The 216,331-nt window shown below is 34.6% G+C and overlaps 1 protein-coding gene and 1 long non-coding RNA gene across 5 annotated transcripts; one reads left to right on the forward strand and one right to left on the reverse strand.

Annotated features, from left to right (window-relative positions):
* Window positions 1-62,226: 62,226 nt before the first annotated feature.
* On the reverse strand, window positions 62,227-192,621 carry LOC138943001 (uncharacterized). The gene is made up of 3 exons (XR_011448406.1): window positions 192,596-192,621; window positions 138,929-138,966; window positions 62,227-62,428 (listed from the first exon to the last, which is right to left on the reverse strand). It is a non-coding gene; the product is annotated as an uncharacterized lncRNA (long non-coding RNA).
* On the forward strand, window positions 138,943-208,966 carry Hr4 (Hormone receptor 4). 4 transcript variants are annotated; one of them, XM_070313514.1, is made up of 12 exons: window positions 138,943-139,542; window positions 173,442-173,546; window positions 185,177-186,184; window positions 187,572-188,154; window positions 195,673-195,883; window positions 196,307-196,657; window positions 203,375-203,509; window positions 203,869-204,132; window positions 204,617-204,808; window positions 204,918-204,942; window positions 205,298-205,425; window positions 207,077-208,966. In XM_070313514.1, the coding sequence occupies exons 2-12, from the start codon at window positions 173,447-173,449 to the stop codon at window positions 207,155-207,157; spliced, it is 3,078 nt and encodes a 1,025-aa protein (XP_070169615.1). In that variant the 5' UTR covers window positions 138,943-139,542; window positions 173,442-173,446; the 3' UTR covers window positions 207,158-208,966. The 4 variants fall into 4 exon arrangements, with proteins under 4 accessions (XP_070169615.1, XP_070169614.1, XP_070169612.1 ...); XM_070313513.1 differs by lacking the exon at window positions 138,943-139,542 and adding an exon at window positions 157,475-157,614; XM_070313511.1 differs by lacking the exons at window positions 138,943-139,542; window positions 173,442-173,546 and adding an exon at window positions 178,976-179,572.
* The last annotated feature ends 7,365 nt before the right edge of the window (window positions 208,967-216,331 follow it).

The raw sequence follows: 216,331 nt of genomic DNA on the forward strand, positions 1-216,331 counted from the left end.
AAGCAGTGGTATCAACGCAGAGTACTAAACCAAGCCCGGAAGAGAAAAATGTTTCAGACAAAAGTTGTTTGGTTTCAAGGGGGCCATAAGATGGTGACAATGATTTGACCTTGGAAAATCATTTGAAGGTCATGCGAAGGTCAACTTTAAAATCTTAAATGGAAACCCACATTTTTTATTTAGTATTCTTGTAACTGACATCGAGAGCTTTCCAAAACACTATAATAAAGTATTTTTTTATTAAGTACTTGTTGAGTTATTTTATATTTTAATCTGACATATTTTGATATAAAAAATTAAATATCTCGTAAAATATTTAGTTTTTGATAATCTTACCGTAATACTTCTATGTACAGAATAATGAGACAAATCAATTAGTATAAAAAAAAAAATTGTTTTTAAGAAAATTATTTACAATGTATTTTTTAAAACAATTATTTGTTTTTTTTTGGCACTAATTAAGCAGTGGTATCAACGCAGAGTACTGTAAGATTATCGAAAACTGAATATTTTACGAAATATTTTATTTTTTATATCAAAATATGTCAGATTAAAATATAAAATAACTCAAAAAGTACTTAATGAAAAAATACTTTATTATAGTGTTTTGAAAAGCTCTCGATGTCAGCTACAAGAATACTAAATAAAAAAATGGGGGTTTCTATTTAAGATTTTAAAGTTGACCTTCACATGACCTTCAAATGATTTTCCAAGGTCAAACCAATGGTACCATCTTATGGCTTCCTCGAAACCAAACAACTTTTGTCTGAAACATTTTTCTCTTCCGGGCTTGGTTTTTGAGATATTTGCTTGAGGAGATTAAAATGGGACACCCTGTATATATAGTTAAATTAGAAATTTATAAAAAAGAATCCACATTTAAAGAAATAATTGAAAAATAAATCCAAAGTAAAATTTGAAAAATAGATTTTAAAAAAATGTTTGAAAGAAGAGAAATGGAAATATATAGTCAGATTAAAGAACAGCATCAAATCAGTGCATTGAATTTTGGTTTGAAGAACATGATCCGTAGTATCATGAGCTATATATAGATATATATCTTTTACGTATATCGACGGATTCTTTTCTGACAAGCTGCGAGAAGATTCATAATATGCACGCAATTGAGCAATGAACTATAGTTAAGCGGTAAGAAGGGTATATAGGCAATGGCTGTGTGATAATCGGGACGTTGATGCATAGAGAGGGTGAGAAAGGGAGCGAAGAAAGGGGATGAGAGGGAGCGAAGGAGGACAGGTTAATTTTGTACCGATGATCGTGTCCCGATGTATGCGATTCTCCGCAAATTGCCGGCGTGTATATAGGTTAATCCGTGCTTTGAAGCGAATCGATCCGCGCGCGCGGGGGTTGGGGGTGGGGGAGGGGGAGGGGGATCGGTCAGGTTAACGAATGGGGTAGGTTAGCGTCGAGCAGGATCCTGCTGCACACATTACGTGATTACTCTACCGCCCTCTCGCTCTCGCGAGCAGGTTTTAATCACGTTTGGATTTTTTCTTCGGCAACAGTCTTGTAATACTAATAATTTGGAGAATCTTTTATCTTTAATTTTTTTTCGTATGGCAATTTTTAATTATTGCATCTATATATCCGGAAACAAGATCGATTATATCTGTATCTCGATAGGAAATCTTCGATAAATTTCTTGCGAAAAGTAATATAATAAAATAGACGGCATAAGAAATTTCCAATTAGAAAGAAATCAACAATTTCATAATTAAATATAGAAACCAATGAATTGACAGATGGACAGGTTTTCGCAATTGCAAAACAACTTTGTCTGCAATAGAGTTCTAATAAGCTGAAATTCCAATTACTTCAAAACATTCACCGCTGTATCCCCAATGTGCGACGATACCCATTTATTGGATGATTGCGTAAGTTCGTGCCCGATTTTCATAGATGGCATTAAGTTGCTGCATGGCAGAGTTCTATTGTTTTCGTGTGGTAATTGTTGCTTACACCGAATAGATGACGTTGTCTTATGTCAATTTAGCGTCAGACATTGTTCAGATAAGTCCATTTGTGCATAAGAGAAATCATTAAAAATGGAGAACGAAAGGTGCATTTGCGACATGTAATGCTATATGAATTTCGGAAAGGCGTGAGTGTTGGGATTGCAGAAAAAAATATTCAAAGCGTTTATTTGGACCGCGCTCCTGCTCTCCGAACAGTCAAAAAGTGGTTTGGCAGATTTCGAAATGGTGATTTCAACATGGAGGATCAACCCCCCCGCTCTGGACGGCCTTCTGGCATTGATGACGACATTGTGCATGCCTTAGTGGAAAGAAACCCAAGGATTACAACTGAGGATATTGCTGAGAGGTTGAACATCGATAATTCAACCGCTTTTCGTCATTTAAAAAAGCTTGGATACATTTCCAAGCTTGATACGTGGGTGCCGCGTCTCCTGACTGAAAGGAATAAGCTGCAGGAAAACTGCAGGAGTCGCAATGGGAAATTCTGCAGCACCCGCCATATTCTCCAGATATTACGCCTTCAGATTTTTATCTGTTCCGGTCTTTGCAGAATAGTTTAAATCATCTCTCTTTTTTTCGCAAAACCTGCATTCTTACAATTATTTTCAAAAGCTGGCATTCTTTTGATTCAACATAAAAAAATGCGAAGCGTTGTTAATTGGTTCTTTTAGCATGAAACTAAATTTGTATCAAAGAGGATGAAAATATTAAATCTTAGAAGCATCATTTGTACATCAAGCGCGTTCACTATTATCGATTTATAAATGTATAATAAAAAAGATTGAACCTACAAATGTGCTATCGAAACGATCTTCGTAAAATTGCATAAAAGGTAACACATCGCCAATTTTATCGCTACTTAAACATGTTATAGGAAAGGTTCTTTTGAGTAATTCCCCGCAAAAGATAAGTGGAGGATGGTATTGGTTTAGCAGATATAACAAATTAAAATTTTATAGTTTCAATGCTTTTTCTCTCAGGCATTACAAAATATATTATATATTAGGAAAAGTAAAGTTTGTGCGTATGTCGGATTTGTTGTAGAGCAGACAAAAAGGAAAAAGTGTTTGTTTACATAAGATAGATATACGGTTACGGATATTTTGTCAATAATATGTTTTATCTATTTCTCGCAGTTTGTTAACAGCTTTCAACATATAACTACGAATTTGTGAGTCTTGAAAAATATTATTTAAGTAGTGATAATAATCGTGTATTATCTTTTATACAGTTTTATCACGATTTTAAGCGAGGAGTATCATGTCATTACAGATTGCATCTTGGAAATATGTTATCGAATTCTGAGTGTCATTACAACACTAACAATAAGTATCTTTGCAAAAATTCAAACTTGGATTCATGTGACTATTCACATTTTTATAAAACCGCTGATATGGTAAGTCTGATAGATTTCCTTCGATATACTTTATGAAAATATCTTGTAGTAATTCATGTCTTTCGTGTGTGCGCAAAACAGAATTATTGTATCATAAGAATTATTTATTCAGATACGATCTCTCTCGTCTGATACTTAAGAATAGCATATGAGAGACACAACGCGCATGAACTTATCAATGATTCAATCGACAAATGACATTTACTCTTTGCTACCAGCAATTATACTGTCAATTTTTCTGGTGTTTTTATTTGGACTAATTATTTGTCTCAACGCGTATAAAAATATAATTCGTACATCAGTTGTAGGGTTGCACGAGATACCAAGACTAGTTTTGTCTTGATCTAGTCTTGAATTTCAAGACAAGATTTTTAATTAATTATCAAGACAATACCAAAATAAATTATCAAGATTCTTGATCTTATCGAGAAGTCTTGATTTTTAAAAAAAGTTATCTAATTGTTCCCGATCTCCGAACGGAGATTTTAATTAATATGGAAATAGGCAAGAAAGACAAAAAGTTTTATTTATTGTTAGTAAATAAAAACATTTATAAATTTAAAAACTTTAAAAAATTTAAATTTAAAGACCCTGCGTATCATTATCATTACACACTTTAATGTGACATAAAAATAGCGCAAATTAATTACTTTATATTACTTAATTTATAAAGTTTAATTTCAATACTTACGTTTAAAAATATATCTATCGCTTTTTGTTTCTCTGACAATATTTTATTTTTCATTGCTTTTAATACAAATAAATCTTCATATGCTTTTTTATGATCTTTCTCCAAATGTTTTTTTAATCCAGTAGCGTTACCATTTTTCATTTTTATTTCTTTAGTCGCATTTTCTTTTCGACGTAATAAACATACGCCGATTTTTTCATTGTTTCTTGTTTCGTACTTAAAATAAGTTTTCTATGCGCATTGTTTAACTGCACTTACTTTCGAACTTTCATTATCACTTTGGGAAATGTTTGCATGTCCAGCGGAAGAACTTGGTTTTCGTTTTTAGACTGCGTCCGCACAATCGAGACGCGAGCATACGCGGTAAAGAACAAACGAAAATCGTGCTCGGCGCTTCGGATAACAGAAGAAATCAGATGTACTTACAATTTTCTGTTTTTTATCAAGCTGACAAATAATTTAGTGTTAAATAAAAACTGTTAATAAAAATGAAGGCGAGACAAGACAAGACAAGATCTATGATAGAAAAATCCTCTCAAGACCGAGACAAGATTAAAATTTTCAAGACCAATACAATATTTTTGCGAATATTGTCTTGTCTCGGGTCTCGCGCAACCCTAATCAGTTATGTTTAAATAGCAAGACATTTGTTATGAGTGATTTTGTTATCGCTTCTTTTTAAATTGATGCGCCGATCGAGAACTTTTTACATTTCTTGTACATAGAAACGTAAAATATATTTCTATGAATGTCTTAAATCCGTTCTGACATTAAATGCTTCGGTAGAAGTGAAATAAACTGATTTTACACGCTGATACTGTCCTTTCCTAATCGTAAAAAACGTAAGACAGCGTTTCGAAATCTTGAGCAGCAACATCATCGGCGAAAACAGATGAATCTCTTCCTCGGATTGTCGGCTCTCTGATTGACGTGTTAATTAAAGGCCCGGCCGATTAAACCGCCATGATTACACAAGTGTACGCGCGCGCGCGGAAGAAAGCAATTCTCCCGCGATTAATGTATTGCTAACGACGCAAACGTTCGATTAAAGTACGCGAGAGTACCATACCTGTCCGCTATTTAACCCAGAATTCGAATATAAGACACGCGGGGGAGCGATAAAATATGGGCCCGCTGTTCGCTTAGATGGGTCGAAGACAAGGAAAAGTACGATGATGAGAGGGATCGAAGGCGCGATCCCACTTTCGTAGCAGAAGAAAGCAATCTCGTTCCTTCGACCTCACGCGAGAACTCAACGAGGGAAAAGTGTGTATCGAGAGTGAGAGGCGTCTAATCCTTTCCTCATTTTACTATCCATTTTCCTGCCCCTCTTTCGCGATCGACGTGATTTTCTCGCGGAGATCTCGTGGATCTCCATAATTTTCACAACCGAGAAGTCGACAGCTTCTTCTTCTTCTTTTCCCTCCCTCAAGGAAGAGAGCATGTATATTGCATAGCCGAGACGCATCCGAGAAGCAGCGAGGAGAGGAATAACGAAGCAAGCGAGGGACAAGAAGATAAAGCGAGAGACGGGTGCACACGGAAGAAAAGAGAGAAAGAAAGAGAGAGAGAGAGAGAGAGAGAGAGAGAGGCGGCAACGTAAAACGACACCGCGCGATGTATACGACAGCGGAGCGCTGCTACTCCGGCACGATGTGTCAGTGTGTGTCGCGCTGGAGGCCGACCGAGGTCGATGGCCTCGCGTTCGAGCGGCACCGACGCCGCTCGGCCGCGCTCGGCACTAGGTCAGTGATGGAGTCACTGGCCGCCCCGAGCGTCGAGGCAATGACACCGAGCACGCCGTTGCTGCCACCGAACGCCCGGCGTTTCCCCTCTACCGTTCCACCGCGATCGCCCCTACCGCGAGCGTACCGATCCCACCACGGCAGCGCCGTTACCATCCCTCCGGTCGACCCCTACCCTGTTCCGATCTCCCCTCGAGCCTCCCTAACCTCGTCGTCGTCGTCGTCGTCCCCAATTTTTCTCGCACTCGTCAAAGAGAAAGAAAGAGATGGCGAACCCCGACATTGCGCGCCGCTGACGGTTGTTCCGCGCGCCGAGCTCGGAGCGTGTACGCGATCGCTGGCTAAAGCCTTTACTACCTCCTCGCGAGATGCGAGACCGGGGTCTGTTTCCCGAATTTTTTTTTTTTCCCCCCCCAGAGTGCAGCTGATTGCAGAGTGCTGCAATCGCGATATTTAGGCTATAATTATGTAAAACGTTCTGCAATTTCTCAGAAATTACAATGTTATGTTTGGTAATAATATGTCTCCTATGTCGTATCGCTAGTTTTCTGTTGCGAAAAATCGATGTGTATCGATCACTAGCCATCGATTATCAATTCTTATAATTATTTGCGTCTCGGACTCTTTAATAATATATATGCAATGGTTATTTATAGTTGATTATCACTTCTACGCGTTAAGATATATATATATATATATATATATATATATATATATATATTAGGTGTACAACTTTGCTTCCGCCGTTTTTTTTTCCGAAATTCGAGGCTTTATTGTAAAAAACTGGTTATACATTTATGATTCAAAGTATTGTCCGCTCCCAATGATCGTGCCAATTCTTTTTGACTTTGACTCGAGTCTTCATTAAGTAATGCCTCCAATTCTGCATCTTCGAAAACCTTCTCTCTTCCACCGCTATGCCGGTCTTCGACGTGAAAATCACCGTTCTTGAAGCGTTGAAACCACTCGCGACACGTTCTTTCACCAATAGCGGCTTCGCCATAAGTATTTGAGAGCATTCGATGAGCCTCAGTCGCAGATTTCTTCATATTGAAGCAGAAAATTAAAACCTCCCGCAAATGACGAGAATTTGGCTCGTAAACTGACATTTTCAATCGAGAATAACTTTACGATGCAGACACAAATCGACTAATGTTTCTATGGGGTTATGTTGACAGATGCCCAAGTTTATTGCATGACGTCTATGATCTATTTATTTCGACCACTACTTACCGCTAGAGCCATCTATAGGAAAACGGCGGAAGCAAAGTTGTACACCTAATATATATATATATATATTTTTTTTAAGTCTTATTTTATACTTGACGGATCTCATATTTTATCTTGTCATTCATGCTTCCTCGCAAATGCTGTTAATATCACCAAATATCATCTCCCTTTTTATCGAGAGAGAAGAAAAGAGATATATTCATTCTAAAATCTAAATTGCAGTGTGTTTCTACATGTATATTTAAGTATCGTATATTTATTATACTTGGAATATATTTTTGTAAAACCGAGACTGTACGATGTAATAGTTGCTTTTCAATTATTACGCTTATACAAATACGGCAGATAAGTTTTATAAGTTTGACAACATGTTACGTTGATAATATTATCAAGAGCTTTTAGCACTTATCCTATGAACGTTTTTTTTTTTATAAATTATTGTTTTCTTCCTCGCGTTAAACGAAATTTTCGTATCGAACACATACATCGATGTGCGTAATATTTTTGTGATAAGCATCGCGTATCAAAAATTAAATAACGACGTCGTACGTTATAACGCTAATACGTATCAGGTATATAAATATGAAACCGGAATTTTTGTATAGAAAATACACGTTTATTGTATGAGAATGATAAAAAATATTTTATTCCAAGTATTGCCCATTGCTAGCTATACATTTTTCCCATCTCTCTGACAATTTGTGGAAGCCACGCCAAAAAAACTGTTGCTCCTTTGAGGCAAACCAGTCATCGAGCCATTTTCGTACATTTTCGTAAGAAGTGAAGCGCTGCTCGGCAAGTGCGTGTCCCATCGATGCAAATAAGTAGTAATCGGATGGAGCCAAGTCTGGTGAGTAAGCCGCATGCGAAAGTATTTCCCAACTAAACGCCTCAATCGTTTCCTTGATCGGTTTTGCTGTGTGTGATGGTGCATTATCGTGAAGCAAAATCACTTTGCGTTGCCTTTTTTGATATTCTGGTCGTTTTTCACGCAAAGCTTGATTCAAATCGAGTTGTTGTTACGTTTGAGCGTCATCCTCATCCAACAATGTTTGCAATTCGCTGTCTTCAAACTTTTTCGGTGGTCTTCCACGTTCTTCGTTTCTCACGTCAAAATCGCCACTTTTGAATTTTTTAAACCACTCAATGCACTGTGATTTACCAAGAGCACGCTCACCGTAAGCTTCGACAAGCATTCGATGCGATTCTGCAGCAGTTTTCTTCAAATGGTAACAGAAAATCAATGCTGTTCGCAAATCGTAGTTTCCAGGCACAAAATTCGACATGTTCAACGCTATTAAAAACTATGCTGTTGTATGAAACTTGTATTGTTGTGAGTTGAAAATCTTTATCAGATGTCAAAACAAGAAAATGGCGCCAATGACGCGGCGGTTTGACGGTAACTACATTGACAGCTAGGGCCATGTATGGGCAAATTCCGGTTTCATATTTATATACCTGATACAAATCCATAAAAAATTTCCCACGAAACCAGCAATCCTCCCTTTGCAGAAAAAAGAAGTGCATTTCAATCTTCTTAATCTTTCTCAATGTATATTCGTCGACTGTTCCCAATTTTCCTGAGCTCTCACGATTCTCCAATCGTGCCACTCCCGGAGGCTACGATAATTCGTCGATCCGGAAAACCGAGGCTCCTCGGCTCCCTTATTCGACATCGTTCTTCATCTCTCTCTCTCTTATTTATCTTCCGCTGGCTGTGCACGATTGTCTTTTAATTCGTTCGCTATTATAAGATTCCCTCGTCGTTATTTTCAATCGCTATTTATCTGCGGACGAACGCGCGGAATGAAGTCGTTTGCGCTGGATGCCAGGAGGGGAAATGACTCGCGACGAGTCCGAAATACCATTCCGTAACGTATGCGAGAATGCCGCAACGCTGGTGCGGATGGTGTCACTTTGAGACGTTCGTCGCGAGTGTAACAATCGAATACACCCTTGTCGGATCTTATCCGTTTCGTATAGGTGGCAGAGAGAGAGAGAGAGAGAGAGAGGCACGATAAGGTCTCGCATACTCGTGCCAATTAACAGACACTTTGTGAACGTAACTGTTACGAGCGGAAAACGGCGATCTCACGTCTCACTGTTATTCGCATTGGATCGTATATAGATACGATTTATACGAAAGAAAAAAAAGATAATTATTATTTTCAATTTCTTTCATAATTTATGTCCAAGCGCTTGAAATAAAATAAAAATTGCGCTTTTATCTGCTACGGTTATCGATAGAGCTTTAATGACTGTATCGTGGGCGTACGTGTGGGCGTGAAATATAAATAGCGAAATATGTCCGGCACTTGTCCGGCTTTCGCGCAGCGATTACGCGTGTAACATCCAACTGCGAAAAGTACAATATATTCTATAGAGTTAGAATCCTGTTCTACAAATTATCGTTGACAATTTTTTCCGCTCATATGCCATCAAAAAGAAAAGATCTGTCGCTAATACAATAAGTCCCATTATATATATATATAGGTAAAATTTAGATGAAAATTATATAAGTTCGAAATAATAAAAATCTCACCAAGTAAACATGAAACAGCGATAATAAGTGTACTAATATCAAATCCAGTGAGGTTTTTTTAGAGATGTTCGCACGTTAAAAAATAGCAGCTTATTTACTCTTAATTTTATATGGAAAATATAATATTTAAAATCCACGATAAAAATAAAGCAACGTCGCATTTTTTTTTCTTTTTTTATTATATAAACGAAGAAATTTATAGAAGAGTAATGAGTTTATATTAATAATGAGAATAGAACTAAAACTAGCGAATAGAAATTATTACTTTAATTTTTAAATATCAATTATTATATTAATTATTATAATTATTTTATGATTAGTGGACAGTATCATCGTGTAAAATCAGTTTATTTCACTTCTACCGAAGCTTTTAATATCAGAACGGATTTAAGACATTCATAGAAATATATTTTACGTTTCTATGTACAAGAAATGTAAAAAGTTCTCGATCGGCGCATCAATTTAAAAAGAAGCGATAACAAAATCACTCATAACAAATGTCTTGCTATTTAAACATAACTGATTAGGGTTGCGCGAGACCCGAGACAAGACAATATTCGCAAAAATATTGTATTGGTCTTGAAAATTTTAATCTTGTCTCGGTCTTGAGAGGATTTTTCTATCAAAGATCTTGTCTTGTCTTGTCACGCCTTCATTTTTATTAACAGTTTTTATTTAACACTAAATTATTTGTCAGCTTGATAAAAAACAGAAAATTGTAAGTACATCTGATTTCTTCTGTTATCCGAAGCGCCGAGCACGATTTTCGTTTGTTCTTTACCGCGTATGCTCGCGTCTCGATTGCGCGGACGCAGTCTAAAAACGAAAATCAAGTTCTTCCGCTGAACATGCAAACATTTCCGAAAGTGATAATGAAAGTTCGGAAGTAGGTGCAGTTAAACAATGCGCATAGAAAATTTATTTTAAGTACGAAACAAGAAACAATGAAAAAATCGGCGTATGTTTATTACGTCGAAAAGAAAACGTGACTAAAGAAATAAAAATGAAAAATAGTAACGCTACTGGATTAAAAGAACATTTGGAGAAAGATCGTAAAAAAGCATATGAAGATTTATTTGGATTAAAAGCAATGAAAAATAAAATATTGTCAGAGTAACAAAAAACGATAGATATATTTTTAAACGTAAGTATTGAAATTAAACTTTATAAATTAAGTAATATAAAGTAATTAATTTGCGCTATTTTTATGTCACATTAAAGTGTATAATGATAATGATGCGCAGGCTTTTTAAATTTAAATTTTTTAAAGTTTTTAAATTTATAAATGTTTTTATTTACTAACAATAAATAAAACTTTTTGTCTTTCTCGGCTATTTCCATATTAATTAAAATCTTCGTTCGGAGATCGGCAACAATTAGATAACTCTTTTTAAAAACCGAGACTTCTCGATAAGATCAAGAATCTTGATAATTTGTTTTGGTATTGTCTTGATAATTAATTTAAAATCTTGTCTTGGTATCTCGTGCAACCCTAGATAGATCTAATAAATTGACAAGTATAATTTATTAATAATTTCATAATTAACAAAATTTATGCAAATTTTCTACTCTACATATATGCTGGAATAAAAAAAAAATTTCTAAAAGTTATAATTAATTAGTTTATCAAAATATCTTAATATTTTTTTACGTATCTTTAATGACTTATAAATTTTAAATCATAAACTTTGTGTAACAGTAATCTATTTCCTTCAATCGTTTAATAGTGGTACCCATAGAGAATTCAATTTCCTGTCGCGATAACTCTCCTTCCTACAGCATACGTCACTTTGCATCATAAATCGCTCTATATCACCTTTATTTCTAAACTCAAGAAGCTAACTGCGCGCAGCATTTGAAGTGCGCCAGTGAGTCTTAAGCGGCGCATTACAAGAGTGAGATCGTGTAAAAGCCCTCGAAGATGGATATGAACGACGGTTTTATCATGCATTCCTGCGGGCAATCCGGGGCGAGAGCAAAGACACGAGGGAGAGAAAAGCCGAGGCACGACGAATAAACGCCACGGGGCGGAACACTGGACGAAAGTGTTTTTACACGCGGGAGGTCCTAAAAGCCATAAAAAGAATAAAGGGCTGGTTTCGGCGGTGAAGAGAAGCAGGCGTGTGAAGTCTCGTCACAGTGCATCGACATCGACATAATTATTTTTCTCTCCGTTAATATTTAAGGCTATTCACATTGAAACTCCGTTAAAGCGAAGCCCGCTTCCCCAATTAAATGGGACATAAGATCGTGCTGTCAAATTATATTCTTCAAGCTCTCTTAATTTGCTTATTTTAGAAAACTCGTTGATTACTTGAAAATTCGCCTTTCAGTATTATTTACAGGAAATGAGGAGATTATAATTGCTAAACTATGCCGATTTCTATGTCGTTCTCGCGAATTTGCACCAGGCAGACACGCCAGACATTCGTGCGCTAACTTATTTCGAAGCTCATTGTCGCAGCAAACTCGAGAATCAAGTTCGTGTCCGCGTTTAATCAAGTGATATATATAATTTGGCTTCCCAAAGATATTTTAGAATATATATATACAATATAATGGCAAAGTTGTAACAGCGTTATCAAAATTAAACAAAGTGTAGTGGAACAATAGACAAATGCAATAACATTAGAAATAAAGTATTAGAAAATTCAGCTAATTTTTAAAAAAATTAAATTAGTCGCTTTTATTATATAATATTTTATGAATATCTTGACTCTCTCTCTCTCTCTCTCTCTCTCTCTCTCTCTCTCTCTCTCTGTCTGTCTCCAATGCTTCCCATAAAAAAAGTTGTTAAAAAAGTAATTTTTAAATAAATTAAAACTAAGTGTAAATATAAAACGTTTTATTATTTTAAAAACATGTGTCGGTACACATATTTACTATCATTTTATTGCGTCAAATATATTTAGATATAATATAGTGACTATATAATAATTTTACTCTTCATTTATCGTGCAGTTTTATTTACGAAGGAAGGGAGAAGATGGTGATTAACCAAAAGATCTGTTCGAAGAAGCATTATTCAATTTATCAGTTTTAATGGTATTTCGATGCTTGTATGGGATCCCCCTTGCTTTTATGGAATCGCGTAAAGGAGGAAAAAAAAGAAAAAAAAGAAAGAGAAAGTAAAAACTATCTAATATAATAAAGAGAATTATTTTTAGCATGAAATTATGCATAATAATTTATGATATAAATATAAATAATAGTAATAATTACCTAAATAATATTGTTACATTAAAAAATTTACATAACGTTGTTATTGATTAATCAAAATTATATAATTGTGATGGAATAATTTAAGGCAACTGGCAAACTTAAGCGCCCTTCCGCTCTCTTGCGCGCGTCTCGTGCTTTCCTTCGTGAGTCACGAGACGGAAAGGGAAATCCCGGAAGCGCGCGGCATGGCGGTCTAGACGCACGCACCATACGCCGGCTCGGAATAGCCGCTAGAGGGCTAGCGGTATCGTGAGTACAAGTTAGCGGGTCTCTCAGCTTATCTAGGTTACGCGACTCGTCCGACCGATCCGATGCGCCGACTGTCGCGGCACCGAACCGGACCGGATCGGACCCACGTCGGGCTGGACGGACTTCATGATTCCGGGATGATCATGGTGGTGGTAACCACTAGGCGGTTATGGCGCCTGGCGGACTTTCACCTCTTTCGAGCGAGTCGAGAGTGCAAATCGCTCTCACTAGCGTTTCGACGCGCGGTCGAATTGCACAGGCTCGTCTCGCGATGCGAATGACGCGAAATGAAAATGGAAATGACGAGGAATTTTCTTGTCAGATGATGTGAGGCTCGAAGGAAATGATATTAGTTTTGGTACATTTTTTTTTTTTTAAGTACGTTAACTAAATATTTTTAAATATCATTAATTCCGTATCAAAAGCATCATTATAATAATTTGTTAAAATTATTATAATATTATTATTTATATTATAATAATAATTATAATAAAGTTATTGTAATTGTTATATATATAAATTATCGTCCAATAAATTGCATCGGTGTAGGAAAATATTAATAATAGTACATATTTTCAAAAATATTTTTAAAAAAAAAGAGAGAGAGAGAGAGTATAATTCTAATAATTTATATTTTAGTAATTTAAAAAAATTTCTTTTTTTATTTTATATTATAAATTAATTTATTTTTTAGATTATATGCAATTTTCAAATATCTTTTTCTTTAAGAGAATTTATATATCAAACAGATACATCACCTACGCGCAAATTCAAGTAGCCCGCTTTTCCTCTAATAAGATTTTACATTTGTCTACTGTTTTATAATGTGAATCTCTGAATTCTGAAATCGTCGTATCGCGGAAAAAATAACAGAGAAAATTGTAACTGTACTCTGAGTAAATGTCCTCGTATTAGGAATACGCATACGATAGCCTTTAATAAAAGTGAAAACATTCCCCGAACAGAGTCACGCGCGTGTTCGCGCCACCAATAAAAGTTAACATCGTCGAGTCACTCTTACTTTCTAAATGCCAATTTCGACCTATCATTCCAGCAGCGGCATCCTCGCAAGATCCGAAAGCGCATCGTAAATCACTCGTGCAGATCGGTGAAGTGCAGATTTTTCTCTTCCGCGTTGCCCCTTTATCGCCGTTCACTTAAATGGGTTCCTCGCATTTGCTTATTTGGACGATTTTATTCTCATTGATGATTATTCATACCGGCCGATACTTTGATCATATTTCCTGGGTAATATATTTCGCGTTACTCGAAAGCGACTTACGTAGCCAGGATGAGCTGGATGACTTTTTGTATACCTACCCGTTACCTAACATTTCCGTCATACATAACTATTACGTACGGGAATGTATGTAATTCAATGGATAATCTTTGATTTTCTCGTCGATGAAACTATTAGGTATGATGACTGCACGTTAATTTGTCATTAATTACATGGAAGCATTGAAAATATTATAATACATGATTATTATATGTAAATAATAAATATACAGGGTGTCCCATTTTAAAGGACCCACTCAAATATCTCAGAAACACTGCGTTAAATCGAAAAATGTTTCAAACAAAAGTTGTGTGGCTTCAAGGGGGCCATAAGATGGTGACAATGATTTGACCTTGGAAAATCATTTGAAGGTCATGTGAAGGTCAACTTTAAAATCTTAAACGGAAACCCTCATTTTTTATTTAGTATTCTTGTAGCTGACATCGAGAGCTTTCCAAAATACTATAATAAAGTATTTTTTCATGAAGTACTTTTTGAGTTATTTTATATTTTAATCTGACATATTTTGATATAAAAAATTAAATATTTCGTAAAATATTCAGTTTTCGATCATTTTACCGTAATACTTCTATGTACAGAATAATAAGACAAATTAATTAGTGCCAAAAAAAACAAATAATTGTTCAAAAAAATACATTGTACATAATTTTCTTAAAAACAATTTTTTTTTTATACTAATTGATTTGTCTCATTATTCTGTACATAGAAGTATTACGGTAAGATTATTGAAAACTAAATATTTTACGAGATATTTAATTTTTTATATCAAAATATGTCAGATTAAAATATAAAATAACTCAAAAAGTACTTAATAAAAAAATATTGTACTTTATTATAGCGTTTTGGAAAGCTCTCGATGTCAGCTACAAGAATACTAAATAAAAAATGGGGGTTTCCATTTAAGATTTTCAAGTTGACCTTCACATGACCTTCGAATGATTTTCCAAGGTCAAATCATTGTCACTATCTTATGGTTCCCTTGAAGCCACACAACTTTTGTTTGAAACATTTTTCGATTTAACGCAATGTTTCTGAGATATTTGAGTGTGTCCTTTAAAATGGGACACCCTGTATATATATACATTTTTATAAATTCTTTAATAAAATTCTTATTTTTATTGCCATGTTCTTAAATTGACACATGGACGTTTTATTTATTTAAATTATGTAGATTTTTCGATCCTTTAGTAGGATATATATTGAGAAATCATTCCTGTATAGTCTACAATAAAGATCATCGTTATCAAAGGTTTCTCATTAAAGGGAGCTTGCATAAAGCAGGGATAGATATTTAATATAAAAGAATCGCGCGATAAACATAGCGAATTGAAAAGTAACAGCGAAAGCTCGTGAAGACGACGAAAGCGAACAAGATCGGAAGGCAGCTTTTATCTCGAGAAACAATACTAGAGTGACATAAAGAAATCGCCGGCGATGAAGAAGAAAGTTACGGTAAAACATTGTATTCGTTGATGTATATCCGAAACGCGCGCTTTAATGGCGGATTTTATTCTGAATTTTCTCACAGAAACAATTTGCTCTTCACCTCGCGAGTACCGCAAATACTCGACAAAAGGATCGCGCGATCTTCCCGCGATGATCGGGAATCATTCGCACGTACACGGTATGCGTCGCGTTTTACGGTCGATTCGAAGAGAAAGTTCTCCTCGAGAAGATGTACGTGAGTTACGTAAATTGCATATTTTTAAGGACTCTTAATTGATATTCGTGAAACGATCTGCGAGAAAGGATGGCCTTTCAGAGATGATGCTGTTCAAAAAGAATATCTCCCTCCCCTCCCTTTCTGTACTCAAAATGAATCTGTATATGTGAATATGTCAATTCGGTCTTCTCGACATTGTAATATAAGCATTTGTACTATTATTGATTAATGAACTTTTTTTCTCGATCAACGAGTATGTCAATAATCGTAATGTATAAATTATATCTTCTTTTTCCGAAAGAAACATCATGTTTTTCGGAGCAAGGTCGATTCTGCCAAAAAATTTGTTTCGAAAAATTTGCTGAGAAATCTAGCGAGTTAAAAGTATACGCAAAAATAATATTAGGAGCCACAACTTTCTACAAATTACCGGCTTGTGATAATTATATAAACTGTTTTCCCTACACATATTTTTCGTCAATCCTGCTAGTAAAATGCGGTGCAATCTTTAACGATCTTTCACGGAAGGACGTGGTCTTATCAGCCGTAACATTAATCACACGATTGGTATATAAACACACGTCGAGATCGTAGTCTGGATTTATTGGTGATTTCAATGAGCAGCGGTGCCGCATTTGAGAGTATCGGTTCTACAATATAATTGACTGACTTGGCCGGATCCGCGGTAATTCCGCGCGTTATGAAAACGGCACACACTTATCAGAATGCTCGTGCCGGGTTTTACGAGGTATTAAAATTAACTGGGTTACAGGTGCGATAGTGCGCGACCAATAAGTCCTAGCGTTTCTACTTCTTCGCTTTCTTTATTCACGCACGTGGAACACATGATAAATCGATTTGCATGTTCGCATGGTGCAATGATATTTGGGATCCAGATTGTCAATAAATGCAATTTTCAAATTTATACATGTACAATATATATTCAATATCTCTAAAATAAATTCAACCAAACATCGTGGAAAAAATTTAACATTTCTCAAATAGATATAATTAAATTATACAAGATCTAGTTTTATATATATTTCATGTTTGAGATAAAATTTAATATTGTAGGCATTTCGATAATTAAGCTAAAATATCTCGCTTGAAATTAAAATCTTAAAAACTTAGAAGCGCGAACTTTAAAAATATAATTTGATTGTTGAACCGCGGGATCTTAATTCGGCCATATCTGTTATTCGTGATCATTTTGTACGCCTGATTTTGTACGGCTGTGAGGATTTTATTTAATAAAATAATCGGTCAAAAAAAAATGCAATTTTCAAATTTATACATGTATATATTCAATATCTCTAAAATAAATTCAACCAAATACCGTGGAAAAAATTTAACATTTCTCAAATAGATATAATTAAATTATACAAGATCTAGTTTTATATATATTTCATGTTTGAGATAAAATTTAATATTGTCGACATTTCGATAATTAAGCTAAAATATCTCGCTTGAAATTAAAATCTTAAAAACTTAGAAGCGCGAACTTCAAAAATATAATTTGATTGTTGAACCGCGGGATCTTAATTCGGCCATATCTGTTATTCGTGATCATTTTGTACGCCTGATTTTGTACGGCTGTGAGGATTTTATTTAATAAAATAATCGGTCAAAAAAAATGCAATTTTCAAATTTATACATGTATATATTCAATATCTCTAAAATAAATTCAACCAAACACCGTGGAAAAAATTTAACATTTCTCAGATAGATATAATTAAATTATACAAGATCTAGTTTTATATATATTTCATGTTTGAGATAAAATTTAATATTGTAGGCATTTCGATAATTAAGCTAAAATATCTCGCTTGAAATTAAAATCTTAAAAACTTAGAAGCGCGAACTTCAAAAATATAATTTGATTGTTGAACCGCGGGATCTTAATTCGGCCATATCTGTTATTCGTGATCATTTTGTACGCCTGATTTTGTACGGCTGTGAGGATTTTATTTAATAAAATAATCGGTCAAAAAAAATGCAAGTTTCAAATTTATACATGTATATATTCAATATCTCTAAAATAAATTCAACCAAATACCGTGGAAAAAATTTAACATTTCTCAAATAGATATAATTAAATTATACAAGATCTAGTTTTATATATATTTCATGTTTGAGATAAAATTTAATATTGTCGACATTTCGATAATTAAGCTAAAATATCTCGCTTGAAATTAAAATCTTAAAAACTTAGAAGCGCGAACTTCAAAAATATAATTTGATTGTTGAACCGCGGGATCTTAATTCGGCCATATCTGTTATTCGTGATCATTTTGTACGCCTGATTTTGTACGGCTGTGAGGATTTTATTTAATAAAATAATCGGTCAAAAAAAATGCAATTTTCAAATTTATACATGTATATATTCAATATCTCTAAAATAAATTCAACCAAACACCGTGGAAAAAATTTAACATTTCTCAAATAGATATAATTAAATTATACAAGATCTAGTTTTATATATATTTCATGTTTGAGATAAAATTTAATATTGTAGGCATTTCGATAATTAAGCTAAAATATCTCGCTTGAAATTAAAATCTTAAAAACTTAGAAGCGCGAACTTCAAAAATATAATTTGATTGTTGAATCGCGAGATCTTAATTCGGTCATATCTGTTATTCGTGATAATTTTGTACGCCTGATTTTGTACGGCTGTGAGGATTTTATTTAATAAAATAATCGGTCAAAAAAAAAATTTATCAAAATCGGCTAATTTTGATCTTACATATATAGACAAAGCGACGTAAACGAAGCGCTTACAGATCCGTGCAACGTCCGATATAACGCTCGTTCTTTTCCCATGATCGGCGTGTTGCGCTCGCGGCAAGACGCCAGCCGATCGTGGAATATATTATCGCTCGTAAAACGAAAAAAAAAAATCCTCCCTCGACTCGGGATGACTTCCATTTCACTTTTCGCGCTACGGCAAGACGGAGCACTTTGTTCGCTGATTTACAGACACCGCGGCGCGTTGCGCAACCTCGTCGTTTTCCGTTCTCGTGGCCAATCGGTCGACAGTAAGTTGAACGGGATCCAATTCCTAGTCAATCTTATGATCCCGGGTCTAGATGCACGCCACCGCTATCATCCGTCTCGGTTAGGTTGGGCTAGATCACGTATTAACGCCGCCGCTGCAACAGACTTTCTCCCCGAGGACGATGCACCCGGTGTCTCCCCTCCACCCATCTCGCGTCTCTCTCTCTCTCTCTCTCTTTCTCGTACACTCTCGTCCTGCATCCGCTGCAACCCGGCACCGCGAATCTATCGTCGATTGCGAATGGGAAAGCGGGGCGCGGGGAGAGCAGCCGGTTGGTCGGTCGATTGCAGAAAATACCGGAGGTCGCGATAGGGATAGACTGCACGGAATTTATGTCCAGGTTCACATGCGTCTTCAATGTCGATTATGATCTATCGGGATACGGTAATCTCGAGATTGAAATATTATAAATGTTAAACGCATTCGGAAGAAGAAATTCAAGTAAATACTTAAAGAAGAAAATTCTAGTGATATAAAAAAAGGGAAAGGAATCCTCAAGATACACTCTCTCAGAAAGGATTTCTGATAACGAGACGAAAATTATTCTTGACATATTTAATCGCATCGCAATCTTATGCGGTATAAAAATAAAAGAATGTTAAAATTAAATCAATAATTCCTTTTCTTCTCTCTCGAATTAAATAAGATTGTCTTACTATCTTGAAAGAGAGAAGAATTGAAGATTATCAAGAAGATTCTCCAAGACTCTTAATTAAACGATACACTTACTCTCTTAAATCATTGAATAATCATCGATAGTCTTAATTATAAGTATAATAAATCGTAAAATGGAGAAAAAATCTTATTGAAAGAATTAATATAGCGTATTGATATAGCGATGGTTTCAGTCAAATATTTTAAAATGCATCTAATATATATTATAATAATATAATGTATGAAATAAAAATTTTTATAGCAATATATTTGGTTAAAAAAATATAAGAGTCTTGTTCAATTTTTCTTTCTGATCTCTTAAGAATAAAAAAGTAAATGTATATAATTTTGAATTTTTAAATATCACTATACTTATACAGGGTGTCCCATTTTAATCTCCTCAGGCAAATATCTCAAAAACGAAGCCCGGAAGAGAAAAATGTTTCAGACAAAAGTTGTTTGGTTTCGAGGGGGCCATAAGATGGTACCATTGGTTTGCCCTTGGAAAATCATTTGAAGGTCATGTGAAGGTCAACTTGAAAATCTTGAATGGAAACCCCCATTTTTTATTTAGTATTCTTGTAGCTGACATCGAGAGCTTTCCAAAACACTATAATAAAGTACAATATTTTTTTATTAAGTACTCTTTGAGTTATTTTATTTTTTATATCAAAATATGTCAGATTATAAAATATAAAATAACTCAAAAACCACTTAATAAAGAAATACTTTATTATAGTGTTTTGGAAAGCTCTCGATGTCACCTACAAGAATACTAAATAAAAAATGAGGGTTTCCATTTAAGATTTCAAAGTTGACCTTCACATGACCTTCGAATGATTTTCCAAGGTCAAATCATTGTCACCATCTTACGGCCCCCTTGAAGCCACATAACTTTTGTCTGAAACATTTTTCTCTTCCGGGCTTCGTTTTTGAGATACTTGCCTGAGGAGATTAAAATGGGACACCCTGTATATGCTTTATAAATATGTATGATTATTACCGATTTTTTAAAAACTTACTGTGCCATAATCAGTGAGATATAAAACGAAAAAAACAAAGTACCTATATAATATTTTTACGGAAGATCAATGAAATACTCATTCGTCTTTAATGAAATCTTGTATCGCTGCTTTAATAAATGAAATTTCTCCTGATTCGGTTTAAGAGAATTAAAAAAAAAAAAAAAAATTTGAGAAATTTAAAGATTCAATGCCTAGATAGGGAAAGAGAATTTTATAAGATTAAAATAAAAATTAGGATTTCATTAAAAAATAGAAATGATCGCCAGTTATTCGATCTAATATAGTCGCGCGAATTGTTTTGCGCTTTACGCTCGTTTAAATGGTCAATGTCTTCCGAGGAATGAATCGCAGATGCCGGAGCTTTACCGGCGTGGGATGTGCGGAATATTTTTTTTTTTTCCACTATCTTCCTCGCTCCTCGGTTATTCTTCCTCTTTTTTTTTCGCATTCTCTCCTCAGCCCCGCGAAACTAATTTAGCCTCGACGATTGCCCGCGAAAGAAGCAGTTGCGACAAATCTTTAAGCTCGCGTATCGAATCGTCGCCGCGCTCGCGCCCACGTTCGCGTAAACCGCCGAATTTAATGCGTCGGCAATGTATCGAATTTTAATCAAGCTCGCATGGACGCTTTCGAATTTTCGCATCTGGTCATGCCGTTAACTTCGTTAAATGCATCTGGCTGTGATGCATCTGAAACGTGCCGCGCGCACGACGGTTCGGTGCCTTTTATCATTCCGCAAATATGTGTATATGCAGGGTTGGAAAGTTACTTTATAAAAGTAACTCGTTACCGTTACCGTTATTTTTTCTAAAAAGTAACTCGTTACCGTTACTCGTTACTAATTTTAAAAAGTAACTCGTTACCGTTACAGTTATTAAAAACTAACGAGTCGTTACAATTTCCGTTACTTTTTTACAATACAAACTAATAAATTATTTGGCATAAGAAAAACTTTTAAAAAATTGTAAGCAAGATTTCATTCAAGGTTTATTACAAAATAAATGATTAAATTTTATCGAAATTCTTTATTAATTTTTAATAAAATTTGTTGCTCCATAGTATCATCATTTAAATGCCCTCTTTGTGGTGTTAATACAGAGCCACCGATGCTAAACATTCTTTCTACAGATGCACTGCTTGGTAGAGCTGTATTATATTTAATAAAAAGTTTTTTAAGTTTTGGATAGTCGTTTAACATTTCTATATTACAATTATTTGATTTTAAAAACCGTTGCAATTCTTCTTGTTCAGATTCATTTTGCACCGTTTTTTGCTCAAAAATGAAAAAATCATCGTGATCGTCAGATTTTCCAGCTTTTGAAGAATTTTCAGTTGATCGGATTCCCAATAAATCCTCCAAGTAATTTTCAGCACGTTTTCTTCTTTCTCCGGTTAACCAGTTTAACTTAAATTTTGGATGTAAACATGCTGCTATTATTAATTCTTTAGTTTCAAATATCGTAAGAAATCTAAAATCAAATATAGTAAATTAAGCGACATTGTTTGTTTTATTGAAATTAATACTTTTGAATCAATAGTTTAAAATAAAATAATATTTTTCAATTAAATCCTTATTTAAAATTAAATAACATATGTATTAATCAAATTAATAAGTTACCTTTTATTTAAACCTTGCTGAATAGCTTCAACTAATCAATGGCAATCTATAAGGTCAGATTTATTGAGATTTTCTAATTTTCGTTGCAAGGTACTTAGAACTGGTAGTAAATGAGAGCTCTGCTTTTCCGAAAAGATAAAGCTCTCATTGGATATCGCGCGTCGCGTCATCGCACTGGTCTGCAAGAGCCATAAGTTGATCAATCACATTCAAGCATTTTTACAACATAATAAGAATGCTAATTGGTCGATTTGCTTACGGCTTTACGGTTAAGATAAAAATTTTATCACGCACAATAGCAAGAATAATATCTTAAATAAATCAAAAAATTTGAAAAAAGTAACGATAAAAGTAACTGTTAAATTCGTTACTCGTTACCGAAAAATGTAACGAAGTTACTTTTTCCGTTACAAATAAAATTTGTAACGCCATTACCGTTACAGTTACCGAAAAAAAGTAACTGTAACGGTAACGGCGTTACAAGTAACGCGTTACTTCCCAACCCTTCATGCTAAAATATATATTTAATAATCCTTCATCGATAAAATCATATCTCACAATACGGGAAAAAAAAAAGGATAGACTAATAATTCTAATTACATTAGATTTCGTTAGCATTGTTCAGCGTACATTTATGAGATTACGATTGTCATGTAAATTAATTTTAAATATAAAAATTTCTCTTATATTGAAAATGAAAAGAGGAATGTTTAACATAGTATTGAAGTGTAATTACAAACTTGCAATTTTTATTTTCAAACTAAAATAGATATATACTATAAAATTCTGATTGTAATAATCATGAATATATTTCTTTAATAATCTCCAAATGCAATTAAATTTACATAATTAACTCTAACATTGTCGTCGCTGCATTTTAATGATTTAACACATTATCTGCGTACATAAAATATCAATTATAATCGCAGTAATTTCAGGGAATTACGTAACGTCTCAGGTCATCGACATCAAGGGATTTTCTGTTGGAAAGAGTTATCTCGGGTGTACTGATAAGTGTTCTTTAATTACGCCATTCAAACATTTCATTGTAGCAATCGTTCGAGTTTACATTCTTATTTACTTTATTATTGTGAATTTTAAAATAAATTTTACTAAATAATCGGATAATGAGATAAAGTTCCTACAATTATGTCCATAAGAGATTTGGCCCAATGTAAAATGTTGGACAGAATATAATTATTAGAAATTCAAATTGATAAATCAATTTTAATTTTTTGCCAATCAATCATAATGGATGTTAAATAAATGCTGTATGTTAAATAGTTAATTTATTATTACTTATATTTCTTTAGCATTCTCAGGTCCTTTTTCAAATCCTTGTCTTGATTAAAAATATAATATCGCGACTACTCTTAAGGGGAAGAGGAAAAATGTTTGCTCGCCTAGTTTATATAATCAACAAATGATCGACACGTTACATTCGAAGCTCGTATAAAAGGAAAGTTCGATAGCTCGCGAATCACGCGTGCGATGTTTTCCATAACCATGGCTATGTAATCATCGTCAACGGACTGGGCATGCATCAACGGGAAGGATCGTTATGTAGTCCTCGAAGGAAGTGTATCGTACACGCGAAGGATTTCCTGCGAGGTGAACGAGGAGGAAACGCGCGCGTTCTCTCTGCTTATATAACCCGTCGCGTATATTCATAATCTTGATCTTTATCTAACTATACACAATAATCGTGTTGACTTGACAGAGCCGCGAGGGTAATAAACTTTATCTCTAATGAATCAGAGAATTCAAATAATGAAATATATAATTGGGAATAATATTTTGAATTAATTAAAAACAATGGCATATTAATTACTGGAAAATTATTGATAATCGAGTTTCTTTTTTAGAAACCTCTTTCGTATAAGTACATGAAAAATTATCTGAGATTAATTACTTGAAATTAATTTTATTCAAGTAATCTAACGCGCACATTTTATATTATGCGCGTTTATTATCCAGCATTTCTATTATATTAATTAAATAGCAAGAGGATGCATATGCAGGGTGTCCCATTTTAAAGGACCCACTCAAATATCTCAGAAACACTGCGTTAAATCGAAAAATGTTTCAAACAAAAGTTGTGTGGCTTCAAGGGGGCCGTAAGATGGTGACAATGATTTGACCTTGGAAAATCATTCGAAGGTCATGCGAAGGTCAACTTTAAAATCTTAAATGGAAACCCCCATTTTCTATTTAGCATTCTTGTAGGTGACATCGAGAGCTTTCCAAAACACTATAATAAAATATTTTTTCTCATTAAGTACATTTTGAGTTATTTTATTTTTTATATCAAAATATGTCAGATTATAAAATATAAAATAACTCAAAAAGCACTTAATAAAAAAATACTTTATTATAGTGTTTTGGAAAGCTCTCGATGTCACCTACAAGAATATTAAATAAAAAATGAGGGTTTCCATTGAAGATTTTAAAGTTGACCTTCGCATGACCTTCGAATGATTTTCCAAGGTCAAATCATTGTCACCATCTCACGGCCCCCTTGAAGCCACACAACTTTTGTTTGAAACATTTTTCGATTTAACGTAGTGTTTCTGAGATATTTGAGTGGATCCTTTAAAATGGGACACCCTGTATATCTAGGAAGATGCTGCGAATATATTTCACTTGGCAAATGTCGCGTTGCATCTCGACCAAGTAACGATCTAACGATTCTCGAATCGACCAATCTTTTTCCCTCGTGCCATCGATGATGGTATCCCCTCCTCCTCCGCCATTCGTTGGATTGGAGGGAGACCCCCGTTACACATATCACTCGTATCGGATAAAAATATACCGTGGGAGCGATGACTCGGGCGTAAAAATACATCGAAATGCAACCACGACCGGCGCGTGTATATTTACGCGTGTCTCGAACTGCGAACGAACGCTTCGACGAGCGCGCGATGTTCCGGCGCATGTGGGTGACTGACTAGATAGAGAAAAAGGGACAACGAGAGAAGAAACGAATTTGAGAATAAGAAAGAAGGAGCAAGAGAGAGAGAGAGAGAGAGAGAGAGAGAGAGAGAGAGATGGCCGTAAGCGAACACGTCGAATGAATGGAACGTAAGAGGATTTAAGGGTAGAAGACGCACCGCGAGAAGAACCGTAAGGACGACCCGATCGAGAGCGGAAATTTCCATCGGGACATTCGCGTGAGTTCCCCCCCTGAAATGAATTTCCGATGTGCTGAAAAATAATATGAGAACTTTCGGAAGGATGTTGAAGAGTCTCTTCGAGTGCGGTCTCCTTGGATTTTACATAGGAGAGCCATCGGCTCTTGTTTCTCGGTTCTTTAGACTTTTGAAATTGTATGATCGTTAAAATATGTATAAAAATTTTCTCCCCATATTTATACATACATTTTTTTATTTTAATCACATAGACAATGTTTCATATTCGTTGCAGAATTTAATCTTGTGTGCGCTAAAAAAAAAAAAACTTAGATTGTTTGGAATATTATTATTATTATTATATAAAAAAAAAAAAAAAAAAAAAAAAAAAAAAAAAATGCAGTAATATCAATGTAATAGAAGAATAGATAATATTCCAAAATCTTAAACATTTTTCTTGATCAATTCTGTAAGCATCTAACTAAAATTTCTATACCTAGTACAGTAAACAAATACAATTTTTTGCACACAAAAAGAGAAATATAATTGTTTTGTCGTTAATTTATTTTTAATGTACACAAATCGGTTTTATATGTTCATAATAATAAGCTTCTTTTCATGTACGAAAGATGCTCTCACTAATTTCAGGATACACTTTTTATATCGTTAAACAGGTCTTGACGGCTATTGCGAAAGTTTGTCAGTTTCTATGTAGAATGATCTCTCTCTCTCTCTCTCTGTCTTCCTCTTCTCTCCAAAAGAGATGCATTTCGAATGCACGATGGAGGATTTTTGCGAGGAATCGCATGCGCGTAAGAGGAAGAGGGAACTCGCGATGGTAAATACAGTAACCGACCGTGTTCGTTCGGCGTTAAAGCTTCCAGGGTCATTGACTGGTGGTTACACACCAGCGTCACGTAGCAACCATGGCGTCCACGGATGTGGTCGTCTTTGCGCGTGGGAGTTATTAAAAGCCGAACGAATCCGGCGAGAAAAAACAGTGGCGGTTAAAAAAGGAAGCAAAGGCGCGTTGCCGAAGTACGTTCTGTCACGGGTGTCACGGACATTTCTTTCTCGATGGCGAACGCGCCTTCTCTCGTCCAAAGAAGACCCGGAGGGGAATCCCAGAGTTTCCTCCGAAAAGACGCGCAAGCCGATACGACGACGCTTTCGTCTGAAACAGGATAATTGAGACGTCGTCTTCGCGAAAACTTTCGAGACATCTTGCCGTGTGATATTTCGACGTTTCGGAAACATTTCACATCAGCCGAGATATTTTACGATCCGTTTTTGTTATCGACACTAAATATTAATAAAAGATATATATATATATATATATACAGGGTTGAGAAGTAACGCGTTACTTGTAACGCCGTTACCGTTACAGTTACTTTTTTTCGGTAACTGTAACGGTAATGGCGTTACAAATTTTATTTGTAACGGAAAAAGTAACTTCGTTACATTTTTCGGTAACGAGTAACGAATTTAACAGTTACTTTTATCGTTACTTCTTTCAAATTTTTTGATTTATTTAAGATATTATTCTTGCTATTGTGCGTGATAAAATTTTTATCTTAACCGTAAAGCCGTAAGCAAATCGACCAATTAGCATTCTTATTATGTTGTAAAAATGCTTGAATGTGATTGATCAACTTATGGCTCTTGCAGACCAGTGCGATGACGCGACGCGCGATATCCAATGAGAGCTTTATCTTTTCGGAAAAGCAGAGCTCTCATTTACTACCAGTTCTAAGTACCTTGCAACGAAAATTAGAAAATCTCAATAAATCTGACCTTATAGATTGCCATTCATTAGTTGAAGCTATTCAGCAAGGTTTAAATAAAAGGTAACTTATTAATTTGATTAATACATATGTTATTTAATTTTAAATAAGGATTTAATTGAAAAATATTATTTTATTTTAAACTATTGATTCAAAAGTATTAATTTCAATAAAACAAACAATGTCGCTTAATTTACTATATTTGATTTTAGATTTCTTACGATATTTGAAACAAAAGAATTAATAATAGCAGCATGTTTACATCCAAAATTTAAGTTAAACTAGTTAATCGGAGAAAAAAGAAAACGTGCTGAAAATTACTTGGAGGATTTATTGGGAATCCGATCAACTGAAAATTCTTCAAAAGCTGGAAAATCTGACGATCACGATGATTTTTTCATTTTTGAGCAAAAAACGGTGCAAAATGAATCTGAACAAGAAGAATTGCAACGGTTTTTAAAATCAAATAATTGTAATATAGAAATGTTAAACGACTATCCAAAACTTAAAAAACTTTTTATTAAATATAATACAGCTCTACCAAGCAGTGCATCTGTAGAAAGAATGTTTAGCATCGGTGGCTCTGTATTAACACCACAAAGAGGGCATTTAAATGATGATACTATGGAGCAACAAATTTTATTAAAAATTAATAAAGAATTTCGATAAAATTTAATCATTTATTTTGTAATAAATCTTGAATGAAATCTTGCTTACAATTTTTTAAAAGTTTTTCTTATGCAAAATAATTTATTAGTTTGTATTGTAAAAAAGTAACGGAAATTGTAACGACTCGTTACTTTTTAGTAACTGTAACGGTAACGAGTTACTTTTTAGAAAAAATAACGGTAACGGTAACGAGTTACTTTTATAAAGTAACTTTCCCAACATTCCCAATTATTTTATATATATATATATATATATATATATATATATATATACATATATATATATATAATAATTTATAATTATAAAAATATATTTATAATGCCCGTAAAAAATGTATAATTTTATGTAAGAAAATATTACACGTGTTATACATATCGTTGACTATTCACGGGCGACTTTAATTATATTTGACAACTCGATGTAGTACATCAAACCGATAATGCGACGAATGATTTGTGGCGCACTAACCTAAACCTTGCAAAAGGAGAGGAATTTAATCTCGACCACGCTTTCCTTCCTGTCGGATAACAAGTACGAGAATTGACAATGGACCTTGCTGTTGCGCGCGGTCAACTGGTTGATAAAGACAAAAGAAAACAATTCTGCCAATAGCCGCGATAACGAGACGCTTTCAGCCCTTGCCCGATATCAAAGTATCTTATCAAAGTAAAACTTATAAATAAATTATCAAAATAAATTATCAATACAATTATAATAAAAAGCGATAAAAAACAATCAAAAAAGACTGTCAAAAAGAAGAAGATAGAGGAAAATAAAAAGGAAAAAGAATGCATTTTTATCGCAACCTCAATGATTATCTAAAAGAGAAAAGAGTATACAAGTTTTATTAAAAAAAAAAAAAAAAAGTACAGTGTATGAAAAAGATTCGTTTGAATTGGTTTAAAAATATCATACTCAAAAGATATAGTATATATAGACGATACTTTTGATACAAAACTGTCAAAGTGTATGAAATGAAAATAAAAAGCGGTTTAAAACAGTTAAAACTGTAGTAAAATAAAAGAGAAATTAATAGAGGTAAAAGGGATAAAGTTAATGAGCAAGTACTTTACAAAGCCAGTGGTCCCAAGCGCAATTAGTACAATATAATATAGCGCAATGTGTAGTTTATTTTTAAAAGCCCAGTTATATACGTATGTCAATGGGAGGAGACAGAAATGGTTGCAATCGAATAAAGACAAGGAGATAGAAAAACGAACGAGACAACTATACGTATGGAAAACGATTTAACGAAAAGATATTATGTAATACTAAATCTCTTTCAACATAATTACTGATACATTTAATTATTGTCACTTTCTATCATTATCATCTTACAACGGACATATATTTTAATATCATTATTATTTTATTTTTTTATTATACATATTATTATGTATTTTAAATATCATTATACAGGGTTTCCCATTTTAAAGGACCCACACAAATATCTCAGAAACACTGCGTTAAATCGAAAAATGTTTCAAACAAAAGTTGTGTGGCTTCAAGGGGGCCATAAGATGGTAACAATTATTTGACCTTGGAAAATCATTTGAAGGTCATGGGAAGGTCAACTTTAAAATCTTAAACGGAAACCCCCATTTTTTATTTAGTATTCTTGTAGGTGACATCGAGAGCTTTCCAAAACACTATAATAAAGTATTTTTTTATTAAGTGATTTTTGAGTTATTTTATATTTTATAATCTGACATACTTTGATATAAAAAATAAAATATTTCGTAAAATATTCAGTTTTCAATAATCTTACCGTAATACTTTTATGTACAGAATAACGAGACAAATCAATTAGTATATAAAAAAAAAAAATTATTTTTAAGAAAATTATTTACAACGTATTTTTTAAACAATTATTTGTTTTTTTTGGCACTAATTAACTTGTCTTATTAGTCTGTACATAGAAGTATTACGGTAAAATTGTCGAAAACTGAATATTTTACGAAATATTTAATTTTTTATATCAAAATATGTCAGATTAAAATATAAAATAACTCAAAAAGTACTTCATGAAAAAATACTTTATTATAGTGTTTTGGAAAGCTCTCGATGTCAGCTACAAGAATACTAAATAGAAAATGGGGGTTTCCATTTAAAATTTTAAAGTTGACCTTCACATGACCTTCAAATGATTTTTCAAGGTCAAATCATTGTCACCATCTTATGGCGCCCTTGAAGCCACACAACTTTTGTTTGAAACATTTTTCGATTTAACGCAGTGTTTCTGAGATATTTGAGTGGATCCTTTAAAATGGGACACCCTGTATGCTTCGACACATACCACGCTGCGTTGTCGCGCTTTCCCGCCATAATCATGGAAACGCAATACTGTTTCTCGTATGCTAATATTCACGAACGTAAATGCGAATAACGGGCACGGTTCCCAGGGCAAGGCGCGTTTCGAAGGTAAACGTAAGCGGTGAAAGGAAAGGGATACACCCAACGCGGGACACGTGCGTGTCACAGAATGCATCGCGACCGTGCGTAAATACAACAACGCACGTTGCGTACAGAGACGCGTTGTACGCGCTCCGTAAGTTGACCTCGGGCAACTTTCATCGCTGCGCCGGAACGCGCGCCGGGATACGCCGTTACACCCCGTTCGCTCTGTGCTCGTGCATTCTCGTTGAACGTAATTTATGCACGTTGCGTGCGATCATGGCCTCGTCGAGATCCGCGCGCGCTCGCATGGTCAGGTACACGGCGGGGGGAGGTTGGCTCCGGGGTCGGATCGTATAATCACGCTGGGAATTAAAGAAAAAAAAAAAAATAATGAAAGAGCAAATCTGAATTATAATACGTTGATACATATTATATTTTATATATATAACATATTAAAAAAAAAAAAATATATATATATATATATATATATATAGTGTCCCATTTTAAAGGACCCACTCAAATATCTCAGAAACATTGCGTTAAATCGAAAAATGTTTCAAACAAAAGTTATGTGGCTTCAAGGGGGCCATAAGATGGGGACAATGATTTGACCTTGGAAATTCATTTGAAGGTCATGCAAAGGTCAACTTTAAAATCTTAAATGGAAACCCCCATTTTTTATTTAGTATTCTTGTAGCTGACATCGAGAGCTTTCCAAAACACTACAATAAAGTATTTTTTCATTAAGTACTTTTTGAGTTATTTTATATTTTAATCTGACATATTTTGATATAAAAAATTCAATATCTCGTAAAATATTTAGTTTTTGATAATCTTACCGTAATACTTCTATGTACACAATAATGAGACAAATCAATCAGTATAAAAAAAAAAAAAAAAATGGTTTTTAAGAAAATTATTTTCAATGTATTTTTTTAAACAATTATTTGTTTTTTTTGGCACTAATTAATTTGTCTTATTATTCTGTACATAGAAGTATTACGGTAAAATTATTGAAAACTGAATATTTTACGAAATATTTTATTTTTTATATCAAAATATGTCAGATTAAAATATAAAATAACTCAAAAAGTACTTAATGAAAAAATACTTTATTGTAGTGTTTTGGAAAGCTCTCGATGTCAGCTACAAGAATACTAAATAAAAAATGGGGGTTTCCATTTAAGATTTTAAAATTGACCTTCACATGACTTTCAAATGATTTTCCAAAGTCAAATCATTGTCACCATCTTATGGCCCCCTTGAAGCCACACAACTTTTGTTTGAAACATTTTTCGATTTAACGCAGTATTTCTGAGATATTTGAGTGGGTCCTTTAAAATGGGACATTCTGTATATATATTTTTTAAATATTATATATACATATACACAATTTATAGATATATTTATTTATAGATATATTTTATGAAAAAGTTAAAATTGGTTTTTTTAACTGCATCAACCACCTTTGGAAGCGCAAATTTGAAAAAGATGATCTGAAAAATTATGACGTATATTTATTTTTGTATATTTATGATCATTCCGATTAAAATGCGTCAAGATAACTTGGCCGGCCCCTCATTAAATCGTGCACGAACACCCACGTTTAAATGCACCTTGCCCTTTCACAAGCGCGAGCGCGAATACGTCAACGCGGATTTTTCGCGATTTACAGAATCTTATACGAAAGCAACGCATGCGTCTTTAGCGAGAAATTTGATGGACGTTTAATATGTGCATTTATGACACGTTTCGTACAGTTCTTTCGTATTCGACAATTTGTGATGTTCTTCTCCTCATACAGCACATTTCATTTGTCAAGCTTGTCGACACATTAATCCAGCATCAACATGAGAATAAAGGGATTCATATTGTGCATCGAATATATTTGATAAAAAGATAAAGCATAAGAAGCCATAGAATTATCGAAAATCTACATTCACGTAGGTTCAGGAATTTTACAAAATTAAAACTGATTCTGGAACATCCCTTATATTTTTCTGCAGAAAGTTTTTTTTTAAAAATTTGTTAATGTGAAAAAATATGTTTGTAAAATATTGCATGTATTAATTTAAAAGACTAGTATAAATTATAGTTAATACATATGCTGGATTAAATTTTATTAACTTTATCTCAATTTATTTGGTACTAAATATTTCTTACTTTCATTATTATAAAATATAGCGAAATTATATAAGCAAGACGAGACGTAAGTTCGTGTATTTTCGAGTCGAGTCGAGATAGCAAGAGAATGCATCGTACAATATATGGCATCTTCGTTGGTATTAATTAAATAGTCGCAGGTATAATGGAAGCGAAACGACTCTAATATATTTATCAGTTATTACGATTTAAGATATACTCGGTGCAGGCGTATATTATATAATAACTAAATATTTCTTAGATAGCGAAGACGACGGTTAGATACGCGAAGAGGGAAGTCGATACCTAGCATAATAATCCTAGTTGAGATTTTTGAACTTTTAACGGAAGCAAGATGTATCCTCGAATGAAATTACAAAGATAAGACAAATTATTTTCGCGGGTTTTACCCGCTATTAATTATCTTAAATCAATAAATTTAATTTGCGAGACCAAATACACACGGCGTACACACATAAAAGTTTGCGAAACTTCCTTCGAAATATCGATTGTCGAGACTCTTTGACGAAAGTTTCTTAAGTAAAAGGTTATAGCTTTGTGAGTAAAGAAATCGTATCGACATTGCAACTTATATCTCGGACGCGAAATCTCCTACAAAATTTAATATTAATTTAATACAATATAAATATAATTTATATTATATATTTATATATAATAGATATATAATATATAGATAATATAAATTTAATATTATTAGGTGTACAACTTTGCTTCCACCGTTTTCCTATAGATGGCATTAGCGGTAAGTAGTGGTCGAAATACAATAAATAGATCATAGATGTCATGCAATAAACTTGGGCATCTGTCAACATAACCCCATAGAAACATTAGTCGATTTGTGTCTGCATCGTAAAGTTATTCTCGATTGAAAATGTCAGTTTACGAGCCAAATTCTCGTCATTTGCGGGAGGTTTTAATTTTCTGCTTCAATATGAAGAAATCTGCGGCTGAGGCTCATCGAATGTTCTCAAATACTTATGGCGAAGCCGCTATTAGTGAAAGAACGTGTCGCGAGTGGTTTCAACGCTTCAAGAACGGTGATTTTCACGTCGAAGACCGGCATAGCGGTGGAAGAGAGAAGGTTTTCGAAGATGCAGAATTGGAGGCATTATTTAATGAAGACTCGAGTCAAAGTCAAAAAGAATTGGCACGATCATTGGGAGTGGACAATACTTTGAATCATAAATGTATAACCGGTTTTTTACAATAAAGCCTCGAATCTCGGAAAAAAAACGGCGGAAGCAAAGTTGTACACTTAATAAATATCTATAAAAAATTTGTATATAATCCGCATTCTCATCTTTTAATTAAAAGAATTGTTTTCAATTCAATTCTTTTATAGAAAATAATTAGAGTTTATAAGTTATATAATAAAAAGGAGACATTTTAATGTAATTTTAAATGCAGAAAAGTTGTATGTCATTAGAAGTTTTCTTCATTAATGCTTTCCCGAACTTGTCGGAACTGCCAAACACGTGATCGATTGATATAGAGTAAAACTAGCGGACGAAGAAATTAACTCGCCAAGAACCGACTACAATTTAATGCAATTATCAAATGCAGGTAAAATGTCAATAACAAAGTTAAACGCCGTCTTGCAAAAAGATTTGCGCGAGAGTACAATTATATTTGCACGGAATGGACAATACTACAAATCGCATAACCAACAATGTCCTGTATACAGTTTTGATATAATTTTAATATTATTAGAAAGATATTTTTAGTTTAAACTATACAATATATAATATAATTGACGCCATTGGCTCGATGTATAGCTCATTGCAATACGTCGCTGCAATAAATAAAAAGATTTTGGTATCTCTATTAGAAATTATAAATGCCCGTGAGTATAAAATATTCAAGGTAAAAATATGTTTATAACAATTAATAAAAAAATTATATAAAGAAATTTTTATATATAGTTTATAATTTCTCATTTAACAGTCAACATTTAGATATATTAAAACATATGCGAACAGATATGCAAATGATTAGAAACTAAGGATATGAGATTGTTAGATTTCAATTTGAAAAAACTCTCCTAGTTTTACACTTTATCGTAACCCGATTGGCATTTCTATCAAAAGAACTGTCGCCGCGAATCTGGATTTATATCGAGAAATTCAGTATGCGCGAAATAAATCTCTCTCGTTTCTCGCGACTCTTCCTTTTCTTCATTTCTCGCGAAATGTCTCTCTCTCTCTCTCTCTCTTATTTTCGAATATATCCGATCTTAGACGTCGATATTTTTCTTCTCGCTTCGTCAAAAGCCGCGACGAGGATCATGGCTCTCGTGACGCGGAAGTCGAGCTTGCCGAAAAGAAGCGCGGAGCTCGCGCCGGTTCGTTCATCTGTCTCTTCCCACTTCTTCAGCGTTATCCTCTTTGTCGCTCGATCTCTGACAACTCTTTATCTTCTTTTCATTTTCTCCTCTCAGTTTCATATGAGAAATTCTTTTTATTTTTCTTAAAGATAATCAATTTTTATATTAAATATAAAAATTAAAGATATAAGAATCTAAAGTAGAGTACAAAAGAAAAAATTACGATAATAGAGACTGGCAGGAAATATCTTCTCATTGGCACGTGTCATGTCTAATTGCTCGAATTTAAGAAACAGTAATTCATTTATCCTCTTAGTATTTTTCACATATTTTTCTAATTTTTTTAGAAAGTATGTATTATTTGTTTGTTTTGTTTTTTTCGCCATTTTCTGCGACAAATCCTCATTTACATTTAGATTATAATCTTTTAACAATTTCGGATTCAAATCTGAATTTCGGGATACACACGCTATAGACGCGCGAAAATAATTTTCATGCTTTCGCGACGATTGGCGCGAGATATCAATTTTACTTTAACTCGATAGAGCGTTCTCTTTTAGCTAAATGTGCGATAAAAGATTTCCATCTTATTTCACTCTTCCTCGTGTGTGGGCAGTCACGTGCGTATATATATCGTGAATAGACCTCGCGTATAATCGCGCACGTACGTACAGACGGAGGAGGCGGGCCCGCAAGCTCGTCAACGACGAGCCAGGACGACGTCGTGTGACAGTAGGTCACTAGTGAAAGTGCCTAGGCGGTGAGATGATTGCAGTTGCACCGCGCCACTGCACAGCCGGGTAGTTTGGCGGGGTTGGCTATACGCTTCCTGGTGCGACTACCGAGACGCGGCACGGCACGGCACGGCGGCACCGTTTCCTCGCCGAATCTAATGACAGCCTCTAAATGCCCGCAATATTAGCCCGGCCGTCGGCCCCGGGGATTCTCTTCCTTAGATACCGCTGAGCGGTCACGACGAACGTATTCATTACGACCGTTCCTCTCTCTCTCTGTAATAGGCCGCCTGGCGAATAATTGCACGAGCAGGAAGTTGTTTTCGCGCTGTGCTGGGCCTTCTTCATTGGCTAATATTCCTTCGGACCTTGTTTCTTCTTTTTCGAGAATGAAAGAGAGAGAGAGAGAGAGAGAGAGAGAGAGAGAGAAAGATATATACGATCTGTAATTTGGAATTATAATCTTTATATATCCAGACAGCACAAAACATCCTCAGGATCATCCTGAATATGTCCAGGACCGTTCAGGACATTTGTAGGATGTTTTAATATATATTATTATAAATATATTTATAAAAATTTAATATGCATACATAATTATTTTTAGTTGTGTCGGCTATTTAATATAATTTAGAAATCTTAAGTATTATAATAAGTATTAATGTCCTATAAATGTCCACTGGATAACTGTAGGATGTCTGTAGGATATATCTGCCCTGTCTATTATATTGGATGTCTTTTGGATTTCCAGAGGACATATACATGTGCAATTAATTGTTAACGTTAATTTCGTTTAATATTAATAATTGAATTTGATGCGCACATTTTCATATATCCAAAATTATTATTTATTTAATATTTCATGAGAAATGTTACTGTTCGCAACATTCCAAAAACTTTACAAACAATAGTATTCAACCGCTAGTTCGTTTGTTTACCGCTATGCGACGCGCGAACTTGTATTTGAGATTTGGTCATGAGAATTATATAAAGCTTGCAAAGAGCAACTGACAGGAAATTACAAATGTAATTATTTTCTATCAGTTCAATTTCTGATGAAATCCCAACATAGGGAATTCAGATATTGGATTGTTTAGAAAATATTACACAACTCAAACCCGGGAGCCAAACCTAAAATATTCATGTACAGCACGAAAGCCTCAAATATTAAAGAACGGTGAACTATTTTTAATATTAGATTTTTAATATTGGCAGTAAATAACAAAACATAATTTTAATTTATATTGAAATTTTAAAATTTGCTCCTTGAAACATACGAAAAATATCCCTAACATATCCTATAAAAATCCTTAGGATGTTCCACAGGATCTCCCTGGATTCTCCAGAGGTTAATATATGGCTATCATTTATTCTTTCTCAGGACATCCAGAGGAAATCTGAGGATTACAATGGGATATCCTGAAGATATCCTACATGTATGTCCTGGATGCCCTTTGGACGTCTTAAGGACATCCTTGTGCTGTCTGGGTACCTTAACAACGACTTCGCCGAAGTTCCTTATGAAAGCGTTCTGGAGTAATGTTGGTTAAGTTCGATAATTTTTGTAATACAATACACCGTGATCATATTTTTAATGGAATAATATGTTTGTTTAATGGTAATTAGCATACAAATGCTTTTACAAATTATACGCGAAAAAGTGACATATAATTTTGCAAAATATTTGTGTTACACGTAGCTCATTTCTTTCTTTTTCAATAAATATTGTATATAAATTAAATAGAAGAATTTTTAAAAAATTAAAAATGGATAATTATTCAGAATCACGGCTCCACCTGTAAATGGGCTGCAAATTTTTTTACGGACTTTTTATGGTTAGAAGGAAATATAAAAAATCATTTTTAGTTGGGGGAGATCCGAAAAAAAGTTACAGACCAAAGTTATAATTTATTTATCAAACAAAAATGATGTGAGAGAAGACAGCACTTGTCAATACGATGATTCGAATTGAATCTCGCTTCGCGTGGAAAGTTATAAACCCATGTAGAATTTCACTACGCACAAAAAAAATAAAAAAATTATTATCTACATTATTCTCTAAGTATAAAAAGTTATCAAAACAATTTGTAAAAATAATTATAAAAATATATATGACGTAGAAACATATTTTTCACAGAAACACGTTACACTTGCGTATCTGAAATTTAATTTACCGTGATCGACATTATAGTGACAATCGACTTTTACGAACTTCTTTATTCCCTATAATCTCGGTTATATATTTCCTATCTAGATTAAAAGCTGTCAAACGCGATGAATGAGAAAATTTAAAACTACAACTGTTTACTTCTCATCGTTTCGATCGATTAATTTTACAACATGAATATTGAATATATCCCAATATATTATACCTTTCAAATTGTAAGATCTAATTTCTTACATTTATGAATTATATCATTATAATTGTAAAAAATAGAACCCGCTTTAGAAAATTCGACGCTTCTTAGAATATTTTTTTATTCAAAATCTTTGGAAGAATTTAGACAACTTACATATGAAGTATCTATAAATCGTAATATTTCCCTATTTATCGATGCGATTGAGTGATGCGGCAAATTAATATACAGGACAAAAAGCGAAACCAACGATGATAAAATATCGGCGCGCATCGAGACGCGTTGCGTTACGGCGAAAATCCGCTTGTAACGAGGAAGAACGTTGCGAGAGCGAGCGCTGAGATTTCACCGGCGCGCGGCGCGCGTTTCCTCGTTCCTAGAGCTCGGCTTCATAATTCATCCTCGTCTAAGGCTTCCTAATCCTCGCTCCCACAGGGAACTAGTTCGAAAATAGTTTCGCATTACGCGCCGTCCGACAGCGGGCACCGAAGACGGAGTCTCGGTACGGAGGAAATCGTCTCTTACTTATCCGAGGGGTCCCGCAAATTTCTACGAAGCTGTTGAGAATAGAGAGAGTCGTTAAATTTTCCACGAGGGTCCGGCGCATGAAAGTCGAAACATCCTCGCATTTTTTCTAATGTCAAAGGCATCGTTCCTTCCAGCCAATGACACTGTGAGAGCTTTCAAGTTTAAGCAATTAAAAAATATACCATAAAGTGAAAATAAATATGCGAGCAGACGAAGAGAACAAAAATTTAATCGTGTATTACGCTCTCTCATTTCTCTATTTATTTGTACATTTGGTTTTTATACCTTTCTCTTGCTACAAAAAAATTGACACACGAAAAATCTTCCACTGGACGATTTTCCTAGTCTCGCAGATCGTAAACTCAAGCGAGTGCCCGACTGTATTGCGATACACGGCAATATCGATAATGGATTTCCAAAGCGTAGTTATCTGACAAGAATCGAAAGAGCTATATATTGGGTGATTGCATAAGTTTTGGTGCCCGATTTAAATACAAACTTCAATAGATTATATTTTAGAGATAACACTTTTATTAATCAATTATATAGTCTCCATTCTTTTCTACAATGCTTTTCCAACGATCTATAAGCTTGTCGATTCCATTTTTGAAGAAAGAACTTGGTTTTTCTTGAAAAAAGTTTGTAAGGTGGTTTTCGACAGCTTCCTCGGAATTGAGATTCTTGCCATTTAAACTATTCTGCAAAGACCGGAACAGATAAAAATCTGAAGGCGCAATATCTGGAGAATATGGCGGGTGCTGCAGAATTTCCCATTGCGACTCCTGCAGTTTTTCTGCAGCTTATTCCTTTCAGTCAGGAGATGCGGCAGCCACGTATCAAGCTTGGAAATGTATCCAAGCTTTTTTAAATGACGAAAAGCGGTTGAATTATCGATGTTCAGCCTTTCAGCAATATCCTCAGTTGTAATCCTTGGGTTTCTTTCCACTAAGGCATGCACAATGTCATCATCAATGCCAGAAGGCCGTCCAGAGCGGGGGGTTGATCCTCCATGTTGAAATCACCATTTCGAAATCTGCCAAACCACTTTTTGACTGTTCGGAGAGCAGGAGCGCGGTCCAAATAAACGCTTTGAATATTTTTTTCTGCAATCCCAACACTCACGCCTTTCCGAAATTCATATAGCATTACATGCCGCAAATGCACCTTTCGTTCTCCATTTTTAATGATTTCTCTTATGCACAAATGGACTTATCTGAACAATGTCTGACGCAAAATTGACATAAGACAACGTCATCTATTCGGTGTAAGCAACAATTACCACACGAAAACAATAGAACTCCGCCATGCAGTAACTTAATGCCATCTATGAAAATCGGGCACGAACTTATGCAATCATCCAATATATATCGAGTAAACGTGATACGGGAATGACAATTGTAATAGTAATGAAGATAAAATTTGTTTATGTTATTGTTTACGTTAACGATTATCAAGTTTTTTTGTTTTATCAAAGCGGAATTTATCTTACAGCGTGCTTGTGTTTTCTCGAGAGGGAAAATTACAATAATAAGTTTTTCAAAAAACAAGAACTTTGTAACAAGAAAACGAAGCTGGAATTGACATAAAAAAAATTTGGCACATATGTTTCATATCGCACGGTATATTAAAAATTTTTCGTAAGAAAACGAGATATATTAATATGTAAATAAAAATAAAAGCGACTTATTTTCTCAAACGATCGAGTGTCGCTTTCGATATGACAGTATCTACTATATGGCAATGTAGTAGTGGATGCGTGTAAATGTGCATTACAAAAAAAAATGGAATGCAAGCGAGATCGCTTTTCAAAGAATACGAAAAATAAGTGAAAGGGAGAAGGAGGGATATTTCATTTCACCATGTCAGTGGGTTAATGGCGACGATAAATGAGAACGGAGGCAATAGGTCTGTCCTTAGAGAGGGATGTCGTCGATCGTGCAACCGGTTAAATATGTCTTTCCGTTTTCAATCGCGTACTACTATATACGATATGTCTGGTATTTCCCGTTTCCTTTTAATCCGCCGATGCTTTAACATCGCGCCCGCGATATTTTTCTCCCTTTTACCACCGCGCCTCGTCAGTTTCTTTTTTTTTTTATGTTCGTACGTTTGTAAACACGAGCAAATGAAAGCAACGGTGTGCATCGTAACGCAGACGCAAAAAAAAAGATAAAATATATCTAAATATAGATTTATTCTTCTACTTACGTTAAATATCTACTTACATAAATATATGTTAGAAACAGACTACATCTCGCGCCATAAAAACGCATCGCTTTTACACCTACCTTTTTTTGGCAGCTTTTACGTACCATTATAGAGAACTATTGTAATGTGTCTAATTGATATTTTAAAAATGGATTTTATAAAACAAATTCGATGTTTTTTTAATAAAAAAAATTAGATTTTTTAATAATTCATATATATAAAGTCTGAATTTATCTCTTTATATATATATATATATATAAAAAACTATTAATGAACATTTGGATAAAAAAAAAAAAAAAACACTCGGATGTAAAACTCGAGCAAAGAAAATTAAAAGTATAAAATCGGAATATTTAATAATGTTTAATCATTCTTTTCCCCCTTTTTTTCGTTGAGAGTGATCAATGCCATCCCCAAAACAAACAAAAAATAGATAAACGCGGCTGACGTCAGGAGCGTAGAAAATGCCGCGATACGCTTTTACAAGGGCGCGCAGACAGATATACGTGCATCTATAGAGCATAAAATGATATGACACGTGCGGAGTGTACACCTTTAGAGTGTCGGTAATCGTACATTTCCCCCGCCCCGCTCCGCCGCGCCCGACCGAATGCCGCTCGTAATGTCTGATCAATGTTGCATGAGCAACCAGTCTGCTACGTGTTCGCTGTATCCTTTGGTCCGAGGATCAAGGCATTCGACCGCGTATACAAGCATCTCCTTCTCGAAATTTTATCAATAATATCGGAAAAGCGCGCCTATTTTGAGAAAATCGCTCTGCGATTTTTGTATACGCGAACGTACATATTGAGTTAAGTGTATATATACAGGATGTCCCATTTTAAAAGACCCACTCAAATATCTCAGAAACATTACGTTAAATCGAAAAATGTTTCAAACAAAAGTTGTGTGGCTTCAAGGAGGCCATAAGATGGGGACAATGATTTGACCTTGGAAAATCATTTGAAGGTCATGGGAAGGTCAACTTTAAAATCTTAAACGGAAACCCCCATTTTTTATTTAGTATTCTTGTAGGTGACATCGAGAGCTTTCCAAAACACTATAATAAAGTATTTTTTTATTAAGTGCTTTTTGAGTTATTTTATATTTTATAATCTGACATATTTTGATATAAAAAATAAAATATTTCGTAAAATATTCAGTTTTCAATAATCTTACCGTAATTTTTTAATACTAATTGATTTGTCTCATTATTCTGTACATAGAAGTATTACGGTAAGATTATCAAAAACTAAATATTTTACGAGATATTGAATTTTTTATATCAAAATATGTCAGATTAAAATATAAAATAACTCAAAAAGTACTTAATGAAAAATTACTTTATTATAGTGTTTTGGAAAGCTCTCGATGTCAGCTACAAGAATACTAAATAAAAAATGGGGGTTTCCATTTAAGATTTTAAAGTTGACCTTCACATGACCTTCAAATGATTTTCCAAGATCAAATCATTGTCACCAACTTATGGCCCCCTTGAAGCCACACAACTTTTGTTTGAAACATTTTTCGATTTAACGCAGTGTTTCTGAGATATTTGAGTGGGTTCTTTAAAATGGGACACCCTATATATATAGGCTTACTCAATCTAGATCCATATTTCTATTGTCACATAAAACCGTGTAATATATATATATATTGTTATAAAAAAATTATTAGTTTTTCATTATTTTACAAAACATTGTAAAAATATATATACCATCTGACGAAATTTGTTTTTCTTTTTAAAGAAGAATAGTCGAAGATTCTCTTCGTAAATGAGATTCGCCATTTATATAACGGCATGTCTCGTACAATTATAAGAAATAATCGTATCATTATATCGCGCGATATCATGCGTCATCCCCATTCGAGCCGTTGTAAAATTTTCAAGTAACGAGAATTATATATATACAGATCTATTGCGGATAAAATGTGCGTAAGATACGTTTTTTTATTAGGTCGTAACGTTTCTACGTTTACAGATAGGGGCTCAATTGTACGTAACGGAACGTTTAGGTACAGATATAGGGGCTCAATTGTACATAATTTATAGTTGTCGGACTTTTAAATATGTATCTCGCCTGTGCACGAGCGACCAATAAGAGTTGACGATAAACGCGAGGATCGGGATTTAGAATTTCGAAAACGAAGCAGGATCCGTTCATCCGAATACGCAACGGTGCAACATAAGATAACAAGCTCGCCGATCTCGAGGAACGTGTCGGTGATTTTCGAGTGAATCGCACTCGGTACGATTGGCAACCTATCAAGAGTTTACATAATGAGGAATAAAAATAAATGCATAGTAAACGCGAAATAGTGTGTACGCGTGCATAGTGTGTATGTGCGTGTGAATACTGGACGCGGAAGCACATGTGCACATCGGAATTAGCGCATCGATCTCAAAGAGCCCTTATTATAGACGGGCGCGTTCTCGAAATAAGTCTCGCAGTCCAATAGAGAGAGAGAGAGAGAGAGAGAGAGAGAGAGAGAGAGAGAGAGAGAGAGAGAGAGAGAGAGGAAGATAGATAGCTAGATAGACGAGAGAAGTAGAAAGACAGGAAGAGGAAGACTTCTCTCGCGATCGGTCGAGGTTCGAGTTTTGACGTTAAGGAAATCGCTCGGGGAATAAGAAGCCCGCCTGTGCAGCGCGCGGTGCATCGTAAAGCGAAGCCGAAGGATAGTTGAGAAAGAGTGACAATCACAGAGAGAGAGAGAGAGAGAGAGAGAGAGAGAGAGAGAGAGAGAGAGAGAGAAGAAGAAGAAAGAAGAGCGGCGAAAAGAGGGGGAACGGGGGAGGGAGAGCGCGCAATGGGGCGCTTCTCGGTCGCCCTATCCCTTTCCTCATCTCCCTTGCTGGATGTTTGTTCATTTTTTTCTCCACTCCGCGCTTGTGTGCCCTCCGTCGCTCCCTGCCCTCCGTTCCTCTACCCTACCGGCCCACTCCTCTATTCCGAACGTGGACCACGTTCCCCTCATCCTGCTCTACCGTCGACCCTCCCGCCCTTCCGCTCCTTCCTTGGGCCGGAGTAAGGACGGGCATTGACCTCCACGCGGTGTACGGAGCGCTGCACCGAAATACATCGTTGTTGCTCGCACATGCGTCTCCCTCCTTCTATCCTGAATCTCTCTCTCTCTCTCTCTCTCTCTCTCTCTATCTTTCTTTCTCGGTCCTCGGCTCTCCTTCCGCCCGGTGGTGCGCCCTCGTCTCGTTCTCCTCATCTCCGGGGCGCATGGAAAAACCGCACGAAGGGCGTGAACGCACCGAAAAGGAGTCTCCCGTAATATAGCGCAGCCGTTCCTCCGACCGGAGAAGATTGGAGTGCTCGTATTCCGTTGATAACTCTCCTTTTCTTCCTTTAAGATCACACTCGTTGGAATGATATGCACATGTCGTACGGTCATTCTTCTCGCTATGCGATTAATCAACGCTTGAGAAATGTATTTGTGTGTTTGGTCCGTCCAGCAAAAGATTAGATCTATGTTTAGTTAATGGCGCTTTTTACACATTTTCCTAATCTTTTTCTCTCAAAGTCGAAATACATATTTCTTGATTTTAAGTTCAAATACACAAAGGATGCAAGAAACTACGACTAATCCGACAGTAACGACGAGAAGATGTGCGCATATAGCAGTAGTAATCGATTCTCTCGAACCAGGAAGCGAAAATTATGGCTCGAATCATTTACGAATACATCACGAGTCCGTACCGTGAACGATGATTTATGATAATTGCAAGAAATTTACCGCCGATGTTTCGCGATACAAAGCCGGAATCAGTCACGGCTACTGAACTCATCCAGGTGCATGCCGAGGGCTTCGTTCGCGAGGTGATCTTTAAGTGATATGACGCAAAACCTGTTTCACACGGAATAATTCGTAATTATCCTAACCTAACATTTTTGTAGCAAACATAAGCGAATCACATCTTTGTATCTCCTCGTCAAATCATAAATCAACATTTATCAATGTAGAGACAGCAGCTTTATTTCTTACGTAATCCGTATATTCATACAAAAATAAGAATTAAATAAATAATAAACAATAACATTGTTTATATACGAGTGCTGTAATTCCCAAGAAATAACGATATCCATGTACACGTGTAGCATTTAAAATTTCAATGTAATGTCAATTCATAACTTGTTATACTTGCTACGGCATTGTATTGACGTATTCTAAATATTGTTTAAATGTATGAGTGAAATCATTGTTATATCAAATTTAAAACAATATTCGTTATAAAAAGTTACACGTAAATGGCTTTCATTTTATCAATAGCGTCGACGACTTGTGTATAGAATAATTGTCATTCTCGCAGAAATTCTCCTCTTATGCCGACTCTGCACAAGAGCATCGTTAACTCGTCGCGAATTCACACTCGAATCGGCGACCTACGCCAACAGAGTCTTGCGCGCGAGGTGCAGCGACTACGATGACGACGACGACGACGACGACAAATTCGCCAGTGCCAGAGCAAGGAGAGAGAAAGGGAGAGAGAGAGAAAGAGAGAGAGAGAGAAGAACCGCTCGTTAAGCGGCACGTATCAGTCGCACGTATCGCGAGATAAAAAATTTAACCGTCCGGTCCGTTGTCCAGGGAGGCCCGTTGTCGAAATTGCGCTGCGAGACCGACCGGCGGAGTGCCGGCCGTAGAGCGGGGCACCATAAAGGGGGGGACGAGAGATGGGTAGGGGATGGGAGGAGGGTTGGGGCGGTGAACGCGCGACACAATCGCTGCATTATGGGCGCCGCGGCTGCCAAAAGGCTGGCCGGGTTCAACGACCTTCCGCGATGCACTCCGAAACTCCTTTCCTTCCGCCCCTTCGCTCTTCCCTCTCTACCACTCTGATGGCTGCCGATCGATAAAGCCTGACCGTGAAAACGCGACGAATGTGCACGCGGCGACGTCCAGTCGATTTTCAGGGACCCCCTCCCTGGCCCTATTCTATTTCTCTCTCTCTCTCTCTCTCTCTCTCTCCCCCTCCCTCTCTCTTTGGTTTCTGCGCCACTTGAACCAACAATGGTGATCCTCGTCCTGCGCATGGGTCCACCGCACCGGGTCCCTTTCTATGTTCTATCACGGGATTGTGCCCCCTCTCGCGCTGCATCGCGCGCGCGCGCACGTGCGCTCTGGGCACTCTCCGGAAGCGAGAGAACGACGGACTCGTGCATACCCGCTACACCTCGTAAATCTTCGGGCCCCGAAGACGTAATACGTCGCGCGATGACGCGACGTCGTTCGCGGAACACGCCGAAATCTCGTCTCATCGCGGACGGACAGGCGGATCGTCGTTCGGATGAGAGAATTTACCGAGGTATGTAGACATGAGATCGCGACAATGATTCCAGGAGGAAAAAATGCATGGACCAAAGCGACGATCAGGTAGATCGACAAGAGAGAGAGAGAGAGAGAGAGAGAGAGAGAGAGAGAGAGAGAGAGACAGGTCGAGGACCTGAACGATTATGAAATGGGCGAATAGTATTATACGTTGTGATGGCGTCTGGATGGACCGATAGACACACACAGCATCTGATACACACGCCGCATCATCGACATAGGTATAACAGTCAATAGCAGATGCATAAGTGAATAAGCGATTCAGGAATATTGAAAAAATAATTCTTTTCGGTTTCTTTTCTAAATGAAAATATTGTCTCTTTCAAATAAATAAATAAGACTAAAATTTGTTTAATATTCCGTTTACTTTAATAATAGAAGAAAAACGTTCTCGGAGATAATTAGTGAATATATTTAATAAATAATCACTTTAATTTTTAATATACTATACTATAATGTACTATAATCAGAAAACAATTCAGTAATAAAATGTGATAATAAATCTGAAGAAAATAAATCTGATATATGACAGATTGTAATACTCGTTACTTTTGACAAAGTTGTCAAAACAAGGTAATTTCTCTTTACCTCTTTCTCTAGAATCTCATACAAAATTTTTATCTTATAATTTCATACAAATTGTACGTAAAAAAATAATTTATTAGTTTTTTTTCCGAAATTCGAGGTTTTATTGTAAAAAACTGGTTAGGCGTTTTGAAATTGCTTGTTGAGTCACTCCCAATGATCGTGCCAATTCTTTTTGACTTTGACTCGAGTCTTCATTAAGTAATGCCTCCAATTCTGCATCTTCGAAAACCTTCTCTCTTCCACCGCTATGCCGGTCTTCGACGTGAAAATCACCGTTCTTGAAGCGTTGAAACCACTCGCGACACGTTCTTTCACCAATAGCGGCTTCGCCATAAGTATTTGAGAGCATTCGATGAGCCTCAGCCGCAGATTTCTTCATATTGAAGCAGAAAATTAAAACCTCCCGCAAATGACGAGAATTTGGCTCGTAAACTGACATTTTCAATCGAGAATAACTTTACGATGCAGACACAAATCGACTAATGTTTCTATGGGGTTATGTTGACAGATGCCCAAGTTTATTGCATGACATCTATGATCTATTTATTGTATTTCGACCACTACTTACCGCTAAAGCCATCTATAGGAAAACGGCGAAAGCAAAGTTGTACGCCTAATAGCATTTAATGGATATACTTGCACGGAGAAACTAATTTCAAAATTAAAGTAATAAATTACTTAATATAGATCGGCAGATTTACATTAACGCGAATTACACTGTGCTTTAAAGGGTAATTGAATTGTGCGGTTTGAGCGAAATGTGTCAGTCGGATCGTATACATGACGGTTCGCGTAAAACGTTTAATTATTTTCAGAGTAATATGAGGGAGGATCTTATGTAAAGCAAATGTTTCCAGAGACGCTGCGTTTCGAGTCCAATGCCTCCGACAGCGCACTTTATTGATCTCGATAACGCGTGGCTCAAAGTACACGCACGTGGGTTTCGTCGGCCGATATAGTGATAGAGGGAACCGCGTAGAATGAGTGAAAATATTTCGCTTCCATTAGAAAAGTACAAGGCAGTTTTATGCGCGACAGGTGGCACGTGGAATTATGTATGAATGGCAACGCAAGATCGACTTCTTTTTGGCAATCACGCAGGTGAATCGTGCCGAAAGGCACGCTCGTCGGTTTATAAAATATTAAAAGTCTACCATTGAACGTATACATCGGATAAGAAATGCGATATTCTTCTAGATTGATTAAACATTTTTTTTTTTCTTCCCCGTATTAAAAAGAGAAGTGAGTTTTGAGTTAATTTAACACGTTATTTTTTCATTATTTTATATTATCGAATATATTGAATATATTGGAAAAGAAACATGTGTTTTTATAACTTTGCGGTTACATTATGTAATTTATGACATAAGATCAAGAGATGGGTAATCAATATAATGCGATAATAACTATGTATGACACGATGATACTTTCGAATGATGAAATTAATATTCATTATTTTTCATCGATTTTATAAAGACTTATCCCATAATTATAGATACTTTAACAAATTCCATGACAATTTTTACAATCTTGCTATTAAACCAACTTTTCCTTTTTTTCTTTCCTCGTTATTAAATTCATGCGCTTTTACCTTAAATCAATGGGAAATACGGGATATTTTCATCCCTCTAGCGACAAAACCAGATTAACGCTCTCTCCCCACCCTTTATTCTCGCGCTCCTTCTTCCTCGTTAGATCCGTACAATACGAATAACGCCAAACAATCGCTCACGTTGTACAGATTGCTCTTGATGCACGGTACTTGCCGCTTTAAGCCTCTGCGGGAACGACGCGCGACGGGGGAGAAGAGAAAAAGAGTAGCCTTCCACAGGGGAGGGGGCGATGGGGAGGGGTAGAGAAACCTCGCACTGCGCCTCCATTTTTCTCGACACCCGCTGATAAACGAAAATAAAAGCCGCTGCCGTAGAATATCTATTTAGTTCCTTTCCGTTAAAACGATTCTCAATTTCGCTCTCGTTTGTCCGCGATCCTCCCGAGATATATGCGTGACGTATAATACCCTATTGTTGCACCTGACACTCAATCTCGGTCGATCCAGCATGCAGCATGCAGAACCATCCTGAATACCGATCGGCGGATCGAAGAGGCACGACAAGGACATCATCATCATCATCATCATCATCATCATCATCGTCGTCCTTGTCGTCGTCACGTGCATCTTATGGCATGCAGACACGTGGTAACGTATTATACGACATCCCGACGTGCCACATCTCGTTTAGAATTCGTTAGGAATATTGTTCTAGCCAGTCTGTCGGTATTTCTATATGCTGGCCTATGCGATATAGTCTAGGATAGGTTTACCAGCGCGTGCAGGAGACACGAGAAAAGGGAGGTGTTGGAGGAAGGAAAGAGAGCGAGAGAGAGAGAGAGAGAGAGAGAAAGATTCAGCTCCATCTGTCGGAGATGCATAGTTGTATTGGCGCTCTGTGCGCGCGTGTTGTGTGTATTCACAGCGTAGACAGGTCGTTGACCTCACAACGCGCAGCGCTCTGTGTGCTACACGTATTCCAAACTACACAAAACACACGACGATGACGCTTTACAGGCTGTTTCGAATTTAATCTGACGAGTCCGCGCGGGGGGGGGGGGATGTGTGCAATCAACGACCGATGAAGAAACTGTGGCAGCGAGCTGACTGCTTTCGCAAGAGAGGACAGAGAAAAAAAAGGGGATTCAAGACGATGTACTGACGACCGACGACAACGGGGGCGAGAATGGATGAGATAGATAGAGAGAGAGAGGGGAGAGAGAGAGATAGAGAGGGGGAGAGAAGCGAGACGATCGATCGGGGTACAAAGCGAACGTAAGATAGCGGGATTGGCCCTCGAGAAGAAGGAACAGTTCTCCTTGGCTGCTTCCGGTACGACCTCGTGGTACTGATCGTGACATTTCTTTTTCTCTACATATGAGAGTTATGTAATATCTGTTCTTGCCCTAGCCCTCCCCCCCCCCCCCCCAATACATGACAATAAATGACAAGTTATTCTTTTTTTTTATTGTTCTTCGGATTAAGTCGCGTCCTCTCCTTTAAAATGTAATTTAATATAATATACAAAACTTACCATTTCAAAATGCTTTCCGAGCGGGCTTTAGAATTTCAATTTCACGCCAAGTTATTTAATGTTGGATATTAAAAAGTCATTGCTAAGACATATCGAAGACATCAAAATTATCAATCTCACAAATTTCGTGTATGAAAGTGTAATCTAGAATGGAGCAAGCGACGTGGCTAATTAATCATGATTGCGAAATACCGCCGCGTGATGCAGTTTAAATTGAAATTCCATCCATGCCATTAGAACATTGAATACAGTCGCGATGAACGAAAATTATGATTTCTAATGCGACTCCGGAGAACGCAGAAGTACGTACGAGGTAATTGCTGTACTATAATCGCGAACACATGGCTGTCTCTCTGTACCCATGATGATGATGATGATGACGACAACGGATCGTCAACGATGAAATACATAGAGCAGAATACTGCCGCTTAAATACTTTCTATAATTAAATCGAAAACTGTATACTCGCATGCATGGTATATAAACGGCATTGTTTCTAACCTTACATTTGATTAAACATTTCAGTCACAGCGAAAGTTTTCATTAATTTTTTGTTTTCTTCCATTGCACTGTGAGATAAAGAGAGAAACATCTTTTATAAATTTATGTTAAAAAAGATTAATTTCAAATTCATCAAACAAAGTCTATCATTAATATATCTTCAATAATAAAGAGAGAAAGATATACATATGGCCTGAATATTATATAGACTGTTTCATGTATGTAAAATTCAGGGTTGGGAAGTAACGCGTTACTTGTAACGCCGTTACCGTTACAGTTACTTTTTTTCGGTAACTGTAACGGTAATGGCGTTACAAATTTTATTTGTAACGGAAAAAGTAACTTCGTTACATTTTTCGGTAACGAGTAACGAATTTAACAGTTACTTTTATCGTTACTTTTTTCAAATTTTTTGATTTATTTAAGATATTATTCTTGCTATTGTGCGTGATAAAATTTTTATCTTAACCGTAAAGCCGTAAGCAAATCGACCAATTAGCATTCTTATTATGTTGTAAAAATGCTTGAATGTGATTGATCAACTTATGGCTCTTGCAGACCAGTGCGATGACGCGACGCGCGATATCCAATGAGAGCTTTATCTTTTCGGAAAAGCAGAGCTCTCATTTACTACCAGTTCTAAGTACCTTGCAACGAAAATTAGAAAATCTCAATAAATCTGACCTTATAGATTGCCATTCATTAGTTGAAGCTATTCAGCAAGGTTTAAATAAAAGGTAACTTATTAATTTGATTAATACATATGTTATTTAATTTTAAATAAGGATTTAATTGAAAAATATTATTTTATTTTAAACTATTGATTCAAAAGTATTAATTTCAATAAAACAAACAATGTCGCTTAATTTACTATATTTGATTTTAGATTTCTTACGATATTTGAAACTAAAGAATTAATAATAGCAGCATGTTTACATCCAAAATTTAAGTTAAACTGGTTAACCGGAGAAAAAAGAAAACGTGCTGAAAATTACTTGGAGGATTTATTGGGAATCCGATCAACTGAAAATTCTTCAAAAGCTGGAAAATCGCGATGATTTTTTCATTTTTGAGCAAAAAACGGTGCAAAATGAATCTGAACAAGAAGAATTGCAACGGTTTTTAAAATCAAATAATTGTAATATAGAAATGTTAAACGACTATCGAAAATTTAAAAAACTTTTTATTAAATATAATACAGCTCTACCAAGCAGTGCATCTGTAGAAAGAATGTTTAGCATCGGTGGCTCTGTATTAACACCACAAAGAGGGCATTTAAATGATGATACTATGGAGCAACAAATTTTATTAAAAATTAATAAAGAATTTCGATAAAATTTAATCATTTATTTTGTAATAAACCTTGAATGAAATCTTGCTTATAATTTTTTAAAAGTTTTTCTTATGCAAAATAATTTATTAGTTTGTATTGTAAAAAAGTAACGGAAATTGTAACGACTCGTTACTTTTTAGTAACTGTAACGGTAACGAGTTACTTTTTAGAAAAAATAACGGTAACGGTAACGAGTTACTTTTATAAAGTAACTTTCCCAATCCTGGTAAAATTAATAAACTAATAAAACGCTATTGCGCCCTTATTTGACGAAATGTGAGCTACGCGCTGGTAAAATGATTTACGAAGCTTGACATAAATATTTTCAGATTCTCGCTATAAAAGCGAAATAAATTTCTAAACATCATTGTAAACGGCGAGACGAAGGGGAATAAATCTCTTTTACGACAACATATATCTGGATGCGCGTGAAAATATAGAGCCGCGTCGCTGCCTGCTCCGCTTCGTTAACCCGTCGAAATAGGAAATTTCGACGAAGCCGTGGTTTTATCGCGTCCTGGTTAATAATAGACCGTTGTCGCCGATACAGAGTCATAAGTTTCACGCGAGAAGAAACGACGACGGGGGATACCAGGGCAGCTGTTCCATCGCCGATCGGTGCGATGCGATAGCATATTGTATGTATAATATAACGCGCACCGGCAAACACGTGGAAACAGATGTACGCGTAATCGTGCGTGTGCGTTTAGAAATTTATCGTACCCTCGATGAGCATGGGACGCGAATGTAATAATTTCGTGTTTATATAAACAATAATTTATGTAACATGAAGGGGTCCGAGAGCGTGAAACTATTATTTCGTTGACCGCTTGCTGGCGGAAAAAAGATTAGCTGCTAAGTAATAGTAGCTAAAAACTGCGCGGTGGTAACTAGATTTCAATCGTGATATATAGACAACGAACATCTTAGCTGTGACACCTATTTTTTATTAGACGCAACAGCAAACCGTTTTGCTGCAGTTTAGAAATTTATTTTGCAAACCATGATTATTTTTTTTTCCATGCGTTTCTTTCAACTATCCCACCTCGCCTTAGCAGCGAATCTGATAAAGCTACTTGAATTAACATCCCGAAATTTAATTTTATGCCATTGATATATCCTGATGTAATGAGAGATAATATAATATGTTTCGACATTATTCTTGATAAAGAAAAATAATACTTTTACAAACGAACTTTGCGATAGTAATATTATTAAAATATACAATATTTGATTATCAAAAATATGAGTGAAAGATTCTATTTAAATTTTCTTTTCCATTGTAAAATCTATAATATACTTTACAATCGTATGTAAAGTAATCTATAGAGATTTATTTTAGAAAAAAATCTTGTCGACGTCGCGCGCGAAAGCCTTATCGATCGTAGAATTTTTAAAATTCGCCAACAAAATACGCGCGCGAGATAGGAAATACGTGTCAAAGGCCGTCCCTGACCGCTCGACGCTGGCGCATAGTGGCGTGTGGATAGCCGTTGGCGTGCATAGCGCAGAAATTGACGGGTAAGAAAGCCAGGCTAAATCATATCCTGTCATAATTGCTCGCAGTTTAACCTAATTCCTGCTTGCCGGCCCACGCGGCCACCTACCGGGCACTTTTGTTTCTCATGTCAGATTCAGATTCAAGAATATCGCGAGCCGAATAATCGTCTATCAGTGAATTGTACACGTGTCCAGTGAACCGCGCACACCATTGAAACTTTATTCATATATCACAGATTATAATTAATTAAATGCGAGAAAATTATCATCGTATTTTATAAAAAATACGATAAGAGAACTTTTGTCTAATCGCGATGATTATTCTGCATCTAATTCTAGAAATCTCGATTCAGGCAATAAATGTATTTCCAATTTCGTATTTTTCATAAGCGACTTCTGTAAGCGAGCGACGCTTCGGGAGAGCGAGGCTTTCTTAGTCCATCAAATCCCCTTATTCCGGTTGCGTTCTCGCGAGCTCTCGTCTAGCGCAGACAATCGGACGGCAGGACAAAGGCGCTGATTAAAAAAAAGGAGGGTTTAGTCCTAAGATGTATAGTTGTAGGATAGGTAGGTAGGTAGGTAGGTAGGTAGGTAGGTAGGTTGTTAGGTTGCCAAGCGACAAACCCTGCGTTGACCTACCCCATCGTTCGTCACAAATAACAACGTGTACATCAACCAGTGCGTCGTGTATATTGTCATGGATACTGCGTATCCCTGCAGTTGGCAAATGATAATCTGCTGTTATTAATTTTTTCATATTGGCACAAATATTTGGATACAGATATCTTTTTCTTATTTTACAGGCGGATAAATAGCACGCGAATTTATAAAATTTTCTTAATGCTGACGCGTGCTACGCATTTATTTTATAAATATTAATTTTTAATGCATTGCGTATGCGTGCAATATATTTTTCTATTATACGATTAATATAAGTGATATAAATTAATATAATTTTCTACCGCACGAAAAATTTTGTTCGATATTTTTAAAAATATCAAAAATAATGACACGCGTGCGTGCAGGCGCACAAAAAAATATTGTTTAATAGAACGATAAACATTAATTTTCTTTAATCTTTTCAAATATAATATACGAATATTAATCCGTCACTTTAATCGAAAAGCTTTTAAGGATTCTCGATAGAACTTCTATTTCGCGAGAAACGATTCCATACTTACACCGCGTATTGTGAGCGCTTGTCGAATCTATCTCTAGTCTATCGATAGTACCATCGCTTTTATATATGCTTTGTCGCAAAGCTTCTCGTCGACATTCGCGGCTTCGCAGCCATTAACGTACAATGTCGCCCGAGCAAGGCATGCGCTCGCCGTAAGGATCGCGAAATTCCGTTGCATTTGATACGATTACGTGCTCGGGGGGGGGGGGGAATGCAGTAAGAGAGCAGGGGATGCCCGCCTGCGGCGAACTATTGGGTTGAGTAAAAAGTCATTGTGTATTTTTTGTATGTTTTTCAAAGTCATTTATTTACATAAAGAACAAAGATCAATCAATGATATACAATATTTTCCGTTTTGTTCGATGAACTTTTGCCATGTTTCGGTGAGCTTCATAATTCCCCGTTCGTAGAAGGACTTGTCTTTATTAGCGAAAAACTGAACAAGGTGCTGATTTACCGCCTCAAATGATTTAACGTTATTCCACGCAAGGAGTTTTGAAGAGAGCGAAACAAGTGGAAGTCTGATGGCGCAAGGTCAGGCGAGTATGCTGGGTGGGGCAACACATTCCATCCAAGCTCCAATAATTTTTGACGGGTCGCCAAAGATGTGTGTACGGTCTCGCGTTGTCGTGATGGAACACAATTCCTTTACGATTGACGAGCTCCGGACGTTTCTGGATGACAGATTCGTTCAAACTGTCCAATTGCCGACAGTACACATCCGAATTGATTGTTCGGTTCCTTGGTAGAAGCTCAAAAAACACCACACCCTTCCAATCCCACCACACTGAGAGCATAACCTTCCTCTGATGAAGTTCTGCTTTTGAAGTCGTTTGAGGCGAATCATTACGTCGGGACCAAGACCGTTTGCGTTCCACATTGTTGTAAACAATCCACTTCTCATCACCAGTTATCATTCGTTTCAAAAAAGGATCGTTTTCTTCACGTTTCATGAGCATATCGCAGATGTTTATACGCGCCGTCAAATGAGCTTTTTTGAGTTCATGAGGAATCCAAATATCGAGCTTGCTTACGTATCCCAGCTTCTTTAGGTGGACGTGAACACTTTTTTGACTGATCTTCAATGTTTCTGCAATCTCTCGTGTCGTGTAACATGGGTTTGACTTGATCAAAGCGTTTATTTTGTCGTCATCAACCTCGGTGAGCCTCCTGACCGAGGAGCATCTTTGAGATCAAAATCACCAGCGCGGAATTTCTTGAACCAGTTTTGGCACTGACGTTCTTGTAGAGAATCGTCACCGTAAACTTTACGCAATTTTTCACAAGCTTGACGCGCGTTCTTCCCTTTACGGAAGTAAAACAGTAAAATATGGCGAAAATGCACAGTTTGGTCTTTCATCTTCAACTTGATGTAAAATCTCCAAAACTCAACCAAATCGCTCAATTTTTTTTTTTAGAATGAAACTTAAACCGTCAGCTGTTAAACGATATATGACAAACATATGTGTGAATGACTCTAGTACTGCCAAAACTGAACTAATGCCATCTGTTGCAAAAATACGCAATGACTTTTTACTCAACCCAATAGATCTCGTATGAGTCGAACGGTCAATTCGTTTGTCGAAAATCGTTCCTCCCCACCTCTCCCAGTTTCAAAGTCTTGCCGATGTATCCATCCGTCTCCACCCCCGCCATGCATTCGCCGATGCAATGCCACTCTCCCTCCCACCCCCTGTCTCCTCTCCCCGTCCCCGTTTCCTCAACCAGACACGTGGATATAGCTACGGTCGTATATCGTATAATGCAGCAGACTACCGGTCCGTCGATCGTAAACCGGGTGCAACGGCACCCTGAGTACCGCGACTCCCGCCGCGTCGCCTAGCGCAGCTCTCGACTCGGCAGCCGACGTCAATGATGGTTATCGGCACTAGATTATCCTGCCTATCCTGGCCCAGAAATTCTTAGACTCTATGAAAATAATTGAAAGTGCGTGTCCAAGTGATTTAAACGTAGATGAAATTATATCGACCTCGGCATTCCAAGGAGGGAGCCGGAGAGATTATTTTCCAGAAGGGAGAAGGCAGAATTTTTCGTTAAATTGTGCTTGATTTTCAAGTACGAGGAGAAAATTGAAGTAAAAGAAATAAGAATGATCTTCACATTGTGCTCTAGTCGATACTTTGATAATCAAATATTTTATTATATGAGTTATACATTTCCTGTATCTTTACATGCAACGTGTTTTTTTTTTTTTTTTTATTAATTTACAAATTCTAATAAATGTCATTCTTAATTCTTATGACGATTATAGTGTGCATAATTTTTCTTCTGTCTTGAAATAAGGATACGTGTATATTTAGATGTGAAGTTGCGTGAGAATATTATACAGGGTGTCCCATTTTAAAGGACCCACTCAAATATCTCAGAAACACTGCGTTAAATCGAAAAATGTTTCAAACAAAAGTTGTGTGGCTTCAAGGGGGCCATAAGATGGTGACAATGATTTGACCTTGGAAAATCATTGGAAGGTCATGTGAAGGTCAACTTTAAAATCTTAAACGGAAACCCCCATTTTTTATTTAGTATTCTTGTAGCTGACATCGAGAGCCTTTCCAAAACACTATAATAAAGTATTTTTTTATTAAGTACTTTTTGAGTTATTTTATACTTTAATCTGACATATTTTGATATAAAAAATTAAATATCTCGTAAAATATTTAGTTTTTGATAATCTTACCGTAATACTTCTATGTACAGAATAACGAGACAAATCAATTAATATAAAAAAAAAATTGTTTTTAAGAAAATTATTTACAATGTATTTTTTTAAACAATTATTTGTTTTTTTTTGGCACTAATTAATATTACTAATTAATTATAATTACTAGTCATGTGTTATTGATTGTTTTGTAATTTGAATATTTTCTATATAGAATAAAATTTAATAAATTGTTAAGATTGTAATCTAAATTATATTAGTTATGCAATTTTTTTACTCTGCCAGAATTATTTTTCATTTTGTAAGCAGTGGGTGAAGAAAAATTTTCTTTCTCTCTTACATTCCGTTTGACATAATTATCTGAGTTTATTGCCTAATTTTTATCAAACTTTACGCACACAAAAAGCTGTCAACAACGTGCTGTGTCATGCGACGATAGAGCAGAGTGTGACATAATCAGATACAGAGCACGATCAAACATATCTTAGTTTACATAGTAAGAGTAGTCGACTTTTCAATGTTGTATAGTGAGGAAAACGTGAGTTTCAATATTAACGTGGAAGCCGAGATTCAAGAATACAACATTATATTAATGAGAAAATAAAATAAAAAGTTCTATCAGATTAATAGTAATCAAATTAAAAGTATGTAATTTTATTCCAAAGAGATATTATATTGAAAATTACGGATAATGTACTTAAAGTATACGAAATTTGACAATTTGTGCGCGCGATTATGAAAAATACCTTAATTATAACATACATTCACACATTGGTTTCATAAAAGTATAATCGACAGATAAGAGAGGAAAAAAAAAAAATTGATATGTTTCGAAGAATATGCGGATTAGGTGGAATAGAAGGTATATTGGTCTGACTGTGCCCTCTATTCTCCCCTACGATGAATCCCGGCAATGATTAACACCTCGTAGCAAGAGGATATCCCGTGCGCGTTCGGGATCCTAATTAATTACCGTCTATCTCCTTCTCGTACGTACGATACAGCGGGTATGCGCCCCCGTATTGCACAACGAACGTTGACTGTGTACGTACATGTACGCTCAGTTTTGAGGGTCACGTTCACAGGCGCGTCGCGCAGCATCCCCCGTGACGCCGTCGCCGTCGATTTCGTGGTTGCGCGAGGTCCGGGCAGCGAGGGACGCGAGAGGGAAAGGGGTGAGAGCGAGGTAAGGGATTGAAGAGGAAAACGAGAGGGGAAGAGGGTGCGAGAAGGGGAGGAACGGGAGAGGGAGAGAGAGAGAGAGAGGAATGGAGGGGCAAAGGTTCGTCGAGTGGCCTGGGGCAGGGTGTCGGCGACGGAGGGGATGCAAGGGAGCGCGGATGCACAGCTGAGCCGTCGTCGGTCGATGCAACTGCACGCGTACCCCTCCAAACGGTCGACGCTTGCATTCGCATCCCCTCCTCCTCTTTCGCGCGTCCTCTCTGTCTCTCTCTCTCTCTCTCTCTCCCTTCTTCCTCGCTCCGCAACCCCGCCCGTCTTGTTACCCCTCCGTTCTCGTTACCCCCGGTCAATGACCTCCGCGTGAGGTAACGCATCGCAACGTCGACTACTATCTCCCTCTCGATCTGTCCCATTCCCTCAATCTCCCACCTTGTGTCTTTCTCTCGCTCGCTCTTTCTCGCGCACTTCGCACCCGCGCCGCTCCCTCTCCCAGCGATACAGTTTGTTTACATCGGCGCGGGACTTTTAATCGCAATCGATTCGTCATAGTCCTCGACTCGCGCGAGCGCCCGCGAACAGGACGTTCGGTTAATTAACGTGGCCGCGAATTTCCCGAAAGACTCGTAGTAAGAGGAGAAGAAAAGGGAGGGCGCGCTCTGAGAAATTGAACGGCGGGACCGACGTTGGCGGAGGAGAAGAAGAAGAAGAAGAAGCTGTCGCCAGGGTCGCGGCGTAGTGTTGTCGAAGTTCTAGTTCGTGACCTGAGAGCAGGTTAGGTGCGCCCGCGTATATCCGCTCTCCTTCCCCCCCCCCCCCCCACCCTCATCTCGTTCTCTCCGACCGTCCAAGTTTCGACGGCCGCTTAAATTCTCTGTCAGTGCGGCTAACGAGATTAGGCGAATTAATACGGGATGATTAATTGGTCCGCGCATGATAACGGACCTACATCACCGCTGAATAATCGCGGAGGAAACTCGCGTGCATTTTAAGGCAGTGGTTTAGCGAACTGACCACGTTGATGGACTCTGCATTACGGTGAGTCTGTACCGCATCATTAATGATGTCTTAATCTCGACAGTAAAGGTAAGTAAAGGTGAGAAAGAAGAAAAAAGGAGGGGAGGTGAAAAAAAGGAGAAGTTGTTTAAAATAACGAACGATGTTATACATGGTGTCCCATTTTAAAGGACCCACTCAAATATCTCAGAAACACTGCGTTAAATCGAAAAATGTTTCAAACAAAAGTTGTGTGGCTTCAAGGGGGTCATAAGATGGTGACAATGATTTGACCTTGGAAAATCATTTGAAGGTCATGTGAAGGTCAACTTTAAAATCTTAAACGGAAACCCCCATTTTTTATTTAGTATTCTTGCAGCTGACATCGAGAGCCTTTCCAAAACACTATAATAAAGTATTTTTTTATTAAGTACTTTTTGAGTTATTTTATATTTTAATATGACATATTTTGATATAAAAAATAAAATATTTCGTAAAATATTCAGTTTTCGATCATTTTACCGTAATACTTCTATGTACAGAATAATAAGACAAATTAATTAGTGCCAAAAAAAACAAATAATTGTTTAAAAAAATACATTGTAAATAATTTTCTTAAAAACAATTTTTTTTTAATACTAATTGATTTGTCTCATTATTCTGTACATAAAAGTAAGATTTTCAAAAACTAAATATTTTACGAGATATTTAATTTTTTATATCAAAATATGTCAGATTAAAATATAAAATAACTCAAAAACTACTTAATAAAAAAATACTTTATTATAGTGTTTTGAAAAGGCTCTCGATGTCAGCTACAAGAATACTAAATAAAAAATGGGGGTTTCCATTTAAGATTTTAAAGTTGACCTACACATGACCTTCAAATGATTTTCCAAGGTCAAATCATTGTCACCATCTTATGGCCCCCTTGAAGCCACACAACTTTTGTTTGAAACATTTTTCGATTTAACGCAGTGTTTCTGAGATATTTGAGTGGGTCCTTTAAAATGGGACACCCTGTATATAAATATATGTATATGACAAAGCAAAAAACGGAATAAATATTATTTATACAAATATTTTACAGTATTTGAAATATATTATATGTTGGAACAGTCTTTTTTTTTTCAATGCGCGCGAGACGCACGTAACGAAAATCCACATTGTTTTTCATTAAAAATTAATAGATTGCTTTCTCTTTCTCTCTGTTTATCGCGATATATGGCTGATTATATGGTTCCTGGCCCCATCGTTAATGTTATCATCTATTTGGCTCAATAAATACATTGTTGAAAAATTGATCACGTTCAATGATTATTTATATTATAATTTGAATTTGTTTACATTACACGCATATTTCGCATTTTTTCGTGACAGCTCTTAGTTCAATTCTCAATTTGCCTCATCGAATTAAATGATCAAATGATCGCGATTCCGATTTGACACAAAGTGTATTTTAATTGTAGTATTTATCTCGGAAATTCATCTTGAAAATTAGATCGCGGCTGCTACAGTTGTGGTTGAAAGATCGATTTATCGCAAGGCGAGACGAAAAATGAAGCCTCGCGCCTCAAGGCCGACACATAGAAAGGTATCCTAAAAACGCTATTCATCAAAATAGCGGCGGCAAGTTCTCAACCTCGCCTTTGTGCCTTCCCCTTCTCCCACCGCGGTCTCTTCCTTTTTCCCCTCAGGATTCAAATAGTGGCTGAAATCGCCGGCTGTGGGAGAGGAGAAACGCGATTGATGTCGGTGGAAGTATTCTCTTGGGATACGTCAATTTAGGCACCCTTCTTGGTTCCTTGCCCTACTCTCTCTCCCTCGCGTTGACCCCTCCTCTCGGCTTCGCACTTCTTCCTCCAGGACTCTCACGGTCGAAACAATACAATGGTATTTTGTTTCATTTCGCGTACCATTTCTCTTCGCGCGAGAAAGAAGAGAATTGCGTGAAGGAGGAAAGATACAGATGAGCACAATTGTCTCAAAGCTTCAAGTATATTGAGGTGACGTATTTAATGCGTTATAAAAATTTCCAGGATTGCTAAATAATTTTCCTTGCTTGAATATAATTTTTTTTAAGGAATTAAAAAGACCTACACGTAAATAGCTGTTCTATTTTTGAAGTTTAAAAATATGATTATTTTCATTTTTTAAAGAAGGAGAGAGACTGCTTAACAATGTTTATTGGGCACGTAACTTCGAGTTTTAACGCGTTAAAAAGCGTTCGTACGGTCCCCTTATAATCCGCGATATCTTATAGTAGTACAAACAGTGAAGTGACGACGAATCGAGTCCGACAGCTTCGACGTCGACCGATAAGGCAACGAATAGAGCCGTTGGGTTATGTATCTCCTATCGCCTAAGGCGATAACGCGTGTTCGGAACGGACGAAGGCCAACGATTACGCTTCGTATTGGATTACGCTACGATTTAATATGGAGAGAGGGAGCAGATAAATGGCCGCGAGCGATCGCGTATCGCAGACCATAGTAACCGACCAAGCGGAAGAGATTGGAAATCTTAAGGGATGTTGATACTTGCCATGACTTGTCTAATCTCCCGACAATGCAATGTTGAAAACTTTTAATCGTTTTCAATAATATCTTTATGGATATCCTAAAAGAAATATATATGTATACGAGAAGCTTAGCTCTCTCTCAGAAATTTATTCGATATATATTGTTATATCTAATTATATATCGAGAGAAAAAAATACGAGAAAAAAACGACTATGTAGTATTGGAATAACTCTACTATCAAACGTCAGAGCACATTAAATAATCTCCATTATATATGAATCTAAATAGAAAATATGCAATTAAAATTAATGAAACTTGTTCTGGCCGATCTAAATACGAAGATCATCCGCTTTAAACTTGCCCCTCCCCCCCCCCTTAAAATTATGAAAATTTATTTTATATTATCCCAAAATTTATTATACCCCTTAATTAAAAACCATTGTACCCCTTAATTTGAGAGACTTTACTATAGAATGAAAAATATATAAGGATGCGGCGCGGGAACTTCCTTATTTAAAAAAATCATAAAACTAAAAGTATTAGAGATATCATTTTAATTCTTTTTTTTTTTTACATAAAGGTACATTTAAAGTTTTTTTTTTTAATTACTTCTTGAAAATGACATCCTGAAGGTGGCCTCCGTTCTAGTCAATACATTGGGAGAGTCGAAATCGGAAGTTTCGGTCCACTTCGTCCAGCATGTCTGCGTCGATGTTGGCAATAGCAGCACGAATATTGTTCTTCAGCTCATCCAGGGTTTTTGGACGATTGGACTTCCCCGAACGTCTTATCTCTTTGAGGGGTGATCTTGAGTGGCCAGCACGCTCGCCGGATTTAGCACCCTGTGATTATTTTTTATGGGGATATCTTAAATCCTTGGTGTATACCAATCGTTACAATTACCGCTAAATTATTCTTTCTATGATTAAAAAAACATATTAACGGGATGTTAGAGCACGTCGCATGATCAAAATCCCTTACTAAAATCAATGATTACTATCTGATAAAAAGTTTCGAAAAAATGCGAAAAAAATACAATATAATTATATAATTACTCTCCTTTCTTTCTTAATAATAAATTCTCATCTGAGATTATTGAAAGATTAGAGCACATTTAACGTTATTGGAAAAAAGGATATCGATATTATATTATTTATAATTGAAATTCGAGATTTGAAAATCGTTTCAGCTTTTTTCTCTACATATTCACTCGCAAATATGTACGATGTTACAAATGAATAATTATGACATCGAGAAATGAGACGGTTGAAATGGATATTAATCGATCTTTTAATTCCACTCGTTGGACCGACAGATCGACGAAAGAAAAAAAATGGGAGATGGCAAAGAGAAAAATTTCTGTCTAAACCGACGATCGTTGTCGGCTTTCGCCATGGAAAAAACAAGAGAGGAACCAATCTTCCTTCTTTACCTCCTCGTCCCTTCCTAAGTCTACCTCTCACATATGGTATATTCTATCCAAATCTCCTCCGCACCATGACCATCCGCAAGGTGTCCTCTTTTCTCACTCGTCGCTTTTCCGCGATCTCTTTCACCCTCCCTCTTTCACCTAACCTAACCTAACCTAACCTAACCTAACCTAACCTAACCTAACCTCCCACCTTATTTCTTCTCCGTTCCGCGAGATTTGTCGATTGACGAGTTCTGACGAGGAGAGGAGCGACTGGAACAAGGACAAACAGAAGAATACATATTCGGTGAGGGAGAAGGATTGCAGTAGGCAAGAGGCGACGGAAGGCCCGAGGAGGAAAGTCAGAGAGAGATAGATAAATGAGAACGCAAAGTCTACGATACGGCTGAAGGGGTTGAGAGACGAAGAACGCGTGAGAGAAGCGACGGCGGCGAAGGAGATGGTGGAAGAGGGCCGGCCTCGCGGTGTGCATTGAACCCAGGCCGGTATCGAGCCAAACGACCCAACCAACCACCCACCCACCCAACCCGACAGCCGCCCTTGTCTCGCTCCGCTCCGCGTATCCTCGTATGTAGGTAGGTGCACGGTGCACATCGAGAGTCGCGCATCGAGGCTGCTCCACACTCCGTGCACCGCGGAGCCTGTGATGTGTTGCTACCACCGCCGTTACACGAGAGCCCGGACCTGCCACAAGCAAAGTCGCAGTGCGCAGCCGGGGAGTGTTTACTATCGACGCGCATGCGCGTCGCGCGACCCGCAACCCCCTGAACCAGCGATTCATGTTCGCTCTCGCGAGGGTATAGTGGGGAGGGTAACATTGGAGGTGGTGATCGTGGCAGAGACCGTGGGGAAAGGGACGATGGGTACCAAAGGGGGGAGGGAGAGCGAGGACGAGAGGGAGAAAGAGAGAGAGAGAGAGAGAAGGAAGCGGAAAATGCTAGTGGCCGTTATATCGGATATGAGATAGAGAGGAGAAGGGCGAAGGTGCAACCACCGTGTCGGAGGCGTAGGGGAAGTGGGGGAAGGGGGGGGGAGAAGGGCGAGGGAAACAGTGCGCTAACCCACGTGGTGGGACCAGGCGGGCGAGTGCAATCGGAGAGACGTGCATTCCAGGTGGGGAATTCCCCTCGCCGACGTTTTTATAGCGCGTAACCTAAACCCTGCGTCGCCCGTCGACCGACGACGACTGCACACGGCCGCTCGTCCGCCCGCGGCGCGAGAGAAAGTGCAGCGGATGCGGCGACGATGTAGAGCCGGAGCGAGGGTCGAGCGGATTAATGATCGTTCGACGCGCTACGTACATCGGCGCGGCGCCACCATCGAATACACGAGTCACCAAAGGATCTCGTGAGATTTCTCCGTTCTCTCTGCATTTCGCGACATTTCGTTGTGCTTCGCGAGGTATATACCTACGTACGATCGAGATTTAAAGCGATTCCGAGTATTCCCGGATAAATCAACAATAAGAACGCGCGTTTAAAAGTAATAAAAAATGAGAAGGAATAATTTCATTCACTCTCTCCCTCTCCCCCCCCCCCTCTCTCTCTCTCTCTAATAATATGAATAATAATAATAAAATTATTCTTATTTAAAAAATTTTAACGTAGATTGTTCTATGTTTGATAAGAGAAATTCAAGGAATTATATTAATGAATTTTCAAAGTATTTAAAAAAGAGATAAAAAATTAATATATTTGAATTTTATGCTACATATTGTCTCTATAATTTATGAAACATATCTTATTTTTTATATACGGAAGGAGCAATATATTCGCGAATAAAATTGCTAGCAGATAATGATACTAGATAAGAGAAAATCACTGGAAAAATATTGTCGTACAAAAGAGACATAAAAAAAAAAAAAAAAAATAGAAATAGAAATAGAAATATTATAATTAATAGAAATATTTCCTTGTTATATCGCGATTGATTACGCAATCGAATATTTCGCGCGATCGCCGTCATTCGAGATAGCGAATCAAACAATGACAAATGAAAGCCATGATACGATGTTCGTAAGCGAGTTACGTAAGCGAGAATTTGCGTTGTCGCATCGCGACAAGCGAATATCGTTAAACGCGATGTATAAAAATTCCGATGACCAAGATAATACCGACGATTCTAACGATCGACACTTTTTTCAAAATCTAACGCAGTGTATAACGCTCGCGTTACGTACACAAGTGAATCGAGCAGTTCGATATACACATGTCAAACGAGTTTTCCTAGATTATAGATCTTAAAGGCCTACGTTCAAGGTAAAACTGGCTTGACTGCACCTTATCGTTTCTGCACATCGCTGCGTAATGCATGGTTCGCTTGTGCGACGGAGTGTGAAATCATTGACGAAAGCGCGAGATCGATATTACTTGGACCTCTGTATATATATAATACATAATTAAATAAATTATTAGACGATTAGACATTACGCTTCGGCATATGATATATAAAACCAGATTTCGCTGCAATAATTAAAAATATTTGTATATTATTTTTCTCGAAAATGTGATTTAATCTGTATATATTATATATATATATATATATATATATGTATTCCTGTATAATTTGGCAAATTAATTTTGAATTTAAGATAATAGCTGCTTACGCCATCTTGATTAACTGATTCATGAAATTGTAAGTTTTAAAAATTATTGGGCAAAACTGCAACCGCATATAAGAAGTTTGAAATGGAAATATCAGTAGTAAAATCTAGCAATGGTCAGACAGCGAGTTTGCGATGCAAATTTAATCTTATCGGAATGATTACAATTTAACATCACTGTGTTTTATTTCAAATTAAAGATATTTGCTTTGAAAATGTTGATTATTTCAGCGTAATGTAGCATATAATATTCCTGCGGAATATTCTATAATGTAAACAACGTAATGTAATGTAAATAAAGAAATGATGAGAACATGATCGCGATGAAAGATATTTGTAAATAATGAACGGCTATGAACATCGATTCGTGCGGTATAATTAATTAGGATTTAATTATCAAACAAATTATTCGGAGAAATCGTAGCTTCAGAATGACACTTTCAAAATTTCACCACAAAGCGGAATGCGATTCAAGTTAAAGAAATATCCTACGTCCCGAGATCATCGAATGTCTTTTTAATTGCAGATTTTTTTTAACCACAATTTAAAATCAAATCTTCTTTATAAGAGTGTCGAAGAGTATTTTGATTAGAAGCGAGGAGCTTATGACGTGTTAAACTTCACGAAAGAGAAAATATATTTTTCAATTAATTTCAAGCAAACTTTAATTTTAAAAGAATTTTAATTTATAAAGCTAGTTATATCAAAAAGATATGCTCAGTCTTAATTTTAAGAAATACGATATAAAATGCGCGATGACCTCCCTCGATATATACTTTCATTTAGAAAAAAAAAAAAATTCATCTCTAAATCGAATAAAAAGAAGTTGTTCGATTTGACGCGACAGTCTACATAACACGCTATTGTCCAATCGTGAGCGAGCGAAAAATCGCCAAAGAGCAATAGAGTTCGAGCCGCTAAAAACAAGGCGCGGTTACGTAACTCGCCGCGCGCGCAGTCCGACGACCTTCCTCTATGGAAAGGATGGATCTGAAATAGCAACGACCCGAATATGGGTCAGCATGCATTGTGGCGCGACTCTCCTCACGCGGAGCGCCGCGCCGCCGCGCCGCATCGGTGTAGAGGAGGAGACGGCTTTTACGCTCACGAAAATAGACACTTTATCGGACCGACTTCTCTCTAGCCAACTCCACTTGCAGGATTATAAACGTACCATTTGAATTGCTCCTCGTTACTGCAATGCCACTCCCTTTACACGCCCGATGATATATCGCACGAGTCTTTAGAAATGTAATCTCTCGTCGAATTGAGCAACTATAATCGACCCTCGAACGATGCTAATTCGGCATCATTATCTTATCGCGAAAAATCTGTTTCGATGTATCAATAAATTTCATATTTTTTAATGCGTATAGCGCATTTTATTGAAACATTTATCAATTGTGACATGAAAAATATCGAATATATCTACGATATTCTAACGGTGCAACAATGCGGCTATTTTAAATTAATACTTTATTTTTTTTTTTTTTTACATTATACATATATCTTAATTGAAACACATATCGGAATAAATATAACATTTCATTCTGCATTATTTCACGTTCATTGTTTCATTGTTTTCGTCATTACAAATGTGTATCTCAAAAGTAATTTTTCCAAAAATATATCGTTGCTTTTAATCTTTTGATTGAGAAATTTTAACCCCCATTTGTTATCTTTATAATTTATTTGCTTTGAAAAAATTAGAGAAAGAAGGCGTATTTCCTTATTTCAAATAAGTGAATTTAAGGGCTGGTATTCACGATACAAAACTTGATGAATGCCACCCTCGAGATCGAGAAGTATCGTAGATCTTATTCATCGGTATCTCGCATCTCTTTTTCGACCTTTAAGATCGTTTGTATAACGAAAGAAGTTTATTTATGGGCACAGTCCGCGAATAGAAAGGTTCTTAAAAGAACTCTAGTACTCGATGACGGGAGAGAGAGAGAGAGAGAGAGAGAGAGAGAGAGAGAGAGAGAGAGAGAGAGAGAGAGAGAGAGAGAGAGAGAGGGAGGGAGAAAGGGATAAAAGAAGAGGGCATAGAAATGAAAAGGTAAGAGAGAGAAGCAAGGAAAAAAGATGAAACGTGCAATATAGAATGACTAAAGTAGGTCATAAAATATTTTTATGCTTATTGCATTTATTCGAGTTTCATTCATTTGCATTAATAGATGCATTTTTATGCATTATTTAAAACATCACTTTATTGAGGGTAAAATATTTTTAGATAGAGGAGAGAGATCGCGCGCGGGTAAACAAATGTGCCTCTTCAGCATATCGGTAATATTAATCGTAATTGATCGTATTCGATCGTAATTAGAATATAATTCGCCTTGAAAAAAAATTATATTAATTTTTTTATATCAAAATTTAAATAAAAATTTATATTAAATATAAGAACAGATGTACAGATTGCAAGTAACACCTTATAAATTTTATTTCTGTAATCTGATATATGAACATATAAATAGGCACAATGTTAATTCGCAAAAACCATCTCGATTAATTATCTACTAAACGAAATTTCGTTCAAATAACGCTGACACTCCATTAGATGTTTCATCGAACGGACAACTTTTTCAAGCATTGGTCACGTATTAGGTGTACAACTTTGCTCCCGCCGTTTTTTCCCCGAAATTCGAGACTTTATTGTAAAAAACTGGTTATACATTTATGATTCAAAGTATTGTCCACTCCCGATGATCGTGCCAATTCTTTTTGACTTTGACTCGAGTCTTCATTAAGTAATGCCTCCAATTCTGCATCTTCGAAAACCTTCTCTCTTCCACCGCTATGCCGGTCTTCGACGTGAAAATCACCGTTCTTGAAGCGTTGAAACCACTCGCGACACGTTCTTTCACCAATAGCGGCTTCGCCATAAGTATTTGAGAGCATTCGATGAGCCTCAGCCGCACATTTCTTCATATTGAGGCAGAAAATTAAAACCTCCCGCAAATGACGAGAATTTGGCTCGTAAACTGACATTTTCAATCGAGAATAACTTTACGATGCAGACACAAATCGACTAATGTTTCTATGGGGTTATGTTGACAGATGCCCAAGTTTATCGCATGACATCTATGATCTATTTGTTTCGACCACTACTTACCGCTAAAGCCATCTATAGGAAAACGGCGGAAGCAAAGTTGTACACCTAATATTATTCACAAAGCCAGGATTTAGACGGCGCTAAAAGCGCAGTGCGGCGTAGCAGCTCGCTCGATGTTTAGCAAGTTTACCGCCGGTATTACAAATAAGCGCGGTAAGTTCCGTCTACGTGAAGGAAAAGACGGAAACAAGCAAACGAGAAACGCGACAGAATTATCCAAACGCGTAGTCCCTTCCCCTCCTTCCCTTTCCTCATCTTCTTACTTCCCGTTGATGACGCATCATCTATGACCCCCCCCCGCCCCCCCCCCCCCATTTAATTGTCTCGGCGATGTCTCATTCAAAAAAAGACATTCGAGAGAACGGCTCATAAATTATTGATGCACGACCTTTTCATCTGTCGCGCATTGTTCAAAGGGACCCTCGCACTTCCATGTCCGATTCGTCTCAATTTTACGACTTACATACTTTCTTTTCTCGAGAAAATTTCCATCCGAGATGAAAGTCCATGAACGGTCGGCGATTGCTCGGGTCGGATATCGCGTAGCGCTGTTAAGCTGCCACAGGTACAAAGTATTCGCGAAGTAGTAGTACTTCGCGGAATAAAGAGGCGAAAGTAAAAGGGGAGATGGCTTGACGAGAGATAACCGATGAGAGGAAGAACGAAAAAAAAAAAAAAAAATACGATGAGATGGTAGAGTGGTGTGTGATGTGCGATGGTGGTTGCTTGAGGTAGGTCGATCTATTTTTATGCGTGCGCGGCTTATTGCGTTTACCTCGATTAACGCATTAACCGTTACGTCCATCATCCGTGACCGGAACGATGTCGTTAACATTGCATCGCGTATATATACAGTGTCCTAGAACCCTCAATCTGATATTTACGGGATGGATTCTTTGGCGAATCGCTGAATCGCAATTCGATCTGTTTAATCGGAGGCACAAATAAGAGCGAAAATATTAAAATATTCTAATCAGCGCGGAAAAAAATTTATGCAATACCATAAAATCTGTAATTAGAGATGCAACGTTGGAGCAATTATGAATTTACATAATCAAAGAAAATCGCTAATCGTCGAGTTTCACGATTTAAGAAAATTCCCATTATTATTTCCCATTTAAAATAGTCTAGTGATTCTATCGAAACATCGATCGCACATACGTGCACATTATCATAGATGGTTCACTAACGATCAGCTACGAGTGATGGAGAGAAAATAACGTCGCGGCACGAATAGATAGAGAGTAAAGAAAACAGAAATAGATAGAGAAGGTAGACAGAGAAGGTAAAGAGTGCTGCATGAATGTCGATGCGAGGGACGCCAAGATGGAGGAGTATCGGAATATTGCGAAAGAGAAAAGGAGAAAAAAGATGGAGAATGGCGAGAGGAAGAAGGAGAGAAAGGGATATTGGGGTAGGTCGGAAAGCACGAAGAGAGCGCACCGCGCCTGACGTACGTACGTAAGCGAAGGGGTGAGGGAGGGAAAGAAGGGTAAAGAGGAGGAGGAGGAAGAAGAGGAGGAAATTGGACGGGGGAACGAGTGAGGGAACTCGCGGTGGAAAGAGGGAAAGAAAAAAACCGGGGAAAAGATGAGAAGAAGAAGGAAGAAGATTACGCGCGCGAAGAAGAGAGAGAGAGAGAGAGAGAGAGAGAGAGAGAGAGAGAGAGAGAGAGAGAGAGAGAGAGAGAGAGAGATACGCAAAGGGTGCGGGGCGGTGAGAAATGAAGAAGATGAAGAGGAGAGGCCGACCTCCGTGGAGGGTTGCGGCTTTCGCTTTGCCATACGATGAGGCCGGCGTTCCTCAACCTTTGCCCTAGAATGCCCCTAGTAATACGACACCTAGATACGCGATGCTTTCGAACCCGTTAATCGCACTGTTCGCGCTGTTTCGACACGGCCATACATCACGATGCGCCGAGAACTCTCGGCACCGTTGCAACGCGCACGATTTAAGACCTTTCGCGGATATTTATGTTATGCAAAGTCGTTTTGATGATGTTTCCGGGGTCGCGTCCCATTTCGACGAGAGATTCACGCTCGCTTTTAAGATACGTGGCTTACATACATACATAATGTCAATTTTCACGTATCATTTAGCCTGGATGTGAATTTTTATCGATAACTTGTGAATTATATCCGATGTATTTTGTTAAATCTGTGCTCACGTATACGAGTAGATTTAATCAGAAAAAATCAATTTTCGCGTATGTATCTCGCGTTTACGATATATACAGGGTGTCCCATTTTAAAGAACCCACTCAAATATCTCAGAAACACTGCGTTAAATCGAAAAATGTTTCAAACAAAAGTTGTGTGGCTTCAAGGAGGCCATAAGATGGTGACAATGATTTGACCTTAGAAAATCATTCGAAGGTCATGTGAAGGTCAACTTTAAAATCTTAAATGGAAACCCTCATTTTTTATTTAGTATTCTTGTAAGTGACATCGAGAGCTTTTCAAAACACTATAATAAAGTATTTTTTTATTAAGTACTTTTTGAGTTATTTTATATTTTAATCTGACATATTTTGATATAAAAAATTAAATATCTCGTAAAATATTTAGTTTTCGATAATCTTACCGTAATACTTTTATGTACAGAATAACGAGACAAATCAATTAGTATTAAAAAAAAATTGTTTTTAAGAAAATTATTTACAATGTATTTTTTTTAACAATTATTTGTTTTTCTTTGGCACTAATTAATTTGTCTTATTATTCTGTACATAGAAGTATTACGGTAAAATTATCGGAAAACTGAATATTTTACGAAATATTTAATTTTTTATATCAAAATATGTCAGATTAAAATATAAAATAACTCAAAAAGTACTTCATGAAAAAATACTTTATTGTAGTGTTTTGGAAAGCTCTCGATGTCAGCTACAAGAATACTAAATAAAAAATGAGGGTTTCTATTTAAGATTTTAAAGTTGACCTTCACATGACCTTCAAATGATTTTCCAAGGTCAAATCATTGTCACCATCTTATGGCCCCCTTGAAGCCACACAACTTTTGTTTGAAACATTTTTCGATTTAACGCAGCGTTTCTGAGATATTTGAGTGGGTCCTTTAAAATGGGACACCCTGTATATATGTAATACGAGGGTAAAACTCTTCTTTTTTTTCTTCAAGTATATTTCTTTAGAATTTTTCGCTAATTTTTATATTAGACTCGAATTCTTTTTTGACATTCTTTGGTGACAAGTCACTATATTTTGTTATATTTTTTTATTCTATAAAGCTGCTAAATTAGAAATTAATAATCTTATATAATTCTTGCTTACAATTAAAAAATTTCGAGTAATTAATTTTATTCAATATAAAATATCGATTAATCAAATATCACGCGATTAATTCAAAGCTAAAATGTAATAGTGTTGTCTGTCCAACGAAATGTGTGCAAAGTATCGCGAGATTAAATTTCGAATACACAATATTCATGATTTTACTCTCGAGAGTTTATTTCTCGCGCTTTTATTCGGCCCGCGTGTAAATCGTATTTTGTAAATTATTTTTTTCTCCCGAGTTTTATTTATTTAGTAGCGTTTATACGCCGCAAATTTTTAATCGAGACGTTATATTTAACACGATGTTACAATTTGCGTTAAACAATCCGCGAATTTCAAGTATTTCGCGCACGAGGATATTTATGGCCGCGTCAAACATAAACTTTCAGTACGTTTCCGGTGTTTGTTCGACCGACTGTTTTAATGATGTATGAATCAATTTGCGGCGAGATAACTTATTAATTAAAGATTACGTTGTGCGCTTATACAAAGATGACCTGGCGGCAAGAAACTATTTTTAAGAAAGAGAGAAATATTTTAAATCATTTAAGTTTTTTTATTTCCTTAATATATACATATATATATTCTCCTCTTCGTAATCTTTTTTTTTTTCAAAAACTTTTGCTTTAAAATCTTTGTCAAATAAATTCTTATCGATATGAAAATGTTAAATAAATAATAAAAAACTTATCTTGCAAAAAGATTGATATGATAAATGAACGTGTTTTTATTTTATTGTAAACTTGATATACTTTTTGGTAATTGATTCCACTTATTCTTCATGAATTCTACAATTGATGATCATGTTCTATTATTTGCAATTGTTTGCACGATAATGTATAAAATATTAAAGATGATCGTCACTCACACGAATAAACGTTATAAATTACAGTTGCGCGTGTGCGTTTTAAAACTGATTTTACACGATTTTTGAAAGAAATGTGTACATTTTTCACCGTAATATTCGGAATTTCATGAATATTTTAGATCGCGTAAAACTTTGTTTTGAAGATATAACAACGTAACGATCATCGATCGTTAAAATTTGCCTGATGCATGGAAGCTTTAAATGCTTGCTACTCAATCCTATTAGGAATTTTAAGACTTTGTTACTGATGTGATAAGGTCGCAAAGTCGATTTAGCTACATTTGCCAATTATAAGCCATTTACGTTGTAAATACCGAGATCGTGAATCCACGCGTTTAATTATAATTTTCGCAAAGTTTCTTTCCACGATGAGATCCTCAACGATTTCTTAGCACACCAGAATATTGCTTTAATTACGTACAACGAAGGAAAGTTTTAGAAAAGCAACGTACGTACTGGTGCTTAATTTTAATACAATTTTCATACGCTACAATACTTTTTTTTTTTTTAACATGCAGGATTTTAATGAATAAACAACTATGAGAAAAAAAATCGGGGACAACATCGGCATCTTATTAAAGAATATAAACGATCGTCCAAATTCTCAATCGTAACCCACTTTCGTAACACATCCTTCGAAGATTTTGGGGAATTTCGGTCGTATCGACATATCCATTTTATCTCACTCCGTGAATTTATTTAGCACGAACGTCGTATGGAAAATTCATGCCTTTTCAAAACTCGCGTTCAAAGTTACTCTCGATCGTTAGAAATAAACTCATTGATACATATTTTCGCGCGCATGACTTATGGATACCATTCGTTATAAAAAGTAAACAAAGAAATGATAAAGATATAAAATATAGATCTCACATCTTGACATATTTGGATCGATCCGTAAAACACGTAGTTCGTAAAAACAATTTCCGATTTTCGCCTTGGTAAAAAATAAACTGCCAAAATATTTCTACAGAATCTCCATCTCGGATCTGATTATCTTTCGTCGATTATAGGCGCCATATCGTTCCTATTATTACTATTGCCGATACCTATTCGTACGTCAAATGCTAATGTCACCGCGAATTAGTCCACGGTGCCCCTCCCATTGTGCCTTCATTGGCCCCCCCTAGCGGGTGGCAGTGCGCACCCCTTCCTCTCATCCCTCCCCCACTTGTCAACGATCCGCTCTTCCGTTTGTGGAGCATAATTAATATCGCAAACTGTGCACCGGATTGTCCTTCGACAATCCTCGGCTGGTTGCATAACGAAATGCGCCGAAGCGCATGTTTCTTGGCGAATCTCCGCGAATACGTGTCACATGGGCGATCGGTTTCACGTGCGCGCGTGCGTGTTGGATTTAAACTTAACCTAACCTAAACTTTGATCATTGATTCGGCGAGCCTTGGACACATCCTTCAAGCTGAAATCCAGTCCAATTACACGCTATTCGTTTTGTCATATTTTCATGAACAATATTTAATCAATATTTCTAGGATAATCTACCAAATTGTAACTGACAAGTGGATTTTCGTAAGAATTCATGACAATAAAAGTTGCGAAAAGAGTTAAATATAAATTATGATTACAATATCAGTGATATACTTTATTACCTTATATTCATATATTATATAGGTATTATTGTTATTATTAGTGACTTAACGGACAGTAAATCATATGAGGGAGTGTTAAGTCGAACGCGCGTCGCGTATGGATTATGCAAGGTGACGGTGCTGTTTCTTCAGAAACTACACGTGTTTACGACGCAAGAAATCGCGGCGTACTTAATAATAGGAATAAAAAATATAACTACACAGGCATCGTTGCAGTTTGAAGTGTTCTTGAAGTGAAAAGATAGAAATTTAGTAATACTAAGCAAACCTGCAGAAATGGCCGTAAAAGGTACTTTATACACACATCGAATTGTTAAATTGTTACAGAATATTAATTCACCGATGCGCAATGGCAGAATTGTTGTACACAAGGTTGATCTACAAAATGCAAATATATTCTAATTATGTATATACGTATAAAGCAAGGTGCTCAAAATAATTAATATTACAAAAAAATAATTATTGCGTGTAAAATGGATTTCGTCATCTCTTGTAAATAAATATTTAATATGAAAACAATTACATAATTTAAAAAAAAAAAAAAATCTTTTATATTATAAGCTTTTATGAAATGTGATAAATGAATATTTAATTTTTATATAAGAGTAATATAAATATATTCTAAATTTCTTAAACAAAATATTGAAATATATATATAATCATCAATTATTATATAAATATATTGTTAAAAATATTTAAAAAATTTTGAAATAAAAGATCTGTATAATATTTTATATGCATTATATTGCGTAATGTAAAATAAATCACTATTGCAGAAATAAACAATTAATTTTGCAATAAACAAATAAGTAAATTATAAATTCTGCTCATTGTATGAGGTCTCCTCCCTCTTTTCTTGCTCGTCCTTTGCTGCTCCTTCATGGTATTCACAAGATATTTGCAAAAAGACTGTTAATTGCGATCACGTGCGCATTAACCGCCAGAATACGACAATCGCGTGGCTTTTTCGATAGCAATCGCATGCAACACCTTATTATACTGACAGGAGAATAACAGAAAAACTACGTTATCCATTCGATAACTCCAGAATTGTGTGACAAAATTCGCGTTCCACTTATCGCGATACTATCATTGTTGTTAGGCTAGGTCAAGTATTTTATTAACTAACCTACCTTTTATTAACTTACCTAACCTAACCTAACAAGTAGCATATTCTTGCATTTTGATGCAATTCTATTATCTTGCGCTACATCGTAAATAAATAAATAAATATAAAAGATTAAGATTGAAGATATAAATATCTGCAGAATGTGATAGCGAAAAAATATATGATCGTTTTATTCTTGACTACTCGCACGATCTCGATCGAAATACGATTGCGATAAGTAGATAGAAAAAAAATCAAACGCGAGTATCACGTAGAAATTCTAATACTATACGCATTTATAATACGTGATTAATATAGAAGCAGGATTCGCTAAATTCTACCAATCAGATTTCTTTATGCCATTCACGAATCGCGTATAGTCTGGCGCTAATATTACAATTAACGATTACTGACCTGTGATTATCATCTCTTAATCAGCAATTAATTTGATTCGCGTAGTATTAAGTAGTACGGTATCAAGATATTGCATAATTTATTTTCAAATGTTCGATTATTGACGAAAGTTTGGAATATAAAATGGAACGATTCTGAATCATACGGCGTTATGACGCATTTAATTAATAAATCGAATTCGACATCGATGGTTTGTCAAAACATGTATTTTACGTGGTTTGTCTATCAAGAAGATTTGCGCGAGTAGTCAACAAAACACGTGACACATTTTCAGATATTATATATTCGAATATTTAATTTTAACTCTTATATTTATTTGCTTATATGATGTAACACTAGATAAAGAAAAGTCATCTTAAAATACAAGGGTGTATCATCTGTTAGCGATAATGATAGCATCGCAGCGAGTATATAATTTTTTCACGTTACTCTCCCGTCACAACATAATAAAGTACGCATCGCAATCAACATGGAAAAATGTCGTGTAAAGGATCGTGCGATTGTCGTATTCTTAGTATGTGCGCGATCGTAATTAATCGTATTTTAGTATCTTGTGAATACCCTGAAGAAGCGGGAAGAGACGAATAAGAGAAGAGAAGGAGACCCGGGGAGATACGTCGAGCAATGACGGAGCAACCATGGGATAAGCAGAATTTATATATATATATATATTATTTATAATTTAATACTTGCAAATTTAATTGCTCTTTTATCTCTACGATAGGTGATTTATTTTACGTTATGTGTATAATACAATTCATATAAAACATATTAGAGATTTTTATTAAAATTTTTAAAATATAATAAAATATTTATATGTATATATATTTTTTCAACTTTCTTGAGATTTTATAATTATTTAGATTTTTAAAATGAAAAATCAGATTTGTTTATTTCATAATTCATAAAAGATTAGTATCTTTAATTTTGTAAGTTTTTGAATTAAATATCTTTAAAGATGAAATTTAAAAAGTTCTATTGCGCGCAATAATAATTTTTTCAACTGTTAATCACTTTGGGCACTGTTTTTTTTTTATACATAATTTGGATATATTTGTGTCTTACAGATCAACGCTGTGTACCACTACAACTCCGTCGCTGCGTATCGTACTGGTGAGTTTTAATTTTTATACACATATCACATATATGGATACTTAATATTTTTTCTCTAAACTCCAACGAGTCAACTACTGTTGTTATTTGTTCGGAATATGTCAGGTGACGGTCTCAGTGTGTAAAAGGTAATATTTTAATTTTTCAAATTACTCTCTATCGCGACTTTCCGTCTACGATTACGATAAGTGTTTTATGAAAAATAAATTTTGGGTATTATTATATTTTACTTTTTATCATATAATTAATTTCTGTGTTTTCGCTCAACAAATCGTAACTGTGAAATTGCGAAATTTCAATCGATTCTATTTTAGACAACTGTACGCATCGAGCAGTTGAAGCGTGATAAACATTTTCCAGCGAGATGTTTCTAAAACTTGCAAAACGTGCACTTTTGGCAAAACATGCAAGAACGCAGACGCTTTTAAAACTTTTGCGCACCCGTCTTATCTCGAATTCATTGTTAAAAATGCTCGAAAAAATGTGTTAATAGTAATACAAACAAAAACCTCTCGAAAATATTTATAATATTCTACGTTAGAACAATAGATTTCAATTTCTCCTCTATTTACGGACGAACAATTCATTGCATTAAATTAATAATCTTATAAAAGATCTTTTAAATATTTATTACTATAAAAAATAATAAACTGTAATAAATAGCAAATAAGCACAATAAAGTATATAACTCTTGTACTTGTATATATAAAATAATTGCGTACAAATATACGCGCATAAAAATTTATTAGTAGTCGAGCAAAAATAGTATGTCAGACCAGTGATGCCAGAATTGAGACGCGAGCAACATGACTCCGTAGTGGAGGGGATACTCACACAAGCGTAAACCGTGTGCATGTAATGCGCAGAGCGCTCTGCGCATTACATGCACACGGTTTACGCTTGTGTGTGTATCCCCTCCACTACGGAGTCATGTTGCTCGCGTCTCAATTCTGGCATCACTGTGTCAGACTTGCGGGATAAAAAAATGCGCAAAATATATATATGATAAAAAATTATGATAAATAAATTGATAAAACTCATCAATGATTATGTCCTTCTTCTATTACACGACAATAAATTTACCGACATAACACCTGCGCGTTTTTCATAAAAATGCTAACGGTGATCATAATTTTTAATAAAGGAGCCTGACACAAAATTTCAAATAATTTATTCTGAGGGAAGATCATAAAACATCTTATCACTAATAAATATAAATATAGTAGCTAAACTAAAATTAATTTACTGTATAATATGACATGACATAACAAGCAAATAAGCTAGTTTTTGTTTTTTTAAATTATATTACAAGTGTAAACAACACATTATAAAACTGTAGAAAATGCACCTGAAAAAAGCTTTTTAACTTAAATTTAAATAAATCAGATACTTTAAAATACTTTTACATCATCTCTGTTTTGACATTTGTGTTTTGTCGGAAAAACAACACAAGCGACAACTTGCTTCGTACAATCGATTCTCTCGATAACAATCATAAAATTATTAGTTCGAAATAATAACAATATATTTTTTTATTTAATATTATATCGATATAAAACGATATTCATAACATAGAGAATTTTTATCGAGACTCTCTTTTACACCCCTTGCATAATACGAATCGTCTCGTGCTCGTTATTGTCGGCTGATCGAAATCCCGTGCAATAATCTTCAACGCAGAGATTAACTCGTAATTTTGTCCGCGTTATCGCAATCACGATAATCGTTCCCCGGATTTGAGAACCTAAGAATTTCTCTCCTCTCCTCGCAAAACGAATACAATCTCAAAAATCCATCTTTCGGCGACGACAAAAGAAACACGAGTTGCGCGCGGATGCTGCGAAGACGTATATTTCCCGCACAGCCGGTACCTTCTCTCGGATCCAAGGTCTGACCTCCCTCGGGCCGCTTCGAGAATCGCGCGGAAGGTTTTGACCTATGAGGGCATTAGGAAGTACCAGATGGCCAAGGGGGAAAGAGGAAGAGGGGGAGGGGGGTTGGGGGTGGAGAGAGCAGGAAAATGCGCGTGAAGTAATGTGCGTTGCGCGAGTGTGCGAGAGTGAGAGGGTCGCATGCGGTAAAGGCGAGCGAGTAAGGGAGGGAAAAGGATGGGGAAAGAGAGAGAGAGAGAGAGAGAGAGAGAGAGAGAGAGAGAGAGAGAGAGAGGCGCTATGTGACGACTGACCCAGTTACGCGGCGGAGGTAATGACCGATACTATACTACCTAGCCCTCCTCCTTCACCTCCTCCTCCTCCTCCTCCTCCTCCTTCTCCTCCTTCTCCTCCTTCTCCTTCTCACCCCTACTCCCTTCCACCTCCAGGCGGCAGTTCCGATCCCTCCTTGCGCGTCGTGGTGCTCGACTATATACTACGCGCGTGCATTACGTGTATACATATATGCATATATGCGCGTGCATGCGCGCATACATGATGAGAGGAGGAGAAAGACGGACATTGCAGGAGTGCCACGCACACGCGTACGCTCTCTCGAATAGCGATAGAGATACGATAAAGACTCACCAGAGATGAGATAAGTTGTCCGGATTCTACGGTAGTTGAGTTCTCCCTAAGTATGAAACGAAAGGGTCGTTGGCGAATGCTAACTTCGTAATCGGGGCTGCGAATGTCCGGGTTAAAGCCAGTTTAAAATCTAAAAATGACAATATCTTGGGTTGAGTAAAAAGTCATTGCGTATTTTTTGTATGTTTTTCAAAGTCATTTATTTATATAAAGAACAAAGATCAATCAATGATATATTTTCCGTTTTGTTTGATGACCTTTTGCCATCTTTCGGTGAGCTTCATAATTCCCCGTTCGTAGAAGGACCTGTCTTTATTAGCGAAAAACTGAACAAGGTGCTGATTTACCGCCTCAAATGATTTAACGTTATTCCACGCAAGGAGTTTTTAAGAGAGCGAAACAAGTGGAAATCTGATGGCGCAAGGTCAGGCGAGTATGCTGGGTGGGGCGACACATTCCATCCAAGCTCCAATAATTTTTGACGGGTCGCCAAAGATGTGTGTGGTCTCGCGTTGTTGTGATGGAACACAACTCCTTTACGATTAACGAGCTCCGGACGTTTCTGGATGACAGATTCGTTCAAACTGTCCAATTGCCGACAGTACACATCCGAATTGAATGTTCGGTTCCTTGGTAGGAGCTCAAAAAACACCACACCCTTCCAATCCCACCACACTGAGAGCATAACCTTCCTCTGATGAAGTTCTGCTTTTGAAGTCGTTTGAGGCGAATCATCACGTCGGGACCAAGACCGTTTGCGTTCCACATTGTTGTAAACAATCCACTTCTCATCACCAGTTATCATTCGTTTCAAAAAAGGATCGTTTTCTTCACGTTTCATGAGCATATCGCAGATGTTTATACGCGCCGTCAAATGAGCTTTTTTGAGTTCATGAGGAATCCAAATATCGAGCTTGCTTACGTATCCCAGCTTCTTTAGGTGGACGTGAACACTTTTTTGACTGATCTTCAATGTTTCTGCAATCTCTCGTGTCGTGTAACGTGGGTTTGACTTGATCAATGCCTTTATTTTGTCGTCATCAACCTCGGTGGGCCTCCTGACCGAGGAGCATCTTTGAGATCAAAATCACCAGCGCGGAATTTCTTGAACCAGTTTTGGCACTGACGTTCTTGTAGAGCATCGTCACCGTAAACTTTACGCAATTTTTCACAAGCTTGACGCACGTTCTTCCCTTTACGGAAGTAAAACAGTAAAATATGGCGAAAATGCACAGTTTGGTCTTCCATGTTCAACTTGTTGTAAAATCTCCAAAACTCAATCAAATCGCTCAATTTTTTTTTAGAATAAAGCTTAAACCGTCAGCTATTAAACGATATATGACAAACATATGTGTGAATGACTCTAGTACTGCCAAAACTGAACTAATGCCATCTGTTGCAAAAATACGCAATGACTTTTTACTCAACCCAATATTAATTATTATGGAAATAAGGCATTAAATAATATTATAAATTCAAATATTTTCCTTTCATGTTTATCTTGCGGAGATATTTTAGAACTTTATATCTCTTCGGTTTATTATTATTATTATTTTTTTTTTTTTATTGGTTTTAATATTACACGTACGATCGTAAAACCGGAGAGCCAATATTAGAACAATAAACGGTAAATAAAGTCCTGGATGATCAAGAGAATTCTGTTTTTGTTTTTGTTTTTCATATAATTATTTTTATTTTTAATATAACATTATACTATAATATTTCCCAGAGTTAATGTTTCGTTCACAGTATATCGTTAAAGGATATAATATCAGAAGAACGCTTATTTTATCATCCTTGAGCTTTATATAAGGATATAAATCATAAAAAATTGCTTATAAAAAAAGAAAACATTCTAATTATTCTGAGATCGAGATTATATACTCTGTGTTTCTATTATTAAACGCATAAAAAGCCTAGATATATCGTCTATCGGACACGTAACGAGCGCAAAGCTCGGAGCTTTGAGCGAGTTCGCACGAAGGGATCCTTGGCCAACGAGTGCCAAAGGGTCCTCCTCTCTCGTGCACAATGTGCACGCTCTACTTGCGATTCGATTGACGGAGAGAGCGAGCTTCTTCGTGCGAGCCCGTGGTGGAAGGCAGCGATGCGAGGACCGCCGATTGATAGAGAGTGGAGTTCTTTTTTTCACCATCATTTTACGGCGTCAGAGATTTTTTTCCTTGATCCGCGTTTATAATCGGCATTGCGTAACGTGAGATCGTATTAACTATCAATTGCGTGGTATCGTGATTGTTAATGCAGTCATAAACGTATCGACAATGAGTATTTGCCACATTGTTCAAGGAACGACTATTAAATATACATGAGGGACTGCCACATTGCATTGCATATAGTTATTAACGGCCGAGTTTTATTCGCATTTGATGAGCCTGCAGTTTCTCTAAAATTGTTATCTAAATGAGAATTTCACATAATTAAGCTTGTGTGCGTGTAGTTTACAAGGATTTATTATTATATGCAAAGAAATATTTATATAAAATTCTCTGTTCTAATAACTTAATATATTTTTAATACAATATATTATTGTAAGATATTAGAATAAATATTTAAATATATATAATTATTAAATATATATTATGATGATGTAAATACATATATCGTATAATACGCAATCGTAAGAGAATCTAAAAATCGATGTTTAAAACCTTTAGTTATCGACTGCAAGATGTTTCGCTTTCCTCTTATCGAGTAAGGTCGGAGGATATTACGCGATGATTCACAATTGCGCACAAGGCAAGGAGTCATTGCTCGTGCGCAAGGTGGACTCGTAAGAAGTAGAAGAAAAAAATGACAACCTTGTTGCCGCTGATTTACAACGTGTGACGGACGAGGAACTTGTGCTACGCGCGCACAAAGTCCTCGCGCAAGTTACTCGAGGAATAAAGTCTCGCCGTTGGTACGTAGGCATCCCGTTTGCGAAATATCCTGTACGACACGCAAACGCGACGCATTTTCAATCTAGAACCTGTATATGAATACAACGATGTTTATCACGTACATGAGATATTGTGTATAAAAAACTCATGAAATGAAAAACTAATTTTAACTGCCCTGAAGACAATTATATACTTTGAATTTTTATAATTAAAGAATATATAAATATATTAGGTGTACAACTTTGCTTCCGCCGTTTTCCTATAGATGGCATTAGCGGTAAGTAGTGGTCGAAATACAATAAATAGATCATAGATGTCATGCAATAAACTTGGGTATCTGTCAACATAACCCCATAGAAACATTAGTCGATTTGTGTCTGCATCATAAAGTTATTCTCGATTGAAAATGTCAGTTTACGAGCCAAATTCTCGTCATTTGCGGGAGGTTTTAATTTTCTGCTTTAATATGAAGAAATCTGCGGCTGAGGCTCATCGAATGTTCTCAAATACTTATGGTGAAGCCGCTATTAGTGAAAGAACGTGTCGTGAGTGGTTTCAACGCTTCAAGAACGGTGATTTTCACGTCGAAGACCGGCATAGCGGTGGAAGAGAGAAGGTTTTCGAAGATGCAGAATTGGAGGCATTACTTAATGAAGACTCGAGTCAAAGTCAAAAAGAATTGGCACTGTATAACCAGTTTTTTACAATAAAGCCTCGAATTTCGGAAAAAAAATGGCGGAAGCAAAGTTGTACACCTAATATATTGTTCATATATATTATATAATTGTTTTATATATTGAATAATATTTTTATTATTATTAAATAATATATAATTATACTCAAAAGTCTACATTGAAAGTTAAATTTGTATTAATTTAGAGATAATAATAATCTTTATTTAACTTCAGCTCTTAACGCCAAGAAGTGGACTTGGTTTACACAATACCTACAACTCACATACCTTTCTCATTCTCTCATACATACCCTTATAACTACCTTATATTCCTATTTTTTCTTATAACCTTCTCCTTCTTCCAAATTTTCCTTAATAACCTTCCTTTCGCATCATCTAACACATCGTTCCAAAATTTTTCCTCTACTTCATTCTCATTCTTACCTATTTCTATAAACCAACTTTTAGTTACATCACAATCTTTAAAATAATGACTTATACAATCTTTGCCTATACCGCAAAATACACAGGCATACGCTTCCTCCCCTAACCAATATTTATTTCTATCCTCCATGTTTCCGCACCTTAACCTTAATAAAGCCCTTACGCTGTCGCCTAAATTTCCTATATCCACATTTCCTTCCCTTAAATACATTGGCCCTTCCAACCTTATTTCCAAATCCTTGTATTTCTTATTATATCTAGCTTCCCTAATTTTATTATCCTCTAATTGTCTCTGCACTTCCCCGTCCCTATTTCTCAACTTCTCTCTAATATCAATTCCTTCCTCTCTTAAAATTTCTAATGCTTCGATACCCCATCCATTTCTATTATAATATTTTTCTCTCTCCCTACTATACATATCCCCCCCCCCCCTCTATTTACTTCTTTTTCCATCCAATACTTTTTTACCCATCTACTTTCTTCCATACCTCTTATCTTTTCCTCATATCTCCAAGACCTTATACCCCACTCTATCCTTAATTTGTTTAAACCTAATTCTCTCGACATTAAATACCTTGGCGTACGGAATTCTAACCTGAATAACCATCTTACGTAATCTAACATCACTCTTTCTAATTCCTTCTTTTTTCTTCCCAGCCCCATATTTCCACTCCGTAAGACATTACACTCTGCAGCAGATACCTAAATAACCCCCACCTTCTTGTAAAATCATCTCTACAAATCCTTTCCCCCAAACCCCATGTTTTATTGGCTGCCAACCCCTTCCTTTGTTATATAAATCCTTTATGTGTTCTTTATAATTTCCATTATTATATTAATTTAGAAATAAAAAAAAGACATTCTAAAAAAAAATTTCCGACAATTTATAAACGGGTTATCGAATAATAAAATTTCGAGGGATGACGATCAAGATGTTGCGCGACTTTTCCGCGCGTTGTTGCATTTATGATTATATATATATATAATATATTTTTCGTTCTAACTTTACTCGGAATAATGATAAACTGTCGTGCTAGAGCCGACCTGTTTACGCGACTGCAACTGCACGGTCGAAGTTTAACGAAGATCTGGGTCAGACGACGTTTGGAATCCTTGAATCGTATACGCTCGCGCGCGCACGCTCCCGCGATAGAAGAAAAAAGAAACAACGTTCTATAGCGAATAGGAGTTTCGTTTCAGGAGTCGTTGCCGGGGATAGCCTCGATGTATATGCATGCCATAACTCTGGCACTGAGGTCGGCGCCGTTTCTCGGCGACTTAAAGAAGGCAGACAAGGATTCCGCGCGTACTTGCCATTCGCTGTAGGTCACAGTCAAGTTGCGCTTTTCTTTACGTTAAAACCTTACGTAATTTTGCGGAATAAGTCGCGCTCCAAGTCGGAAATTCCGGTCGATGCACATTCGCGAATAAACAGGATAGGACAAAACAAACGTCATAAATAGACGCCATAAAGCAACGTTATTTGAATAATAATGAAGTTTTAGAATGCGCAATAGCTAGAAGGTGCTTACATATTTTCTGAATGTTTGGAATAGAATATATTCCACAATTGAAGTATATATTTAAGTAATATATATTTCTATTTTGATTAAGAAAGATCTCTTTCCTCTCTTTATATGTGTCAACTATTTTATGTATCATATATTTTGTAATAATCTAGAATAAAATAAAATGAAAATATTAATAATAAAAAATTAATAAAAATATTTGACGACCGCTATTAGTTTTATAAATCAGTTCTACATAAAAACATGGAGAGAGATTTAAATTTCTTTAAGTATATATATATATATATAGTGCTTTTTAGACATACTATAGATTCGAAGCAACATATTTCTAATTTCGCATAATGTGAAATGATTATCTTCTTTTCGCATAAAAAATTGTTAAGTAATTTGTTCAGCAAATAATTCCTCATAGAAGTAAACTTAAATTGCATGTATCGCCGTAGACTGTTATCAGCGTAGAAAAAGTACTTTAGATTTTTTTTTCTTCTTTTCCCGTAAACAGCAAGAATAATATTCGACAGAATGATGAAGTATTAGCAACTTCATTTTCATTTTCCTTTCGTGACAAGTAACGATTTAAAAATTTTTCCTATAACTGAAAAAATCATGCATGTAAAGACATCATTACATAACAATCCACTGTAAGGTTTCTAACACGAAGCCCGAGAGATTTTATCACCCGCCTGCTCTACATTGCAAGAAATATAATTCGGTACGGCGGATTACCCATTACGACATTCAGGCCGAATATTCTATGACAATTTCAAGCGAAGCAGTAACGCAATTATATTTGTGTTCGCTTTATCTCTAACCGAGAAATAATTGTCCACGTATATCTTATATATATTTTTGCACGTCGATTTAGACACATGTAGATGCAATGTGAGCATTGAGAGAAATAGTATGCGATACAATTGTTTTCATAAAACGGATTTTATATAAAATCCAACAATCATTTCGTTCTCGACAAATTACGAAAGTGTTTTGTCTTATCCGATTGTAAAAATCCTGACTTTCGATCGCAATCCTTGACTGAAGGTGCAAAGGGCAATCGAGCCATCGTGCGAGCATGATACTCAATAATAATCTCGTGGGAGACGTTTTGTGTGGCTTGTGCAACTAGCAGCAGCAGCATAATATGCAGCTGCGTTCTGCACTAGATCTTGAACACTTTCAATGACAAGGCGTAGACGACGAGGCGGTGACGGCGGCGGTCGAGCAAGGGAGAGGGACACAAATTATCCGACCGAGTCCGACATAGTCCTCCTACAGTAGTACGCGATAAGACGAAGTAGGCCAAGCAAAAATTCGCCGATACCTCGCAAAAGTGGGCGGAAAAATAGACGTATGAGCGCGATAGCGAAGTTTAATGCCAGCGGCGCTTTCTATGTCCGAATAGCTTACGCAACAAACTACGCATTGCGAGGAAAACGATTAATTCTTAATTATTTGTACGAATAAAACGATTGTGAGTCCTTACGGGTGTTATTACATATGTAAAATTTTATCACAGTAGCGACAATAGAAAAACAGAAAATATACAGGGTGTCCCAAATTTAAATGGCAAAACTTCAAGAGCGTATAGAGGACCGAAAAATTAAGACAGGAAGTCCTTTGCTCGTTTTTGCTCCATTTTAAAGAAAATCGCAAAAATTCAATCTCTCGATTGGCACCGAATAAACTTTCTCTGCTTCAAGATTCCTTACATATGTAAAGACTTGATATTATCCTTTACGATGCCAATCGATTCAAGAGAGAAATTAAGAGATCGAATCATAGATGCAGTGCACCAAATGTCACTAGAACAATGTCTATCTGCAATTAATGAGGTCAGTACTAGATGTAATGCTTGCATTGCTGCAAGAGGGCAACATTTCGAACAATATCTGCATTAAATAGATGATAACATAAATAAAGTGTAAATAAATAAGTAAAAAAACGAAAACTTGTTTTGTTTCTTTTTTTTTGTGATTTTCTCCAAAATGGAGCAAAAACGAGCAAACCTCTAAAGGACTTTCCGTCTTAGCTTATCGATACCCTACACGCTCCTGAAGTTTTGCCATTTAAATTGGGGACACCCTGTATATATCCAACTTTGTATATATATATATATATATATTTAAAAAAAAATTCATTGCATAAAAATTCATATTATTTTTTGCATTAATTTTTTTATTACGATGTTATTTTGTATAAATCACAATTTTTCAGTATTACACTATATAATTTGAATTTTTATATTATCATTTATTTAAATAATAAATTAAAATATTCAAATATCTGAATAAAATTAACGATAAATTTTAATATGAAAATTCTAGTCTTTATACAAACTTTTATTAATTTAAATTCATTTTTAATGTAAAAGTTCTAATCTACACAAACTTTTATTAATTTAAGTTCAACACACGCGCGCGCGCGCGCGTGTGTGTGTGTGTGTGTGTGTGTGTACGTAAATATTTAATATCGAAAATATCAATGAAACTATCCAATATGCATGTGCTTGCATGCATATTTATGTCAAAGTTTCCACAGCAATGTTATCTCTTCTACTTCGTGTATAGATAATATTTTACTTATTGCCGTTCTATGCGAATAGAAAATGGTACAATGACGTCAGATCATTTGAATCACACAGGCGACATTTTACAATAATTAAATAATTATTTATTCCCGAAAAAAATAGTCTCTAATATTGCGATATTGCAAGAAATAATAATAAATATTAAGCCGTGATTAAAATCAATATAATTGATGACTTTCCGAAATCGCATATGCGAAAGAATATATCTTCCATTAACAATCGCATTCGACATTAGCACTTTTATATCTATGATGATATGCATTTCGAAAAATTCATTGAAATCACCGAATTAAATCTTTATAGGAACCATAATTTGTACGAGTCCCATCGCGTCAAATCCTTCCGGCTGTCGATTACCGTCGGATGTTGCTGCATCGCTTGATCGGGCGCGACGATGCGGCAGCATCGAATCTATCACCGCGTTCGTCGTCGTGTTAACGCGCACAGTCGACGACGGGTTTCCGACAGTGATGCCAGAATTGAGACGCGAGCAACATGACTCCGTAGTGGAGGGGATACACACACAAGCGTAAACCGTGTGCATGTAATGCGCAGAGCGCTCTGCGCATTACATGCACACGGTTTACGCTTGTGTGTGTATCCCCTCCACTACGGAGTCATGTTGCTCGCGTCTCAATTCTGGCATCACTGGTTTCCGACCGGAGCGGCGGCTAGGCTTGCGTTCGGGTCGATGTATTCTCGGTTGTTTATTTAGGCCACGGGAGGTGAATCGTTCGCTCTCTTAACGCTGGCAAGCGGAACGCACGGCCGTGCGCACGTCTGTTGCAAAAAAACGCGTGTACGTACGCGACGGCGCGTATGAGAAAGAGTTGTCACGTACCGTCGAGCATCGTGTTCCGATATCGTAGAAAGATCAAAGAAAATCTATCTGTTTATAATAAATAATTTTATAAATAATTTTCTTACGTATGCGTATATTCATGTGTATATTATATATTTATTATATATATTTTTTATGTACTATCAGATATATTGTGTATCGTATTATACAGACTGTTCCTTTGGGAATCATTTTCCGTTGCGATCGGTTTTTCCTTGATGAAAGTACCGGAGAACAATTTATAACTTGTAAATAATTTTAATATTAAAAGGTTCTTCTGCGAATTAAATTTGAAGACATTCCGCAAATCACCGCAACAACGTAATAAATAGCAAATTGTAATAAAAGTGATGCAATATATTGAGTAATGAAAGCTCATTTAATTCTTTAATTTCATATTGATGTCTGATGTTCACGAATATATAATTAAAAAATATAAAATATAGATTGAGATATAGAATATAAAAAATCGAAAATTTACGATGATTAATGTTTCCCTGCATTAAAATCCAATATTTCTTGTCTCGAAAAATTGGTTTCGAACAATTCATAAAACGAAAAGTAATCTATTAAATCTATAATATTGAGTATAGAATATCGTTGCTGCATATCAAACTTAAGTAAATGTAGTTTTTCGCTCGTACTATTTCGATTTGTAATTCATAACGTAGATTATTTTATAACACAAGCTGCAGGTAGATTTTCAAAATCGGTTCACTTGCTTTCACAATCAGCAATAATTTCCAAATATAAATTACGCAAGACTTGCACGCGCAAAACGTAAATCGATTTATTCTCTTTTTATATCAGTATCATATCAATCGATTCCGGAATGTCGCCGTCTTCGCGTTACACTAAATACTACAAGGTAAAACGAGATCAAGACATCATGACAAGTACACGTTTATTCCACTCCCGCGATATAAAATATAAGAAATGCATAACTGATTGCAACATCTCGATGATGCAAGTTAGACAAAGTATGACAGCACCGGTGAATGGGTTCGATTATATGCATTATATGCATATGTATATAAAATAAAATATTTCGTAAAATATTCAGTTTTCGATAATTTTACCGTAATACTTCTATGTATAGAATAATAAGACAAATTAATTAGTGCCAAAAAAAAACAAATAATTGTTTAAAAAAATACATTGTAAATAATTTTCTTAAAAACAATTTTTTTTTATACTAATTGATTTGTCTCATTATTCTGTACATAGAAGTATTACGGTAAGATTATCAAAAACTAAATATTTTACGAGATATTTAATGTTTTATATCAAAATATGTCAGATTAAAATATAAAATAACTCAAAAAGTACTTAATGAAGAAATACTTTATTACAGTGTTTTGGAAAGCTCTCGATGTCAGCTACAAGAATACTAAATAAAAAATGAGAGTTTCTATTTAAGATTTTAAAGTTGACCTTCACATGACCTTCAAATGATTTTCCAAGGTCAAATCATTGTCACCATCTTACAGCCCCCTTGAAGCCACACAACTTTTGTTTGAAACATTTTTTTAACATTTAACGCAGTGTTTCTGAGATATTTGAGTGGGTCCTTTAAAATGGAACACCCTGTATATATATATATATATATATATTGTATATCATGTAACAGCAAACATAATATATAAAAAAAAACATTACTATTATTATTATTATTTATATGTATATCATATACAACTATTAATACAAAAATATAAAGAGAGGAGAGAGAGAGAGAGAGAGAGAGAGAGAGAGAGAGAGAGAGAGAGAGAGAGAGAGAGAGATAGATTACTGATACCTTCTAATATTTTCCTGATAAAAACAATTATTTAAAAATAGTTGCAGGCTGCTATTTTCGTATTTATAAAAGTTATATTGAAATATTTTTGTCAATATGCACAATCATAATAAACGTGTATAAACATAACTATCACATTTAACAAAGCTACATTGAGAACAAACAATTCTCATAAAGACCAATCCAACTATTACATTTTTAAGTAAAACGGAAATTTGCAAACCAAAAACAAACTATTTCTTTATTCTTCTCTATTACATCTACATTTTTTTTTTCATATTTACGAAGAACTTCCACATTGTTTCGTTGAAATGGATAATCTCCCACCATATTGGTAACGCGATCGCGATGAATCAAGAAGCATACGCTATCGATATCTAGCTCCTGACCTTGTTAGAAATGAATTTATACAGATATACAATATACGTGTACGGTATTCGCTTGCCACGATACGGGTACAATGAAATATACTGTATATAACTATCATGACGTGTGCAATTTTTTATATATGTATATAAAAGAAAAGATTTTATATTCTTAAAATATAGTGAAACATTATAAATTTTAATAAGAATTCATGCTTATTTGTAATTCTGAAATAACAAAAATAAGTATTATATATTTTAATAACAAGTAAAATATATATAATTTGCGAATTTTTAAACATGTACTCGCGTGCTTCACTAAAAGAAAACTATAAAATTGTTTTACGATTAATTATTATTTTTATTTTTATATAGCAATAATAAGTTTATTATATTTTATTATATAATATATTAAAATTATATATATTAAAATTGTATATATATATATATATATAACTTTTCAATTTAAAAATTGTCTACAATGTGCCCTTATAGTAAATCTAAATCCTAAGGAACTTTTGACGGAACTCTAATTATATGTTCATTAATAATATCTTCAGGATATAGAAACGCTATCATTTTGTAATTCCTATAAATAATAACTGTTGATCTGAAAAATATTAACACGCTAAGAGAAAAACTCTCTTGTATATTAGGTGTACAACTTTGCTTCCGCCGTTTTTTTTCCGAAATTCGAGGCTTTATTGTAAAAAACTGGTTATACATTTTGAAATTGCTTGTTGAGTCACTCCCAATGATCGTGCCAATTATTTTTGACTTTGACTCGAGTCTTCATTAAGTAATGCCTCCAATTCTGCATCTTCGAAAACCTTCTCTCTTCCACCGCTATGCCGGTCTTCGACGTGAAAATCACCGTTCTCGAAGCGTTGAAACCACTCGCGACACGTTCTTTCACCAATAGCGGCTTCGCCATAAGTATTTGAGAGCATTCGATGAGCCTCAGCCGCAGATTTCTTCATATTGAAGCAAAAAATTAAAACCTCCCGCAAATGACGAGAATTTGGCTCGTAAACTGACATTTTCAATCGAGAATAACTTTATGATGCAGACACAAATCGACTAATGTTTCTATGGGGTTATGTTGACAGATGCCCTAGTTTATTGTATGACGTCTATGATCTATTTATTTCGACCACTACTTACCGCTAAAGCCATCTATAGGAAAACGGCGGAAGCGAAATTGTACACCTAATATATTGCTAAAATCTAACGTAAATATTTATTTCAATGATACAACAAAATGTAGCTTTTTTACTCCCGGAATGCTTTTAATTTATGTAGCAAAAAAACCAATATAAAAAAAAATAATGTTAAAATATAATAATAGATTAAAATGAGAAAGAAATATGGAGTTATTTTAATAAAATATATTTTCCGTAAAGATTTCATACAAGTAGTAGTTTATAGTTTAAATCGTTTTTGTTCTAAACATATCGTTGCGGCGCGAAATTTTATTTATAATTAATAAGAATTTTATTTTTAAAATTAATAAAAAAAAGAAAAAGAATCCAATTTCTAATTAAATTTGAAAATATTTAAAAAACTTACTATGATATATGCTCTAGATTAAACACTGAATGATAACTGCTGCTTCATGCAATTTTCCGCAAGTGGAACATAAAAATGTAATGTAAACAAACGTAACCACATCGGTGATTGAAATTGACTGAATAGTTTAATAATGCGATAGGTCCTACAGGTCGAGTTAAGTAAAAGTAAAGTTAAGTTAAGTAAAAGTATTTGCTGTGCGATACATTGCGTAAAATTAACGATATGCAATGATTGTGTAGTAAATTGTAAAAAAGTGTTTATTTCATTTGCGAATCTCAAATTCCTATCATAAATATCACACACACTTTAGTTACGGTAAATTTGCGATTTTATCAGATTATTTATCTTTTTTTTTTTAAATTAAAAGATATTTTATTTAAAAAACATTTCTTCTATCGCAATTAATGACAAGTTTCATTAAATTAGTTATGCTAAACAAAACGCAACCTTTTGCGAATGTTAAAAAATGTAAAAAAAATAATAATTCAATAATTGACAATACCTGAAAATAAGCTGTGTCAGATATGAAGAGCCATTTAAATAATCCGATCGAAATGTTGAACTCAAACAAGTGATTTTATCGAACAGCAAAACCTACGATTTTATTCCGATCGCAATTAATCATCCTTTCAAACGGCTTATCTAAGCGTTCAGCAAATATATTTCCTTTTAGTACAAAATTCATATAAATTATTTTATTATATCAAAATTTAAATTCAATCGTTAAATATTTCCATCGAGTCTTTAAGATGAAGAGCGCGATTTAATTTTTTTAATCGCCGACATGAAACTCTTCAAACGCGCTAATGTCAGTTTTGGAATTCCAAGTTAAATTCCAAGTCGCACAGTTGTTCCTAGTTAAGAGTCATCGGTCAAGGGTCATCGCAATTATTAATTAGCGAGCCTCGCGGCCAGAGGGCGTGCGACAGATGCAAATGAGAGTGGGCGGCATGCCGAGAAAAGGCCGTTGCGGCGGCGCGTCGAGAGATTGCGTCGCGATCGCGCTCGTCTGTATATTATTATTATTACCGGCGTGTTCGAATTGGCATTAACATTCACCGATACGTTCGCTCGTACACTCTCGCTCTCGCGCATAGCCGTCGACGTACACAGCGCGATCCGCGCCATTTTCGTAACGTGACTTTGTATCATGAACTTTTCGATGACGTTTGCGCAATCAGTCTGTTAATACGACATGTACGAGAATGTAAATGTGTCGGCGGATGCGTGAGCGTTCTCGTCTACAGTGAGATAAGAAGAGTCATTAGCAGCTGTTAATGGGTATTGAGAATCTATATGATGATACTCGATATACATGCGTAAAATATTTAAATCACAGTTTTATAAGATAATATAAATTGGATAGATGAATTTATTTTTCTACTTAAATTACGAATATTCTATAAGGTGCTGTCAAAAATTTTCTGGACTTATTCTATAAAAAAAAAATAACTCGAAACATCCACCACCGAGACTCTCGTAATAATACGTCAGGCTTTTGATGACGATGCTCTAGGCCGTACACAATGTTTTTAGTGATATGCACGCTTCAAAGAGAGCCGAACATTGGCCGAAGACGACAAGCACACAGAGCGGCCACGTGTCAGCACAACTCCCGAAAATATTGAAAAAATTGCAAACATTGCTCGTGAGGACCGTCGCCATTTAGTCCCTTGTGACTTCTTTTTGTTCCCAAAAATGAAACTGAAACTCAAAGAGCGACGTTTCGAAACGGTACAGGAGATCGAGATCGAGTCGCAGAGGGCGCTTCACACGCTACAACAAAAAAAATGTTCAGGGAAAATTTGAAGCGTGGCAAAAGCGCTGGGGTGGCTGTATAAAGTCACAAGGAGACTACTTCGAAAGGGATGGAGGCATATTATAAATAAGATAAGCCTAATATCTTTTATAGAGTATGTCTGGAAAATTTTCGATAATACCACGTATGTATGAATTACGAGTACATTTATTAATGAAGCTTTTTTACAGATATTAAAATATATAGGTCTAAATATAAAGTATATTAAATTATTAATTGACGAAGACAATAGCCGTAAATTGCTCATATTATTTGTCAATAAAAGTTAGTAAGAAAAAGAGAATATATTATAGATTTCGCTATAAATTTTTTTAATATCTCTATTTTATATAATTTTTCTCATTTAATTTAAATCTATTAAACGATCAATTCAATTGAAAGATGATTTTGATATAGTGTCTTTTCTCTCGAGAAACCCAACCGCTGTCTTTGTTCGGTGATTCAAATTCCGATCGTACCAGCTACTTTATTGTTGCATTGCAAAACTATCGATTCGGATGGTAGCTGGCACGAGATTGATTATGCAATTGACGAAACTATCAGCTTATCTATCAATCATAGATGCGCGCCGAGAAACTTTGGTCGATCACCTGAACGAAAGGTTCGGCAGGTAGAAAAAAAATTGATCGTAATGCATTAAATCCGGGTTAACGTGATGAAGACGCAGAAACGATGACAGAATCTATTCAAATTGAGCGAGACGGAATTTTCAAAAAAAATCTGGCATATCTTTTCGCATAACAAAGAATGTTACGATCATCTTATCAAATCAGTCATATGACAAGTTTGCGGATTGAAACTAATTTTCTCTTATTGTCTCGCGATACGTCAAAATCATCGTACGTTTATCACGAGGTATTCGTGACGGAATAATTTCGAGAATTTATCGATGATTGAAAAAAAGAAAAAGAAAAAAAAGAAACATTCTTCTCGGTAGGCTACGGTTGAACGGTGGTTACGTGATAGGTTCGCGGATTCCTGTTGCGCGACGGGCGGCAGTGGTAGCAGTCGGCAGTGGCCAGCCTATTAGAGTTATGCAACTAGTGAAACTATCCTGGTGGCGGCAGCGGCGGCGGCGCGTTGCCATCGGCGCGATGGGGGCCAGGTCGCCGCGCGCTCGCGCTCGCTCTCGAGGCCCCCGCGTAAGTTTATTGCCAAAGTTTTCGGACACAACGACCGCAGGTAACCCTGGACAAATATGGGGAATGGGCTAATGCGCATTCGCGTTGCCGAGCCCGCCGAGAACGCGCGTGTGTGTTTGTGTTGGACAAGGTATGAGATATATAAAATATATGTACGTATATGAACCTATACACAAGCGCACGGGATGTAATCTCATCGGCGGATTGCTGGCCCCCCCCTCCCCCCTCTTTTTCCGACCTCCTGCTGTCTTATAGATTTGTATTCTCATTCTCTTGGTGGTTGCTGTTTGTTTTTGTTGCGAAGACATATAGTATGTTCCAGATCATCGGCTTGATTAATCGTCGCAAGTTATTGAAGAAAGAAAAGCAGCCATATTGCGGTTATTACTATTCTACATGCTTTAATTAAACATCAAGATACTGTATAAGATACGATTTGATTAAAAAGTTTATTCGTCTCTTTTTTTTCGTAAATATAACTATTATATTTAAAAAAAAAGGGTGGAGAAAGAGAGATTAATCCGATAAATTTATCATTATCTAAATTATATTTTACGTGCAAAATTCCGTTGCTCGACAATAATCGCAAGATCTCTCAGATCGCGTGGCCTCGGATACCTAGATACAGAAATAGGCGGCTACTTTCACCGACACCCATTACAAGTCGTGGTACCTGTTTCGCCGCGTCTTTTCCACCCTCGCCCTTCCCTTTACGAAACTATCGCGTATTCTGAGCTGGCATCGTGAAAGTAGGTAGGAAAGTGTTATCGAGAAGAGGAAAAGAAGAAGGAGGAAGAATAGACCGCGACTGGAGCGTTAAATAATCGCTCTAATTGGGTTATCCACGAGGAAATGACCTACGGAGAGAGAGAGAGAGAGAGAGAGAGACTATCTCGTCGGGACTTTCTGTCTTGTCTTCGTGCCTCTTCATCACGGACGCCCCACCTTTTATCTAGTGAATCTGTCCGTTCATCTACCCCTCCCTTACATCACCGCTTATCCCTCACGCATCCTCCCGGCCACGTAACTCTGCCAGATCGGTCGATCTATCGTAATGACGTAGAGAAGAGTTTATTTGTACCGGACAGTGAAGCTCAACCATCATCGCCGGAGCTGTATTTTACTTTTTCTTTCAATTTGAACATATTTTAAAAATTAATTCTAATTGTTCTTGAGATTTTTTTCAATGATCTTTATAAATTCGTGAAACTTCTCTTTCCTTGAAAAATATTACGTTTTGCTGAAGAAAAATTTCGTTCGTTTAATGTGGACAAAAATTGCGATGGAGCTCAGATTCTCGTTTTTTTTTCCAAAATAGTAAAAAAAAAAATATAATAATTATGCAAAATCGTGCTGGATAATAAGATGGTACAATTACTTTCTGACATTTGCGTCTGCTGGTAGAATTCTGTAAACGGAGCAGACAGACTTCGCAGGCGAAATGTTAAATTTTTGCTATATGCGATTTTATTTGATATTTTGAGCGGATGATAACCGACCGCGCTGACAGATCGTTAACGGTGACACCAATTCATCGATAAGATTGAATCTGGATATTGTAATGACATTTTATAGAGATGCTGTAAAATATTTTGGGTACTTGGATATTTCGATGATTTAATTATTGCATGCGAACAATGTGATGTGAAATACTTTTTATTTTATTTTCTCGAGATTTATCACTTTTTAAAATATCCCTTTTAATACGTGTATCTTGATCTTTTGATATCTTGATTTTTTAAAAATATGATTGTATTTTTTCCCTCTATATTTTTTAAATAAAGTTTTTTATAATTAGTAAAGGTAAATAAATCAATGTTTCAATGTTTTACAAATAACGGCAAATCCACCGGCTTCTTTCAACCGATCGTTCAACCACTTTCGTTATGTAATCTGTATTCAGTCGAACGTACATTACGTAAAACAATATTGGGGGAGCCGCGTGCAATTTTACCGATTACCGTCAATTTTATTAATTACGATAAAATAATCGGAATAAAAAAAAAAAAAAGAAAAAAATACAGAATCACGGAATTCCGCGGTTTTCGGTTCATTACTCTAGTGAACTATAAAGTACTATTACTCTCATTTTTCTCATCCTTCGGTCAGTCGCGTTATTACCACTCACCGCGTTAAATAACCGCGTTTAATTGCATTTTATGCAACGGGAAGTGAAATGACCTGGCCATTTTAACTCTCCCGTGGGCGCTGTTTCGCGAATTCTATGAACGAGCGCGTCATGAATGAACGAATCGGAAGGAACGCTCGCGGAGTGACAAAAAGAGTAATTTCCGATAAGGACCACTCTCGTTTTCATCCAGTTGTGCTGGTGATAGGCGCTATAAACTTGCACTCCTACGGCTACGCCTACTCTATCTCGCTTGAATCATCGATCATGGAGAATGAATGATACTACCAAAATAAGCCAAAGACAAAGCTTCGTCATCGATTCGTCGCCATCGGTGAATTTATTTCATTTATTTATTGTATAGTTTAAACCACATTTATGTTTAATCGAGGATTAACATCACTGTCCCCCAAAGTGCTGAGAAACAAAAACTCGTGTATTGATATTTCAAGAATATTATAAAGTTCAAATTTTTTTAGATCTTTAAAGAGAATTGACAAAGATTAAATTGATGTAGATCTTTCCTGAAACTTTTATTTTTTGAGCATTTTTATGTTTTCAAAGAACATATAGTTTCTCCACCGTTTATTATTAAAACTCGTATTTTTATTTGTTATTTTTATTATCCGTATTATATATTTGCAGTTGTTATTCTGTTCGTATTATATTGACTTATTTATATAATAATCCGCAGTTAGAGTCTCACATAATGACGATGCGCAAGTTAAAAAAAAAAATATATTTTTACAAAAAAGATGGCTAATAAATAATATATATTGGATATTATAAAATAAAAAAGCAGTTATATAAAAAATTCTTCATTAAAAATACCTTTTTATAATATCAAACTTGTGATTAATACATAATCATTTAATAATCGTATTTCGATCAGACCCATATAAAAGAATTCACCCTTACTATTAAAAATAGAATTATATAACTCACTCTTTTTTCGCTTTAATTATATATTTAATGATGAACTAGATAAGCAGCAACGATTATTTATCAATGGATTTAGAGAAGCATAGATTGTATATTAAAAATTTAAAAATGTTTAACACATACTACACAAAAAAGAATGATATAATCCCTAAAAAAAACTTACCTCTTTAAAAAAGGTAAAAAAAAGGCGCCAAGTGCACGCGCCATGTGAAAAAGTGTTACACAAAAAATTGTTTTATTTTTAAATTATTATAAAAAACTGCTCTACACAAAATAATATCATTTTAACTCTATACAAAATAGTATCATTTTAATTGTACAAAATTTGAACCAAAAAAATTTTGTTTTACAAAATAGTCGTTTAAACTTCCTAGAAAAATAATGATATAAAAAAATTGCGCCAAATAAATAAAAATGTATGCTATAAAATTTTTTTTCGTTTATTATTATTTACATAAAAACATTTTAATTAAAAGAGAAACTGTTATACAGACTAGTTGTTTTAATTTTCTACAAAAATGATGATATCTCAAAAAATATTATTACAACTGAATAAAAAAATTTATGTTATAAAAGTAATTAATTTTATTATTTCTAATATTAAGAAAAATTATATGAATAAAAATTTGTTATAAAGTTAATTTATTTTACTATTTTCAATATTAAGAAAAATTATATTTAATAAATTGCAATATAATTAAAGTAGTATAGGATGTATAGCTAATTTTAAAAAATTAATAAAAAAATTAAAAATTTATACACAAAATTAAAAATTAAAAACTTGTGCAAAAATTAGAAATTAATACAAAATAAAAAAATAAAAAGAATTTTAGTTAAAAATCTTGGCGCTGCTAAGTTTCAAAATTAATAACTGCAATGTACAATATCTTAAAGTAACAAATAATTAATTTAATTACATTAATAACTGCAATATAAATGTACGAAGTACGTTAATATCATAATATCATTAGCGTATTATTTAGCAGCGCCAAGATTTTTAATTAAAATTTTTTTTATTTTTCTATTTTGTATTAATTTTTAATTTTTGCATAAGTTTTTAATTTTTAATTTTGTGTATATAATAATCCGCAGTTAGAGTCTCACGTAATGTTTTATATCAGGAAGAACTATTACGTTATTACGTGTGAGCTCAAAGATAAATATCTACATAGAAATAATACGATACAAAGTATGTCGAGAACAAGATTAATGACGACATTAACGATAGACCAATATTCGCGAAATGATAGAGATTTTCATTTTTCATTATACGACCCGATCGCGTAACAGCGCTTGATTGACTTGCATGTTCAGGAAGTGAGTCTGCTACTAAGTGAAAGTCGTTAGTCCGGAATATTAAACCAAGTAAAGATAGCTGTTATGTGCAACGGATGTACGTAGACAAACCATCGCATAAATAAATTTTCCATTAAATAAAATTTTCATAATTCTGAGTATCATATGCATCGTAATTCGTTTAAAAAAGTTTTGATTCTCTTATAAATTAATAATCTCTCTCTCTCTCTCTCTCTCTCTCTCTCTCTCTCTCTCTCTCTCTCTCTCTCTCTCTCTCTCTCTCTCTCCTTTTTCGCAAATTGCTTGTAATTCAGCAATAGCATAAAGGACCGTTGCATAATCATCGCCATTGGTCTTTGGCGAATAAATTACAATAACTCGTTATTAATATGTTAATGAAGAATATGAATCGATGTCAAAGTGCGCAAATTGGATAAATTATCAACGTTCTTGAGAAAAGCTGCCGCTCGTTCTAAACCAGATACACAATTGAAATTGCGCATATCAATAATCCGCTATTCGTAACAACGCGTATAATTATCCACTACGAAATAATATACATTGTTAATTAATATATGCTAATTAATTTTCTCGTACTGGATAATGTTTGCGAATAAGAGCTTAAATGCTGCTTTTATTTTATATCGATTATACAAGGTGTCCCATTTTAAAGGACCCACTCAAATATCTCAGAAACACTGCGTTGAATCGAAAAATGTTTCAAACAAAAGTTGTGCGGCTTCAAGGGGGCCGTAAGATGGCGACAATGATTTGACCTTGGAAAATCATTTGAAGGTCATGTGAAGGTCAACTTTAAAATCTTAAATGGAAACCCCCATTTTTTATTTAGCATTCTTGTAGCTGACATCGAGAGCTTTCCAAAACACTATAATAAAGTATTTTTTCATCAAGTACTTTTTGAGTTATTTTATATTTTATAATCTGACATATTTTGATATAAAAAATAAAATATTTCGTAAAATATTTAGTTTTCGATAATTTTACCGTGATACTTTTATGTACAGAATAATAAGACAAATTAATTAGTGCCAAAAAAAAAACAAATAATTGTTTAAAAAAATACATTGTAAATAATTTTCTTAAAAACAATTTTTTTTTATACTATATATATATATATTGTATATACATAAGAAATTAAAAAATTAATTACGCACACACACACACACACACACACACACACACACACACACACACACACACACACACACACACACTGTATTTATGGATAACTATTCCTTCATTGAAAATTATCGATTTGCAAATATCGGTCACATTTCAAATACTTGGTTAATAGACATGAGAGACACGAATCTTCCTTGGCGTTCTAGGAAAGTATCGATTTTCCGATTACGAAACCGGCGCGACGATGAGAACCTTCGCGGAAGAGAGAGCTATTGGTCGTCTGGCCTGCATGATACTTTCGTGCGAACGTAGACCCGCAGATATGCCGACAGTGATCGATTGCGTAAGCGCTAACAATAAGAAGAGCTAGGTAATTAATGCGTATCGTATTATTTCGCCCATTTAAGAACAATGGATAAGCTAGCTTTCAAAGCTAGCACATCCATTTTAAATCGCGGATTGTAAGTGATTCGATCACTAAAATTAACACCTAAATAGTATTTAATTTTAGTATATGTTTTATTTTAATTTGTCGCGGTAAAGTTGCTAGCTTAACGAGGATCATTCAAGAGTATTTGGGAATTTCCATCGTCGAGTTTGAATAACGAATTCGGACCTAAATCAGCTTCTGATCTCTCTATTTTCGATCTTTGCACGGATCAGTTACTCGCTTAATCCTTTTTTTATGTGAATCCCAAATCAATATCGTCCAATCAACAGCTCTAGTGCATAAAATAAAAGAAATCAATGGCGATAATGATGTCATATTTCGAAGCAATCGATATATTGTACTTTTTTAATTGAAAATTAAATAATTACGAGATAGACAGTATAGGATATTTTCGATTTCTAAAAATGTAGACGTGATATACAAATAATCGTCTGGTATTGATTTCTGTCTGTCATAAAAAGCTGAAATTTATTAATAAAAAGCTCAATGTTAAAAATATATATAAAAAGAGATGTTCATAATTTAATCATTCCAATTATTTATTATAGCATTATTCTAATATATTTTATTTAAAATAATTCAATTCGAAGAAGTTACAAAAATACTTATAATACGTTTTATATCAATTACCTGTTTTTCAAAAATTTTATGAAGCCTATCTTTAATTTTACTAGATTAGGAAACTAATCGAAATTTATTAGGTAAGGAAATTATCTTTAATTTTTTCAATACAAACAATACGGGTAGTTTTATATTGTATAATATCTGGATTAAAAAAAAAATGCGGAATCTAGAATTCCTCGTGGGCAGGACGAATGCTTAATATCGTCGCCGCAATTACATCTTTTTGCCACCAGTCACGCTCTGCTTAAGACGAAGACATCCCTATAAACGAGCGATCGGTTCGTTGGTACGACGACTGATCGTGAGAGAAAGTAAAGAGAGCGCTGGAGGAGAAAGAGAACTAGAAAGAGAATGCAGATAGAAGTGTAGCGGGGACAGAATGGTATAAGTTCTGTGTCCTCTGTAGATGGTGTAGGTAGTAGAGTTCAACTGGTGTGGGAGGGTTGGGATAGGAAGACGGGAGGTGAAAGAAGTAAGGCTTGAAGGGGGGGGGGGAGAGAGAGAGGGAGGCGGGGGCTGAAGCTCGTACAGGGGTTTATAGATAGCAGCGCATGGCCTAGAAACTGTGCCGCTCGGTGTTTTTGACCCTTCGCCTAGCTACCGCTTCTGGGCCATTGCAACACGACGTGTTCATGCCGCCGCGTTAAGTCGCATTCACACCATGCGAAAACGCGAACAGTCGATATTCTCACCTCGCACTTTCAACGTTCAATATTTCAAGTTGCATTTTTTTAATACGAAAAATATTACATTCTCTCACAAAATATAAAGCGATAATCATCAAAAAAGATTTTTTTTTTTTTTTTTTTTTTTTAAAGAAAAATTGTCACGAGAAATATTTCTCCGAAACATTATATTAATAGAGTTTGGATAAACACGCCACCCTGTATATCGTTAACAAACGTCTGGCCGCTTTTCATTGTGTCGTGCGTGAAATAATATAATGCATGAGATTTCGTGCGGTTTATCACGCCATCGCTGTACGTCAGAAACGCATCACCGTTGTCTGAGATTGTTACGATTACGCGACACACACAGGGGCAAACGGTGCCTAACGCTAACATGAATGTGTCAACCTGGAAAACTCGCCGCTGCTGTGTAACGTCCGACCTCCTTATCGACCATGGGTTCGACCTCGGCAGCGCGGTTATCGCTTCCGGGTCGTTGCTTCGTGACGGGTCATTTTAAGTATCGTTTATAAAGGATATTTGTCGCAACTATGTATCGCGATTCTACCAAGTCGTTTAATTGACTGACTATGAGACACTTTTAATTGAAGATCAACGCTGACACTTTTTAATCAAACAAAATTGAGAAAGATTGCAATTGAAGTTCTTTATTTATTTTACTTTTTTAAATATAATTTTATATTTTTATATGTATAAAAAACAAATTTTTTATGTTTAAATATAATTATTTTTTATATGATAAATATATATATATATATATTAAATAAAGAATAATTATAAAAAATATATTTTATATATTATCTATTAGGTGTACAACTTTGCTTCCGCCGTTTTCCTATAGATGGCTTTAGCGGTAAGTAGTGGTCGAAATAAATAGATCATAGACGTCATGCGATAAACTTGGGCATCTGTCAACATAACCCCATAGTCGATTTGTGTCTGCATCATAAAGTTATTCTCGATTGAAAATGTCAGTTTACGAGCCAAATTCTCGTCATTTGCGGGAGGTTTTAATTTTCTGCTTCAATATGAATCTGCAGCTGAGGCTCATCGAATGTTCTCAAATACTTATGGCGAAGCCGCTATTAGTGAAAGAACGTGTCGTGAGTGGTTTCAATGCTTCAAGAACGGTAATTTTCACATCGAAGACCGGCATAGCGGTGGAAGAGAGAAGACTTTCGAAGATGCAGAATTGGAGGCATTACTTAATGAAGACTCGAGTCAAAGTCAAAAAGAATTGGCACGATCATTGGGAACGGACAATACTTTGAATCATAAATGTATAACCAGTTTTTTACAATAAAGCCTCGAATTTCGGGGAAAAAAAAACGGCGGAAGCAAAGTTGTACACCTAATACTAGAAAATAATACACAAATAGAGCAATTGCGTGAGTGAAGATTCTGATAAAGTAACATTTCTTATCTCGGTTCGTAACACTATAGAGATAATTATAAACGAAGCTTTCCTCCTCAATATGAACTTCGCGATCAAAAGCGAAACGTACAGTTTCCAGATCTTTATCCTCGGTTCGTTTCGTATGCGGTAAAGCGGCATCATTCTCATTCGGCTAAGTCATAATCTAAACCTTCTCTGGAGCGGTACTTCCTCGATAAGCAATCTCTCACTTCGTTACACCGCCTGTAAGAATCTACGGTAAGAGCAAACGCCCGGCATCGAGATAGCGAAAGCCATTTATAGTTGGGGCGTAGATCTCGAGACTATACTTCCTCGTCGCGCCAGCTGATTTTCCGCATGAACGCTGATCGGGTCGAATGCCCGGGCTCTGTGCGCCGTCTAAAGGTGGGTATACACTTAGCGAACGAACACCGAACGAACAGCGAATGCAAACGTTCATTATTATCATTCAGTAGATATATACGCCAAAGCGAATGCGAACAGAACGTTCGATTCGCATTCGGCTCGATTCCCTTATGAAGCGGTACATCAAAGACAATTCGTGCGAGAAAAATGTTCAAAACGTTTCGCATTCGCTGTTCGTTCGTTAAGTGTATACCGACCTTAAAACGCAAGAGAAGATCGCCAGACGAACGAAAGCAAAATGGCTCATCCGGAAACGCTTACACGTTTATGCGCCTGTACGATTGACGTAAGAAACTTTCGCTCACCTCCGTTGCACTACCTTGCACTTGCATTTGTGCCTGTGCAATGCGCGAGACTCTCCCCGACGCGCGAAAGCGACAAATGACTTGTGTAAAGTTTGTCAAATTCAATCGCTTTGATCGGCAGATATTTGATGCGAAAAATCACGATCTTAAATCATATGCTCAAAACTCTAACGTCCAATTATACAGAGCATGAAATTGTATAAATAATTGGAAAATTGTTCAGAATAAATACCGTATAGATTGTTCAATACTAATTAATATGAACAATTTTTATACAAACAATTATAAATATAGTAGCAATATTTAATAGAGAGATTATTGATAAAAGTAATTTTCTTATAAATCTCTTTATCACGCATGCGTAATACATAAAATATTAGATATTTTACAAAATATATAATTTTAATATTACATCTATTTAAATATCTAAAAGATTTATTACATTATATTACATCTATATATATATATATATATATATATATATATATATATATATATATATATATATATATATACAGTGCTTCAGAACAACCTTCCATCCTTAAAATGACATATTCCTGATACGATTCTAAGACGATTTTTCCTTTACCAAAATTTGAATTGAAGCGTAATTTTTGAGTTATAAGCAAAAATAGTTAGCAAATCACGCGTCGAGTACAGAAGGCAGCCAGGAGCGGCGCAACGCGCCGCAGCTGACCGTCCGACGTGTGATTACCACGCATGAGTCGCTAACTATTTTATTTTATAACAAAATTATGCTTTAAATAAAATTTTGGTAAAGAAGAAAATGTCTTAGAATTACGCCAGGAATATGTATTGCGCCGCTCCTGCCTGCCTTCTGTACTCGACGCATGATTTGCTAACTATTTTTGCTTATAACTCAAAAATTACGCTTCAATTCAAATTTTGGTAAAGGAAAAATCGTCTTAGAATCATATCAGGAATACGTCATTTTAAGGATGGAAGGTTGTTCTGAAACAACCTGTATATATATATAATATGTGATGTATTATTAATATAGCAATAATTAATAATGATTTAAAAGTTGTAATTTATAATACAGTATATTTTAATAAAAAAGATTAATTATATCAATAATATTGCTGCTAAAATACCAATGACACATAAATACTATTGTTGTTATCTTCTCGGAAAAGCATCCCACCATCCTTGCTTTATTTTTTTTCTACAATCGTATTATCGCGCACAATATACGTTCCACATACGTGCAATGCAAATTATTCCTTCAATGACGACCCCGTATGCGTGTCACGCGTTTAGACACGCACGCGTGACTGTCCAACGGGAATAGCGGATTCTCTGAAGAGCGAAAGTGACGGTGAACGAAGGGTAACCGTTAAGCTTGATACGGCAATTCGCATCACAAATTTCTCATTAGGCACAACGTTATCCTGTAAAATTTATTTGACGTTTATAAGTGAATTTATAATCAATCTCTACATGCGTTTCTATTACAGGGACTTTCGAATATATAGTAATAAGTTTTAAAAAATCATACATTTTTCTGCTATAGATCCTTTGGAATCATAAAAGAAAATCATAAAATTATCAGCAAAAAGCCATTTTGCTCATTCAAAGAAGCGAAAAAAATTTACATTGATCTTTTATCGGAATTCTTGAAAGAAACGTATCGTCGAGTCAACGTAAAATAAAATTATTTACGATTCGTTTATCTGTTCGATCGAGTCCGTCTCTAAAAACCCGTTTATGAGATTGTTGAATGAAAATGACGAGGTGAGAACGAGCGAGGAACAGCGAAAGTGACGGCGTGAACCGCAAAGCACAACCGCTTACAGCACATGGCGACGCATCCTATGCTCTGCAGAGAGACTGACGTATTTACTTCTTACACAATGTGCCAAAACCATTGGACGTGTTTTGTCTTCCATAGATTCTTTGGCCAATTTGGGATAAAATTTTCTTCCATGAAAATATCAAATTGTTTATAATTTTCTAGTAATTTAGCGTTTAATACAAAAAGTTCCTGGGGAATTAAATTTTGATAGAAAAAATAGATGGTTTTAAATAGAGAATTTTAATTTGACATTTAATTATAAAAATATATAAGGTTAAAAATTGTGGGTTGGGGAAGTACGATTTGTGTTGAAACATGCTGTGATAGATCAAGTTTCAAGTGTTATATTTTTTAAATAAAAATATTATTTTTTTTAGCAATTTTTGCAAATGATTAAAAGATCAAATATACAAGAGTATATTTCTGCTTTTCAATAGAAAGTATTTCGCGAATTAAAACTTCAAAGGAATGTAAATAGATAAAGTTTGCTTCATCTAAACTTAAATAAACTTCATATTTTTTTCATACGCGGGATTTTAGTATGTGTGTGAAATTAGTCATTAAAAAAAAAATAATTTTCTTTTTAATATAATTTTTTTTCCATGAAAAATCAAATAAATTGAAATCGCTTGGAAGTTTTTGCTCCGCGAAGAAATTCGCCAAGAATAGCGTTTCATGACCATTGCAGTGAATCGTAACACCTTAATTGATGCCCAACAGGATCGGTTCCTTTGCCGGAGAGCGAATGAAGCCATTAGCGCTACCTCCTCGCTCTTTTTTTTTTCGACGCGCTCGCCTTCTTCTCCATCCGCGTCATGTGTCTTCTAGGTTTTGCACAAACAACACATACACGTCGTATGGTTGCGCGAACGCGAAATATGTCGGTCGCAGCTTTCTCTTTGCCCAGCGGTTCTCAAACTCGCTTCCTGCTTTTATATTCGCTGCGAACGAACGGCGGCCTTCCCCAAGAGAAACGGCTAATTCGCCGAATTATTGCCACGAATAATCAATTAAAATGATAATTTCTGCAAAGTTGATGTAAGATATTTTTGTTAATGACTTTTTATTGAATGGCTTCCCGTTGATTTCGAAATCGTAAATATTTATAGCAAAATCAGTGGCTCTATTAATAACGATCTCTAAAAAATATGGCAACTCTCAGGTATTACTATCTATCGCTTTGAAGAAGCAACGTGTGTAGCTTCCGGTCCGGCCGTTGCTGCAGCATCAGAAATGATCGCACATAAAACATCGTTTATGTTACGCGTCGGCCTATCTATCAAAGAGATCCGCCTGTTATAAAATCTAATTTTTTCACGTGTCATTAGCCGTTCAAATCCAAGAGAGATTTAATAATCGAGTAAAACTTTGCCTCGTTTGACTCTTCTGTGTGTATTGCAATAATGTCTATTCTCACTAGTTTTTTGACCATATTTTGTTAAGTTCATTTTAGGCAGAATTATAAATATATATGTATACGAATATGAACTAATCTGTACGTTCGCTTTCTATACATATGTTACATAAAAAAATATTTCACACGCACATACGTATTATATACACACGGAATATATATGTATACGTGAAATTTTCTATTACATATAGGTTCCCATACAGCACCGCAAGATTGCAACAACATTGCAGCAACATTTTTCTGCAAGATTGCAACATTGCAGAAACATTACGAAATGTTGCTGCAACGTCGTTATGATATTGCAGCAACAGTAAAAAGTCCGCCTACAGAAATATTGCAATGTAATATTGCAGCAACATAGCAATATAATATATATGCAATAATGCTTTATGTATATTTATCGACATAATATCTTTAACATATGAAAAAAATAATAAGAAATTAGGCATATAAGAATCAGGATTTAGTGTGTATATAGATTTTCTGTATTATAATAATAACGAAATTATAAATTGCAAATTTTTCGGCACACATTCGACTTCTTTCAGTGACAAAGAATATCTAAGAGAAATAAGAAAAAACTCAATTTGCAATTTTGTAAATTCACAATCTCTTTGTATCCGAAATATTCAGATATGCAAAAAGATTGTGGTGGATTTACGCATACAAGTTTTTTCACATCTCTCTATTGTCTTCATATAATCTCAAAATTTATTTATTAAAATCTGAAGTATCTTTTTTGCATGTTAAAAAATTATTATCAAATTTTTGATTTTATATAAGAATGGAAACTATTAAAAGAATTCTTAGTCCAATGTCTGAGTCCCCCTGTGTTGGGGTTATATCATACAGTTTAAACTAATAAAAATAGTTATTACATCTTTAATCTTTTTAGTCGCTCTTTGTAAACTTTATACAATCATCGTGACTAAAAATTAAATGCGGAATAGATAGCGCAATATGCGCCGCGTAGCGGTAAACGAATGAACTAGCGATTATCGAATACTTTCTTTGGAATATTTTTGGAATGTTGCTGTAACATTACTAAAGTTATATTGTAAAATAATGTCTTTGTAATATTTCTGCAACATTAAACTACAATATGCAATATTGCAATATTGCAGCAATGTTGTTGCAAGCTTTAGTGCTGTATGGGTTGAGTTTAATCTCATCTCCGCAACTAGACAAACAGATCGCATTTTCGATCATTCCGGTGTAATAATTATTCATTGCAAAAGAGGAGGGGGATTTCCAATCCTAGGAAAACGCGGAATGCAATGCGGCGATCGCTTCAGCGTTGCTGCGTTTACGTAACGATAGAGAAACATCATCGTTAGTCGCGGTATAACGTCGAGAGTGCGTTAACCCCGCGAGGCCGAACGCGGCTTTCTCCGCTGCGGCGCCTCCCTCTCTCTCTTTCTCGTCCCTCCGACAAAACTCCTTTCCTCTCTCATCGTTATACTCGATTAAATTCACCTTCTCTCTGCTGTGTCCCGTCGCCGCCATACAGTGCCTGCACTCTCTCTCTCTCTCTCTCTCTCTCTCTTTCTTGCCGTTTCTTCGCCGCTTTTTCCGCCACCTTCTATTTCGCAAGTTTTTATGGATTATAGAAGCTGATAAAAGAGAGCATTACCTAGATGCTAAATTGTCATCTCTTGTGTTCCGCACTAAAAGCACTTATATGAAATGATAATTCGTGCAAATATATGCAAAGTATAAAATTAATTATTAATTTATTATTTATTAATTGTTAACTTTAAATTTATATTCGATATCTTTCTTAAAAATCTTAAAATGCAAAGCAGATGCTTTATATTTTCGATTTTATTACATTTAACGAGTCACAGATATCTATAAAATAAAATTGTTTATGTTTAAAGAGATTATCAAAAGTTAAAAAAAGAAGGCAATCTTCACGGGAAATCGACTCTTGACTATAATTGACATTAAGTAAATTTAAAATATAGTAATAAAAAAGATCGTATATATTTTTTAGCACAATTTCCGCCTTTCTTTAAACCTTCATTGATTTTTCAATAATATTCCGGTATAAAATATTTCTAGTTTTCCTTTGAAAGATTTTTCCGGAATATTTTTCGGAAATTTGAAAATTTTCCCATACGCGTATCTATTTCGCGCAATGAACTCGCGCGTGTCCGCGCGCGTGCACGGTTCGTAATAAGTCGGGTATGTGGCGTTCGCGCGCGCGTGTATGCGTGCGTATCCGACGGATGAGGTAGAGAAGGAGCAGAGGCAAAGGGGGTGTCGACGCAGGGTCGTCGAAAGGGTGGGGGAAGGACGCCCTTGCCCTTGGCATTGCCGCTCGATACGAATAGTCAGGGTTGCCCAAAACGGTGTCGAGCCAATTTAAACGTACACGCGTAAGCCTCTCACGCTTGCGGACGCCCTCTGCCGGAAATGAGGGAAGGCATCAATTTCCGTGTTCACAGTCAAATCGCGACGTATGATTTTCTGCAAATGTGATAATCATATTTCCGCGGTTTTTTTTTTTTTTTTTTTTAAGCCGTATGTTCTTAAAATCTCGTATATTTTAAAATCGCTAAAGATTCTTTTCTTTTCATTAAAAATTGATTTTGAATTGATTTTCCCTTAGCAAAAATGTCACAAGAGACGTACGTGATTACAATTTTGGAGTAATTAATGTTGGGAAATAAAGAACGACGTGAAAATGAAATCTTTCGACGGAAAATAGATAACAAAATCATATTTTTCATTTAATTTAAATTTAAATTTAAATTAATTTTAATTTAATTAATTTTAATTATTTTTAATTTAAATTAGAATTTTAGAGAGTTTATTACATAGATATATTATATAAAATTCGACAAATATCAAATTGCCTCAGTTTTTTAAAAATTATCTCATCGTGTCAAAGATAAAATCTGTCTTTTTTTAAAGGCTATTTTAAAGATATATTTTTTATATATAATATTATTAACAAAAATATAAACAATTCACGCAAATATTTCTTATTATATATTAGTAATTTTTGCTTAAAAATACAAATGGTGCATTTGTTATTAATAAATAGAAGCAAATTAGAGAAGCAAGAGAAAAATATTATATATATACACAAAAATATATTTATGCGAATTTTCAGAGAAAAAGAGACAGAAGAAGAAAGATCAGATCTGAAATAAATTAGAATAATCTTCAAATCAGAATGCAATTAAATTCGGATTCATCTCAACAAAGATGCTAATTTTTGTCTTGGTGAATGATAAATTTTGTGCATTTAGATTATATCTTTAAATTATAATAACGAGAATTCTTCTAGAAAAAAAATATATCTTCTGCACATGATATACATTTTATATAATTTATATATTACAAGTTCTTTCATTTTTTCGCAATTTTCATTTATTTTTGTTTGATATATTCAAAATTCGATGCATGCGTGAACAGGAGTTACAAAAATATCATTATATTGAAAAAAAAAAACGACGCGAGAGAGAAAAAGATTTCTCTCATCTTTTTCTTTCTAGAATTTTTTCTAATTTTTCGACACTCAATTTTATTTCTAATCAGAATAGACTTGTATGGCGTTTTTTTTTAATGCTTTTTTTTATTCGTATTGATAAATAATAAGAGAAGGCAAAGTTAAAGAAGGGACTGACTGAGTGGTTTGAATAGGCTTCGATTTATTTTGCCGAAATCCCGTGCGTCGTATACGCATGCCCTCGCCCTTGCCCTTGGTCGATACTCATCTCCTCGACGAAGAACCTTTTTCCGGTGCGGCCACCACCCTCGTCGACTACCGACTCCGAGTGCTTGTTGGTGCCGCTTTTCCTTCGCGACCACCACGTGGCACGCAGCCACGTGGTGCGTTTCGCGTGGCGCGCAGGTGCGGACCCGGCTTGACGGAAAGCTAGCAAGTACGCCAGATGGCGAGAATACACCCTCTCAACTGGGGTCGACGACCTCCGCATGGAAAGTAGGCTAGGCGTGGCCTAATTGCGGAACCCCTCTTAATATTCAATAAGACCGCAGCAAATATTTTTATGATTTCACGCGAGGTGGTAATTAAAGGCGTTATCATCGGGAAGCAAGTAACAGTTGAAAAAGAAAAAAAAAGAAAATTTTGTATTTTGAATGAAAATTAAAAATTTAACGCACATGATGTATCCGTAAATGATCTAATAATAGTAATAATAATATTTATATGTATAACGAGCACATAAATATAGCGTGACTCTAAATATATAAGATGCTTATTTATATTAAATTCGACTTATGTGACGTGAAAAGAAATATTTCAACCGGTGATAATATCGATTGCCTGTGCAGACTGTTTCGTGTTCATAAAATTAAAATTATAGAAAATTATATGGTTATTTCGACACGATTAATCATATTAATATTCAAATATATAAATAATTATTACATGTATTAAGTTCACAAATAGCATCTTTAAAGTTTGGCTCTTCGATCGACTATTATTAGAAAGATTGACGGGCAGTTCCCCCAATACATTCTCGATAAAATAGGCTCTAATCAGGAACACAAAATCGTAAACCGCAATCAATCTTTCGTATCGCTTTCGTTTTATCTTCATCAGTAGGACCATAGCGACAAGAACTTATCCTCTACGGAGGCCAATGACCTTGATTGTTTCGCGGAAAGAAGGGACGAGATCCTTTCATTTGAGGAGACTTATGAATCAGGGAGTTGTTTAGGGTCGCCTTTTCGACATCCGGTATCGTTCACATCAAATTAATCATCGATTCAATTAACCACCGAATTACTTGATAGCATAAAGATTTATACTAATATGTTTCTTAATTTTTTTTAATCCTAAAGAAGGAAAAAAATTTAATACATATAATTTTTGGAAGAGCGCGCAAGGATTTGGTTTTTCAACCAAATAATAATAATAATAGTAATAAATTCTAACGGCTGATTTTTTGCTTCGTTAAACATTCGTAATAATGTTGTTTAGATGGCCCATCGTATTTTCTCTGTCCATTGTTTCCACGTTTCTCTGTATATTTACAATTGGAAGAAAATGCTAATACGAAACGTTTTAACCTCTGGCTCTCTTTGGGGCGACTTTCCCTTTAAGTAGCGAACGACGAATGGAGAACGATTCAATTTCACCGATACGACGTTAAATCGAATGCACTTAAGGCGAAACTCACGCCGGCCGATAAGGGGAAACAGTGTGACCCGAGAAATAACGACAATGTAAACGCAACCCGGTCGACTATCAGTTTCGTAAATATATTCAATATCACAAAAGACAAAATGTCCTCAAATTTTGCGAAACATTTGCTGATAATATTTCCTATGTTCTGTAAAGTAAATCTGAAACATCAGAAAATAAGAATTCACATTTTTTTTGCGCGCCAAGCTAATTTTGACAAGTGAATAATTCGAATTATTTATATTAAATATTTAGTATTGGTACACATAGTGTTTTGGAAAGCTCTCGATGTCAGCTACAAGAATACTAAATAAAAAATGGGGGTTTCCATTTAAGATTTTAAAGTTGACCTTCACATGACCTTCAAATGATTTTCCAAGGTCAAATCATTGTCACCATCTTATGGCCCCCTCGGAGCCACACAACTTTTGTTTGAAACATTTTTCGATTTAACGCAATGTTTTTGAGATATTTGAGTGGGTCCTTTAAAATGGGACACCCTGTATATGTCGGACTGATTTCGGAATTTAAAAAAAAAAAAGATAATAAACGCCTGAACATATGCCGTCAGGACAAGGCTACCGATTCGGATAATGTTTAACATTAAAATTACCACGAATTACGGTATTTTATGACGACATGTATACGCACCGAACGACAACATACGTGCATGCGCATGCGTATACCTGTCGCAATATCTTGATGGCTCCTTGATGACCTTAACCTTTCGTGGAGGGCGAGGTCGTATGAAGAAGCAACGAGTGAAAAAGTTGCTTTCTATAATTTCTAAGACACAATCCTCCTTTCCTTACTCACTTTGGCATTTCTCTTTTCTGTTTACGTTTCAAGTAAGCTTATACTCTACGTCTATGTGATCTATGAGATTTGCGTTTCGGTCCGCGGGGGTTGAGATTTATGATTTCTGGGCTATCAATGCTGACAAAGCGATCTCTCTCGTAAGTATAACAAGATCAAGTTTCTTCGCGAATACAATACCAATCGTTCCGAATTCTCGGTTTGAAAAAATAACTATAAATTCTATTGATGAATAATCGACTTATTCATCGATAATTGTATTAAAAAAGGCGGAAATCACATTTCCGTTAGAATTCATTTTCTTTGTACTAAAAAATCTAGTGGGGATGTGATAATTTTTTTCAATTATCTACCATTTAAAGTTAATCTTTTAATATACGTATAATAAATCTGCAGTAAAATCCTTGTTAAAGTTCATATATCATTGGCTGTGGAAAAAGCAAGCATTTCTCATGTATTTATATTTTTTAAATTTAATCTCGAAATTTTTCTCAATTTTCATTATTCATGATTTTAATTTTTAATATTTCCGTACAAAGATAGATATCTATTAGTGACGTAATAGTAGAAGAGGAACACATTACATACATACGCTTCGAGTACGCTCTATTTAAACAATTCTTTGCTACAACAAAATATATAAAAAATTGTTCCGAAAATCTCGAATTCCTCCAATAGCATTACTTTCCCTCAAAATCACTAATTTTTAATCATATCTGTTTCTCAATTTTCACGCACAATTCGCGGGCTTTATACATATATTATTATATTTATATAATCACAAGGATCAATGAATTTCGAAAAAGAGCAAAAAGAAAAAAGAAAAAAAAATTCTTAGATCTCCAGAAAAAGAGAGAAAGCGAAGTTTCCGCAAGATGATCGAATGAAAGAAGATAGCGAGAATTAGAATCGAGTGTATACGAAGGGTGAACGACCGAAGGCAGGGGCACTAGGCTGCTACCCTCTGCGACGAGAGAGAGGGATGTAGGACGGTCGAGAAAGAGAGGGCGTTAGAAAGAGGAGAGGGAAACAAGAAGGGGCGAGAGAAGAACGGGAGAGAGAGAGAGAGAGAGAGAACAACGACAGAGGGAGGCTTCGATAGAGGGAACACATTGAGTAACCCCTAGTTCCCCTTTCTCCCCATTCCCCTCTCCCTCCTTCCATCGTGTTCGCCGAAGAAGATCAATACAAGCCACGTGGTGTGGCAGTAACGCCACGGAGAATAGCCTAACCCTCGTGCATGCAACAAACCTAAACCATCAACCGTGAGACGGGGATTCTCTTCATCGGGGATAAATTCATCGATAATTTACTACCGGTGCGGTGCGAGAACCTTTTTTTCGCGGAAATTTCTTGAATTTATCATTCAACAAGGTTCCTTTGCGATTTTTATACGCGAAGAATTAAGAATTTGCTTAATTCTTGTCTTAATTCTAATTTAGAATTTTTCGTATCGTTAAACAATTATTACATAAACATTTGTAGATCATAGATATAATTTCTGCGAGCTTAGATTTTGATGTCACGCGCACGCCAATCACTATATCTTATCCATTAAAATTAATGGAAGATTTATTTTTTATCATATTAATAGCTCATTAAGATTAAGCTTACTGAAAATACAAATACAAATTTTGATTTTTAGAATTCTTAACAATTACGCGAAGTGTTTGTTCATAACACACGCCGGAATTTTAAAAGGATTTATAAAAATCGTATGTGTACTTAGATTCATGCCTTTATTACTTAAACAGAGAGAGAAAGAGAATTCCAGTTTGCGAATGATTTCGACATATAACACTTTGGTGATAAAATAATTGTAACGGTATTATTAAAATCCGTCTGGAGAGACCGTCTGCGATAAAAATTTCTCGATTTAAATAATCTTTAAATTTGTGCATTCTAGATGCACGTCTATTAACCATTATAAGATTAAAATAAATAGCTCAAAATTAATCCGTATCATTTAAATTAATAAGCGGCGTAAAGAAATTGGATTTTTGTCGACGCAGGATATTTAAGACTCGTTTGCCGAAGCGAGAGACCTGCTCGTATCACGAAGAACTCCGTTGGATGTGGATCCTATTTTTGGTCATCTATCGATCGTGTTACTCCGTACCTTGCTCGAGAGATTTACCCCGAGAGTTTAAACCCACTAGGCGGCTAGGGTATGGTCTTTATCTTTTTAGGACACCAAGTCATCGGCATATATAATCGGAAAAAGCAGATCTGCATCGATGATCTTTTAACCTCCGAAAGAGATGATGCAATTCTAATCGCGTCAATTCAATTTCGACATTATCGAATGAGGCGTGTCCGCGCAAGCGAAAATATGTCGTGTAATCGTCGCGATGAAATCGAAACGCGCGAATTGTGAGAAAAAATTACATAACTATACATTCTCAAATATAATAATATAGAAAGCTTGTATATGTATATTATTAAATTTTTAATATAATTTTTATCTAATTTTTCATATATTATATGGAGAAGAAGAATCAAATTGCTGAAAAATTGATATTACCTAACGACAATATCGAATTATACAATTAAGGATTATTTACGGAAGGCAAAATTTTTTTCATAAGATAGTAGCAATTTATGAGGTGTGTGCGCGCGCGCACGTGCCTAGAATGTCAAATTTTCAAATCTATAATGTAGTTTACATTATGGATGGAATTCACACGCGTCTTCGTTCGCTCGCTCTTTAACATCAGTGACTTCGACGTGCGTTCAATGTTACGAAAAAAAAAAAAAGGAACGTGTTTTTGGCACATTGTCTCTCGCGCTCTCGTGAAGCCGCAACCCTCGCGAGTTATGCGCTCGATGTTTCCCATACGACAAACACGTATACACATACAGAGACATAATGCTGAGAAGAGCACGGGACGGAGCAAAGGAAGAGAGGGTGTAAAGCCTACCCTTGTAGATCGCTTTGAAGGAGGGTTGCTATTACGGGTAGTTTCATACATCGTACACCCCTGACTTCGAGTCTAGGTCGGTCATTCACCTCATTGCCATCACCCGACATTACCCAGCAACCCCTACCGACGTCCCACCATCTTCCACCACTCTTCACTCCGCCGCCTCTCGCTCCACTACCTCCACCATCCCTACTTCATTCAATGACGTCACTGAGTCGCCCCTCCAGCGAGGGGCGAGTTCTCCCTCTTCTATTGTATGAGAGAAGTGGAATGGGACAAGTGGAGGGAGGGGGAGAACCAAAGACAATGGCGTAGAACACGAGGGGCGCAGCAATTTTAAAGTTCGCCAACATGAGATAAGTGGTTTAAATCGTAGATGATAAGCAAGATAAGAATGTGAATGAGCGAATTATGCGTAGGCTGAATAACTCGCAAGATCGATCAATGTTATTTTGCGGAAACTGAATTGTTGGAAACTGAACGGAGTGAAATAATTTCAGGGTACAATAATGATCATCAATGCGCAAAGTAAAAAATATTGAAATTTTTTTTCAGATAGTTCTATGTATTAGGTGTACAACTTTGCTTCCGCCGTTTTTTTCCCGAAATTCGAGGCTTTATTGTAAAAAACTGGTTATACATTTTGAAATTGCTTGTTGAGTCACTCCCAATGATCGTGCCAATTCTTTTTCACTTTGACTCGAGTCTTCATTAAGTAATGCCTCCAATTCTGCATCTTCGAAAATCTTCTCTCTTCCACCGCTATGCCGGTCTTCGACGTGAAAATCACCGTTCTTGAAGCGTTGAAACCATTCACGACACGTTCTTTCACTAATAGCGGCTTCGCCATAAGTATTTGAGACCATTCGATGAGCCTCAGCCGCAGATTTCTTCATATTGAAGCAGAAAATTAAAACCTCCCGCAAATGACGAGAATTTGGCTCGTAAACTGACATTTTCAATCGAGAATAACTTTATGATGCAGACACAAATCGACTAATGTTTCTATGGGGTTATGTTGACAGATGCCCAAGTTTATCGCATGACATCTATGATCTATTTATTTTGACCACTACTTACCGCTAAAGCCATCTATAGGAAAATGGCGAAAGCAAAGTTGTACACCTAATAGATCGTAAAAAAAGATCTAAATATTTGTTATATAATATATATATATATTTTATAATTCTTGAAATTATGTATATAATAAATAAAAAAGTAATTTTTTAAATATTATCTACAAATAAAATAAAACTCAATTTTTGTGTTTTTAAAAACCTACAACTTGAAATTGAAGACTGCTTTGATGGAAGGTTGAAATTCAAGTAGAGCTCAAAAATACAATACTATGTAATGTTATAAAGGCGGATTAGATTTAATATAACCATTGATATAGCACACTTTGAGAAATGCTCGGTTTAAAAGAGAGAGGAAAAGAGAGTGTTAATAGAATAATTACATCTCAAATAATATTGGATATATTAATATAAGATTATTATTTGTATTGATAGATAATATTATTTATTAGCTATTACTGAATAAATATTATCACTTGTATAACTGCTGCAGATTTACATAAAGTTCATAAAAATACCAAAGAAACGATTCTAATCGTTTCATTATGGCTGCGTCTTCTATGATAACTATACATCTAATCTATCGAGCTAAGATGACGTTGCGCCGATGCTCGCCTCATCATTAGCGCATTGATGATGGTTGACTCATAAACGGTGGGCAGCATGACTATTATCTGCAAGATGTCCATGATACGCGATATATCGGCCGACAACGAAGACACAAAGAGAAAGTTACTGGCCTCGCGGCCGGAGGCAAAAAGTTCTCAATGACGGCTATGTTGCTTCTTACATCTTTCATCTAAACACGAGATTTTGCTCGATGCTTGTCGTTCTACGATAAGCTTAAAAAGAAAATGTCCACTCGTTCTATCCTGAATTTTATATCCGATCGATCTGATATTTTATTCATTTTATTGATAAGAGAAATATACAGGGTGTCCCATTTTAAAAGACCCACTCAAATATCTCAGAAACACTGCGTTAAATCGAAAAATGTTTCAAACAAAAGTTGTGTGGCTTCAAGGGAGCCATAATACCGTAACAATGATTTGACCTTGGAAAATCATTTGAAGGTCATGTGAAGGTCAACTTTAAAATCTTAAACGGAAACCCCCATTTTTTATTTAGTATTCTTGTAGCTGACATCGAGAGCTTTCCAAAACACTATAATAAAGTATTTTTTTATTAAGTACTTTTTGAGTTATTTTATATTTTAATCTGACATATTTTGATATAAAAAATTAAATATCTCGTAAAATATTTAGTTTTCGATGATCTTATCGTAATACTTTTATGTACAGAATAAAAAAAAACAAATAATTGTTTAAAAAAATACATCGTAAATAATTTTTTTAAAAACTATTAATTTTTTATACTAGTTGATTTGTATCATTATTCTGTACATAAAAGTATTACGGTATGATTATTAAAAACTAACTATTTTATGAGATATTTAATTTTTTATATCAAAAGATGTCAGATTAAAATATAAAATAACTCAAAAAGTACTTAATAAAAAAATACTTTATTATAGTGTTTTGGAAAGCTCTCGAGGCAAGCTACAAGAATATTAAATAAAAAATGGGGGTTTCCATTTAAGATTTTAAAGTTGACCTTCACATGACCTTCAAATGATTTTCCAAGGTCAAATCATTGTCACCATCTTATGGCCCCCTTGAAGCCACATAACTTTTGTTTGAAACATTTTTCGAATTAACGCAGTGTTTCTGAGATATTTGAGTGGGTCCTTTAAAATGGGACACCCTGTAGAACTTTTTAAAATTCTACAGATATAGATGTATAGACATTTCATCAGAATATTATACTATATTGGCCAATTTGGAATTGTTACATTCCATTATTGAAATTTTTCTCCATCTTTATTTACTCGATTTTCGAGTAATTGATGATTAAAGATAATCGACTTCTGGCGAATTAAATCTTTGCTTAATTTAATTCTCAAATTAATGTAACGAAATTTTAATTTAGAACTTATTTACATAAAAATATAAAACTTTAAAAACGAAAGATGCGATACTTTTCTCTGATTTTTGCTAAAAAAAAAAGAAAAAAAAAGAAAAAAAAATCAGCCGCAAGAAAACGATTCTTTATCGTAAGCTATATTCAATTAAAAATACATTCCCTAGTTCTCTCAAACGCGTAATCTTTGTACATACACATAGAACATCCATATCTATCTGGCAGAGACATGCAGGTCAATTGAGAGCCACTGCTGGAGCAAGGCTGCATCGCGTAAAAGGTGAATGCATCGGCGCTTCCTACATTTACGCAATCGATCCTATGAGCGTACTTTGCACGTAGGAATCAACACGCTCACTCGACTCGTATCTATGCGCGAACGCGCGCGCCTGTGTTAGTTGCCGCGTGTGTTGTATATACCGCGGATATCGTGCGAACGAACGAACGAATGTAGAAATAATCGTTTCTCATGGACGGCACCGGCCCACTCTCATTCAAAGAATCGGAGACAATAAGCTTGAATGAAGGGATCTCGGCCGAGCTAACGTAAGATGCGTAAACCGTTAGGGGGAAAAAAAAAAAAAAAAAAAAAAATGTAATCGCGTATTGAAAAACGTAAATTGAATCGCGATACGCGGTCAAGATTTCCACTCTTCTTCGCCTCTGTGTTTAACTCTGAATGGCACGAAATGTAATACATCTAAATTATTATAATCTTGGCGTTATTAAATGCGCTCCCTCCCCCCACCCCTTTTTATAATAATAATTTTTTACCGGCATTGTAATTTTCATTTAATGTAACTTGACACGCGCGCATTTCGCATAGCATTTCGCGTAGCATTATTGAGTCGGTAAAAAAAAAAAAAAGGGAAGTTTTCTATAATTGCGTCATCGAGAGCCTTCTAAATACATAGTTTTATTTCTTCTTTTACACTTGACTGATCCTAGAATTTTTGATGATATTAAGTCTGCTTTATTCAAGCCAATATGACCTATTTTCATTTTTAAAAAAACGATAGATATATTAACTCTTAATATTTTTATTCCATGACTTTATCTATTTTTAGAATTAAAACTCTAAGATTTTTGAGATAATATGCAACTTGTTATCGTAAATCACTATAAACATTATAAATGTATTGATTTACAATTAGGATAGGAAAGAAAAGACCTGAAAAAGTTGATTAAATAAGAATAAAATTTGATTCTAGAAAAATAAAATCTCGGTATGAACGAATGCAGAGTATGGGATTGTGTGTATAATAATATATTTTTTGTTACTTGTATCCTGTTGAAAAAAAAAAAAAAATATCACTTGACCGATGTAGGTGGAAGAGGAAAGAGTAATTACCATGAATAAATATCCATTTTTAATTTTTATTTGTCATACAAATTATTAAACATAATTTAAAGCTACTACAGTCATTTAGTGAAACTATTAATTCTACCAATCATAAGCAACAAATAACAAAGAATTGTAGCCATTTCTCTCCTTCTCGCACTTGTTAGGCAAGCGCGTAAAAGTGACATCAATATTTTCGTTGATACATTATTTATATATTGGATGATTGCATAAGTTCGTGCCCGATTTTCATAGATGGCATTAAGTTACTGCATGGCGGAGTTCTATTGTTTTCGTGTGGTAATTGTTGCTTACACCGAATAGATGACGTTGTCTTATGTCAATTTAGCGTCAGACATTGTTCAGATAAGTCCATTTGTGCATAAGAGAAATCATTAAAAATGGAGAACGAAAGGTGCATTTGCGGCATGTAACGCTATATGAATTTCGGAAAGGCGTGAGTGTTGGGATTGCACAAAAAAATATTCAAAGCGTTTATTTGGATCGCGCTCCTGCTCTCCGAACAGTCAAAAAGTGGTTTGGCAGATTTCGAAATGATGATTTCAACATGGAGGATCAACCCCCCGCTCTGGACGGCCTTCTGGCATTGATGATGACATTGTGCATGCCTTAGTGGAAAGAAACCCAAGGATTACAACTGAGGATATTGCTGAGAGGCTGAACATCGATAATTCAACCGCTTTTCGTCATTTAAAAAAGCTTGAATACATTTCCAAGTTTGATACGTGGGTGCCGCGTCTCCCGACTGAAAGGAATAAGCTGCAGGAAAACTGCAGGAGTCGCAATGGGAAATTCTGCAGCACCCGCCATATTCTCCAGATATTGCGCCTTCAGATTTTTATCTGTTCCGGTCTTTGCAGAATAGTTTAAATGGCAAGAATCTCAATTCCGAGGAAGCTGTCGAAAACCACCTTACAAACTTTTTTCAAGAAAAACCAAGTTCTTTCTTCAAAAATGGAATCGACAAGCTTATAGATGGTTGGAAAAGCATTGTAGAAAAGAATGGAGACTATATAATTGATTAATAAAAGTGTTATCTCTAAAATATAATCTGTTGAAGTTTATATTTAAATCGGGCACGAACTTATGCAATCACCCAATATTTTTATCGGTATATTATCTACATATTTTTTCACTTCAAACTAGAAAAATTTTTACAAATTATATATGCATATAATTATAAACTGCCAGAACAAATCCAGCTGCAAATAAAAAGAAGCAATTTCTGATTAGTTGTATTCATGCGGTTCGACAAGATGAGCAAACTGATTTATTTCCAAAAATGACAGGAATGAGCTCGGCGATGTTTTTGTTTAGAAATTAAAATACTGAACTGCTAACAATGCGCCCACGTGCGGGATTAAAAGTTTCTGGTGAAAGCGCTGTTTACCAGGCGGTCGTTCGGCCGGCCGGGCCGGTAGTCAGCCCTTGACCTTCCCTCGGCCGAATTCCGACCGAAGGCGTCGAGGACTTGGTTTCGTAATGCGACAAAGCGCGATCCATTAAGGCGCAATTTTGCGACGAGCGCGCAATGTGGCGAGCGGTGAAAGGCATTAATATTCGTACGCGAAAAATATGCGCACGTTACGAGTGTACGAGATAAACTCGCGATGGCGACCCACACTCGCGGCGAAAACGAAAGGATTCTCCTTCTTCAGCTCTGTCCTTAGTTCTGTGCGCGCGCGATTCGCTTCCGCCACGATTACTCGCCTTACCGCCGCAGGTTGCTTTCGCGAGAGAGACTTTCCCCCATTGTTTAAAAAATCAAGCCACAAGTCGCGGGGCCGTCGTCATCGCCGCCGCCGAGGCCATTCAACTGTGCTAAACAGTTAAAGAGGTCATTCAACCCCGTCGCGCCGTACAGTGTGAAATTTATTTACTATATATGGAAGTTAAAAAAATATTTTCAATTTAATTATATTGTACATAAAAATTCTCTTTTCGAAATTTATTTATTTTAATTTATCATATAGTGATCAGAAATTTATATTGAGAGAGAAAAAATATATATATGAGATAAGACAAATTAATTAGTGCCAAAAAAAACAAATAATTGTTTAAAATAATACATTGTAAATAATTTTCTTAAAAACAATTTTTTTTATACTAATTGATTTGTCTCATTATTCTGTACATAGAAGTATTACGGTAAGATTATCGAAAACTAAATATTTTACGAGATATTTAATTTTTTATATCAAAGTATGTCAGATATAAAATATAAAATAACTCAAAAAGTACTTAATAAAAAAATACTTTATTATAGTGTTTTGGAAAGCTCTCGATGTCAGCTACAGGAATACTAAATAAAAAATGGGGGTTTCTATTTAAGATTTTAAAGTTGACCTTTACATGACCTTCAAATGATTTTCCAAGGTCAAATCATTGTCACCATCTTACGGCCCCCTCGAAGCCACACAACTTTTGTTTGAAACATTTTTCGATTTAATGCAATGTTTCTGAGATATTTGAGTGGGTCCTTTAAAATGGGACACCCTGTATATCAGAACGATAAGTGCAAAAAGATCAAAAATTTATATTTTTTTTAAATGCAATATTTTGTTTGCAATAATCGAGTGTATTTGTTACTTAATTTTTAGAAGTCTCTCTCTCTCTCTCTCTCTCTTATCATTTCACATTATTTTTCAAATAGCTCGAAACTGCGTTTTTCGAAAACCTGAGCCGCTCAAGATTCCTCGGAAAATATAGTCTCGTGATCTAGGACAAGATTAATGAACTTGCGGTCTATTCGTTTTCTTAAACTTTGAAACATACGGATTTGCTTATCCATTTCTTTATTTTTCACATTCATTCTCTCATCTCTCTCGTCCTTCGATGATATTTCTCTTTCTGTATTTACGTTTAAATTCAAGTTAATCCAAACAGGCGGTTTCTCCAATATGCAATGTACAATAACAGCAATATACAAACCATATTTATTACTGTCTGACGGAGAAACTGCCGTTCGTACTATTTGTGTGCGCGTCTTTATGTACACGCTTAGATACTGTTTCATATACGCATTCGCACTTCGTCTTAGGAAGTCCCTGAGAATGTGTTTATAATATAGACATAATTTTATCTATACAATCAGTAATGATTAAAAAGACTTGCAAAATATATATTGTATTTCATACGTTTTAATATGTCTTAATATGTTTATCCGTGACTGGTAAACGATTTTGTTGGAAGAATTTATCCATATAACATAATTAGTCAAATAATTTATATATTTTAGTAATTGTTTAAATCTTTTATCTTTTGATTTTAATTGCTTATGTTATTTTATTTTGCGTTGATTGAGAATAATCGATAATTTTCAAGTAAAGATTTGGAATAGTGGCGGAATATTTTTTAAATATTCTACCCAATTCTATTTTATATAATCTCGGAACAAATAAATAAATGAGAGATTAATTGTATTATAAACAATATTCGTTGGTTCTCCTATAAAACAAACGCATCTTTACATTTTCTTAAAACGCGAGTTCTCACGGCGAGCAACGACACGAATCGTTGTGATTCTAAGATGGTCCTTGATCGAATTGTCAATCTGTACACTCGAGTAAATCGATCGAACGCTTTATTTGTACGCTTTATTATCGACGAATAGCATTATACTGCGATTGCGTAAATCCCAGACAGCACAAAACATCCTCAGGATCATCCTGAATATGTCCGGGACGGTTCAGGACATTTGTAGGATGTTTTAAGATATTATTATAAATATATTTATAAAAGTTTAATATGCATACATAATTATTTTTAGTTTGTGTCGGCTATTTTATATAATTTAGAAATCTTAAGTATTATAATAAGTATCAATGTTCTATAAATATCCACTGGATAACCCCCGGATGTCTGTAGGATATATCTGCCCTGTCTATTATATTGGATGTCTTTTGGATTTCCAGAGGACATATACATGTGCAATTAATTGTTAACGTTAATTTCGTTTAATATTAATAATTGAATTTGATGCGCACATTTTCATATATCCAAAATTATTATTTATTTAATATTTCATGAGAAATGTTACTGTTCGCAACATTCAAAAAATTTTACAAACAATAGTATTCAACCGCTAGTTCGTTTGTTTACCGCTATGCGATACGCGAACTCGTATTTGAGATTTGGTCATGAGAATTATATAAAGCTTGCAAAGAGCAACTGACAGGAAATTACAAATGTAATTATTTTTTATCAGTTCAATTTCTGATGCAATCCCAACATAGGGAATTCAGATATTGGATTGTTTAGAAAATATTACACAACTCAAACCCGGGAGCCAAACCTAAAATATTCATGTACAGCACGAAAGCCTCAAATATTAAAGAACGGTGAACTATTTTTAATATTAGATTTTTAATATTGGCAGTAAATAACAAAACAAAATTTTAATTTATATTTAAATTTTAAAATTTGCTCCTTGAAACATACGAAAAATATCCCTAACATATCCTATAAAAATCCTTAAAATGTTCCACAGGATCTCCCCGGATTCTCCAGAGGTTAATATACGGCCATCATTTACTCTTCCTCAGGACATCCAGAGGAGATCTGAGGATTACAATGGGATATCCTGAGGATATCCTACATGTATGTCCTGGATGCCCTTTGGACGTCCTAAGAACATCCTTGTGCTATCTGGGATGTTAACTTTTACATCAAACAATATCGATACACGCTGCATTAAAGTGAAGGATGGTTCTAATTTAATATTTTTAACGCGTTCATTAATGTAATTAATTAGCTGGAATTAATACTATTATCGATTCTGTGTCGGTTCGTTACTAATTAGAATGTAAACTATATTTGTATATGTAAACTAACATATAATTATCATTAATCAAAATTGCAATAACAAATATTACCGACTTTATATAAATATTTGATGAAATTTTAAGATTGTATATACATCGAACAGAAGTTAGATAAAATAATTAAAACTTTGTTAGATTAAAACGAAATAAGTTTAGCGGATTTACATTTTATATTTAGATACTCTTCACAGAGAGAGAGAGAGAGAGAGAGAGAGAGAGAGAGAGAGAGAGAGAGAGAGTAAAATATGGTTATACATATGATTATTATATTTCAAATATAATTTTCCTTTTATTATTAATTCATTTTATCCGTGAATTCTACATAGAGAGAAAGTTTTCTTCCTGAACATAATATTGAAATATATTTCTTCAAATTTTAGTTTTATTTCCTGTAATTGCAATACACTTTTAATACCTCGCACATTAATGTTTACACATAATGTATACATGCTCGCATTTCTATTACTGAATTTAGAAATCGTTTGGGTTAAAAGTGCTACAGCACGACAAAAGAATGAAACAATTTAAACGATCGCTATCAACGAACTTGATTCTTACCCAGAAAATTTTTATAACGGATAAACGGAAAGACAACTTTTTGTTGCGCGTATGATCATGTTTATCATGTTTATATTAATTATATAAAATCAACATATATGATGTGTATGTGAAAATTTCTAGAAAGACATTATATGTATATGCTTTTTGACCAATTAGAAAATCGAATCGATTTATAATACTAATAAAATGATATTAAAAAAAAAAAAAAAAAAAAAACATTTTAACGATGGAATTTTATATAAGATATTCGAGCAACAAAAAATATCAAGCAATAAAAATAAATTATTAATACATATATAAATCTAAAAAGGAAGAAGCATTATTTTCTAGGGTTGCACGAGACCCAAGACAAGACAATATTCGCAAAAATATTGTATTGGTCTTGAAAATTTTAAATCTTGTCTCGGTCTTGAGAGGATTTTTGTATCAAAGATATTGTCTCGTCTTGTCTCGCCTTGATTTTTATTAACAGTTTTTATTTAACACTAAATTATTTGTCAGCTTGATAAAAAACAGAAAATAATAAGTATATCTGATTTCTTCTATTATCCGAAGCGCCGAGCACGATTTTCGTTTGTTCTTTATCGCGTATGCTCGCGTCTCGATTGTGCGGACGCAGTCTAAAAACGAAAACCAAGTTCTTCCGCTGAACATGCAAACATTTCCGAAAGTGATAATGAAAGTTCGGAAGTAAGTGCAGTTAAACAATGCGCATAGAAAACTTATTTTAAGTATGAAACAAGAAACAAAGAAAAAATTGGCGTATGTTTATTATGTCGAAAAGAAAATGTGACTAAAGAAATAAAAATGAAAAATAGTAACACTACTGGATTAAAAAAAAAAAAAAACATTTAGAGAAAGATCGTAAAAAAGCATATGAAGATTTATTTGGATTAAAAGCAATGAAAAATAAAATATTGTCAGAAAAACAAAAAACGATAGCTATATTTTTAAACATAAGTATTAAACTTTATAAATTAAGTAATATAAAGTAATTAATTTGCGCTATTTTTATGTCACATTAAAGTGTGTAATGATAATGATGCGCAGACTCTTTAAATTTAAAGTTTTTAAAGTTTTTAAATTTATAAATATTTTTATTTACTAACAATAAATAAAATCTTTTGTCTTTCTCGCCTATTTCCATATTAATTAAAATCTCCGTTCGGAGATCGGGAATAATTAGATAACTTTTTTTAAAAACCAAGACTTCTCGATAAGATCAAGAATCTTGATAATTTGTTTTGGCATTGTCTTGATAATTAATTTAAAATCTTGTCTTGGTATTTCGTGCAACCCTATTATTTTCGTCGTTTAAAACGCCAAATTGTATACGCATATATACAATACATATACATATCTCAACATATTTCGCAATCGCGAATATATAACATTAACTATTACGAGATGTATGTGTAAACAGGTTTTAACTTCGCGTTGATAATTTCTAATTCGATATGTTGCCGACGTCACGACATGGGTTGCGACGATGTCTGATAATCTCGGAATAATCGTCGCTCTATTCGGCTGTGTGAAAGGCGGAATCGCTGGAAAAGATTACTAACATTGAAAGCGCCGGTTTCTCCGACCGGCGACTTTGCACGACACATAACCTTTCATTTCCCTTGCACTCTCAATGAGTTATAATAATTATCTTGTATTTCCAGTATCACGCGCATGTAACGTGTTCTCGTTGCTCGTTATATAACAAGCGTTATCCGTTACATATTACTAATATCTCCGTTTAATCACTCCGCCATCAATTACACGAAACAGTACGCCGCCCCCGATATCTCCGATAATCGGCCTTATAATCTGTTTGAATGCGTAATCGAGAAAGACAGATTCATTATTATCAACATTTTGCTCGTCGACGATATCAAGTTTTCATTGTCGCTTCATATACCCGCTTTTAATTATGCATTGTCTCGCGTGGATGTATCGTAAAAAAAAACTGTGCATTCTTTTATGAAATTTGCATTCTTGCAAATTTGATTCCGATATTTCAACAATGATGTGCACGAATAATTTCATTTACACGATTAGAAAACTTGTCTTCGTAAACACATATATATTGATATGTATTCTCTCGCGCATTCCAATTATATTATAAATTGCCCTGCGATATATCTAATTATATAACTACATATGTGCATAACGTATGCGCATGGATATGTAATTCATAAGCGGACAAACAGGTTAAACCAAAGCCAATTCCAAACACTTTTACATTTTTATACAGGTAGCAATCAATTTTGAAAATAATCATTATGGCAATTAAAATTCGTAAATACTTTTATCCTGTCAATGCCTTTCTCTATTAGATAGTATGAAAATAACGCGACACGAGTTTTTTGTCATTTCTAAAGCGAAAATATATAGTAATTTTGTCTAAAAAAAAAAAAATCGCTTCTATTAACCCATTTTTTTTAAATATCAACATAGAAAGAAATTAATTGAAGAGCTTATTGCCCGTAAAAAAAAAAGATGAAAAAAAATGAAAAAAATTGTATCACGTTGTACAGATGAAACTTTTTCAATAGTTTTACTTTTCAAAATAACATTTTTTCAAATACAGATTGTATTCCGCATAATCTCAATTTTTTTTCAAAATACGAATTTTTAAGGCGACTTGTTATATGCATAAAAAAAAAAAAAACAAAAAAAAACAAAAAAATTCAATTGTTTAAAATTTTAAAACATATATTCGGACAAAGAGCAGCGCGGTCGATTTGGATTACCGTTGCACGATGAGGGATCGATTGATCGATCGATAGATCGATCGATCGATCGCGGCGAATCCCGAAGTCCGCCGCTTTAACAACCGTTGGACGTCCGTGTACGGGGTACCGCAAGCCCCACTGACTCACAGAACTACTTTCCCTTCTTCCTCGCCTGCTTCGGCCGCCGCCGCCGCCGCCGCCGTCGTGAGCGGAGACCCGTTATCCAAGCAACTCGTCGAGAGTGAAACGTCCGTATATACCGGAGAGCTCTGATGCCTTCCCACGAAACGACCGCCGCACGGTCTGATCGGACGAACTTTCTTCCACTTCCGCCTTCGCTGATAGACTTACGATGATATAAAACCTCGCACGATTCCAAATATATATATATATATATATATATATATATATCGGAATTTTATTAAGAGCGTTTGTTTAAATATTTTAATCCACCGTTCTTATTGAGTTTAATTTAATTTATTTAAATTTATTTATTTATTTAACTAAAATTAATTTGATTTAAATAGTAACGCGCGCGCGTGCAATAGCAATGGAAATAAATTCGTTGTTGCGATTAATTTGTTAAGATTATACATATCTATGATTATAAGTGATTCTTCTTTTCTCAATACTTTATAATATATTTAGACTGTGATCACAGATTTTTTTCACACACCAGCTAACCTAAGTAAAAAAAGGAAAGTTGTATAATCCCGAGTGTATAATTCCGTTGCGAGATAACGTCCGCGATTATGCGCCATCGTGGTCGTTGAACGAGGGCGAAAAAGAGGTTGGTTAAGAATTTTAAGAACGCATAATTGTGTGTGCTTTGTCCCGCCTAATATAAATGCTATTGTTAATCGCGGAATCGACTGACATACTTCCTATAACGAAATGACAAGGACAGAAACTAGCGGATTGTTAGACAATAATGAAAGTGTATCCGGCGGAAATAGATTGTTCGAACAAACAATAGTCGATCCGAATATGTGCCGAAATGACGAAGAGATCAGCCGAACGACCTAACCTGGTTACGAATATTTGTGCGCTGAAAGGTTATCTGGGCAAGATCGCGATCCGAAACAGTCCTCGCCTATTTGTGCGCACGACATTCCGTCGCGATCATGATTAAAATCGCGAACACGAGAATCGACGTCTCTGACTTGTCGCCCGACAAGTTGTTTTGATGAACAACGAGAAAATAATTTTCAATACAACACTTTATATGTAAAAACGTTTGTGAATGAGAAAAAAAAAATTATAATTAAATTAAATTATCAAAACGTGTAGTATGTCAAATATCTAATGCTTAAATATAATATTAAATATATATATATATATATATATATATATATATATATATATATATAATTGTTTAAAAAAAATAATTGTTTAAAAAAATACATTGTAAATAATTTTCTTAAAAACAATTTTTTTTTATACTAATTGATTTGTCTCATTATTCTGTACATAGAAGTATTGCGGTAAAATTATCGAAAACTGAATATTTTACGAAATATTTTATTTTTTTATATCAAAATATGTCAGATTAAAATATAAAATAACTCAAAAAGTACTTAATGAAAAATTACTTTATTATAGTGTTTTGGAAAGCTCTCGATGTCAGCTACAAGAATACTAAATAAAAAATGGGGGTTTCCGTTTAAGATTTTAAAGTTGACCTTTACATGACCTTCAAATGATTTTTCAAGGTCAAATCATTGTCACCATCTTATGGCCCCCTTGAAGCCACGCAACTTTGTTTGAAACATTTTTCGATTTAACGCAGTGTTTCTGAGATATTTGAGTGGATCTTTTAAAATGAGACACCCTGTATATATATATTGAAATATATTAGAGCAAATTAAATGTGCGAAAGAAGTATTACATGTAATTTAAATATTCGATTAAATCGATGTTGTCTAAGAATAAATATTTCTGACATTTATTTATTTATTTACTTTGTTCGAATGTATAAAAATTATTTTTCTCTCACAAATTTGTGCTTGCAATTATATCATATAATTCACAATTTATCTCTACGCGAAAATTTCAAGAAGAAAAGAGATATACACACAGTAGCGCTAAAAAATTATACAAGTGTAATAAATTCTCGCCTATGCTTCACCGTTTTGCAATAGTTAGGCTTATCTACAAGCGAATGTAATTACAATGTAATTGCAATGTAACTACGATAGAGCGAGAAAAAGAAAAGAAAAAGAGAAAAAAGCGCGGGTTATTTTTTGAGGTCATGGCAACGTCGCGAAAAATTTGTGCATGTATTTGTCCTTGCGACTTTACAGTCCAAGGAGTTATCCTGATAGCTGGCCTTCGTCGGCTCTCTTTTGTGACAGGACTATTCCTCCTACCGACAGGACTATCTTCCGCGGAAGACGCGAGAAAACAAGGACTTGATTTCATTCCGAAGGAGACTATGGATACGGCGTTCGCATGAATCCTTGAGAAAAGTTTTCTAAAGAAAAAAAGAAAAAAAAAGATATACATTGTAAATCTTATGCCGATCGATGACGACGTTTCATCGTGTCTCGCGTAAACTATTTCTTTCTTGACAACGACACATTATACGTAGTCGAGTTTGTAAAATTACGCATCCGATCGTTAATAAAGTTTTTCTTTGATCATTAACGCGGACTGATTTATCGCCAAATGACCTTCGCGGGAAACTTGTCGCTCGCTGCATTTTTTTCGCCGCTCATTCTTGTTCGTTAATATTAAACACTTAAGCAATCGCACAGAGATTTACTTTAGAATAAACACTATGTTTACTTCGTCACAATGTCAACGCCGGAGATGGAACCATATTATGAGAAAATTTATTATACAAAATCAAGTGTACAAGAATCAAATAATATTTGTACGAAATATCACTTTGAAATAATTATTATTAATTTAGTAGATTAGTATTAATGCGTTCGTTATATTTAAAAAAAATTAAATTTCAATTTATTTACAATATTATCTATAATATTTATCTATTAGGTGTACAACTTTGCTTCCGCCGTTTTCCTATAGATGGCTTTAGCGGTAAGTAGTGGTCGAAATAAATAGATCATAGATGTCATGCAATAAACTTGGGCATCTGTCAACATAACCTCATAGTCGATTTGTGTCTGCATCATAAAGTTATTCTCGATTGAAAATGTCAGTTTACGAGCCAAATTCTCGTCATTTGCGGGAGGTTTTAATTTTCTGCCTCAATATGAAGAAATCTGCGGCTGAGGCTCATCGAATGCTCTCAAATACTTATGGCGAAGCCGCTATTGGTGAAAGAACGTGTCGCGAGTGGTTTCAACGCTTCGAGAACGGTGATTTTCACGTCGAAGACCGGCATAGCCGGTGGAAGAGAGAAGGTTTTCGAAGATGCAGAATTGGAGGCATTACTTAATGAAGACTCGAGTCAAAGTCAAAAAGAATTGGCACGATTATTGGGAGTGACTTAACAAGCAATAACCAGTTTTTTACAATAAAGCCTCGAATTTCGGGGAAAAAAACGGCGGAAGCAAAGTTGTACACCTAATAGATTTCTATATTTATCTAGATTTCTATATTTTGAGTTATAAGATTATATATGTATAATTCCAATTGAAGAGAAAATAATCAAATTCAATTATACAAAATCTACTTACATTAAATACTACTCACTTTGTGCGCTGCAACCTTTGATTTCTAATTTGATTTCTATAATTGAATTCGTGGAAAAATCTCTCTCTCACCTTCCTTCTTTCTCAAATAATATTATTTAAATATCGGATTAATGAGAAATTTCGCGGAATTTCACATTGTCGTAAATATTTCATTGAATTTCGATGCATATTTTAAAGGTTATCCAAATTATTTTGTCTCCAAATTTTATCCTATTCCAAATAAATTTTATAGATTTATTGAAAGAATCCATGACTAAAATAGATTTTATATATTACAATAAGTGTTTCAAATGTGTATTAATATTCTCAATATGTTCATTGTAAGATTTCTGAGAAACGTTTGTATGATGCTTTTGTTGTTAGAGAAATCCGCGAAACGAGAGATATTACTATACAAAATTACATAATGCTAAACGCATCCACATATACGTGTTATTCTGCGCTGGCTCGTCTATCCTGGAACACTCATATCATTCCGTAAAGACGGTAGGAAACAAATCATCGCATCAGACGTTGAATGCCGAAATGATCGTGTAATACATATATGTATATATATATATATCGAGGTTTGAGATCTCGACGGATTATTTGGAGAACGAAGAACGCGCGAATATAATTTCAGTAACATTTTTGCGCAACGAGTTGATCGAAAGATGTCGTATATACGGCAGGACACGTGCCAAAAGCAAAATACGCGAAGATCACGCGTGGCCACGGGCGGAGCGAGGTGAAAGTTTTTCGATTATCGAACACATCGTGTCCTAGACTGTAAAAGAATAACAAGAATGCGTGCGGAGTCAGAAGAGTTGTCACACGGGTGTATTGCTCGTAAGCGTGTGGCTTTCTCTTTTGATTTCGAACACAACGGCTGAATCTTGTTTTCCTCAGAGGAATCATTTGTAGCACACAAGTCGAAAAATGGAAATATCGACAAACATAGTAATTCCACATTTATAATCACAAGAAAGGGCAAAAGAGTATTCGTATTTCCCAAACGCCTATTAACTCTTTATATCCTATTCTAAATATTAGGTGTACAACTTTGCTTCCACCGTTTTTTTTCCCGAAATTCGAGGCTTTATTGTAAAAAACTGGTTATTGCTTGTTAAATCACTCCCAATGATCGTGCCAATTCTTTTTGACTTTGACTCGAGTCTTCGTTAAGTAATGCCTCCAATTCTGCATCTTCGAAAACCTTCTCTCTTCCACCGCTATGCCGGTCTTCGACGTGAAAATCACCGTTCTCGAAGCGTTGAAACCACTCGCGACACGTTCTTTCACTAATAGCGGCTTCGCCATAAGTATTTGAGAGCATTCGATGAGCCTCAGCCGCAGATTTCTTCATATTGAAACAGAAAATTAAAACCTCCCGCAAATGAGGAGAATTTGGTTCGTAAACTGACATTTTCAATCGAGAATAACTTTACGATGCAAACACAAATCGACTATGGGGTTATGTTGACAGATGCCCAAGTTTATCGCATGACGTCTATGATCTATTTATTTCGACCACTACTTACCGCTAAAGCCATCTATAGGAAAACGGCGGAAGCAAAGTTGTACACCTGACATATAAATGATAATTTGCACATGTGTATAAAGTACGAGATTAATTTTAATAATCGTACAATGAGATAAATTAGAGAATACATTTTTGTCCGTAATAATCGATCTTTCTTCTTCGCAATATTTTTTGCCACAAAAAAATACTTTGAAACTACAACTCTACCAACAATGTGAATTTGTAACAATAAGAATAATCGATAATTTAATCCGATTTAGATGGTCGTGTTTACCATGAAAACATGATACCGTAATACATTCGGGCACATCGTAATATCGACAAGTTTCAAAGAGAAATGCCGTGTAGCGGAATATAATTTTTTACATATAAAATTAGAGAATACATACATATATACAATATATATATATATATGATATATACCAACCGCACGTTCTCTAGAGATATTTATAAAGATACAAAAACAAAGGCAATATGCAAAGTTTTATTGACGATAAATGTAATAAGGAGATGATACATATTCATGCGCGTAATTGCTGTTGCCATCGAAATATCAGATGAAATATATTAGCATCATAAATTGTTATCATATCGAGAGAGAAATACGGTGAATAAAATGATGTTCTCTGATTGCAGTAACGATGTCAACCGCGTAACAATTTTTCAGCTTATCCGTGAACATAAAGATATCTCATATTATTATTTTAAAATCTATTTAAGAACAATTTGCCAACATTTATCGAGATGGATTTATATAAATTGTAATGTATAAATATATAAAAATAATATAAAGTTATATTGAAATAGCTGTTACGATCATTATTAAGTAAATAAATAAACAAGATATTAAACAAGAGAATACATCAATGTTAAAATTAAACGAGACATCTGTTTTACGACTGATTGATGCGAGAAAAAAAAATATTCGAAGCTCATGAGACTTTTTCACAGTTAAATAAAGCCTTATCGGTTCGATAATCGAGGGAGCGTCGATCAGCTGACCGCGAAAATGGAGCATCATCCGCAATACCGAAGGTAGAAGGTCGCGACATAGAAAGACAATATTTGATGAACTAGAGTTCACAAATTGTACATGTCGATCAATTTCTTCGGAGAAAGAAATCTTATTACTCCGCCATACGTAATAACCAAATATCGCTAAATCAAAATTGATTTATAAATTCGAGATTTGTAAAACGAATTTAATAGCAAATGATTATTCGAAGATAATTCATTATTAATTTAATTAAAACACTTTAGTTGTCTCAAAATAAGAATTTTTTCTCCTATTTTCAGAAATTGAACGTTACTTAAAATATTAAGAGACATCATAGAGAGAGAAATGGCCCAGTATATTTTATTATCATTTTATCGTATCATTTGTCATGCGATCTTAGAATAAAATGCTCGCGAAGGATGCTCATCACACCCTGGATACCTGGCTTTTGCGTCATGATTACTCTTCACGCAATTGCGCTACTCGTGCGATAAAAAATCGCGACGGGAGCGTGGATTTCGGCTTCGCGGTGTGGATGGCGGCGCGGCTTGTTGCAGCAGCGGCGCAACGCGACGCGGCGTCAGAAGTTCCCCTACTGGAGAACGTGGAGCGCAGAGCGCGGCGGTTGCTGCCGTTTTACGCGCGCGAGGAGGGTTCTCTCTTCCACTTCCACGACTCCATCCACTGCACGGCGCGCCGCGGGTTCTCGCTCGTCGTCGGTGAGCGCGAGAGCGAGGCAGCGCCGGTGCCCGTGGCCGCTGTCCCAGTCGTCGCCCTACTTTGTCGAAGCCAACTCAGCTCGACACAACACTCGGCGATTTTACACCTCCTTCCGACACGACGGCGGTGACACACGTTGCATGCCCGCGCGCGTACACGCGCACACGTGTACGGACGACGCATCATCCCCGCGGCGACGCACGCACGCGGACAGATTTCAGTGGTGAACCCGGTAGTGCGGATAAAGGGACAATAATCGGCATCGATCGTGCAGAATTTCGATCCGTGGCCCGCCCTTCCTCCTTCAAGGATTGCGCGCGCTCGATCCCCACGTGTGCGTGCATCGAGAGGAATAGGGAGAGGGAGAGAGAGAGAAAGAGAGAGGAACCGGAAGCAGGACGGTCTCTCGCGACAGGCAGCAAGTTACGGTTCGCGTGTGCGTCTGTGTACGTACGTGTGTATGTGTCTGTGTGTGTGTGACCTACGACAACCTGCCACTCGGTTTCGGCGCGCCACCCGAGTGTGTGACGTTCGCACACGACCCGGCCGAATCCCTCGCTCCACTTTTTCCACCAGAGGTCACGGAGTGGTGCCGCGCGTCGATTCGAAAGGTCGGCGAGGCGAGGAGGCAAAGAGAAACGTCAAACTCTGTCGGAGGTGAAGAAGGTGGTGGTAGCGCGAGAAATCGAATCGCGCTCGGACAATTCCAGAATTATCGGCTGCGGACGTTGCCCCCGACACGTGACCATCGTCCCATGGCGTTCTAGCGTCACGAGGCCGATCGTGAAATTTGTATAAGATCGCGACGTAATCAGCTGGTCCATAAGATCGATTACGCGATCGGCGACGAGCGAAGCGAAGTCATCGATAGCCGAAGAGATAGTCACCGATACGCCGTCCTCGATACGCCATCCTCAGATTTCCAACTTTTAATTTGAGATCTTCGATAGATTGAGAGAACCAACCGATCGATCGATACGACTGCCAAGTCCTTGCAGAAAAACGCTCGCTGAGGAGAGAGAAAGTACTCGAACCGGAAGTGCCATCGAGCGAGAAAATTCAGCGCCGTGATTTTCTTTCTCCGTCTACTGTGTATCTCTTCTTCTCTCTTTCTCTTTCGCTACCATTTACGTAAACCTCGCCGCTTAGAACGCTACGCCATGTGCATTTAGAGTATCGCAGATCCAACTATCACGCGCGGACTAATTCCTCCGCGCATCGGTTAAACCGACGTCCGATGATGACGTTTAGACGCGCGCCAGCGTGTCAAACGTGAAACGATCCACCGCTACTCTGATCTCGAAACGAAAACACTGCCAATTATAAAAGCGAACAGGAGCACGTCGATGAAAAGCTCTTTTGCCTTGCCCGCCGCCGTGCATTTCTTCCTCCAAGCTCGACGACCACGGCCAAAGTCATACGCGGATCCTTTCCGGGTCGGGCATGCGCGTTTCCAAAACAACGAGCGAGATTAACGAAAGAAGAAATCGGAAGAGAGACCTCGACGGTGAAGCCGAACGACACAAAGCACTGCCCGCTTTAATTTAACGAGAGACACTGCCATTTTTAAAAGAAAGATTAAACAGAACTGACTTAAATCACGGCCGGATTCGCACTTATAAAAAAAAGAGAGAGAGAAAAAGACTATTTTGCGAAATCTCAAAATTCGCGGTTAAAATTATTGCGAAAATAAGTTACGATAAGTGGCGCTTTTGATATTATTTTCCTTTGATGTTCGATTTTGGAATCTCTCTATCATAGTTCGGTGACCGCGAGACTTTCTATTAAACGAAATAAATGAGAGAAAAAGGATATTATCTAACCGTCGCTCGACTGACTGCCATTTTGATTCACACACACACTTGTGGAGGAAAATTCGCGCGCGTACGAACACGTGCATTTGCATGAAATCTCGTGAAGAAAAAAAGGAGAAACTGGATCTGGCAATATACGACGATCGATGTATCAATTGAAATTTTCAACAAAGTGATCGATGAAATTAGTTTGAGATATTTTGTTATCTTAAATGTGAACAATTCTTGAAGAATATTTGTAATCAGAAGAGTTTTGAATGATTTACACAAAATGATTCACCAGACTAAAAAATCCTTACCTGATCTTAGGCGAGTGGTGATGATCATAGAGCAAGTGATTGTATAATATTCATTATTATGTACAGACGCATCACGTGGTAATCGCAATAACATTAACGCAATGAATTAAGTGTTATATAGACGAGTAGATTAGTTATTGATTTGACAGAGAAGAATGTGAACGATAGCTCTTCGTTGATCGATCGAAAATATACTCGCGTATTATTTCGAGATTTTATGACAATGATTTTTCCAATGTTATGGAGAAATTATATGATTCCGAGCGAGACGCTATTTGATATTAAAGACGAGAAAAAATATTGAGTGTTAATACAAAAAATTAATACAATCGAGAGTAAAAGTGATAAATCGTGGAAAATCATCTAAGAATAATCGATACGGTGAACGTTCATCGAAATCGCGATCGATAATTATTTTTCAGTCGCGAAGTGCGATGCAGAGGAACCAAAAAACGGAGAGAAGAGAGGAGAAGCATGATAAACGAACTATTGTTCGTTGCTATTTGGACAAAAGATAACACACTTACCGATAGCGCGAGCACCGTTCGTTCCACTGTCTTTCCTTCTGCAAAAAAAAAAAAATAAATAAATAAATAATTTATAGATCATTTATAGATCTCACGCGTAACACAGAGCCTACACGTCCAACGCAATTTTCGTTTAAGCTTTGATATTATATTCATATGTGTTCGCTTCAATTATAATATAAATATAATATTAATCGAACGAAAGAAGAATTCGCAGTGATCGAACAGTGTTTTCAACGATTCGTAAAACCGACTACGACGGTGAGGGTGGCACATGGTACCGGAAGTGTCGGACAAATGAGGAACAACAAGTGCGCGTGCAAGTGTTTGAGAAAACGGACCAGGGGCGGTGGAGACGCGTCTCCGATTAAAACGCCTGGTGGTTGGAGGAGGTGAAAATCTGTGTTGGTGTGCGCGCGTGGTATCGAGAAAAACGGTGAGAGAACCATCGGCTCTCGGATACCGGTGATAACAGTCGCGCGGTTTTGATACTGTCGCGAGGAATAACCACGTGGTTACTTGCCGACGATCCTTCCTCGTCGGTGCAGAGTTTTAGGAGGACCGCGCTCGCAGTTACGCTTTTCATACTTCGGATGCCTTTAGCGGAAAAAGATGTAAGTCGTAAGAAGTAAGATGATACAGTCACGCTCTATGTCTACAGGGTGCTGAAATGATTGATAATGATATCCTCTGCGTTGAGAATACTGAATATCTCAGTAGATCAAATTTAATATTTCGAATGCTATATATCGGGCGCACCTTCAGGGCTATAATATATTGGGTTGAGTAAAAAGTCATTGTGTATTTTTTGTATGTTTTTCAAAGTCATTTATTTATATAAAGAACAAAGATCAATCAATGATATACAATATTTTCCGTTTTGTTCGATGACCCTTTGCCATCTTTCGGTGAGCTTCATAATTCCCCGTTCGTAGAAAGACCTGTCTTTATTGGCGAAAAACTGAACAAGGTGCTGATTTACCGCCTCATCTGAATTTAACGTTATTCCACGCAAGGAGTTTTGAAGAGAGCGAAACAAGTGGAAGTCTGACGGCGCAAGGTCAGGCGAGTATGCTGGGTGGGGCAACACATCCCATCCAAGCTCCAATAATTTTTGACGGGTCGCCAAAGATGTGTGTGGTCTCGCGTTGTCGTGATGGAACACAACTCCTTTACGATTGACGAGCTCCGGACGTTTCTGGATGACAGATTCGTTCAAACTGTCCAATTGCCGACAGTACACATCCGAATTGAATGTTCGGTTCCTTGGTAGGAGCTCAAAAAACACCACACCCTTCTAATCCCAGCACACTGAGAGCATAACCTTCCTCTGATGAAGTTCTGCTTTTGAAGTCGTTTGAGGCGAATCATCACGTCGGGACCAAGACTGTTTGCGTTCCACATTGTTGTAAACAATCCACTTCTCATCACCAGTTATCATTCGTTTCAAAAAAGGATCGTTTTCTTCACGTTTCATGAGCATATCGCAGATGTTTATACGCGCTGTCAAATGAACTTTTTTGAGTTCATGAGGAATCCAAATATCGAGCTTGCTTACGTATCCCAGCTTCTTTAGGTGGACGTGAACACTTTTTTGACTGATCTTCAATGTTTCTGCAATCTCTCGTGTCGTGTAACGTGGGTTTGACTTGATCAATGCCTTTATTTTGTCGTCATCAACCTCGGTGGGCCTTCCTGACCGAGGAGCATCTTTGAGATCAAAATCACCAGCGCGGAATTTCTTGAACCAGTTTTGGCACTGACGTTGTAGAGTATCGTCACCGTAAACTTTACGCAATTTTTCACAAGCTTGACGCGCGTTCTTCCCTTTACAGAAGTAAAACAGTAAAATATGGCGAAAATGCACAGTTTGGTCTTCCATCTTCAACTTGATGTAAAATCTAAAAAACTCAACCAAATCGCTCAATTTTTTTTTTAGAATGAAGCTTAAACCGTCAGCTGTTAAACGATATATGACAAACATATGTGTGAATGACTCTAGTACTGCCAAAACTGAACTAATGCCATCTGTTGCAAAAATACGCAATGACTTTTTACTTAACCCAATACATCCAAAATCTAACCAATACACAAAAATTATATAAATTATCATTAGAGAACCAATTGAAACGAGGCAATGATCGTTTTGTAAAATAGCTTCATTCTCCGTGACAAATCTTGTAAAGTTAATCGGAATTCATGTTTAATGCGTTAATAATATTGCAATCATCATTACACAAATAATTAATCCGTATTATAAATATTTTGTGTGTTTCATGATTTATAATAAAGTATAATATACAAATATCATTTTACCTTATATTGAATATCGCGCTATAAAATAGTATTATTAATATTATTATTTTGCGAAGAAAATTGATAAAGAAACCTATATAATCTATAAATTATAGATATATTATATTAAAGTATAAAATAAAAGAGCGGCAGAAATATATATGCAAGATGTTCTAGAAATTTATAATTACCATAAACCCGCATCTTCAAAGAAAAAATGACATTCAATGAATTAACGACTCATGATCGCTTGTTAACATAGTTTTTTCGCGAATTGCGAATTAGAAAACTTGTCCGCTGTTCGTTGTACACCACGAGATACACATCAACATCTCATTATTTACCTGTCTTTTTTTTTTTTTTATACCGCCCAATATGAGAAAAGGGAATCCCAGAAAGTGTTACTTCTGGGAACCTATTTATCGCGTAAACAAGTCGCGTGTCATTGATGAGACGAGAGAACGCGCGCGCAAAATAAAATAAACATTAATGAGATGCAAATTACGGATGGTGTACGCATTCAACATCGAAAGGTCTAGGTCACCACCGATCATAATTTCTTCCGGCAGACCGAAATTTCTATGAATTAGTTTGACAAACCGATATGAAGGACGAGGTCCGTCTAAATATACTTCGCCTCGTCATGATCAGGAAGAGAGAAACGCCGCTCGTAGGTATGCGCACAAGGATGCTGATGCAAGCGTTGAAGACATGCGATAAATAGATCGAGAGAGAGAGAGAGAGAGAGAGAGAGTGAGTGAGAGGGGGGGGGGGAGAAGGGAGAGAGATCATTTTTTAATGAATTCTATTAACCTTGGCTATTAAGAGATCCGTAGCAATGCCATTTCTTTAATCATTGCAGTCATTATTCAATTCTTTCATATTAGAACTTATAAAAAAAAAAAATATATATCGATGAAATTTTTCTATTTAGAAATATATGACATTGCTTAAGATTGTTCTAGAGGTTGAAGGTAGAATAAAAATTATACATACATGATAGAAAATAAATATAATGAAGAATAGTGATAATATTGAATACTAAACACATATTCAAAAAAGTTAAAGATGATCGAATGACTTTGAAGTCAGACTGCGTAGATATTTTTGCATAAGCATTGATATTTAACCGCAAAATATTTATATTATATATTCGTTAAAATGCATTTCTTAACGTTGCACTTGCACTTCTCTATGTTTGCTAAACGCGATAAGGTAATGTTAGGCGTGTGAATAGCATTGAAATAAGCAGATTTCAAAATATAAATAAATAAATAAATATATACATATATATGTATATATTTCTTGTTGATATGTTTGGCACGATATATTCAAAAGAATAATTCAATAATATAGGCTATGGATATTTCTTGTTGCGAGAAATGCTTTTTTTAACGTACAGAGAGGGAGAGAGAGAGAGAGAGAGAGAGAGAGATCACTATTAATTTTAAATATAATAGCTGACACATTTAATCATATTGCTAGTCATGAATAATATTATTTTACATAACAAGCTTGTAAATATGTCAATAATTTTAAAGAAGAGTAACTTTTAGTACCAAAAGTACATCAAAGATTTACCTCATAAATTCTCTCTTTTATCTCCATTTGCAAATAGTAGTATTGAATTAAATAATTCGATGAATTTGATCTTCGTATAACATAAATTTTTTTTTTTTTTAACTTTTTATCCACTAGACTGACGGTTTTTTGACGTGATTATAAATAGGTGAGGAACTTGAAATAAGATAACTCATGTTTTTAACTACAATATATTTTTAGATACGATTTTAGATAATATAGATCGAGAAATTCTATAATTATGACAAGTATATGGTTCCAACATAGTATAATATGTTTATGGTGTTAATCAGAATGTTGGAACGACCGGTCATAATACCGTCGCATTAAATTGCACGGTTCGTGATAAGAGTGATGCGCCGAAACACGAGAGCCATGCACAATATTATGCAGACTCAAAGTTATTCTGGCGGATGAGCGCATGCAGCAGTCCATGGCGATTCTAATCCAGACCGACTTTGCTCTCGCGCGGTTTGTAATTTCTCATGGTGGTCATACACACACACACATACACACGCGCGCGCGCACATGATACGCACATATCGCATATAAATTGCACATATCGCGGAGACGCGTCTCTCTCTCTCTCTCTCTGATGCAAACGTGTAATATTTGTTGTTAAGGACCATAATAGAGGCCTTAATGCGAGACATGCGTAAAATTATAGCAAAGTGCAGGATGCGAAAATCTAAAATAAAAGACCCGATTAAAATTGCATCACAATCAACAAAGATATCTTAACGAAGAGTTGAAGATAACATATGAGTCTTTGATAATTAATCTTTTGACACAAAAAAAGAAAACTAAAATTGTATCTAACATAAAAGAAACATCCGTTTAAATTTTTCAACTTCTCCTCAGAATCAATCGCGTAATTTAAAATAATTTCGAATATATTAGGTGTACAACTTTACTTCCGCCGTTTTCCTATAGATGGCTTTAGCGGTAAGTAGTAGTCGAAATAAATAGATCATAGATGTCATGCAATAAACTTGGGCATCTGTCAACATAACCCCATAGAAACATTAGTCGATTTGTGTCTGTATCATAAAGTTATTCTCGATTGAAAATGTCAGTTTACGAGCCAAGTTCTCGTCATTTGCGGGAGGTTTTAATTTTCTGCTTCAATATGAAGAAATCTGCGACTGAGGCTCATCGAATGGTCTCAAATACTTATGGCGAAGCCGCTATTAGTGAAAGAACCTGTCGTGAATGGTTTCAACGCTTCAAGAACGGTGATTTTCACGTCGAAGACCGGCATAGCGGTGGAAGAGAGAAGGTTTTCGAAGATGCAGAATTGGAGGCATTACTTAATGAAGACTCGAGTCAAAGTCAAAAAGAATTGTCACGATCATTGGGAGTGACTCAACAAGCAATTTCAAAATGTATAACCAGTTTTTTACAATAAAGCCTCGAATTTCGGGAAAAAAAACAGCGGAAGCAAAGTTGTACACCTAATAATTTACCTATATATTTTTTCGTAGCGTAAGTTGCGATATATATATTTTTAACTGTCTCTTCCCCTTGATAAAAAAGAATATTTATAGAGTCACTCAAACAAACATACACAATAATGGTATAATATATATGCTGTGTTCATTGAACCGCTTATTCACCGCAAGATTGAATTGTATTTATAGATTTGTGTGTGTGTGTGTGTGTTGAGCTTATGTTTACAATAATATCGATGAGAGATTGAATCGAATTAAATTATGTTTGGCACCAACCTCACGACGCTTACAGCTGATCGATCATTAAGTTAAAGTCTATATGCCTAATTTAAGTATACAAATAACGCAATCTCGTTGGCTGCTACGACATACGCAATACGTACGATTAGCGCATCGAAACGCATCATTCCCGAATTTCATTATGCATGATATATGCATATATGCATGATATGCATATATTTTTATATCAACGAGAATGTATTGCATATTTATGACTTTATGCACAAATACTGAATCTGATTGCTACATGCAATTGAAAAAATTAATCGCAATCAATTTACAAAGGATAATCCCACCACGTGAGACTCGCGTAAAAGCAGCCAGTTATTTTGGCGGATAAGCACAGCCGTTAGTGATATTCCCGTACCTAGTTTAACCTTCTCTTGTTCATGCTAGGCATTCGCCCTCTCTCGATGACGGAGATTGAGATAGGTCGGGTATAAACGCGTATATGACGTTCTATGTATGTATATACGCGCATGCACTATTACCAACTGCTCTCCGCGTGGACTATACTGCTTATGTAACACGCGATACCGCACACGAGGGCAATTATTAACCATGGCCAAATCCCGTTCAGGACCTCGATGTGGATCGTCATCGGCGCCGTCACGAGAGTGACTCGTATCGCTTAGAAAATCTATCGTAGCCGTTTAATTGGCGATCGGCGAGACGTGACAACGATACAATAGATTCTACAATTCAATGTTCTCTACACGTTTGACGAATAATACAATAGTCCCTTTTATAAAATATAGAGAAGAATTAGAATTTAAAACAAAAAGAACTTAAAAGGTCTTAAATGACTTATTAGAGAGATAATCTTGAAATGATACAATTAATTAACTAATTTCTTACATACTGGAAATATATAATAAGCATGAGTTTAAATCAAAATTATATGAGATTGTACAATTTTAGTAAAGTTTAGATTAACGTAGATTTGATGTGTCCTTTCATCGATTCATAATTCTAATCTTGCATATTTCCACGTTTAGGTTTTATGCCATAAGAATACATTAAAATATAAGCTGCATATTTTCTCTTCTTTACTCTTTTTATACATGTGCAGAGTGCGCATTCGGGAAACTAAAATTTTACTTGCGAACTGTCTGACCTTTGATCTACTTAACGCTAGGAGCTAAAATTTCACCCAACTAGAAGAGAGAGAGAGAGAGAGAGAGAGAGAGAGAGAGAGAGAGAGAGAGAGAGAGAGAGAGAGAGAGAGAATGTATTTTATAATCAAACAGAGGAAATTTTCAAAACTAATAAAACGCTATAAAGCTAAAATAATTGTCCATAATTGAGTACCGTTTCTATGATGTGTTTTAAAGTGTGATTTGCAAGAAAATAAATTCTCGGAAAAGAATATAATTATATAAATATATCCATCGGATATAATAATTTAATTATATATAAATATATTTGTAATATTATCCTTTAATATCTATCTCTATAATATTATCATATTATCATATATGATTATCAAATAATAATCGATATGATAAAAATTTTAATAAAAATTCAATTATCGTTAAAATTATTCCAATTTTATATTTCGTAAGCAACAACAGCTAGCTTTTATTCATAATCTTCAGGAAAGAAATGGACAAAAATGGCGACGTAAAAAAAAGCACAGTTCAATATAAACTACTCGCAACAACGAAAAAGAACGAAGTCAAAGTAAAGTTTTTGTCCGCGGCGAAAGTATGTATCCGTATCGTATAGCTGCGGATAAAATAAACAGCCTGTCGCATTTATAAATTACCCCCCCCCCCCTACGGAAAAACTCATCACCCGCGCATGCGACAACATGGCTGACCGTCTTGGAAGAGCGGAGGTCCGATCTTGGAAACGCGACGCCGTCACCGCGAATTTTTACTTATTGTTAGCCTTAGTAATAATCGCGTGGCTGATTATAACCGGCTAGATCCCGACCTATGGAAGCTACGTGCGTAGAAAACAGATAACGACCCAGCGGACTCTTCTCCGCGTGCTTCGACCTATGCCAATCTAAAACTAAATATACACTCAACAGTAATCGCGACATGCGCGACATGCGGCAAGTATATGTACGAACGCATAACGATTCATGCCTAAGTTTTTACGATTTCTTGGAACAGTTAGCTTAGCGTCTAACTCTGACACGTGTATTTTTCTGATCTAGGTATTGTGTTTTTAATAAGCGGATATAGCTCCAAGATTAAATCACCCTTTAATAAATAATTAAGTTTATATCAAACTCGAGACTTAATTATATTTCTAATTTATATACGATCACAAATTTATATACGATCATTTTTTGTGATCTCGTATTTAATTAAAAATGTAAATGACAATTGCAGAGAGTGTTTGATAGTTTAAATATCTTATTAAGAGCAAATTAAACTATTAAATTAATTAGGTTAATTTAAAAAAATTTGTACAGAATAGAATTGCCTTGTGTTTATCAGAAGTAGCATTGATGGGCATCATTCAATTTCGAAAGCTTCCGTTTCGAAACGAGATATGGACGAATGTGACTATCGGTCGTCGTCTTGTTGGAAAAAAATCAAGATATAAACGACAGTGTTTGCCATCGATACATCGAGTATACATTGATATATCAAGAATACGCTATGATATCAAGAAAATGGCACAAATGATTCTAAGCAGAAAATACGTATAAGGAACAGTTTTATCATAAAGCAAAACGATATGTGAAACATTTTCTGGCCAATTATATATTCTTATTTAAATTATATATTTTTCAACAATTAATTCCAAACGAGATATTTTTGATTTACATTTAGAAATATATTTCTCGGCAAGTTTAGTCAGCAGCTTAAAAATGAAACTATCATAAACTGACATGAAATATTATTCTTAAAAATAATGTGAAAAATAAAGCAGAGCAAAAATGCTTAAAACAATTATAAGCAAGAATTCGTCAGCTTCTCTTGCAAAAAGAGATACAGTTTTTATGCAGTTTTTTATACGGTTATTTACAAAAAAGCAAATTAGCCGAATTGACGCTACTTTTAGGGGAAAAAAAAAAAATCTATCTCATACTTCATTTAACCTTAAAGGGTTATCACAATATAGGTCATTTCAAACATGTCAATATTTTAACAATACAATATCCCGATGGCTTTGATAAAAAAAAAGGTTTAAAATTTATTTTTTAACTTTTGTCGTACGTGATTATTTTCTAGAGAGATGTCAAAGAATATATATAAATTTAAAAAAATTTTTTTTCGAGTACCTTGAGATAGCTAAGATTGCGACATCGTGAAAAAAATATGTGATCAGGAACAGAGCAAGAAAATATGTGAGAAAACTAGAAAAATTAACTTTTCCATATTTCAGCTATTAATAAAACGTGAATGTAAAAAAAGATTATTCAATCATTTTTCGATCAATTTCTTAACGGTGCGACATTCCTCTTCTTGGACCAACAAAATCGTAAACGATCGGCAAAATCATAAATTACAACAAATGCCATCACGAGAATTCTTATGTCCCAATGACATCATTTGACCCTGACATGGGCAACAACGAGTACCGGTATCCGAATGCGAATACACATTTGTCGCAAAAAAAGAGAAAGAGAGAATGAGAGAGAGAGAGAGAGAGAGAGAGAAGCGCACTTTTGTAAGGTGCATGACACTGCTGATTCGTGACTCGATGCGTACCGAAAAGAATTAATGAGTCAGAAATGTATCACACGATGATCACATTATCGGCGAACGCGCGCTATTATGACCAGCTCTACATAAAGAGCGGTTCACAAGAGTATTTCAAGAGCAACTGCCTGACCCGTTATCGGATTGTGTGAATTTATTATTCAGACGGCATTTAAAGTGAAATCATTACCCAATACGGTCAACGTTAACTTTCCTTACGATCATTAGTCTCTTTCTTGAGCAAGATTTAAAAAAAGTAAAGAAACTTGCAAATTTTACAATTATTATTGATAAACTGATGGGATAAAGTTGTTGGTTTGAACAATAAATTAATTTACAAAATATACTAGATGTTCTCCTATTTTCTCTTATGTACATTTTTTGGATATCGATTTAAAATAAAATTTTCTTCCGTTAAATGTAGCTAAATATTATGTTTATAGTTACAATTTAAAATTCTATTAAAATTTCTGTTGGTATTAAAATGAAGCAAAAAATACAATTTCGTTATTTATTCATAGCATTAAAAATTATTTATAAAAATTGCTAAATTTTCAGTTACATGAAAATTCTGAAAGTATTCGTGCTAATGACCCCCTTCTGCCCAATGTATATCTAAAGAAAGTACAAAGAGCTTGAATTCAATACATTCAATCGTGTTGTTTCGATATTATTTTACATAGCCATATAAGGATCGAGTAAGATATTACAGTACTGTGACAATGCTATGTCAAAAGATTTCAGCAATGTAAGTCTCCTTGCATATATTATATAAAATTATTATTATTAGCGACAACATCCTGAAAAAGGCCATCGATTTGATCGATCATGATCAACCGAATCATAGGACTCGTGTTATAAAATTGATTGTTTATTGCAGATAATATATGATAAAATATTCAATATAATTTGCAATGTCGACTCTTTTTTTAAGATCGATTCTTATGGATATATTGTAACCTTATAGTTTCAAAGTGCTCTCGCGAGAAATCATCACCCTAGTGATATTAGCAACAATCATGCTCAATCGAGGAAGGTTATATGAAAATCGTGGTCTAAAAAATTGATAAATAAATGCATTTCAAACCGTCTTATTAATTCTTAAAATATCAGAAATATCTTAATATATCAAGATTATTTAGTCTTATGAAGCTTAGTTCATTTTCTTTTGTTTCTTATTTAAAAACAGAATTTTTTTTTAACAAGAGAAATGGCGAATTTAAAAGACTTCCTGCACATGTAGCATAAACATAATACAAGCAATTTACAAAACCGCAATCTGCATGTGCGGTACTTATAGAATAAACGCCGATTCATTTAGATTACATGAATCATTGTGCGTGTAAATCATGAGACAAAATATGCACACGATTCAACACGATTAATATCGCTGATGCACGCAAAACTTGTTGCGCTGGTCTTTTCTCGACTATATAAAATGTTACTTTTCGATTCCAACTATTTAATAACAAAAATATTTAACACATAATATATTTTAGAATAAAATATTATTTTGTATTATATATTACGCAATCAATTTTATGAGACTATAGCGCACGTATTTGTATTAGGTGTACAACTTTGCTTCCGCCGTTTTCCTATAGATGGCTTTAGCGGTAAGTAGTGGTCGAAATAAATAGATCATAGATGTCATGCAATAAACTTGGGCATCTGTCAACATAACCCCATAGAAACATTAGTCGATTTCTGTCTGCATCATATCATAAAGTTATTCTCGATTGAAAATGTCAGTTTACGAGCCAAATTCTCGTCAACGCTTCAAGAACGGTGATTTTCACGTCGAAGACCGGCATAGCGGTGGAAGAGAGAAGGTTTTCGAAGATGCAGAATTGGAGGCATTACTTAATGAAGACTCGAGTCAAAGTGAAGAAGAATTGGCACGATCATTGGGAGTGACTAAACAAGCAATTTCAAAATGTATAACCAGTTTTTTACAATAAAGCCTCGAATTTCGGAAAAAAAAAGGGCGGAAGCAAAGTTGTACACCTAATATTTTTGTTCAAGAATATAATATTAGGGATGCTATTTAAGCAACGTTCTGACGAACGTGTCTAGAGGCTAAGCAAACGAATTTTTTTCCGCGGGATCGATATATCACAACCGCGGTTTACTTCACCCAACAAGACAACGTAAAAATAGTGCGTCATTGATGGAAACAATGCGGAAAACATTATTGGCTCGAGTTTATCCGCGAAAACAAAGATTGCAGCCTCCTATTAGCGCGTCAACCTATCGACGGTTGTTTTTCATGGCTGGCCGCTTTGTTGACACACTGTTCTTCTGGCAATCGTGCCGCCGAATGTCAACGAGGTCCGTATATCAGCTGCGCTTAGGGTTGCCATAATAAAATTTTCAAAACTAGGACTTATAGCTCAAAAACCCATTTCGCTTGCAACCCTGGACGTATAGAAAAATGCGAATAGGTTAGCAAGTTGCTTATAACTTATAACAATAAATTAATAATTATTTTAGATCTCATTTTCATTAGTATCTCACGAATAAAAATAAGAAAATGGATGGTTGATAACTTCAATTGTATTGAAGTGATTGAATATGACGTGGTTAATTAATCTAAAAAGTAGAATATTTATGAATATTCTTAAACCCCGGACACATTCGAAAAAACCCCCCGGACGTCCCCGGACGCCCTAAAAAAGAGGAGGGTGTCCGGGGAAAAGAGGACGTACGGCAACCCTAGCTGCGCTCTTCTGAAAGCCGTGGATTTTGCACTCGCACACCTATTCGCGTTACGCAGACGCTATAATTTATAGTCAAGTTATAGAGTGCGCTTGTTCGAGTGAATTCTCGCGCTCAAAATTCTATGTAACAAATTTGCAGTATCGTATAAAATAAGAGCACTATTATATGGCGTGGCAACATCTGTATTCGCTTGACGAATTTGTATAAGATGAATATAGATTGTAAAATTCTATATCACATATAACATGTAGAATTTTTTCACGTCAATAATTTGCATTCTAAATGCAATAATGATTTTTCGCAGAACAAAATTTTTAATTTAGTCTGCTCTTTTTTTAGCTCCAACGCGATAATCATAATATTTTTTAACGAATAGCACTTGACGAGTAACTCGTATCAAAAATCCATATGCATATATACACGATACTATATAACTTTAATTTTTATCGTGGATTACGATAATCGAGAACATTCTCGGAAAGCGCGGAGGAGATAATAATCGGCGATTTTTCAGCGATTTCGTAGCCGCCGGCATTTATCGATCATGGTCGACACCGTGAAACGCCTTTCAATTTCTCGCGCGCGAGCTGCGAACGTCGTCGTAAGAGGACTCAAGTTCAGAGCTACACTGACGCAACTGCCGCTCGAGATATCGATGATCGAGGAAATTGCGAGAGTCAAAGGCTAGAAAGCTGCGGGATTTAACAACGATCCAGCTTCATTTATTGTGCCTTGCGCACTATACAGAATGTCTGATACGAATTCTTTTATTTATTTACAATCAATGTGGCTTTAATACGAGTATGTCAATAATCTCTTAATTATGAATCATCGAGCCGGATTTTGGGAATTAAACATTAAGGATGATAAATATAAAAATTCATCCTTTCTTCAAGTTTACGCGGTTATTTTAATAGAATTTCGATTCAAGGTTTAATTATCGCAACGATTAATCTTAAAAATGAAGAAGATACAGAGGAGATTTTACATATTTCTTTTCCGCATCTACCGAATATGTACTAAGAAATCAAATCATTTTTTATCTTTCTCTACGTACAAACCAGTCAAAGAATTTGCGGATGAAGTCTGCTGCGGAACATTTTGTATACGCGCGTGTGCATGCACATATACAAACATATACGTCGGCATACGGTGCATGCTTGCCGGTGTGATTGACATTACTAAGTATGCCATGGCCGACCGCTCACAGCCTGTGCTGGTACGAACGACTGCAGCACTGCCCACACTTCCACGAATCCAGCTCCATCCTTCTAGGACGCTTAGGAAAATTCTCGGAAAATCCTGTCCACAAGTTTCCGTTTGTTGATGAAAAATCGATTTCTCGCTGTATTGTCGATGTCAATAATGACAACTGTTTCGCGGAAATCTCGAACGAAATTTTGTATACAGTCTTCCCTAGGCATTTATTCGTCCATAAATTTCAATACTCGGATCGAAATTATAACTCTGATGATATGAGATTTGACGATGTGAGTATGTAATAATGACTTGTATGTTTATTTGTGACAATGAAAAAATAGTTGATGCGAGAGATTTTCAATATCAATCAAATATTGAAATCTCTCTCTTTAATATTCTATAATAAAAAAAAAATAATAATAATAAATTTAACATCAAAACGCGTTCTGAGATAGGTTTGAAAAAAGTAAAAGATATGGCGAATAATGAATAAAATTTCTAATTAATGCAGCGAAAAAGTAGATCTTGTTATACTTGTGACACAAGACAATCTAAGGACAAATAAAGAGTGTTATATAGATACGTTCAGAAAATCTTACAAGAATTAGACTAAACCCAGACAGCACAAGGATGTCCTTAGGACGTCCAAAGGGCATCCAGGATATACATGTAGGATATCCTCAGGATATCCCATTGTAATCCTCAGATATCCTCTGGATTTCCTGAGGAAGAGTAAATGATAGCCGTATATTAACCTCTGGATAATCCAGGGAGATTGTTGGGATTGCATCAGAAATTGAACTGATAGAAAATAATTACATTTGTAATTTCCTGTCAGTTGCTCTTTGCAAGCTTTATATAATTCTCATGACCAAATCTCAAATACGAGTTCGCGTGTCGCATAGCGGTAAATAAACGAACTAGCGGTTGAATACTATTGTTTGTAAAGTTTTTGGAATGTTGCGAACAGTAACATTTCTCATAAAATATTAAATAAATAATAATTTTGGATATATTAAAATATGCGCATCAAATTCAATTATTAATATTAAACGAAATTAATGTTAACAATTAATTGCACATGTATATGTCCTCTAGAAATCCAAAAGACATCCAATATAATAGACAGGGCAGATATATCCTACAGACATCAAGGGGTTATCCAGTGGACATTTATAGGACATTAATACTTATTATAATACTTAAGATTTCTAAATTATATTAAATAGCCGACACAACTAAAAATAATTATGTATGCATATTAAATTTTTATAAATATATTTATAATAATATCTTAAAACATCCTACAAATGTCCTGAACCGTCCTGGACATATTCAAGATGATCCTGAGGATGTTTTGTGCTATCTGGGAAAATAACTTACATCGACTAAAAGCCTGAGACCACTTAAATCAAAATGAGATATGATTGTTCAATCAAGAGGATAATTTCTTGAGAAATCTTTTTCAAATATTATAACAATAGACGACCGAAAAATATTCAACAGATTCTGCAAATTTGCGCGTTGAAGTTTCATAATATCATGCTGGAAACAGGTTTCGGCGAAAGTCCTTGAAAAATGATTATCTCCTCGTATAATTATTAGTTTTTCATATTTATGTAACAGGTAGCGTATGTACACACACAAAATACGTGCAGTACCCATCGAAATTTTACGTCGCTGTCTCTGTAAACTACCTATACTTTAGATTATCAACGAAATTTAATTACATTTTCAAAAATGCATTTTTATTAATAATAACGGAAAAATATATATTTTTGATGTCAAAGTAAAAATTCATCGATCTAAAATTTTACAGGCGATCTTTGATCTGACAATCATTATTTCGCTCTATGGAAAATTGAGATTGTTCATGAAAAATTAAATATTCATTAATTTCTTGGGTTTGAATTTTTTTTTTTTTGCCCAAATAAAAAAATGTTGCGGTTGCTCTCTGATCAGTTTGCATGTATAAAGATCTCCTTAGAAAATTTTGTTGGTCCATCTCATGATACCGTAGCCGGCATGTTCACACGAATTGCACAACAATAAAGAGACCCGTGTGTGACGTAATGTAACCCTGTTCGTCGAAGGACACAGTTTTCACCAAGTTCGATCTTCCTGTATGATGGTATCGTTTCGCCAAAAACCGGTATCTGCACGTTCGATGCAACGCGAGGAAGAGCAGTCGAAACGAAGAGAGAAGAAAAGAAGATTTAATAAAAAGATTATAAGAGAAATATATTTGAGAAAAATAAAAAGAGTATATGGAGATGAGAGAGAGAGAGAGAGAGAGAGAGAGAGAGAGAGAGAAAGATGAAATGTAGAATGACATTTTTTTAATTCTCATGATATATATTTAATATTTATATATGTTTATAAAATTAATGAAAAAAACATGCATTTTGGAAATTGTACAAATGCTAATTTATCGTCTAATATATTTTGCAATTTTCTAAGTAACTCGCAATATATATTAGAAAGAGAATTTATTAATTTATAAAATTTGATAATAAAAATCAATGTGCAAGGAGTAAGATTTCTCAGTGTCGGCGACGATGAGATAGCGCAAGGTCCTGTTCTCTCTCTCTCTCTCTCTCTCTCTCTCTCTTTTTCTCCTTTTACTTTCAAAGAAGTATTCGTCTGTCCGTTCATTTAGGTCGCTACCATTGCCTCCTGTCCCCCGCCTTCGCCGAGGGCAAGCCCGAAACTTTCATCGGAGACTTTCGTTACTTTCTTATCGGTTAAAAGTGAAACACCCGACTGTCCGGCTACATGTGTCTTCTCTTTCACTCCGTCTCGGAGTCGCAATGGACCATCTTCCGCGAGGATGAGAACACGCAGTGTACGGTCAATTATCGCATAAGAGTCGCGCCATCGAGAGTGAAATCGCAATACGAAAAAATTGATTCGAAAGTACCGCGAGCTCGTTATCCCCATATTTGGAATTTAATTCTTTATATTCAAGATTTAGTCCGTATATATAATTATGAATAAAACATGAAATATAGATATTCAAATAATATAAACACTATACCCAGACAGCACAAAACATCCTCAGGATCATCCTGAATATGTCCAGGATGGTTCAGGACATTTGTAGGATGTTTTAAGATATTATAAATATATTTATAAAAATTTAATATGCATACATAATTATTTTTAGTTGTGTCGGCTATTTAATATAATTTAGAAATCTTATGTATTATAATAAGTATTAATGTCCTATAAATGTCCACTGGATAACCCCTGGATGTCTGTAGGATATATCTGCCCTGTCTATTATATTGGATGTCTTTTGGATTTCCAGAGGACATATATATGTGCAATTAATTGTTAACATTAATTTCGTTTAATATTAATAATTGAATTTGATGCCCACATTTTCATATATCCAAAATTATTATTTATTTAATATTTCATGAAAAATGTTACTGTTTGCAACATTCCATAAACTTTACAAAAAATAGTATTCAACCGCTAGTTCGTTGGTTTACCGCTATGCGACACGCGAACTCGTCTTTGAGATTTGGTCATGAAAATTATATAAAGCTTGCAAAGAGCAACTGACAGGAAATTACAAATGTAATTATTTTCTATCAGTTCAATTTCTGATGCAATCCTAACATAGGGAATTCAGATATTGGATTGTTTAGAAAATATTACACTACTCAAACCCGGGAGCCAAACATAAAATATTCATGTATAGCACGAAAGCCTCAAATATTAAAGAACGGTGAACTATTTTTAATATTAGATTTTTAATATTGGCAGTAAATAACAAAATATAATTTTAATTTATATTTAAATTTTAAAATTTGCTCCTTGAAACATACGAAAAATATCCCTAACATATCCTATAAAAATCCTTAGGATGTTCCACAGGATCTCCCTGGATTCTCCAGAGGTTAATATACGGTTATCATTTACTCTTCCTCAGGACATCCAGAGGAGATCTGAGGATTACAATGGGATATCCTGAGGATATCCTACATGTATGTCCTGGATGCCCTTTGGACGTCCTAAGGACATCCTTGTGCTGTCTGGGATATTATTCATGTTATTCGAAGAAATAAATTAAAAAAATAAACTGTCGATTGCCGATTCAAAATATATATTATATATTGAAATTCTATGACTTTTATCTAAATTTTAATTAATTTCGAATGCATGGAAATTCATTTTATAGAACACGCATTCTATACCGAAAGATCACGATGAAATGAAAAGGGTGTTAGGATATAAGTATCTATATCGATCGATGATTTCGCGTAGAGTCATGATTGTAAAATTACCGGTTTTTCGGCATAACTTCATCTTCGCAGAAATTTTATCTCGTTTTACCATCCTTGACCTTCGTTCTTTTCAGATATTTTCAATAACGTATAAATTTGTCGTTCGGACTATGTTCTTTTCATTCATCATTTGACATAAAAAAAAAAAAACGATGATCGTTGTTGCATTTACTGTCTTCGTACAATCTTTGTTGAAATCAAGATTATACATTCGATTAAAAATCCTCTTAAACGATCGGCTTGATTCATCAAGCATCCCGAAAGAAGAGAAAGTCGCTTTTTATTCCCGCTTATTCTGTTAACGCCGTCGCCGTCTATATAGCGGAAAGAACTTTGATCATAAATTGATCCAATTCCCCATCAATCAATATTTTCATTCCTTTCATTGTCCTTATGAAAATAGGGAAAAATTCCCCTCGAGATCATCTCCCAAAGGATATGGATGGTCATCATTTCTCGCATCGCAAAGAGAACGCTCGAGAGAGTGAAAGTTCCTGACGTACACACGGACGCACGCGTGTCGGTTTTTTGGCATTGGGTGTTGGGATTGGAGGGCCTCGGTTGGTATCGAGGTCACCGGTGCCACCACTACCGAACCGCGACGGCGGATCCACGACTTTGGCGGATCGCATGGCCCGCGCGCTCTCGCGACCAGCTGCCCCAAAAAGTTTGGGCCACGCGACGCGTTCACATCGCTCTTCTTCGCGCGTTTTATCCTCTTCCGGGTCTGCGAAACCCCTCTTTACCGCGGCCACGGAAGTCCACGCGTCGTTACTCTTCGCGATCGTAATCGTAAATGGTCCCGCGAAGTGATCGTCTTTATTGGTTCAATAATCCGGGTCATAGTGCTCTCTGTCTCTTTTCATTTCTAACGATGGATAGTTAATTCCATCACGATTGGCTTATATCGGAATGTGTAAAAAATCGACGAATATGCGCAGAATATTACGAGATTGGTTATTTTGTTGAGTTCATCTGTGTAAACCCTTGAACGAGAAATTCGAGATGCCGCGTAAATTGTAAATTGGTGCGTGACCGTGATTGGAAAGTTGGCACGAGGCATCGTCTACCTAGGGAGTTCCTATAGTTCGCTCGACTTTGCTCTGAATTACCGCTGCGCGACAATATCATGTGCGCGAAGATGAGCGTTCTTCAGGGTCGACCCTCTTCCATGTGCGCGAAAATCAGTGTTCTCCAAGGTAGGATTATTTCTTGCTCCTGTAATCGCGATTCTGATTTATAAAAACGATTAAAACACAGTTGCCTCGTGAAGCATTGCTCGAGTTTCGCAAAATAAAAATAACAAAAATTGAAAACTGAGATTACTGAATATTTAATATATTACATATAAATGCGCATTTTCAACTAATCAAACGCAAGTGAATTTTTTTGAAGACAATTTCGCTGCGTTTTTATTTTATAAAAAGATACGGTGTATACGACGTATGATGAGTCTACACACGAAACATTGACGAATTTAATGTATTTCATGGGAATGTTGGAACGGGTAACATTTCCAGTAGCCATAAACTACATATCAGATTACATCACAAAACGCATTAGTGAAATAAAATTTTCTTTACGATGAAATTTGAATTATTAAACAAATTTGACCAAAATTACCGCAACTTCAATATCTGACATAAAATACGATTTTATCATATTATATTCACGGTATTATATTATATTTTTATATTCATATTTCGCAATACACACCAAATATGGAATATGCACGATTTAACTTGTACACATTCAATAAATCATAATACAATGGGATAATTTATTGTAAAAAAAAAGCAGATAAAAAATGTATTATAAAATAATTCTTTTTATTAATTGCATGGTTTTTTCGTGAAAAAAGAATTTTTAATGAAAGTAATACGTGTGTGTGAAAGTAACACGTGCGTATTTGAGTGAAAAAACAGACAAATATTCAGTCTGTCGATTGATCAATTCCTTGTAACAATGCCACAAAATTTTATGAACGTGAATCATTAATTAATGTATTTACAGTTTTAAAAAAACAATGAAAGTTAAAAAAAACGATAACAGTGTCCGATTTAATAACATGTGTCTTATTCGATATAACAAATGCATTCAGATATATAGAATAAGATAAATACATGTTTTCATATTCAAAATCTTATCTAGAAAACATCACATAATCAATTGATTTCGTGGTATTTTCATAATTTCAAAATTTATTCTATATTTTTTACTTCATTTTTTTTCACGAAATTATCTGACCAGTTGTCACGATTTATTGAATATTTTGTACAATAATTAGAATTATACAATGTTTATTTCAATCAATAATGTAAAAAGGATATCGTCTCCGATTGAAACTCGTTGAAGCGAATTTGGTAAAATGGATTACGGTGTTTTAGTTGCCCAGTGTCATTATATACAGTGATATGATGGATTTATAACATAAAAATAAACAATCATGTCTCTGTGCTTGAATCGCTTAATTATATTAGGTGTACAACTTTGCTTCCACCGTTTTCCTATAGATGGCTTTAGCGGTAAGTAGTGCATCTGTCAACATAACCCCATAGAAACATTAGTCGATTTGTGTCTGCATCGTAAAGTTATTCTCGATTGAAAATGTCAGTTTACGAGCCAAATTCTCGTCATTTGCGGGAGATTTTAATTTTCTGCTTCAATATGAAGAAATCTGCGACAGAGGCTCATCGAATGCTCTCAAATACTTATGGCGAAGCCGCTATTAGTGAAAGAACGTGTCGCGAGTGGTTTCAACGCTTCGAGAACGGTGATTTTCACGTCGAAGACCGGCATAGCGGTGGAAGAGAGAAGGTTTTCGAAGATGCAGAATTGGAGGCATTGCTTAATGAAGACTCGAGTCAAAGTGAAAAAGAATTGGCACGATCATTGGGAGTGGACAATACTTTGAATCATAAATGTATAACCAGTTTTTTACAATAAAGCCTCGAATTTCGGGAAAAAGAAACGGCGGAAGCAAAGTTGTACACCTAATATTTTTCATGACTCTCCTATCCAAAAAGCGATTTTCGCTACATATAGATGATCGCGATGCCATTCGCATCAGCAATCTTAAATTAATCTGCTTTGCGCGCGAAATTATATAAGTAGAGATCAGCGACTGTACAATAACGAGACAAGTGCCGTCGAGCTGGAATTAATTTTCGAGGTGCAACGAGGTGTCAGTTGGTCGGGTCAATAACATCGCGACACGATTTCACAATTGCACGCCTCGCTAATTGCAAATCACAATTGCGTCGGTCCGCGCCACTCGTGGCTGACGACGGAGTCGATGCGAAATGCGCGAAAAAGCGCTCTATGCCACCGCTGCTTCCGCGTTCGCTTCCGTCCAACAAAAAGGGACACGAGAACAGCCTAAACCGATATTCCGTCGCGGCATCGACGAAATATCGGTGCGTACTAATCGCGCGGATCCACATCGGAAATCTCATTTATTTCTCGTCTCGTCTCGCGTTTCGCGCTAAATCGAGAGTGTCCTCGTACGCGGCACGAAAATATCCCGCGGTTATTCCCCAACGGAGGACAGAAATGCAATATCTCCGAGCGCGACTCATTCTCTCTCTCTCTCTCTCGCATATAGTACATATCGAGAAACGATGTCCAATAAATATTAATCCCCGCGCCCGTTCGCCTGTGAGGGCCGATACGATTTTAATCGATCAACGCGAGATCCGCACGCGACATATTCCGAATCGGAGGAAACAAGGGAAATCAATCCGTTCTGGCTCAAAGCGTACCCATCTTTGTCGCCGCGATTTCTCCGATAGATTACACGCGATCGCTATCGCCAATATGTTGCGCAAGCGATTTCGCTGAGGTTGGTGGGAACTGGGAACGTCGTCTCGCGGACTTTTGCTCCAGATTGCGACAGAAAGCAACTACGAAGAGCGGATTTGGCTGAGAAAGATCGTTGAAATTTATGCATGGCCTCTTTTTGTTATTTCAAAGAGAGAAGGAAAAGATAAAAATGAGAATAATTAATTGTAACAATTACAAAAATCTTTCCTTTTTTGTTTTTAATTAGATCGTATAAGGTTATGTGCTTTTGCCAAAAGTTCAAAGAGGCAAAGGACAACTATGATTTCTTATTATAAATTTAGCTTAAGATCCCTATCATTTAGCATTACTGAATAATTTTACGCATCTATGTTACATGTAATGGTTAGAAATGTATAAAAAATGTTTACTTTACCATGAAAAATTTCAATATCTTTATGAGAATTCTATATCTTTCCAAGTTTTGTATCTCAATCATTAAAATATCACATTAAAAGTTAATAAAAAAAGAAATATAATTTTATCGTCTACTTTCTTTTAAATTTTAATTTATCACAAAACTCTCCCTTTTTTAATCATCAATTATTCGAAGATTATAAATCCCTCGACATTTTTATTTTAAGAAGAAATGATTCCAAAATGAAAAAATACATTGCGAAAGGAAGATTTGGCGATCTTATTGTTGAGATTTTCTGTACGTGTAAAAGAGAAATGTTATGTTTGTTCCTTCATTTATCGACAATCTTTCTTCGTTTTATCGAAACCAATAAATCCCGCAAGCAATCCGATCCTGAGGACTCCACTCTGTGATGTGTCGTAACGCGCGTGGCATCGCGAACTTCGTATGCACTTTCGACAAAAAGCCGCGATTTTTCACGAATGCCAACGAGGCTGTTTGTCGCTGTCGTTGTCGTTTCCTGCTTTGTCGTAACTACCGCCATTGACAGATGCGCCCCGCAGCGTGTTGCAATCCGTACATCGCGTCACTCCAACAAAATTGCGCTTTGTTCGCATGCCGTGAGTATACTCGACCATCGTCGTCGGGAAATAAATTATACCTTGATAGAGGAATGCGTCTCGAAGTCCTCGTACAAGCTAGAGCAACTTGTGTTTTTTTACTAAAACTTCGTACTTAATGAAGAATTCATCTTGCTTGATATTTTATAAGCATATGTATCAAGTTAAATAAATGCAGAAATGTTGAAAGAAACTTGGTTAAACATAATTTTATATTCAAGTATATTATATGCGCCGAATCGAAAAAATTTATATATATATATATATAACGCTATAATATTTTACATACTTCAAAATTGAAACATATATCGTTTCCCATACATAACGAAACATAGATTGAATTGCGCTGCAGCAATAGCAATACAAAATCTTCTCTACAATAAATTTAAGCATATTTCGCGTAAAAAGATATTCTAAACTGTATACGAAAAATAATATTATTTTATGAACACTTTGCTTTATACAAAATAAAACAATATACTTATCATATTTTTTTAATTAGTTTGAAAAAGATAATTATATTTATTAGCACTAAAATTTAATTACAATATTGAATATTGAATGATTTCAATAATTTTTTCAGTTTAACTTTAGTTATTAATTTAATTCAATCTGCAACTTAATTTTCATAATAATATTGTATTAATTTCCAAATTTTAATTTTGATATCTTTCATAATTTCAACTTTTATATGATATGAATAAAAAACCGCTTCTTCTAGAATATTTTTTTTAGAATTAGTGATCCTGATGACATTTTAATGTTCATTATAATACAAAAGCGCGTTGTCGTATCGACGAGTCAAAATTTCATGGTAGATTATCATCGCGCTACTCTTCAAATCTTAAATTCTTTACGCTTTAAAAAGGCTAGCGCAGAACAAAATTCGAAGAAAGTTGGAAAGCGACTAAGTGAATTAAACAGAGGCAAATAATCGCGCTGCTTCCGCGACTTCCGCAATATCGAATTGGCGAACCGTATCGTCCTCCGGTCGATTCGATCGACATTGATTTCTGTAGAGTTTGATCTGTTATCCCTTAAATGCTGAAGAAAAGTTGTTCGACATAATTGTATTTAAATAATATGTAAATATAATACTACCTAATTTTTATATATTATGCTTTTATTTAAAAAAAGTGATATATTACGAAAAAGTAACAAGTTTTAATTTATATGAAAATTTGCAGTTTTTTTTTATTTTTTTATTTTTATAGCAAAGGGCAATATTGTAAATAATCGATTACTATCGATCTTAATGCGTTACGAGATTAAGGATTGTATTAAGAAATGTTTTAAAATAAATTTTCGTTACGCGGTCTAACTATCGCGAAAGATAATTTACATGGAAAAAAATACTCTGTCACGATCGACGACGGTGGAAATCCGTTACGAAGAGCGCGACTTCCACTCATTACTGAAAAAAAAAAAGAAGAAGGAAACATTCTCCGGCGATGTTCCGTTAAATCACGCGCCGACGACGACGTCGTGAAGGAACGAGCGGAACGGATCTCGATCTTTTACCACGGCGCTCGCTCGCTCGTCGCGCTTATGACACAACACGGTAGAGCTTGCCGTAGGAAAAGTAAGGTAAGGCCAGTGTTATAATAGAAACTTTCACTACGGAGGTTCAATGTACCGAGTCGCCGACTCTCACTGGCCGTTCTCACTACTTGCCCGAGCATCCGACACACCGACATATACCGGGTGTCTCTGTGTCTCTCCACCGCGCATCGTTGTTCTCTTTGCTCCCTCCCTCTCGGAACAAATTAAGAGACAATATCTGTACTCTGTTGTTTCGCAGATGACGCTCCATTGTCGCGTAAACGTAAAGGAGAAATCGACGGACGACTCCCGCGCGCGCGTTTAACATGGATGGTCATGTTTAACCAGAATTTCTTCTTCCGCGGCGGAAGTAAGCGAAAATGGAACGTCATTGTCGCATTCATCTTTGTACCAACAACTCTCTTGCAAGGATAGCATTCTAACCGGACGGAGTAATTGGAGGTACCTGAGATAACGTGATACAGAGAATAGGTGCATCCCAGTGTAAATGACCAGTCTCTATGTTTATATATATATATATATATATTTTTATCTGTCATTGACTTTGTTGCATTTATTTCATGATGCACGTTCGCGGAAGCGCCGACACTTACTCGTCCATTTATCTGTCATCGAGAGAAAGAAAGCTAGATGAACAAGATTGGATTCTGACAGATCGAACAGCTGTTTCTACTTTGTGACTACGACATGAAATGATCAGGAATCTGACCCTTTAAGTAGTGAATTAAGTCGTCGATACGCTGACGATATTGATGGCATGTGAAATGACTATAAGCGTGGCGAAAGAAAATATTTATTTAATATTTTCAAGTTATGTAAATAAAGTTTGCGAGAATAAAATTACCTAAAATAAATTATCCCTCGTTTTCTTATCGCTTTAAAAATGAATATCAAGAGAGAGAATAAAAAAAATATTCAAAAAAATATTCAAAAAAATTTAAGCAATCTTCTACTTACATATCACATACAGACATACGTTTTCTTTTTTTCTCTCTTTGCCTATTGTTTGATTATATTCATATTTGTTTAATCAGCATACAAGTTGCTGACAAATTATATATTTTGCGTATTAAACGTTGTCGATAAAATCGCTTAATCAATTAAAAGTTACGTATTGCATCAACTAAGTAAAATGAAGTTCAAATCGACAAGCGTCATAACTCAGTGTGTTTTATCTTAGATATCATTTTAATCTTATGTTAACAAACATATATGCCAATATTGATATCGCATACTAGGTCGTATTCATTGCACGAATTATCGTTAATGTTTTAACTTCATTCAAAAACGGCATACGATTTACAACTCTTTTCCGCTGATAAGCAATTTTAAGATATGCTAAAAGACAAGACATTATCGTATATTCATATAGTCTGCTTAGATAAGTACTAATTTATCTTTTCACATAACGGTGTCCTACAAGAACAGATAAGATTATATTCACTTGACTATAGACTATATTCACCTTCCATGGTAATTCAAATATTTTTAGGTACAATACACAACATAATGTAAAAACAAGAAAAAGAATTAATAATACAAATGAAATATATATTAACATAACACCCCTAATAAAAAAATTAAATAAAATACAGAAAAATTATCAATATTTTGATATTACACAAAAATATGCAATATTAACACTTTCAACCAGTTTTAAATATTTTTCTAGAAAAAATACTGCTATGTAATATAATAATAAAATATTTAAAAAATCAAAGCCCAAAAATTTTTGACTTCCAGGAAAAAAAAATTAGCTGCCGTAGCTAAAAACTGCGTGTGGTAACTAGATTTCATTCGTAATATATGGACAGAGAATCTTAGCTGTGACATCTATTCATTAGGTGCAACAGCAAACCGTTTTGCTGCAGTTTAGAAATTTATTTTGCAAACCATGATGAGCTATGGTAGCGAAAAATTTTGTTTTCCGTGCGTGTAGGAACTATTAGCGATTCTCCGATGAGAACCGCGACAGAAGAATGAAAAAAAAAAAGAGAAAGAAAAAGAGAGACTACCATAGTCTAACATAAGAGATATGGAAAAACGAATACGGGCACGAAAGTAGGAGAGTTATAGACCTACGATGTCATGGCGTGGGAGAGTCACTTTCACCGTCCGTAATCCCCATAACGGTAAAATCTATGCGGTATAGAAAATCAGATGTTTCATTCCACGAACAAAATTGGCGCAAATGAAATCAGCACACAAATTCTTTGACAATTTTATATTGTCATGAGATTTTTTTGATCGAGTATCGGTTTTCATTTAGAAAATATAATCTTTATACTCTTATATTTCTAGCTGTATATGTCTTTTTATATATTGAATATTTTAAACCTAAAAAGTAACTTAATACATGTATTTATGATTTATTGAGAATTTTATAAGATTATAAAAATGTTATAAGACTATGAGAATTTTTATAAGATAGACGCTACTTTGTACGTTATTAACATAATTATGTAACTTTATAATAATATTTCATTTTCAATAAATTAGTCGAATTATTGCCATACGACGTTCTTAACGGTTTATGTGAAATAGAAAGTTGCAATCTTTTGATTGAAGAATATATAAGCATATAGGATGAACTAGCACGACGTGAAAGGTGTTAATAAACATAAGCTTCCTGTAAGACATGACATAAAAGCCAGCTTCATGTCCTTTTCCTATTTATGGTCACATTATCACGAATAGCTCAAAAATTATATGTATATATTCTTTCATGAAAGTATGTCTATAAATATAAATTTATTGAAAATGTATTTTTTTTCAGAAAAACTTCAAATTATTTTAAAAACGTTATTAGTTGCCTGTAAAATATATCTGTCTCCTCCCTCCTCTGCAAAATATATTTTTAATTAATGTTTTTGTTAAAATAATTCGAGAATGCTTTCTTGATTATTTTCTCCCAACGATAGGTTAAAAATAAAGGTTTTATTCGGTTTTAACATTCTCGAAAAGTTACGTACAGTTTTATTCTGTAGTATTTATACTAATATATCTATTAATCATGAACGTAATCATTTTTTTTAAATGCTACTTTTTGCACACATACGAAGTCCATTAGAATGCCTAGAGTTATGAATCTACAGACACTAAAGAAAACGATCGTAAATGTATACTATCGCACAATAAATGTATACATACCCAGACAGCACAAGAATGTCCTTAGGACGTCCAAAGGGCATCCAGGACATACATGCAGGATATCCTCAGGATATCCCATTTTAATCCTAGGATCTCCTCTGGATGTCCTGAGGAAGAATAAATGATAGCCGTATACTAACCTCTAGAGAATCCAGGGAGATCCTGTGGAACATCCTAAGGATTTTTATAGGATATGTTATGGATATTTTTCGTATGTTTCAAAAAAAGAGCAAATTTTAAAATTTAAATATAAATTAAAATTATGTTTTGTTATTTACTGCCAATACTAAAAATCTAAGATTAAAAATAGTTCACGTTCTTTAATATTTGAGGCTTTCGTGCTGTATATGAATATTTTAGGTTTGGCTTCCGGATTTGAGTCGTGTAATATTTTCTAAACAATCCAATATCTGAATTCCCTATGTTGAGATTGCATCAGAAATTGAACTGATAGAAAATAATTACATTTATAATTTCCTGTCAGTTGCTCTTTGCAAGCTTTATATAATTCTCATGACCAAATCTCAAATACAAGTTCGCGCGTCGCATAGCGGTAAACAAACGAACTAGCGGTTGAATACTATTTTTTGTAAAGTTTTTGGAATGTTGCGGACAGTCACATTTCTCATGAAATATTAAATAAATAATAATTTTGGATATATTAAAATGTGCGCATCAAATTCAATTATTAATATTGAACGAAATTAATGTTAACAATTAATTGCACATGTATATGTCCTCTGGAAATCCAAAAGACGTCCAATATAATAGACAGGGCAGATATATCCTACAGACATCCAGGGGTTATCCAGTGGACATTTATAGGACATTAATATTTATTATAATACCTAAGATTTCTAAATTATATTAAATAGCCGATACAACTAAAAATAATTATGTATGAATATTAAATTTTTATAAATATATTTATGATAATATCTTAAAACATCCTACAAATGTCCTGAATCGTCCTGGACGTATTCAGGATGATCCTGAGCATGTTTCGTGCTATCTGGGTATAGAACATACATAAAGCAAACACCACGATGTGAACTACTACTAGCGTGAAACTCGAAAAAGCTCGCTCGAGATAGACGAGCTTGCGTGGCTTTGAGCCCGATGGCCGCACTCTTGCACTCGCAGTAGCCATGCGAGAGCGCGCGCGCACACACACACACGCACAAAAGCTAGAGTGTCACGTCGACCGACCTCTCGCAAGAGGAGACCGTCGTAGGTTAGTGCATTGGTTGCACTTTCCATCTCAGTGTGTGCATGTGTGTACTTACAGTCACGATGCGGTGGCGGACGTTCTCTCGCGTGCGCGCGCGCGAGCGCCCGCGGCGGTCGTATGCATGCATTGGTTACGCAAGAATAGCGGCGTATGTGAGACTGCTGACCCACATACGGCAGGGAGCAAGGACCCCTCGCTGGTACGACTCGTATACTCGACCGAGCAAGTCTGATACGTGTGTGTATGTGTGTGTGCGCGTCGCGAGGTGCGCGCGCGCGCGCGAATGTGCACATGCGTACGTCACATCGCAGCAGCGTGGAGATGCGCTTTTGCTCTAGTCTAACGTGTGCGCGTGCCATCTAGTATCGCATGCATGTACCGACGCACACACTCGCCCGCACGATTGATTAAGCACCATTCACACCACTTACGCGACTGGCCGTTCCTTGATGACGGAGATGTGAAATTCATCCCAGATAGCAAGGATAATCATTTTCATGTAATTTGACATCAAAGTAACGTCAAAATGACTATTTTCGTTACTTAGGATATTTATCTTTTTTATTGATTTTGTTGTCTATCGATCCTACCTTCATTCATTTCTAAAATAAAATATCACTTTATTATGTATAGCACTATATTTTAATATTTTTCAATTTCGCAACTTTATTAGTTTTTTTATTTCTAGATAAGTACTTGTGCAATACAAGAAAAAAAGATGTATTTAATCAAAATCGATTGATAGCGCAAAAATGTGTATAGTAAAAGCGTATAAATATAAATAAACAATACATTTAAACTTGTATATATTCTAAATATTTGTGGGAATAAAATAATTGATAGTTAAAAAAAAGATGAAAGAATGTGTTAATTTGCCACACATTCAGATTTTTTGTCATAAAACTACGTTATTTTTTTTACACCCGCATTCAGAATCTAATTAGCCTTTCTTTTTCGTTTTAATAACAGAGAGCTTATTGAAGAAACGTTTAAATTTTTTATAACTTTTAATTATTTTTTTTAATTATCTCATAATCTTTAATTTATAACATCTCTTATAAATGTAATTATATCCAAACTAATTGTAATGATATTTCATCTAACCATAAAAATTATCATATTTTTTTAAATGATACTTGCAAAATTATCTCCGTCAAATTATTACATAGATTGCTACACATGAAAAAAGCAAAAGAACTGTCATAAGTACAAAGAAATAATCTATGAATAACAGTAGCAGCAAGCTAGCAGGTGATTTGCTGGACGATATTAATTAAACATGGAACTTGCTTGTAAGTATAGCTACGTACTTCTTGCAGCTAGACTATTACTAGCTGAAGGCGCGTAGGAGTAACTACAAGAAGTTCTACGGCACGCTAGAATAAACAACTTTCGAAATGGAGATAGACAATGTTGCAGAATATTAATGTCGCTCGGATTAGTTGAACGAAGTTGTGCGCTGAAAACAAACGGAAGACCTCGCGCCGAGTATATCTGCCGTGATGAACTTCCCTTCCTTGCATCTTTATCGTAAACAAATATAACTGTTTCGCAATATAAATATTTTGATACTGTTATAAGAATTATAAGAAATACAATTAAGAAATTTCTTTTACCTATACATACGATATCAAGTACTGGATGGCCCATTTTAATCCATCCAGTCGAATATCTCAAAAACCAAGCTCGGAAGAGAAAAATGTTTCAAACAAAAGTTGTGTGGCTTCAAGTGGGGCCATAAGATGGTGACAATGATTTGACCTTGGAAAATCATTTGAAGGTCATGTGAAGATCAACTTTAAGATCTTAAATAGAAACCCCCATTTTTTATTTAGTATTCTTGTAGCTGACATCGAGATCTTTCCAAAACACTATATTAAAGTATTTTTTTATTAAGTACTTTTTGAGTTATTTTACATTTTAATCTGACATATTTTGATATAAAAAATAAAATATTTCGTAAAATATTCAGTTTTCGCTAATTTTACCGTAATACTTCTATGTACAGAATAATAAGACAAATTAATTAGTGCCAAAAAAAAACAAATAATTGTTTAAAAAAATACATTGTAATTAATTTTCTTAAAAACAATTTTTTTTTATACTAATTGATTTGTCTCATTATTCTGTACATAGAAGTATTACGGTAAGATTATCGAAAACTAAATATTTTACGAGATATTTAATTTTTTATATCAAAATATGTCAGATTAAAATATAAAATTATTCAAAAAGTACTTAATAAAAAAATACTTTAATATAGTGTTTTGGAAAGCTCTCGATGTCAGCTACAAGAATACTAAATAAAAAATGGGGGTTTCCATTTAAGATTTTAAAGTTGACCTTCACATGACCTTCAAATGATTTTCCAAGGTCAAATCATTGTCACCATCTTATAACCCCCTTGAAGCCACACAACTTTTGTTTGAAACATTTTTCTCTTCCGGGCTTGGTTTTTGAGATATTCGACTGGATGGATTAAAATGGGCCACCCAGTATATTAAAATGTCATAAATGTAAAAAGTTAAGAAATTTCTGCATATATGAAGTCCGAAAGCAAAGTATATAAATTCTGATTATATGCCTCATAATAATAAAAATTTACGTGAAATTTTGCATATAAAATTCCTCGGTTAATACCATTTATGTCGACTCTTAATTAACAGATGTTTATCTTTAAACGTAAATTACTTGTACTTTGATGAGTTTGTTAATAGATATATGGCGTTCAACTTTCGTCCAACTAAATTTGGAAAATGTCTGAATATAAAACTGGAAATGTTGAATCGAAGACAACTTGCGCTAAGTAATGCGTAAATATATCTCACGATTGTAAAACTATTTTTATCGGAAAATAGCACGGCGTTATATGAACGGCGATGCACAAACATCGATTAAATGCCTCAGCATAAAATGTTAATATAAAAACGTGTTATGAGAAAAATAAATCATATGAAAAACATGGTGTAAAATTAAAAACGTATTTATAATGTATATTGTAAATTTTATTTTATTATATAAATTAACTAACTTTTTAAAAAATTACGTAAATGCAATTTATTTATAGCTTTCAAGATTATAATTTTTTTATAAGAACAAATTGCTACTTTTGTGCATCAAAAGCTTTATTATGAATTAAAAATATAAATCTAATATTTTACAGTCTGCTAAACTTTTATTGAAAAGAATTTGAAATTCGAGATTAAAATTTTTCATTTAAAACTGGTTCTAAAAAAGATCGTTTTCCTCCCAAAAAAATTATTCCTCAATCAAAAACTATTTCTTTCTTTGATATACGAGACGCCGTTTTTTAGAGAAATTAAAGCATCTAATCATGAAAATGCGTATCATGTCTGTTTTAACAGCATTCACACTTGTTGCATTCAAACTAAATAAGAGAGAATGGATTAAAAGAAAGAAAAAAAAAAAAAAAAAAAAAAAAAAAATTTAATAAAAAATAAAAAAAGAAAGGCATGGGGAAAAATAAATCATATAATGATCATATATGACAACGTCATACAAGATGCAAATATTGTTGCAACAGCGCGAGCGCCAGCAAGACACGCATATTTCTCGGAACGAAAACACGGACGAAGCGGCGCATAAAAATTCATACGATTGATGCGCATCATTGCCCTTATTAAAACGACCCGCGGCGGTTAGGTCGGGCACTGTCGTAAAACCGCTTAGGCCGTTTCTACAATAAGTCGTATGTTCGTTAGCCGTAAGCAAATTGACCAACCACAGTCCATTTTTTTTTTCTGGAATTATTGACCGTGATTGGTCAATTTCCTTACGATTAACGATATACGACTTATTGTAGAACCGGTCTTGGACGTGTCCGATCTTTCTGACCGTATTACGACCGACTGAAGCGACAGCGCAATTATTCGTCGTCCGTCCCCGCGATAAGACGCGCGATTTGTTATTATCGTCTGCTTCGCATTATTAAAATGACCCCCGTTGCACCCGCCATCGTCTCTCATAGACCTAGTCTCGTCTAGCGCTAGACCGAGGAGAGTGGATGAACGCGCTCGTAAAACTCGTAAAGGTGGGTATACATTTAGCGAACGAACACCGAACGAACAGCGAATGCAAACATTCGTTATTATCATTCAGCAGATATATACGCCAAAGCGAATGCGAACAGAACGTTCGATTCGCATTCGGCTCGATTCCCTCATGAAGCGGTACATCAAAGACAATTCGTGCGAGAAAAACGTTCAAAACGTTTCGCATTCGCTGTTCGTTCGGTGTTCGTTCGCTAAGTGTATACCCACCTTAAGCTGATCCTTGGAGCTTGGCTGTGTCGGCGAGCGAAGTCGACACACATACGGGATCCGTCTTTACCCAGACAGCACAAAGATGTCCTTAGGATGTCCAAAGGGCATCCAGGACATACATATAGGATATCCTCAGGATATCCCATTGTAATCCTCAGATCTCCTCTGGATGTCCCGAGGAAGAGTAAATGATAGCCGTATATTAACCTCTGGAGAATCCAGGGAGATCCTGTGGAACATCCAAAGGATTTTTATAGGATATGTTAGGGATATTTTTCGTATGTTTCAAGGAGCAAATTTTAAAATTTAAATATAAATTAAAATTATGTTTTGTTATTTACTGCCAATATTAAAAATCTAATATTAAAAATAGTTCACCGTTCTTTAATATTTGAGGCTTTCGTGCTGTACATGAATATTTTAGGTGTGGCTCCCGGGTTTGAGTTGTGTAATATTTTCTAAACAATCCAATATCTGAATTCCCTATGTTGGAATTGCATCAGAAATTGAACTGATAGAAAATAATTACATTTGTAATTTCCTGTCAGTTGCTCTTTGCAAGTTTTATATAATTCTCATGACCAAATCTCAAAGACGAGTTCGCGTGTCGCATAGCGGTAAACAAACGAACTAGCGGTTGAATATTATTGTTTGTAAAGTTTTTGGAATGTTGCGAACAGTAACATTTCTCATGAAATATTAAATAAATAATAATTTTGGATATATGAAAATGTGCGCATCAAATTCAATTATTAATATTAAACGAAATTAATGTTAACAATTAATTGTCCATGTATATGTCCTCTGGAAATCCAAAAGACATCCAATATAATAGACAGGGCAAATATATCCACTGGATATTTATAGGACATTAATACTTATTATAATACTTAAGATTTCTAAATTATATTAAATAGCCGACACAACTAAAAATAATTATGTATGCATATTAAATTTTTATAAATATATTTATAATAATAGCTTAAAATATCCTATAAATGTCCTGAACCGTCCTGGACATATTCAGGATGATTCTGAGGATGTTTTGTGCTGTCTGGGTAATTATTCCATTACGTTACAATGTATGATGCGACACGCTACGATACGATACGATACATTGTATTTCAAGAACCTTATAAAACAAAAGCGTCTCGCGATACATGCATCGCCGCGCAAATGGCGATCCAATTGTACGTTATTGCCGACTAAAGGAAGGTTAATGGCGAACTATGCGTTCGCCGTAATCGCCCGCGTGCGTTCGTACACGAGTACTTTCACGTCGCGAACCGATCTCCTCGCAATAGTCGCTAACTATTCGCTTATATGCGCGCGAGATGGATCTCGACCTAGAGGAGAAGTGCATCAGAAACACGAAAGGTACAACAGAAATTTTCGCGAAATGCAAATTTTGTATACTCGTATATTTATCAGGGCGAAGAATCAACAAAGTTCAACTGATGAAATTTGAGGTAGATTAATATTCTTGTCATCATTACATAACATGAGACTCGCAAATATTTATGAGATATTAGATACAAGCAGAAATATAGAAAAGCTATATTTTCTAAATTGTTAGTTTATCCGCGATGAAGAATTGAATTATATTTAAGATTTGTAAACAATATTAGGAAGGAATAAATTTTTTATTTCATCCTTTGATACATGTGTATTCAATTTTTTGATACATGTGTATATACGAAAGATAAAATTAGATTTATCTCCTAAATGCACATGCGATCAATGAAGGTTAAATTGGAGATTGAGAATCTAATATTGATAAAAATAAACGTAAAGACAATTTTTATACGCGGTATTTGAAATATAACTTTTATCGAAATATAAATTTATTCAGATTTAATGCTGATTTTAATATGTTTTCAAAGACAGGATTACTCATAAATAAGTAATGCAACTTTGTGATTACGTAATAATTTTCACTTAGTAAACGCTGATATTAATCCTTGCCATTTTCTCGTTTCAGGAATTATGACCCTTCCGAGCAGCCCGTGTGAGATAGACAACATGAGCTTGTTTCAAGATCTCAAGTTGAAAAGGAGAAAGGTCGACTCCCGATGTAGTAGCGACGGTAAGAATGTCTCGGCGATATATCGCAATAACGGATCATATAAAAGAATCGAATCATATAAAATTAACATATAGCGTGTTTATCACGGAGAGTATCAAATGTAAAAAGTTTTTCCCCATAGAATGCCTCGTTTTTTTAACTATTTTTTTCCACATATTTGCAACGTATGTCGCAACGTCTTATTATATATTAATATATTATTAATATTTTATTTAAACTTGCTGTATTCGCGTCCTTTTGAAATCAAGTGTCTCGATAGCAATTAGGGTTGCACGAGACCCAAGACAAGACAATATTGTACTGGTCTTGAAAATTTTAATCTTGTCTCGGTCTTGAGAAGATTTTTCTATCAAAGATCTTGTCTTGTCTTGTCTCGCCTTGATTCTTATTAACAGTTTTTATTTAACATTAAATTATTTGTCAGCTTGATAAAAAACAGAAAATTGTAAGTATATCTGATTTCTTCTGTTATCCGAAGCGCCGAGCACGATTTTCGTTTGTTCTTTACCGCGTATGCTCGCGTCTCGATTGTGCGAACGCAGTCTAAAAACGAAAACCAAGTTCTTCCGCTGAACATGCAAACATTTCCGAAAGTGATAATGAAAGTTCGGAAGTAAGTGCAGTTAAACAATGCGCATAGAAAACTTATTTTAAGTACGAAACAAGAAACAATGAAAAAATCGGCGTATGTTTATTACGTCGAAAAGAAAATGTGACTAAAGAAATAAAAATGAAAAATAGTGTAACACTACTGGATTAAAAAAAACATTTGGAGAAAGATCATAAAAAAGCATATGAAGATTTATTTGGATTAAAAGCAATGAAAAATAAAATATTGTCAGAAAAACAAAAAACGATAGCTATATTTTTAAACGTAAGTATTAAACTTTATAAATTAAGTAATATAAAGTAATTAATTTGCGCTATTTTTATGTCACATTAAAGTGTGTAATGATAATGATGCGCAGACTCTTTAAATTTAAAGTTTTTAAAGTTTTTAAATTTATAAATGTTTTTATTTACTAACAATAAATAAAATCTTTTGTCTTTCTCGCCTATTTCCATATTAATTAAAATCTCCGTTCGGAGATCGGGAACAATTAGATAACTTTTTTTAAAAACCAAGACTTCTCGATAAGATCAAGAATCTTGATAATTTGTTTTGGTATTGTCTTGATAATTAATTTAAAATCTTGTCTCGATCTTGTCTTGAAATTCAAGACAAGATCAAGACAAGACCAAAACTGGTCTTGGTATCTCGTGTAACCCTAATAGCAACTGCTCAAAAAAAGAAACATACAAATACGCAAAGACGTAGAAATCAAGATTGTTTAGCGTTGAGATATAATGCCTAGAATCTAGATTTGATTCTAATGGTTGACGTAATCGCGTCAGAAAGGATCATATATCATTGTCAAGCAAATTATGATGCACTGATCGATCTATTCATATTGAGATTACTCGGAATAAGTTATAAAACTGACCGAGCGTAACGATTATTTACCACCCGGTAATGGAGGAACAACGTTCAATTTACGCATAATAATGATGATTTTTATAACTCACAGCAAATGAGAAATCGTTCTAATTATAGACGCAATTAATCTTCTTCATTTTACGAAGCATGTAAAAAGTATGACTTCACTATTATTGATAAATGTGTATATAAAAAGATCGTTATTTTTTAGTGGTATCTTTTTATGTATAATAAGCGATTATACTATTTTTTACACATTTCTAAGTGTATTTTTACTTTCTGTCTAAATCAGATTTATCTCTAAATTATTACATAATATAATTATATTTATATAGTTAATTTCATTTTCGACAAATAACGTGACTGATATATTTTTTTCTAAAAATCAAATTTAAGTTCGCGATTCACATAATCGATCCATTGAACGATTCATCGTATCTTTTGCAAAATAATTTCTCAACAGTTTGTATTTTATTTATTAGCCAAGATTTACACTATACCCAGACAGCACAAGGATGTCTTTAGGACGTCCAAAGGGCATCCAGGACATACATGTAGGATATCCTCCGGATATCCCATTGTAATCCTCAGATCTCCTCTGGATGTCCTGAGGAAGAGCAAATGATAGCCGTACATTAATCTCTGGAGAATCCAGGGAGATCCTGTGGAACATCCTAAGGATTTTTATAGGATATGTTAGGGATATTTTTCGTATGTTTCAAGGAGCAAATTTTAAAATTTAAATATAAATTAAAATTATGTTTTGTTATTTACTGCCAATATTAAAAATCTAATATTAAAAATAGTTCACCGTTCTTTAATATTTGAGGCTTTCGTGCTGTACATGAATATTTTAGGTTTGGCTCCCGGGTTTGAGTTGTGTATAATATTTTCTAAACAATCCAATATCTGAATTCCCTATGTTGGCATTGCATCAGAAATTGAACTGATAGAAAATAATTACATTTGTAATTTTCTGTCAGTTGCTCTTTGCAAGCTTAAATAATTCGCATGACCAAATCTCAAATACGAGTTCGCGTGTCGCATAGCGGTAAACAAACGAACTAGCGGTTGAATACTATTGTTTGTAAAGTTTTTGGAATGTTGCGAACAGTAAAACATTTCTCATTAAATATTAAATAAATAATAATTTTGGATATATGAAAATGTGCGCATCAAATTCAATTATTAATATTAAACGAAATTAATATTAACAATTAATTGTACATGTATATGTCCTCTGGAAATCCAAAAAACATCCAATATAATAGACAGGGCAAATATATCCTACAGACATGCAGGGGTTATTCACTGGACATGCATTTATAGGACATTAATACTTATTATAATACTTAAGATTTCTAAATTATATTAAATAGCCGACACAACTAAAAATAATTATGTATGCATAATTAATTTTTATAAATATATTTATAATAATATCTTAAAATATCCTACAAATGTCCTGAACTGTCCTGGACATATTCAGGATGATCCTGAGGATGTTTTGTGCTGTCTGGGTATTTATTCTTATATTCAATCTTTTATACTGCTCATTATTGTATATCCTGCACATTTATATTACGCGATTACGTCATATCGAATGCATACGACGTATTGGAATAACACTATATGGAGTCAAAAATTAACTCGCGCACGTGGAATTAATATTACATTCATACACATAGGCCACATATACATCTCATACTATATCAGAATAAAATATCTTGAGAATAGCTCGATGCAAAGCACTTATTGTTAGTATCGTAAGAATAATTTTAATAATAAAAACATCATAAATAATCACTTTATATTTTAACTTATTTAAAATTACCATTAGATTAAAAAATTTCTTTATTTTTAACGAATTCTTGAATATGATTCCATTTTTTTTTTTTTAAGGTTTCTTAATCTCCATTTATAGGGAGAAAAAAAAGAAATCTAATTTACATCGCGTTACCTTCTATCAATATATATAATTTTCCTCGAACGGCAGAAATGGCTCAATGTCCAACCCTTCGTTCGCACATTCATCTCGGCCATTCACCATTCATTTCATTCAGTCTCCCGATTTCCCGTGCTGCGCGCGCGCTTATCTCGCGTGTTACTCGTTCGTTCTTTCTTTCTCTCCATCTCTCTCTCTCTCTCTTTCTTCCTTTCAGTAAATTTTTTTATTTCCACCCCTTCGTACGATTACAACAACGCGTTACGTCGTGATGCAGCAGGCGGTATTACACGCTCGTCTTCTTATTGTGTCTTCATGGCAGCTTTCGCGAATGATCGACGGAAAATGGAAACGGGAGGGTTGTCGACGGGAGGGCAGAGGTTGAAACGTGGGTGACGCGACGACGGAATCGCCAGCTAGCTCAGGGAAGTCAAGTACGAAGCGAGACAGAGTGATAGAGGAGAGGGAGACCGGAAGAGAGAAGGGGGGGCTTGGGATGGTTGCTGCCGGCGGTGCAGGGTTGAATATCAACCCACGCGGTCGTCCCGGACGTGCACCGGTGTTAGTTCGGTTTCGCCTGAACTCGCGTAACCACGCGGTCGTGTGTCGCGCGCTCGGGGTGCTCGCGGGAAAACGCGCGAAAAACCGACGCGTCCGTTCCGAGAGAAAGAGGAAAGTGAGACGGCGCCGAACGAGCTGACGAGTTGACGACCACGCGGTGAATCGCGTCGGCCGATCGCGACGGACATCGTCGACGTTGATGCCGTGGTAAAAATCGCGCGCACGTCACGTTACATGTTGCCGCGGCCACTGCACACGGGCTGCATCGATTTTTCGACGCGCTCGCACAAACACGACCGATACCAATGACCCTCGACCTATGGCCGGTTTAAAGGTCAGAGACTGCCGTTGGCCGCGAATCGAGAGAGCCCGCGTCGACGATCTACAGTGTTATCGAACCTGGCGAGAACGCGCGTAGAGAGAGAGAGAGAGAGAGAAACGCTGAACCACTTTTTCAACGTGGATTTTGACGATACGCGAATCGAGAGGCATGTGCATTGCGCCGACAGCACACGTTCCGGTTTTTTCGAGGAGAACGTACGCTCCGGCACCCTCCGATCCTACGATCCGCGATCTCGCGGAATCATTGATCTTTCTTAGCCGCCGCCGCCACCATCACACGTGTACGTCACAGTTCAACGAATGTACGACGCAATTATCCAGGCGATGTCGACGCCATCGCGAGCGGCGCTCGTGGATATCGAGAGACGATCAATTTATTGGGAACGCCAATTTCTCTTTCTTTGTTCGCCTGATTGATATAGGTCAATCGATATCTATGAAGATTCATCGACATGACAGATTGGAATAATCTATTTTTTCACTCGATTCACGATAGAAATATATTTCTTGTGATGGAATAGCAAAAAAACTAATTGCGAGAATACAATTTAATTCTCGCAATGGATGAAACAGATTAATATATATAATTTAACAACAAGATAATATATATATAATCTGTAAAAAAAACTTGGCGATTAATAGAAGGATGATATTAAGTATACTAGAAAGACGAGATTTTTGAGAAGAGAGATGGCTGATCAAAGCAACGTTATATCACTTAATCGGAAACGTGTGATTTTTGGCATCGTGAACGAAAAGTAGTGACATTCCCGCTTTTTTTTTTTTTTTTTGCTTTTTTTAGTCAGAGGGCCTATCGAAGAATTTAAGAACAAAAAACATTTATACTTTGTACGGAAAAAAACTTTGACTAAAATTATAAAGGATATACGACGATGAACGATTACATTGTAATTTAAGTTTGCAAAATCAGTCAATCGAGACTTTTGTCTCGATAATTTTTACGTCAACCTACTGAATGTACAATGTCGGTTAGACATTTCAAGACTGACGTATTTTTCCAGATATTGATATCAAATTTTAAATAAACAAGAAACAAAGATAGAAGAAAGAGAAACATATCATCTAAAAATCAGATTCTATTCTCGTGCCAGTTTTGATTGACAATTAAAAAATGATAGAAGAAGATCATTTTACACGAATTTAAAATGATCTACCCCTAACATATCTTTATTCGTATTAAAAAAAAAAAAAAAAAAAATGAAACGACAAATGCAACGATTTCTACGATATCGAAGACCATCTGTCAAAAGAATAAAATAATATTGTACAATCAAGGAGAAAAGCGGAAAGAGGAGATAATATAATGTTAAAAAGTTCTTGCTATAATATTTTCTTATAAACATCGAATTTAATTATATTAGTCACAGTAAAGATCTACAAAATTATTTAAAAAAATGTTTCCCTTGGGAAGTAACGTTTCCATCGCCACTAATCTCGATTGGAACCGACAAGATTGGAATTCACCAAGTATGGATCCAACAGCTTTCCACAGGATGCAGAGAAGCAGCTTTCTGCCCTACTTATCTGCGTATCATCCCTACAATAACTTCTCGATAGAATCTTATCAGAGTTATTTTCGCTTCCAGCACTACATCAGATCGCAATTCAGAGCCGATTCTTATTCTACCTTTAATTATTACAAGTGTTTGGATACGAAGAATTTGTACGCGTCGCTCTTCGGTAAACATTTACTACTATTATATTTATTTGTAAGCAATATTATGTTACGTTAATAATTTATAGAGTATCTCTTTATATTTTCTCCTTATTCGTTTCATCTACAAAAAAAGTAGATGATAAAAATCCTAATCCTAATCCTTAATTCAATTTTTTCTTAACAAAGATATTACGGGAGAAATCCTATAATATATTATAATGTAATTTGCTCGAACTCTTTTTAATTTTTAAAACTTTTATATTATATATTTCTATAGTTGAATTTTTTAATAAATATAGTCTGATTTTTTTTTTTTATCTTTAAGGAATATGTTGCGATAAAATGCAATTCTTATATGCAAGTTTTAACATTGCATATCTTTATATTTAAAATAAACATAAAACATTTTTAAAAATAAATTTAAAATAAACAATTTCTATTAAGGAGTTAATTAATTTTGGATGTTTTGTTCTTATTTATATGCATCACGGACAATCCTTTATTGCTTATAATTCAGAATCTATTGGTGTTTCAATTTTCATTGGATAAGATTGATTGATTTCAAGTTAGTTAAGCAATTCAAGAATAAAAAAAAAAAATGGAAGGAACAGTGAAAGTAATGGCATGTCTTGTGCGTGACTCTCTATAATATATAATTATATTATTACATTACTAGGAACAATTTTTCGAATATTTTGAAAAATTTAGCTATCGATACAAAGGATCAATAATCTCATCACATCTCGCGATAGATGAACTTTGTTATTTTTAGCCCATCATTCTATGTTAGACTCACTAATATGTCATTCGTGCATCATCTGAAAGCATTGATATTTACAGCCGATCATCAGTACGATAAATGAATGCCATATGGCATATCCGATTAATATACATATAAATGGGAAATATAATTGCTCTCTACGAAATGTGAATGTGAAATATAATTGCTCTACGAAAGTGATGGACGTTAAACTTTTTTAATGACAAAGATGGATATTCGATTCTTCGATTCGGTAACGTATGCGTGATAATTCGCGATATCGGAACATTACGAGTCCGCGAGTGAATAATCCGCTCGACTAATACGCACGAGGATTGACTATTAATAGTTCGAAAACTGCTACCTAAGTATTCGCAATCACAGCTCGGCCTTGTCAACTGCATTCTTTCCTTGACCTACGCGAGTGGCCATAAGTTCCCATATTCTTTTCGCGACAAGCGAAAAACAATTCAAATAGTTATATTTCGTACGTTCTATAGTCTATAATTTTTTTCTCGATTTAAAGAGACAAAGATATATTCTACTTTAATATATAGAAATATTTTGCATTTCCTTTCAGTTTAAAGATTTTGTTACAGAAATAGATCGACCTAAAATTTAGATCTGTGAATGAAGCGATTTGAGAGAATACACGCACACGCATGAGATAATTATACTTTTGTTTATTATGTTTTAAATTTTTTTTTCATTTATACAGGGTGGTCCTCGTAACGGTCGCCACGATTTTTAAGGCATTTACAATAATCTGACATAAAAAAGTTTCAAACAAAAGTTGTGTGGTTTCAAGGGGACCATAAGATGGTGACAATGATTTGACCTTGGAAAATCATTTGAAGGTCATGTGAAGGTCAACTTTAAAATCTTAAATGGAAACCCCCATTTTTTATTTAGTATTCTTGTAGCTGACATCGAGAGAGCTTTCCAAAACACTATAATAAAGTATTTCTTTATTAAGTACTTTTTGAGTTATTTTATATTTTAATCTGACATATTTTGATATAAAAAATAAAATATTTCGTAAAATATTCAGTTTTCGATAATTTTACCGTAATACTTCTATGTACAGAATAATAAGACAAATTAATTAGTGCCAAAAAAAACAAATAATTGTTTAAAAAAATACATTGTAAATAATTTTCTTAAAAACAATTTTTTTTTTTATACTAATTGATTTGTCTCATTATTCTGTACATAGAAGTATTACGGTAAGATTATTAAAAACTAAATATTTTACGAGATATTTAATTTTTTATATCAAAATATATCAGATTAAAATATAAAATAACTCAAAAAGTACTTAATAAAAAAAATACTTTATTATAGTGTTTTGGAAAGCTCTCGATGTCAGCTACAAGAATACTAAATAAAAAATGGGGGTTTCCATTTAAGATTTTAAAGTTGACCTTCACATGACCTTCAAATGATTTTCCAAGGTCAAATCATTGTCACCATCTTATAGCCCCCTTGAAGCCACACAACTATTGTTTGAAACTTTTTTATGTCAGATTATTGTAAGTGCCTTAAAAATCGTGGCGACAGTTACGAGGACCACCCTGTGTATATATATATATATATCTTTTTTGGAAAAAACTCGTGATATGTGTGTTATATAATAATATACGAGTTACATAATCATAAAATTAATGCTCTCGTACACTATAAAATTTTATATTCTTATCTTATAGTCAGACATGGAATATTTTTTATTGGGTTAATTTCTCACACTGCGTGCTCTCGATACAAGATTACTCCACATTGCACACGTGCCATTTCGGTTTACCTTCTCACACCGCACGGGGTACGATGCAACGTTGAGAACGCGTCGAAAGCATACGGGCGCTTTAATGGTTCTCGCTCGACCCTCTCTTCTAACGCAATTACAACCTACCAACGTAAATTTCCCCATTATGAAACCCACAATGCTTTTTACAATAAAGCTTGTGTTAGGTAAAATCTCCTAATTTTTTGGAATTACCTTCTACACTAATGCACAGTTTTCGACTATTATTAAAAATATATATTGTATATAATTTTTGATATTTTTGATATTTATTAAAAAGTACAAAAACTTTTCTTTCATAATACGAGACATCTGAAAACTGCTTAGTATTTTCGGCAGATTAGTACTGTTAAAATAAAATAAAATAATATAAAATACACATAAATTGATAAAGAATAAAATATAAATACTTATCATTTCTTTATATCTGAAAAATTATATTTGAAAAATAACTTCTTGTCACAATCAGACATCAAACTTTTGTACTCTCTGTATATGTATATATTTTTTGTTATAATCCTATGTAATAAATTCATGCCGGATTTTCTTATCGTATGTTAATCATATTCATCTATCCAATCAACAATTGACATTTCGAACTTTACTCGCTAAAAGAATGAAACAATTAAGTCGTAAATAAATGTTCACAAAATAATGAGTGATTTAATTTTATTGATGTCATGGCGCGATTGTTCGGAGAAGATTACGATATGCCTTTAAAAGTCCATCAAACTTAAAGGAACTTAAAGGAATTCGAAGATCGACGAGAGATCGACTGCGTCTTGAGATAAGCATTAATTCCTTCACCTTCTTTCAGACAATACATTCTTGTGTAATATATCTGTATATCAGTAAAATATATATTTTTTTAAATCAAGCTAAAATCATATTAAGTAATTTGCGCATGAAAAAAATATTATAATATTATAATATAAAATTATAATAAAATTATAATTATAATAAATTCTAATATAAATAATTATAAAAGCATAAATAAATTATAATTATAAAAATAATAATGCGTTATAAGATTACAAATATTAAAAAAATATTAAAATATTTCATTAACATGTTTTTATTAATTTTAAATATTTAATATTTATAAAAAATATTTATATATTTTAATATTTTAATGTAAGTTAAATATTCGGAACGATTGTTTCCTAATTGAGGTTAGGTTAGGTTGATCATGCGCCCCCCGAATACTCTATTGTATCGCTAGAAGATAAAATGCGCTGGGTCAAACAACGTGTTTATCGCACGACCAACTTGAGGAGAATACGTCGAATTTATCACATTTCGCGTGTATCGGAATCTATTATGGGAAGAGCTATTTTTATTTAAAAAATCTATCGTATTTCGCGCATACAAAATGCTATATTATTGATACATCTCAGGATTGCGTAACGAGCAGTTGCTTATCGAGACCCGTATAATCAAACATAATACGTTTTAAGAGTTCGTCATTGTTCGTCTGTAATGTAATAGTAATTATATTGCGGCTGTCCACATTAAATTACTTTGTATACAAATGACTATTTAATTACTTAATTTTTTCTTCATTAATCTTTCATTTGTGGATTGCTAACAATAATACACACACACACACACACACACACACACACACACACACACACACACACACACACACACACACAGGGTGAGGCATCTAAGACAGGCCACCCAAATAACTCCCACAGTTTTGAAGGTAGGAGAAAATGTTTGAAATTAAAGTTGTATGGTATCGAGGGGGAAATCTTGTGGAAGTGAACTTTTTTTTTTTTTTTAGGTGGAGGCGCTTATAGGAGATTTGAAGGTCATCTTCATTTTTTTAAATGGAACCACCCTAATTTTTTTATACAAATTGATTCCTCGCAATATTTGGCACAAAAAATTATAAGGGTAAGATGGCCAAAAAGTGAATAGTTTACGAAATATTTTGTACTTTATATTATACCATACTAAATACTTACCTAAACTCAACATGTAGTATTAATGCATAAAGATTGAAATGTACAAGGTGATTGAATGTTTATTTACATTCTACGATCCGTATATAAGCGATAACACCAGAGAGGACACGAATGTAAACATGAATATTTTATAGTTTATGTAAAATTATATCAAAATAAAGTACAAAATATTTCGTAAACTATTCACTTTTTGGCCATCTTAGCCTTATAATTTTTTGTGCCACATATTGCGAGGAATCGATTTGTATAAAAAAAAATTAGGATGGTTCCATTTAAAAAAATGAAGATGACCTTCAAATCTCCTAAGCGCCTCCACCTAAACAAAAAAAGTTCGCTTCCACAAAATTTCCCCCTCGATATCATACAACTTTGATTTCAAACATTTTCTCCTATCTCCAAAACTGTAGGAGTTATTCGGGTGGCCTGTCTTAGATGCCTCACCCTGTATATATTGGGTTTAATGGAAAGTTCGTGCCGTTTTTCGCTAACGGATGAAGACCGAAAAAACGACACAAACTTTTCGTTCAATCCAATATAATCATACGTTATAAAAATATATATTAATAAATTTTTTTTTTAATTATCCTTCTATATTTTTTTTAAGTCTATATTTATTGTATTTTATACAATACATAAAAAATATAATGCAGCTAAAAAGAAGACGCTTATTATCATTAAGTTTTTAATTTTCTGAATAGCTGAGAGAATTGTACGGATTTATAATGCAGCAATATTATGTCGCATTTAAAATATTAATTCTAAAATTCGAATGTGGAATAAAAACTAAAGAAAAATATGTTTGAATTTGAATTTTCGTAATTTGAATTTGCAAATTTAAAAGAAAAATATTGGTATCATACGATTTTCATCAATAACACAAATTGCCTACAAAACAATGCAATTTAATTCTGATTTCATCGTTTTAGTGCATTCTTTCAGATTTTTATATTTATATGGAACAAAATCGACTAACATTCACACATTCTATCCTTGAGCGTATCCGAGAGTAGACCAAAAAAAAAAGAACGTCCCGCCACATTGCGGACTCTCTGCAGTTCGAATATAAATGTAAAACTGACGCCTTATTTCTCAGACTCCCCGGTATCCCTCGGATCAGCAGGCTCGCCGCAGGGGAACCAGCCGGCGGACGCACCTTCACCCATAAACTTTCCTGCTCCAGGGGAGAGCATGGCCGACACCTCGACCCTGTCGCCGGAAGCAAACATGCCGGGCTCGCCGGGCTGCCCCGTGGTCAGAGTGACGAGCGAGTACCTGCTGGGTAGTCCGAGTCCAGGGACGCCACGAGACTCTCTCCGTGGTACCAGCGGAGGCGGCTGCGGAGTCGGTGATGGCGGAAGTGGAAGAGGAAACGGACAGGAGTGTCGCGACACGACGTGCTCGACGGACCGCGCGTCGCCCGACTCGGTCTTCCCGGATGCCGGTCCGATAGTAAGCTTCAGGGTCGCCGATGAACAGCAACAGCATCACCAGCAACCGCAACAGCAGCACCAGCAACAACGCTCCGCCACACCCGCGCCGACCAGATCGTCATCCTACTCGCCGATCCAGACGGTCTCGTCGACCCCAATTGCCCAGGAGGCCTCCTCGAGGAGCGACAGCCCGGACAAGGGCGACTTGTCGTCCGTCCAGACCAAGCAAGAATCCGACAACTCGGTCTTTGACGGAGGTGGAGGTGGTAGCGGCGGCGGGGGCGGTCGCTCGGAAGCTTCCAATCAGCCAAGTCACCGGAATAGCCCGTCGTCTCAGTTCAATCCGAATCAGAGTGTCAGTCCTGGCACAATCGGGTCCGCTGGGTCGCACGGACCCGCGCAACAGCAGCAACAATCGCCACAGACTCCGCCGACACCGCCGAGGCCGCGCGCGCCCTCGGTACCACCGCATCTGCTGGTTCACCATCAATTTTGGTCGCAAAACACCTCCGGTGTACAGGGATTCGCCACGCAGAGGTTACTCAACGGTGTCATCAGCAGTGCCGTGAGCTACGGCGGACAGAACGCTACTACTGTCTCCACCAATTCCGGCGGCGGTACCAGCAGCACCAGCTGCATCACCACCGGCGCCACTACTACAGCGATTTCTTGTAAGTATTGTGATTAATTTATTTGTATTTTTTATTAAGTTGCCTCAAAATTACGAATCTCTTCTTCAATTGATTTCATGATAAATAATTGAAAATTGTTACATCATAGGATCATTTATAAAAAATATATATAATACCCAGACAGCACAAGGATGTCCTTAGGACGTCCAAAGGGCATCCAGGACATACATGTAGGATATCCTCAGGATATCCCATTGTAATCCTCAGATCTCCTCTGGATGTCCTGAGGAAGCGTTAATGATAGCCGTATATTAACCTCTGGAGAATCCAGGGAGATCCTGTGGAACATCCTAAGGATTTTTATAGGATATGTTAGGGATATTTTTCGTATGTTTCAAGGAGCAAATTTTAAAATTTCAATATAAATTAAAATTATGTTTTGTTATTTACTGCCAATATTAAAAATCTAATATTAAAAATAGTTCACCGTTCTTTAATATTTGAGGCTTTCGTGCTATACATGAATATTTTAGGTTTGGCTCTCGGGTTTGAGTAGTGTAATATTTTCTAAACAATCCAATATCTGAATTCCCTATGTTGGGATTGCATCAAAAATTGAACTGATAGAAAATAATTACATTTGTAATTTCCTGTCAGTTGCTCTTTGCAAGCTTTATATAATTCTCATGACCAAATCTCAAATACGAGTTCGCGTGTCGCATAGCGGTAAACCAACGAACTAGCGGTTGAATACTATTGTTTGTAAAATTTTTGGAATGTTGCGAACAGTAACATTTCTCATGAAATATTAAATAAATAATAATTTTCGATATAAGAAAATGTGCGCATCAAATTCAATTATTAATATTAAACGAAATTAATGTTAACAATTAATTGCACATATATATGTCCTCTGGAAATCCAAAAGACATCCAATATAATAGACAGGGCAGATATATCCTACAGACATCCAGGGATTATCCAGTGGACATTTATAGGACATTAATACTTATTATAATACTTAAGATTTCTAAATTATATTAAATAGCCGACACAACTAAAAATAATTATGTATGCATATTAAATTTTTATAAATATATTTATAATAATATCTTAAAACATCCTACAAATGTCCTGAACCGTCTTGGACATATTCAGGATGATCCTGAGGATGTTTTGTGCTGTCTGGGTAATAAGAGATATTAATGGATGACATATACTTCCAAGAGAATATGTATCGATTTTAAAAATAATTTCGATAAATTTTCTATAAAAAAGATTTAAATTTTGTCACGTAATGAGATCGATTGTAAATAATGGAATCGAGTAGTTAAATGCTATTTGCATTACGATGTACGTTTAAATGGCAAAATAAAATAAAATAAAAAAAAACGCATACAATCGATCCATCGATGATCCATTTTAGGTGAAGGTATGAAACCACCGGCGCAGAGAGCAGCGCCGGCACCACCGCGGCCCCCGCCCACAGTTTTAATGGGCGAAATCGGCGGCGTCCGTACAATGATATGGTCGGCGCCGCCGTTGGACCCGGTACCGCCACCGGCGGCATCCTGGACGGCCACAGCGGCAGCGGTCGCCTCGTGCTCCTCGTCGGAGGAGTCGGCCGCTCACCTGCTGTTGAATCTCGGCCAGGAGTCCAGGGGTAAACCACCCTCCTCCACCTCCACCGCGGTATCGTACTCGTCCGCTGCCGCCGCCGGGCCACCCCTCAACATGGAGAGGCTATGGGCCGGCGATTTGACGCAACTACCGGCCGCGCAACAAATGCAGGCGTTAAATCTTACGGCTTCCGGTTCCGCCGCGCAGCCGTGGGTGAGCAACGGCGGCACGATCGTAAAGTCCGAAGCAGCCTCGCAGTCCATATCGTTCGCGCCGCCGGCGCCTCCCTTACCACCCCAGGAACACGAGGAAGACGAGACGCCCATGATATGCATGATCTGCGAAGACAAGGCGACCGGCCTGCACTACGGCATTATCACGTGCGAAGGGTGAGTATTACGATAATATTACGATTAAATATCGTTAACCTTTTCCGCGATACGCGGATCAACGTATGTGATAAAATATTCCGCTACATATCTTGATATGTTATTAATATCCGAAATTCTTTTTATTAATTTTACAAAATTTTATTTTTATTTTCACCGTCCCTTTCTCGTTCATGCGAAGATATCATAATCCTACAATATTTTTTTATCACAATCGTTGAATCCGAAATTAATAATTTTATATGATTTTGAATTTATACATTTTCAAAAATATTTAATAACTAATTACATTTCACCAATTTTACATTGGAAAAAAGTATTTACAACTTTGATGTTTTGCATGTTAAATACATATTGACTACATGATGTTGAATGCAAAGTGTGATTCGAATTCGTTACAATCAATTAAAAATTAAAATAAAATTTTAAAAGGATCTGATTCCTTTGAAAATATAATTGACTTTAACGATCAATAATATCTGATTCGAATTTCATCGAATATCTTAAACTTTACAAATTATATAGTTATTTTTTTCTTAAATGTATTTTTATCACATATAATTATAATTATAAAATTCACGCAAAATATTTTGTAACTATTAACACAAACTGGACAAGCGGAAGAAATTTTAGATTAAATTCACAAATTAATAGAAACTTATGTAAATTCAAAAAGCAGCAATAATAAATTTATGGCAAACACTTTATTCGCAATGAATTTATTCCTGTAACAGCAGCGATCGATTCGCGCGTGCATTCTAATCGCTCTGATAATATTAATTGTAATTCGAATTTATATGTATTTACTCGACAAATGAACTTTTTGGATGGTACATTGTAGCTCAAAAAAGAATCGGCTGATTCGCTTTAATTAGATTTAATTATATTGAAACTATTAATATATATATATATATATATCAGGGTTGGGAAAGTTACTTTATAAAAGTAACTCGTTACCGTTACTCGTTACTAATTTTAAAAAGTAACTCGTTACCGTTACAGTTACTAAAAAGTAACGAGTCGTTACAATTTCCGTTACTTTTTTACAATACAAACTAATAAATTATTTTGCATAAGAAAAACTTTTAAAAAATTGTAAGCAAGATTTCATTCAAGGTTTATTACAAAATAAATGATTAAATTTTATCGAAATTCTTTATTAATTTTTAATAAAATTTGTTGCTCCATAGTATCATCATTTAAATGCCCTCTTTGTGGTGTTAATACAGAGCCACCGATGCTAAACATTTTTTTTTACAGATGCACTGCTTGGTAGAGCTATATTATATTTAATAAAAAGTTTTTTAAGTTTTGGATAGTCGTTTAACATTTCTATATTACAATTATTTGATTTTAAAAACCGTTGCAATTCTTCTTGTTCAGATTCATTTTGCACCGTTTTTTGCTCAAAAATGAAAAAATCATCGTGATCGTCAAATTTTCCAGCTTTTGAAGAATTTTCAGTTGATCGGATTCCCAATAAATCCTCCAAGTAATTTTCAGCACGTTTTCTTTTTTCTCCGGTTAATCAGTTTAACTTAAATTTTGGATGTAAACATGCTGCTATTATTAATTCTTCTGTTTCAAATATTGTACGAAATCTAAAATCAAATATAGTAAATTAAGCGACATTGTTTGTTTTATTGAAATTAATACTTTTGAATCAATAGTTTAAAATAAAATAATATTTTTCAATTAAATCCTTATTTAAAATTAAATAACATATGTATTAATCAAATTAATAAGTTACCTTTTATTTAAACCTTGCTGAATAGCTTCAACTAATGAATGGCAATCTATAAGGTCAGATTTATTGAGATTTTCTAATTTTCGTTGCAAGGTACTTAGAACTGGTAGTAAATGAGAGCTCTGCTTTTCCGAAAAGATAAAGCTCTCATTGGATATCGCGCGTCGCGTCATCGCACTGGTCTGCAAGAGCCATAAGTTGATCAATCACATTCAAGCATTTTTACAACATAATAAGAATGCTAATTGGTCGATTTGCTTACGGCTTTACGGTTAAGATAAAAATTTTATCACGCACAATAGCAAGAATATCTTAAATAAATCAAAAAATTTGAAAAAAGTAACGATAAAAGTAACTGTTAAATTCGTTACTCGTTACCGAAAAATGTAACGAAGTTACTTTTTCCGTTACAAATAAAATTTGTAACGCCATTACCGTTACAGTTACCGAAAAAAAGTAACTGTAACGGTAACGGCGTTACAAGTAACGCGTTACTTCCCAACCCTGATATATATAGATAGTAAGCATAGTGTGTTGTCGAAATCGTGTGGTTGGTTGATCGCAAATACGAGTAACCTGCGTCGACTTTCGATCTTTATCAATATTCGAGCAAGTACATCTAATTGCATTTTGCAGACAAGAAATGTCAAGTTTTGAGTAAACCAATCTCAGAGCGGATACTATCAGTTCATTTGTACAGAAAATTCGTACATGAGAGACAGTTTGTTTACGTGTGATCTATTGTTTTGTTACAATATTTATCTTCTTATATATATATATATATATATATATATACTTTAGTTTTATCCGTTTTATAAATAAACCTTAAATCATTTTAAAGATAACACACGTCGAAAAGCACTTTTTATCGAAAAGAAATTCTATATGTACTAAATAATGCTTTATATAATACGAGATTTGTATACTTGATAAATCAATCATTTGATTTATATTATATCGATATTTCAAAGCTAATTCTTCATGAAATAAAATAAAATATTAAATTCAGACAATTTTTAGATGTACTTTGAATAATTTTTAATAAATTAAGGAAATATTCCAATTGCTTGATGTCTTATTGATTAAAAAAAAAAAAAAAAAATCTTTAGAATTCTTCACAATTTGACAAATTTATTTTATATTTTTTTATATTCGATATTAGTTTATATTTTATGTTCTAGAAGTATTAACATGTGATTAAAAAACACTCTTGTAGATTTAATAAAAACTTATAATCTAAATTTCGGATTTTTATATATTTATTTTGAATTTTCATTAATAATAATAATTTGTATATATATTATTTCTATTTTTATATTAAAAAAAATAATTTGTCGAAATATGTTAGTTTATGTATACGAATATTTCATGGTATACGTAAATGAAATTAAATATTAACTGATAATGCTTGCTTCTTTCTCATAGCACACATTAACACAAGGTGTGAAGGATACTTGTTGCATTTACTTCGGATATTCTCCAAAGATTTCTCTCTCTCTCTCTCTCTCTCTCTCTCTCTCTCTCTCTCAAACAACACTTTTGATTAGTCTTTGAAATTACCACAAGGTATCGTTTCTCTCTCGTCCGTCCTTGTCTAACTTTGATTTCTCGAGCGTACAAGTAGATTAGACGAGAAAAGTCTGCGTCAAGTTTTTCCTTCACACCCACAATACTCGTAACTTGGAGTGAATGAATCCTTGATCCAACCTCGTCATTTCCGCTGCGCGTAAAAGTGTTTCTTAGGATAAACAATCTCTCCTCTAATATATCTACTTTATTTAAAGAAACTGAAAAATCATAAGAACAGATCCTCGGTGGAATTTAAAAGCAGTCTTTTACAAACGGAAAGTACAAATCATTTTTTTGTCAAATTTTTTGAATATCGACCAAATTTCCGAATCTGTCATCTTTTTATTCTTAAAAAGATTTGAGATTTATATAATTTTATTACGCGTAAATTATATTTCACTACATTTCTACTGATATAGAAAGATCATTTAATTCTTACGTTTTTAATCGAATCTTACAATTAGTTAAATGATTAAATATTTACCAAACGCTTTTTGTAATTTATTGATTTATCGATTGAATAATTATTTAATCAATTATTTTTTGATGTACATAATAACATATGTATCTGTTTCAATTCTCTATTCGAAAATATGCTTATACATATTTATATAAATATATAAATTACACATAATATATATAAAATAAAATATACCGTACTCTATTGTTTCTCTGAAAATACAAACCAAAGTTTAAACCAAGGAATGTGAATTATTTTTTATCAATAACTTGTATGCACATTAATACATTATAATAGATGTAAGAAAAAAAGATAATAAATTTATCTAATATACAATAAGAAAATTTGATTCATTTATGAATTAAAAATAAGGTTCGATTTTCTGCCTATTACGTCTAAATTTTTCACATTCTTTTTTAAATATTTCAGCGGAATTAATTTTTTTAAAATCTTTTATATATTATTTACATTAATTGAGAGAGAGAAAGATAGCAAGGCAAAAGAGAATTTGCGAAGTCTAAGAAAGAATAGTTTTGTTATTTTATATTAATCAAATTTCATATTACGCTTCAAAAAAAAAAAAAAAATATATATATATATATATATATATATATATATATATATATATATATATATATATTATAAAAGAATTCAAACAGACTCACCTGTGAATCACAGACATCTCACGACGAGACTCTCTCAACAACGGTCATCCCTCTCAATTAATCCATTAATCCATTAGTCGAGCCTTCGATGCTTCTCGATGTTTCTTGATATTTAATAATGCTAAACGAATAACGCTAAACATGCTGAATGATGCGTCCCATACAGCACCGCAAGATTGCAACAACATTGCAACAACATTTTTCTGCAAGATTGCAACATTGCAGAAACATTGCGAAATGTTGCTGCAACGTTGTTATGATATTACAGCAACAGTAAAATGTCCGCCTACAGAAATATTGCAATATAATATTGTAGCAACATAGCAATATAATATATATGCAATAATGCTTTATATATATTGTATTTATCGACATAATATTCTTAACATGTAAAAAAAAATAATAAGAAATTAGGAATATAAGACTCAGCATCTAGTGTGTATATAGATTTTCTGTATTATAATAATAACGAAATTATAAAATGTAAATTTTTGGTTACACACTCGACTTCCTTCAGTGACAGAGAGTATCTAAGAGAAATAAGAAAAAACTCAATTTGCAATTGTGTAAATTTGCAATCTCTTTGTATCCGAAATATTCAGATATCCGGATGCAAAAAGATTCTGGTGGATTTAGGCATACAATGAGTTTTTTCACATCTCTCTCGTCTTTATATAATCTCAAAATTTATTTATTAAAATCTGAAGTATCTTGCATATTGGAAAATTATTATCAAATTTTTGATTTTATATAAGAATGGAAACTATTAAAAGAATTCTTAGTCCAATGTCTGAATCCCCCGTGTTGGGGTCATATCATACAACTTAAACTAATAAAAATAGTTATTATATCTTTAATCTTATTAGCCACTTTTTGTAAACTTTATATAATCACCGTGACTAAAAATTAAATGCGGAATAGATAGCGCAACATGCGCCGCATAGCGGTAAACTAATGAACTAGCGACTATTGAATACTTTTCTTGTAATATTTTCGTAATGTTGCTGTAACATTGCTGAAGTTATATTGTAAAATAATGTCTTTGCAATATTTCTGCAACATTAAACTGCAATATGCAATTTTGCAATGTTGCAGCAATGTTGTTGCAAGCTTTACTGTTATATGGGGTCACTCATGTCAATGTTCCAACGAATGCAGAACAATATCGAGTATCAACAAACGCGTGTAATCGCGATCGAACCGATTACTTGATACACGATCGCCGGACAAATCATTCGACACTCCCGACATTCGATCACATTCGCGAGAATCCGTTACGTGTGCATTCGTAGAACACCTTCGAAGGGCGCCTATAATAATAATTTCTATGACGGGACGCGGTCGATATCGATCATAGATACGCGTTCACTAGCGCGATCTAGTAGGAAAATTGAAAACGATCGTACTGTAAATTCAATTTTTTTGGCGCGCAATGGATTTAAAACTTCGAGAAGACATCGTCGTCAATCATGGCGGATACGCTGGCGTTACGCGAATATTTTAGACGAACGTAATCGACCGATCTATCTCGATCAATCCCTTTCGACGATCTCGATTATGCTCCTCGCTAATCCGGATGCTAAATAACACTCACGATGCTCGTCGAACGACGCGAGGTACGTAATATTCTTCCGAACGGTGGATCACTGGACGTCGGTCCGATCGAAACGCGAACGACGATCGCGAATATCGATAAATGCGTCGCGATCGTCGATCAAGTTGACATACTAACGATCGTACGATTCGTTAAATTCGACACTCCCGACACTCTTTGTACGCGAAATACGCCGGGATGGGCGAGACGACGCGGGAACGGGAAGTGGTAGCGACTCGACCTTCCACCAACGACGCGCGACACGAACTGTGACCAGTACTTCAGAAATTTGGTCATGTGACCGCTCCTCGCGGTTTACTTCACGCGACCTGAGAATATTCCCTAGAGAAGCGCGATGTCTTAAGATATCTTTGCATACTGACGCTTAATGCTTGTTTTTAGTGTCAAAAAACATCATGCGATCAAAAATAACGAATTAATATTTTTATTTTTAATCAGGTGAAGTCCTCTACCTCTGAAATTGAACGTCAATATAAAGTGAAACATCTTTATTTAATAGAGAATTCGAACGAATTATGGTAGTGTGCACTGGCGCATACTAGGTTATCGTTCACAGTTTTTTGTGTGTTCTATGATTGATACTGAAAATTTATTCCAGAAAAGTGAGATGGCATATATATATATATATAATGTACGGATTAATTGATTTTTGATCATAAAAATTTATCGAGATATGTGTTTACGCGTATTCTTGTTCGAATTTATTTTTTTATTTGCCGCTCAGAAATTATTGTAACTCATTGTCAATAAGAATTATATATCTCTTTTTATCCTTTATTTATGGTCATATGAATAGATTTTTATCTCGCCAATAGACCAAAGAAGAAAAAGCAATTAGTGCACATTAGGTGCATTTAATTGAATTTGCTATTAATGAGAATATTGTATAAAAAAATAGATTGATTATATATATATATATATATGGAAGAGTTGATTACACGCATATACACACTTGATTTTTTTTCTGCTCGATATTCATTTTTGGCAAGTTTTAAAACACGCAGGAGAAACTCTTAATTTTTCAACATAAAAATCGATAAATATACGAATGCAGCATTTCTTAAAAATGTTATTCTTTTAGATCTTTTTACTTGATATTATCTCGCATTTCTGATAAATAAAAATGTTTCTTTTTTCATATAATTTTTTATCTTGTTTATTTTTTATAATGTTTGATTATTGTGTTATAATTATCTTTAGAAATGGAATTTTCAGTAACACAAAAAAATTACAAGTTTTATAATGTATATTTGTTCTATATATTGAGGAGAGAGAGAGAGAGAGAGAGAGAGAGAGAGAGAGAAAAAAAAACGATTTATTTTTATTATTTTATAAAAAAGATTTTCCTTTCGAGATTCTAGATAAATAAATTATTATTGATTGAATGTTATATATACATATAGATAATTAATATAGAATATACCTAGATAAAATTAAAGAGTTTAATCAATTTGATTAATAGATGCAAAGGCTTTTTCAAGAGAACGGTACAAAATAGGCGAGTTTATACATGCGTGGCAGAGGGCGGCTGCGAAATCACGAAAGCACAGAGGAACAGATGTCAATATTGCCGATTTAAAAAGTGCATCGAACAGGGTATGGTTTTGCAAGCGGTTCGAGAAGATCGGATGCCTGGAGGAAGGAATTCTGGTGCGGTGTACAATCTTTATAAGGTATGCACTGATCTCAGTTTTTAACAACAAGAACGCTACTCTCTCTATGTAAATTACTTGAAAATTTCTGTTTTTTATGTCCCGTAAACAATGCTATATTTATAAATTTTTTTAGATAAAAAAAATGTTGATCAATGATTATCTATTAACGTTTTAATTATTGTTAATTTTTTCGCCAATATAATATTAATTTTTATATTTTGTTGCTGACATTTTTCTTTATCCAAATGTAGCAGAAAATTATTAATACGAGAGTAAAAAAATGAAAATCTTACTCATTTATCTCTTTTTATTTAATCGATTTATCTTTACATTAAAATATCCCCCAAATTATATTTCCCTTAGCGTCGTTATTCATTATTTTATTGCAAGAGGTAAATTGATGAGAATCGGTTATTAAAAAGGATTGCCTGTTGCTTATAGGTGAAATACAAAAAGCACAAGAAGAGCAACAAAGCGGGTGGTGGCATGAGCGGCGGTAATGTCGGTGGTGTAAACGGCTCGGGATCCCTGGGCGGCACCAAGGGCGCCATGGGTTCGACGATGCTGGACAAGCACATGGCCGCGGCAGCAGCAGCTCATCACAGCCAGCAGCAGCAGCAGCAGCAGCAGCAGCATGCTCAACTGGGCGGCAGTTTTCTTCATCATCACAAAATCTCGTCAGGCGACCCGCTCAGTTCGCCGCCTACCCCAAGTCACCCGAGCCACCCCGCGCACTCGGGCCACCTCGTCAACGGGACGATCCTGAAGACGGCACTCACCAATCCTTCCGAAGTGAGTATTCTTCGGCTTTATCATTTTAAAATTAACGAATTTTGAAGTTTATCAAAGTGAAATTGTATTGTTAATACATAGATCATTTCGATGATCATCAATGATTAGCGATGATGAATCGGCTAAATCGGAAGAAGAATTAATCTTACGAATATGTAATTTTTATGTAATATGAGATTTTTCGTCGCATAAAAATTTCATATAGAAAATTTCTTTTAATATTTAATATTAAATATCATTTCATGGAAAGTTGTTTATTCTGAACCGCATATATTGTATACAGGATGTCCCATTTTGAAGGACCCACTCAAATATCTCAGAAACACTGCGTTAAATCGAAAAATGTTTCAAACAAAAGTTGTGTGGCTTCAAGGGGGCCATAAGATGGTGACAATGATTTGACCTTGGAAAATCATTTGAAGGTCATGTGAAGGTCAACTTTAAAATCTTAAATGGAAACCCCCATTTTTTATTTAGTATTCTTGTAGCCGACATCGAGAGAGCTTTCCAAAACACTATAATAAAGTATTTCTTTATTAAGTACTTTTTGAGTTATTTTATATTTTAATCTGACATATTTTGATATAAAAAATAAAATATTTCGTAAAATATTCAGTTTTCGATAATTTTACCGTAATACTTCTATGTACAGAATAATAAGACAAATTAATTAGTGCCAAGAAAGACAAATAATTGTTTAAAAAAATACTTAAGTAAATAATTTTCTTAAAAACAATTTTTTTTTTATACTAATTGATTTGTCTCATTATTCTGTACATAGAAGTATTACGGTAAGATTATCGAAAACTAAATATTTTACGAGATATTTAATTTTTTATATCAAAATATGTCAGATTAAAATATAAAATAACTCAAAAAGTACTTAATAAAAAAATACTTTATTATAGTGTTTTGGAAAGCTCTCGATGTCAGCTACAAGAATACTAAATAAAAAATGGGGGTTTCTATTTAAGATTTTAAAGTTAACCTTCACATGATCTTCAAATGATTTTCCAAGGTCAAATCATTGTCACCATCTTATGGCCCCCTTAAAGTCACACAACTTTTGTTTGAAACATTTTTCGATTTAACGCAGTATTTCTGAGATATTTGAGTGGGTCCTTTAAAATGGGACACCTTGTATATATTGGTGCCGATATGTCGATATTCTAACAAAGAAAAAGTGAGATTGATCAAAGAATCTGTTATTAGAATTAGAACCATAAATGTTCTCTCACGATTTTATGCAGAATTTCTAAACATTTCTCATGATATATCTAAATAAAAATTCATTCAACGCACTCGCTCCAAATGATTTATCGCTGAATCTGAACGTGTGAATTCGCCTTGAGCGGGAGAGAAAGATTCGCCAGAGCGGATCGCACGATTCTTCTCGCCTGCTTCTGCGTGTCTCGCAAAATAGAGTTGTCAGAGAACTAGTTTCATTGCGACATGATGTGTGCATCGCGTGTCATAACTTTTACTTGTTTCCCCTAATTATTCGAGCATTACGCAAGATATATTCGTCGTCAGCGACATAATGCAGATTAATCTCGATCGCTAGATGTGTATCACTTATTATCAGTGATGTGCGTGAAATACATGCGAAAACTTTCTAAAAATTGCTTTGATCGCACGATTATTCGAGCTGAAAGTCTGCTATTAATTCGTATGACAAGCGAGAAGTTTTTACATTGTCTTTTATCGTTGGCACGATCGATGTATAGGTCAATATTCTCGCGGCTTCGATTCAAGTATCATGCTTGCTTGCCCATCGTAATTTACGTGATTTATACGGCATAGTTGTAGTTAAAAATTGAGCATGGTTCAACAAAAGTCGACTCCTCGGCCACGAATAGAGGAAGCCGGAGCTTTGAGATGAGAATGTCCTGCAGGCATCCTCGCTTTCACTTTCGAAGCAGCTGCGATGCAAGATCGCTCGAAAATCGTCCCGATGATGATCTTTCGCGTTCTTCTTTCAATCTAATAATGTCTTAAATTTTCCTATACACTATCATTTACTTTTTTCGATTGGTTTAACGTCTCTCTTTTATAATTTTTGATTATTCAGCATTAAAAAAATTATTTTTGTCAACTGTGCCTTAAATCTTGTATTAAGATAAAGTCTACTTAAAGTCAAATAAGTTTGATTCTTTTATACTTATCTATTTGGCTATATTTTTCTTTGTCTATTTGCAAAATTGATTAGTTCGGATATTTTCAGAGATATTCTATTCTCATGGATTAAACTTGTATGATCGAAACATGCGTTGTATGATGCTTTCGATTAATACTTACAATCCGCATTCGGCATCGATATCCTTAAGTGGGAAAATACAGATCGAATCATTACGATGAAATCAGAATTGCATCATCGATGTCTACGAATCTATGACGGCAAAGAACCTGTTACGATCACGTAGAAATCTTAGATCAATCATCGCGGAGCGTGCAGTACTTTACATAGCGCACTTTCAGAAACGATATAATGATACATTGTACGCGGTACTTGCCAATTAAATGATTACGAACTTACTGATCTTACGCTTAGTAACGAACTAGAAAATATGTAGTTAATATCAGGGTTGGAAAGTAACGCGTTACTTGTAACGCCGTTACCGTTACAGTTACTTTTTTTCGATAACTGTAACGGTAATGGCGTTACAAATTTTATTTGTAACGGAAAAAGTAACTTCGTTACATTTTTCGGTAACGAGTAACGAATTTAACAGTTACTTTTATCGTTACTTTTTTCAAATTTTTTGATTTATTTAAGATATTATTCTTGCTATTGTGCGTGATAAAATTTTTATCTTAACCGTAAAGCCGTAAGCAAATCGACCAATTAGCATTCTTATTAAGTTGTAAAAATGCTTGAATGTGATTGATCAACTTATGGCTCTTGCAGACCAGTGCGATGACGCGACGCGCGATATCCAATGAGAGCTTTATCTTTTCGGAAAAGCAGAGCTCTCAATTTACTACCAGTTCTAAGTACCTTGCAACGAAAATTAGAAAATCTCAATAAATCTGACCTTATAGATTGCCATTGATTAGTTGAAGCTATTCAGCAAGGTTTAAATAAAAGGTAACTTATTAATTTGATTAATACATATGTTATTTAATTTTAAATAAGGATTTAATTGAAAAATATTATTTTATTTTAAACTATTGATTCAAAAGTATTAATTTCAATAAAACAAACAATGTCGCTTAATTTACTATATTTGATTTTAGATTTCGTACAATATTTGAAACTGAAGAATTAATAATAGCAGCATGTTTACATCCAAAATTTAAGTTAAACTGATTAACCGGAGAAAAAAGAAAACGTGCTGAAAATTACTTGGAGGATTTATTGGGAATCCGATCAACTGAAAATTCTTCAAAAGCTGGAAAATTTGACGATCACGATGATTTTTTCATTTTTGAGCAAAAAACGGTGCAAAATGAATCTGAACAAGAAGAATTGCAACGGTTTTTAAAATCAAATAATTGTAATATAGAAATGTTAAACGACTATCCAAAACTTAAAAAATTTTTTATTAAATATAATATAGCTCTACCAAGCAGTGCATCTGTAAAAAAAAATGTTTAGCATCGGTGGCTCTGTATTAACACCACAAAGAGGGCATTTAAATGATGATACTATGGAGCAACAAATTTTATTAAAAATTAATAAAGAATTTCGATAAAATTTAATCATTTATTTTGTAATAAACCTTGAATGAAATCTTGCTTACAATTTTTTAAAAGTTTTTCTTATGCAAAATAATTTATTAGTTTGTATTGTAAAAAAGTAACGGAAATTGTAACGACTCGTTACTTTTTAGTAACTGTAACGATAACGAGTTACTTTTTAAAATTGGTAACGAGTAACGGTAACGAGTTACTTTTTAGAAAAAATAACGGTAACGGTAACGAGTTACTTTTATAAAGTAACTTTCCCAACCCTGGTTAATATAATAAAAATCTAATAGAATTTGTGTGTGTGTGTGTATTATTGTAATTGCAGAATAAAATATACGAAAATTCAAAGATCATTTATCAGTGAACGATTATTCACGGTCATTGATCGGTTTTATTTTGTCTCGCATAAACTTTTGATAGAAATTCTTCCAAAATGACAAGGACATATATGTATATTCTGCATGAAGAATTTAGGATATTTTAATGCGATTGTCGAACAATTAGCGGAATTACGCGGATGCAAGTCGCAAATTTGGCTTGTATGTCAATTCGTTTCTTTCGCATCGATTCTGGAATGAATGAACCTCCCCGTCACAATTTCACTTTCTTACGACTCAATTTGCGCAAGCCGCAAGGTTTTCCATATTATGAAAGCTGATAGATAGAATGAACGAAAATCGACCGATTGTCGTCGATCTCGTTGTGTGGCACAATTTTTTATCTTTGTCTACATTTTTGTACATAATACGAAACGTTTATACATATATCTTGCAAAATTATATATATATCTTCGCGAAATATTGTTTCTGTATATTTCTATATTTTTTCAAGTGGAACGTTCGCGAAATTAATTGAAAAATTATGCACGTCCGATTAGATGAGCAAACGAAAGTACTGCCGCGCTCAATGGCCCGGTAGAGGCCATTGCCAAAAGTGAAACCGGTGCCATTAAAACTGAATAAATATTGACTGTTGCGGTGCTCCATTAAAAAGAGGTTAGGTCACTTTCGAGCCGCGGTCGAATCATCATATATGCGAGATGCACAACGAAACAGTCGCATACATCTTCAAAGTAGGAATTTCGTGAAAGATAAAAAGTCGCGATTGCTTTCATCGAGAAGAGAAATATAATATATTTAACTTTTTCGGCCATGAAAAGAACGTAGAAATAATTTACTCGGTTAGTCGGGATTTTAATTTCAATATAAATTATGCATCATGGAGATTAATATTTATTTTTACCATCAGAAAATAAATTCCGTAAACAAATTTCTCTATGAAATTGTTTTTATTTGTGTAAAAATTTTTGTACGTATAAAATATTCTATATAAATATATTTTTTAGACAGAATTATTTTCTTTATATTTAATTATATTTTAATTATATACTTTCTTTAGACATAATTAATTACTTTAATATTTAACATTGTATGTATTATATATTTTATATACATTATAAGAGTACATAAATATATATAAATGAACAAATTAAAAAATACTTGTATTACTTACATATATTTGTTACTAAATGTAGTATCTCTATCTTAACAGAAATATAAATAATCTTTTTATAACTATTATATGTTTACTAAGATATGTGATATAATTTATACACTGAAAGTGAAATGACATTAAAATTAACCATCATATATTTTTACTATTAAATATCTTGCAAAAATGTCAATGCTCACAGATACATCAAGCGCGTAATCTCAAGAAATTTTTTGATATAATTACGGGGAAATAATATATGCTTAATATCTTCCACGAGTATTTAAATATTACAACTTTGCTAACAATTGCTATTAAAATAATTCTAAACAGAATTATAATTTACGCACAGCGTATTCCTATAAAATCGCTGCACATAGTGCAAGTACATTAATAAGCGACAGTTGCAGCGAGCGTCATCACCAGATACCAACAATGTCAGATCAGTGATGCCAGAATTGAGACGCGAGCAACATGACTCCGTAGTGGAGGGGATACTCACACAAGCGTAAACCGTGTGCATGTAATGCGCAGAGCGCTCTGCGCATTACATGCACACGGTTTACGCTTGTGTGAGTATCCCCTCCACTACGGAGTCATGTTGCTCGCGTCTCAATTCTGGCATCGCTGTGTCAGATACCCCTTCATTATAACGCGCGAAGTATCGTTAACGTTAAACGTCGTTCATCATCGTCTCTGCGAACGATACATTGGCGACGAAGACAGGGACAATAGAAAATCAGCGGCAGCCGGTGCCAAGGACGGGCAGTTCCCCGGCGGTTTCGTAACTCGTGAAAGTTTGCATGAGGGACAGTGACCTCACCCTTCCTCCGCCTCTCACGTTTCCTTTCCTCCAACACCTTCTTGATATCCCCTCCTTCATCTCCCCCGCATCACTCCCGTTTCTTCCTCATGTTGAGCCTTCAACTGCGAATGCATCCCACGGTTCTCCACGAACTGGTCGTTTATGCATGGATCTTCAAGATATCCGACAAAGCGACCAGCTTTCCCCGAAGTCAACTGAGTTGGTGGACTCTCTCTCTCTCTCTCTTTTCTCTTTATCACGCCCTCGTGCACTTCGCGCCCGACCCCGAAGAAGTGTTTCGGGGTCCGAAAGGTCAGTGAAAGGCTGAGTCTATACCGGCTGGATTGACACGCGCGGCCGCCGAACTCGGATTGTAATATGAATAATGCTTTAGGAATCGTAATTATCGTTTGAATCTCGTCGAGATCATTTTTTTTTTGCACTGTGAAAAACTTTAAGGTCACGTAGACACGACCGAAAATCTTTGATGTCACATTATAATATGATTGATTAGTATTAAAAATATTGAAAGCAATATTGACATATAGCATATCTAAAAATGGTATGATATATAGAATTTCCGATAATATGTGATTTTAATCAACGATCTATACGAGCGTTAAAACATATAGAACAAGAATATGGAGCAGTTTGAGAGTTATATATATATATATATAAGCAATATATGTATTTTTTATATATTAATAATGCGAATGATATATGTATTCAAGGTGGTGCATTTACGGCAAAGGTTAGACAATGCGGTAAGCAGTTCGAGGGATCGAGTCTTTCCTTTGGATGCGACCCTAAATATGATCCAAACCCTTATAGATTGCGACGAGTTCCAAGATATCGCCACATTGAGAGTACGTGAACATCATTACATTCTTTTACTTTAGTAAAATGTACAGAATTTTTCGATTCTAAAACGACAACGTATAAATATTAATATAAATTTTCCTACGAAAGAATATTTCTCGTATATATGTACATATACATACATACATATATAATATGCAAATGTAATTAATAAGCGCTATTTAATTATTTTAATTTATTTCTTTAAACAATAGCAACTAATGAGAATGATGAGATATTTTTTAAATTGATTTTTTTATTGAAATATTCTTTAATTATAAAGATAAAAGTGCATAAAATATTGTGATAATTTCTTAAACAAAACATCGCGCTTCAAGATTATACATAAACATCTTCCGTATTATAGAACTTGGACGACCTGCTGGACCATAATTCAGATTTAAGTGAGAAGCTGTGTCAGATAGGAGACAGCATAGTGTACAAGTTGGTGCAGTGGACCAAAAGGTTACCGTTTTACCTTGAGCTACCAGTCGAAGTTCATACGAGGTTGCTCACCCACAAATGGCATGAACTTCTTGTGCTGACTACTTCTGCTTATCAAGCGATGCACGGTCAGCATGGGTTAACTAACGTTGGTACTGATGGGACGGGAGCAGATTTTATGCAAGAAGTAATTATTTTTGTAATAATTTATACGTATTATAAGCATAATGTAAATATTTTCATCTTGTAACATACATATATTTTCTAGAAGTTATAGCACAATAGTTTTATAGTCTTTTATATGTAGACCTTACGAAACAAACTTAAAATTTTTCTCACGCGTATTTAGATTTTCAACTTAATTTTTAATAAGAATTTCATAAAAGAATCTCAGCCATTTATTTCTACACAACAATATTAAGTTTCGTTGAATAGTGTAATATAATGTAATATTTCGATAAATGCTCCTTAATATCATAGATTTCTTCGCATTGATAAATATATATATATATATATATATATATATATATATATATATAATTTTAATAACATTATTAATTTATGAATATGTTTCAATTTTACATATATTTTTAACAATGCACTAATATATATTATTTGTGGAATAAACGACGAATATATTTAAGTTTGTTTTTAATTTTTCATAATTTCAGGTAACGAACAACATGTATACGTTGCAAACGTGTCTAACCAGCATGATGGGTCGGCCGATAACCATGGACCAATTGCGGCAAGACGTAGGGCTCATGGTAGAAAAAATTACGTACGTTACGCTAATGTTCAGGCGGGTGAGGCTACGGATGGAGGAATATGTCTGTCTAAAAGTAATCACTATGCTCTCACAAGGTAGGTATTTCATTGACGTGTGTCGGTTCGCGTCTTTATGTATTTTTTAACTTCCTCAATTATATAATACAAATAATATATAATAATAAAAATGTGTATCTTCTTCCCGATGCTACAATTGGAGATGCGAAACGTAAGTTTAAAATATTTTCTAGAAGCGTCTTCGCATACGCATGCATAGAATATAGAATATTTTTATTTTTAGAAAAAATCTGAAAAAAATTTTATTCTATAGAAAAGTATTTATGTATATATGTATGTATATATATATATATATATATATATATATATAAATTCTTTTAAATAAATTATTATTGTTTGATATATATAATCTAATTTATAAAAAAAATGAAAATAAAGAGAGTCAAAGAATAAAAAAATTCCACAAATAACATTTATAATAAATTTAATGCCTCAAATTTCTTAAATATATCAGATATCAGAATCTTCGCATGTTTTACCTGATCTCTCCTGATCTGTCCCCTTAGCACGAGGAAATAACTCGGACTTAGACCACATACAAGATCGATACATGAGCTGTTTGCGAAGTTTTGTGGAGCACAGCGCACCCCAGCAGCCAAGTCGGTTTCACGATCTTCTCGTTAGGTTGCCTGAAGTAAGTTCAAAACAAATATGTCAAACATATTAGTTGCTTTCCATTTGCACTCAACTGACCCAGACAGCACAAGGATGTCCTTAGGACGTCCAAAGGGCATTCAAGACATATATGTAGGATACCCTCAGGATATTCCATTGTAATCCTCAGATCTCCTCTGGATGTCCCGAGGAAGAGTAAATGATAGCCGTATATTAACCTCTGGAGAATCCAGGGAGATCCTGTGAAACATACTAAGGATTTTTATAGGATATGTTAGGGATATTTTTCGTATATTTCAAGGAGCAAATTTTAAAATTTAAATATGAATTAAAATTATGTTTTGTTATTTACTGCCAATATTAAAAATCTAATATTAAAAATAGCTCACCGTTCTTTAATATTTGAGGCTTTCATGCTGTACATGTACATGAATATTTTAGGTTTGGCTCCCGGGTTTAAGTTGTGTAATATTTTCTAAACAATCCAATATCTGAATTCTCCATGTTGGGATTGCATCAGAAATTGAATTGATAGAAAATAATTACATTTGTAATTTCCTGTCAGTTGCTCTTTGCAAGCTTTATATAATTCTCATGACCAAATCTCAAAGACGAGTTCGCGTGTCGCATAGCGGTAAACAAACGAACTAGCGGTTGAATACTATTGTTTATAAAGTTTTTGGAATGTTGCGAACAGTAACATTTCTCATGAAATATTAAATAAATAATAATTTTGGATATATGAAAATGTGCGCATCAAATTCAATTATTAATAGTAAACGAAATTAATGTTAACAATTAATTGCACGTGTATATGTCCTCTGGAAATCCAAAAGACATCCAATATAATAGATAAGGCAGATATATCCTACAGACATCCAGGAGTTATCCACTGGACATTTATAGGACATTAATACTTATTAAAATACTTAAGATTTCTAAATTATATTAAATAACCGACACAACTAAAAATAATTATGTATGCATATTAAATTTTTATAAATATATTTATAATAATATCTTAAAATATCCTACAAATGTCCTGAACCGTCCTGGACATATTCAGGATGATCCTGAGGATGTTTTGTGCTGTCTGGGGAGTCACTCAGTTATGTGAGTATTTCATACTCAGACAATGACGTCATTGACCTGCTTATTTTGGTAACAAAGCTATCACATAATAATATAGATTCATAACCTCACTTTTAATGTGAGTCTATTAGACTCACTGAAGCACACGGTCTCGATCGTGTGCAGAAACCACGTAAGAACTCAGTTGAATCTCACTTGCTAGCATCAAAAGGAACATGCATTCAACTGAGTAATGACGTCACAAGTGAGAATTATCTGAGTTTTGATATAAATGGAAAGCAACTATTATATTCATAAATGTTCAAAACAAATGATTGATAAAATTTTTTAATTAAAATTAAATAAATTAATCAAATATTATTTGTTATATAAAAATTTAAATAAAAATTAGACAATAAAATTGAATTTAACTTAAATTATTTAATTAAGTGTAAAAATATTTATTATTCAAAATTAATTCTAATATCGTAATCTTGATTTAAATTGTTTTTATTTATATATGCATAGAGAGAACGTAATAATATCATAAAATGATAAATTACCTTTTAAATAAAATCCATCTCTTTGCTAAATTACAGGTACAATCGGCAGCGGCTTTACTACTCGAGAGTAAAATGTTTTACGTTCCTTTCCTATTGAACTCAGCAATTCAAAGATAGTAAATAAACAAAATGACGCTAAATGAAGCTGAATACCTATATATATATATACTATACATATGTTATAAATATATACACACAAAAGTAAAAGAACCGAACAAACAGACAACAAGCAACAAACGAATAGAAAAACAGAAAGAAAAGAGTCCAACGAGAAAAATAGGGGATTCGAACCGAATGGGGAAAGGCTTTGTTTGTGAATGTATAATAAATATATATATATAAAAGTATATATATACATATAAATAATATAAATGTGTGTGTTCGTTGCGTTGTACAAATGAAGGAGGACGAATAAGGAGAAGAGATCGTTCAAACGAAATGGAACGATAAGAACAGTGGACGATAGAAAGTAATTACGTCGAAAGCGAAAAAGAGAGGGAGAGTTTAAATAAAATATTAAAGAAAAAATATAAGAATTAGAGAGAGAGCGAGAGAGGGAGAGAAAGGGAGGGAGAGAAAGAAAGCGCGCCACCTCGAGATGGGTAAATCAATCGAGGAGGGAACTGAACTTTTTTATCGAAACTAAAAGACTATAATATAATATATTTCTGTACGCAAACACGTACCGCGCAACTACGTCATTGTGTGTTCACATTGCATAATCTGATCGATAAAATAAGACTCTCGTTACGTACCGCTCACCGTAGGCCACCTACTATCATCACTATTACTATTGCTACTATTACCGCCACTTTCTACTACTGCTCTCGAAGCTAAAAGAAAGAAGAAAAAAAAACAGCAGCAGACACCATGAAATGACTGAATGAAGGATCATCAATAGTTTGGATCGATCGACTGGCCGATGACGACGCATTATTGTCATCAAAAGCTCGACGTAAAATCATCGAATTACAATCGAAACGTATTAACACACGTTCCCATACATATACACACACACACACACACATATATACATTTTCTAAATACCTCGCCACGATGTATCGATGTGATCTTCTCCTCGCAATTGTCTCTCGCCATCAACGTGCGTAAAGAAAGGATGTGATACTACAATTACTTTCTTCTCCCGTTATCATTGTACCTGCACATCGTCGACAGGAATACGTTATAAATCTTCAGAAATAGAAACATAACAAGTGTAACTTTTCACATTCATCGAAAATAGAATTGTTTTCGGTGCGAAACACAACCGTGTAATATCAAAAGATCAGAGCGAAAAGTGGAAAGATTCACTGATTAATGTTCAAATAACGTAACCGCGAGAAGAGGAGAGAACCACAAGGAAACGGAACTATACGCAAGAACCTCGTATATTCGGTGTCTCACATCCGTACTACACATGCATCCAGATACGAGTATTTATTAATACGTATGTATACCACAATCGTCAATTTCGAGTCATCATCATCTTCGTCGTTGTCGTCGTCGTCATCGTCACTGTCGTCGTCGTCGCCACCATTCAACAGTCCAAAGCATGGTCCAAGCGCGCAACACAAAAGACTCTCTTTACTCTATTATAGTATTGGTTCGTTCATTTACATTTTTTAAGAGACTTTTACACGCGCATTAATCATTAATTCTAGGGTTTTCCGCTTGCGTCGCGCGTTCTTCGGACGATTTCCGATCTTCCATTTACAATTTTTAAAGGCCGTTTGTTTTCTATACTTATTGTATTATCACTTGTAAGGTAAAGTGATTTTCATAAATGAGGTTAAATCTTTTAATTAACATTTGTAGGAATAATTCGCAAATTAACGAAATTTTATATAATTTGCAACATTGGCTGACTAGTATATATTACTAATAAATAAGAATATAATTTTAAACAGGAAAAGTAAAAACATAATAAGTATCACCATTGAATTATAAAAAAATGTTTATGAAAAAAGATTTGTCATTTTTCAGATATTACATTTGATTATAATTATTGTAAAAGTGGAATTTTTAAATTATTTAGTGGTTAAATTTTCTAGTCTTATTGTTAGTAATTTTATACTTTTTTATTCACAAATATTTTTAGCGTTTCTGATGGAAATTATGATAAAATCATAATGAAATAGTACTGAATAACATACTGAAATCTTAATCATTTAATCCCTTTTTGTTGCCACTTTATTAAAATTTCAATACAAATTCGGAAAAATTTATTAAAAATCGATTTTATTGAACTAATTTTAATAAAATTGTATTTATTTAGAAAATTTTGTGAAAGCCCATTCACAATACAAGATTGCAGATAGCTTAATGTAATTAAATAATAATAATAATAATAATAATAATATATATATATATATATATATATATATATATGGATAATTAAATTTAAATAAGTTAATTTATCGAATTCATCAACAATTTTATTTATTAGAAATTAGATTTTACAACCTAATCCTAAGACAATAAACGGATGATTTTCATTTATTCGGACATTTATCTGCCCAATTTCTGGACAATCAATTCATATCAATAATTTTCATTAATATTTATATTATGTTAATATTTCAATAAGCTTCAATTAAATAATCTTTGAAAATATAACAAAATTTTTAGTAAAATTCTGCAAATTTTAAAACCAAAAGTAATATTTTGCAAGTTTATCGTTAATTTTCCAAAATATTCATTAGTTTTCTCTAAAATTAGTAACAGTATTTAATCATATTTTATTATGAAAATTCTAGTTTATATTGAAATAGATTCAGTAATTATTTAGTCATTTTCATACATTTCAGACATTTTCGATAAATTTATTATAGTATCGACAAATTTTTTTTTTTGTATAATAAGATATACGATAAATTTTTTATTTAAGTATATATTATTTCGATAATTCTCTTTATTTAAACTGTTTCGATAATTTTTTATTTGAGAGATCTTTTATTTGTATTCTCGATAAGTTTTTTTATTTTCTAACTTTTGCGCGATAGATGAAACACTATATGGCATTTTTTCTTTGCATTTCCATTCTTATTAAATTACTATAAAAGTGTAAAAAAAAAAAAAAAAAATGGAGAATTGAATCGTTCGCAGCACGCGCGTCGTTCATTTATTCGATAATCGCGACTAAAGTATGAAGAGCGAAGAGCTCTCTTATATTATTCCTCGCTGAAATGATATTTTCATAGTATTACGACGAAAAAGAAATAAAGAAGCGCAACGTGTACATATAGAAACATTACATGAGCATTCATATCTCTTTGTCGCGAGGAAATTTCGCTAAATTTTTTTTCCATGTTATTATCAAATAGCTATAAAAAATTATTTAAAAAATCGCTCTCTCTTTTTTTTTTTTATGATATTCAAATAGCATATGTATATACATATATATACAATCTATAAGCAAGTATACATATATGTGTCCAGATGGACTAATTGTGATAATCGATCGCCTCGCGAAACTGAGATATTGATCGCTCTATGATTGTTTCAATCATTTGTGGAAACGTCGTAAAATCGCAGAAAGAAGAAAGAAAGTCGGTGGCTGATGCCGTTCGAAACGTCGTTCGTGTCTTGGAAGATATTGCTCCTTGTATACGCATAACGATTAACTCCGCACATTCTGTCGACATGATTGTTTCATCTTGCCTCTCCATAGAAAATATCGTAAATATGCGCTAATTGCTTGACAAGCTCGTGGCCACGAAGATGTTTTGGAAGGCATTATTTTTTATCCTTTACAAATGTGTTAACTGCATTTCAGCCTTTGTTTCTTCACAATCTCCTTTCAAATACTACAATAGAATACTTCCCAAAACCAACTCGTCTGATTAATTTTAATTGCAATTTAATTTTCTCAATATTTTTTTAACATAAAATTTAAAAAAATGGCAATAAAAAATTGATAGTAAAATTAAAAAATTAAATAAAACAAAATAATATAACTAAGTAAAATGAATAATTGAAATTTGATACTTGAACCAACTTTTTCTCTATAATCAGGAAATATATACAAAAAAAACTTGACTTATTATTATTAATCAGAATATACAGTGTGACATAAACTTACGATTGTCATTATGAAATTATATTTGAGTTTTATTCAAAATTATGTTTAGAATCAGTATATACATGTATATATTAGCTTTACATTACTAATATCAAATGAATATGTTACATAGTAAGTTACATGAGCACTGCAAGTTATAAAATTAATTATAATAACATGACATTATATATTTATTTCGATTAATGCCAACTTTACGGATCCTGATTTGTCATAATTTCTATATCAAGCACGTTAATTTTAAAAACGAGTAAATTGATGTTAATTATTTTTTTAATTTTCCAATTTTGTCCTACTTTATATTATCGTCAAGCCTTTAATCGCATTCGTGGCCACGAACTGCACGTTCCAGAGATCAACATAAATTATGATACGGACCTTGGGCCTATTAGCCTAGGGATACTTGTCCATACTATAAGACTTAACTAAACGATGAGATACTTCATACAGTAAACGTTGTATATTATTTGACGTTAAGAACCATTAGAGGTAACAGCTCCTGTATTCCTCAGACATCAAACGCTTTCTGTGTTTAATTCGATGATGTTGCAAACGCATAATTACTCTTGTTAAAAAAACCGAGAAAATTTATTGGCGAATAGGATAGAATATATGTATATCTCATTTTTATTGTCTTACCGAGTAGATTTAATTGGATGAAAAAAATTGGGTATTTTTAAACTAGGCGAGTATCACTGTGGTCTCAGTTAATACTTTTTTTCGGAAATACCTTGATTTCACCTAGATTTTATATTTCCTAGCAATAAAAGGAAATAAATCTGTTTTTAGCTTATTTTTTGCTTTTTAAGGAAAATGCGTATATATTTTGGAGAAAGAAAGAGAGAAAAAAGGAATAAATATATATATATATATATTCGGTACAGTGTTAACGACATTTGTTAGTATTCTTATTATTGAAAAATGTCGCATGGGACATTAATATTGATATCATTTGATTTGATATTTATTAATAATTATCCAATTAGCCAACGATTTTCGTCAATAATTTAAGACAAATACCGATAACATATAATACATGATTTAATTAATATTTTTCTTTTTTATTGCTGTACCCCTTTTGTTGAATCAATATTGTGCAATATAATATTGTGCAATTAGGATATACGCAAAAATGACACATTATTCGCTCTCTCTTTCGTCTTCTTTTCCATCTTTCTCTCGATTTTTTCTTATTTTCCCTCTTGTTGTCGTTAGTTCGTAAAATCATTGCATATTTCTTGCCAAGAAATTGTTCGTATAATGTTGTCTTTATTATCAGCATTGTATTGGTTAACAGCCGTCGCGCTGTTCACGAAAAAAGAGTTTTGAAAAAGCGATTTTATATACGTATGTATATATATATATATATATATATATATATATATATATATATATATATATCACAGGGTTTAATTTACTGGGTTTATCGCGCCACTGCTTCTTCGTTACATTCTTTGAACAGTGTAGAATTTTCATTTTTATCGATTTTTCAATAATTAAGCTTATTACGCAATAAATGTATCAAGAGAATTTAACAAATCAAATTTTCGAAATAAAAAAAAAAGATAAAATGAGCTTATTCTTTAGACAATCACAAATAATTTATACTTGAATTAAAAAAAACTTTATTTAATGTTTAGTTATCGAAATATTTTAATTTTGAAAAATTTAGATTTGAAGAATTATAATTTAGAAAATTACATAGAGAGTTGTATGTACAAGAAAAATATAAATCTTATAAAATTGGATCGAATCAAAGTTATTTTTACAAAAAGTTCAAGTTAGTCAAAAGTTCGGAAGGCAAAAAGAGCGGTTAATTAGTGTGTATATGTGTGTGTATGTGTATGTATGTATGTATGTATGTACATATGTGCGTATTTTTTCAAATATTTTATACAAAAATGTGCATCGATGTCTGGGAATACAGTAATTGCTTACGGGAAAGCTAAAGCGTTGGATCAGCAAGACTTAGGGCATTATACTACAAAGAGTATTATCATGCCCAACCCTTTAATATTTAAGTGCGAGTGAGAGTCTATTGAGCAAAAGAATGATAGGAAAAAAGAAATCTAACGAAAAAGAAAAAAAAATGAAAAAAAAACCGCAAAAAGCAGTACGCGCCTCTCGTTTGTGGGTTCAACTTTGTGTACATATTGTACGAAAAGTTTAATAATAACTATGTTGAAAGTACTAGTCCTCTGTCTTTGTATAATTCCGTGTTATATACTCGTGCTCACGAAGGCCGCAAGTGGCGCCGCCGCCGCTTCATTTTTCAAATTATGGGGAAGTGAACGAAAGCATTTTCTCTGTTCCATTATTTCTCGCATTTACTGACTGGCAATATTGAATATGTGTACAGGTATGTTTTAAACGATAATTGTCTTATTAAAAACGAGAATATTTGCATTGCTCAATGTTTAAAAAGCGTAACTTTATATACAAGTATATATTTTATATACTTTATTTTTTAAGACCATCTGTATTAGAAATCTTTGAGTAAAATTTAATAAAATTTCGAGAAATATCGTAATTTTTATATGCAGAAAAAAATGTTATATATTTCTATGTAAACAGCATTTAAAAAAATAATATCTCGAAATTTTAATTTTCACATTTAAAATATTTTTTTTTTTTTTTTTTTCCAAAACATTGATTTATTTCGATTGCAAACATAACACAATGTGAAACAGTGCGAGGTCGAGGAATTGTTTTAAGATATGTCGCTTCAAATATGTCGTTATTTAGTATATATATATCGCATTAGTCATGAAGCTACGTGATCTTAGTGTCTTGTTGCATTTAATTAATTAACCGGCACCGAACTTATTACAATTAGATTAAATCTGATTTTATATTCGAATTATGTATCAGTGTAACTTTTTTCTTCGCATTTTTATATGAGAAATATGTATACATATATATTGGATATATGTATTAGGTATATTTTTTCACTTTTTCTTAATCGAGATGAATGGATCGGCGTGCGTCCCTTGTTGCAATTATATCGAAAGAGGCACGAGAAGAAATGCAAACGTTTAACCCAGAAACGATAGTCGAAAAGAGAAGTAAAAAAGGCCGGATTGGCTAGAGAGAGAAAAAGATACTTTTTCAATAAGTGAGTCAAAAGTTACCAATTTCTACCTACGTTTAGAGAAGAAGTATGTTTTTATTATCTCGTTTATCTTCGATTATATTCCTTTTGTAATTGAGATTTCGGCATCATTGCGTGAATCGCCGTTTTGTCGGAAACCGAGTTTCGCCCTTTCGCGATGTCGCAAACATCTTGTCAATCACAACTTTGTTGTAAATTTTTTCGATATAGCGCGCAAATCTCGCTGTCGAGACATACATATATAATGTGCTTTTCGTCCTGAGCCCTTTTTCTATCGCGCAGCAAGGAGCACATTGATAAAAGTCAATTATGCTATTATGCATTATGTTTAACGATAAAAATTGTAATATAATGTTTTTTTCCCTTCTCCCTTTCTGCTTTCGATGAATTTTGTACAACTTTCTAGATCAAGTATTTTTCAAAATATTTTATATATATAGATTTAATAATAAATATACGCGGAATATATGCGTATAATCATAAGACTGATGAAGATCGTAGATTTCGATACGTTGATAAAATCATGTTATTTGATAGACTTAGAATTTTAATAAAATTCTACACAATTTCTTTTTAACAGATATTTTAATTATCAGTTTCCTCGATGTGTTAGAAAAAAAAACTTTGCGCGTACTAACAATAAAACTTACTCACTGCATTCTGTTGCCGCATTTGCTACTATTTAAATTGCTATAAAATTATTATAAAATTCTCTCGTATATATAAAATGAATTACATTAACATAAGCAGCAATCACTGGATCGATCAAAATTATTACGGATGAATAGAAGTGACGAAAAAAGTATAATTTTGCTAGAATGAACAATTATGTGACGTAATTTGATCAATATGATCAAGGGCTTTCGGTTTCAGACGAAACAAGTTTCACGCATGGCGCATGCGAACTCCCCTGTATTTTTATGAATAAATAAGATATTTAAAGAAGAAAAAAAGAGAGAAGTAAATCTGAAGTCTGTTTGGAGATGCCTTTCATAGGGATTATAAATGTAGATAATATATTATACATAATGAACATAAATACGCTATATTATTATATATATATATATATATATATATATATATATATATATATATATATATATATATATATATGATGAAAATAATATTATTACGAGTAAATATATATATATAAACTGATTAAAGATTAATAAAAAAAAAAAACTCGTCCGATGTTTAATCATGCATCTTATATCCACTTTCCTGCATGTTGCTCCTAATTTCATTTGTAATGATTTGTACTTTTTCTGTATTACAATCATTTATATAGACATATCAGGAATATTATTGACAATGCAGTCAAGTGCGATTTTTTACGCATTTTTATTACAGACGTTCTTCATTACATTAACATAACAAAGTCTATACTTTCAAGGTACATGATGATCGTTTTAAAATGATGTCTACCTGTGAGATCTTTAAGGATTATGCGCAGTGTTCAAGCTCCCGCACGGAGCACATTAAGCTAAATTAGTCTTCGTTATTTTATTTATCTTGCAAATTGTCTTTATTTGTTCTCTCTCGCGAGCTTGCCGATTATTAGTATCGAGTCGTCGCAAGTGCTTGGACACTTCGATAAGATTAAAGCGATCACAGACAGAGGCATTTCGGAAGAGGAAACGCCGCGAACACCCGATAATTGATACAGAGGCTAATACTTTTCAGAATTTTTATGATACCCGTATCGCACATAGGGCGTTCCCGTCGTTGCGACTCCATTTCACGGACTCGGAGGCTGCAAATGTAGCGAGTCGAGTTTGTAACGCAAGCTCCGTGTCTCCGTCCTCTCTCGTTTCGTTCTTTCGGGGGTACGCCTCTTATCTAATGTAATATATTATTCGTGTAAAAATATTGCGTAATCGTACGTTGCAATAAATGTAATAGATAGATAGATAATATTTCCGCGAGTGATATAAAATATAAAACATAAAAGGGAAGTAAAGGTATAGTAAAATTGTAAAACGTAAACATACCGTAGAAAAGTTTCACGAAAAAAGAAAACATTTTGTTCCAAATATAATAGCAAGAAGCTTGCGGGATAGAAAGTTAAAGAAAATGATAAAAAGAATTTTTTTCGTACGCG

Source organism: Polyergus mexicanus, unplaced genomic scaffold, assembly GCF_030449975.1.
Source record: "Polyergus mexicanus isolate NDT 795.1 unplaced genomic scaffold, iyPolMexi1.0 SCAF_24, whole genome shotgun sequence".
NCBI lineage: Eukaryota > Metazoa > Arthropoda > Insecta > Hymenoptera > Formicidae > Polyergus > Polyergus mexicanus.

Bases quoted from the DNA above. Each gene is read 5' to 3' on its own strand.
- Hr4 (XM_070313511.1), top strand. From the start codon at position 179,287: ATGTTTCCCTTGGGAAGTAACGTTTCCATCGCCACTAATCTCGATTGG. The intron at 186,185-187,571 runs GTAAGTATTGTG...GATCCATTTTAG, and splicing joins CACTACTACAGCGATTTCTT to GTGAAGGTATGAAACCACCG. The intron at 203,510-203,868 runs GTACGTGAACAT...TCCGTATTATAG, and splicing joins AAGATATCGCCACATTGAGA to AACTTGGACGACCTGCTGGA.